The following is a 243,793-nucleotide window of genomic DNA, read 5'->3' as shown; positions in this document are numbered from 1 at the left end:
AAATGGAGAAAGTGTAACACTATGTAGCCATTAAAATTAATGAGACAACTATATGCATTGATATAACCTGAGATATAATATTAGCTGAAACAAAGGAAAGAACAGCTGTCATCTGTGCTTAAAAACAGGAAGACCATATGTTCAAAAGTTCTTCCTGATGCACAGAACAGTCAACAAGACAGTCAACAGAGGTGCTGGGGCTCCATCTGGGGAGGAGCTGTGTGATGACAGGAGTGAAGGGTGATATACTTTCTGTTCATAAATCCTTAAAAAATATGTTTAAAAGATTTTAAATTTTGTAGCAGTATATGTATCATTTGTTTCAAAACTTATTATTAAAAATATCCTTTAATCATTTGCAGCAGCAGTCCCCAACCTTTTTGGCAACAAGGACCCAGTTTCATGGAAGAAAAGTTGTCTGCAGTCAGGACAGGGGTGGGAGGGGAGGAGGTTCAGGTGCAATGTGAATGATGGGGAGCAGCAGATGAAGCTTTGTTCACCAGCCCACCACTCACCTCCTGTTGTGCGGCCCAGTCCTAACAGCCCATGGAGCGGTACAAGTCTGTGGTCCAGTGGTTGGGGATCCGTGATTTAGAGTCTCTGAAGCTTCTTAGAAGAACCATGGGTATATTTGTTTTATTGTTGGAGGCAAGGCTTCTGACTACAGCCTTTTAAAAATGACCCCTATTAATTTTAATTTTTTTAATTGAAGGATAATTGCTTTACAGAATAGTATTTGTTTCTGCCAAACATCAACATGAATGAGCCTTATGTATACATATGTCCCTTCCTTCTTGAACCTCCCTCCCACCTCCCTTCTCATCCTACCCCTCTAGATTGTTAGAACCCAGGTTTGAGTTCCCAGAGTCATACAGCAAATTCCCACCATCTATTTTACATTCAGTAATGTAAGATTCCATGTTACTCTCTCCATACATCGCATCCTCTCCTTCCTCCCCCCACCCCACCAGGTCCATAAGTGTTCTCTACGTCTATGTCTCCATTGCCGCCCTGCAAATAATTCCATCAGTACCATCTTTCTAGATTCCATATATACACGTTGGTATATGATACTTTTCTCTTTCTGACTCACTTCATTTTATATAATAGGCTCTAGGTTCATGACAACCTCATTTAGAACAGACCCAAATGTGTTCCTTTCTATGGCTGAGTAATATTCCACTGTGTATAGGTACCACTGCTTCTTTATCCATTCATCTGTCAGTGGACATCTAGCTTGCTTCTACGTTCTAGATGTTATAAGTAGCGCTGCTACAACATTAGGGTACACATGTCTTTTTCAATTTTGATTTCCTCAGAATATATGCCTCGTAGTGGGACTGCTAGGTCATACGGTTGTTTCATTCATAGTTTTTTTAATGAATCTCCATACTGTCTTTCATAGTGGCTGCATCAACTTACATTCCCACCAATAGTGAAAGAGGGTTCCCTTTTCTCAACACCCTCTCCAGCATTTAGTGTTTATAGACTTTTTGATGATAGCCATTCTGACAGGTGTGAGGTGATATCTCACTGTGGTTTTGATTTGCATTTATCTAACAATGAGAGATGTTGAGCATCTTTTCATGTGTTTGTTAACCATCTGTATGTCTTATTTGAATAAATATAAGCTTATGTCTTTTCCCCACTTTTTGATTGGGTTGTTTTTCTGGAACTGACTTGCATGGAAGTGTGGTAGTGTTAGCATTTCAGTTGTGTCCAACTCTTTGCGACCCTATGGACTGTAGCCCACCAGGCTCCTCTGTCCATGGGAATCTCCAGGCAAGAATACTGAAGTGGGTTGCCATTTTCTACTCCAGAAGATCTTCCTGAACCAGGGATTGAACCTGGGTCTTGCACATTGCAGGGTTCTCCCTCATTGCAGGCAGATTCTTTACCATCGGAGTCACTAGGGAAGCCTTGCATGGGCAACTTGTATATTTTGGAAATTAACCCTTTGTCAGTTGTTTCATTTGCTATTATTTTCTCCCATTCTGCAGGTTGGAAAAAATGATCCCACTTTTATACTGTAAAACACTCTATAGTCTCAAAGCATTTAAGCATCTGCTCTCTCATCTGATCCCTGTAATGAGTCTGAAGAAACTGGCAGAGCTGTAATCCCTGCTCTACACACAGGTGAGGACCTGAGGCTCAGAGGCCTCGGGGGACACAAGGCCACATGGATGCTAAAGGCCTCCTCCAATGATTCGAACTGGTCCAGGTGCCTAGAACTAGGATATTAGGATTTTGTCACTTCTGGGCTGTACTAAGTGATTTCATGAATAGGCTAAATAACACCTTTGTTACACACCAGGAGCAAAGAAACTTCAAAAAACTCAACCAGGTCTGCTTAATCACAAAACAGAATGAATGACTGTCACTTATTCTTTGTTTGAGTTGAATTGTGTCCCCTCCAATTTTACATGTTGAAGTCCTAAACCTGCCAGTATCTCAGAATGTGCATTTGGAGACAGGCTCTTTAAAAAGGCAAAAAAGTTAAAATAAAGTCAAACAGGTGGGTCCTAATCTAATAGACTGGAGCTCTTAAAAGAAGAGGAGATCAGGACACAGGATCAGGTAGAGGGAAGACCATGTGAGACACAGAGAAAAGACGGCGTCTCCAAGCCAAGGAGAAAGACCTCAGAGGAAACCAACCCTATTGACACCTTGACCTCAGACTTCCAGCCTCCAGGGCTGTGAGAAAAAAAGCTTTTGTTGTTTAAGTCATCTACTCTGTGGTACTTTGTATGGCAGTCCTAGAAAACTAATGCCCCTTCAGCTTTGTGTATCTGAAAGGTAATTTCTCTGCTATTTCATGGATCATCTAAAAGGGTCAATCAGACAGTGATTCAGTGATTCACCTGAACTATGTATTTTTAAAAATGTGACTTAGAAGCACCTTTTCTCAGCTGTTGAGTTTTCTTTTCAGATGAATGAATTCTGTTCTATTAAAGTGAAAATTTTGTTGACTTAGGCTAATGCTCCTGGTGTTATAGCTCTGAACAATGCATGGGTATCTGATGCTTGCACATCCAAAAACCTGATAATCTGACAGCTTACTTAAAAGGATGCAGAGTATGCAGAAATAATGTCCAACTGGGATGAGGATCAAGAAATGCTTTTTTTTTTTTTTTTTTTTTTTTTCTGTAGAGGTGACCTGACCCAGTGGCAGGACTGCAACTCAAGAGTGAGGTTCTGCCACTCTGTGAACTTGGATGATGGCCCCATCTTGGCTACCACATGAAAGAAGCAGTGTTCTCAGACTTGACACAGAACACAGTACATAGGGTGGCTCTTAGCCTCCCCCTAGATTGCCCCTCTGTGCTCCCTGGACCAGCTTTGTGACCTTAGGTGAACCCTGGACCCACTCTCCTCATCCATCACATGGATAAAAATGGACCATCATGAGATTACGTGAAATCATAAATGTGAGAACAATGTAAAATAAATTATGAAGAACTACACAAATGTAACTTACCCTGAATGTTGTTGGAGTAGCTGCAGGATTACTAGACCAAGAAGCACAAGATTTCTATGACCCATGTCTGTTATTATATATATGTTACACTTGATTTAAAACATTTACTGAAAGAAAAGATGTCTAATTCTGTATCTGCTGCAAACTAACTTAACACCAATCATATACATAGGGCCACCTTCCTTCTAAGGGGCCTTAGTTTCATTACCTGTAAAGTGAGGTTGTTGAAACCTATAATCTTTACCTATCAAAAGTTCTATGATCTACTTCTCATTACTCAATGTCTTGATAATACATAATGATAGCATGGTGTTTAAATGAAGACTTCGACACAGGTGGGTACACCCTTCTGATGTGAGATGCCTAAGGTGGAAAGACCAAGAGTTTGATTCCTGGGTGTTTTGTGATTTGGTCACACACAGAAAATGAAAAATGCTTATTAAGTCTTCAATGACTGGCAGACACTCAAATTAATGAAAGTGCTCTGTGAATTTTAGGCATTAAAAATATATATATAGGGTGATATATGGCTCAGATGGTAAAGTATTTGTCCTCAATGTGGGAGACTGGAGTTCGATCTCTGGGTTGGGAAGATCCCCTGGAGAAGGGAATGGCAACCCACTCCAGTGTTCTTGCTTGCAAAATTCCATGGACAGAGGAGACTAGCAAGCTACAGACAATGGTGTTGCAGAGTTAAACATGACTTGACAATTAACACACTCTGTACTTGCATACAATATAAGTACTTTGGAAATGTTCAGAACACAGACTTCCTTGTCCCTAAACCTAAGTACTAACTCTAACTCTGCCACCTCTTCAGCCAGCTCTGCAACCCAGGAAGTCTCCTATTCTATGAGCAATGGAAGGTACTGCTCTGCATTTCCTCATTTCTAAGGAGGGCTGAGATGAGACAGTGATGAATTAAGACCACAATTTAGATAAATGTTTCATATAGTGGTACTTAAGATACTGGGACATGTTTTCTTTAAGACATTTAAAATACTACACTAGTAATCTTATTCTACTTACAAGTGAAAATCTGGGAAATGCATAAAAGTATGAAGAATACAAAACATACCCATAATTTTACACTCAGAGATAAATTTTCTATGGGGAAGCCTCACCACAGGCAGCTGGAAGCCTCATCCCACCCCAAAGACTGAATGTCAAGGGTCAAGAACACCAGACCTTCCTTCCCTCCATCTTCCCATCAGCCCTATTCCCACTCCCACCTTCTTCCAGAAAAACTCACAGATGGCTGTACGACAATGGCTAAGTCTCCTAAACTAGACCTCAGCTACCATCTCACCTTTGTTTGGAAGATGTCACATGACCTGAGTGTTATCCATCAGGCACCTTCCTCACACCGTGCACAGTGCTTCATGCCTCATACACCTCCTCTGTGAGAAAATGCTCTGTAAACCTTCAGGCACCATTCAGACTACAGTGTGAAGGTATTGTGAGTTCCTGATTTGTCCTGATGACAATTTCATTTTCTAGAAGGTAGAGGAAGCCTGGGGATGGTGAGTGGCAAATACACCTAAGTCTAAACAACAAAGAATTAGGGAGAAGCTGACAGTATCATGTAGACATTTTCTTTACAGATTGGAAAACAGAAGAGGCCTACACCTTTCTCTGGAGGATCTTCCTAGAATCAAAATATTCCAAAAATTATCCCCTGAACTCTCAAATTTCCTGGATATTCCTTGACAGAACTTGCATCACAAATATGCTGAGCACCAGTCAGAATGAAAGTGAAGAGGACCTAAAAAGCCTCTTGATGAAAATGAAAGTGGAGAGTGAAAAAGTTGGCTTAAAGCTCAACATTCAGAAAATGAAGATCATGGCATCCAGTCCCATCACTTCATGGGAAATAGATGGGGAGACAGTGGAAACAGTGTCAGACATTATTTTTGGGGACTCCAAAATCACTGCAGATGGTGACTGCAGCCATGAAATTAAAAGACACTTTCTCCTTGAAAGAAAAGTTATGACCAACCTAGATAGCATATTGAAAAGCAGAGACATTACTTTGCCGACTAAGGTCCATCTAGTCAAGGCTATGGTTTTTCCAGTGGTCATGTATGGACATGAGAGTTGGACTGTGAAGAAGGCTGAGTGCCGAAGAATTGATGCTTTTGAACTGTGGTGTTGGAGAAGACTCTTGAGAGTCCCTTGGACTGCAAGAAGATCCAACCAGTCCATTCTGAAGGAGATCAGCCCTGAGATTTCTTTGGAAGGAATGATGCTGAAGCTGAAACTCCAGTACTTTGGCCACCTCATGTAAAGACTTGACTCATTGGAAAAGACTCTGATGCTGGGAGGGATTGGGGGCAGGAGGAGAAGGGGACGACAGAGGATGAGATGGTTGGATGGCATCACTGACTCGATGGACATGAGTCTGAGTGAACTCTGGGAGTTGGTGATGGACAGGGAGGCCTGGTGTGCTGCGATTCATGGGTCGCAAAGAGTCGGACATGACTGAGTGACTGAACTGAACTGAACTGAATCAGAATGAATGTAAAGGGTCTGCAAAATGAGAGTGTTCTGTGCTCTATGAGAATCTGAACGCAGAGTCCAGAAGTGTGGAAGTCCAATCTGAAATCTCTGTCACAGGCATATGTGTGTGCACACACATTCTGACCCCACCCCCACCACTGCTGCAGATTCTCATCAGACTTGCTCTTAACCCGGCATGTGCTGTTAAGACCTAGTCATGAAGCTTAGTCTCTGGAGGCTTATAAGGGCACAGAGTACTAGTTATCAGACCCCTGATAGAGGAGATCTTGTGAAGAGAGAACCTGGAGACAAACTTTAATGACAACTCCCTGTCCTATTTTGCCCTTTCAGTGAGGACAGCTACTTCCTCCTTGCCCAGTTGTTGCACCATTTTGTAAAATAGACTGTTTCTATTCTGCAGCAAATCATTTGGCTGACCAGTTTCTTTCCGTATCCCTGAATCCAAAACCTGTAAACAGCAAAAAGAAACCCATTAGTACATAATGTCTCCCAGTGACATATAACTCAGACAATATTTCAAAAAGTGTCAGGATAGGGAAACAGAGAATATCTATTTGGGTGGTAGAGTTGGCTGATGTTTTAATAGTTTGATTAATTTTTTTTACTAGGCAGACAAAGGCCTAACCTGATGTTTTAATATCATAATGTTATAGGAAAGAAAGAAAATAGAAGCTTTAGACTATGACTACTAGTACTCTATAGCATCTTATTTTATGTTCCGGGCATTTGGGGTTTTATCATTAGCACTTTTAGCTCTCAGACTCTGAGTTTTGAGATAATTTATTCAGATACACAGAGTTGGCAAATATCTTCATTCAAGAAAACTAAACTCCATTTACCTAAAAAGTAGGTTGGTGTCATACAAACCAGAGAGCAGTGCTCTGACAACAAATTAATGGTCGATTTGAGAATCTGAGCAATATCTGGGGAAAAACGTAAAGGCTTCCAGGATTTCTTAAGGATCTTGGATTATGCCAGCTTCTAAGACGAACAGAATCCTTGTCCAAGGGATTGAGATGCTTCTTGAAGCTGGATGTGGTTACAGTTTATTTTTCTGAGAGAGAAAGCCTGGCAAAAGGAGCTGGTACATAAGTAGCTTTTGCAAAACTGCTCTGTACAGAAGAAATCTCTAGAAATCCAGTTTTCTCTTTGGATAAGACTAAAGAAGCAAGTAAGAAATTGAGCTCCAAATTCCAGTGATCATGGCCTACAAAGCACATGGGGCCTCTTTCTTCAGTTGCTTTCCTTTCACCCCTTTTATTGCTCATTAATAAGTCTGCTAAATGCAAACTGAAAGGGAGAGGAAGGGGTCCTTCACTCTGCCTTTCTACTTATTAGTAACTTTGATTAATAGTTCTGGGTGGGGAAAAAGTGTCTGAAACAATTGGCCCAAGTGATATAATTATAAAAACAGTTCTGATGTTCAGTAGTATTTAATTCTTCATTTAGGTCATATTTGAAATAAATGCATATTAAGAGAATATGCTGGATGGGCTTCCCTGGTGGCTCAGCGATTAAAGAATCTGCCTACCAATGCAGGAGTCTTGTGTTCCATCCCTGGTCCAGAAAGCTCGCAGATGCCACAGAGCAACTAAGCCCATGTGCCATAACTACAGAGCCTGTGGTCTAGAGCCCAGGAGCCTCAGCTATTGAGGCTACATGCCTAGAGCTCATGCTCTGTACCAAGAGAGCTCATGCAATGAGAAGTCTGCACATGGCAATGAAGACTGGCCCCTACTCGCTGCAACTAGAGAAAAGTCTGTGTAGCAAGGAAGACCCAGCACTGCCTAAAATAAATAAATAAATAAAAGGGTTTTTTTTTTTTTTTTTTAAAGAACAGAATATGCAGGAACTCTAAACAACACACAGGTTGTTTTTCAACATATAGGTACTACAGTAAATTTAATCCTTTGCATTTAATTGGAAACATTTACTAGTCTCATAAAGGCCATTTTCCTGTTAATCATTTGTTTAGTACTGTGAATCACTGCTAAGGGCAGCTTTCTCAAAAGAGTCCGAGAAAATCAAATCTGTTTCATACACTTAATGGGCTTCCAAGGTAAAGTGGGTAAAGAATCTGCCTGCAATGCAGGAGACACAAGAGACACAGGTTCGAAACCTGGGTTGGGAAGATCCCTGGAGAAAGGCATGGCAATCCATTCTAGTATTCTTGCCTGGAAAATCATATGGACAGAGGAGTCTGGTGGACTACAGTCCATGGGATCATAAAGAGTCAGACATGACTGAGCAACTTTCACTTTCACATCTGCATAATAATTTAAACGTTCAGTGAAAGTTGCTCAGTCATTTCCGACTCTCTATGACCCCATGGGACTGTAGTCCACCAGGCTCCTCTGTCCATGGAATTCTCCAGGTAAGAATACTGGAGTGGGTAGCCATCTCTTTCTCCAGGGGATCTTCCTGACCCAGGGATTAAACTCAAGTCTCCTGAATTGCAGGTGGAATCTTTACCATCTGAGCCACTAGGGAAGCCCTGTAACTTGGCATGTCAATTTAGATGTCTCAAATGTGAAATTCTACTTAAGCATAGCATAACAGAACATAACTACCACTCCTGATGTTGAAGAAGAAAAACTGCAGTTTTAAAACACTGGTCTCCACACATCTACGTTAATTAATCTATGAAACAGTATGCAAGAATTGGAGAAAAGACAGTTTCTATGGTAAATAGTACTGGGAAAGCTGAACACCTGAAAATATATGAAATTAGACACTCCCTCACATCATGCACAAAAATAAACTCAAAATGGCTTCAAAATCTAATATAAGGCTGGGAACTATAAAACTAAATGAAAACAAAGGCTAAAGACTCTTTGACAGAGTCTTTTGCAATATTTTTTTTTTAGATTAGTCTCCCAAAGCAAAAGAAATAAAAGCAAAAACAAATGGAACATAATCAAACTTAAAAGCCAAGGCTCATGTAGGGGCTACAAGAGCTGAGATGGGACACAGACAAAAAAAGGCCAGAAATAGAATTTTACCAACTTAGCCTTTACATTTACTGGTTTGGTAAAAGACTGTAGATATTTCAGAACAAATAAACATAAAACAAATCCAAATTCTCATTATGTACAGAAAAATAGGTATAATTTTGGATTTTTAACATCCCTTATAAGAAAAAGCTCCTACAATCTCCTGTTAGGTCCCCAACTCTTCTCGTAATCCAAGATAAACTATTAACTATGCTGGACTGGAAGAAACACAAGCTGGAATCAAGATTGCCGGGAGAAGTATCAATAACCTCAGATATGCAGATGACACCACCCTTATGGTAGAAAGTGAAGAGGAATTAAAAAGCCTCTTGATGAAAGTGAAAGTGGAGAGTGAAAAAGTTGGCTTAAAGCTCAACATTCAGAAAATGAAGATCATGGCATCCGGTCCCATCACTTCATGGGAAATAGATGGGGAAACAGTGGAAACAGTGTCAGACTTTATTTTGGGGGGCTCCAAAATCACTGCAGATGGTGATTGCAGCCATGAAATTAAAAGATGCTTACTCCTTGGAAGAAAGGTTATGAGCAACCTAGATAGTATATTCAAAAGCAGAGACATTACTTTGCCAACTAAAGTCCGTCTAATCAAGGCTATGGTTTTTCCTGTGGTCATGTATGGACATGAGAGTTAGACTGTGAAGAAGGCTGAGCACCGAAGAATTGATGCTTTTGAACTGTGGTGTTGGAGAAGACTCTTGATAGTCCCTTGGACTGCAAGGAGATCCAACCAGTCCATTCTGAAGGAGATCAGTCCTGGGTGTTCATTGGGAGGACTGATGCTAAAGCTGAAACTCCAGTACTTTGGCCACCTCATGCAAAGACTTGACTCATTGGAAAAGACTTTGATGCTGGGAGGGATTGGGGGCAGGAGAAGAAGGGGATGACTGAGGATAAGATGGCTGGATGGCATCACGGACTCGATGAGTCTGAGTGAACTTCGGGAGATGGTGATGGACAGGGAGGCCTGGTGTGCTGCGATTCATGGGGTCGCAGAGAGTTGGACATGACTGAGCGACTGAACTGAACTGAAACCACATATTCAAGTTGGTATAACAATCCCCAAATCCTAAAATCTCTCCAGGAATCCAAACCCTGAACTGCTTATCAAGCTCTAGTAGGTTAAGTAAAAATTACATTATGTTGGATGAGTAAGTCAGTTACATAAGCTCAATGAAGATGTGTTTATGAAGCCTGTTTATGTGCAGATATTCCAGACAGCTGTCCTAGAAACAAAAATGAAATGGACCCACTGCAAGACAATTTGATCCTTTTCACTGGCAAGATGTCATCAGTGATAAAGAAGAATGCAGGGAGAGGTGGGTCAGTGCACCAAGAGATGGGAGTGCCCAAGAGAGAATGGAGGAGAAGCCTGATAAGAAAGATGCTGGAAATGATGACATCAATGGAGAGAGTTCCCACTGTGCAACAAGCAGAGTGGGGAGGGGGAGATCTGAGTGTCAGATTTGTCTCTGGCTGCCTGGTGATGACACGGGACAGCTGTCCAACCCTGGAAGGTGGGTCCTCATTGGGAAAATGGGTGCCTGTGATTTTCTCAGTGACTGGACAATGTGGTGAGTATTAACTCAAAATCCTGTCCTGGGTCTTGAAATAGTAAATCATTCTTCTCACTGGGGAGGGATGAACGCTGGGTCAGGGTGACCTCCACAGCCACTCTCCCAAAGCTGCTGCCTTTGCACATAAGTGCCACCCCCCATAAAGTATCTTCTTCCCAACTGTACTTTCTACCTCAGTGTTAGTTATCTTTCCTCTGAAAACTTGAGTAAAATCTCTTGGAGTGTTTTTGAAGGAGCTTTTCTCTTCTCAAATGTTCTAATTACAGCATGTAGGTTTATGAAAGAAAAGTTCCATTAAGATAAAAAACAGAATTTAAGTAAAACTCTAGTTAGGTTGAGCTGTTTAGTCAGGTGGGTATGTTACAACCATTTCTGATTTTCACTTCTGTGGGAAAAATTCTAAAAAGAGGTTTGAGATGAGGAAGAAACAAAGAATATAAAACCATAAGATGGACTATAAACAGAAAAGGTGGGATCTGAGTTTCTCAGCTCTGCTTTTGGTTCTTCATCATTCATTTCCAGAGAATTCTCTGAGGACAGTGAAAGTGTTGACCACAGATAACAGTGTTAGAGCAACTGCAGATTGTCACATGCTTCCTTTGTTCACACCAACAGGAGAATCCGGGTGATATGAAGGCGGCAGCGTGCAGAGACTGGAGGGAAGAGGTGGGCTGTTGGCTGCAGAGAAAGCAGGTCATGAGCACCCAGCTACTCTCAAAAACTACAGGAAGAACCCTCTAGTGTAGAGAGTGGTAAGTCTTAGGATAAAGAGTATTTCTAATTTGTCTGTCTTGCTCCACTGTTTTGTGGCAACAGAGAAAGTAAGGAAGATTATATTAGTTGTCATTATGACTCCATCATGTTTAATAAACTTAATATTGAGAGAACTTCTTTGTGGAATCAAATTCTAAGCCTGACACATGAATGGTGCTTAATGAACCAAAGTGGCTAAATCCTTTAGGAGAGACGACACATATACAAAGCTATTAATTAAGTCACAGTTGTTTCCCAAAAAGCCCTTTCTCGGATTTACTTACAGTGAACAGAACCATATCCATCTAATCATTTCAAGATATTTGATAAAAGTGACAACTTGGAAAATATATAGATGTCTAAGTTTTAGATTAATTATGCTCTATCCCTATGATGAAATTTTAGGCAGCTTTAAGAACTGAGCTGTGGAAAATTAATAAATGACATGGAGAATTTTAAGAATATATAAAAATTCTGGTAATGAAATATTCTGTTTTGCAGAATAAAACAAATTATTAAAATGGCTCTAATGTTATCCAAATAATATTATAGCACTATATAACCGCCACTTTCTGGTAGTGGGTATTTTGTAACCTTCCCTTTATGAGATTTTCTTTTATTTTCCTATTGCTACCTTGCACATTTATTGCTTTTTTTAACAAAAAAATATTTTTATGGATTAGATTCAATTAAAAATAGAATTTAAAAAAAATATTCATCTATCTTTCTGCAGAAGTATTCACATGCAATAAAATGTAATTATTACACCTTATCACTTGCAATGATAGGACTTTATGGTGACAACCCTGTCGGTTATGCCCTTCATGAGCATCTGACACTTCTGCAGCTACTCCTTGAGGCCAGTCACGTGCCCTCTGGAGCATCAGGCTTTGAAGCAGACTGACTCGTCTTTTTACCCACATTAAAGCTTTCAAAATAGACAGTCACCTGTTTTCCAGAAAGGAACGAGGTATAGTCATCCCTCAGTGTGGGTGCAGTTCCAGAACACCTCAACAAAGTGAATATGGCAGTAAAGTGAGTCATATGAATGTTCTGGTTTCCCAGAACATACAGAAGCGATGTTTGCATGACACTGGCCTATCAAGTGTGCAATAGCATTATGTCTGAGAAAACAATGTAGAGACCTTAGCCTAAAAACAATGCATTGCCATAAAAAATACTAACCAACGGAGGGGACTTCAGTAAGTCAGAGCAGTAACACTGATGGTGCAGATCACCAGAGAAACTATGATTGTGAAAAAGTTTGACATATAATGAGAATTACCCAAAGGTGAGACAGTGAATTGGAATGAGGAAATACTGTTTGAAAAATGGCGTCCATAGACTTGCTCGATGCAGAGTTATGATAAGCTTTCAATTTGCAAAAACATAGTATCTGGGAAGTACAATAAAATAGGGGTGTCTATTTCTAAAGCAAGAAATACAAATAAGGTTCAAATTGGGAAAGGAGCACGTCAAGGTTGTATACTGTCATTCTGCTTATTTAATGTATATGCAGAGTACATTATGCTAAATGTCAGGCTGGATGAAGCTCAAGCTGGAATCAAGATTTCCGGGAGAAATATCAATAACCTCAGATATGCAGATGACACCACTCTTATGGCAGAATCAAAGAGGAACTAAAGAGCCTCTTGATGAAAGTGAAAGAAGAGAGTGAAAAAAGCTGGCTTATAACTCAGCATTCAAAAGACAAAGATCATGGCATCCAGTGCCATCACTTCATGGCAAACAGATGGGGAAACAATGGAAACAGTGACAGAGTTTGTTTTCTTGGGCTCCAAAATCACTGTAGACAGTGACAGCAGCCAAGAAATTTAAAAGATACTTGCTCCTTGGAAGAAAAGCTATGACAAACCTAGACAGTGTATTAAAAAGCTGAGACATTACTTTGCCAACCAAGGTCTGTCTAGTCAAAGCTATGTGGTTTTTCCAGTAGTCACGTATGGATGTGAGAGTTTGACCATAAAGAAGGCTGAGCACCAAAGAACTGATGCTTTCGAACTGTGGTGATAGAGAAGACTCTTGAGAGTCCCTTGGACTGAAACAATATTAAACCAGTCAATCCTAAAGGAAATCAATCCTGAATATCCATTGGAAGGGCTGACGCTGAAGCTGAAGCTCCAATACTTTGGCCACCTGACGCAAAGAGCTGACTCATTGGAAAAGACCCTGATGCTAGGAAAGATTGAAGGCAGGAGGAGAAGGGGATGACAGAGGATGAGACGGTTGGACAACGTCACAGACTGAACAGACATGAGTTTGAACAAACTGGGACATAGTGAAGCAAAGAGAGGCCTGGTATGCTGAACTCCATGCAGTCATGAACAATCAGACATGACTGAGCGAATGAACAACAACAATTTTGAGGAAAAGAGGAGAAACTAAGAGAAAATTACATTACTGGAGGTTCCTATCAAATTTTACAAGGAAGGATACATTGAAAAATTGAACATAAATGAAAACAACTAAAGTGGTGAGAGTCTTACCGATATCCGTTGACAGTCAATGACATTGCTCAACCTGTGTGTGATGGTTAGCACAGTGCAGTGAGCAAATTTCTCATGAATTTTTTTTTGTATTAACTCATCAGTTCTAGAATCAAAGAAATTGATTTAGTTCAGTAAAAACAGGAAAAGCAGACTTTTGACTTAAAAAATCATGATACTTTTAATAATGTTTTTAAAAATCAATACCTTAATGTATAATCTTGTTCCTAAAAAAACTAAGTATAAAAAGTCTATTTAGAAATTTATTGTTTTTCAAAAATGGAAAATAGTCTTCCCTCAAAATTGTTTGAGATTATAATGAGCAGGATTTAGGAATCTAGCTCTCTCAGGATGCCTTATAAAAATATTAACCCTATATAACATGTCTTGGTTTTTCCTTTGTTTTCTGGAATTAATATTAAGAAATATCCATGAGGCCAAGAGAACACTTAGAAACATTTCTAAGCATCACTAAGTGTTTTCCATTTACCACCTTTAGAATTCAAGGATTCAAATTCAAGTTTTCCTGGATCTCAGCTCCATACCTTGGATCCACATTTGATGTGGCTTTGTCAATAATCAATATCTGATTTTTCTTGAGAATAGTCCGAGCAAGGCACACCTGTTGTCTCTGTCCAACACTTAAGTTCAACCCAGATTCTGCTAAGTCAGTATTCATTTTACCAGGAAGATGTTCAAAGGTGTCTTTAAGTTGAACCTGTGGATACAGAAAGAATGACATTTTCCTAAGCAAACTGTTACTGAAGTAGACAAGCCTCTTACACATTAGAACTCTGACATCCTCAAGACTTCTTATGTATCTTACATGTACAGCCAGGTGAAGTGGAGAGCTCTTTCCAAAGAGTGTTCACTGAGAAAGATGGTGGGGTCAAGTCAGGACAGAAAGATCTCAGTCTCCCTCATCCGTGCCACAGGATAGCCTCCAGAAACCCCACCGAGGGATTAGTTAAGGAAGTCTCTCAAAAAATGAAACTATTTCTCCCAATGTGGTTTAAACAGAAAAGTTAAAACAATCTTTATGGTTGAGTCAAGTTTCCCAACGTTCATTTTGCATAGGAGTTGGTACACTAAAAAAAAAACTTCAAAAATTTTTACAGTAAGTCTTTTTCTCTGAAGATAAAATCTTACCAGCACATTTGGTTTTAGAAAAGGCAGAGGAACCAGAGATCAAAATGCCAGCATCTGCTGGATCATGGAAAAAGCAAGAGAGTTCCAGAAAAACATCTATTTCTGTTTTATTGACTATTCCAAAGCCTTTGACTGTGTGGATCACAATAAACTGTGGAAAACTCTGAAAGAGATGGGAATATCAGACCACTTGACCTGCCCCTTGAGAAACCTGTATGCAGGTCAGGAAGCAACAGTTAGAACTGGGCATGGAACAACAGACTGGTTCCAAACAGGAAAAGGAGTACATCAAGACTGTATATTGTCACCCTGCTTATTTAACTTATATGCAGAGTACATCATGAAAATATGCTGGGCTAGAAGAAGCACAAGCTGGAATAAAGATAGCTGGGAGGAATATCAATCACCTCAGATATGCAGATGACACCACCCTTATGGCAGAAAGTGAAGAACTAAAGAGCCTCTTGATGAAAGTGAAAGAGGAGAGTGAAAAAGTTGGCTTGAAGCTCAACATTCAGAAAATGAAGATCATGGCATCCAGTCCCATCACTCCATAGCAAATAGGTGGGGAAACAGTGGAAACAGTGACTGAATTTATTTTGGGAGGCTCCAAAATCACTGCAGGTGGTGATTGCACCCATGAAATTAAAAGACACTTACTCCTTGGAAGGAAAGTTATGACCAACATAGACAGCATGTTAAAAAGCAGAGACATTACTTTGTCAGCAAAGGTCTGTCTAGCCAAGGCTATGGTTTTTCCAGTAGTCATGTATGGATGTGAGAGCTGGACTATAAAGTAGGCTGTGTGCTGAAGAATTGATGCTTTTAAACTGTGGTGTTGGAGAAGATTCTTGAGAGTCCCTTGGACTGCAAGGAGATCCAACTAGTCCATCCTAAAGGAGATTAGTCCTGGGTGTTTATTGCAAGGACTGATGTTGAAGCTGAAACTCCAATACTTGGCCACCTGATGTGAAGAGCTGACTCATTTGAAAAGACCCTGATGCTGGGAAAGATTGAGGGCAGGAGGAGAAGGGAACGAAAGAGGATGAGATCATTGGATGGCATCACTGACTCAATGGACATGTGTTTGGGTAGACTCTGGGAGTTGGTGATGGATAGGGAGTCCTGACATGCTGCGGTTCATGGGGTGGCAAAGAGCCGGATACAACTGAGTGACTGAACTGAACTGAAAATACACAAATTCAAACAATTGCAAACTGCACCTTATACATTAGTAATCCTGAAACCTGCTCTGGCGATGGTTCTTTCCCAAGTTTACTTCTATAAATACTGGACCAATCAAATGCATTTTCCTCAGTGTCATAAATGTCTTGCAGTGAATGAAAACTCATGAAAAATAAAACACAACATCTTATTTCCCCCAGAATATGGATATAGGTGATGTTTATATTAATCGATCTTCATAAAGTTATACTCCAAAGATTAGAAAAAACAAACTTTTAACTGCCAAAGATAATCTGAAACTACATTTGGTGGTAGGGATAAGTTCAATAAATATTTATTTTGGAAAAGTATTATAGAGCAAGAACCAAACTCAGGCTTTACTTGAAGTTGAATAACAAAGAAGAAATAGACTCCAAATTAAGAGACCAGCAGATTGATGAGTGATGGCTGATAAATTATCTGACACTTTACAATGTCAGATAACAACACACCAAGGATGAGTGAGCAGTGTTTTTAATTTTTCTTTTTTCAGGTATCCTAAATGCTGGAGCACATCTATGAATGTGAACCTGAATTGTGTTCCAGATGGGAGTCTGATCCCGTGAAAAAGGAATCCTGAGTTAGAATTAAATATGGTATTTGTAGGTAGTGTTAGCATGAAAAGTACATAAAATCTAAAGAGTAAGATTTAGATTGTGGTGCAAGTGGTTGGACTTGCTTAAGACTGACATCCTGACTCACACTTGCCTCTGACTTGGATGACATCTCATCACTAATTTGATTTTATACTTTCCTTTGAGTTTGTCCATATTGGAGTCACAAGGAAAAAGGGTTGTGAGGGGAAATGTTTTGCAGAAAATGTTAATTTCTGAGATTCTGTCTTCATTTATAAATCAGGGATGGTTATGAGAATATATGAATATGAAGGCTCTCTGTAGTATAATGATAAAATCAAATTATAATTAAGTATTAAAATGGGGAAAAAAAGGACAATAGAAGCAGAGACAATAATAACTAGGAGCTACAATTAGAGAATCTGAAAACATACTAGATAATAGTATAATATTACTGTTAAATGTATTGATTGGCATGACTGTGTTAGGACATATAAGGGAACGTGCTTGTTCTTATAAGGTGTACATTTTTGTATTTAAAGGTGAAATCCAACTTTTAATAAACATTTCTACAACTTAGAAACAATTCAGCAAAATGTAGATTATATTGATGGAGAAAACATGGGAAGACACTAACAGCTGATGAATCAGGTGAAGGTGTATATGTGTTCATCATACTATTCCTTCCATGTTCCTATGATTTGAAAATTTTAAAACAATAAATTGGAGGCTTGGGAGTCCCTGGTGGTCCAGTGGTTAAGAATCCACCTGCCAATTGCACAGGATATGGGTTTCATCCCTGATCCAGGAAGATCCCACGTGGCAAGGAGCAAGTAAACCCATGTGCCACACTACTGAGCCCATACCCTAGAGCCCACGGGCTGCAACTCCTGAGCCTGCAGGCCGCAGTACTGAAGCCTGTGTGCTCCAGAGTCCAGGTGCCACAACAGGAGGAGCCATGTCAGTGAGAAGCTGTATACTGCCACTAAGATCAGCCCCTGTTTGCCACAACTAGAGAAAGCCTACAAGCAGCAATGAAGAACCAGCACAGCCAAAGGAAAAAAAAAAATGGAGACTTGAAGCCAGACAGCCTGGGCATAAGTCCTGCCTGGCTCTGCCAACTGGGCAAGTTTCTAAACTTACTCTACCTTAGCTTCCTAAGCTCTAAGACTATATTATCATAACTATAAAGATGGGTACCTCCTAACATTGATAGAGTATAAAATGGATTAGTACATGTAGAATTTATGACAGATCAATAGATATTGCCAATATTAATAATGCTGTCAGCTGGCCTCTCTTCATGTTCTGCTCCATTGTCCTCCTTTGCATGTATCAACACTGAGACCTTGTTACATATGCATTGACTTGTTTTCCATCTTCTCCAAGAGACTTTAAGCTCCAAGGGCAGAGATTTTGTCTTTTTATGACTGTGACAGCCCTACAATCTGCAACACTGCCTGTCTAACAAGCTCTCAGGAGATATTTGTTGCCTGTATGAATGAAGGCATGAGTGAATCTCATCGTGTAACACATCTGTTCTGATAAATTAGAAAATAAATCCACATATATAAATAATTTATACATAACACTATCTTCTTATTAAGTTTAAGTGTAAAAGGAACATATTATAACAAATTAACTGGGTCCAAGATATCACAACCTCACACTTTAAACAGTGGAAAGCACTGAAAAAGTTATGATTTAAGGAAAATGGAGTAAATAATACTATTCAGAACTATACATCTCAGTAGAGAATCCTTCAGACTGTTTTTGAGTTTGGAAAAATAACAGAATACAGCAAAATTGAAAAATAATACACTGAAATTGAAGGCGCCCTATTTCTATCACTATAAACATTTTCAATGTAACCTACTACGTGTACTGAATCTACCAACCAGGCACCAACACCCTTCTCAGGAGATCAACACAGATCTCAGACGGTTTCTATATTTTGTGGAACCTTCTTACTTTTCAAAAAGAAAGGCTGCTGTGGACTGAAGGCGAAAGGGAAATGCAATCAACAGATGGGGAAGAGCTTTTACTAGAGCAGGACCGGCAATAAAGGAAGTCAAGGAGAGCCCGTTCACATAACACAGGCCCGGAAGTGGACATGTGACCTGTCTCCACCGCAGGGACTGAACCACGTGGTTCCTGATGCAGACGCTGCTGATGCCCAGGTTTCTGTATCTCGGTTTCCTGTGTGATGAGACACATTTCTGTCCAAACAGAGACACTATCAACATCGAACATTTGACTGCATGATTTCTTCCCCAGTTTTGACAGGACAGACCATATGCTTAACTTCATACCCCAGAATCCTAGCTGCTTTGTTTTCATTTTTTTAACAGAAGCAACACAATGGTGATTCATCCTGAGAGTTTTATCTACTGCGCTCTTTTAACCTTTGAGTGATAAGGTGCTTCCTCTTCAAGTACATTCATGATTTATTTGTGGCATTATCTTGCTTCTTAGTGCCCCAATCAGCACTAATTAACTGATGAATTTTTGTCAATTTGTAGTAAGGTGGCTAGTTTTCCGTATACGAAAAATGTATTTTCAGCATATTTTGAAAAATAACCAAAATGAGATGGGCAGAATCCATTGGACTGCCTCCCTTCTGAATGTCCATCTCTCTCAAGGAAGAAGGAGAAAACAAAACTAGAGGACTTTAAAAGAGGAAAACATAGTGGTTCCCTCCTACTCACTCTCAGGCCACCTCTGTGAGTTTGGGTTCACATGTCCAGTTTGGCACCATTTACACACTAATAACTATGGTTTTGAGTTCATATAAAAATTGACCTCACTGATTTAGTGATACCTCTTAGAGTGACAGGCTTTCCAGGTGGTACAGTGGTTATGAATCCTCCTACCAAATGGAGGAGATACAAGAGATGAGGGTTCAATTCCTGGTTTGGGAAGATCCCCTGGAGGAGGAAACAACAACCCACTGCAGTATTTCTTGCCGGGAAAACTCCATGGACAAATGAGTCTGGCAGGCTATAGTTCCACAGAGGGTCACAAAAAGTCAGACATGATCAAGCATGCACACACACACACTTAGAGTGATAAATCACCCCATTATCCTATTTCTTCAGGAATTTTTCTTTATCACAGGTGTATGTTTTCAATGAAAGATTTGGTAGGTTTTCTTTAAAACAGTCAAATAAGCAATTCCTAGAGAAAAACAATGATGGGATGATTTCTGTAAGTGATATTAGCAAAGTTAACATGGTAAATTCCAGAAGCAATATACGTAAACCACAAACTTCACTTTTGAAATACACTCATGTCTATTTCTTTTTACAGAAAGCTCCAAATATAGTTAAAATAAAGATAGATCTTAGTATTATCTACTCCTTCCGACACTTCATCATTTTTAGAATTTAGATAAAGGTTGCCTCTCTGTCCATGGAATGTGTTCAAAAATTCTAGAGTAATTTTTCTACCTGAGAATCTGTGAAAAAAATATATCAGCTGGGAAACAAATAGAAAAATAATTTACCAGTTCTTCCAGTATTCTTCTTAAGATGTCATAATTTCACCATTAAATCTGTCTTGTGAATTCAAGATTAGTTAGTTCAATTCAGTTCAGTCATTCAGTCATGTCCTACTCTTTGCGACCCCATGGATTACACAATGCCAGGCTTCCCTGTCCATCACCAACTCCTGGAGCTTACTCAAATTCATGTCCGTCAAGTCAGTGATGCCATCCAACCATCTCATCCTCTGTCACCCCCCTTCTCTTCCTGCCTTCAATCTTTTCCAGCATCAGAGTCTTTTCCAATGAGTCAGTTCTTTGCATCAGGTGGCCAAAGTATTGGAGTTTCAGCTCCAGCATCAGTCCTACCAATGAATATTCAGGACTGATTTCCGTTAGGATGGACTGGTTGGATTTCCTTGCAGTTCAAGGGACTCGCAAGAGTCTTCTCGAACACCACAGTTCAAAAGCATCAATTCTTCGGTGCTCAGCTTTCTTTATAGTCCAACTCACACATGACTACTAGAAAAATCATAGCTTTGACAAGATGGAACTTTGTTGGCAAAGTAATGTAACATTTAAAGTAATATGCTGTCAAGGTTGGTCACAGCTTTTCTTCCAAGGAGCTAGCGTCTTTTAATTTCATGGCTGCAGTCACCAAGTGAAGTGATTTTGGAGACCCTCAAAATAAAGTTTTTCAGTGTTTCTATTGTTTCCCCATCTATTTGCCATGAAGTGATGGGACCGGATACCATGATCTTCGTTTTTTGAATGTTGAATTTTAAGCCAACTTTTTCACTCTCCTGTTTCACTTTCAACTGCAGCTTCTTCAGCATTCTTCAGCAAGATCATTGGATCATCCTATCTTTTATTATATTTGATAGTTAACTGCTCTCCCCTCTTCTCTTCTAGAATTTCACTATAGACTCAAAGACTTAAATGAAATCAGAGGTGCACTTCTTTGGGGGCAGGAAAAGGTAAAGCAATTGGCCTGATTTAGGAAAAAAAAATCCTCATGTTGCTAGAAAGCCAGGTGGGTGTGTAAAGACTCAGTGCTGACATCCTTCAAAAACCAGAATTTCTGGCTGGAAATGTATGACCTCCATCCAAATCAGCCTGCTTACAGTCAAGGTTCATCTACATATTACAGATTTCAGAGCTTGCCTGTAAGGGTAATACTAAATGAAAAATACATCAACTCAAAACAACACGAACAATTACTCAGATTTGTAAAGAAAAAAAATTTAAGGAACTATGCCACACTTTTCTGAAATGAAGAGAGCAATCAAAAATTTAGTAGTTATTTATGTCAAAGAGTGTTTTCCCTTTGTTTTCTCTAAGAGTTTTATTGGATCTGGTCTTACATTTAGGTCTTTAATCCATTTGAGTTTATTTTTGTATATGGTATTAGCTGCTGCTGCTGCTAAGTCACTTCAGTCATGTCCGACTCTGTGTGACCCCACAGACAGCAGCTCACCAGCCTCCTCTGCCCACAAGATTCTCTAGGCAAGAATACTGGAGTGGGCTGCCATTTCCTTCTCCAATGCATACATGCATGCTAAGTCACTTCAGTCATGTCTGACTCTGTGTGACCCTATGGACAGCAGCCCACCAGGCTCCTATGTCCACGGGATTCTCTAGGCAAGAATACTGGAGTGGGTTGCCATTTCCTTCTCCAATATGGTATTAGGGAGTGTTCTAATTTCATTCTTTTACATGTAGCCATCCAATTTTTCCAGCACCACTTATTGAAGAGATGTCTTTTCTCCATTCTATATTCTTCCCTCTTTGTCATAGATTAGGTGATTAGGTGACCATAGGTATGTGAGTTTATCTCTGGGCTTTCTGTACTGTTCCCTTGATCTATATTTCTGTTTTGTTTTGTTTTGTTTTGTTTGTGTGTGTGTGTGTGTGTGTGTGTGTGTGTGTGTGTGCCAGTACCATACCATCTTGACAACTGTAGCTCTGCATTGAATTTGTCAAAAAAAAGTTCATTTTGGTATTTCTATAATATTGTATGTAATGAACTTTTTGGCCAACTTAATAATGTAATCTGAAATCAGGGAACCTAATCCCCAGCTTCATATTTTCTTTCTTAAGATTGCTTTGGCTATTCAGGATCTTTCGTGTTTCCATACATATTGTAAAATTTTTGCCTTAATTCTATGAAAAAAATGCCATTGGTAATTTGACAGGGATTGTATTGAATCTGTAGATTCTTTGGATAGTATAGTCATTTTCACAATATTGATTCTTCCAATCCAAGAATATATCTTTCAACCTGATTGTGTCAATTTTGGTTTCCTTTGTCAGTAAATTACAGTTTTCTGAGTACTTATCTTTTGCCTCCTTAAGTAGGTTTATTCTTACATATTTTATTCTTTTTGTTGCAATGGTAGTGGGATTATTTCCTAATTTCTCTTTCTGATCTTTCATTGTTAGTGTATAGGAATGCGCGTGCTTACTTTTCAGAACCAAAAGACTGAGCTAGGTCCTGTGAAAAATTCAAAGACTATCTGTGGTTTAGAAGTCTAGAGTTTCTGCCCTCAGTAGAATCAACTTGTAAAATGAGGGCAAATATACAAAATAATTTGCAATAAGTATTCAAACAAACAGCAAGATAATAGTCAAAAATGTTTCATGCAAGCGTAAGGAAATTCAAAGAAGTGGGGCAAGGGGAAACATGACACAAATGAGAGAAAATTCTCAAGAAATGAACCTCTCCATATAAAAGCTCAGCACATTCTCCAGGGTTCTGTTACCTGCAGTCATGCTTCAGCATTAAAATGACATAATCACCAATAAATAATCATTCTCACATTCCAGGGCCTCCCTGGTGGCTCAGACAATAATCTGCCTGCAGTGTGGGAGACTCAGGTTTGATCTCTGGGTTGGGGAGATCCCCTGGAGGATGGGATGGCAACCCACTCCAGTATTCTTGCCTGGAGAAGTCCATGTACAGAGGAGCCTGGCAAGCTACAGTCTGTGGGATCGCAAAGAGTCAGACATGGCTGTGTGAATCTCTTTTTTCTGTCTTCTTCTCACATTCCAGCTATAAAATATACTTTTATAGACACTTTACTATGAAACTTCCTCATTTTATTGGCCTGATCTCATTCACATCTTTCAGTTAATAATGGAAAACTACTATTTTCCCCACTTAGTGGATGTTCCCTAAGACCAGAGAAATAAAATGAACACTGGAGGGTAATTACATCACTAGATCACTAGTAGAATTTGATCCCACAACTTTAATGTCTACTTTAGTGCTCTGCAAAGGACAAGACAATGTGTCTAGTCATTCAAGGTTTTAAGGAAAAAAGCTAAGATGGAAACATGGCATTATATTGTTGGTTTTCATCATCATCAATTAATAAACATTGTAAGTGTACACATGTCATCAATGTTCTTCTAGGAGGTAAACAAAGTCAGTTAAACTGTTAAGCTCCTCTTAATTACCTGCAGTGCTCTAAATGTACATGCATGGATACTGATATTTAATATTAGTAAATTACCTCTTCTAAGGCATTCCACAGTTCCTCATCTGTATGTTCATTAAAAGGATCCAGATTGTTTCTCATTCTTCCAGTGAATAAAACAGGTTCCTAAATATCCCAAAATACTGAATGTTATTACCTTAACCTCTTTACATTATATCCCAATGCTTACAGAACAGAATTAAAATATAAAACATCAAAATTTAATGTAATTATTAATAATAAAATTGCAAATGTATATTTAGAAAACATTATCTATAAAATAACTTTCCAGCGTGCTACAAAATATCCTCCAGACTATTGAACATTAAGAGAAGAAAAAAATGTTGAATAAATTTTTTATCATAAGAGAAAACCTGAAGAAGAGAAAGGAGGACTTGATTCTTTAAAAAACAAAACAAAAAAAGGCTTCCTGGGACCATGGGCTTAAGCACACACACGCAAACTGAGGATATAATCACTGGAGAAACTTTACATCAAAATCTACTTAAATTAATTATCAATCTTAGTGTGACTGGGAAATATCAATAGCATGATTAGTTGAGGTTTGTGCCTCGAAGCAAAACCATTAAATATTTATACACTGGCACTGAAGAATAAACTAGGCTCTTTTCTCCACTGATCAGTCTTATAGGATATGGAATCTCTCCATTTGTGTGAAAGGAACATCCTTACACGTGCAAAGAGAAGTCAGCTCCTGGGGTCTGCAGCATCTCTGTCCAAGGAGAGATCTCCTTGGATTCTACATCAACCTGATCCCCACATTCTCTCACCTGTGCGTCAGGATGACCTGCCTCACAGAGCCTCCTTACTACTAACAGCAAAGTCAGGATGACCTGAAACCCATTATGACTGGGTCATAATAAAATTTTTCAAATAACTTTTCCTGTTCAACTTTTGGAGAAGCCACAAGTAAATTACCCTAGAAATGTATGTGTCCTTCCAAGTTTCAGGAATTCCCTGGTGGCTTAGAGGGTAAAGCGTCTGCCTGCCATGCGGGAGACCCAGTTTTGATCCCTGGGTCGGGAAGATCCCCTGGAGAAGGAAATGGCAACCCACTCCAGTATTCTTGCCTGGAGAATCCCATGGATGGAGGAGCCTAGTAGGCTACAGTCCACCAGTTCGCAAAGAGTCTGACACGATTGAGCAACTTCACATTCCTTTCCTTTTTTCCAAGTTTCAAGAGAGAATCTTGTACAAAAGCTCCTGTGGACGATTTACATATTCCTCTGGAAGGCTCTAGTAAGCCAGGCCACAAGAATATGGGCAGCAGAGAAGAGCCCAACTGGCTCCTTTCAGTAAAGGGGGCAGGACAAGGGGAGGCACACGTGTGGGAACAAGAGGAGACCTGACACTTCCACAAGTGCCCAGAACTGCTCGGAATCACCAGCCCCAAAATCCTGCCTGGCCTTGGGGCTAGACTTTCCTCCTCACTTCACCAAAGCCTGAGAAGATGAAGAAGACAGACATTTCTTTTCCCCAGTCATGAGGAAGAATGACACTCAGAGAGCCTCCTGTACCTTCTTTCAATATTGTCTCTGTTTTAAGTCTAGTGAGAGACGAATGCAGAAGACTCAGGGTGTGCCATCAAAAAATGTGTATCCCTAAGCAAAATCCAAAATTAAAAAGACATTATACAGGAGCTTTATTGTACGAAGTTGATTAAGTGGCCAATATGCCTCCAAAGTGGTGAAATCACTGCTCATACATTTCAAAATGATTACTGAACTGAAAACTCCCGAGACCCAAATTTAAGGTCTCCCTTAAAACTCTTGAATTTAGGACCAAGACCAAACAACCATCTGCAATGGTTGCAGTTCCTTGTTAGGGGAAGCATCATTCTACTTCAGATTTATACAAACTTTTTTACTCTTTGTAATTATCAACCCTAAGATTCCTACAGGCAGGCAATTTTTCATCCTTCAGTTGTTTCCATGAGGTTAAAACAGATGACATGAATGAGGGGATAAAGATGGCGGAGGAATAGGACGGGAAAACCACTTTCTCCCTCACAAATTCCTCAAAAGAACATTTCAACGCCAAGCAAACTCCACAAAACAACTTCTGTAGGCTGGCAGAGGTCATCAGGCAACCAGAAAAGCAGACCATTGTCTTCAAAAACAGGTAGAAAAAATATAAAAGACGAAAAAGGAGACAAAGGAGGTGGGGAGGGAGCTCCGTCCCGGGAAGGGAAGCCCGTCCCGGGAAGGGAAGCCCGTCCCGGGAAGGGAATTTTAAGAAGAGAGGTTTCCAAACACCAGGAAACACTCTCCCTGCTGAGTCTGTGGCGAGTCTTGGAAACACAAAGGGCAACATAACAGGAAGGAAAAATAAAGAAATAATTAAAACCAAGAGATGACAAGCCCAACAGTAACTCCCCCAGCGGAAAAGCAGCACAGACGCCTGCATCCGCCATTGGGAAGTGGGGGCAGGGCAGGGACACGCGGGAGGCGCGGGCTGCAGTGCTTTGTAAGAATCGGGCAGGAACGCCCCACGCGCAACCAGAACGATCTAACTTGGGCTAGCAAACCAGACTGTGGGATAGCTACCGCACGAAAAGCTTGAACATAAGACACCACCAGGACCGAGCACAGAACAAAGGACGGAACAGAAAAAGCCGGCTGCAGACCATCCCCCGCCGGGGACAGGCAGCCAGAGCCGTAAGGACTGGAAAGGGGCAATTGCAGACCCGGAGAGACTTTACTTACCTAACTGCAAGCAGGCCTCTTTGCTAAGACTTCTGGGGGTGCTGGACACTCACAATCTGCCTCACGGGGGACGCCAGCGGTCCACCCAGAAAGCTGAGCAGCAGCGGCAGAAAAGGTGACAAGCCGCGGCGATTGCGCTCGCCAAACTCCTGAGCTACTCGGACCTGGGAAGGGCACAAAACGCAGTCCCAGCCGAATCTGTGCCTCTGAGGGTGGCCTGAGCGCCGAACCTGAGCGGCTTGGACCGGGGAAGTGCACGCAGCCTAGGGCCGGCCCCAGACGGTTCCCGGCTGAGCATCGTAGAGCCGGAGCGGTTTGTGCGCCGCGAGAAGGGACAGGTCAGGCGGGGCTGAGACACTGTGCACACGACAGTGCTATTTGTTTGCAGCATCCCCCCTCCCCACAGCGCGACTGAACTAGTGAGCCTAAAAAACCAGCAAACGGAAGAAGTTAAACAGAGGGAACCACCTTGGAAGTGATCCCACACGGCCCAAAACATCAGAGAAGGGCCAGATATATTTTTAATAATTTTAAAATCATTCCTTTTTTTTTCTTTTTTTTTCTAACTTTTTTTTTACTTGTTAAGTCTTCTATTTCTCCTCTAAATTTTATTTCTATCACCTACTATTACTATTACTACTATTACTTTTTTTTTTTTTAAGGCAAACATCATATATAGCCTTTGGATGGTTGTTGGTGGTTTTTTGTTTTGTTTTGTTTTGTTTTTTGTTTGTTTGTTTGTTTTTTTAATAATTCTTTTTTTTTCTTTCATCCTTTTTCCTTCTGTTTCTTTTCTTTAATATTGTATTTTTTTAAAAATCCAACCTCTACTCTAGATTTTTAATCTTTGCTCTTAGGTTTCTGTTGTCAATTTTGTACATTTAAAAACCCAAACTTCACTACCCAAGTTTACCTGAGAGCGAGATTACTGGCTTGACCACTCTCTCCTCCTTTGGACTCTCCTTTTTCTCCACCAGGTGGCCTCTGTCTCTTTTCTCCCCCATCTCTTCTCTATCCAACTCTGTGAATCTCTGTGTGTTCCAGACAGTGGAGAACACCTAAGGAACGGGTTACTGGCAGGATTTGTCTCTCTCCTTCTCATTCCTCTCTCTTATCCTCCTGGTCACCTCTGTCTACTTCCTCCCTCTCCTCTTCCCCGTATAACTCCGTAAATACCTCTGAGCGGTCCAGACTATAGAGCACACATAAGGAAGTGACTACTGGCTAGCTTGCTCTCTCCTCTTTTGATCTCACCGCATCTCATTCCAGTTACCTCTAACTACCCCCTCCATCTTCTCTTCTCCTTGTAACTCAGTGAACCTCTCTGAGTGTCCCTCAATGTGGAGAAACTTTTCATCTTTAACCTAGATGTTTTATCATCGGTGCTGTATAGATGGAGAAGTCTAGAGGCTACTGTAAAAATAAAACTGAAAACCAGAAGCAGGAGGCTTAAATCCAAAGCCTGAAAACATTAGAGAACTCTTGAATTCAGGGAACATTAAGCAATAGGAGCTCATCAAATGTCTTCATACCTACACTGAAACCAAGCTCCACCCAAGGGCCAACAAGTTCCAAAACAAGACATACCACTCAAATTCTCCAGCAACACAGGAACACTCCCCTGAGCTTCAATATACAGGCAGCTCAAAATTATTCCAAACCCTTGATGTCTCATAACCCATTACTGGTCACTCCACTGCACTCCAGAGAGAAGAAACCCAGCTCCACCCACCAGAACTCCAACACAAGCCTCCCTAACCAGGAAACCTTGACAAGCCACTGATACAACCCCACCCACAGTGAGGAAGCTCCATAATAAAGAGAACTCCACAAACTACCAGAATATAAAAAGGCCACCCCAAACGCAGCAATATAACCAAGATGAAGAGACAGAGGAATACTCAGCAGGTAAAGGAACAGGAGAGTTGCCCACCAAACCAAACAAAAGAGAAAGAAGTAGGGAATCTACCTGAGAAGGAATTCTGAATATTGATAGTGAAAATGATCCAAAATCTTGAAATCAAAATAGAATCACAGATAAATAGTCTAGAGACAAGGATTGAGAAGATGCAAGAAAGGTTTAACAAGGACCTAGAAGAAATAAAAAAGAGTCAAAATATAATGAATAATGCAATAAATGAGATCAGAAACACTCTGGAGGCAACAAATAGTAGAATAACGGAGGCAGAAGATAGGATTAGTGAAATAGAAGATAGAATGGTAGAAATAAATGAATCAGACAGGAAACAAGAAAAACGATTTAAAGGAAACGAGGACAATCTCAGAGACCTCCAGGACAATATGAAACGCTCCAACATTCGAATTATAGGAGTCCCAGAAGAAGAAGACAGAAAGAAAGATCATGAGAAAATCCTTGAGGAGATAATAGTTGAAAACTTCCCTAAAATGGGGAAGGAAATAATCACCCAAGTCCAAGAAACACAGAGAGTTCCAAATAGGATAAACCCAAGGCGAAACACCCCAAGACACATATTAATCAAATTAACAAAGATCAAACACAAAGAACAAATATTAAAAGCAGCAAGGGAAAAACAACAAATAACACACAAGGGGATTCCCATAAGGATAACAGCTGATCTTTCAATAGAAACTCTTCAGGCCAGGAGGGAATGGCAAGACATACTTAAAGTGATGAAAGACAATAACCGACAGCCCAGATTACTGTACCCAGCAAGGATCTCATTCAAATACGAAGGAGAAATCAAAAGCTTTACAGACAAGCAAAAGCTGAGAGAATTCAGCACCACCAAACCAGCTCTCCAACAAATTCTAAAGGATATTCTCTAGACAGGAAACACAAAAAGGGTGTATAAACCCGAACCCAAAACAATAAAGTAAATGATAACGGGATCATACTTATCAATAATTACCTTAAACGTAAATGGGTTGAACGCCCCAACCAAAAGGCAAAGACTGGCTGAATGGATACAAAAACAAGACCCCTCTATATGCTGCTTACAAGAGACCCACCTCAAAACAAGGGACACATACAGACTGAAAGTGAAGGGCTGGAAAAAGATATTCCACACAAATAGAGACCAAAAGAAAGCAGGAGTGGCAATACTCATATCCGATAAAATAGACTTTAAAACAAAGGCTGTGAAAAGAGACAAAGAAGGACACTACATAATGATCAAAGGATCAATCCAAGAAGAAGATATAACAATTATAAATATATATGCACCCAACATAGGAGCACCGCAATATGTAAGACAAATGTTAACAAGTATGAAAGGGGAAATCAACAATAACACAATACTAGTGGGAGACTTTAATACCCCACTCACACCTATGGACAGATCAACTAAACAGAAAATTAACAAAGAAATGCAAACTTTAAATGATACATTAGATCAATTAGACCTAATTGATATCTATGGGACATTTCACCCCAAAACAATGAATTTCACCTTTTTTTCAAGTGCTCATAGAACCTTCTCCAGGATAGATCACATCCTGGGCCATAAATCTAAACTTGATAAATTCAAAAAAATCGAAATCATTCCAAGCATCTTTTCTGACCATAATGCATTAAGATTAGATCTCAATTACAGGAGAAAAACTACTAAAAATTCCAACATATGGAGGTTGAACAACACACTTCTGAATAACCAACAAATCACAGAAGAAATCAAAAAAGAAATCAAAATATGCATAGAAACGAATGAAAATGAAAACACAACAACCCAAAACCTGTGGGACACTATAAAAGCAGTGCTAAGAGGAAAGTTCATAGCACTACAGGCATACCTCAAGAAACAAGAAAAAAGTCAAATAAATCACCTAACTCTACAACTAAAGCAACTAGAAAAGGAAGAATTGGAGAACCCCAGAGTTAGTAGAAGGAAAGAAATCTTAAAAATTAGGGCAGAAATAAATGCAAAAGAAACAAAAGAGACCATAGCAAAAATCAACAAAGCCAAAAGCTGGTTCTTTGAAAGGATAAGTAAAATTGACAAACCACTAGCCAGACTCATCAAGAAGCAAAGAGAGAAAAATCAAATCAATAAAATTAGAAATGAAAATGGAGAGATCACAACAGACAACACAGAAATACAAAGGATCATAAGAGACTACTATCAGCAGTTGTATGCCAATAATATGGACAACGTGGAAGAAATGGACAAATTCTTAGAAAAGTACAATTTTCCAAAACTGAACCAGGAAGAAATAGAAAATCTTAACAGACCCATCACAAGCACGGAAATTGAAACTGTAATCAGAAATCTTCCAGCAAACAAAAGCCCAGGTCCAGACGGCTTCACAGCTGAATTCTACCAAACATTTAGAGAAGAGCTAACACCTATCCTACTCAAACTCTTCCAGAAAATTGCAGAGGAAGGTAAACTTCCAAACTCATTCTATGAGGCCACCATCACCCTAATACCAAAACCTGACAAAGATGCCACAAAAAAGGAAAACTACAGGCCAATATCACTGATGAACATAGATGCAAAAATCCTCAACAAAATTCTAGCAATCAGAATCTAACAACACATTAAAAAGATCATACACCATGACCAAGTGGGCTTTATCCCAGGGATGCAAGGATTCTTCAATATCTGCAAATCAATCAATGTAATTCACCACATTAACAAATTGAAAAATAAAAACCATATTATTATCTCAATAGATTCAGAGAAGGCCTTTGACAAAATTCAACATCCATTTATGATGAAAACTCTCCAGAAAGCAGGAATAGAAGGAACATACCTCAACATAATAAAAGCTATATATGACAAACCCACAGCAAACATTATCCTCAATGGTGAAAAATTGAAAGCATTTCCCCTAAAGTCAGGAACAAGACAAGGGTGTCCACTTTCACCGCTACTATTCAACATAGTTCTGGAAGTTTTGGCCACAGCAATCAGAGCAGAAAAAGAAATAAAAGGAATCCAAATTGGAAAAGAAGAAGTAAAACTCTCACTGTTTGCAGATGACATGATCCTCTACATGGAGAACCCTAAAGACTCCACCAGAAAATTACTAGAGCTCATCAATGAATATAGTAAAGTTGCAGGATATAAAATCAACACACAGAAATCCCTTGCATTCCTATACACCAATAATGAGAAAGTAGAAAAAGAAATTAAGGAAACAATTCCATTCACCATTGCAACGAAAAGAATAAAATACTTAGGAATATATCTACCCAAAGAAACTAAAGACCTATATATAGAAAACTATAAAACACTGATGAAAGAAATCAAAGAGGACACTAATAGATGGAGAAATATACCATGTTCATGGATCGGAAAAATCAATATAGTGAAAATGAGTAGACTACCCAAAGCAATTTACAAATTCAATGCAATCCCTATCAAGCTACCGGCCATATTTTTCACAGAACTAGAACAAATAATTTCAAGATTTGTATGGAAATACAAAAAACCTCGAATTGCCAAAGCAATCTTGAGAAAGAAGAATGGAACTGGAGGAATCAACTTGCCTGACTTCAGGCTCTACTACAAAGCCGCAGTCATCAAAACAGTATGGTACTGGCACAAAGACAGACATATAGATCAATGGAACAAAATAGAAAGCCCAGAGATAAATCCACACACATATGGACACCTTATCTTTGACAAAGGAGGCAAGAATATACAATGGAGTAAAGACAATCTCTTTAACAAGTGGTGCTGGGAAAACTGGTCAACCACTTGTAAAAGAATGAAACTAGATCACTTTCTAACACCGCACACAAAAATAAACTCAAAATGGATTAAAGACCTAAATGTAAGACCAGAAACTATAAAACTCCTAGAGGAGAACATAGGCAAAACACTCTCTGACATAAATCACAGCAGGATCCTCTATGATCCACCTCCCAGAATACTGCAAATAAAAGCAAAAATAAACAAATGGGATCTAATTAAAATTAAAAGCTTCTGCACAACAAAGGAAAATATCAGCAAGGTGAAAAGACAGCCTTCTGAATGGGAGAAAATAATAGCAAATGAAGCAACTGACAAACAACTAATCTCAAAAATATACAAGCAACTTATGCAGCTCAATTCCAGAAAAATAAACGACCCAATCAAAAAATGGGCCAAAGAACTAAATAGACATTTCTCCAAAGAAGACATACGGATGGCTAACAAACACATGAAAAGATGCTCAACATCACTCATTATCAGAGAAATGCAAATCAAAACCACAATGAGGTACCACTTCACACCAGTCAGAATGGCTGCGATCCAAAAATCTGCAAGCAATAAATGCTGGAGAGGGTGTGGAGAAAAGGGAACCCTCCTACACTGTTGGTGGGAATGCAAACTGGTACAGCCACTATGGAGAACAGTGCGGAGATTCCTTAAAAAATTGCAAATAGAACTCCCTTATGACCCAGCAATCCCACTGCTGGGCATACACACCGAGGAAACCAGAATTGAAAGAGACACATGTACCCCAATGTTCATCGCAGCACTGTTTATAATAGCCAGGACATGGAAACAACCTAGATGTCCATCAGCAGAGGAATGGATAAGAAAGCTGTGGTACATATACACAATGGAGTATTACTCAGCCGTTAAAAAGAATTCATTTGAATCAGTTCTGATGAGATGGATGAAACTGGAGCCGATTATACAGAGTGAAGTAAGCCAGAAAGAAAAACACCAATACAGTATACTAACACATATATATGGAATTTAGAAAGATGGCAATGACGACCCTGTATGCAAGACAGGAAAAAAGACGCAGCTGTGTATAATGGACTTTTGGACTCAGAGGGAGAGGGAGAGGGTGGGATGATTTGGGAGAATGGCATTCTATCATGTATACTATCATGTAAGAATTGAATCGCTAGTCTATGTCTGACGCAGGATACAGCATGCTTGGGGCTGGTGCATGGGGATGACCCACAGAGATGTTATGGGGAGGGAGGTGGGAGGGGGGTTCATGTTTGGGAACACATGTAAGAATTAAAGATTTTAAAATTAAAAAAAATAATAAAATAAAAAAAATAAATAAAATATATTGCAGTATAAAAAAAATAAATAAATAAAATTTAAAAAAAAAAAAAAAAACAGATGACATGGTCAGGCAAGGGGAGGCTGCTCCCCAATGCTCTTCTTTTCTCTATCTTCACTTCATTTTCCAGATCATTTCAGATACGCAGCTGCTCCCTGAACATAAAATCTCAGTCAGTGTTCTTTCTGAGAAACATACTTAACTACTTCAGATACTCAGCACAAAGGATGAACATACATACTACCTGTTCTGTTAAAGGAAATAACTTAGGAAGAGCTTTCATTTTTGCTCATTCCTGAACTTTGAACACAAATTGAGAAGTACCTTCTTTAAAACACAGTATACACCTTCGAAAGAGCCCCCAGGATTGATGGTCTATGTCCCCGCTCCCGTCTCTGGTTCCTACCCAGGTCCTTGCTGCTATCCCATCTTCCCCAATTCTGATCTGCTCATGCAGGGTCAGCAGGACGGTGCAACGAGCCTGGGAGAGAGGTAGAGAGAGGATCCCAGAAGCTCGCTGCTGTTCCAAGGATCACAGGGAGCAGGCAGCCAGGGAACATGATGCAAGTTCATTATCCGAGTGGCTCACCCGAGTGGGGCAACTCAAAGAAACAGCACTGGGCTCCCCTTCTGCAGAGTCTGCTCTCAGCTTCCCTAAATTAGGGTGTTGAGACACAAGCATCACTGCTTCCTACTCATTTAGGGGGAAGAGAGATTTAGGTTTTCTGCACTTAGACAACTTAACTTCATGTAACCAAACCAACAGACTTTCTTCACCTCTGAGCCAGTAAGACATTGTAAAGACAAAGAGCTCTAGCTTGGGGAGGGGTAAGAGTTTGAGTATGTATTCCTGACACTTATTAGCCCAAGACACATAAACAAATAAACCCATTTCAAAACTGATACTGTCCAAATGAGGGACAGGACAATAGGAGTAGTATCTTCTGGCTTTGCTCCATACTTATTCACTTTTGTTATGGTTTGGGGAATCCTTTTGAGGATTTTTTTTAACATAAAATGTTACATTATGTTAAAAAAAAATCAGGAAAATATCTGACAAGAACATAATTTAGTTTAACTAACATTTATTGAAAAAAAAAATAAACTTGGAGTCAGACAATTCTCAGTTCTGATTTTACTGCTCATTAGTTATTAGACTCAGGGTAAATTATTAATCTTCCCAAGACTTACTGCAAACCTGGGTTAGCCTTGCAGGGCTGCTCTGAGAATCTGGAATAACAGGGAAGCTCCTGCTGTGATGCTAACATGGACCAGAAGCCCCCAGCAGGGAGACAGTGAGGGACAGTGTTTGTCAAAATGCAGGTGCAAAGAATGGATCAGGAAGTCAATTTTGTGCCTCGTGACCATCATTTGGTCATTTATATGAACTAGAATAGAACTGGCATCACAGAAAATATCAGAGCACAGAGCAAGAGTAATGTGAAATTTTTGTTCCTTTGTGTATATTTGTGTATGCACATGGAGGCACATGAATCACGATACAAATCAATTGTACATGGACCACACTCAACAGCCACTTGAAGGCACAAGCTGAGTAATTTGCTGCACAGGCTCTGGAGTTGGGAATCTCTTTAAATTTGAATCCTGTTAGTATATTTTGGAAATTAATACCTTCTTTGTTGCAACATTTGCAAATATTTTCTTTCTTTCCAGAGGCTGTCTTTTCAGTTTTATTTATGGTTTACTTGGTGCTTCAAATTCTTTTAACTAGGTCCCCTTTATTTTTGCTTTTGTTTCCATGACTTTAGGGGACAGATCCAAGAACACATTGCTGTGATTTATATAAAAGAGTATTCTATGTTTTCCTCTAGGATCTTGTCTTACAAATCTTTAGGTCTTTATAATTTATTTTGACTTTCTTTTTGTCTATGTTATTAGAGAAAGTTCTAATTTCATTCTTTTACATATAGTTGCCCAGATTTTCCAGCACTATTTATTGAAGAGACTGTCTTTTGTCCATTACATATTCTTACCTCTTTTGTCTTAGATTAACTGACCATAAGTGCATGGGTTTATATCTGGGTTTTTTAACCTGTTCCATTAATCTGTGTGCCTGGTTTCTGTGACAGTAATATACTTTTCATTATTGTGCATGTGTAGTACAGTTGGAAGTCAGAGACTGTGAATCCTCCAGCTGTGTTTTTCTTTCTCAAGATGGTTTTGGCTATTTGAAGTCTTTTCTGTTGCCATATATATATATATATTTTTAATTGTCTTTTGTTCTAGTTCTGTGAAAAATGCCATTGGTAATTTGATAGGGATTGCACTGAATCTGTAAATTGCACTGTATAGTTTTGCCATTTTTAACAATATTGATCCTTTTGATCTAAGAACACAGTATATCTTTTCATCTGTTTGTATTGTCTTCAATTTCTTTCATCAGCATCTTATAGATTAAGGATCTTTTGCCTTCTTAAGTAGGGTTATTCCTAGCATTGCTGTTTTTTTTTTTTTTTTTTCCCTTTGACATGATGACCAATGAGGTTGATTCCCTAATTTCTCTTTCTGATACTTTGTTTTTAGTCTATATAAATGCAACAGATTTCTGTATATACAACAGCTTATACAGCTCAATATCAAAGATACAAACAACTCAATCAAAAAATGGACCAAAGATCTAAAGAACATTTCTCCAAAGAAAAACACAGGTGGCCAAAAGGCATATGAAAAGATACTCGACATCACTAATTATTAGAGAAATGCAGATCAAAACTACAATGAGGTATGACTTCACACTGGTCAGAATGGCCATCGTGAAAAAGTCTGCAAATAATAAATGCTGGCAAGGGTGTGGAGAAAGGGTAGCTTCCTACACTGTTGGTGGGAATGTAAACTGGTGCAGCTACTATGGAAAACAATGCGGAGGTTCCTTAAAAAGCAGAAAAAGAGTTCCCATGTGATCCAACAACTCTAATCCTCAGCATATATCCAGAAAAGATAAAAACCCTTATTAAAAAAGATATATGCACCTGAGTGTTCACATCAGAACTGCTTAACAGCCAAGATATCTCCATGGACAGATGAATGGATGAAGAAGATGTGGGGTATACACACACATGCACACACAATGGAATATTATCAGCCATATAAATGAACCAAATAATGCCACTTGCAGCAACAAGGAAGGACCCAGAGATTGTCAGGCTAAGTGAAATAAGTCAGACAGAGAAAAACAAACATCATATGAGATTGCTTATATATGGAATCTTAAAAAATGATAGAAATTAACTTATTTACAACCCAGAAATAGACTCACAGACATAGAAAACAAATAATGGCTACCAAAAGAAAAGATATAGAGAGGGATAAATTAGAAATCTGGTAATAACAGATACACACTGCTGCTGCTGCTGCTGCTGCTACTAAGTCGCTTCAGTCGTGTCCGACTCTGTGCGACCCCAGAGACGGCAGCCCACCAGGCTCCCCCGTCCCTGGGATTCTCCAGGCAAGAACACTGGAGTGGGTTGCCATTTCCTTCTCCAATGCATGAAAGTGAAAAGTAAAACTGAAGTCGCTCAGTCGTGACTGACTCTTCACGACCCCATGGACTGCAGCCTACCAGGCTCCTCCGCCCATGGGATTTGCCAGGCAAGAGTACTGGAGTGGGGTGCCATTGCCTTCTCACTATATACAAAATAGATAAAAAAGGATATATTGATAGAACAGGGAACTATTTGTAATATCTTACAATAACCTATGATAAAAGTATCTGAAAAATATATGTATTTGTATATACATGCATATATGTAATTGTATATAAATATATATAGTATATAAATATATACAATTATATATATTTTATATACAGTTATATATATAAATATATATAACTGAACCTCTTGGCTGTACTATTGAAACACTGTGAATCAACTGTGCTTCAATTTGAAAAATAAACAGACACACACAAAATAAATCCTGACTCTGTCCCTTACTTAATAAGCAGGATAAACTCCCAGTGCCTCAACTTTTAAATCTGTAAGGATAACAAAAGAATTGTGAGGACTAAGCAGGAAGTGATAGGATAAATGGCTAAGACATGTTAATGATTCCAAAAACGTTAGGATTTATCAATACTCATGTCACTTGCCAGGGATTATAACAAGCACTAGAGGAACAGACATGAGAAATATAGGCTCTGTTCTCAAGGAAAGGAAGAAAAGAGTTGACAGTGTGAGGCGGACTGAGAAGGCCAGAGGTCTTGGGGTATAAGCAAGTAAATAAGAAAGTGCCAGTGTGTACAAGGTGGTGATCAGGAGAGAAGCTGGTGGGAGGGGAGCCAGAAATCAAAGCACAAAAAAATGCTAGTCTGTCTTCTTGCTCTTGGTGGAAAACATCAGATACATTTCTCTGTTACAGTTTTCCCCAAAATTCCTACTGTGTTTTTTGTTTCTTTGTTTACTATTTATATTTATTAAAACAATTTAGTTTATATTGTAACAATAAATATAAAGAAAACAACCAAGGACTATAAACATATAAGCAGAAATTAAAGAGTAAAGTCACTCCAGAAGGTGCTACTCTTTTTACTTAAGCAAAAATAATACCCAAAGGTCTGTGCCCTGATCCTTAAGAAATAGTTCTTATTGTCTGGACTTTCCTAAGCACTAGACATAGGCACAAACATTTTTACACCCAGTTACATCTTCACAGCAAATCTGTGTGACAATGATTCCCAGACCTGATTTAAGGATGCAGCCAGGTGACATCGTCAAGGTCCCACAGTCATATGAGGCAGAGCAGGAGTAAAACTATGGGTCACGTTGACACTCGGTCTACACTTTTAAAAATTCTACCCCTGTCTGCCTTCTGAATGGTTTCCTGGCATCCTTTACACATTGCAAGTTCTCTCTAGATTTTCTCTCTTTGATCAACCAACATTGCACCTTGGAGAAAAAGGCATATAAAGTGGAATTTACATGGATACAATTTTAGTTCAGTTACTCAGTCATGTCTGACTCTTCATGACCCCATGAACCACAGCATGCCAGGCCTCACTGCCCATCACCAACTCCTGGAGTTTACCCAAACTCATCTCCGTTGAGTCAGTGATGCTATCCAACCATCTCATCGTCTGTTGTCCCCTTCTCCTCCTTCTCTCAATCTTTCCCAGCATCAGGGTCTTTTCAAATGAGTCAGCTCTTCACATCAAGTGGCCAAAGTATTGGAGTTTTGGCTTGGCATCAGTCTTCCATGGAACACTCAGGACTGATCTCCTTTAGAATGGACTTGTTGGATCTCTATGCAGTTCAAGAGACTCTCAAGAGTCCTCCCCAACACCACAGTTCAAAAGATTCAATTTTTCTGCACTCAACTTTCCTTATAGTCCAACTCTCACATCCGTACATGACTACAGGAAAAACCATAGCCTTGACGAGACAAACCTTCATTGGTTAAGTAATGTCTCTGCTTTCTAAAATGCTGTCTAGGTTGGTCATAACTTTCCTTCCAAGGAGTAAGCATCTTTTAAATTCATGGCTGCAATCACCACCTGCAGTGATTTTGGAGCTCCCCAAAATAAAATCTGTCACTGTTTCCACTATTTCCCCATCTATTTCCCATGAAGTGATGAGACCAGTTGCCATGATTTTAGTTTTCTGAATGTTGAGCTTTAAGTCAACTTTTTCACGCTCCTCTTTCACTTTCATGAAGAGGTTCTTTAGTTCTTTTCACTTTCTGCCATAAGTGTGATGTCATCTGCATATCTGAGATTATTGATATTTATTGATCAAGATTTCTTGGCAATCTTGATTTCAGCTTCTGCTTCATCCAGCCCAGGTTTTCTAATGATGTACTCTGCATATAAGTTAAATAAGCAGGGTGACAATATACAGCCTTGACGTACTCCTTTTCCTATTTGGAACCAGTCATTTATCCCATGTCCAGTTCTAACTGGTGCTTCCTGACCTGCATTCAGGTTTCTCAAGAGGCAGGTCAAGTGGTCTGGTATTCCCATCTCTTTCAGAATTTTCCACAGTTTATTGTGATCCACACAGTCAAAGGTTTTGGCATAGTCAATAAAGCAGAAATAGATGTTTTTTGGAAGTCCCTTGCTTTTCCAATGATCCAGCGGATGTTGGCAATTTGATCTCTGGTTCCTCTGCCTTTTCTAAATCCAGCTTGACCATCTTGAAGTTCACTGTTCATATACTTTTGAAGACTGGTTTGGAGAATTTTGAGCATTACTTTACTAGCGTGTGAGATGAGTGCAATTGTGTGGTAGTCTGAACATTCTTTGGCATTGCCTTTCTTTGGGATAGGAATGAAAATTCACCTTTTCCAGTCTTGTGCCCACTGCTGAGTTGTCCAAATTTGCTGGCATATTGAGTGCAGCACTTTCACAGCATCATCTTTTAGAATTTGAAATAGCTCAACTGGAATTCCATCACCTCCACTAGCTTTGTTTGTAGTGATCCTTCCTAAGGCCCACTTGACTTCACATTTCAGGATGTCTGGCTCTAGGTGAGTGATCACACCATCATGATTATCTGGGTCGTAAGGATCTTTTTTGTACAGTTCTTTTGTGTATTCTTGCCACCTCTTCTTAATATCTTCCACTTCTGTTAGGTCCACACCATTTCTGTCCTTTATTGAGCCCATCTTTGCATGAAATGTTCCCTTGGTATCTCTAATTTTCTTGAAGAGATCTCTAGTCTTTCCCATTCTATTGTTTTCCTCTATTTCTTTGCACTGATCACTGAGGGAGGCTTTCTTATCTCTACTTGCTGTTCTTTGGAACTCTGCATTCAAATGGGTAGATCTTTCCTTTTCTCTTTTGGCTTTTTGCTTCTCTTCTTTTCACAGTTATTTGCGAGGCCTTCTCAGACAGCCATTTTGCATTTTTGCAATTCTTTTTCTTAGGAATAGTCTTGATCCCTATCTCCTGTACAAAGTCAAGAACCTCCGTCCATAGTTCATCAGGCACTGTGTCTATCAGATCTAGTCCCTTAAATCTATTTCTCACTTCCACTGTATAATCGTAAGGGATTTGATTTACATCATACCTGAATGATGTAGTGGTTTACCATACTGTCTTCAATTTAAGTCTGAATTTGGCAACAAGGAGTTCATGATCTGAGCCATAGTCAGCTCCTGGTCTTGTTTTTGCTGATTGTATAGAGCTTCTCCATCTTTGGCTGCAAATGATGATAAATGATCAATCTGATTTCAGTGTTGGCTGTATTTGCTGTAATCAGTGTGTTCTCTTGGCACAACTCTATTAGCCTTTGCCCTGCTTCATTCTGTACTCCAAGGCCAAATTTGCCTGTTACTCCAGGTGTTTCTTGACTTCCTACTTTTGCATTTCAGACCCCAATAACATCTTTTTTGGATGTTAGTTCTAAAAAGTCTTATAGGTCTTGTTAGAACTGTTCAACTTCAGCTTCTTCAGCATTAATGGTCAGGGCATAGACTTGGATTACTGTGATATTGAATGGTCTGCCTTGGAAATGAACAGAGATCATTCTGTCGTTTTTGAGATTGCATCCAAGTACTGCATTTCAGACTCTTTTGTTGACTATGATGGCTACTCCATTTCTTTTAAGGGATTCTTGCTCACAGTAGTAGATATACTGGTCATCTTAGTCAAATTCACCCATTCCAGTCCATCTTAGTTCACTGATTCCTAGAATGTCGATATTCACTCTTGTCATCTCCTGTTTGACCACTTCCAATTTGCCTTGATTCGTGGACGTAACATTCCAGGTTCCTATGCACTATTGCTCTTTACAGCATCAGACCTTGCTTCTATTACCAGTCACATCCACAACTGGGTCGTGTTTTTGCTTTGGCTCCGTCTCTTCAATCTTTCTGGAGTTAGTTCTCCACTGATCTTCAGCAGCATACTGGGCACCTACCGACCTGGGGAGTTCATCTTTCAGTGTCCTATCTTTTTGCCTTTCCATACCATTGATAGGGTTCCCAAGGCAAGAATCATGGATACAAAGCTTAGGACTATTTTGTAAACATGCTGTCTAGAATGTACATATAGAGCATACTCAAAGGAAGGGTGGAAACCACAGGACAGAACCAAAACATGTTGAGGCAAAGGTTTGCTCGGTCTTTGTTCGGATGTGCTTCCAAACATTATTAGCAGAGCCAAGAATAATCTAATGATATTTAGATTATAGTGTTATTTTATGTACACAAGCATACAACTTTTTTTCCTATTGAGAAGCATTAAAAATAATGTAGGGCATGTTTTTAAAGCCTTGTTTACAAGGACTTTACACACATGCCCTTTTTTTCTGTTAACTGATCATCTCACTTGGCCACTTCAGAGAGGAATACCATCAAAACATAAAACTTGGCAATCTAAGCTCATTTATTTTCTACTGTAACCACAAGTCATAAATCCAATAGCCAGAAGAAAAAAATTCTAATATAAATTTATTTTTTTAATTTATTTTAATTGGAGGCTAATTACTTTACCATATTGTATTAGTTCTGCCACACATCAACATGAATTCACCAAAGGCATACACGTGTTCCCCATCCTGAACCCCGCTGGGGACTGAATGTGGTAAAAATTTCTTACCATTTTTCCTGAATGAACACCTTTGAATAAAATTGTTTTAATTGTAGTAAAATACACATAAAATTTACTAGCTTAACCACCTTTAAGTGCACAGTTCACTGGTATTAATTACATTCACACTGTTGTACAACCATCACCACCTTCCAGCCACAGATCTCGTTTCATCTTGCAGAACTGAAAATCTGTACCCATTAACAACTCCCCTTTCTCAGCAGCTTCTGGCACCCACCATTCTACATCCTGTATCCATGAATTCAGTACTCTAGGTACCTCCTATTAGTAGAGTCATACAGTATTTGTCCTTTGTGACTGGCTTATTCCACTTAGTTTAATTTCCTCAAGGTTCATCTGTGTTATAGCATGTGTCAGAATGTTCTTCTTTTTGTAAGGGCAAATAATATTCAACTCTATGTATATATGCTACACTTTATTGATTCATCTGTCAATGGACTCTTGGGTGCCTTCATCTTTTTGCTGTTGAGAATAATAATTCTTTTGGCTTTATACTCTAAAGTAGGATTTCTAGGTCATATGACAATTCATGTTTAACTTTTCTGAGAAAACACCAACTTGATTTCCATAGTGGCTGTACTATTTGACATTCCTACAAGCAATGAATAAGGTTTCTAATTTCTCTACATCTTTGCCAGCACTTGTCATTCTCTTTCTCTCTCTCTTTTCTTTCAGAGCAGACATCTTAAAGGCTGTGAGGTGGCATTTCACTATAGTCTGAAAAGAATATCTTGATTTCAAAAGTACTTAAGAGTAATTCCAGGTATTTTAGAGGTCACGGGTAGGTAGCAACAGCTGCACCCAAGCCCACATTCTCCTTCCCTTTGGGTGCCATGTTCTATATGCTTCCTAATAAACAGGTATTTCAGGGCACATTACACCCACATTCCAGGAAGCACAATTACCTGGCTCATTTTGTCTCATCTCCTTTCTGTTTTTCATCTCAAGAGGGTATTTTTTCTGAGCTTCCTTTGATGAGCAGATGATTATTGAGTATATTAAAAAATTCAAATCCTTTTTTTTAACCATTTATCATTTATTTATTTTATTTTTTTTTTTTTTACTTTACAATATTGTATTGGTTTTGCCATACATCAACATGAATCCACCACGGGTGTATACGTGTTCCCCATCCTGAACCCCCCTCCCACTTCCTTCCCCATACCATCCATCTGGGTCATCCCAGTGCACCAGCCCCAAGCATCCTGTATCCTGCATCGAACCTGGACTGGCGATTCATTTCTTATATGATATTATACATGTTTCAATGCCATTCTCCCAAATCATCCCACCCTCTCCCTCTCTACTAATGCATATATATGGAATTTAGAAAGATGATAATGATAATCCTTTTTTTTTTTTTTTTAATCAGTGAGTCTGTCAAAACAGAGTGCAGGATGGAAGATGAGGACACAGGATCTAGGATGACTTTGGCTATATACCTGGAAGATAGTATTTTCTCAGTAAATATTCACCAAATTACGTTGAATGAATTAACCACAAGGAATGACAGACATGTCTACTGTGCATATAATCCAGTCTCCAAAACACTCCCTGAAAATTATACTTCTTTAAGATGCAAAAGAAAAGAAAACAGAATCAGAGTCCAGGAAAAGACTGGCCAATGGCCAATTCCAAGCTCCACCATCACAGCAGTCACATCTGGGTCTATGTGAAGCACTTCACACTTAGTGACCTCAGCTCAAGGGATTGGTACTGTTAGTTACCTTGTAAGACAGAGAAAACTTTTCTGGAGTTGAGCTGCATAAGTTGCTTCAATAATTTTGAGATTACTTGTCAGTTGCTTCATTTACTATTATTTTCTCCCGTTCAGAAGGCTGTCTTTTCACCTTACTTATAGTTTCCTTTGTTGTGCAGAAGCTTTTAATTAGATCCCATTTGTTTATTTTTGCTTTTATTTGCAGTATTCTGGGAGTGGATCATAGAAGACCCTTCTGTGATTTATGTCAGAAAGTGTTTTGCCTATGTTCTCCTTTAGGAGTTTTATAGTTTCTGGTCTTACATTTAGATCTTTAATCCATTTTGAGTTTATTTTTGTGTATGGTGTTAGAAAGTGATCTAGTTTCATTCTTCTACAAATGGTTGACCAGTTTTCCCAGCACCACTTGTTAAAGAGATTGTCTTTACTCCATTGTATATTCTTGCCTCCTTTGTCGAAGATAAGGTGTCCATAGGTGTGTGGATTTATCTCTGGGCTTTCTATTTTGTTCCATTGATCTATATTTCTGTCTTTGTGCCAGTACCATACTGTCTTGATGACTGTGGCTTTGTAGTAGAGCCTGAAGTCGGGCAGGTTGATTCCTCCAGTTCGATTCTTCTTTCTCAAGATTGCTTTGGCTATTCGAGGTTTTTTGTATTTCCATACAAATTGTGAAATTATTTGTTCTAGCTCTGTGAAAAATACCGCTGGTAGCTTGAAAGGGATTGTGTTGAATCTGTAGATTGCTTTGGGTAGTATACTCATTTTCACTATATTGATTCTTCCAATCCATGAACATGGTATATTTCTCCATCTATTAGTGTCCTCTTTGATTTCTTTCATCAGTGTTTTATAGTTTTTGATGTATAGGTCTTTAGTTTCTTTAGGTAGATATATTCCTAAGTATTTTATTCTTTTCGTTGCAATGGTAAACGGAATTTTTTCCTTAATTTCTTTTTCTACTTTCTCATTATTGGTGTATAGGAATGCAAGGGATTTCTGTGTGTTGATTTTATATCCTGCAACTTTACTATATTCATTGATTAGCTCTAGTAGTTTTCTGGTGGAGTCTTTAGGGTTTTCTATGTAGAGGATCATGTCATCTGCAAACAGTGAGAGTTTTACTTCTTCTTTTCCAATTTGGATTCCTTTTATTTCTTTTTCTGCTCTGATTGCTGTGGCCAAAACTTCCAGAACTATGTTGAATAGTAGCAGTGAAAGTGGGCACCCTTGTCTAGTTCCTGACTAGGGGAAATGCTTTCAACACAATCAAAAAATGGGCCAAAGAACTAAATAGACATTTCTCCAAAGAAGACAATACGGATGGCTAACAAACACATGAAAAGATGCTCAACATCATTCGTTATCAGAGAAATGCAAATCGAGACCACAATGAGGTACCATTTCACACCAGTCAGAATGGCTGTGATCCAAAAGTCTACAAGCAACAAATGCTGGAGAGGGTGTGGAGGAAAGGGAACCCTCTTACACTGTTGGTGGGAATGCAAACTAGTATAGCCACTATGGAGAACAGTGTGGAGATTCCTTAAAAAATTGCAAATAGAACTGCCTTGTGACCCAGCAATCCCACTGCTGGGCATACACACCAAGGAAACCAGAATTGAAAGAGACACGTGTACCCCAATGTTCATCACAGCACTGCTTATAATAGCCAGGACATGGAAGCAACCTAGATGTCCATCAGCAGATGCATGGATAAGAAAGCTGTGGTACATATACACAAAGGAGTATTACTCAGCCATTAAAAAGAATACATTTGAATCAGTTCTAATGAGATGGATAAAACTGGAGCCGATTATGCAGAGTGAAATAAGCCAGAAAGAAAAACACCAATGCAGTATACTAACACATATATATGGAATTTAGAAAGATGGTAATGATGACCCTGTATGCGAGACAGCAAAAGAGACACAGATGTATAGAACGGACTTTTGGACTCTGAGGGAGAGGGAGAGGGTGGGATGATTTGGGATAATGGCATTGAAACATATATACTATCATGTAAGAAATGAATCAGCAGTCTAGGTTTGATACAGGATACAGGATGCTTGGGGCTGGTGCACGGGGATGATCCAGAGAGATGATATGGGGAGGGAGGTGGGAGGGGAATTCAGGATTGGGAACTCATGTACATCCGTGGCGGATTCATGTCATTGTATGGCAAAACCAATACAGTATTGTAAAGTAAAATAAAATTTAAATTTAAAAAACAGACGGAGAAAACTGAGGTACATAGAGACAGACTTCTCAGTTACCTGCTCTACCTCACTATTCTATACTGCCTCCCTGGTGAAAATTATTTATTAATGGATGAACTGTCAAAGTCTCCCCAGCACCAATATACCCTGTAATTCTCAAAGCTCAACAGTTTCACAGAAAGTCTTCCAAGGAGATTATCACCTTTGAAAAGATGTCCTCATTTCCCACAGCAAAACTCTATCTGTAAAACACTTAAAAGTCATGTTTCCCTATAGGAACCTCTCCAGCGCTAGACAAACCATTTATCCTTTTATTCTCAGAATTATGTGGTTATCAGTGGATAAAATTGTGGCAACTGAGGAAGACTGAGTCCAGAAACCTATCTCAGTAAGTTATTAAATCACATGCACACAGAACTAATGAATGAACAAAGAAAACATGGTATCCAATGAAAATGTCTGTTGAAAATACCTGATGCTAAAAATATGCTCTATTGGGAAAATAAGGATCAACCCTTTCATGTAACTTGAAAATAAAAATCAAATTAAGAGCAATTAAACTTATATACTTTATTAAAAGAACGTGTGAGAATGCTCTGATATGCATACCTGAGGTGCAACTGACATTTTCTTCCTTAAATCATGAAGTCCAATGTTGGTTGTCCAGATCCCATCAATCCAAATGTCAGGTTCTTCAGGTTCTGACAATCTAAAAAGAGCAGCGATGAGGGAACTTTTTCCAGCTCCTGTTCTTCCCACAATGCCACGCTGTAAAGAGACCCAGAGCAATTAAACCCTGCTTGTTGAAGACGAATTTTCAAAGTTTTATTATATATAAAGTGTAGTCTATAGTTTCTCAAGCATGGTCTTGGTGACATTTGGGTCCAGATAATTCATTGTTGGGGGATCTGGGGACTATCTTGCATATTGTAAGATGTTTGACAGTAGCAATGAACTCTACCCACTAGATAACAGGTGCAACCCCCAAATTGTGGCAACCAAAAATGGCAGATATTTACAAGTGTCCCTCCTTGAGACCACCATGAACCCAAGCATATGTAATATAAATGTGAGTGATTTTTATGCCTTCTTACAGTTTTATTTATGTAGTTTTATTCAGATTTCCCTGAAAGTGAAAGTGAAGTTGCTCAGTTGTGTCCAACTCTTTCTGACCCCATGGACTGTAAACCTACTAGGCTCCTCCATGGGATTTTCTGGGCAAGAGAACTGGAGTGGGTTGACATTTCCTTCTCCAGAGGATCTTCCCGACCCTGGAATTGAGCCCAGGTCTCCTGCATTGTAGGCAGACGCTTTACCGTCTGAGCCACCAGGGAAGTCAGATTTCCCGAAGGAATGCTTAATATGCTAAAAATTGTTTGTTTTCTGTGATTATCACATAGTATCCATTATGTGGTAGGTTAAAAGGGGGAGACATGTATTGTGTGTGGTGTATGTGTTTACATGTGTATGTATGTGTGTAATTAACATTCATAAATAAAGCAAGAAGATAACTTAAAAAAAAAATCTGCTGGCATTGAAAAAACAGCAGTCTCCTAAGTGGTGCATAAGAAGTCAGTTTTTAAATTAGGTTTATTCCTACTGCCTGGGTAATCTGACCTTGAGAATTACATGGGTAACTTTACAGAGATGTCAACAAGTCATAAGTGTTATACACAAATAAGCACTCACTTTCTCAGGGATCTTTTAAGAGGACTTATTCTTTGGTACAAAAATGAAATCACTTCCTGATATTAAATATCTTAATTACAATCTATCTTAAAACAAATTAAAATATAAAATAGACAAAATGCACATAATGAGATTAAAAACAACACAAAGAAAATTCATTATTTACATGAGACCTTTCATCAGAACAGCACAAAAGGTAGTTTATTTAAAAATTAATACCTACAATTGAATTTTGGAAAAATTAAAAAAAAATGACATGTCAGTCTATTTATTAATACCAAAGCAGAGAGAAATTAAATGACAATAAAGTTAAAGAATCTATACAGTGCAGGTTAAATGCTGGTAAGGAATAAAACTTCATTCAAATATGTATGTAGAAACTGGCCTTTTTTAACAATGAGTTTGAAAGTACAAGAAAGTATTAGTCACTCAGTCCTGTCCAGCTCTTTGCAACCCCATGGAATGTAGCCTGCCAGGCTCCTCTGTCCATGGAATTCTCAAGGCAAGTACAGTACAGAGGGTTGCCATTTCCTACTCCAGGAGATCTTCCTGACCCAGGGATGGAACCGTCTGAGCCACCAGGGAAGCCCAACTGCAAATTCCCTGAAGTAAGCTTCCCAAGTGATGATTTCATCTCTATTTAGAATCTGGAATTGATGACAGTGTAAGACATGCTTTTGATCACTTGTAAATCAGTAAAATTTTAAAACACATAGCTTTAAATGGAACAACTAAATCTTTCTGAGCAATATAACCAGAATTCTTGGAAAGTTTCATATTTTCTGATTTGAATCTCTAAAGTTTTGCATCTTAGTCTGTCAAATCAATCATGGCACTTCAAAGCATAATTTACCTTTAAAGAGATTAAACATAAGAAAAAGTGGGTTTAGCTAATTTTATTATCTTACAAAGATAATACAATGTCTATAAGATACTTTGTTGTTGTTGTTTAGTCACTCAGTCACATCCAACTCTTTGTGACCCCATGGACTGCAGCACGCCAGGCCTCCCTGTCCTTCATCATCTCCCTGAGCTTGCTCAAACTCCTGTCCATTGAGTCGGTGATGCCATCCAACCATCTCATCCTCTGTCATCCTCTTCTCCTCCTGCCTTCAATCTTTCCCATCAGGGTCTTTCCCAGTGAACTGGCTCTTCTCATCAGGTAACCAAAGTATTGGAGCTTCAGCTTCAGCATAAGTTTTCCAATGAATATTCAGGATTGATTTCCTTTAGGATTTACTGGTTTGATCTCCTTGCTGTTCAAGGGACTCTGAAGTCTTCTTCAACACCACAGTTCAAAAGCATCAATTCTTCAATGCTCAGCCTTCCTTACGTCCCAACACTCACATCCATACACGACTACTGCAAAAACCATAGCTTTCATTATATGGACTTTTGTTGGCAAAGTAATATCTCTGCTTTTTAATACACTGTCTAGGTCTGTCATAGATTTTTCTTCCAAAGAGCAAGTGTCTTTTAATTTCATGGCTGCAATCACCGACCACAGGGATTCTGGAGACCAAGAAAATAAAGTCTGTCACTGTTTCCATTGTTTCCCCATCTATTTGCCACAAAGTGATAGGACTGGATGCCATGATTGTCGTTTATTGAATGTTGAGGGTTTTTTTTTTTTTTTTGTAGACTTTATTTTATTTTATTTTATTTTAAATTTTTTTTTTTAGATTTTTTTTTATTTTATTTTTTTTAATTTTAAAATCTTTAATTCTTACATGTGTTCCCAAACATGAACCCCCCTCCCACCTCCCACCCCATAACATCTTTGTGGGTCATCCCCATGCTCCAGCCCCAAGCATGCTGTATCCTGCGTCAGACATAGACTGGCGATTCAATTCTTACATGATAGTATACATGATAGAATGCCATTCTCCCAAATCATCCCACCCTCTCCCTCTCCCTCTGAGTCCAAAAGTCCGTTATACACAGCTGTGTCTTTTTTGCTGTCTTGCATACAGGGTCGTCATTGCCATCTTTCTAAATTCCATATATATGTGTTAGTATACTGTATTGGTGTTTTTCTTTCTGGCTTACTTCACTCTGTATAATCGGCTCCAGTTTCATCCATCTCATCAGAACTGAATCAAATGAATTCTTTTTAACGGCTGAGTAATACTCCATTGTGTATATGTACCACAGCTTTCTTATCCATTCATCTGCTGAATGTTGAGTTTTAAGCCAGCTTTTTCACTCTCCTCTTTCACTTTCACTCTTTAGTTCTTTTTTGCTTTCTGACATAAGGTTGGTGTTATCTGCATAACTGAGTTTATTGATATTTCTCACGGCAGTCTTGACTCCCGCTTGAGTTTCATCCAGCGCAGCATTTCACATGATGTACTTTGAATGTAAGTTGAATAAGCAGAATAACAATATACAGCCTTGACACACTCTTTTCCCAATATTTTTTATTTCATTTTTTAAATTTTATTTTTATTTTACTTTACAATACTGTATTGGTTTTGCCATACATTGACATGAATCTGCCATGGGTGTATACAAGCTCCCGATCCTGGACCCACCTCCCACCTCATATCATCTCTCTGGATCATCCCCGTGCCCATTGCAATGAAAAGAATAAAATACTCAGGAACATATCTACCTAAAGAAACTAAAGACCTATATATCAAAAACTATAAAACACTATGAAAGAAATCAAAGGGGACACTAATAGATGGAGAAATATACCATCTTCTTGGATCAGAAGAATCAATATAGTGAAAATGAGTATACTACCCCAAAGCAATCTACAGATTCAATGCAATCCCTATCAAGCCACCAGTGATATTTTTCACAGAACTATAACAAATAATTTCACAATTTGTATGGAAATACAAAAAAACCTCGAATAGCCAAAGCAATCTTGAGAAAGAAGAATCGAACTGGAGGAATCAACCTGCCCGACTTCAGGCTCTACTACAAAGCCACAGTCATCAGACAGTATGGTACTGGCACAAAGACAGAAATATAGATCAATGGAACAAAATAGAAAGCCCAGAGATAAATCCACACACCTATGGACACCTTATCTTCGACAAAGGAGGCAAGAATATACAATGGAGTAAAGACAATCTCTTTAACAAGTGGTGCTGGGAAAACTGGTCAACCACTTGTAAAAGAATGAAACTAGATCACTTTTCCCAATTTTTAACCAGTCTTTTGTTCCATGTCCAGTACTAACTCTTGTTTCTTGACCTGAATACAGGTTTCTCAGGACATTTTGTACCTTATTTTAAACCCTAATCTGTATAATATAGATGGGCCATTCTGTGCCCACAGACAGATTGTAGTGTGTATATATGTGGCTCATGTGTGTATACAGGCAGAACTCGAAGATATTTTGGATTTGGTTTCAGACAACCTCAACATGTGAAAATCACAAAATAAGTTATACGAATTTTTTGTTTCTCTGTTCAAATAAATTTATGTTTATACTATATTGTAGTCTACTAAGTGTACAAGAGCATTATATATTAAAATGATGTACAACCTTAATTTTCAATACTTTTTTGCTAAAAGAATGCTAACCATCACATGAGCCTTTAACATTAAAATACACTGATCACAGATCAGAATACGGTGAGAATTATAAAAATGTGACACAGAGACATGAAGTTAGCAAATGCTGTAGGGAAAATTGTGCCAATATACTTGCTTGACACAGTGTTGCCATAAATGTACAATTTGTTTTTAAAAATGCATTATCTGTGAGGCACAATAAAACAGGTGTGCCTATATTTCTGGGTGTTCTCATACACAAATCATCACATATCAGGACACAAGTGAGAACTGTATCTTTGAGAATGTGTATATGTTCCCATGTTATCAGCTCCACTGAAACTGATACATTGTGCAAACAGGAACATTTGTAGACTTTGGATAAATGGACTGAGATATGTAGGAGCACCGAGGACTGCTCATAACCACAGGTCTGTGAACTCCATACTCCAGTGAGGAGAATAAAAGAAAAACAGAAACAAACAAACAAACAAAAAAATGGGGGGACCTCCCTGGAAGTCCAGTGCTTAAGATTCTGTACTCCCTCTGTTCATTTCAGTTCAGTTCAGTGGCTCAGTCGTGTCTGACTCTCTGCCACCCCATGAATCACAGCACACCAGGCCTCCCTGTCCATCACCAACTCCTGGAGTTCACTCAGACTCATGTCCATTGAGTCAGTGATGCCATCCAGCCATCTCATCCTCTGTCATCCCCTTCTCCTCCTGCCCTCAATCCCTCCCAGCATCAGAGTCTTTTCCAATGAGTCAAGTCTTTACATGAGGTGGCCAAAGTACTGGAGTTTCAGCTTTAGCATCATTCCTTCCAAAGAAATCCCAGGGCTGATCTCCTTCAGAATGGACTGATTGGATTTCCTTGCAGTCCAAGGGACTCTCAAGAGTCTTCTCCAACACCACAGTTCAAAAGCATCAATTTTTCAGTGCTCAACTTTCTTCACAGTCCAACTCTCACATCCATACATGACTACTGGAAAAACCATAACCTTGACTAGATGGACCTTAGTCGGCAAAGTAATGTCTCTGCTTTTGCATATGCTATCTAGGTTGGTCGTAACTTTTCTTCTAAGGAGTAAGCGTCTTTTAATTTCATGGCTGCGGTCACCATCTGCAGTGATTTTGGAGGCCCAAAAAATGAAGTCTGACACCGTTTCCACCGTTTCTCCATCTATTTCCCATGGAGTGATGGGACCGGATGCCATGATCTTCGCTTTCTGAATGTTGAGCGTTAAGCCAACTTTTTCACTGTCTTTTACTTTCATCAAGAGGCTTTTCAGTTCCTCTTCACTTTCTGCCATAAAGGTGGTCTCATCTGCATATCTGAGATTATTGATATTTCTCCTGGCAATCTTGATTCCAGCTTGTGTTTCTTCCTGTCCAGCATTTCTCATGATTTACTCTGCATAGAAGTTAAATAAGCAGGGTGACAATATACAGCCTCGACATACTCCTTTTCCTATTTGGAACCAGTCTGTTGTTCCATGTCCAGTTCCAACTGCTGCTTCCTGGCCTGCATACAGATTTCTCAAGAGGCAGGTTAGGTGGTCTGGTATTCCCATCTCTTTCAGAATTTTCCATAGTTTATTGTGATCCACACAGTCAAAGGCTTTGGCATAATCAATAAAGCAGAAATATATGTTTTTCTGGAACTCTCTTGCTTTTTCCATGATCCAGCGGATGTTTGCAATTTGATCTCTGGTTCCTCTGCCTTTTCTAAAACCAGCTTGAACATCAGGAAGTTCACGGTTCGTGTATTGCTGAAGCCTGGCTTGGAGAATTTTGAGCATTACTTTACTAGCGTGTGAGATGAGTGCAATTGTGTGGTAGTTTGAGCATTCTTTTGCATTGCCTTTCTTTGGGATTGGAATGAAAACTGACCTTTTCCAGTCCTGTGGCCACTGCTGAGTTTTCCAAATTTGCTGGCATATTGAGTGCAGCACTTTGACAGCATCATCTTTCAGGATTTGAAATAGCTCTACTGGAATTCCATCACCTGATGAACTATGGAATGAGCTTCGTGACATTGTACAGGAGACAGAGACAAGGATCAAGACCATCCCCATGGAAAAGAAATGCAAAAAAGCAAAATGGCTGTCTGGGGAAGCCTTACAAATAGCTGTGAAAAGAAGAGAAGTGAAAAGCCAAGGAGAAAAGGAAAGATATAAGCATCTGAATGCAGAGTTCCAAAGAATAACAAGAAGAGATAAGAATGCCTTCTTCAGCGATCAATGCAAAGAAATAGAGGAAAACAACAGAATGGGAAAGACTAGAGATCTCTGCAAGAAAATTAGAGATACCAAGGGAACATTTCATGCAAAGATGGGCTCGATACAGGACAGAAATGGTATAGACCTAACAGAAGCAAAAGATATTAAGAAGAGATGGCAAGAATACACAGAAGAATTGTTGTACAAAAGGATCTTCATGACCCGGATAATCACGATGGTGTGATCACTCATCTAGAGCCAGACATCCTGGAATGTGAAGTCAAGTGGGCCTTAGAAAGCATCACTACGAACTTCCTCTGTAGGAGGTGTGAATTCAATCCCTCATCAGAGAACTAAGATCCCACAGGCTGCCTGGCCACAGGCCCCCCAAAAAAGAAAAAGGCAACTCAAAGAAAATCTGGCTCTGGCTATCCTGCAGTTCAGTCATCAAAACTATAGTCTGAATGTCTTTTCTGGGTAACCAAAGGGTTTTTACCAATTGCCCGTGAAGAGTGTCACCAGTATCAGTAAGCCCACATTCTTCAATTAAAGACATTTGGAGGGCTTCCCTGGTGGCTCAGTGGTAAGGAATCTACCCGCCAGTACAGGAGACATGGGTGAAATCCCTCATCCAGGAGAATCCCACATCCCATAGAGCAACTAAGCCTGTGTGCCCCAACTATTGAGCCTGTGCTCTACAACCTGGGAACCCAAACTACTGAGCTACATGCCACAACTACTGAAGCCCTCATACCCTATAAACTGTGCTTTGTAATAGGAGAGGCCACCACAATGAGAAGCCCAGGCACACAACTAGAGGAGTCCCCGTTCATCACAACTAGCGAAAAGCCCGAGCAGCAACAAAGACCCAGCACTGCCAAAAATAAATAAATAAAATTATAAAAACACTTGGAAAAATATTATATTTGCTTTGAAATGGCCCCTTTCTGTTTTTCCAGCCAGGTTGGTCTCTGATGATGACATCAACTTGTTAGACATTTGCACCTGGATTTCTCTGTACACACCAAACTCAACATAATCAATACAAAATGCCCCACACAAAGCAACCACTTCCTCTGTCTTTCCCGCAGTACTCTCATGACTTCATTCCCAGCTTCAGGGGCTGAACTGTCCACCTCCCTTCCCTGAGTCCAGCAAGGTGCCAAGCCCTGAAGACTCTACTCTTGCAGTGTTTTATGACTCAGTTCTTCATTTTAAGATTCACAGTCAGCACTGCAGTGCCAGGCTGCTTTACCTTTTAAAAAACAAGTTAAAACAAACTTTATTTTATGATTTATTAAAAAAAACTATGTTTTATGATTATGATCCTTAATCATAATCAGTGCAAATAACTTTGAAAAATAAATAAATAGCTATACTTAGCACCCTGAAAAAAAAACATTTTCAAGATATTTTTACTTTCTAGACTTCTGTATGTGTTCTTAAAGACACAAGTTCCCATATATAAACAAAATGGGATTAATATGAACATATTGTTATGTGTTTTCATTTAGTATTTCATAAGAATATTTATTTTAATGGCTACAAAATATTACAGTATATGTGATCATTTAACAAACCCCCTACTGCTGGATATTTAGGCAGTTTCCAATAATTTGCTATTATAAATAACTCTGCTAACTATCCTTGAAGCTAAATCTTTTTTGCAAACATTCTGAAGGATTTCCTTCAGATAAATTCTCAGATGTGAAACTGCTGAAAATCAAGTATGAACATTTTCAGAGGAAGCTTGATTCCCTGCACATTCACAAACCCGAGTGTTATATCTTGGTTTTAATTGACATCAGTTTGATTCCCAAAAAAATGGAATCACTTTCCTGGGACATTTTCCTGGAGGCACAACAGCTCCAGGTTCCTGCCTCCTGCATCTGCCCACTCTGGTCCTCAGGCTCTCACTTCTCAAATTAAACTCCCAAAGGCCACAGGTTCTGTGCCCATCACTCTACCCCAGAATGTTTCTTCTACAAAACTGTTCCCACTGACCTCTCCATCCTTCATGTCCACAAGTCACCTTCCTTGGGGTGACTCGGGAGTTTTCAGGGTTGAACATGAAAATGTCTGCTACACACCTGGTAGCTGATTTTCCTGAATGCTCTGCACGTGCCTAGTTCTTCATTTATTGGATCAGGGCATCATGCTTTTGCTTATGTTGACTCCACCTCCTAAAGCACTTTCACATGCATTTCTGCTAAATGCATCTCCACCTGCTGAAACCCTGACCACACATCGCTAAGTCGTCTCACATGCCTAAATCCTTGGAAATGCTCTCCCTGTCCCCTCATGTGGGCTTGTCCCAACCCTAACAGATGTTAGGTCATTTTTGTAAAAACATCTATAAAAATTATTATGTCTTTCTAGCTTACAAAGCTAATATAGTCATTTTCTTGTTTCTTCAGATGAACTGTAAATGTTGACCACAGAATTTGTATTGGATTTGACTGTCTTATTTGTATTACCTGTGGTGTGCTGAGAAAAAGAAGCTTCCATTGGGAATGGAGATTTTTAACTCAGTCCAGACAAATTTATGGAAAATCTATTACTGTATTATTTAAGTATATGATAAACCAGACAGAGAAAGACACAATAGATGGATCCTACAGCTATAGATACAACTCCAAGTGGCCAATACCTCTTTTCTCATGGGACAGACAACTTTTGAGTATAAGTGGTTATGGTCATTTAACACCCAATGAAATGATGGCCATCTTTATCCAAGCAATTAATCTAATCCCCATGGTAAGTGCTTTACATGTCTTGTCTTAAGTTGTACAACACCCCTACAGGTTACATCCTACTGCTCCCATTTTGCAGAAGAAAAGATTGAGGCTTAGTGAGATGAATTAGTCTGCCTGAAATGTCAGAGCCCATAAGTCACAGGATGGGACTTAAATCCACATCCTCGGTCTCTTCTCCATTTGCTGATGGCCTCCTAATCACCTGGATGGCCTGGCACCTTATCATGTCCCTCTGTGTAGCCAGAACAGAGAAAGTGGGGAGAAGTGTAGCTGCACTTAAAGGCACAAGCCTAACATAGAGATCCTACAACCAGAAGGTTAGAGTATGATGTGAATACAGGCATATACCTGGTGAGTGGGAGCAAGAGTGTGCCTGAGGTCAGGTGGGCTGGCTGTTAGCAGGAAGAACCGGCACCCACAGCTGGGCTGAGAGAAACCTGCAGTTGAGTGGGGCACGTGGTGCCTGGGGAACAGACCAGACAGACTTTCTGCCCTGCTTGGGGCAGCAAGACTCATATTTCATCCCGTCAGCTGGTGAAAGAGCCACACGTACGCTCAGCAATCTCTGACTGCCTTGCTCAGCTATCTCTGACTCCAGTTCAAGCCAGGGCTGAGCCCATGGGAAATTCCTCCAGTCCCTGCAGAAGGGTGGTGTAGAGAAGGACAGCAGGATGAAAACTGTGATGAAGACAGACTCCAGGGAAAGATGCAAATAAATACAGTAGAATCACAGAATTAGATTATACTGTAAAGGCCCAATTTATAGAATATCAGTTCAGTTCAATCATTCAGTCATGTCTGACTCTTTGCGACCCCATGAATCACAGCATGCCAGGCCTCCCTGTCCATCATCAGCTCCGGGAGTCCACCCAAACCCATGTCCATTGAGTCAGTGATGCCATCCAACCATCTCATCCTCTATCATCCCCTTCTCCTCCTGCCCCCAATCTCTCCCAGCATCAGGGTCTTTTCCAATGAGTCAGCTCTTCGCATCAGGTAGCCAAAGTATTGGAGTTTCAGCTTCAACACCAGTCCTTCCAAAGAACACCCAGAACTGATCTCCTTCAGAATGGACTGGTTGGACTTCCTTGCAGTCCAAGGGACTCTCGAGAGCCTTCTCCAACACCACAGTTCAAAAGCATCAATTCTTCAGTGCTCAGCTGTCTTTATAGTCCAGCTCTCACATCCATACATGGCCACTGGAAAAACCATAGCCTTGACTATACAGACCTTTGTTGACAAAGTAATGTCTCTGCTTTTTAATATGCAGTCTAGGTTGCTCATAACTTTCCTTCCAAGGAGTAAGTGTCTTTTAATTTCATGACTGCAGTCACCACCTGCAGTGATTTTGAAGCCCAGAAAAATAGTCTGACACTGTTTCCACTGTTTCCCCGTCTATTTCCCAGGAAGTGATGGGACCAGATGCCATGATCTTTGTTTTCTGAATGTTGAGCTTTAAGACAATGTTTCCACTCTCCTCTTTCACTTTCATCAAGAGGCTCTTTAGTTCTATTTCACTTTCTGCCATAAAGGTGGTGTCATCTGCATATCTGAGGTTATTGATATTTCTCCTGGCAATCTTGAGTCCAGCCTGTGATTCTTCCAGCCCAGTGTTTCTCATGCCAAAGCAAAAACAACACCCAGTTGTGGATGGGACTGGTGATATAAGCAAGGTTTGATGCTGTAAAGACCAATATTGCATAGGAACCTGGAATGTTAGGTCCATGAATCAAGGCAAATTGGAAGTGGTCAAATAGGAAATGACAAGAATGAACATTGACATTCTAGGATAAGGTGGCCTGGAATGGGTGAATTTGACTCAAATAACCAGTATTACTGTGGGCAGGAATCCCTTAGAAGAAATGGAGTAGCCATCATAGTCAACAAAAGAGTCCAAAATGCAGTACATGGATGCAATCTGAAAAATGACAGAATGATCTCTGTTCATTTCCAAGGCAAACCATTCAATATCACAGTAATCCAAGTCTATGCCCCAACCAGTAATGCTGAAGAAGCTGAAGTTGAACAGTTCTATGAAGACCTACAAGACCTTCTAGAACTAACATCCAAAAAAAAGATGTCCTTTTCATTATAGGGGACTGGAATGCAAAAGTAGGAAGTCAAGAAACACCTGGAGTAACAGGCAAATTTGGCCTTGGAGTACAAAATGAAGCAGGGCAAAGGCTAATAGAGTTCTGCCAAGAGAATGCACTGGTCATAGCAAACACCCTCTTCCAACAACACAAGAGAAGACTCTACACATGGACATCACCACATGGTCGACACCAAAATCAGATTGATCATATTCTTTGCAGCCAAAGATGAAGAATCTCTATATAGTCAGCAAAAACAAGACCAGGAGCTGACTGTGGCTCAGATCATGAACTCCTTATTGCCAAATTCAGACTGAAATTGAAGAAAGTGCGGAAAACCACTACACCATTCAGATATGCCCTAAATCAAATTTATAGAATATAAACGTAAGTAAATCTGTAGGGTAAGTGGCACAGAGCTTTCTAGTGCCTCCAGCTCAGTCACAATGGGGGTTTGGGTGATTCATGAGCTCAGTTTCAAACTGTCAAAGGACATTTTTTGGAAATCACAGGTCATCAGTCATCAAACACTACCCATGGGAGAGAAAGAACTTTATTAGGAGGTCCTGTTTAAATCCAATGCTGAGAAAGTGGTCTGAATGGGCCTGAGACCCTGCATTTCTAAGAAGCTGCTCTGGCACCAGAGTCTGACTCACAAGGAATGAGGTAGCTTCACAGGGGAAGCGGGACAAGCTGAGAGCAAAGGGAGGGCTTTATAAGAAAACAGTACATTAAAAAAGAGAAAATATGGAAACTAATATTTTTGCACATTATAGCAAAGTCTAGTAAGCATCTGTAAAAGTGTATTATCCAAGTAAGAGCCGTGAGCAGAAACAAATAAAATCAATCTACCTCAAGAGCTGGGAAATGCTTTAATATGGCCCAGGACTCTCTAAAATGATCAAATCAACCACTGCTACTGCCACTGCTATTGCTGCTAAGTCGCTTCAGTCGTGTCTGACTCTGTGCAACCCCACAGACGGCAGCCCACTAGGCTCCTCTGTCCCTGGGATTCTCCAGGCAAGAATACTGGAGTGGGTTGCCATTTCTTTCTCCAATCTCTTCACACTACACTACAGCTATTCTTAGCTGACAAAATCATCTAAATGAAAAATGCAGCCCATGTTCAGAATCTAACCAGGAAGCCTAGCATGCTATTTATTTCATGCTGGTTTTTTTTCTAATTTTTTTTTTTTTTTTAAGTTTTTGGCTGTGCTGGGTCATGGTTGCTTTGGGCAGGCTGTCTCCAGTTGTGATGAGTGGAAGTTACTCCTTGTTGCAGTGTACGGACTTCTCAGTGAGGTGGCTGCTTTTATTGCTGAGCACAAGCTTTAGTAGTTGTGGCATGTAGGCTCAGTAGTTGTGGCACGTGGGCTCAGCAGTTGTGGAGCACAAGCTCAGTTGCTCTGTGACGTGTGAAATCTTCTCAGTTCAGATCAAGGATTGAACCAGTGTCCCCTGGTTCAATTGGCAGGTGAATTCTTCTCCACTGCACCACCAGGGAAGTCCTGGTTCTTTATTTTCACTTGTCATTTTTTCCATGGATTAAAGTCCTGCATAGTACCTACTACACTTTCCTATTGATGGTAACTTCCAGGAATCGTGACAGGAGAGGAAATGAGGGAAAGAGAATAAAGCCCCACTTCTGTTAGGCTGGTTCACTCCCACATCCCCTCCCCACTCACAGCAGCCTCTCTCAATCAAATCCAACACCAAAGGTGTGTCCTTGAGTGACAGGGGTGGGGACCCATGAGCAGGAGAGGAAACCTAGGGTGTACACAGGTGGAGTGAAATGGCTTCATGAACATGCTGCCCGGGTTTCATCTCCCCACACAGAAATGAAGCCAATGGCGATACTGTGTCAAGTTGCTGCAGTTATTAATTCAGTCTCCAAATTTAATTTGCCCTCAAACATTTTAGAATCTCAATAATCCTATGACTTGCAGGGTTTAAGAAGGAAGAATAAGAATCTCTTATGTTCCTAAGTTTTACTACAGAGTTTCTTAGATAATTCATATTCTATGGCTTTGGGGAAATTTTAAGACAAGTTAACAGAATTACATTTACAATGGAAAATCTGACAGACTTATTGTCTGAGAGTAAACAAACATCACCTTCAGAGCTCTCAGGGACAAAATTGTAGCAAGAGCTGTGGTGAATGTTTTCCTGACATGGCAGTTCACCTTCTTCCTGACCTACAGCGGAACTAGAAATAATTAGGGCCAGCTTTTGCCCTGTGACTAACTGAAGCTGCTCCCTGAGTAGCATTTAGGCATTAAGTTGAATATTTATTTTTTCATTTTCATGTTACAAGGCTATCATTCATTAAATTACAGCTACAGTCCACTAGGTGGGCCTGGGGTGGTGAGAGTTTAAAAGAGCATTTCTTTTGGTTATTTACAGAGTTGTCTTCTGTGTGTGTATTGGTTCCTGGTTGCTCACACCTGTGTATTACTCACTCACCCTGTCATCCAGCAATCCCTCAGTACTCTGTGCCCTGCAGAATGCCACTTTCTAGGGAACAAAGATGAAAATAAGATGCTTCCTGATTTTAAAAAGCTTCAAGGTACTATGAGATACAGACCTCAAATTACAAGGCATGTCACAGGTGCTATCTTTTAATTTAATTATGATAAAATTCACATAAGATTTAATTACTTAACCATTTTATTGGACAGTTTGGTGTTCCATACATTCACATTATTGTGCAACCAAGCTCGAGAATTTATTTTTGCCTCATAAAACTGATATTCTATACCCTTTAGACAAACAACTCCCCATCTCCCCTCCCGCAGTCCCTGGAGACCACCATCCTACTTCCTGTCTTCTTGAATTTGACTGCTCTAGGAAACTCACATGAATGGAATCAGAGTTTTCATTTCTTTTGTGTCTGGTTTATTTCATTTAGCAAGATGTCCTCCAGGTTTATCCATAGGCCAGAATTTTCTTCCTTTTTAAGACTGAATAATATTTCATTGTAAGGAAGGATTTAGTTCCTTCTAACTTTTGCCTGCTATGACCACAAGTGTACTGTAAATGCTATGTTAAAAGAAAACATAAGACACTGAGGAAGAATTGAGAGTCTCGAAGATGCATTAGAGTCGCCTCAGAAAATGAGGAGACTTTCACCATCCAGATGACAGAGGGGATGGGTCTCTCAGTGTGCAGACTGCACACTGGAAGCTGGGAAAACATAGCTTTGGGAGAAGCTACACATAACCCAAGTGCAGCAGTGTGTGTAAATCAGAAGACATACTGGCTGCAGAGGGAGATGGAGCAAGGCCTTCCTACCACCTTATCTGTTCTGGTTTAATCTCTTCTTCAAGAGTCTGCCCTGGTCCCAGTTGAGGGTCCCAATCTGAGCATGAAAGGAACATCACCAGCAGACATGGACGCCAGCAGGTCCAGGTTACTAGCCTCTCTGCTGTCTCCAATGTGAATCTTCCCTGCTCCCTTCAATTTGCTTTTGACTCTAAACGAGTCTCTGGGCCCTGTCTCCGTCTGGGGCTCTGGTGCCTCACCTGTGACTGAATCGTGATTCTGGCTCTTCTCTAGTGGCTACGAGCTCACCCCACAGTCCCTACTGGACTGGGCTTGGGGCTGTGCTGTGGTTCTACCAGCAGCTCACCCAGGCCAGTTAAAGTCAGATCTGTGCTTCAGAAAGAAGCAGTCTGCAGGGTGGGGCAGGGTGGGGCAGGGTGATGGCAGTTCAGTGTCGGTGAATGGAGGACATGTCTACAGGAAAGGCTAATGGAGAGAGGAGAAAGCAGCAACCAGAGGGCACCATGGGAGGAGGAGGAGATCTCAGAAATACAAAGAAGAAAAGATGGAAAGGAGGGAAGGTGGGGGATATTGGACAGTTAGTGTCAGGGAGCCAGGGATGACTTCCCAGACTTAGTATGAATAATCTGGTGTCCTGGAGAGTGTCCTGGGTCAGGTTAAGATTAAGCCCTGGAGACCAGGACCCATCTACCACCATGAGGGAGCTCACTCCACAGGGTAAAAATTGCTGGTATCCCCATTCCATGTTCAGTTTCCAAGAAAGATTCACCTATGGTGCCACTGATCTAATCTGCATCCATTAGGAACAAAGAGTCCGCCTGACACACTGACAAGGAAGCCAAGAGCAGACATGTTGCTAAATCTTTAGCTGGATTTTAAAGAGGCAAATGGCTTAAACTAACCTTTTCTCTTGGGTCAATGAGCGTGTCCAGATTCTTCAATATCAGAGGCCCATCTAGGCTGTACTTGACGTTAACATAAGTAAAGTAAATCCTTCCTTCATGAGGCCAGGATGGTGGTGGACGATACTCGAGTTCCCAGGGTGCTTCTTTCTCAAGGTCTATATATTCAATCCCCCTTTCTACTGAAATCATCTGAAATGCATATGACATCACATGAGTTAGTATCAGACAGTCTTGCTTATGAATTTTAGAGATTGCAAGTGAAACCTTCTGCTTTTATATCTTCACATTTGCTTTTATATGGTATAGAATATCTCAGGTCTCAGCATCCACAAAGGACAGAAGTAGGAGTCATGGGGCCTTGGGTGATTTGCAAATTTGTTCATCATCTTCAACCCTTTTACTTACAATTACTTCCTTCAACTTTATCTTAAAACTAAAAGAATTAGAGAAATGAATGTTTAAGATTTTATTGCTCTACCTTTCACATCTGAATTTTTAAAAAAGAGAATTTTTTTCAAAGAAAAGAACATGTATGGACACCAACTAGTAATGTGTGGTTACAGAAGGGCCACATGTTACAGATGAGCAGGACTGGATGGTCATCAAACTTCATTTCAATAATTAGTCACATTCTACACTGTTAGAAGACCAAAATGAAAGACTTCATTTTTATTGTTTTTCTCTCTTTAGGAGAGGGTGCAAATATTTAGAAAGTGTATAATTTACATATTGACTAAGTCCTCTTAAACAGCTATAACTCAACACCTTTGAGAGCACATTTTGAGAGACAGCTTATCCTACCAGAAAGAAGGGCTTCCAGCAATTTCAGGTGCTCAACCCATACAAGAATAAATGATAACATGGGTGGGGGGAAAGGCAGAGGAAACTGTTAATTAAATAAACAAACCTAAAAGTACTGACTTCTTTTTTTTTTTTTTTTTCCTAAAAATGAGGAACTACCCCTTAAGAAACAAAGATAAACAAGCTGCTAAGAAATTAGCTCATATTCTCTCCAGGATTACATGACCTCCCTCCTGCAGAGACATTTATTATACTTGAGAATAGTTTGTGACTATAAAACCTGTTGACATGGAGCACATAAAACTGAGAAAAAAGATGTCTATATTTTATTTAACATTAAGCAGATGGAGAAGAATATTAAAAAAAAAATTCCTCTGTTAACAATGATGTAAAAAGGATAGTTTTACTATTTTACATTAGAATTGCTTTTATTCCATTTAACAGCAAGGAGACTTGAAAAGACTAAGAACAGAAAGATAAACATCACCATATTCTCAACTTCGGTACTTTGCCTGATACACCACTGGAACATCCCCGTAAGTGTGACGATTAGAGACAGGGCCAGGCCAACCTCCCCAGGATTCAAAACTAAATGAGGAAGAAGAGGAATAGTCAGTCTCCTTCTCCACCCCCTCACCTAGTTCCTTCTGTCACTTTATGAAGAAGACTCCTTTATTTTTATAATTTTTATTGGAGCATATTTGATTTACAAAGTTGTGTTAGTTTCAGGTGTACAGTAAAATGAATTAGCCACACATATACATAAAATCAATTCATTCTAAAATTATTTTCCCATATAGGCCATTACAGAGTATTGAGTAGAGTTCCCTGTGCTATATAGTAGGTCCTTAATAATTATCTATTTTTTATTAATATATAGTAGTGAGAAGACTTCTTTATGACATTTTAATCATTTGCATGTAATGATAATATCGCTCATAATATTACTGTCTATTGATTGGGACCATAATACAGTGAAAAAAACACTATGAATTTAGAAAGAACTAGAAAGGTGATTTTATTAATCCCAACTGGATTGACATACAGTTGACAGTATTATATGAGTGAGGATCATGTCATTATTCAGACTTTCATCATTATGGCTTCAATTATCATTATGTATTATCAAAGACTATGATTCAGTTATTATTATGAAATAGTTAGGGATGGTGAATTCATGCCACACATACTCACAGCTGCTAATCTTGTACCCATACAGCAGTGAGGACATTGATCTTTGCTAGAGAAAATATTTCTCACCCCAATGTACCATTACCAATAACTAACAGATCCAAGTAGACCTAAAACTCTCATTTGTGGGAAAAGTTTAATAGAAAACTTGATTATCCCCTCCCAACTACAGGACATTACCTGAAATGTTCAGAATGTCATGTTGCTACAGCTGTGTAGACCTCAACTCATTCAAAGAAAGATGAAAAGATAAAAGGTTTCAACAAGGACCTACAGCAAATAAACAAAGAAACTACCCAAAGCAATCTATAGATTCAATGTAATCCCTATCAAATAACCAATGACATTTTTTATAGAATAAGAACAAAATATTTTACAATTTGTATGGCAACACAAAAGACGATGAATAGCCAAGGCAATCTTGAGAAAGAAAAACAAAGCTGAGGGAATCAGGCTCCCAGTCTTAAAACTGTACTACAAAGCTTCAGTAATCAAAAGAGTATGCTACTGGTACCAGAAACAGAAATATAGATCAGTGGAATAGGATTGAAAGTACAGAGATAAACCCATGCGCCTACTGTCACCTAATCTATGACAAAGGAGGCAAGAATATATAATGGAGAAAAGACAGTCTCTTTGATAAATGGTGCTGGCAAAACTGAACAACTACTTGTAAAGGAGTGAAATTAAAACACTCCCTAACACTATACACAAAAATAAACTCAAAATGGATTACAGACATAAATGTAAGACCAGACACCATAAAACTCTCAGGTAAAAACAGATAGAACACTCTCTGAGACAAAATTCAGTCATAACTTTTTAATCCACGTCTGAAAGTAGTGAAAATAAAATAAAAAAATAACAAATATGACATAATTAAACTTAAATGCTTTTATACAGCAAAGGAAACCATAAATTAAATGAAAAGACAACTCATAATATGGAGGAAAATATTTTCAGATGAAATAACTAGGAATTATTCTCCAATACATACACAGTCCATGGTTCAATATCAAAACAAACAAATAACCCAATCAAAAAATGGGCAGAAGATCAAAAATGACATTTTCCAAAGAAAACATACAAATGGCAAAAAAAGCACATGAAAAGATGCTCAACATCTCTAATTATTAGAGAAATGCAAATCAAAACTACAATGAGGTATCGCCTCACACCAGTCAAAATTACCATCATCAAAAAGCCTACAAACAATAAATGCTGGAGAGGATGTGGAGAAAAGGGAAACCTCCCACACTGTTAGTGTGAATATTAACTGGTATAGCCCCTATGGAGAACAATACAGAGGTTCCTTTAAAAACTAAAAACAGAACTACCATATGATCCAGCAATTTCACTTCTGGGTAAATATCCAGAGAAAACCGTAATTCCCCCCAATGTTCATTGCAGCACTATTTACAATAGCCAGAACATAGAAGTTGGACATAAATGTCCACCAACAGAGGAATGGATAAAGAAGAGGTGGTATATATACACAATGGACTATAACTCAGACATAAAAAGGAATAAATAATGCCATTTGCAACAACATGGATGGACCTAGAGATTGTCATAAGTCAGATTCAGAGAAAGACAAATAGCATATGATATTGCCTATATGTAGAATCCAACAAAAGGCTACAAATGAACTTATCTACAAAACAGAAACATACTTACAGATGCAGAAAATACAAGGGCTAAGGGAGGGGAGGGATAATTTGGAAGATTGACACATACACACTACTACATCTAAAATAGATAACTAATAAGGACCTACTATAAAGTACAGGGAACTCTGTAATAACTTATAGGGAAAAGAATCTAAAAAAGAGTCGATATATGTATAGCAGATTCACTTTGCTGTACACATGAAGTACTATACACTAAGACAACAGTGAAAATCAACTATACCCCTATAAAATACTTTAACAATAAAAATAAAAGAATGGCCCAAGTGAGTCAAAGCAGGCACCCAAGTCACCACAGGTCAGCTGGAACAGGAACATTCATACCTGGTCTTTGTTCCTGAAGATTCCAAAAGCCAAAAAGAAAAATTCTTTCCAAAGGGGCGATTTATTTGAAGTATTATTTAAAATGAAAACTACTAAAAATATTCATGCAGCCCAATGTTCATAAGGCAGAAAAGCAGAATCCAAAAAATGGGGATATAAGTATAACAGATTTGGGTTTCCCACGTGGCTCAGTGGTAAAGAATCTGCCTGGAGGACAAGGGAGGCGATAAGTTGCAGCAACCGCACTCACCAAACACTTGGTCACCTGAGCTGCTCGGACCTGGGAAGGGCACAAAATGCAGGCCAAACCGAGTCTGCACTTCTGAGGACTACCCAAGTACCTGAACCTGAGCGGCTTAGACCGGGGAAGTGCAAATAACCCAGGGCTGGCCTCAGACAATTCCCGGCAGAGCAACCTAGAGCCTAAGCAGAGTAGACTGGGAAACCACACACGCCGTGAGCAGGGACAGACCCAGTGTGGCTGAGACACTGTGAGCACACACCAGTGTTATTTGTTTGCAGAGTCCCTTCCTCCCCACAGCACGACTGAACAAGTGAGCCTAAAAAAGTGTCCACCACCACCCTCTTGTGTCAGGGTGGAAATTAGACACTGAAGAGACCAGCAAACAGAAAAGGCTAAAAAAGAGGGAGCCTCCTTGGAAGTGACAGGTGCAATAGATTAAAACCCTGTAGCTAGTACTGACTATATAGGAAGGGGCCTATAAATCTTGAGAAATGTACAGATCAAGGAACCATCCAAAAATGAACTGACCCCACACTGCCCACAACAACACCAGAGAAAGTCCTAGATATATTTTTACTATCATTCTTTAATCTTTTTTAAATTTTTTTTAATTTTTAAGTCCTCTATTACTCATTTAATTTTCATTTTTATAACCTACTATTACTTTGCAAAAAAAAAAAAAAGATACCCTATTTTTTAAAGCAAACTTCATATATTTTATAATTTTTGTGAATTTGTTTTTTTTTTTCTTTAATATTGTAATTTTGAAAATCCAACCTCTACTTTAGATTTTAAATCTTTGACTTTTGGTATTTGTTATCAATTTTGTACCTTTAAGAAATCAATTTTCAGTACCCATTTTTACTTGGGAGCAAGATTACTGGCTTGACTGCTCTCTCCCTCTTTGGACTCTCCTATTTCTCCACCAGGTGGCCTCTATCTCCTCCCTCCCCCTCCTCTTCTCTACCCAACTCTGTGAATCTCTCTGTGAGTTCCAGATGGTGGAAAACACTTAGGGAACTGATTACTGGCTGGATCTGTCTATCTCCTTTTGATTCCCCCTTTATCCTCCTAGCCACCTCTGTCTCCTACCTCCCTCTTCTCTTCTCTGTATAACTCCATGAACATCTCTGAGTGGTCCAGACTGTGAAGCGCACATAAGGAACTGATTACTGGTTAGCTTGCTCTCTCCTCTTTTGATTCCACTTTACCTCATCCTGGTCATCTCTATCTCCCTCCTCCCTCTTCTCTTCTCTATGTAACTCTGTGAACATCTCTGAGGGATCCAGACTGTGGAGAGCACATACGAAAGTGATTACTGGCTAGATTTCTCTCTCCACTTTTGATACCCCCTCTTCTCCTCCTGGTTCCCTCTATCTCCCTCCTCCATCTTCTCTTCTCTGTGTAACTCCGTGAACATCTCTGAGCGGTCCAGACTATGGAGTGCACATAAGGAAGTGATTACTGGCTAGCTTGCTCTCACCCCTTTTGATTCTCCCTCTTCTCCTCCTGGTCACCTCTATCTCCCTCCTCCCTCTTCTCTTCTCCATGTAACTCTGTGAACATCTCTGGGTGTCCGTCACTGTGGAGAAACCTTGCACCTTTAACCTAGATGTTTTATCAATGGTGCTGTATAGACGGAGAAGTCTTGAGGCTACTGTAAAAATAAGACTGAAAATCAGAAGCAGGAGGCTTAAGTCCAAATCCTGAGAACACCAGAGAACTCCTGACTCCAGGGAACATTAATCGACAGGAGCTCATCAAACACCTCCATGCCTACACTGAAACCAAGCACCACCCAATGGCCAACAAGTTCCAGAGCAAGACATACCAGGCAAATTCTCCAGCAACACAGGAACACAGCCCTGAGCTTCAATATACAGGCTGCCCAAAGTCACTCCAAACCCACTGACGTCTCATAACTCATTACTGGAAACTTCATCGCACTCCAGAGAGAAGAAATTCAGCTCCACCCACCAGAACACCGACACAAGCTTCCCTAACCAGGAAACCTTGACAAGCCACCCATACAACCCCACCCACAGAGAGGAAACTCCACAATAAAGAGAACTCCACAAACTTCCAGAATACAGAAAGGCCACCCCAAACTCAGCAATATAACAAGATGAAGAGACAGAGGAATACCCAGAAGGTAAAGGAACAGGATACATGCCCACCAAACCAAACAAAAGAGGAAGAGATAAGGAATCTACCTGATAAAGAATTCTGAATAATGATAGTGAAAATGATCCAAAATCTTGGAAACAAAATGGAATCATGGATAAATAGCCTGGAGACAAGGATTGAGAAGATGCAAGAAAGGTTTAACAAGGACCTAGAAAAAAGAGTCAATATATAATGAATAATCAAAAAATGATATAAAAAACACTCTGGAGGGAACAAATAGTAGAATAATGGAGGCAGAAGATAGGATTAGTGAGGCAGAACATACAATGGTAGAAATAAATGAATCAGAAAGGAGAAAAGAAGAACGAATTAAAGAAATGAGGACAATCTCAGAGACTTCTGGGACAATGTTAAATGCCCCAACATTCAAATCATAGGCGTCCCAGGAGAAGAAGACAAAAAGAAAGACCATGAGAAAATTCTTGAGGAGATAATAGTTGAAAACTTCCCTAAAATGGGGAAGGAAATAATCATCCAAGTCCAAGAAACCCAGAGAGTCCCAAATAAGATAAACCCGAGGCAAAACACACCAAGACAGATATTAATCAAATTAACAAAGATCAAACACAAAGAACAAATATTAAAAGCAGCAAAGGGAACACAACAAATAACACACAAGGGGATTCCCATAAGGATAACAGCTGATCTTTCAGTAGAAACTCTTCAGGACAGGAGGGAATGGCAGGACATACTTAAAGTGATGAAAGAAAATAACCTGCAGCCCAGATTACTGTACCCAGCAAGGATCTCATTCAAATATGAAAGAGAAATCAAAAGCTTTACAGACAAGCTAAAGCAGAGAGAATTCAGCACCACCAAACCAGCTCTCCAACAAATGCTAAAGGATCTTCTTTAGACAAGAAACACAAAAAGGGAGTATAAACTCGAACCCAAAACAATAAAGTAAATGCAACATGATCATACTTATCAATAATTACCTTAAACATAAATGGGTTGAATGCCCCAACCAAAATTCAAAGACTGGCTGAATGGATACAAAAACAAGACCCCTATATATGTTGTCTACAAGAGACCCACCTCAAAACAAGGGACACATACAGACTGAGAGTGAAGGGCTGGAAAAAGACATTCCATGCAAATAGAGACCCAAGGAAAGCAGGAATAACAATACTCATCTCAGATAAAATAGACTTTAAAACAAAGGCTGTGAAAAGAGACAAAGAAGGACACTACATAATGATCAATGGATCAATCCAAGAAGAAGATATAATAATTATAAATATATATGCACCCAACATAGGAGAACCGCAATATGTAAGACAAAAGCTAACAAGTATGAAAGTGGAAATTAACAATAACACTATAATAGTGGGAGACTTTAATACCCCACTCACATCTATGGATAGATCAACTAAACAGAAAATTAACAAGGAAACACAAACTTTATATGATACAATAGACCAGTTAGACCTAATTGATATCTATAGGACATTTCACCATAAAACAACGAATTTCACCTTTTTCTCAAGTGCACATGGAACCTTTTCCAGGATAGATCACATCCTGGGCCATAAATCTAACCTTGGTAAGTTCAAAAAGACTGAAATCATTCCAAGTACCTTTTCTGACCACAATGCAGTAAGATTACATCTCAATTACAGGAGAAAAACTATTACAAATTCCAACATAGGGAGGCTGAACAACAGGCTGCTGAATAACCAACAAATCACAGAAGAAATCCAAAAAAATCAAAATATGCATAGAAATGAATGAAAATGAAAACACAACAACCCAAAACCTGTGGGACACTGTAAAAGCAGTGCTTAGGGGAAGGTTCATAGCAATACAGGCATACCTCAAGAAACAAGAAAAAAGTCAAATAACTAATCTAACTTTACACCTAAAGCAACTAGAAAAGGAAGAAATGAAGAACCCCAGGGTTAGTAGAAGGGAAGAAATCTTAACAATTAGGGCAGAAATAAATGCAAAAGAAACAAAAGGGACCACAGCAAAAATCAATAAAGCCAAAAGCTGATTCTTTGACAGGACAAATAAAATTGACAAACCATTAGCCAGACTCATCAAGAAACAAAGGGAGAAAAACCAAATCAATAAAATTAGAAATGAAAATGGAGAGATCACAACAGACAACACAGAAATACAAAGGATCATAAGAGACTACTAGCAGCAATTATATGCCAATAAAATGGACAACTTGGAAGAAATGGACAAATTCTTAGAAAAGTACAACTTTCCAAAACTGAACCAGGAAGAAATAGAAAATCTTAACAGACCCATCACAAGCACAGACATTGAAACTGTAATCAGAAACATTCCAGCAAACAAAAGCCCAGGTCCAGATAGCTCCACAGCTGAATTCTACCAAAAATTTAGAGAAGAGCTAACACCTATCCTACTCAAACTCTTTCAGAAAATTGCAGAGGAAGGTAAACTTCCAAACTCATTCTATGAGGCCACCATCACCCTAATACCGAAACCGGACAAAGATGCCACAAAAAAGGAAAACTACAGGCCAATATCACTGATGAACATAGATGCAAAAATCCTTAACAAAATTCTAGCAATCAGAATCCAACAACACATTAAAAAGATAATACATCATGACCAAATGGGCTTTATCCCAAGGATGCAACGATTCTTCAATATCCACAAATCAGTCAATGTAGTTCACCACATTAACAAATTGAAAAATAAAAGCCATATGATTATCTCAATAGATTCAGAGAAGGCCTTTGACAAAATTCAACATCCATTTATGATAAAAACTCTCCAGAAAGCAGGAATAGAAGGAACATACCTCAACATAATAAAAGCTATATATGACAAACCCACAGCAAACATTATCCTCAATGGTGAAAAATTGAAAGCATTTCCCCTAAAGTTATGAACAAGACAAGGGTGCTCACTTTCAACATTACTATTCAACATAGTTTTGGAAGCTTTGGCCACAGCAATCAGAGCAGAAAAAGGAATAAAAGGAATCCAAATTGGAAAAGAAGTAAAACTCTCACTGTTTGCAGATGACATCATCCTCTACATAGAAAACCCTAAAGACTCCACCAGAAAATTACTAGAGCTAATCAATGAATATAGTAAAGTTGCAGGATATAAAATCAACACACAGAAATCCCTTGCATTCCTATACATTAATAACGAGAAAATAGAAAGAGATATTAAGGAAATAATTCCATTCAGCATTGGAATGAAAAGAATAAAATACTTAGGAATATATCTACCTAAAGAAACTAAAGACCTATATATAGAAAACTATAAAACACTGATGAAAGAAATCAAAGAGGACACTAATAGATGGAGAAATATACCGTATTCATGGGTTGGACGAATCAATATAGTGAAAATGAGTATATTACCCAAAGCAATTTATAGATTCAATGCAATCCCTATCAAGCTACCAATGGTATTTTTCACAGAGCTAGAACAAATAATTTCTCAATTTGTATGAAAATATAAAAAAAAACTCGAATAGCCAAAGCAATCTTGAGAAAGAAGAATGGAACTGGAGGAATCAACCTGCCTGACATCAGGCTCTACTACAAAGCCACAGTCATCAAGACAGTATGGTACTGGCACAAAAACAGAAACATAGATCAATGGAACAAAATAGAACACCCAGAGATAAATCCACGCACCTATGGACACCACCCTTATGGCAGAAAGTGAAGAGAAACTAAAAAGCCTTTTGATGAAGGTGAAGGAGAGTGAAAAAGTTGGCTTAAAGCTGAACATTCAGAAAATGAAGATCATGGCATCCGGTCCCATCACTTCATGGGAAATAGATGGGGAAACAGCGGAAACAGTGTCAGACTTTATTTTGGGGGGCTCCAAAATCACTGCAGATGCTGACTGCAGCCATGAAATTAAAAGACGCTTACTCCTTGGAAGAAAAGTTATGACCAACCTAGATAGCATATTCAAAAGCAGAGACATTACTTTGCAGACTAAGGTCCGTCTTGTCAAGGCTGTTATGGTTTTTCCAGTGGTCATGTATGGATGTGAGAGTTGGACTGTGAAGAAGGCTGAGCACCAAAGAATTGATGCATTTGAACTGTGGTGTTGGAGAAGACTCTTGAGAGTCCCTTGGACTGCAAGGAGATCCAACCAGTCCATTCTGAAGGATATCAGCCCTGGGATTTCTTTGGAAGGAATGATGCTAAAGCTGAAACTCCAGTACTTTGGACACCTCATATGAAGAGTTGACTCATCAGAAAAGACTCTGATGCTGGGAGGGATTGGGGGCAGGAGAAGGGGACGACAGAGGATGAGATGGCTGGATGGCATCACTGACTCAATGGACGTGAATCTGAGTGAACTCCAGGAGTTGGTGATGGACAGGGAGGCCTGGCATGCTGCGATTCATGGGGTCGCAGAGTCGAACATGACTGAGAGACTGAACTGAACTGAATGACACCTTATCTTTGACAACGGAGGCAAGAATATACAATGGAGAAAAGATAATCTCTTTAACAAGTGGTGCTGGGAAAACTGGTCAACCACTTGTAAAAGAATGAAAGTAGAACACTTTCTAACACCATACACAAAAATAAACTCAAAATGGATTAAAGATCTAAACATAAGACCAGAAACTATAAAATTCCTAGAGGAAAACATAGGCAAAACACTCTCTGACATAAATCACAGCAGGATCCTCTATGACTCACCTCCCAGAATATTGGAAATAAAAGCAAACATAAACAAATGGGACTTAATTAAAAGCTTCTGCACAACAAAGGAAACTGTAAACAAGGTGAAAAGACAGCTTTCAGAATGGGAGAAAATAATAGTAAATTAAGCAACTGACAAAGAATTAATCTCAAAAATATACAAGGAACACCTGCAGCTCAATTCCAGAAAAATAAAAGACCCAATCAAAAAATGGGCCAAAGAACAGAACAGACATTACTCCAAAGAAGACATACAGATGGCTAACACATGAAAAGATGATCAACATCACTCATTATCAGAGAAATGCAAATCAAAACCACAATGAGGTATGATTTCATGCCAGTCAGAATGCCTGCAATCCAAAAGTCAACAAGCAATAAATGCTGGAGAGGGTGTGGAGAAAAGGGAACCCTCTTACACTGTTGGTGGGAATGCAAACTAGTACAGCCACTATGGAGAACAGTGTGGAGATTCCTTAAAAAACTGGAAATAGAACTGCCATACAACCCAGCAATCCCACTGCTGGGCATACACACTGAGGAAACCAGAATTGAAAGAGACACATGTACCCCAATATTCATTGCAGCACTGTTTATAATAGCCAGGACATGGAAGCAACCTAGATGTCCATCAGCAGACGAATGGATAAGAAAGCTGTGGTACGTATACACAATGGAGTATTACTCAGCCATTAAAAAGAATACATTTGAATCAGTTCTAATGAGGTGGCTGAAACTGGAGCCTATTATACAGAGCGAAGTAAGCCAGAAAGAAGAACACCAATACAGTATACTAACGCATATATATGGAATTTAGAAAGTTGGTAACGATAACCCTGTATGCAAGACAGCAAAAGAGACACAGATGTATAGAACAGTCTTTTGGACTCTGTGGGAGAGGGAGAGGGTGGGATGATTTGGGAGAATGGCATTCTAACGTGTATAATGTCATATGAGAAACAAATTGCCAGTCTAGGTTCAATGCATGATACAGGATGCTCAGGGCTGGTGCACTGGGATGACCCAAAGGGATGGTATGAGGAGGAAGGTTGGGAGCGGGGTTCAGGATGGGGAACACATGTACACCCGTGGCAGATTCATGTTGATGTATGGCAAAACCAATACAATATTGTAATGTAATTAGCCTCCAATTAAAATAAATAAATTTATATTAAAAAATAAATTAATAAAACAAAAAATAAAATGGGTTACCAAAAAAACAAACAAACAAAAAAAGAATCTGCCTGCTAATGCAAAAGACACAGGTTTGATCTCTGGGTCGGGAAGATCCCCTGAAGGAAAGGGCAACCCACTCCAGCATTCTTGTCTGGAAAATCCCATGGACAGAGGAGCCTAGCAGGCTACAGTCCGTGGAGTCTCAAAGAGCTGACATGACTTAGAGACAAGCACACAATAACAGATTCACTTGACTGTATATTTGAAATTAATACAATATTGTAAAGCAAACAAATGCCAATAAATCTTTTTTTTAAAGGTCTCAACAAGGATCTGCTGTAAATAAATAAATGGAAAAAAAGATAAAAGTTCTCATCAAGATGCAAATGACTTCACATGGATCACGGAAGTCATTTGTGGAGTCACATGCTACAAACACTTTAATACTATTCATTAGAATCAAAGAGTATATATTAGACAAGTGGCAAGAGTTTAAATTAATAACTGGAAATGAAGCTATAAACTGTAAGCATTTCATAAATATTCAGATTTTTACTTACTATCTGCCAGAATCAGGGCCGCAAAGGCAACAATAGTGACAAAGATGGCACAGATGACATCCAGATACATAGCGAGCTGTTGGGACATCGTCAAAAGCAGGAAACAAGCCTCTGGATTTGTGAACCATAGTATAATGAATAAACATAAAAACCATGTTAGCTGCTTCTAATGAAGGAGAGCATTTTTCTTAGTTAAACATTTACACAAAGTAGGACAGCAAAGTTACACATTCAAGGAAACTGAAGATTCCAGAAAGCTAAGTTCTGACAAAGACAACACATAGCACCTATAGAATCAGTCCAGCACCTTTGTGAGAAGCATGCACTGAAAACCTCGACTCACTGGTTATCAACAGAAATACAATCACAAGGGAAAAGGGAAAAATTTATAATCCGCACATTTCTGGCAGTGCTAGACCTCAACGTGAAGGTCATCCTCTCACATGTTGACTCTTCCCAGCTCTCTGATAGCAGACAGCACAGCTCACACTGTTTCCAGCACTTTCTGTCCTCATTACACGACCCTACATGTGTCTACTTTTAGGAGCCAATATCTAAAGGACCATCAGCTAACAAGATCTGCATGTGGCTTTTTAAATGCAGTCATTATCTTCAAAGCAGAATAAAGATTTTAGAGATAGGTCAAAATTTTACAGACTTAGTGGAAATTCTGAAATTTCTTCCTAGAAAAAAATTCGTTGATACAAAGTATGATCAGGTGGGTGGCAAATCAGGAAATTATATTCCTCAATCACATCTGCCACCCTGCATGCTCTGAAAAGAGAGTCAATAAACTAAAGCCTGTGGGTCAAGAACAGCCACCACCTGGTTCTGTAAAGTTTTACTGGAACACAGCCATAGCCATTTGCTGACATATTTTCTTTGCCTGTCTTTGTGCTACAACAGCAAAGGTGAGTAGCTGCATTAGAGACAGTATAGTACAAAAAGCCTACAATATATTCTACCTGGATCTTTACAAAAAAAACAGAAAAAGTTTCTTAACTCCTGCCCTAAAGAGAGAGAAAGCCACAGGGCACAGTGATGGAAGGACAAAGGACAACGCAAACAAGGCAAGGGAGAAAAGTAGAGGGTGATAAGGAAGAGGGGCACACAGAGGGATGCTGAGAGGAAGGGCTGGGGGAGGCAGGTGTGCAGAGCGGGATGAGAGGCAGCACAGAGAGAGGTGAGAGCAGCCAGACCACCTGAGAAGAAGGTCAGGCCTCAGAAGGCAGCAGATCTCATCCTTTGAAATCACCTCCAGAAACTTACAGACCTGAGTGCAAATCCTGGTGTGCGTCGAACAGTTTCTGAAACTTGTGTTCGGCTTTGTATGCCCGGATGGTCCCGAGTCCCCGGAGAGAAGATGCTAAGTGAGAAAACACTGGACTCTGTGCTGGGGAAGCAGAGACAGACACATGACAGAGAAAGTCAGGAAGGCTGGATATGAGGAAACCACTGCCTCCCAGGCTCTGTGGTCACACGTCCCGCCAAAGGGCACACCCAGGGCTTCCTGGAGGGCTGCCTGGGGAAGGAAGCTGCTCCTTTTAGAAAGGATCCTCCATGTGACCCTGAAACTCCTGTTCACACCAACCTTCACTTTAACAACCTGGACATTAAAGATTTTCTTTGAACTCACCTTTGACCAAATTCAAACTGAAGCTAGATTTATGGAAAGGAACTCTTTATTAATTAATTCATCAAGGTCCTCTCAAATACACCTCCCTCCAAATTCTTCTGGCATCTCTCCATGTGGAAATTGTTCACAGTGTTTTTTAAAACATATTGAAGGATAGTTGACTTACAACAATGTGTTAGTTTCAGGTATATAGTACAGTGAGTCACTTATTTTTTCTGATTATATTCCATTATAGGTTATTACAAGATACTGAATAAAATTCCATGCTTTACAGCCAATCCTTGTTGCTTATCTATTTTACATGGTAGTGTTTATCTGTTAATCCCATGTTCCTAATTTGTTCCTCCCTCCCAGTCCCCTTTGGTAATCATAAGTTTGTTTTCTGTATCTGAGTCTATTTCTGTTTTGTATACAGTCTTTTACTTTTTAGATCCCACGTATAAGTGATGACATATTTGTTTTTCTCTGAATTACTTTACTAATAAAAATATTCTTTCCATCCATGTTGCTCAAAATGGCAGTATTTCATTCTTTTTCCTCACTGAGTAATTATTCACTAATTTATGCGTCAGTGGCATTCCAAAATTTAATTCATTAGAGTCCTCACCACACTGAACTTTGGTGAGCTACCTGTATGCTGTCTTCACCTCAGATGAGTAGCCTAAAGGCTGGGATAGAGTCAGTACATGCCCCACCCTACACCAGAGCCAGACCCAAGACAGGGTGAGACGAGTAAGGGAGGGGACATTCCGCTGCCTCCCCCGTCTTGGGCCTCCCCCTGCACCTGCGCCAGGAGCCTCTGTGCGGGTCATGGAGCACCCGGCACTGCACTGCCCTTGTGTGCTCAGGACCCGGCAGATGAGGAGCCTTTGAATGGTCTTGACTTCCATTCCGGGAACCTGATGGATATTTTTATAACTGCCCTGCTGGATACCTGTCCTGGTGTTTGGAGGTCACTGCGGCATGTGACACTCACATCACCTTTTTAGAATCTGACAGTGTCCATTCTCTTTTGAGTGGCTTCATGTGGGTTTGGGTTCTACTGTCATATGACTGGTCATTCATTTCCTGACATCTTCTCTAAGAGCACACTGACCACGAGCACCAGGGTCAGGCTCCTGCCCATCAGGGAGCAGGTGGGCTGCAGGGCAGGGAGGACCCCTTATGGTTCTCATTCTCCACCGTGAACAAGGCTGTAACTTGCTGTTGTCAGTGGCAGACTGTGACACTGTGACCTCTGTCCGGGATGAATGATAACTTGTGTTTTATCAGCAGGAAATACCAATATCACCTTGTTACATGTGCATCTCCTGAGAAGAGCTGTTAGTAAAACCTGGGTGTTTAGAAGTTAAGATCACTTATCTTGCAGGCGGCTATGCAGATTTTATAAAATGAAAGGGAAAAAAGTCAAGGGGGAGAACTCCAAATTATTTTCAGGGCCTGACTCCTTAGCCTAACATCCGAACATCTGTCTGGGTGACAGTGTAATCAGTAGCAATGTGCACATGGGCACTGCATTGAGGGTGGGGGCTGAGGTACAAGGGAACAAAGACACAGAGCCTCCTCTTATGCTTACTGTCCTCAGTTCTACCAGCAAGGAAGGAGCAGGCTTCCTACTGTGAGACACTGGAGCTCAGAAAGGGTAGGAACCCCTGGCTGGGGGAGGACAGCTTGGGCTGGAGGCCAGTTGAGCATCCACTGGACCCTGGTACTCTTTCCACCTGGGGGTGTCTGACCAGGAACTATAACTATTAGGGCCCCACCTGTGACACTGACTTAAAGGAAAAACCTTCTCTGAACCAGAACATGATCTAACATTTCCCTTTTGTATGTTGTTCAGGCAGAGAGCTGAAAGTGAGTCAGTGGTGCTTTGCCTTTGGTCATCCAGTTGTGTGCCTGTGTTCTCATTTCAGCACCCACAAGGCTGTCTTCATTAAGTTGAATAACTTTTTATTTTAACTTCCTGTAACTTTGCCCTTATAAGAGTAACACAAACACAGACCAAACTCATGCTCCAAATAAGAGAGGCTTGGATCTCTGTTCACGCTTTTTCTGCACCCCAGTAGGTGTCCCAATCCAACCCCAGAACTCAGTCTGAAAGCAGGGTGCTCACAGGAATGACACAGGTGAATTCTGGGGCCATCACCCTGTCAGGAGGATGCCAAGGCTGCACCTCCAGAGAGCACAGAAAACTCACTACAACCAGGCTCCCATTTCCACAGCAAATGTGGTGACATCATCAACACTACTCATCACAGACAAGGCTTCTGAGAAGGAAGCAGACATGACTGTTCACCCAGGGAGATCCTGGAACGAACTCTTCAGCATGGCCTCCCTCACCTGCTTCCCTGTTGGGAGATCAAAGCTGCAACTGATTCTCTCCATCAGGGATGGTGGGCAGGGTCGATTTTAGAAACCAGGTGTCATCTCACCCTTGAACACCAGGGAACCAAACATGCCACCACCTACCTCACCTCATGCCCAAGAGTTACAGTGGGCCAGAGGGAATGCACACCTGTGAAAAGCCATTCTGTTTCTTTCAAACCCCACTTAGGGCTGAGTAGGATGCCAGGATGAGTGAATGGGAGGGTCTGCAAAGACAGTTAACTTGTACAGGGGAAGAGGGGATGTCAAGGCTCTGGTATTATGTTGCCCGATGTAACATCCTTTTTCCCACAAACACTGAGCTCACTATCCTGAAGCAGATATGTAACAGACATGGCATCACTCAGCAGTCACAGACACGTGTAACTCTACATCTCATGTGACTGACAGTTACATTTTCCACAACCCTGAGGACACTTGGGAACAAACACCACAAGGCCAGCACAACTTCCCTAGCAGGGGGAGGCCAGGGAATTGCATGCAAGGACCCTGGGCTGACAGCCTTCCTGCAGGTTATCATTCATGCTCCGTGAGACCTGCTAGTTGTTGTTGTTCAGTCCCTAAGTTACGTCTGACTCTTTGCGACCAAATGAACTACAGCATGCCAGGCTTCCCTGTCCACTATCTCTCAGAGTTTGCTCAAATTCATGTCCATTGAGTTGGTAATACTATCTAAATATTTTATCATCTGGTGTCCCCTTCTCCTCCTGCCCTCGGTCTTTCACAGCATCAGGGTCTTATCCAATGAGTTGGCTCTTCAGATCAGGTAGCCAAAGTACTGGAATTTCAGTTTCAGCATCAGTTCTTCCAATGAATATTCAGGATTGATTTCCTTTACGATTGACTGGTTTGATCTCCTTGCTGTCTGAGGGACTCTCAAGAGTCTCCTCCAGCACCAAAGTTCAAAAGCATCAATTCTTCCACCCTCGACCTTCTTTATGGTCCAACTTTCACATCCATACATGACTATTGGACAAACCATACCTTTGACTATACAGACCACTGTCAGCAAAGTGATATCTCTGCTTTGTAATATGCTGTCTAGGTTTTTCAGTTTTTCTTCCAAGGGCAAGTATCTTTTAATTTCATGACTTTGGTCAACATCCACAGTGATTTTAGAGCCCAAGAAAATAAAGTCTGTCACTGTTTCCACTTTTTCCCCATATATTTGCAATCATTGGATGGGATTGGATACCATGATATAGTTTTTTGAATGCTGAGTTTTAAACCAGATTTTTTCACCCTCCTCTTTCACCTTCATCAAGAGATTCTTTAGTTCTTCTTTGCTTTCTACCATTAGAGTGGTATCACCTGCATATCTGATGTTGTTGATATTTCTCCCAGCAATTTTGATTCCAGCTTGTGATTCATCCAGCCTGGCATTTTGCATGAAGTATTCTGCATATAAGTTAAATAAGCAAGGTGACAATGTACAGACTTGAAGTATTCCTTTCCCAATTTTGAACCAATCTGTTGTTCCATGTCCAGTTCCTACTGTTGCTTCTTGTCTTGCATGCAGGTTTCTCAGGAGGCAGGTATGGTGGTCTGGTATTCCCATCTCTTCAAGAATTTTTCAGTTGTTGTGACCCACACAGCCAAAGGCTTCCATGTAGTTAATGAAGCAGAAATAGATGCTTTTCTGGAATTCTTTTGCTTATCTATGATCCAACAGATGTTGGCAATTTGATCTCTGGCTCCTCTGCCTTTTCTAAATCCAGCTTGCACATCTGGGTAGTTCTTGGTTCATGTACTGTTGAAGCCTACCTTGAAGGGTTTTGAACATTACCTTACTAGCATAGAGATGAGTGCAATTGTGCAGTAGTTTGAACATTCTCTGGCATTCCCTTTCTTTGAGATAGGAATGAAAACTGACTTTTCCAGTCCTCTGGCAACTGCTGAGTTTTCCAAATTTGCTGGCATATTGAATTTGCAGCAAATTAACAGCATCTTTTAGGATTTGAAATAACTCAGCTGGAATTTGATCACCAGCAATAGCTTTGTTTGTAGTGATGCTTCCTAAGACCCATTTGACTTCACAGTCCAGGATGTCTGGTTCTAGGTGAGGGATCACATCACTAGTTGTTAATATTTTCTTATTTCTTCTTGTTCAAGGTCTGGTGTCTTTGGCAGTAGCTCGCAAGTACTTTATAAGCAACAAACTCAAGAAATTCTCATAGGAACCCCAGACACTGAGGGATTAAGAACACTCACTGCCCAAGATTAAGTAAGTTAACCTACCTAAGTGGTAGAGCAGACAGTTGTCAGACCCAACTCTGTTTTATTCCCAAGTCTGTACCTATGTACTAAGTTATTTCAGTCATGCCCGACTCTTGGCGACCCTAGGGACTGCTGCCCGCAAGTCTCCTCTATCCATGGGATTCTCCAGGCAAGAATACTGAAGTGGGCTGCCATTCCTTCTCCAGGGGATCTTCCCACCCCAGGGATCGAACCTGCATCTCTTATGTCTCCTGCACTGGGAGGCAGGTTCTTAACCACCAGCGCCACCTAGTTCAGTTCAGTCTTTCTGTCATGTCCAACTCTTTGGAAGCCCCTTATTCCCAAGGCTGGGCTTTTATTCACAGCTGCAGTGTCTCTGAGGGAGAAAAATCAGGGTTAAGGATGCCCATGTGTAAATACATGCATTTTTCTCCAGACTTAATTGTTTATATTCAGAAAACTCCCAGATCTAACTCAGCTAATAACTAACAGCTTTTACCATTACCATACATCTTATTAAGCACCAGAGGTTGAACAAAGTCCCTGGAAATCTTGTATGAAAACACCTTAAAACAGCAGACTTAAGGATCCATGGTCTGAATACACCTGAACAACGTGCTAACCCACTGCTACCAAAGCCTGTGGCAGACATTGCTAGTTGATCACAGCAGCCTTTCAAACAGAATTTGCATGTGACTTCATCATTCAGGCACTGCTAAATGCAGAGTGGACCAGACCATCAAAAAGAATGAACTAATGCCATTTGCAGCAACATGGATGGACCTAGAGAGTGTCACATGAATGAAGTCAGACAAAGAGGGAGAAATATCATATGAAATCCTTTATATGTGGAATCTAATAGGAAATTGTACAAGTGAACTTACAAAACAGAAATAGGCTCGCGTACTTAGAGAATGAACTTATCGTTGCCGGGGGAAGAATGAGAAAAGATAGGGGGCTTCAGATGGACGTGTACACAGTGCTGTATTTAAAATGGATAACCATCAAGTATCTACTGAGTAGCACATGGAATGTTAAGTGCAGCCTGGATGGGAGAGGGGTTTGGGGTAGAATGGATATATGTATATGTATGACTGAGGTCCTTCATTGTTCACCTGAAGCCATCACAATGTTGTTTGTTAACTGGCTCTACCCCAATACAAAATAAAAAGTTTAAAAGCAAACAAAAAAGAATTGGCTAGAGAAAGGCATGGAGAAGGCAATGGCACCCCACTCCAGTACTCTTGCCTGGAAAATCCCATGGGCGGAGGAGCCTGGAAGGCTGCAGTCCATGGGGTCGCAAAGAGTCAGACAGGACTGAGCGACTTCACTTTCACTTTTCACTTTCATGCTTTGGAGAAGGAAATGGCAACCCACTCCAGTATTCCTGCCTGGAGAATCCCAGGGACAGAGGAGCCTGGTGGGCTGCTGTCTATGGGGTCGCACAGGGTTGGACAGGACTGAAGCGACTTAGCAGCAGCAGAGAAAGGCAATCAAACACCATCCAGGTTTTATGCACTGCTCTGTGACTATTGCTATGCTCAATTTTGCAAAAATGTGCTCAATAAACCCATTATAATCAGCTGCATATTCATCATTAAGATGAAAATGTCAGCCTAAGCATCTAGAGGCAACTAGGCAGCAGGATCTGAAACTAAACCTCAGGACTTCAGTGGTCCTTCAGAGCACAAAGAAGAAGCAGGTGTATGTCTCCTGGCCACAGCAGTCAGACAAGTGAACTTACAAAACAGATGTCAGGTGTCCTTCTTTTTGCTGGTGGTTCCAGCAGTGACCTTAAGATATACTATCAGTTACTATTTAGAGAAAACAGCAGTGTTATTATTTATGGCATAGACCCACCACCTAGAGAGAGAACATAGACAATTCTAATCAACTAGCCACCATGTGGTTATCTGGGGTGTGGAGGAGGGGATATCTGGATTGAATTTACAGTCTAACATTGCTGCAGCCTACTAGAGTACCAAAAATTCCAATATTCCACAGAGATGGGGCCAAAGTTTTCAGATTCTTCAGATGAAAGATTGAGAAAATCCTATACTGCTTCTTCATTAAAAAAGCCTCAGGAAGTGCCCTTCTCTCCACTTCTGTGTGGATGGGAAGTAGCCCTTCCCTAGGTATGAATCTTAATCACATGTTCCTTCTGGAACAACCCCTCTTTGAATGTACCAGAGACCTGATTTTTCCCACAAGACTACTGAATGACTCCAGCTCATGTGCACCCTCAAATCATAAAACGTCTGAGGCCTTGTCTACACAGAAGACTGGATGGAGCTCATCACTTCCTCTTCTGCCTCCCCAGGTCCTACCATGCTACCAAGTCACACCAGCAGAACGCCACACACCGGGACTCTACTGCTCCCCATCCATCCAAACACCTCACAAGACCACACCTCACAGGAGTTCAGCTAGTTCTCTTGATGAGTGAAAACTTCTAAAGCTTTTATAAAACAGATGATCACTATCCTTTTCGCAAGTAATCAGAGTAAGTATCTCTTAAGCATTTTTTATTGTTAAAAACAAAGCACACAAATGCCACAATAAAGGGAAAAAACTCCTTTGACTGGATGAACTTAGATTTTTTTCCACTTGGTAGATACAAAGAACCATGGGACTCTATGCTTCTCTTCTTGGCTTGGTTTCTAGAAGGTTAAGTTGGTATTAATTTGTAATAACTATCCATGATTCAGGTCTCTGATATAAACATCTTCCTTCCTTATTTTTTGGCTATAGCTCTTATTACTTTTTTAAAAACGTATAACAATTCTACTTTTATTTTTTTTATTATTGATGAAATATGTACATTAATAATCAGATAAATTCAATTATTTCATCATCTGTGATTACCTATAGAATAGAAGGATTCATCATAAAATGCGTTCTCCATTATTATTATTATTATTATTTTGGCTGTGCTGTGTGAGATCTTAGTTCCCCAACCAGGGATTAAAGTTGTGCCCCCTGCAGTGGAAGCACAGAATCTTATCCACAGGACCACCAGAGAAGTCCCTGTTCCTCATTATTCTACAAGTAGGAAACTGATTGGGGTAATATACCAAATGCCTACCAGATTCCCCATCCTGGGTCCTCCTAGGGGAATATTTTTCATATAGCATCTCATATAGCTATTCCCATATAGCATCATTTATATGAGAAGTTTTGAGAAAGGAGGGAGCACAAACAGTGTGGGATCACTCAAAATACTGGTGATGATAAAGAATGAAGCTGAAAATAATAGGACTTATCTTTCCAATACATTTCCCTGGAGAAGGCAATGGCAACCCACTCCAGTACTCTTGCCTGGAAAATCCCATGGACAGAGAAGCCTGGTAGACTACGGTCCATGGGATCGCAAAGAGTCGGACACGACTGAGCGACTTCACTTCACTTCCAATACATTTAACAGCTGCAACTTACTCGGACATGTAAATGAATGCATTTTTCAAATATATCACTTCTGATATACATTTCCTTAATGTCTCCTTTCCTTTTCTTAATCTTTTGCTATCCTTGTCATTTCTAGTAGGAGAAGAAAAAATGTAATATTTAGGAGAAGAAAAACTCCTATTTTCCTTCTACATTAGTTCCAACATGATGAAATATTTTATTTTTAAGGAAAGTACTTATAGAGTGGATAATCTGTTAGGCAGTATGTCATAAACAAGACAGAACGGTCCCTGTCCTCATCGTGCTCACATTCATCTTCTTTGTGCTAAAATGCAAAGCTGCAACTGACCTGTTAAAGGCCACACTGACTCACGGTGGCCATCACATTCAATAATGTCAACTTCGTGAGAAATTCCAGAAGATAGACTCTGTGGAATTTCAGGGGTATGGTTAATCACAGCATAAATGGAAGCCAGCCTGTATTGCCATCCCAACCTGAGAGCCCCGGTACTCACCTGCAGATTCCAGGCGTTTCACATCTCGTGATGTCCTTAAGAAATACCACTGGACAACAAAGAAAATGATGCCAAACGGAATCACAAGTATAGCAACCCCAGGAATCACAGCCACCATCATGCCCATCACACCAATCACAAGTAGAAACGTCTGAAATGGCAAAAATAAATACAGAGGCCTCCTTAGGAAGGACACTTGTCAAACTTTAATTGGCTGTTTTGTTAGTATTAAACTCCTTTGCTCGAAAGACTTGTTGAAACGGTAAGGAATGCTTTCACATCCTAAGAAATAAAACTATAGGAGGTCCTCATGATGTTTATTATATGAACCAAACACTATGATAAGAACTTTCTCAGTATTCTTGTACAATTGTAAAGTAAAAAATAAATAATTTTTTTTAATTAAAAAAAAAAGAACTTTCTCAGTATTCTTGTTCACTTGCTAACTTGAGCCTGACTCTTTGTGACCCCATGGACTGCAACACACCAGGCTTCCCTGCCCTTCACCATCTCCCAGAGTTTGCTCCAACTCATGTCCATTGAGTCAGCTATAACACTCAACCATCTCATCCTCTGTCATCCCCTTCTCCTCCTGCCTTCAATCTTTCTCAGCATCAGGGTCTTTTCCAATGAGTTGGCTCTTTACATCAGGTGGCCAAAGTATTGGAGCTTCAGCTTCAGCATCAGTCCTTCCAATGAATAGTCAGGGTTGATTTCCTTTAGGACTGAACTGGTTTGATCTCCTTGCTGTCCAAGGGATTCTCAAGAGTCTTCTCCTAACCACAGTTTAAAAGCATCAATTTTTCAGCACTCAGCTTTCTTTATGTTCCAACTGTCACATCCATACATGACTACTGGAAAAACCATAGCTTTGACTAGATGGATCTTTGTTGGCAAAGTAACGTCTCTGCTTTAAATACACTGTCTAGGTTTGTCATTGCTTTTCTTCCAAGGAACAAACATCTTTTAATTACATGGCTGTAGTCACCATCTGCAGTGATTTTGGAGCCCAAATAAATTCTGTCACTGTTTCCATTGTTTCCCCATCTATTTGCCATGAAGTGATGGGACTAGATGCCATGATCTTTATTTTTTTGATAGAGCTCCCACAATTAGGAGTCCAGAAGCATCAAGGAGTGAGTTTCTAGATGTCTTCCTCCCCTGGGGGACTGGAGGAAACCCACAAGGGGAGGGCTTCATAAGTGACTCACACCTGTACCTCAGGACCTCAAATTTATCCTGTTTGTTGAAGGGAAGGAGGGAGAGAGGGAAATACCCTCACCACCTCACATACACCTGACTCACAAACTTAAAATCCAAACAACCAGCAATATATCCTCAGACCCTACATTCCAGATGGACCTCTCTCCTGCTTCAGTCAAACTCCTTCCAAAAATAGCCTGTCTTCACCTCAACTCCTTCCATGCCTCCTGGATTTGCAGCCCTTTGTAGTCTGGCCTCCTCCCATCTGTATCCTGTTCCTTGAGTCACCAGAAGCCTCCTGATTCAAAATCAACCAACAATTTTCCACAGACTCACCCTCTTATTTGAGTTGAACAGACTCGTCCTTCCTTGGCTCCCCAATCTACTTCCTCCTTTCTCCCTTGCTATTCATTGTGGGTCTCCTCTCCTCCCCTTTCTCTCTGCTTTCTCTCTGAGTATCGAACCTTCTTATCTTGACCCCTAAAACTGCTTCACTCTCCCTGGGTTGTCATCTTCACAGATTCAGCTACTACCTGCTCAATGAAAACTACACAGACTCCATGCTCATCCCAGGTCTCTCCCTCGAACACCAGACTCTTACTTCCAATGACCTGCAGGATGCCTCCACCTTCAACTTCAAGATAACTGAAATACAGGGCAAAGCTGGGATTCAAAATCAGTGAGACTAGAATTTTATCTCCTCATTACTGAGTTTGGATCCTACAGAAATCAGGTAGCTTCTATCACTGTCCTTCTATATGTCATGCAAAAATATGTGACGATTCTGATTATGACCACTAACTAACCATATACTGTGCACATGGAGGAAACCCAACCTTGGCCTAGCTTGTCATTAACAAAGATACAGAGCCTTTCACAAAATCTTTTCAAAGTTATTCACAATCACTGTTAAAATGTAACATTGTTTTTAGGGAAGATTTGTTTCCGGGGATAAATTATGTAGTTAAACTCAGAAGGACGCACTTATAAAATAAGTTTGCAGAAGAGAAAAAAAAAAGAAGAAGAAGAAGAGACATCTCTGCAGTAAAAGCACTCTACCTCCAAATCTCAGCTTAATTCACATTGGTAACAGTGAAAGCCATGCCCACAGGCTACACTGTCTGCAGTCAGATATTGACTGCTGAATTTCTACACTCCGCTTTTGATAATGCATTTCACTTCTGAAATTAACAACTGGAAAGAAAATGAAAATTCCCCACAGATTTAATCACTAAAATGTTGACAATATTAAATAACAGAAAAAAACACTCCACATGAGCAATAGTACTGAACAAAGAAATGAGAACTGAGATGACCCAACATCATTCTTTAGAACCTCAAATTCACAGACAAAACAGGGGCTGGATAGACAGTATTCCTGTAGGTCTCTCTCTCTCTTTTTTTTTTTAATACCCTTTAAGACAGAGCAATCAACTTGTTAAAAGAAAAACTGCCTACAAAAACAAAAGACATTTTATGAGATGGCTTTGATCACGGAATTGAATTACTGGTTTAAAGGCCTTATATCTTCAATAACTGCTCTCTCTTGTACTTGCTGGACTTTCCAGGTGGCTCAGTGGTAAAGAATCCACCTGCCAATGCAGGAGATGCAGGTTTGATTCCTGGGTCAGGAAGATCTCCTGGGCAAGGAAATGACAACCTGCTCGTGTATTCTTGCCTGAAAAATCCCATGGATGGAGGAGCCTGGTGGGCTACAGTTCGTGGGGTCACAAAATAGTTGGACACAACTTAGTAACTAAACAACAACAACACTGTCCTTGCTAAAGTATGAATTTTACCTTATTTTTACCACTCTTCTCTTTGTAAGTAACCACACCTGGCTTTATCCAAATAAAATAGTGCAGTAAATATTTGTCCTCTGTGGTAATACAATGTATCAGCTCGTGTTTAATCATGTCCACCTCTTTGTGACCCCATGGACTGTAGCCCACCAGCTTCCTCTGTCCATGGAATTCCCCATGCAAGAATAGTGGAGTGGGTTGCTCTTTCCTCCTCCAGGGAATCTTCTTGACCCAGGGATCAAACTCACATCTCTTGCATCTCCGGCACTGACAAGCAAATTCTTCACCACTGAACCACCTGGGAAGCCTGATACAATGCATAATTTAGTTAATCTAGGCTATCTTTCCATGAGAGGTGATTATTTCTATATTGTGAAATGTGCTCACAGTAAAGGGAATCCAGTGAGACAGCTGGAAGGCAGAGGGAGAACCAATTGCCCAGCATGTCACTACTTCAGACAAACCTTGACGTGACTGTGTAGCCACTCCTGCCCCAGGTGTTTCCCATGTTAACTCAGCCTCCCAATCACAGCTGTACCTTTCTCTCACAAACAAGACCTTACAGTAGATAACAGGACACATTGCCAGGCTGAAAGGCCCACCCTCAGCCCCTCTGAAATGGCCTTGAGAAACAGGCACTCTACTATTCCCTGTAAGAACTCTGAGAGGATTGGTACATTACCTGGATGAAATCTTGAAATATCTGGGGCAGCAAGTCATCCATATGCCCAATGTCTTTGGAGAAACGATTTAAAATTCTTCCTGCAAGAACAGGATATGAGAAATTACTCATTTCCTCAGATAGGAAAAAAATTCACAAACAAATCAAAACACTATTTGTTTAAAGTATATGTATTTAGGGACTTCCCTGGTGGTAGTGTCCCCAGTGCAGAGGACATAGGTTTAATCCCTGGTCCAGGAAGATCCCACATGCCACAGAGCAACTAAGCCTGTGCGGCACAACTACTGAAGCCCCTGTGCCTAGAGCCTGAGCTCCACAAGAGAAGCCACTGCAATGAGAAGCGGGAGCACCACAATGAAGAGCAGCCCTGCTTGCTGTAAGTAGAGAAAGCCCGTGTGCAGCAACAAAGACCCAATGCAACTATAAATAAATAAATCTTAAAAAAAAGAAAGACACCTATTAAATATTTAATGTATTGGATTTCCCTAGCGGCTCAGTGGTGAAGAATCCACCTGCCAATGCAGGAGACAAAAGAGATGTAAGCTCAACCTCTGGGACATCAAGATCCCCTGAGAAGGAAATGGCAACCCACTCCAGTGTTCTTGCCCAGGAAATTCCATGAACAGAGGAGCCTGATGGGCTACAGTCCATGGGACCACAAAAGAGTCGAACATGATTTAATGATTAAACAGCAAATTTTATATATTATAAATTCAAATGAAATAAGCTGATGTCTGTGTAAAAGGAAAGAGAAAACAGGATGATACCTAAAGAGAAACAAAAGTACCACCAAATGGCATTGGGTGGGGAGTTGAAACTGAGCCCTGATTTTTAAAAGAATGGGGGACTCTTGTGGCAGTATCAAGAAGGGTTGGTGGATTTCAGAATGTTCCCTCCCTTTAGAGCCATCCCATCTAAGACTCATTCCAAGTGCTAAGTTGGTAAATAAACAGTTGCAAAATACCTAAATCAATCGTAATGTTACACTAACTTTGCTTTAGTTATCATGATTAGTTTTCCCAAGTGATACTCTTTCGGTTCGGTTCAGTTGAGTCACTCAGTCATGTCCGACTCTTTGCGACCCCATGAATCACAGCATGCCAGGCCTCCCTGTCCATCACCAACTCCTGGAGTTCACCCAGACTCACGTCCATCGAGTCAGTGATGCCATCCAGCCATCTCATCCTCTGTCATCACCTTCTCCTCCTGCCCTCAATCCCTCCCAGCACGAGTCTTTTCCAATGAGTCAACTCTTCTCATGAGGTGGCCAAAGTACTGGAGCTTCAGCTTTAGCATCATTCCTTCCAAAGAAATCCCAGGGCTGATCTCCTTGCAGTCCAAGGGACTCTCAAGAGTCTCCTCCAACACTACAGTTTAAAAGCATCAATTCTTCGGCGCTCAGCCTTCTTCACAGTCCAACTCTCACATCCATACATGACCACTGGAAAAACCATAGCCTTGACTAGACGGACCTTAGTCGGCAAAGTAATGTCTCTGCTTTTGAATATGATATCTAGGTTGGTCATAACTTTTCTTCCAAGGAGTAGCATCTTTTAATTTCATGGCTGCAGTCACCATCTGCAGTGATTTTGGAGCCCCAAAAAATAAAGTCTGACACTGTTTCCACTGTTTCCCCATGTATTTCCCATGAAGTGATGGGACTGGATGCCATGATCTTCGTTTTCTGAATGTTGAGCTTTAAGCCAACTTTTTCACTCTCCTCTTTCACTTTCATCAAGAGGCTTTTTAGTTCCTCTTCACTCTCTGCCATAAGGGTGGTGTCATCTGCATACCTGAGGTTATTGATATTTCTCTTGGTAATCTTGATTCCAGCTTGTGTTTCTTCCAGTCTAGCGATACTCTTTAAATCAACATAATTATAACCTCTCTGTAATTTTTTCCCTCCAGATCATTCACAGCACCTCACATTTGGGGAAACTGTGAGTTTTGACCATTTCCAAGTTGTGAGTTTACTACTGGGGTAATAAAGTCATTATTTTCAGAGGTGTACCAGGTGTGACAAACATAGACTTAATGAATAAGCATCTAAGAAGATCAGAGGGATGTAGGCAGGAAAACAAATATATCACTAAATGACTAAGCATCACTTATCATTGATTTTATTTCCCTTTTCAGAATCTACAATAATATATCCACAACAATATATATATATAAATGTTTCAGGATTGTAACATGAGAACTAATTTCTATTAAATATCTAGTATGAACTTAAAACACCACTTGCCACATCAGTAAACAAAGGATTCTGCAGCCATGAGGACTCTGCAGCCACCCCTGCAAGGGCGGTGCACCCTGAGGAGATGGAGGAGGAGAAAGCAGAGGGTACTGGCCCCAGATAGGGGGGTGCACATCAAAGGAACTGCAACAAGGAGGAGCCAATACTGACTCCATGCTGGATCTGTTTCTTTGACCATTGCTGTTCACTGCTTTTGTCAGGAAACCCTGCCCCTCTGCCTCAAAGTTAAACTAAAGTGGCTTTTTTCAGCTCACAGGGGGACAATCTGACCCTCACCATCTGTGAATAGCTGTAGAAAAGAAAAAATTAACAAATTCCCTCTAATTTTGCAAGGTAAATGGCTTTACTTCCTCGCTTCCTCTCCTCTGTGTTCTATAAAAGAACCTGGCATCCAGGCCCCAATAAGATGGTTATTTTGAGACATTAGTCTGCAAAGTTTCCAAATAAAGTCGCTATTTCTTGCTTTAACACATCATCTGTAAGACTTACTGGCGTTGTGAGGCGAGCAGAGCAAGCTTGAACTTGGTAACAAGTAACACTACTCCATGTGGTTCTCTCTTCATGCCATCACATTCCAGAAACAAAGACACCATAAACAGTCTATTACAAATTCTACTTTTGAAAATAAACACAGGGAAAAGTTCAACTTAAGGTACCACCAAAAGAGTAAATAAGTGATGCCCTGAAACCTTTGGGCATATCTTTGCAGCACGTAATTGGGCTTCTATTTCTTGAAAGAAAGAAGTTCTGATAATGGACACAGGATGGGGAGACAAGATATACACTGGTATGTCTGCTGCTCTAGGATTACCGACCTTGAAGATTTAAACTTGGTTCCAAATCCTTGAATAACAAATACATCAGCATCTGGAGAAGCCTACAGGTCATCATCAGCCTGTTGAACTGTGGTCAGGAGCACTCAGGGACTGTGATAACAGAAATTCAGTCCCACTTGATGCTCCCAAATTTATGACCATAGCTTTCACATTAACAGGCAAAGTAGAACGGCTTCACAGCCACAATAGCATGGACTCCTCCAATCACTTCCTTAGTATGGCTTCAAAATATGATGAGATCTGAGTGAGCCTCTGCACCTTACCATCCTGTGCTCCACACAGTGCCTGGACTAAACAACATGTGTTGAATAAATCTGTGCAAGATGCAGCCCTAAACAGTCTTATTTAATCCTCAAACAATAGCCTTGTCAAACAGGAAGGACAGCAGTTATTCCCATTTCACAGAAGAGGAAGTTCCCAGACACTATGTCATTATCCTCACTAAAGTTCATTAGGTACTGCCCGTGTGCTAAATGCTGTGAATGTATTAACCTGCTTAATGCCGAAAAAATCAAGATATTGGTGTGTGAATAATATTCTCATTTTATAGGTAAGAAAATTGAGACACAGAGAAATTAAATAACTTGCACATAACTATTAACATAAATATAACTGGCTATTACTGTTAGTAACTAGCACCAGGACTGAACCCAAGAAGCTGGCTCCAGAGTCCATACTTATAACCATGACAATATCCTGCCTGGAGATTTGCCTCCAGTAGTATCTACCTACTTTGACCTTGATCACACAGCTAGTTGATGACCAGGCAGCTCCTGTCTTCTCTCCAGTCACATCCCTGCCTTGACAGGTCCTGTCAATCATGACCTACAAAAACAAAGCTGCCCTGGGCCTCAACACAAGTCTAACCAACTGAACAGAGTGGGCATATATGCTGATGAACTGTTTGTAGAAACCCAGGTCATGAGACTACCTTCCAAAGCAAGACAGGTCAAAGGCCTCAGAGTGGAGGAAGCAACCACTGGGAAACCTTCAGGGACACTCTTACTTAGTAATGAAGATCCACCTGCTATGTACCACAAGACCTCTTAAATGTAACCAAAACTCCACTGTAAAACTAGAGGGTTGATTTTATTGAAGAGGATGTTTACATTTAACTGATTTTGCATTTAAATTAATTTTCCATTACAATTCAGGTACAATTCAAAATATGAGCACAGGCCAGAGCTCTGTGGTCCCAGAAATGGAGGGGCAATGAAAGAAAGAAACACACAGCCTGTCTCCTGTAGAGATGTTTCTGAAGAAGGTCCTTCCTAGTTAGCTTAACATCATGTAACACGGCCAACGTCCCAACAACTAGTCAAAAACATTTCAACACATTTGCATTGTATATTGGGTATATATAACAAATGGAGTCCTAAATCATCCTGCAAAGTAAACATTAATTTTTTTACAGACATGCATAAGTTGGAATAAAAGCTTATATGCTCCTATATCTAGATTTTTTCCCTACCAAGAAAAGTTATCAATGAAGCTTTTTGTAGAAAATGAAAAAACATGGACAGTGATTTTCTCCTAAGCATATCTTCCATTTTCAAATATGAAAATGTAATCAGGCACTAAATGTGTTAATAAGACATATTCATTGAGAAGCTTCATGTCTGACTTACCTATTGAATTTCTATTGAAGAATAATACCGGAGCTCTCAAAATGCTCTCCAACATTTTGTTGTGCAAAGTTTGTGAAGCATTAGCAAGGACGTAGAATAACAGCAGAGACCTTGTGATGCCAAAAAGGATGGTAGATACAGTTAACCCTGAAATAAAGAAACATCAATCAGCACAAGATCTCTGTCTAATCCTCAACAGTGCTGAAGCATGGTAGGCAGTTTATAAAGATATGATGCATTTAATTCTATAGGTAAAATTTACACAGAAATTTACATACACATAGAATAAATAAAATTTTATATATGCAAATATATATATAGTAAATTCTATAAGAGTTTAATGCTTTCACAAAATACATTTATAAAGAAGAATATAAAAATCAATGTTTCACTCTCACTAAATAGAAATAACACAGGGGTAAAAATATCATCTGTTACCTACAGTTTCATTCTAAACTTTCCTAATTCAATTACAAGTTGTAATAAAAACTCACCAGATTGATAATTGCAAAAAGTAGTTGATCTCTCCACATTTCAAATTTCACTATTTACAACATGTCCCACAATCTAAAAGTGAGGTATGCTTTGGTACCAGCATGTGAATTCACAGGAAATAGGAGAAATGATTTATCATTTCCCTATAATTTACAAGGAAATTTACTTCCATGTAGAGTAGCTTCTTAAGAACCTACTGTATAGCACAGGTAACTCTACTAAATGCTCTGTGGTGACCTAAATGGGAAGGAAATCCAAAGAGAGGATATTGTATCATTGGTTCACTTTTCTGTACCACAGAAACTAACACAACATTGGTGAGTATACTGAAATAAAGATGAATAAAAATTTAAAATATTAAAAATAAAGTAGCTACTCTAGGCCCAAGTAACTTTAAAGAGTATAAAAAGACCATGTTAAGTTGCAAGTGGACAATCTCTTAAATAACTGAATTGTAAGAAACTACAAATTATATTCTGGCAGAGATAATTAACCTAAACAAACAATTAATCTCTCACTAAGTGTTTGATAGAACCCCAAAGCATTTGTAAACAAATATAATCATGCAAATTTATGTTTTATCAATAACATAAATGAACACTACTATGCATATAAAAATTAAAAGAGTCCTCTAAACATCTCTTCAACTCACAATGCTAAATAGAGTTGGGGTAACTTCTGTAATAAACATTCCATCAAGCACTTTTTCCATTCAGCTGACCAGTATTATTTAAATTTTGAAAGCTGCTCAAATTCCTGAATTCCATTAACAGGCCTTTGCCTTAGCCCACCATCCTATATGGATGTGCAACAGAATCCCTTCCTTCTTCTCTAAGCTCTCATTGTCCACCAATTCAGAAGGTAAACTGCGGGTGGATTCAATTTTCTTGACAAGTAATCAACAAAATAAATGCCAGATTTCAATGAGTGGATTTTTACATAACACACTCTTTTCTTTGTACAAGCAAACTTTGACAAGTGTTTTCTGTGAGGATATTAAATTTTTATTTATTTATTTTTTAATTTTATTAGGGTACAGTTGCTTTATACTGTTGTGTTAGTTTCTGCTGTACAATGAAGTTAACCAGCTATATGTATACATATATCCCCTCCCTCTTAGACCTCCCATCCCCCCATCCCTCCCCTCCAGGTCATCACAGAGCACTGAGCTAAGCTCCCTGTGCTATACAGCAGCTTCCCACTAGCTATCTGTTTGACACCTGGTAGTGTATGTATGTCAATCCTAATCTCCCAGTTCATCTTCCCCACCTCCCCACCCCTCGTTGTGTCCACACATCTGTTCTCTACATCTACGACTCCATTCCTGCCCTGTAAATAGGTGTGTATGTACCGTTTTTCTAGATTCCATATATATGCATTAATATAAGTATTTTGTTTGTTTTTCTCTTTTGACTTACTTTACTCTGCATGGTAGACTCTAGGTCCATCCACGTCTCTACAAAGGACCCAATTTCATTACTCTCTATGGATGAGTAATATTCCAGTGTATATATGTACCATAAATGAAGTGAAAAGACAGTCCTGAGAATGGGAGAAAATAACTGCAGACTAAGCAACTGACAGGGATTAATCTCCCCAATATACAAGCAGCTCATGCAGGAAAAAAAAAAATTAAAAATGGGCAGAAGACCTAAATAGACATTTCTTCAAAGAAGACATACAGATGGCCAAGAAGCACATGAAAAGATGGTCAATATCACTATTAGAGAAATGTAGATCAAAACTACAATAAGGTATTACCTCACACCAGTCAGAATGGCCATCATCAAAAAATACACAAACAATAAATGCTAGAGAATGTGGAGAAAAGGCAACCCCCTTGCACTGTTGGTAGGAATGTAAATTGATACAGCCACTATGGGGAACAGTATGGGGGTTCCTTAGAAAACTAAAAATACAACTACTATATGACCCAGCAATCTCACAACTGGGCCTATACCCTGAGAAAACCATAATTCAAAAAGACACATGTACCCCAATATTCATAGCAGCAATATTTACAAAAGCCATGGCATGGAAGCAACCTAAATGTCCATCAACAAATAAATAGATAAAGAAGATATTTAAAATTTTAGGTGAAGATACCCTTTAAGTAGTACATAAAGCGATATATATTCTAAACATTCTTGTGAATAGAGACAATCACGCTAATATTAGTCTGACACACCAAATGTAAAATTAATCACACAGTTGGGGAGAAGACAACACTATGATCTCAAGGTAAGAAAGAGGGGGAATCTAATCCCAGGCCCTGGATTTCCCCTGCTTAGCTTCTCTAGTAATTAGTGAAGCCCAAGAGATGACCAGTGTGGTAAAGGGGAGGTTTGCATACCTGGGAGGGAATAATGCTTTTATCTGGGGCCCATGCTGCCAGAGGATTTCACCCAAGATCAATAAAAGCCAGGGGTTATTTAGACTGAATTGGAACAACCTGAACCACAGGGTGGGGATTCATTTCTCATCCCCTTACCCATCCATATAGAGATAAAAGATTTAGCTAAAGCAATCTATTTAATAGACAATAGCCATGTATTTGCCAGGGGCTTATTTTCTGAATGTGCAATCCTGGTTTAACTACCAAAATCCAGTACAGAGCAAATTAAGAGTCTTTATTCAACCTCTTTTCTTCAAGTAGATCTTTAAAATAATTACTCTAATTAATTCACAGAGTAAATGAGACTAAGACAATCAGTTAAGACATTGCTAAATTACTTTGGAAGCCCTAGTTTATCACACAGACTCATTATAAACACCTTAGACTCTGCTATAATGGAGCAGATGACACAACTTTACCTGAATAAACTCCTAAGAACCAGTACAGCACAAACATTACATCTGCAGCTTCTTCTACATATGTCCCTAAATACAGGCCACTTTGTACATTCGCCCTATGGAACAGGGAAGAAAAAATATTACACTATAGATTATACGTAAAATTTACACAAATATCAAACAATTTACTTCAATTCAAGAAATGTATTTTATGCTGCAAAGCATTTCCCAGCTCACAAGGCCCTCTGTGTGTCTTCCTTTTAAAAATCTGAAACACGACTTTCAGTTTTCAAAACTGTCTGTGAAGACAGACTTAGAAAAGGAACTTATGGTTGCCGAGGAGAAGGATAGTTAGAGAGTTTGGATGCTCATGCACACACTGCTGGATTTAAAACAAGTAACCAACAAGGGCTTATTGTATAGCACATGGAACTCTGCCCAGTGTTATGTGGCAGCCTGGATGTGAGTGGGGTTTGGGGGAGAAAGGATACATGCATATGTATGGCTGAGTCCCTTTGAAGTTCATCTGAAATTATCACAACATTGTTGATCAGCTATATTCCAATATAATATTAAATGTTCAAAAAAAGAAAAAAAAAACTTTCTGTGAAGCTGCTAAAAGGAGGGACATGGGAGAGATCATGGGGGATCACACGCCACCCACAGGAACTTTCATCTTTCTTCAGGGAAACTATATGAGGGTCAGTCCCCCTGACTCTGTGGGAAAGTGAGGCTTCAAGTAGACTTTCAGCACTTTCAGTCAGACCAGGAATCACTCACCAGTTTAAAAGCCACCAATCCTGCAGGACGTAGGCAACCTGGAGCAGGAAACAGCAGTCACTCAGACACAGACATCACTGAGCCTCACACCCTGCTCACCAGGATGGGGGATGGAAAAGCTCCAGAACACAGAGATGGTCCTTCCGGCTCAGGTTTTCACCAAGCCCCCTCCCCAGATGACCACAGGTCAGAGGAGGGCAACTTACAAGTTAATATCTTTAAAAGAAATCCCCTTTTCCCTAGAAGGCTTTGCTCCCCAAATATAATGTATGTCAATGCAAATCCAAGTGGACTGCAAAAGGCAGTAATAACAGTACAAATGTTGGGATTTTTCAAAGCAAAAAGCTTGACAGGTACAGTGATGGTCAGTTCCGGTGTCAGCTTGGCTGGGCCAGTCTCCAGTGATTCAACCAAACACTCGTCTAGATGTTGCTGTGAAGGTAGTTTGTGGATGTGGCTCACATCCATCATCAGAAGTTAAGTAGAGGAGACCATCCTCAACACTGTGGCGGCCTCATCCACTCAGGCAAAGGCCCCAAGAGCAAAACCTGAGGCCTCCTGGAGGAGGAAGAAATTCTGCCTCAAGACAGCAGGGTCAGCTCCTGACTGAGGTTCCAGCCTGCAGGCCTGCCTTTCTGATTTCACATTCACCAAGCTAGATCCCACAACCTCATGAGCTAATTCATTGAGATAAATCTCTTAATACACAAAAATAATCATAAAATACAGTATAAATAGTATGCAAATATCAACCTTTACGTACCTGAGCTGCGATGTTTACCAGAATAAGGAAGATGATGACAGGCCAGGGAGCACCAGCTGTGAAGTAACTTGCATAGGTCTTAAACTCTACTTTTCCTTCCAATTGGTCCTCTAGAGGTAGTGTAACCTGTATGTTCTCAGTCTGGAAAGGAAACATGGCAGTGAGAGATGAAATTTTATATAATGAACCCCAAATTTCAAGAGTTCAACACTGCCCTCCACTGCAAAACTGTGGGGAAACAGACACATCACATGCACTGGCAGGAGCGCAGGATGGTCCATCTCCTATGGAAAAGGGTATGGGAATATCTGGGCAAACCACATATACGTTTACTCCTGGACACAGCCATCCCACTCCTAGGACTCTATTAAAAATAAAAGAACATTTGCACGAGGTTATTCACTGTTGGGTAGCTTTGCTTAAAACAGATCGTGACTCTCAGCACACATACAACAAAATCAATTAATGTATAAACGCAGAAGTTTGCTCTAAAATAACACACAAAATGATACGGAGCTAATATATCCCTCTAGATGACTTGTGTCACTCAATGATAGAAACAGAAAACACAGGCTCAAAATACTAGCCAAATACAGTGAACTGAGATCACAGAGAGGGCTGGAGCAATCAGTTTGGATAGCACATTGCACATGTATGATCTGAGTCTATTTGGTTCTGAAATTTCAGAGTGATTCTTGAGTCTAGAAAGTGAAGAGCTAATCCAAGTAATTATCAGAGTCATCCAGGCTCCTGGATTTGGATATTGAAGGTTTGGATATCAAAGACTATCTGTGTATTTTAAGGGAGATCTAGTACATTTCTGCATTTCTGTCTGGAGGACTTAGAATGCATTACAGAGTCACGGGAGCCTAAAATGTCCTACTCTATCCTGGCCACTGGGATCCAAGGTCGATAAGATGTGGTTCTTGGTCTTGAAGGGTAAGGAGGACAGGAACTAACACCGAAGTGTCTACCGTGCGTCAAGTCCTTTGCACACATTACCTCTGACCTATCACAAACTATCTGACACCGAGGTAAAATACTACCATTAGTCATATGCAGTGCTAGAACATTCCAACATGCAGGATAAGTAGATGATTTACTGTGGCAAGAGCAGGACTGAGTCTAAGGCAGTCTTCACATAAAGCTTCTGGATGCATAAGGGAAGTTGGGAGCCATGAAAGCAAGTAGGACATAACCATGGTAAACTGAAGAGTTCTCAATCAGTGTGAGCCACATGTACCCAGAAATGCACAGCAGTGCACCCACTGCTGTCCTCCATAAGATTTTCCAACTACACCCAAAGGAGAACCACTAACAGGCTTGCTCCCTTCATGCTTTTCCATGAATTCCATGGAATAAGACTTTGGGAACTTTGGGGTCTACTTTGGGAAAAATGAAGATATCATATCATTAGAGAAGCAGACTGAAGGTCCATGAGGCCACCAACAGCAGAAAGACCAGGGCACACTGATGGATAGAAACTTACATCTTGGTCTTCTGGAGCCGCATCTTTCAATGAGGGTCTATGAGACTGTAGAGACTGACCCAAAGACTTGGAGATCAGAGTGGGAGTTCCTGGAACTGGAGATGGTTCAGATTGCTTATTCCCCTTGTCAAAAAGGGAAAGAATATCTACCCTAGATTTCAGGAACTCAGAGTAAGTTCCCCTTTTCACTGTTTTGCCCTAAAAAAAAAAAAAAAAAAAAAAAAAATTGAAAGGAATTAATTTATATTTGATAATATTAAAACAACCTAAATACGAATCAAGAAAAATTATGTGGCCTTAAACTATGGTTTTAGTCAAAAAAAGAAAAAAAAATGATCCCTGAATTCTTGTTGAAAAATCTAGTCCAGTCAACTCAGTATAGAACTGAGCATTGTGTTCTCTGTCAAACCCTGTGTTAGGTGCTGGGGGATATGAAAGAAACATGTGCTCATGTGTTTAAAATGCAGGCCATTGACATAAGTACCCTGGGCACTTAGGGAAGCAAAAAGCTCAGAGGTTGGTGGGAGGATCAGTACAATCTCTACAGACAACATGGGAATTGAGAGAAGCCTCCCTGGTGGCTCAGACAGTAGAGAATCTGCCTGCAATGCAGGAGACCTGGGTTCGATCCCTGGGTTGGGAAGATCCCCTGGAAGAGGGCACAGCAATCCATTCCAGTGTTCTTGCCTGGGAAATCCCAAGGACAGAGGATCCATGGGGTCACAAAGAGTCAGACATGACTGAGTGACTAAGCACATATAGCACATCACGTGACAAGCAGAATTTCTTTAAAAAAGTCAATTGGGGAGGATATTTCAGGAAAGAAATTGAAACTTAACCCAGAGGTGGGGACCAGCATATCTGCATACAGGTAAGAGTCACTCATAAAATTTTCACTGACCACTGTCACTGTGCCCGGCTGGGATAATAGGAACCAGCCCCAGACAGAGGCCTCTCCTTGGTCTCTACAACTGTCCCCAGACACTCAGCAAGTTCCCAACTGAAAATTCAATATTCCACCTTTTAAAATAATTAAACAAGGAGGCCATGGGGCTGGGGTGGCTCTAAAGCCTTGGCAGTCTGTGTCCACAAACCAAAACCTAAGCCAGAATCAGTGCACTCAGATCCAAGAAAAAAAAATTAAGACCAACCAACCACAAGCAGCCAACCAGCCTTCCCCCAAACAGGCAACTGCTTAAGCTACAGCCAATCTCATCATCAATTAGAGCTTAAGCTACTGCCAATCAATCTTTGAACACATGTGACAGATCCTTGCACAGTTTCCCTCCCTTACAAAGTCATATAAAATAATGTGCAGATGTTTCACTATTTTCTGATCCCTAAGCAAGACACACCTGAATCACTCAGTGGCAAACAAAACATTAGGAAAAAAATCCCAGGATGCAAAACTCATCAAATGCAAGCAGCTCTGGTTAACACTGGTCAGAGAGAAGATGACTCAGGACCCTATTTGGGACCCCTCTCACCCTATCCCCTGAGGTGAGCCAATGGGAGAAACGCAGTGAAGCATCTGGGTACCATCTGATACTGCAGAACTAGAAACGTATGTAGGATATAGCATGTCTTGTTCCACTTGGGAGGCAAAATGCATACACCTCTTTAAGGAAATTAGTGCTCACGATTTGATATCTGTAATATACACAATGAAATGACTCGTAGTACAAAGACAGCAATTTCACTCAGCAGCCAAGCACTGACAATTCCAAGGGGACAAGGGGGCAGCCACCCCCCTCTGCTGTGAGAGACGGACCAGACAAACAGTAAGGATGGACCCCAACTCATGCAGGGGTATTCACTGGTGGACAAATAGTTGTTTTGTTAGTAGTAAAATTGGGGATAGTGTCCTCAAAGGAAGCAATAAGGGGACCCTAAAACATCTAGGGATGGAATAAATAGGTTATTCTCCTGCCCACTGATCCTGTGCTCATAACACTGTCAACACTGGGATTTGCACACTAGAATTGCACTTTCTGCACATGAAATCAACAGCCCTCAAGCTCAAAAATCCTTAACCACCACCCCCTTCCCATTCCTAGAAGAGCAGGTAGGAGTCAACACATGGAACTGCTTCCAGAGAGGCAGAAGGTCTGCATTCTAATCATCTTTCTTAGAGGAGAAATTCATTTCTTAAGTCAGGAATTTGACCAAGGGCCTGTGGAACAGTCAGGGGTTAATGACAAAGGTGCTGAGACACAGAGGCAAACAAGCCAAGGAGTGAAGCATCAAATGACCTCTAAGTCTGAACACTTCTCACTACTCTCCACCCCACCCCCAGCCATGCTAGGGGTTGGATGATGCCCCCTCATCAAATAGATAAGTTCAAACATGACACCTGTGAACATGACCTTATTTGGAAGCAGGGTCTTTGCAGATGTAATCAAGTTAAGATGAGGTCACTCTGGAGGAGGGTGACCCTACATCCAATATAGCTGAGGTTCTTATGAGACTCAGACAAACACGGGGACAATAACCCTGTGACATCAGAGGCAGAGACCACAGTGGTGCAGCTGGAAGCCAAGGAACACCAAGGAAGGCCGGTGAAATAGGCTGGAGGAAAGGATTCTCCCCTGGAGAGCACGGCCCTGCCAGCACCTGGATTTGGGACTTGTAGCCTCCAGAACAGGGAGACGATAAACTTCTGCTGTTTTGATGTCACCCAGTTTGCGGTACTTGGTTGCGGCAGCTCTAGAAACTGATACTTTAGCCCAAGACCACACTTCTGTCTCCTCAGCTTTACTAAGATTCCTAATTACTTCTTCTGTCACCCCTCCAGTGACCATCAGAGGAATCTTTCAAACCCACATCAGACCACATCCCTCCTCTGCTCTAGACCATCCGATGGCTTCCATCCCACAACCGCCCATTGTCCACAGCTCAGAGACCAGCTCCCTCCAATCCCCTGCTCACTCTCCTCAGACAACGCCGGTCTTCCTGACGTTCCTCCAACCTGCCAGGTCAGCTCCTTCCTTAGGACCCCCTGCCTCAGACCCCCTCCCCCAGGTGGCCCCCGCCTTCATGTCACTCAGACCCCGTGAGGCAGCAGCTCCTCAGGGAGGCAGCCAGGATGTCAGCCCACCTCTCTGTGTCACATCCTCCCCATAAGAACAGGAGCCCCGTGAGGGCAGGGCCTTGTCTTCCTGCTGCACAGGCTCCCACACGTATCAGGCACATAGAGACCTGGGCAGGGAGACCAGCAACTGGAGACATCAGCAGAGAGGGCATCTCTGACCCGGGTGTTCAGCTACCCAACCTCACTTCTCGTGTTGATGGAAGATGCTCTTTAGGCAAACTATGTATAACAATCACTTAGATACAATCAGATGTTAGTATCTCTAATTTCTGAGTGATACATTTTGACTTAAGTTGTGAAAGAGAAAAATAAAAACTTCTAAACAAAACTGAACAGATTTCATCAAAACAGTGACGATTTAGTAATACTGTTGCACTTTTTATATACTTTAGGGTTTATGTGGCTTACAGTGTAGTAGTGCCATTTTTGGACTTCCCAGGTGGTGCCAGTGGTAAAGAACCTGACTGCCAATGAGACAAGATTCGATAGCAAGAGACTCAGGTTTGATCCCTGAGTCAGGAAGATCCCCTGAAGGAGGCCATGGCCACCCGCTCCAGTATTGTTGCCTGGAGATTCCCAGGGACAGGAGCCTTGGGGGTTACAGGGCTTTGGTTTCATCCTCCAAGGCATGACCACCACCTGCTCTGAGAAGGGGGTGTTTACCATGAATCCAAGGAGAATGACCTGCAGGGAGGTCTGTTCTTCAACACACCTGAGAGGAAAGCAATTCCCCAGACTTCTAGAAACTACTTACATCTTTCAGTATCAGAATCTGACTTGCATCTTCTAGGTACTGCAACTGATGAGTAACTAAGATTGTGATTTTCTCCTTCAAGGCCTGACGAATACACCTACAAACGCAAAAGGCACAGTATGCAAACGCACATTAATGGGGTGCTTCAAACTGGAAACTTACATTTTGAAAAAATAAGACAAAGACTACTTGGTAGTCAAAAATCTGCAGTTTAAATACCAAATCAATACTAAAAATTAAACATAAATCAATTAATCTGATTAGGTTCTTAACATTTACCCCCAGTAAATTTGAACCTAACTCTGACTATGCCAAAGCCTTTGACTGTGTGGATCACAATAAACTGTGGAGGGAGAGGGTGGGATGATTTGGGAGAATGGCATTGAAACATGTATACTATCATGTAAGAAACAAAGTGCCAGTCTATGTTCGATACAGGATACAGGATGCTTGGGGCTGGTGCATGGGGATGATCCAGAGAGATGATATGGGGTGGGAGGTGGGAGGGGGATTCAGGATTGGGAGCTTGTATACACCCGTGGTGGATTCATGTCAATGTATGGCAAAACCAATACAGTGTTGTAAAGTAAAATAAAGTAAAAATTTAAAAAAAGAAAATTCTGAAAGAGATGGGAATACCAGACCACCTGACCTGCCTCTTGAGAAACCTGTATGCAGGTCAGGAAGCAACAGTTAGAACTGGACATGGAACCACAGACTGGTTCCAAATAGGAAAAGGAGTACGTCAAGGCTGTATATTGACACCCTGCTTATTTAACTTATATGCAGAGTACATCATGAGAAATGCCAGGTTGGATGACGGACAAGCTGCAATCAAGATTGCCAGGAGAGAAATATCAATAACCTCAGATATGCAGATGACACCACCCTTATGGCAGAAAGTGAAGAAGAACTAAAGGGCCTCTTGATGAACGTGAAAGAGGAGAGTGAAAAAGTTGGCTTAAAGCTCAACATTCAGAAAACGAAGATCATGGCATCTGGTCCCATCACTTCATGGGAAATAGATGGGGAAATAGTGGAAACAGTGGCTATTTGGGGGGCTCCAAAATCACTGCAGATGGTGACTGCAGCCATGAAATTAAAAGACGCTTACTCCTTGGAAGAAAAGTTATGACCAACCTAGACAGCATATTAAAAAGCGGAGACATGACTTTGTCAACAAAGGTCCATCTAGTAAAGGCTATGGTTTTTCCAGTGGTCATGTATGGATGTGAGAGTTGGACTATAAAGAAAGCTGAGAGTCAAAGAATTGATGGCTATTGAACTGTGGTGTTGGAGAAGACTCTTGAGAGTCCCTTGGACTGCAAGAAGATCAGTCCTGAGTGTTCACTGGCAGGACTGATTTTGAAGCTGAAACTCCAATACTTTGGCCACCTGATGTGAAGAGCTGACTCATTTGAAAAGACCCTGATGCTGGGAAAGATTGAGGGCAGGAGGAGAAGGGGATGACAGAGGATGAGATGGTTGGATGGCATCACCAACTCCATGGCCGTGAGTTTCAGTGAACTCTGGGAGTTGGTGATGGACAGGGAGACCTGGCGTGCTGCAGTTCATCAGGTTGCAAAGAGTCGGACATGACTGTGTGACTGAACTGAACTGAAAAACTTCTAAGCAGTAGTTCAATTAAGGAGGCACCAACAGCTAAGTTTTTTTTTTCTAAAACTCAGCTTAACAATTATTTACATGTTTCATAAAGAAAAACAACTAATACTGAGAGTCCTAAATTTGACCAAACTAAAATACTATTTCATTGCTATGTGGGAATGAGAGAAGAGGGATCTATGTCATATAAAAATGTGTACATTCTAGGGCAACTTTCTACATGATTATAATCAATGATGTAAATATTAGCACGGAAAAACTAATAGATTCTCTGTAATCTTTGCCACAGTGCATTTGCTAGACACTTGTTCCCAAAGAACATTAGACAGAAACGTGGCCTAGCGTGACCTCCATCAGTCTCTGCAACATTCCCAGTCCCAATCAGGAAGCAAGACTTCTTTCATTAGGACTGAACACTTTCCAAACATGAAAATAAAAGAACAGAACCCAAAGGGCCCAAATCAAAATGGAAATCATCCAACAGCCCAGAGCACCTATCAGTTCTCTATAGTCAAGACCCCCTTCACTATTCAACCTTAAATTTTTTTCACAGAAAGAAAAAATTACGACTGCTCCTACCTTTTAAAAGCAGACCCCTAGGAACTCAGCCCCAGTCTCACCCCACAGGGTCCACAAGCCCTCTAGGGAAGCGAGTGTCCAGGTCTGGCGCCCTGGTGACCATGGGCAGGGCTCCAGGCAGGTACTCTGGAAACCTGAGCCCCTCGCAGAGCAAATCTCAGGAGCATGGGCCACAGCTCAGCCTGTGAATGAGTCAGATGGAGAATCTGGAGGCAGCAGGCTGCAGCTCAGTCCCTCTCGTGAGCCTGACGATGTCAGACGAGCAACTAAACCTCATTTTCTTCATCTCAGAACGTCAATGACAACTTCATCCACACGTTCTGAGAAATCAAACCACCAACACACTCAGTAAACGTCAGCCCCCTTCTCCGCTCTTCCCTAACCACAAGTGGCCCTGTGCTTTGGACTCAGGACAGAAAAGTCCTAAGGAGACACTCTGGACACTGGGTCTGTGATCAGAATCAGGACCCCAGGACATAGACACACAAACCATTGTTTCATTAAGTCCAAAAGGATTCATTTTTACCCTTTAACATGTGTTAGTTCAGTGTTCATACTAAGTTTCTTGACTAACACTTTTTTCAGATTTAGTTCTAAAGCTTTTAAATATATATTTTTTCTCCTTAATTCATAATTACCTGCCAGTAGTCTAGGAAGGCATATGTTAATTAAATATAATGGGCTGTAAAGTCCAAAATAGACCAACACAAAAGTTTTAAATTGTTTTCTTCTTAACATTCCATCACAGATGAGGTAACATAAATAATTACAACAAAGTCATTAGTTGATGCCTTTGAATTTTTCCTAGATAATACTTTTATCCAAATCATTAGGAAAATACACTATTTTCCAAGTTTTTAGAGTAAAGATTTCCAAGTCATGCCATAGAAATTACTGAGCAGCAACCAGTTGTTTAACTGTTATTCCTATATAAAGGCTGTGTTAATCCTATAATCCCACAGATAATCCTATATAAGGGCTGTCCCTGACAGCTCAGCTGGTAAAGAATCCGCCTGCAATGCAGGAGACTCTAGCTCAATTCCTGGGTTGGGAAGATATGCTGGAGAAGGGATAGACTACCCACACCAGTATTGCTGGGATTCCCCTGTAGCTCAGCTGCTAAAGAATCCGCCTGCAATGCAAGAGACTGGATTCAATTCCTGGGTTGGGAAGATCCCTTGGAGAAGGGAAAGGCCAGACACATCAATATTCTGGCCTGGAGAATTCCATTGACTGTATAGTCGTGAAGTCACAAAGAGTGGGACATGACTGAGAGACTTTCACTTTTCTGGGGAGACACGGGAGCCCTGAGACTCTCTGGGGAAACATCCTGGAAGAAGACACAACAAGTGCAGGGGTTCTGGGACAGAACATGCTGGGCTGAGGCGCCTTCCTGCATTCACAGCTTGGAGGCAGGTGGGGGGACTCATAAATGGTCAAGGGCACCCAGGGAGGGCTGTGGGAAGACAGAGGGGCACTGGCTCCCCCTGGAGGAGTGGGAGGGAACGGCAGGTCCCACCTTCTCTCTGGGTCCTGTGCACTGCTCCCTGGCTCTGGGACAGAGGGACCAGTGTGCACAGACAGACGGGGTGAGAAAGGACCCCACAGAGTCCGCACAGCCAGACACCAAGTGGGGGTGGAGCTGGAAAGGCTGAAGGGGGCAGACGGCAAGGAAGCCTGTTCTCTGTCTGAGGACCTGGAGCTGCTTCCCGAATGTGAAGAGGGGTCTGAGAAGGGCTGGAGCAGGAGGGTGAGCTGTGTAGACAGCAGCGTGGGAGTCTGATCAGGACAGACCTGAAGACTTGATAATGCAGGAGGCAGGGGTGTGGGATGTGGGGCTGAACCAGGACAGGATCCACAGCTGGACACAGGTGAGACAGCATCAGTTCACCTAAGGCCCCTCACCTTCTGTGGGTGACAGAACCCATTTAATATTCACAGCATAAACTGTAAAACTGACAAACCTTAATGACCTTCCTTCATGACTGAAGGAATCTGCTAATCGTAAGTAGAAGTGTGATTCATTCACTTTTAATACAGAACCCTTCACATGACTAAGCTTCCACGTGACCACCATCTCTCACAGCATATTGTTCCGTCCAGTTCTCTAGCTTGAGAACACTCTCCAGCTGCTGCTGAGTGATTTCCTAAATTGCTTTCATGCTCTCTGCTTTTGCTTTAAATCACCCTAGAGAATGTGGTTCTGATTAGCAAACAACTGTCTTAAGCCTGCTTCTCTCAAGTATATATCCAAAGTTGTACACCCAAAGTATTTGAGAGGATTTTATAAATATCTCGTGTTCAAAAAAGAACTCAGGAGAACTTCTGTGATCAGCACACTGTACTTCACTCCAATTACCTTCCCCTGTGACATGGATGCAACAGCCAGTAGGATCTGTTCCTTCCCTGATGGGGAACTTGTGCAGATGTTCACAAGATGGGATGACACACATTTGTGAGTTCAAGGTAGGATCCTGGGAATAAAGAGGCTGAGATACTCACGATGCCAGGAGGGTGGGGGTAGGGAATCACTGTCACAGCACTAGCTCCTGTCTTTGAACTCATGACAAGACACAGGCACTTCTCTAAGGAAAAATTCATCAAGTCATGAACAGGAGAAGGTGGGAGGTCAGATCAGAGAACTGGAGGCCATGCCATGTGTCATCTGCCCTGTTCTCTCATGTTTTCAAAGATTCAGTGCTACTATACAGTGCCAGGGTCCAGCCCCAGTGGATCCAGGGTAATTTGAAGGGGAAACAGTGTGGCATCTTAGAAAGAATTATTTAATTAGAAATATAAGAGAGATTAGGAAGAAATAGTATAGTGGGAAATTTAGTGGAGAAAAGATGCTGAATAACTTGGTTTACGTGGACAACTAATAAAACCTCAGGACAAGAGATTTGTACCATCTACATTAGGCCACCGGTGCCCATTTGAATAGCGGAGGGTGCCCCACCTTAGGCTCCCTCTCTCGTGGATCTTAGAAGCCAGGGCAAGTAAGTAGACATGGCGAGCCTCCACACCCCAAATGGGAATTCAGCCTGAAAAGCAGAGAAGGAGAATAGACCACACAGGGGAAACCAGTCTTTCCAGTGACTGGCCCATCTTCTATTGTCCAGAAAGGCCTTTTATACTCTTTTTTTGTACATAGAGACCAATGGATAATATAAAATTATGCAGCGTCAGCAGCCCTGACTCTTATCAAGACCAGGCTTTCTCTCTGCATACCTAGTTATATACACAAGTCTTAGGTGATTTACATCATCTACTGGCCAGAGGGCCAATTAACATTTTATGGCCCTTTTCTGATAAGGGTCTGTCAACCAGAGAACTTATTTGTGTTGTTCTTCCCAAAGTCTGGTGCCACTCTCGGAAAGCACTAAATAAAGTTACATACATAGCAAGGATACAACAATTTGTAACAATGAAAGAAGTACAGTGATTTATAACAAAGAGAAAAGTAATTAACTCAAAAGTCTAGTGTTGCTAACATCAAAACTACTATATTCCTTTTTCTATATCCCAGTTACCTTGATTAATAACCTTCAGGTGCCTAAAAGATAAAGAATATGGAGGCCTGGCAGCAGTCATTGACTCAACAGTGAAACCTGTCACCAATATAATTTTTAGCTCTTTAGAAAAGGCTATGTATCTTTAAGATGCTTTAAGCTTTGTGCCTCTCATGGTTGGGGGGCTATAAGCAATTCACAAATTCTAAAAGTCTTGGCAGACCGGTCAGGTAAGTTAGAAAGCTATCAGAAGGGTTTAAGCCGAGACATTCTTTTTATATGCAGGAGACTGTTAACTGAAGCCCTGAGTTAACTTTTTCCAGAGAATGTCAGAAGAGCGGAAAGCACAGTACAATAAAACAGGCAGACTCTGGTTTTGGGAGGTAGATGTTCAGGAAAACCCAGGGAGAACCCCTGAAGCCAGATCATGCCTTTGCGTTTTGTTGGGCTTCCTTCCTCATGACCTTTGCCACGGGTGGGATTCCTCACACTGGCTCCCGGCAATGCAGGTTTGTATAAGTGTTACAATTTATATAACATGAAATTCACCATTTTAACAATTTTAAGCATACAGCCCAGTGGAACTAAGTACATTCACATAGTTGTGCAGCCATCACCACCATCCATCTCCACAACTCTTTCATCACCCCAACACTCAGCACATTTTACACCTGGGCAGGTCCCACCAAAGACTAACGACCCCTGCTTAGTGGACATGGAATCCCAGCTCCTTGTGTCCAGAGCTCAGAGTTCCTCACATGTCTCCCTCTCACACACTGGACTCTGCTGAAGTCTCTTCACTTTGCTGTTTCTCAGATTCACTTGACACTTTAACCATCAGTTCCTTAGAATTTGGTGACAGAGACTTTAAAGAGTTAATCATTATCCTTAATTATACTGGACCTAATCTAATCTGACTGGTGTGCTTAGATGAAGTGGAGACTAAGACACAAGGACCAAGACACAGGATTGCAAATCAATGACATTGGAACACACCCTCCCACCACGCACAAAAATAGATTCAAAATGGCTTAAAGACTTAATCATAAGACACGACACCATAGAACTCTAGAAGAGATTAGAGGCAAACATTCTCTGACATAAATTATACCAACATTTTCTTAGGTCAGTCTCCTAAGGCAATAGAAACATAAGCGAAAATATACAAAAAGAGCTTTCGTGGTGGCTCACTGGTAAAGAACCCATGTGCCAATGCAGGAGACATGGTTTCAATCCCTAGTCCAGGAGGGTCCCACATGCCATGGAGCTTAAGTCCATGGACCACAACTACTGGCCTGTGCTCTGGGGCCCAGGAGCCTCAACTACTGAGCCCACACACCCTAGAGCCAGTGCTCTGCTCAAGGGGAGCCACTGAGATGAGAAGCCCACACACTGCCACTAGCGAGAAGCCCCTGCTCATCACAATTAGAGGGAAAGCCCCACCAACAAAGAGCCTGCATAGCCATAAACAAACAATTATTTTTAATTTTAAAAAAAGTAAACAAACAGGACCTAAGCAAATTTACAAGCTTTTGCACAGTAAAAGAAACCATAAACACAATGAAGAGACAACCTACAGAATGAGAGAAAATACTACAAATAATGTGACCAACAAGGGCTTAATTTCCACAGTATACAAACAGCTCATACAATTCAACAACAACAAAAAATCCAATCAAAAAATAGGCAGAACTAAATAGACATTTCTCCAAAGGACAGACACAGATGGCCAAAAGAAGCTCACCATTGTGAATTATTGGAGAAATGCAAACCAGAACTACAATCTGGTATCACCTCACACCAGTGAGAATGGCCATCATTAAAATAACAGTGGCTGAGAGGGAATGGAGTAAAGAGAACCCTCCTAGACTGCTGGTGGGATTATCAGTTGTTACAGGCATTATGGAAAACAGTATGGAGATTCCTCAGAAAACTAAAAACAGAATTATCTTATAATCCAGTGATCCCATTTCTGGACATATATCTGGGGGAAACTATAAATCAAAAAGACACATGCAACCCTATGTTCATAGCAAAACTGTTCACAATAGCCAAAACATGGAAATAACCTAAATGTCCATAGACAAATGAATGGGTAAAGAAGATGTGATACTTATAGACGATGCAATACTACTCAACGATAAAATAAAAAGAAAGAAAGAATACCATCTGCAGAAATGTGGATGGACCTAGACTTTATCATACTAAGTGAAGTAAGTCAGAAAGAGGACAGATATCACGTATCACTTATATATGGAATCTAAAATATGGCAAAAATGAACCTATCTACAAAACGAAACAGACTCACAGACACAGTGAACAGACTTGGGGTTGCATGGGTGAAGGGGGTGTGGGGAAGGGATGGACTGGGAATTTGGGGTTAGCAGATGAGAACTATTACGTGTATAGTGGACAGACAACAAGGTCCTATGGTATAGGGCAGCAAACTATATTCAGGATATTCAATATCCTGAGGTAAACCATAATGGAAAAGAGTATTAAAAAGAATGTACAGCTGTGTATAACTGGGCCATTTTGCTGTACAAAGAAAGTAACACAATATTGTAAATTAACCATATTTCAATAAAAACTTTTTTATAAAGAAGGACAGAGACAAGGGGTGCTCGAGGACAGAGGGGAGACCATGTGAGGACACCGCACGGTAGCCGCCACCAGCAGGTGAGGAGACATGCTCAGCAGAGACCAAAGCTGCCTGCTGCTGAACTCCCAGCCTCGAGAACCGTGAGAGAATTAATTAATTTCTGTTCTCTAAGCACCTCCATCTATGACAACTTGGTAGAGTGAATGTTTCTGTCCTCAAAATTCATGCATTAAAACCTAATTCCACTCTTTATTAGGAGGTGGGGCGATCAGGAGGGGATCAGATCATGAGGGTGGAGCCTCCATGAAAGGGATTCAGTTGAGTTCAGTTCAGTCGCTCAGTCGTGTCCAACTCTTTAAGACCCCATGAATCGCAGCACGCCAGGCCTCCCTGTCCATCACCATCTCCCAGAGTTCACCCAAACTCGTGTCCATTGAGTCAGTGATGCCATCCAGCCATCTCATCCTCTGTTGTCCCCTTCTCCTCCTGTCCCCAATCACTCCCAGCATCAGAGTCTTTTCCAATGAGTGAACTCTTCACGTGAGGTGGCCAAAGTATTGGATTAGTGCCCTGATAAAAGGGACCACAGGGCTCTCTCACCCTTCCACCACGTGAGGACACAGGAATCAGACCCTCACCAGACACTGAATCTGTCAGCACCGACTTTGACTTTCTCAGCCTCCAGAACCAAGATAGATTAACTTCCATTATTTCTAAGCCACCCAGCTCTGGTCTCCTGTGAGAGCAGCTTGGATGGACACAGTCCTAGAAACTAACATAGGACCTGACAACGAGAATTCCCAGATGGCTTCTCTCTGCCAAAAACCCTGCCTCCTCTAGGCGAGGACATGCCTGCTATTCTCACAGCCCTGCTTCCTCCTCCCTCCACACCTGAGCTTCTATTCTACCTTCAAAAAAGGACTGAGTCCTCTTCTCAGCCTCCACATACCCGCCCAGCCTGAAGGCCCCCAGAGCACCACCCACCCAGCTCCGGGCACAGGGAGCTTTCCAACTTCAGGGAAAGCCTCCAGCTGACACTTCCACTTCCGCTTCCACTTAGTACTTCCTACCCTGTAGGGAAACTCTCTAAACTGTGACCCTGCTGAGCTTTCCCAGGCATCTTTTTTAACCAGCTCCATGTAGAGAGAGATTCCTCAGAGGAAGGAATGACAGCTGGGCATCCTAGTCTCCCTTATTCGGCCCAGTGTGGTCCTTCCCCTCTCCTGGCTCACCATCCTCCTTGTAAACTGAGAGGTTTTGTGTAGAAACATCTGTAAGGGCATCAATCTCAGTGTATACAGCAGGACATTAATAAGTGCAGCTGGAAGGCTTATTGCCTTTACAAGGTGAACAACAGCAAGGGAACTAACTGTGGGGTAGATTGTGGAGGCTGTTTCAAAAAAAGTGAATTCATGAGGCTTTCAAAGAGGCCAGTCTAGACTCTACCAGAGGCCTTGGACAGTGTGTGTTAGGACAGAAAAGCATCAGAGCCCTTCTCCTTCAGGAGTTCTGTGGCCAAGAAAGAGCCACTGATAACAAATTCCAGAAACAAAGTGAGAGTCAGGACTTCAACCAAGACACCAAGTTTCAAATTCAAGGTTACCCTACATGAGGGTCCAAGTATTAATTCTAGTAAGAATCCATGAAGCAATGTTAAATAATTGAGTCATATTCAGATGTGAAATAAATCATTTGTAAATTCTAGCCTTTATTATGTATTTCCAAACCAACAGATTAATCAATAAGCATAAACCAATAGTCTTTCCATAGAAGTCCTATGTCAGTACTGAAAACTTCACTTCCAATGTGCCTTCAACACATGATGGAGGAAAAGGACTGGCATCAAGTTACCAGGTTACCAAGTCCTACTCTCTGATTTACAATTTTTACATTTCCCTTCTTATCCCTGGGGTCTGGATCCATCAACTGCAAGTCATGGGGGAACCTGCCATCTATCCCTCATTCGCTAAAGCATGGACCCCAGTCTCCTCCACACACTGGAAGCACCTGCTGTATTTTCCTGTCCTCACCTCATCATGATGTAAGATTTCTCTACAATGGATCTTCTGTGGAGGGAAGGGAGGAACACCAGGGCAGCGGGAGCTAAGGCTCTTGGAGCACAAAGGCTTTCCTGAGCTCCCTTCCCTGATCCCTACAGGGTTCCTGGAAAGAAGAAATGATATAAAACAGGTGCAAACTCACTGTTTGAACAAGTGCCTGCTGACTTCTGTGTCCACCGCGCTGAGCGGATCGTCCAGGAGGTAGACGTCTGCGTCCTGATACACGGCTCTAGAAAATGTAGAGAGACACCAGGAGAGGACACTTCACACTCCCTGGGTCTCATCTCTGAATCATGACAGCGTCCAGAAACCCCATGCTCATTCCAAGAGCCCAAGGAAAAGACCAAGACCCTGCTTCACACAGGCCCTCCCGGTGAGCAGGGTCTGAGTGCTCACGTCCACTAGGAGCCGTGGAGGAGGAGGGGCAGGATGGCAACTGAAACCCCATTTACCTGGCCAGGCTGACCCGGGCTTTCTGTCCTTCACTCAGTGGGGTTCCTCCATCTCCTGTTACAGTTAGATCTCTTTCCTTCAAATTCTGCAAATCCTGTGTGGAGATAGAAAAGGGAAAAAAGAAAAACATTTAAAATGTGTTCCCCTGCCATCCTAACCTTTTGGCATCAGTTCTTCATACAAGTGTTTAAGCAACAGCAATGTGCTTATTTCATAGTGACTAAACTGTAACCAGGAAAATTTAAAAAAACTGTTAGGGCTTTTCACTTGTTTTCATTCTGTATCTTTTCAAAGCATTTATGCATTTTGCCACTTTAACAGGTATTTACTGAGGATTGACTATACACCAGGCACCATTCTGGGCACAATGAATTCAGCCACGAGGAAACAGAGCTCTTAGAATTTCTTTCCACAGTGGGAGATGGGTGATACGGAAAATTAACCTGAGCACAAGGACTGAGGACAAGGAAAAGAAAGCTGGCCCAGAGGGATGGAGAGTGAAGGAGGGAAGTGAGTCCACGTTGGGGCATGAGGGCTCTGCTCAGAGAGGGTGTGAGCAGATCTGGGGAGGGGGGAGCTCAGGCAGACCCGGAGAGGCTGCTCCTCACAGAGGGAGGGGCGGATGCAGTGACCGTGGGGAGATGCCCAAGGTGTTCAGGACAAGGAGACAGGAGAGCAGAGTGAGAATGAGCGGGTGAGGGTGGAGACAGAGCAGGAGGAGCCTGGGGGCACTCCAGTAAAAGGGGAAGGGGGAGGGGAGGACTGACATGGTCTGAGGTTTACAAGGAAACTCCTATGCTTTGCAGAAACCAGGCAGTAAGTGGGGAAGGGTGAGGGCGGATACAAGTGAGGACGTTACTGGAATAAGCTAGAGAACAGTGGGAATGGAGAGACGGGGTCACACTCCAGACACATTTGGAAGACAGAGTTGTGAGACCTGCTGATGGGACAGGTGTGGGCTGTAAGAGGAGACTGTGGTGTCTGGGGTGAGGAGGGGGAAGGACAGGGTCTCCATTTACTGATCTGGGGAAGATGGTGGAGGCAGGTTTAGGAGACATCACTTGTGGACAAGCTGAGATGAGCTCTCGGTGACGTCACAGTGCAGCTGGACATGCAGGTGCGAAGGTCTGTGCTAGAGACACAGGTGTGAGAGCTGGTGGCCCAGGAGGTGAAGGCACAGGACTTGTTTTATCTCAAGTTACCAGTTGTCCTGATCTTGGTCTCTGCTTCTCACTTTCAGAGAAGGGATAACACCTCACCAATGTCTTCACAGTGAAACTTAAGGCAAGTCATAGAGTGACAGACAAGGTCTGTACAAGAAATGGGAGCAGAAAGAGCAGGCTGGGCAGGAAAACCAAAAGGAAAGAAAGAGCATGCTCGACGTACACCCAGCAGATCAGCTGGACTAAGTAGATGCTTGTCTGTGAAAGCAGGATGTATGGCAAAACCAATACAGCATTGTAAAGTAAAATAAAGTAAAAATAAAAATTAAAAAAAAAGAAGGATATGAAGCTTTGACTTGAGGATCTGGGAATCTACCATAAGTTATATTTGAATATTATTTAAGAAGTAAATGGATAAATCAGTCTATTTTCCCCAGAGTACCTGGGGAAATTTAAAAAAAAAAAATGACAACAATATCCCCCAAATGGCAAGATAGCAATCAGGTTTAAGTTACACAATTATTATGTTAGAAATCTTTGAATTATCTACTAAACCCCTCAGGCATCAACCTAAGATACACAGCAGTACCTTTCTGCAGATGACGCCCTCACTCTCTGTCTCTACTTTAGCAAATCTGGGGGGAAAGCGGGTAGCACACTGGAGTCGGCATGATAAACAAGTCCTTTGATCTCCCTAAGTCTCACTTTCCTCTTCTACAGAATGTGCTACAGAAACAAGAGTCACTAAACTCAAAAGTGACAACACTCTCTATAAATGGAAAAAGGACTGGAGTTGATTGTAACTTGCTACTGGTGGCTGATGCCTATTTTCCCATCAAATCCACAGTGGGACCACATTCACAGTGTGGGTCATAACATGCAAAGCACATGACCATAAAGAGAAGAAAGAGTGTCCATCATAACCCGCCCTGACAGGCACACAGACACACAGGTTCCCTGCTCACTCAAAGCTTAACTAGGTTATATCCAATGAAAGGCAGCAATTGATTTGTTATGAAAATCCATCATTCTTTCATCTTCTTTCTTTGTTGAGTTCAGAAGTTATTACCATGTCTTGATTTGGTTTCCATGAACAACAATGAGCAACTTTAAACAGGTTCCCAGCCCTACATTCTCTCTCTCTCTCTCTCTCACACACACACACACACACACACACACACAATTATTGGCCTCTGTTTCACTGTTGAAGTCCTTACAAACTGTTTCACTCAGCTTTTATGCTTCGATTCTACATTGTTTCATTCCGCTTAACAAAAGAGTAACACATCATAGCACAGCAACCTTAACCATGTTCTAGAAAAAGCACCTAAATCCTTTCACTTAGCACAGTTAGGGCACAAGAAACAGGCTCTCTCTGAGTCTTGTAGCAAGACTGTGACTGCGTTGTTGACTCTGAACATTATTTATGGACCAGCCCCAAATGGGAAGACTATTTCACAGGATTTGCAACAAAATCCAAGTCAGGCTAAATTCCTAGCCACCATTTTCCAATTAGGTTAAAGGGAAAAGCCTGACTTAAGTATAGACTACAATTCCCTGCACTGACAGAATGGTGTTCTTATTCATGTTATTTTCCTTTAAGTTCAGTTCAGTCGCTCAGTCGTGTCTGATTCTTTGTGACCCCATGAATCGCAGCACACCAGGCCTCCCTGTCCGTCACCAACTCCCGGAGTTCACTCAGACTCACGTCTATCGAGTCAGTGATGCCATCCAGCCATCTCATCCTCTGTCGTCCCCTTCTCCTCCTGCCCCCAATCCCTCCCAGCATCAAAGTCTTTTCCAATGAGTCAACTCTTCTCATGAGGTGGCCAAACGACTGGAGTTTCAGCTTTAGCATCATTCCTTCCAAAGAAATCCCAGGGCTGATCTCCTTCAGAATGGATTGGTTGGATCTCCTTGCAGTCCAAGGGACTCTCAAGAGTCTTCTCCAACACAACAGTTCAAAAGCATCAATTCTTTGGTGCTCAGCCTTCTTCACAGTCCAACTCTCATATCCATACATGACCACAGGAAAAACAATAGCCTTGACTAGACAGACCTTTGTTGGCAAAGTAATGTCTCTGCTTTTGAATATGCTATCTAGGTTGGTCATAACTTTTCTTCCAAGGAGTAAGCATCTTTTAATTTCATGGCTGCAGTCACCATCTGCAGTGATTTTGGAGCCCAAAAAAATAAAGTCTGACACTGTTTCCACTGTTTCCCCATGTATTTCCCATGAAGTGATGGGACCAGATGCCATGATCTTCGTTTCCTGAATGTTGAGCTTTAAGCCAACTTTTTCGCTCTCCTCTTTCACTTTCATCAAGAGGCTTTTTAGTTCCTCTTCACTTTCTGCCATAAGGGTGGTGTCCTCTGCATATCTGAGGTTATTGATATTTCTCTTGACAATCTTGATTCCAGCTTGTGCTTCTTCCAGCCCAGCATTTCCCATGATGTACTCTGCATATAAGTTAAATAAGCAGGGTGACAATATGCAGCCTTGACGTAGTCCTTTAACAGACTGAGTCCTTTAACAGACTGGTTCCTTTAAGTTTCCTCAATTCTCACTGAACAGCAGACACACACACTAGAGGCAAACTAGGAGAAGGTGACGCTAGTTTGACGCCATCCGTCCAGAAGCACATCAAGGGCCCTTCAGCGATGGTGGAGACTTACAGTAGAAGCACCAGGGAGCAGACTTCTGAAATGGTAAATGTGGGCCGGATGTGAGGCCCTGGCAGAAGAGGGCTAGACTCTAGAGTCAAGCATCAGGAGTCCTGCTTCCTTCACAGCTTTTCTTTCTTGTGGAATCGCCCCTCCTCTCACAGCCTGTCAGCATCCTGACCATCTTTCCAGGTTCATCCCAAGCACACTCTCCCATGAAACCATCCTGGACTCATCTCTACCTGGGGGGTTCCTAAGGCTCTGTTTACATCTCTCATATCTCATGAAGGACCATCTTATTCTGTTCCATCATTTGTACCCGTGTACATGGCTTCTCTCAGCTCCTGAGGGGTAAGATCTGTGCACCAAGCTCTGGGCTGGACCCTGATGCTGATTATCTCTAATCCTCACAACAAGCTCACAGAAAGCACTGGCCCCATTTCACAGATGAGGAAACTGAGACTAAGTGAGGTCATATCACTGGTCTGAGGATGGTCAGCTGTTAAACAGAAGAGCTGGAATCTGAACCAGATCATGTCCTTTTGAACCACTTGATAGCCTTTTGCTCTTTCACATCACATGGCCCAGGGAGTGACTGAAGATTATATCTGAAATGAAGACAACACTAAAATAACTCAAGTCTCGAAGGCCTCTATACCTAGACACAGAAGGATCTTATTATCTATGATTGTCAAGGCAACCTGAAAAGAAAATGTCCAAGTTGCCAGGAGTATGTAAATATGAGATGAAAGCATAAACTTACAGGCATCCAAGAGGGCTTTGTAAGGTCAAGCAATATTTTTGGGAAAATATCAAACTAGAATTTATCAATATGATACCTTTAACTAGGTAATGCTTAAAACTTTTTAAAATCCTTTAAAGTTTTTTTTAAAAACTTGGTTAAAAAAAACTTAAGTTTTTAAAAGTGGTTAATGATAATATACAAGTGTTACATACTATATTGCTTATGGTAACAGAGTATGTTTATTGATGATTTATGTGGCATCTGGCCCCATTACTTCCTGGAAAATAGATGAGGAAAAGATAGAAACAGTGATAGATTTTATTTTCTTGGGCTCAAAAATCACTGCAGACAGTGACTGCAGCCATGAAATTAAAAGATGCTTGCTCCTTGGAAGAAAAGCTGTGACAAACCTAAACAGTATATTAAAAGCAGAGACATCACTTTGCCAACAAAGGTCCATATAGTCAAAGCTATGGTTTTTCCACTAGTCATATATGGATGTGAGAGTTGGACCATAAAGAAGGCAGAGTGCCAAAGAACTGATACTTTTGAATTGTGATGCTGGAGAAGACTCTTGAGAGTCCTATGGGAGATCAAACCAGTCCATCCTAAAGGAAATCAACTCTAAATATTCATTGGAAGGACTGATGCTGAAGCTGAATCTCCAATACTTTGGCCACCTGATACGAAGTGCCAACTCACTGGAAAAGACCCTGACACTGGGAAAGACTGAGGGCAGGAGGAGAAGGGAACAATGGAGGATTAGATGGTTGGATGGCATCACCAACTCAATGATCATGAGTTTGAGCAAGCTCCAGGAGATGGTGAAGGACAGGGAGGCCTGGCCTGCTGCAGTCCACGGAGTCAAAAAGAGCTGGACAGGACTTAGTGACTGAACAGCAACAACAATGAAATGTTTACAGATGAACTTACACGAGATCTAGGATCTGCTTTAGAATCCCGGGGGATGGGGCGGGGTGTTGGGTGGAGGGGTGGCACAGGGCAGGGGTAAAGACCCAGAAAGACTGGCCACCAGCTGACCCTGGCTGAACCTGGGGGTGGGAACATGAGGGTTCATTACACGGTGTTCTCTATTCTTACAAATGTTTTGTAATTGTCCATTAAAAAAAGGATCTAAAAGTGAATGATACTTCACCAAATGAAACAAAGGTATTCTGTGACCATCATTATCACACCAGAATTAAAACAGCAACATATATGACTGCATACTTACGCAGAAGTCCAGCATAAAGCAACAAATAAGACCTTACAAATTCAAAAAAAAAAAAAAAAAAAGAACTTTTAACAAACCTTGGAGCTTAAATCAACGTTATCATTATTTGAAATCCGACTACATGCAACTCAAGAGTCATTACTCACCTCTTCCAAAGCACAAGCCTTTATTACTTCTTTATATAGCTCTTCTTCATATTTCTTCCCAAATAAAATGTTACTCTTCACAGTTCCTGGAAACAACCAGGGCTGCTGAGAAACATATGCAATCTTCCCAAGCACGCTGACCTTCCCCTGGCTCGGGGGCAGCTCCCCTAGCAGAGCACTTAACACTGAGGACTGAAACAGACGGCAACACACACAGGTGAACAGGGTGCACTCAGGATAGAACGTGCCCCGCAGCACAGCCGACCCCACCCAGGTGCTTGATACACGATATCAGAAGAATATAAAAGTACAGCTTTGGATACTGCAGGAAAAAAATGGAAAAGAGCATTATTGGTCACCGTAAACTAAAGGTTGATAAGGAATATTAACATGATAACAATCTACTCTGCCTGAGTTCCCTCAGATGAAATGCTCTACTCAGCAAAGACTAAGAATGTTTAATATCCTTCACTAGCAGAGCAGACCAGCAGGATGAGTATTTTCTGTATCTGATGTTTAATGCAGTTGTTCCTGCATCTGGGTATCTTTCACTTGACAAATAGTTGTTCTTAAAAAGCTATGTGGGGCTTCGATGGTGGTCCAGTGATTAAGAATCCACCTTCTAGAATGGGGGGAAGGGATAATTAGGGAGTTCAGGACGGACAGGTACACACTGCTGTATTTAAAATGGATCACCAGCAAGGACCTACTGCACAGCTCATGGCACTCCATTCACTGTTACGTGGCAGCCTGGATGGGAGGGGATTTGGGGGAGGATGGATGCATGTGTACGTATGGCTGACATACACCCTTCACTTTTCACCTGAAACTATCACAACATTGTTAACTGGCTACACCCCAGTACAAAAGAAAATGCTAAAATAACAATAATTATATCCAGATAATAAACACTGAAAAAAAGAAGAATCCACCTTCCAGTGCCAGAGGCTCTGGTTAGATCCCTGGTCCCCTGGTGGGGGAACTAATATTCCACATGCCCAGGGCAACTGAGCCCACATGCCACAATTAGAGATGTCATGCACTGCAACAAAGACCCAATGCAGCCAAATACATAAATAAGTATATTTTTTTTAAAAATTAAGAACTATGTGTGAGGAATATATCCAAAGATTATTATTTAAAACAACTCTGTGATTGTTGTATTTGAAGAACAGAAGTCCACCATGCCCAGGGAACTCAAATCCTGGGCTCTGTGACAAATAGGGGGGTGAATGGGGTGAGAGGCAGGAAAGAGGTTCAAGAGAGAGGAAACATATGTATACCTACGGCTGCTTCATGCTGATATATGGCAGAAACCAACACAATACTGTAAAGCGATTATCCTCCAATTAAAAATAAATTTTTTAAAAAGTCCTTCATGGAGGAAATCATCACCCTCTCGTGGGTACACCCCACATTTAGGTTTCTGGATTTTGTTGTACAAAACACAGGACACTAAGCACACACGTACTTGTCCTTCACATCTCCTGTAACACAGAGAAATGACATGCCTGTGTCCACGCCGTCAGAGCACTCGCCACACTGGGCTAAAATAGTCTGCCTTCATATCTGTCTTGCCCCAGAACCTGGTTACCTCTGGAGGGCAGAGGTGTCAAGGTCTGGTTCATGCCTGTATCTTTAGCTCTAGCATGTGGTTGCATGTTCCCTACAGGTGCACTGATGGGACGAAATGAAGTCACATGAAGAAATGCTCAGAGCTTCCTGGAAGGGCCTTCACCACCTCCAGACTTCCTGGAGGGGCCACTGTGACAAAAAGAAGTCCCCACTGTCCCCATCCATCCTGAACAGCTGCTACATAATCTCCTTCACTGAGACGTGCAAACTCCCCACGAGCAGTTCCCAAGTATTCACATGAGGCATCAAGAAGGAAAACACAATGTGCATTTATCCTGATGTATCTGGCCATGAAACCTTTTTGCAAAACTAATGTTCCTAGAGAAGCAGCTTTCTAGATAGACCCAATTCAAACTCAAACTGAGTCACACTCAGCTCTGGGCTCCACTCTGAGGACTGAACAGGGGCTGTGGCGTTGCATCAGGCTGACAAAAGGCATCATAACTTACCTTTCCTGCTCCCACAGGCCCGACCACAGCTAACAGTTCACCGGGTCTGACAGTAAAGGAAAGGCCTTGTAGGGTTGGGGTTTCCGATTCCTGCAAATTAAAGTTTATAAAAATGTACCCATTTCAATAAAGTAATATACATTACTTTAAAAAGTAGAGAAAGTAACGTAATAGTCACTGATATCCTAACATTAACTCATATTTTTCTCCTTCCTATTTTAAGATACTGTGTCCTGAAGGCCTTTTCATCCAATACTATGTCTTAGGGGGTTTGAAGTAGTTTTAAGTTGCCTTTAGGAAGCCTTCTTCTTTTACCAGATTTATATATGGACACAGCTCTAGACACCCACAGAATTTAGTAGCAGAGATGACAAGGCACCTTCCTGAAATGCAAACTGAATGATACACACTAGTTTATTAAAATAATGTACTTAATACAATATCCAGTGTGGAAGGCTTTTAATCATTTATAAGTTTTCATCAGGACCCTTGGTTTTAACTGTCTCATTAATCTCCACAAAGCGGCAGCCTAAGTACCTGGCATGCCTGGCCCTTTACTACATAAATAAGTTGAAAGTGAAAGTCGCTCAGTCATGTCCAGCTCTTTGCAATCCAGGCCAGAATTCTCCAGGCCAGAATACTGGAGTGGATAGCCTTTTCCTTCTGTAGGGGATCATCCCAACCCAGGGATTGAACCCAGGTCTCCCACATTGCAGGAGGATTCTTTACCAACTGAGCCACAAGGGAAGCCCAAGAATACTTGACAGGTAGCCTATCCCTTCTCCAGGGAATCTTCCCGACCCAGGAATCAAACTGGGGTCTCCTGTATTGCAAATGGATTCTTTACCAACTGAGCTATAAGGGAAGCCCTAAATAATTTGAAATCTCCACTAATCTCTCCATTTTCATTTGATAGAATGAACCTCAGTAATGCTAGGCAAGCAAAGAGGCACTTTATATTAAGAAGTTACTCTTGGTAAATTAACTGTTATAAGTAATCTTCAAAGTTCTAAAGAGAGCTTTAACTCAACACCAACAATAACAACAAAAAAAAATGGGTAATTAAGAAATTAATTATGACACCATGGGTCAGAGTGATAAAGCCTCAATTTTATACATGATACATGCATTACATGTCCTGGCTAAACAGGGCAATAAGGTACTTCTACTGTAAGAAAAATATGAAACATGAAGGTATGTGTATGAAATTGTTTCCTTAATTTCTTTTTCTACTTTCTCATTATTAGTGTATAGGAATGCAAGGGATTTCTGTGTGTTGATTTTATATCCTGCAACTTTACTGTATTCATTGATTAGCTCTAGTAATTTTCTGGTGGAGTCTTTAGGGTTTTCTATGTAGAGGATCATGAGAAAGTAGAAAAAGAAATTAAGGAAACAATTCCATTCACCATTGCAAAGAAAAGAATAAAATACTTAGGAATATATCTACCTAAAGAAACTAAAGACCTATATATAGAAAACTATAAAACACTGATGAAAGAAATCAAAGAGGACACTAATAGATGGAGAAATATACCATGTTCATGGATCGGAAGAATCAATATAGTGAAAATGAGTATACTACCCAAAGCAACTCACAAATTCAATGCAATCCCTATCAAGCTACCAGCCATATTTTTCACAGAACTAGAACAAATAATTTCAAGATTTGTATGGAAATACAAAAAACCTCGAATTGCCAAAGCAATCTTGAGAAAGAAGAATGGAACTGGAGGAATCAACTTGCCTGACTTCAGGCTCTACTACAAAGCCACAGTCATCAAAACAGTATGGTACTGGCACAAAGACAGACATATAGATCAAGGGAACAAAATAGAAAGCCCAGAGATAAAACCACACACATATGGACACCTTATCTTTGACAAAGGAGGCAAGAATATACAATGGAGTAAAGACAATCTCTTTAACAAGTGGTGCTGGGAAAACTGGTCAACCACTTGTAAAAGAATGAAACTAGATCACTTTCTAACACCGCACACAAAAATAAACTCAAAATGGATTAAAGATCTAAATATAAGACCAGAAACTATAAAACTCCTAGAGGAGAACATAGGCAAAACACTCTCAGACATAAATCACAGCAGGATCCTCTATGATCCACCTCCCAGAATTCTGGAAATAAAAGCAAAAATAAACAAATGGGATCTAATTAAAATTAAAAGCTTCTGCACAACAAAGGAAAATATAAGCAAGGTGAAAAGACAGCCTTCTGAATGGGAGAAAATAATAGCAAATGAAGCAACTGACAAACAACTAATCTCAAAAATATACAAGCAACTTATGCAACTCAATTCCAGAAAAATAAATGACCCAATCAAAAAATGGGCCAAAGAACTAAATAAACATTTCTCCAAAGAAGACATATGGATGGCTAACAAACACATGAAAAGATGCTCAACATCACTCCATTATTAGAGAAATGCAAATCAAAACCACAATGAGGTACCACTTCACACCAGTCAGAATGGCTGCGATCCAAAAATCTGCAAGCAATAAATGCTGGAGAGGGTGTGGAGAAAAGGGAACCCTCCTACACTGTTGGTGGGAATGCAAACTAGTACAGCCACTATGGAGAACAGTGTGGAGATTCCTGAAAAAATTGCAAATAGAACTCCCTTATGACCCAGCAATCCCACTGCTGGGCATACACACTGAGGAAACCAGAATTGAAAGAGACACATGTACCCCAATGTTCATCGCAGCACTGTTTATAATAGCCAGAACATGGAAACAACCTAGATGTCCGTCAACAGATGAATGGATAAGAAAGCTGTGGTACATATACACAATGGAGTATTACTCAGCTGTTAAAAAGAATTCATTTGAATCAGTTCTGATGAGATGGATGAAACTTGAGCCGATTATACAGAGTGAAGTAAGCCAGAAAGAAAAACACCAATACAGTATACTAACACATATATATGGAATTTAGAAAGATGGCAATGACGACCCTGTATGCAAGACAGCAAAAAAGACACAGATGTGTATAACTGACTTTTGGACACAGAGGGAGAGGGAGAGGGTGGGATGATTTGGGAGAATGGCATTCTAACATGTATACTATCATGTAAGAATTGAATCACCAGTCTATGTCTGACGCAGGATACAGCATGCTTGGGGCTGGTGCATGAGGATGACCCAGAGAGATGTTATGGGGAGGGAGGTGGGAGGGGGGTTCATGTTTGGGAATGCGTGTAAGAATTAAAGATATTAAAATTTAAAAAAATATATAAAAAATTAAAAATTAAAAAAATAAAATAAAATAAAATGGCTACCAGACACACACACACACACACACACACACAAAAGATAGATAATCAACAAGGCCCTACTATATAGCACAAGAAACTCTACTCAATACTCTGTAATAAACTATACGGGAATAGAATCTGAAAAGGAATAGGTATATGTCTATGTATATCTGAATCACTTTGCTGTATACCTGATGCTAACATAACACTGTAAATCAACTGTACTCCAATATAAAATAAAAACGTAAAAAGAAAAAAAAAAAGGTATGTGTGACGACACATAATCCAACTCAAAGGTGAAGGACGAAGTACTCCTCATGCTGGTCACAGGCCACATTCCTGAGAGACTTAGGGTGTCTGTGTGTCTTTACATATCCTGAGTGTTAAGAAAATAGTAACTGCAATGTCAAAAAAAAAAAAAAAAAGGTTATATATGATTAAGTAAAACGCTCAAAAGACTAAAAGCACACAGCCTGGATTAAAAGTCTGAATAATCTTCAGATTGAAATTTTTTTCTGGAAAAAACTGAACTGATTAAACAACATTCACATACTAAAAAAATGACAGTGATTTTTCATCACCAAAAACACTAGTTTCAGATTTTAAGAATGAAAAATCTATCAAAAGAAACTACATTTTAATATACAAGAAACATTTTTTAAGCCTTTTAGGCTTCTCCACTTTCCCCCTTACTCAGTCTCTCCATCAAGAAGCTTCCATAAGCCTCTTCTCCATCTTCATCAGAGGGCAGACAAACTGAAAACCACAATCACAGAAACTAACCAGTCTGATCACATGGACCACAGCCTTGTCTAACTCAATGAAGCTATGAGCCATGCCGTGTAGGGCCACCCAAGACAAACAGGTCATGGTGGAGAGTTCTGACAAACGTAGTCCACTGGAGAAGGGAATGGCAAACCACTTCAGTATTCTTGCCTTGAGAACCCCATGAACAGTATGAAAAGGCAAAAAGATAGGACACTGAAAGATGAACTCCCCAGGTCGGTAGGTACCCAATATGCTACTGAAGATCAGTGGAGAACTAACTCCAGAAAGAATGAACAGACGGAACCAAAGCAAAAACAACACCCAGTTGTGGATGTGACTGGTGACAAAAGCAAAGTCTGATGCTGTAAAGAGCAATAATATTGCAGATGAACCTGGAATGTTAGGTCCATGAATCAAGGCAAATTGGATGTGGTCAAACAGGAGATGGCAAGAGTGAACATCAACAATTTAGGAATCAGCAAAATAAAATGACTGGAATGGGTGAATTTAACTCAGATGACCATTATATCTACTACTGTGGGCAAGAATCCCTTAGAAGAAATGGAGTAGCCATCATGGTCAATAAGAGAGTCCAAAATGCAGTACTTGGTTGGAATCTCAAAAATGACAGAATGATCTCTGTTCCTTTCCAAGACAAACCATTCAATATCACGGTAATCCAAGTTTATGTCCCAACCAGTAATGCTGAAGAAGCTGAACTTGAACGGTTCTATGAAGACATATAAGACCTTCTAGAAAGTGAAGTGAAATCGTTCAGTTGTGTCCGACTCTTTGCAACCCCTTGGACTGTAGCCTACCAGGCTCCTCCGTCCATGAGATTTTCCAGGCAAGAATACTAGAGTGGGTTGCCATTTCCTTCTCCAGGAGATCTTCCCGACCCAGAGATTGAACCCAGGTCTTCTGCATTGTAGGCAGATGTTTTACCATCTGAGCCACCAGAACTAATATCTAAAAAAGATGTCCTTTTCATTATAGGGGACTAGAATGCAAAAGTAGGAAGTCAAGAAACACCTAGACTAACAGGCAAATTTGGCCTTGGAGGACAGAATGAAGCAGGGCAAAGGGCAATAGAATCTTGCCAAGAGAACTCACTGCTCATAGCAAACACCTTCTTCCAACAACACAAGAGAAGACTCTACACATGGACATCACCAGATGGTCAATACTGAAATCAGATTGATTCTATTCTTTGCAGCCAAAGATGAAGAAGCTCTATACAGTCAGCAAAAAAAGAAAAAAAAAAAAAAAGGGAGTTGACTGTGGCTCAGATCATGAACTCCTTATTGCCAAATTCAGACTTAAATTGAAGAAGGTACAGATAACCAGTAAATCGTTCAGGTATGACCTAAATCAAATCCCTTACAATTATACAGTAGACATGAGAAATAGATTCAAGGGATTAGATCTGATAGACAGAGTGCTGGATGAACTATGGACAGAGGTTCATGACATTGTACAGGAGACAGGGAGCAAGACCATCCCCAAGTAAAGAAAATGCAAAAAAGCAAAATAGCTGTCTGAGGAGGACTTACAAATAGCTGAGAAAAGAAGAGAAGTGAAAAACAAAGGAGAAAAGGAAAGATACATCCATTTGAATGTGGAGTTCCAAAGAATAGCAAGGAGAGATAAGAAAGCCTTCTTCAGTGATCAGTTCAAAGAAATAGAGGGAAAGACTACAGATCTCTTCAAGAAAATTAGAGATAACAAGGGACTATTTCATGCAAAGATGGGCACAATAAAGGACAGAAATGGTACGGACCTAACGGAAGCAGAAGACATTAAGAAGAGGTGGCAAGAATACACAGAAGAACTGTACAAAAAAAGATCTTCATGACCTAGATAATCATGATGGTGTGATCACTCATCTAGAGCCAGACAACTTGGAATGTGAAGTCAAGTGGGCCTTAGGAAGCATCACTATAAACAAAGCGAGTGGAGGTGATGAAATTCCAGCTGAGGTATTCCAAATCCTAAGAGATGATGCTGTGAAAGTGCTACACTCAATATGCCAGCAAATTTGGAAAACTCAGCAGTGGCCACAAGACTGGAAAAGGTCAGTTTTCATTCCAATGCCAAAGAATGTCCAAACTATTATACTATTGCACTCATCTCACATGCTAGTAAAGTAATGCTCAAAATTCTCCAAGCCAGCTTCAACAGTACGTGAACTGTGAACTTCCAGATGTTCATGCTGGTTTTAGAAAAGGCAGAGGAACCAGAGATCAGATTGCCAACATCTGTGGGATAATCAAAAAAAGCCAAACAGTTCCAAAAAAACATCTATTTCTGCTTTATTGACTATGCCAAAGCCTTTGACTGTGTAGATCACAATAAACTGTGGAAAATTCTTTAAGCGATGGGAATACCAGACCATTTGACCTGGCTCTTAACAAATCTGTATAAAGGTCAGGAAGCAACAGTTAGAACTGGACATGGAACAACAGACTGATTCCAAATAGGAAAAGGAGTACATCAAGGCTGTATATTGTCACCCTGCTTATTTAACTTATATGCAGAGTACATCATGAGAAATGCTGGGCTGGATGAAGCACATTCTAGAATCAAGATTGCCAGGAGAAATATGAATAACCTCAGATATGCAGATGACAACACCCTTATGGCAGAAATTGAAGAAGAACTAAAGAGCCTCTTTACGGAATTGAAAGAGGAGAGTGAAAAAGTTGGTTTAAAGCTCAACATTCAGAAAACTAAGACCATGGCATCTGGTCCCGTCACTTCATAGGAAATAGATGGGGAAACAGTGGAAACAGTGAGAGAATTTATTTTGGGGGGCTTCAAAATCATTGCAGATGGTGACTGCAGCCATGAAATTAAAAGATGCTTGCTCCTTGGAAGAAAAGCTATGATCAACCTAGACAGCATATTACAGAGCAGAGACATCAATTTACCAACAATGTTCCATCTAGTCAAGGCTATGGGTTTTCCAGTAGTGACGTACAGATGTGAGAGTTGGACTATAAAGAAAGCGAGAGCCGAAAAATCGATGCTTTTGAACTGTGGTGTTGGAGAAGACTCTTGAGAGTCCCTTGGATTGCAAGGAGATCCAACCAGCCCATCCCAAAGGAGATCAGTCCTGAATATTCATTGGAAGGATGGATGTTGAAGCTGAATCTCCAATACTTTGGCCACCTGATGCGAAAAATTGACTCATTTGAAAAGACCCTGATGTTGGGAAAGATTGAAGGCAGGAGGAGAAGGGGATGACAGAGCATGAGATGGTTGGATGGCATCACCAAATCAATGGACATGAGTTTAAGTAAGCTCCAGGAGTTGGTGATGGACAGGGAGGCCTGGCGTGCTGCAGTCCCTGGGGTCGCAAAGAGTTGGACATGACTGAGCTACTGAACTGAACTCCTTTCTTCCTGCCTGACACTTGGGATTCCTATTTTACTGCTTTTCACTCAGTTATGACAGCAAAATAGTGAACCACTACAAACATCAACTTCCTATCACAGCTCCTCAGTCTGTCAAGGACAGAGTTCCCTCCGTGTTCAGGCCTCAGGATCACGCACTGCTCCGGAGTGACCAGAAGGGGACAGCACTAGACAGCTCATGGTTGCTGGGTCCCTCCCACACTGGTTATCCAGGCTCAGGGAACACTGACTCAACAAAGATCATCATCTAAGCCACTACTCTGTGCATACACGGTTCAAAACCCCGCCCCATGAGATCTGGAGGCTCCCACAAGACCTTTTGTTTTGCTTATTCTTTTTTTATTATTTTGGCTGCTGCTCTGGGTCTTTGTTGGGGGTATGGGGGCTTAGTTGCTCCATAGCATGTGAGATCTTAGTTCCTCAACCAGGGATGGAACCAGAGTCCCCAGTATTGGAAGGTGGATTCTTAACCACTGGATCACCAGAGAAGTCCCTAGAACCATTTATTTTAAACCTTAAAGATAGAGACCAAGTCCCATCATTTCATGAATGAGACCTTGGTCCCTGAGACCTTCCCCACCTGCCCACCTGGCTGTCTAGGGGAACAGGTTACAGAGCTCACGTCTGTCTCCTGCCTCCCAGCACAGCAGGGGCTTCATTCAGACTCAGCTCTTCTCCAAAACCCCAATGTCTTCCCCTTCCCCCTCCGAGGGCTCTCTCACCCATGACCTAACCTGACAGCCCTAATTACTAATAACCCCAGCAAAGGGCACAGTCCTTCCATAGGCAAGGCCAGGGCTACAGAACAGGGTGTTCTAGACTACAGTGCAATTTACACAGAAGTCTGTAACCATGTTATTAAGCTCTTGAAAGAACAAGATAGTTCATTCTAAAATGCTGCATGCTGCTGCTGCTGCTAAGTCACTTCAGTCGTGTCCAACTCTGTGTGACCCCATAGACGGCAGCCCACCAGGCTCCCCGGTCCCTGGGATTCTCCAGGCAAGAATACTAGAGTGGGTTGCCATTTCCTTCTCCAATGCATGAAAGTGAAAAGTGAAAGTGAAGTTGCTCAGTCGTGTCCAACTCTTAGCGACCCCATGGACAGCAGCCTTCCAGGCACCTCCATCCATTTGATTTTCCAGGCAAGAGTACCGGAGTGGGGTGCCATTGCTGCATAGTTTGGTACAAAAACAATTCAGTGGCCCCATGTGCACACTGGCGGGGCGGCGGGGGGAGGATGCAGGGGACAGAAGGACAGACGCAGTGATGGGTCCATTTGAACACCTGCACAGAGGACGCATTGTCGGGCTCTCCCACTCACTGCTCTGGGCTGCGGGCTGCCTGGCCACGCTCTGTGTGATGACCGGCTCAGGGCACCACCCTGGCCCTGACGTGACTACAGCCTGGCTTTAAAGAGCACCATGAGAGCCCCAGTGCCGCCACTCCTCAGGGGCACCTCTCTAGCACCAGAAATCTGCACAGAGTCAGCTGTGTTTCCTGTTTTGATGCTAAGACTGCTAATACTACCTGCTTTTGGACTGAATGAAAGGTAAAAGCTACTATTTACATAATTCAAAGTTAGTGACTGCCAGGTGGTGAACACAGAAATCTTTCTGTATCTGTGCCTGCTGTCACACCATTGCCAACCATTTCGAGAGCTAACACCACAACTCTGCCTTCCCCTCTGCAGCTCCCACCGCAGCTGCCACAGCAGGTGTAACTAAAACCACTAACTCCAAGTTCACAATCTGCGCCAAAGTCTGCCTCTGATGCAGCCAGGTTCTTTGGAGGAATTGTCCTTTCTTGGGTGTGTAGGCTGTAATTTTCTTTCTCCATAGATTCTGCAAATCTAAAAAACAAAACTACCACACCCTGTGGACTTCCCTGATGACTCAGATGGTGAAGAATCTGCCTGCAATGTGCCGAGACCCAGGTTTGATCCCCGGGTAGGGAAGATTCTCTGGAGAAAGGAATGGCAACCCATTCCAGTATTCTTGCCTGGAGAATTCCAGGGACAGACGAGTCTGGTGGGCTATAGTCCATGGGGTCACAGAGAGTTGGACCCAACTGAGCGACTAACACTAACCCCACCCTCTGAAAACAGACCTGCTAAATTAACAAGGGCTGGAGTGTAACTCACTGAAACCAAAATATCATCTTTCAATATGCCCCCATGGAAGATGCTATTCTGGGGTCTTTAATTTTTCAAGGGATGCATATCGGAGCATCACTCTTGAAGAAAAATCAGTTAAATCATTTTGCTCAAGGGGAATATTTAAAGTAGTCTGTATGAATATTTGTGGCTTCTTCTTTTACCTTAAATGGCTGCTGCTATGGGATTAGATTCTCTCTTCCTGACATGCCAAATGTAACCCTCTAAGTGGTGGAAAACACTGTCCTGCTCAGACAACCTCATGACCCTTTTGCAGGTGCAGTGAAAGTCACTTAGCAGTCCCTAGGCAAGATTACTAGAGTGGGTTGCCATTCCCTTTTCCAGGGGATTTTCCCAACCTAGGACCCGAACCTGGGTCTCCTGCACTGCAGGTAGATTCTTTACCATGGATCCACCATGGAAGCCCAATATTGTAAAGTAATTAGCCTCCAACCCACAGAGATGTTATGGGGAGGGAGGTGGGAGGGGGTTCATGTATGGGAACACATGTAAGAATTAAAGATTTTAAAATTAAAAAAATAAAATAATTAAAATAAATAAATAAATAAAGTTAAAAAAAATTAAATAAAATTCTTTTAAAAAGTAGTCATTTTAAAGCCTGAAAGATGCTTATTTTTATTCAAACTCAGGATGTACTTTAGTGACCAGAATTGAGAAGAAGGTGCTAAATGAGCTTCAATCAGGTGAATTTTTAGCTATCATTTAGAAAGTGGAATAAATTTTAAAATTTAGTATCCTTAGAGTAAAATTTTGTGCTTGATAACAGTTATCTTTTCTACATGGAAAAATGATGCCACATCCCAGATTTAAAGAAATGAATGGAAAGAACACAAAAATAGTAAAGTTCAACAGATTATTGTTCATACTTATAAAGCACTTTGTATCATTTTGAAATTAAAGAACAATGCCTTAAAGTCTAGACTTAACCTAAAGTGCTGGTGATTTGCTATTTCACATTAAAGAAGGGAAAAGTTGGTCTGAGGATGTAACTGTTGATGTGGAAGTAAAAAATCTGCTCTAAGATACTGCACTGTTATAACTGAAAACTTAGCTACTTTATTTCAAGCCTGAGTAACTTAAACAATTTATATGAAGTCAAAAGCCTTCATCTATTGAACCACCCTAAATTTTTCTTATGGCTGTTAAAAAGTATAAGGTTGATTTAATTATATTTTCCTTTGTACTTCAAAATAGTATCCTAACTGTTGTACCTTAAGATTTCCACCGAGTGTTCTTAAAATGTAATTTTTATGAGGCAAGAAAGAAGTTGTTTTATAATCATTTACTGACTCGTTAATGAGACAATCATTTTAAGTTTTGACACAGAAAATGTGAACAGTGTAATTTCAGAAAAAAATTTTAGTTGATCGGATTACTGTCAATTTTTAATGATGATTGCCCTGGGTAAATAGATTGTCCTTTTTATTTCTTCTCACCCATCTTTCTCTTCTTAGTTTCAATCCCTGTGGTATGGTAAACATGCATACGTTCATCTCTTTAGTTTCCTTGTGAATCACTAGTTTTTTCAGGTTTATAGGGATCCTTCTTCCCTGCCTTTGACACACAGGATTAGTTCAGGGGCTTAAGTCAGTTCAAAATGAGTTTTTGCTCCTTAAGGCTCCAGGTCATTAAGCCTTTTTTGTTCTAGTTCCCTTACCCTACAATGGCTGGATTTAGCACTTGGTTTTCAATATTATATAGTAAGAAACAACAAGTTGCTCTTGACCATTTCTTAAGCCAAAATTCCTTACATTTAGATAATTAAAGATTCATAAAATGAAGATTTACTATTTCTTCATTGCTTGCTGGTACAGCTACAGTTTGTTTTACTCGCAAGTTTATACATATCCCTAATGTTTTCAAGTGCCTTAATTGTTAATATCTCTGGCTTCAAAGGTTTCTGGGAAAAGGTATGCTTACCTCACATTTTTGTGTCTCCCTCAGTAGGGACAGTCTAGGTACCTCACAAAAAATGTTATTATGGTGCCATGGCCGTTAGTTTTTAGTGAGTGCTGTTAGAGACTAGATTCAGTTGAAAATACTTAGAATTTCCATTCCATGGAAGTGGTAAAAAGTAGCTGCAATAGCATAATCATCATTTACCTAGATAGGAATACCTTTGTTTTGCTTTGCTCAGTCACTCTGCAACCCTATGGACTATAGCCCGCCAGGCTCTTCTACCTGTGGGATTCTCCAGGCAAGAATACTGGCGGGAGTTGCCATTTCCTTCTCCAAGGAAACTTTGCCACCCAACAATGTTAACCTTGTATCTATTTTTATGAAAGTGTAGCTGATGAAGCCTCTCATCTCTGTAATTTTGAATTCTGCTCTAACAGAATCATAATATCCCATTAGTTAGATTTTACAAGAACCTTACAACAGAACTCATAGCCTTTTCCCCTCTTCCTTCAGCAGTTTAGTATCTTGAGTTAGTAATAAGGTGTTTTTGTTTTTTTTTTTTTTAACTCTAGAAGCTATATAGAAACCTTTCCAGATTTTTCATCTGATTTATTCACATGGACTGTAGTACAACTAAAATGCCTTATTCTACCTTACAGGCATTGCTGCACAGGCAGACTGCTGCATACTGATATTTTTATTTCAGTTAATAACTGCAGAACATATACTGAACTGATTTAAAGTAAATCTCCTGGTGGCTCAGAGGTTAAAGCGTCTGCCTCCAATGCTGGAGACCCGGGTTCGAACCCTGGGTCAGGAAGATCCCCTGGAGAAGGAAATGGCATTCCACTCCAGTATTCTTGACTGGAGAATCCCATGGACGGAGAAGCCTAGTAGGTTACAGTCCACGGGGTCGCAAAGAGTTGGACACGACTGAGCGACTTCACCTTATCTTACCTTACATGTTTGCTGGGAACAAAAGAAATCTGCTAATAAATTCATACAAAGTATGTGTTAGCATTTACATAAAATGGTCTTTACAATGGAATTTTAGTGGTGCTTTCCATAAATGCTTCAAAAGCATTACAACGAGAAACACCAACCAGAAGGTAAATCCACCGTATTAAGGTAGCAGAAGCTCTCAGGTTAGATCAGACACCTTCTGTGAGTTTCCATGGACAGAAGGTGCAGGGACATGGTTTCATGCATCTGGGAACAAACCACTGGTTGCTGGTGGGGACATCAGCTGCTGAGTCAGAAGCAGGTGAACAGGATGCAGGGGGCACCACAGACTCACAGGCACGAAAGACAGGGTGAGTCTACAGTCAGGACACGAGCTCTGTGGTCCCCACTCTGACAGCCGGGCTCCTGGGCTCTGCTCTGGAGGGTAGACCCTCTGGTGGAGGTGCCGCCTCCCTGAGTCCCCCCAGCCCTGGGGGTGGGCGCAGCTTCCTGCCTTTGATAACCCCTGGGTCATCTCACGCACCACCGTTCATCTGCGTAACTAATTCCCTGCATGGAACTCCCTCTCCCGTGGTGGGGTTCTGTTTTCTTAACCAATCCTCACTGATACAGGACGGTGAGCACAGAAGACCACAGAACCGGGAAAGGGGCGGGGGGGCATTTCAGTTGGTAAAGGGGCTGCACTGGGTGTGCGATACTGACAGCTTCTTGAGACCAGACCCTGTTGTTTTTTCTGTTTGACTGAAACTAACAAATAAACCAAGTGTTGGAAATCACCAGCTCTCCCTGTCAGCTTCCACACAGCGTAATCCTTTAACTAGGAATCACTGGTGCTCATTATGATCACCTGCTGTCTCCTCCTACCCTGCTAAGTCGCTTCAGTCGTGTCCGACTCTGTGCGACCCCATAGACGGCAGCCCACCAGGCTCCCCCGCCCCTGGGATTCACCAGGCAAGAGCACTGGAGTGGGTTGCCATTTCCTTCTCCAACGCATGAAAGTGAAAAGTGAAAGTGAAGTCCCTCAGTCGTGTCCGACTCTTAGCAACCCCATGGACTGCAGCCCACCAGGCTCCTCCGTCCATCGGATTTTCCAGGCAAGAGTACTGGAGTGAGGTGCCATTGCCTTCTCCACCTCCTGCCCTGGCTGCCACCAAAGTATCCAGAACCATCCAGAAGCTCAGGATAGGAGAGCCCCCACTCTACCCCACAGCAAAGATCCAGATCATGGCCTCACTCTGTGTATAATAAACTGGTCTGAAAATCAAGGCAAAAAATATATGCTGATTCCCCAAAGCCTCTTTAAAAACTAGTTGTGTATTTTTTCAGATAACCCATATCACTGCAGCATTTTGTCTGTCCAATTCTGTAAATGCTAACATTACAAATGTATGGACTTTAAGTTCAAAATGTGCCAATACTTTGAAATCTCTCTTGAAAATGAAAGAGACAGCAACATGTCAAACATCTTAGGCTGATTTTATAATTAATCTCCATTAGATACAAACATCAGTCCCTCTTTTGAAAAATTTTGTAACATACTTTTAGTAAATGAGCAAGTCACATTTTACACCATGGGTAAAATCTAAAAATTCTCCAGTGAATCCTAGTCACAGTTGTCTGTTAGCACTCATGATCTTGGAATGGAAGATCTGTTACCTCATCCCAAAGAGCAGTGAAATCTTGCATGTCCACCATCACTTCACCATCTAATGGCAGCTGAGTGTTGACCTGTGGTATTTCATCAAGCAATAAAAAATTCTACAGAAACAAGGGGAAAAAAACAGATTGTTAAACTGCAGGAATAAAGCGCAAACAAAAACAATTGCTTTCCTGGGTTCTGCAAACTTTGAACAGTCTAAATACTGTTTTGCTAACTGTACTTAAAGTATTAGTTCACATCAGAACATATTATTCAATACATGAGACCCCAGTTTGATTCCTGGGTCGGGAAGATCCACTGGAGAAGGGTTAGTTTACCCACTCCAGTATTATTGGGCTTCCCTTGTGGCTTAGCTGGTAAAGAATCCACCTGCAATGCAGGAGACCTGGGTTTGATCCCTGGGTTGGGAAGATGCCCTGGAGAAGGGAAAGGCTACCCATTCCAGTATTCGGGCCTGGAGAATTCCACAGAATGTATAGTCCATAGGGTTGCGAAGAGTTGGACACAACTGACCAACTTTCACTTTCACTCAGAACATATTAAATAATGTATGGAATAATATATTACATAATTATGATTATTACATAATAATTACTATTAATACAGCTCATGCTATATATAAATATAATCATATAATATAGTGTATTTGTTGTTCCTCAGTCACTAAGTCGTGTCTGACTCTTTGCAATCCCATGGACTGCAGCACTCCAGGATCCCCTGTCCATCACTATCTCCAAAAGTTTGCTCAAACTCATGTCCGTTGAATCAGTGATGCTATCCAACCATCTCATCCTCTCTCATCCCCTTCTCCTCTTGCCCTCAATCTTTCCCAGCATCAGGGTCTTTTCAAATGAGTTGGCTCTTGGCATTAGATGGCCAAAGTACTGGACCTTCAGCATCAGACCTTCCAATGAATACTCAGGGTTGATTTCCTTTAGGATTGGCTGATTTGATCTCCTTGCAGTCCAAGGGGCTCTCAAGAGTCTTCTCCAACACCACAGTTCAAAGCATCAATTCTTCGGTGCTCAGCCTTCTTTATGGTCCAACACTCACATCCATACACGACTAGTGGAAAAACCATAGCTTTAACTATAGGGAACGTTGTTGGCAAAGTAATGTCTCTGCTTTTTAATACACTGTCTAGGACTGTCATAGCTTTTCTTCAAAGAAGCAAGGGTCTTTGAAATTCATGGCTGCAGTCAGCACCTGCAGTGATTTTGGAGCCCAAGAAAATAAAGTCTGTTTGTGTTTCCATTGTTCCCCACCTATTGCCATGAAGTAATGGGATGAGATGCCATGACTGTAGTTTTCTGAATGCTGAGTTTTAAGTCAGCTTTTTCACTCTCCTCTTTCACTTTCATCAAGAGGCTCTTTAGTTCCTCTTCACTTTCTGCCATAAGGGTGGTGTCATCTGCATACCTGAGGTTATTGATATCTCTCCCAGCAATCTTTATTCCAGCTTGAGCTTCATCCAGCCCAGCATTTCTCATGATGTACTCTACATATAAGTTAAAAAAGCAAGGTTACAATATACAGCCTTCATGTATTCCTTTCCCAATTTGGAACCAGTCCGTTATTTCATGACCAGTTCTAACTGTTGCCTCTTGACTTGCATACAAGTTTGACAGGACACAGGTAAGGTGGTTTGATATTCCCATCTCTTTCATGATTTTCCATAGTTTGTTGTGATCCACACAGTCAAAGGCTTTAGAGCAGTCAGTGAAGCAGTAGCAGATGTTCTTCTGGAATTCTCTTGTTTTTCTATGATCCAATGGATGCTGGAAATTTGATCTCTGGTTCCTTTGCCTTTTCTAAATCCAGCTTGTATATCTGGAACTTCTTGGTTCACATAATGGTGGGAATTATAAACGTGAAAAGAAGAGGACAGCTAGAGAGAGAGGATGAAGCAGTAAATAAAGAGGGGACAGAGCTGAAAAAGCAGACACAAAAGGTGGCTCAGATATCAACAAGCAAAACATCTGTGGAGGAAAGAACTCATTTTTGAACACAGAGAATTAAGTGAATCTGAGGCCACTCTTCCTGTCCAAGCAGCAGGGAGCTCTCAGCAAGCTCCTCCCCTCCTGGCCCAGAGAGGACTCCTGTGCCCCAGGACTGCACAGCCACTGCCTGGTCCCTGGAGTCAGCACAGGAGGTGCACTCTGATGCTTCTCCTGCTTTTAGACATTTTAGTCACTCTGCAGGCACCACTACACTAGAGCCCTGTGCCACTGCTACTTATAAATACTACTGCCCCTACATGAGAACCAGTCTTACGATATCTGTAACACACTCTACCTAAGAAGAAAGGGGAGTATCTACAACATTCTGGGAAGACTGCCAGCTTTGGCACTGAGAGAGCTAAATATCTCCCAACTGGAACACAGTGATACCAAACAAATGGGCATTTTACAAAAAATCCACCGACAACTGAAAACAATTATTTGTCCCCAAACCTTGATTCTTCGGATGCTGACGATGGCCTCTGACACCTTCTCGACGGCCATGGGGAAGTAGAGGGTGCTCGAGAACCGCAGAGCCTCGATCAGCGTCACCACCACAAACACTTGGCTGGCTGAGATCCGGTTGTCAAGGAGCTCATTGGTGATGAAGGTGACAAAAATCATAATTTTGCTGATGGCAAAAAATGATGCCAAATTCATGCCCCTAAGGTAGGAACTTTTCAGAATCCTGGAAATTTCCTTCCTGAAAAGGAGAGTAGGAAAGAGGTTTTATTTTATTTTTTTATTATTATTATTTTTTACGTTACAATATTGTATTGGTTTTGCCACATATCAACATGAAGCCGCCACAGGTGTAGATGTGTTCCCAATCCCAAACCCCCCCTCCCACCTCCCCCCACACACCATCCATCCGGGTCATCCCAGTGCACCAGCCCCAAGCATCCTGCACCCTGCATCGAACCTAGACTGGTGATTCGTTTCTTATATGATATTATACATGTTTCAATGAAAGAGGTTTTAAAAGAAGCATCAACATCCAAGGCATGAATTCAAGTCCTCACATGGAGACACTACACAGTGCACGCCCAGGGCTCCATCCCGACAGCAGGACACACACTTCATCACCACTTCACTCTCCCAACTAAAGACAGGCTTCATGTCACCCTTTTAAACACTGTGGGTAAATTGGACTGGGTTTGAACATTCTTTCAACAAGCATTCATAACCACAAGTCCTGGGCCAGGCTCCCCACTTATGAAAGAAAGACACAGTCCGTCCCCTCTAGGAGCTCATGAACTTGTTGGGGAAGAGAATAAGACACCCCAAAACTGTGAGACACCAAGACATCAGACAGAGGCAGGCACCAAGGCCCCCATGGAAGCACATGTCCTGGCTATTGTAAATAGTGCTGCAATGAGCATTGAGATACATGTGTCTTTTTGAATTCTGGTTTTCTCAGGGTATATGCCCAGTAGTGGGATGGCTGGGGCATATGGCGGATTTATTCCTAGTTTTCTAAGGAATCTCCGGCCTGTTTTCCATAATAGCTGTGCCAATTTGCACTCCTACCACAGTGCAGGAGGGTACTGTTTGTAGACTTTTTGCTGATGGCCATGCCTACCAGTGTGAGGTGATATTTCACTGCAGTCTTGATTTGCATTTCTCTAATAAAGAGTGATGTTGAACATTTTTTCTTGTGTTTATTGGCTATCTGTTTGTCTTCAGAAGCATACATAATTTTTCCTTTAAGAAGATCATAAGTGGAACAACAGGTTAAAATGATATCTCCCCTCTTCCACTTAACCCTCCTGCCACATGTGAGGTGTGGAGTTCACAGTATTTAAGTTCATCTTCATGTGAAAACTTGATAAGACTTCTAATTTCAGTCAGTAAAAATAAAGGGGAAAATACAAAAATATGGTGTGATATGTACAAAAACTTACCTTCTCAGTCTGGTAATAAGGTCTATAAATGACTTTTCCCAAGCATTCATTTTTACTGTTCTGATGCCAGTTATGACTTCACTCATGGTCCTGATCCTGTCATCTGTGAGAGCTGCAGTCTTACTCCTGAGGGGACAGACCTGAGAGATGAGCCTCAGTGACCACAGCCCAACTTTCCTCAGCAGCAGCAGCAGAGGGCACAGGGAGGGACCAGGGATCGATGATTCCCTACAGCTCTCCTGTGCTGACATCACAGGAAGGTCCTTCTCAAAGTGCAAATGGAGAAAAAGACTTCTAGAAGTCAACCATTCAGCCCAATTCAAGGAGTAACTTGGAGAACTCACAGTACTGGCTAAGGAAGACCCAAAGTAAGTCAGGTATAAACTCTCTGCCCAAGGAGGTCGCAGTTGGGCAGGGAAGGCAAAGAGACACTGAATCTAATGGGAAGACAGTGTCTGTGCTGTGATAAAATAGGAGTGAAATGCCTGGGAGCAGAAAAGATAGGGCTGTTAATTCCACTGGGAAAGGAGAGCAAGAGCTTCAGAGACCTGGCACCATTGGAACAGGGCCTCGAAGGATAAGGAACATCTCTCCACAGCAGACAGGAAAGGGAATTTCAAATAGACAAAAATATCACATGTAAAGTCATAAAAAAAAAAAAAAAAAAAAAAAAAAAAAAACAAGAAAAATCTCAAGGGAGAAAAAAAAAACAAACAAACTTCAAAGAGCACAACACCTCCATCACCTGACAGCGACACACCTCCAACCCTCTGGGACCCGCTTTAGGTGTATCTCATCACCATTAGGTCGTTCATCACCAGCCACTGTTCTATCACATATTCTGCTGGGACTATGGGGCTTTACTAAGACACAGTTAATTGAGGTTGGCCTTGTCCTTCAGGCACTTATAAGTTAATGGAAACACTGATTTAAAAACAAGACATGAAATAGGTACCTGAAAATTGCTCTAACATGAGAATAACAAAAATACATGCAGCTAAATTTAAGCCTATAGGATTATTACTATTTAATAAAGTTTACATAACGTCAATGTAGGTACATTCTGCTTAAGGACACTCCACTTATTCAGCTATGGTAGTGGGAAGAGCCAGTGAGTGCCATCTCCTTTCCCTCTTCAAGATCAGCCTTCAGCTTAAGGCTGAAGCCTCCACCTGCAAAGCCTAAAGGGTCTACAACACACTCAAAGAAGAGACCAGAGAAGGCATTGGTTTGAACACAAGCACCAAGCAGACGCTGCATGTTACTAAGCACATATCACCCATTTTTTAAACCAGTGTTTCTCTTACCGAAGTGATGAAAACAACACCCCAAAGCAGCTTTGCAAAAGCAGAAGAATAATGAGAACCGCCATCCCAGCAAAACACGACATTCCTATTTCCATCCAGAGCAGGGCAGTCACTGCGACAGCCTGCAGTGGTCCCATCCACAGATAGTGCAAGAACACTGTTACCTTAAAAGAGAAAGACAAAGCCTTCTTAGGACTGCATACAATAAAACCAGTCAGGACACAGTGTGGAAACAATCTACTCTGAAGGAACAGACAGGAATCTAAACAGAAATTATCTCAGTGAGTTTAACACCTGCTGAAGCAGAAATCCAAGCGTCCACCCCAGATGACGCTGTTCCAGGGCAGCACAGGGCCGGCCTCAGGGACATCCAGGGAGAACACGACCAGCACCACTGACAGAAGATGTTGATTTTGTCCACAACATAGATGAGCTCAGGGCTTCCCCAAACTCTCTCTGTCCCAAAATTCAGCCCCATCTCCCCAGAAGAGCCTGTATTATGGTACATACCACAGTTTCCAACAACTGCTTGTGCATTTACCTTTCAGACAGGCTGTGGCCTTTCCAGGGCAGAAATTAAGGCTTATTCATCCTTCAAATTAAGTAGAGGCCTTACGTAATGTTTGATGAATGAATAATTGAAGGAGAAGTGAAAGTGTTAGTCGCTTAGTCATCCAACTCTTTGCAACCCCATGGATTATAGCCCACCAGGCTCCTCTGTCCATGGAATTATCCTGGCATGATAACTGGAGCAGGGTGCCATTTCCTTCTCCAGGGAATGTTCCTGACCCAGGGATCAAACCCAGGCCTCCTCCTTTGCAGGTGGACTCTTTACCATCTGAGCTACCAGGGAAGCTCCCAAACTTAAAGGCAGGATCATCCAGGAAAGAGAACTGTTCTATGCAGATCTGGCCAACAGCTGCAACACCCTGGTAATGTGATCTGTTCATAAGGTAAGTGTGAAATGGGTATGATGGGACAGCAGAGGGGAGGCTATGCATGACTTGATACCACCCACCTGGCATATTCCTCAAAGGCTCTCTGTGAAGCAGCACTGAACAGGGCACAGAGAAAGAACAATCCCTGCCCACCAGGCCTTTATCATCCAGAGGAGGAGGAAGACAATTCAGGCAGCAACACTAACACCGCATGCCAAGAAGAGCCACTATGAAATTTCTATGGAGGACCTCTACGAACACTAACCAAGCTGTCCAAGAACACTACTGCCTGCCTATTACTGAAGTATATTGCAGACAATGTCAGAAAAACAAACTTCTCATCTATAGGACAAAACATATTATCACATCTAAGTTGCACACAGAGGAAATGAGCATTGGATAAAGAGAACCCTTGTCTTATGTCCTCAACAGAACGCTGACTGACACCAAACCCTGGCACCTGGCATCCCAATAAGCTAAATCCAGTAACAAGAAGGATGGGAAATTGTGGGGCCCTAAATGGGAAACCTTGAAAAAAGAAGGGCTAGCTTTGCGGTTTAGAGCTAAGATGGCGCCGGGCCGACGAGATGAGGGCGTGGCATAAGTTGTTTGTTAAAACTTTTGATTGGCTTTCTTGATTTCCATGCACGTGGATAGCACGTGATCACCATAGACTCTTGTTACAATGAAGCGCATGACAACTTGACCTTTAACGTGATTGGTGCAACTATGGTATATTAAGATTTGACCTTTAATGTGATTGGTGCAACTATGGCATATTACAATTTGACCTTTAATGTGATTGGTCCAACCCTCGCACAACCCCCTTGCTTGCCTATATAAACCAAGAGTTTGTGGCAATAAAGCAGAACTGCTTAGACGGATCCCCTGTCGCATCTGATTGTCTCTTGCTCATTGAGGGGCTGGGTTGGCGGACAGCAGGCTCACCTCTCCTGGGGACCCCTCAGCTTTGCTGAGGGAAGTTCCACTGCCTCTCTCTTTCTGCGGAGCGCCCCCCCACCCCCCCACCCCGCAGGAAATGAAAGAGGATCCCTCAGGAGCAGCTTACCTGATCAAACCTGTTCACATCGTTGGACATCAGGTTGACTATCTGGCCTGTGGTGGTCTTCCGCATGGCGGAGCTACTCAGGTGAAGTGACTGAAATGAGAGAAAGATACAGAGAATCGGATTCCTACAGTGATACCAAGTCATTCTGAGAACATAGCAAAATGGAGTGTGTTTTCATTGGGTCTTGTGTGGTGTCAGGACGAGAAGAATGATGCCTGAAAGCAGGGCTTTGGGGACCCATGTTCATCCTTAGACAATTCAATGTGGCGGCAGCCCTGCCCACAAGGACAGCAAAGTGGGGAGCAGGAGACAGAAGCAAAACCCTCCACCCTGTTTCTCAGTGAACTTGGACCTGCCTGAAGGATAAATGAATGTAGGTTTAGACTTACGAACCAACTAAGTAATTTTCAGCCAAAACCTAAGCAGCGTATTAAAAAGCAGAGACATCATTATGCCAAGAAAGGTCCATATAGTCAAAGCTATGTTCTTTCCAGTAGTCGTGTACTGATGTGAGAGAGAGCTGGACCATAAAGAAGGCTGAGTACTGAAGAATTGGTGCTTTCGAAATGTGGTTCTAGAGAAGACTCTTTAGAGTCCCCTGGACAGCTAGGAGATCCAACCACTCAAACCTAAAGAAAATCAACCCTGAATACTCATTGTAAGAACTGATACTGAAACTGAAGCTCCCAACAGTTTGGCTGCCTGATGCCAAGAGCTGACTCATTGGAGAAGATCCTTAATGCTGGGAAACATTAAGGGCAGGAGGAGGAGGGGGCAACAGAGGATGAGATAGTTGGATGGCATCTTTGACTCAGTGGACATGAGTCTGTGCAAACTCCAGGAGATAATAAACGACAGGGAAGGCTGGTGTGCTGCAGTCCATGGGGTCACAGAGTTGGACAGGACTTAGCGACTGAACAACAACAAGATGAAAGTGGAGAGGCTGCCTTAAGGAAAGAGATTAGGGGACTTGGACTGTAAATCTGGTCAGTCATTAATACCAGGTGTGACACCATTTAAACACTCTGGTCTTAGTTTCCTCATTCTAAAACTAACCAGTATACTATTCAAAACACTAATCCTGTGAGGAACCTATGTTCTTAACGCCAGTCTGCTGACTTTACAAAAAGACACACACTGTGCTGTACAATCCCTTGATTTGATAAAAAGCTCTGAAAAATTCCCTAGAGAACTGAGAAACCTGAACAGACCACCTTGAGCTGTTTCAACAGACCATCAACTGGAGCCATGGATCCAAATGAAATATCATGGTTCATAAATTCTTTCTGTTTAGTCTTCAAGTTAAACAGAAAAATCAATGCTCAAGAGAAAATGTAAAATGATGTAGCCACAATGGAAGAGAGTATGGCATTTTCTCAAAAACCAAACATGAAATTAGTACACAGCATAGCAATTTCATTTCCCAGAATGTACCCAGAATAACTTATAGCATGAATTTCACTGGTTATTTGTGCACCCTGTTCATAACACCATTGTGTACAACAGTCAAAAGGTAGAAACAACTCAAATGTCCACTCACAGATAAATAGATACACAGTCAGTCAGTCAGTACTCAAACTCAAGTCCATCAAGTCGGTGATGCCATCAAACCAACTCATCCTCTGTCATCCCTTTCTCCTCCTGCCTTTAATCTTCCCCAGCATCAGGGTCTTTTCCAATGAGTCAGTTCTTTGCATCAGGTGGCCAAACTATTGGAGTTTCAACTTCAGCATCAGTCCTTCCAATCAATATTCAGGGCTGACTTCCTTTAGGATGGACTGGTTGGATCTCCTTGCAGTCCAAGGGACTCTCAGGAGTCTTCTCAAACACCACAGTTCAAAAGCATCAATTATTTGGCACTCAGCTTTCTTTGGATTCCAACTCTCATCCAAACATGACTACTGGAAAAATCATAGCTTTGACTAGACAGACCTTTGTTGGCAAAGTAATGTCTCTGCTTTTTCATGTCTATGCTGTCTAGATTGATCATGGCTTTTCTTCCAAAGAGCAAGTATCATTTAATTTCATGGCTGCAATCACCATCTGCAGTGATGTTGGAGTCCAAAAAAATAAAATCTCTCACTCTTTCCATTGTTTCCCCATCTATTTGCTATGAAGTGATGGGATAAGATGCCATGACTGTAATTTTCTGAATGTTGAGTATTAAACCAGCTTTTTCACTCTCCTCTTTCACCTTCATCAAGAGACTCTTTAGTTCTTCTTTGCTTTCTGGCATAAGGCTGGTGTCATCTGCGTATCTGAGGTATTGATATTTCTCCCGGCAATCTTGATTCCAGCCTGTGCTTCATTCAGCCCGGCATTTCTCATGATGTGCTCGCTATAAGTTAAATAAACAGGGTGACAATATACAGCCTTGATGTACTTCTTTCCCCATTTGGAACCAGTCTGTTGTTCCATGTCTGATTCTAACTATTGCTTCTAACTACTGCATACAAATTTCTGAGGAGGCAGGGTCACGTGGTCTGCTATTCCCATCTCTTAAAAGAATTTTCCACAGTTTATGGTAATCCACACAGTCAAAAGCTTTGGCATAGTCAATAAAGCAAAAGTAGATGTATTTCTGGAACTCTCTTCCTTTTTTGATGATGCAACAGAGCTTGGCAATTTGACCTCAGGTTCCTCTGCCTTTTCTAAATTCACCTTGAACATTTGGAAGTTCACAGTTCACGTGCTCTTGAAGCTTGGATTGTAGAATTTTGAGCATTACTTTGCTAGCGTGTGAGGTGAGTTCAACTGTGGGGTAGTTTGAACATTCCTTGGCATTGCTTTCTTTGGGATTGGAATGAAAACTGACCTTTTCCAGTCCTGTGGCCACTGCTGGCTTTTCCAAACTTGCTGGCATATTGAGTGCAGCACTTTCAGAGCATCATCTTTTAGGATTTGAACTAGTTCACCTGGAATTCCATCACCTCCACTAGTTTTGTTCATAGTGATGCTTCCTAAGGCCCACTTGACTTCACATTCCAGGATGTCTGGCTCTCGTCCAGTGATCACACCATCATGGTTATCTGGGTCATGAAGATCTTTTTAGTATATTTCTTCTGTGTATTGGTGCCACCTCTTCCTAATATCTTTTGCTTTTGTTAGGTCCATACCATTTCTGTCCTTTATTGTGCCCATCTTTGCATGAAATGTTCCCTGGTATCTGTAATTTTCTTGAAGAGATCTCTAGTCTTTCCCATTCTATTGTTTTCCTTTATTTGTTTGCATTGATCACTGAGGAAGGCATTCCTATTTCTCCTTGCTCTTCTTTGGAACTCTGAATTCGAATGAGTATATCTTTGCTTTTCTCCTTTGTCTTTAGCTTCTCTTCTTTTCTCAGCTATTTTCAGGGTCTCCTCAGACAACCATTTTGCCTTGTTGCATTTCTTTTTCTTGGGGACAATCTTGATCATGGCCACCTGTACAATGTCACGAACCCCCATCCGTAGTTCTTCAGGCAGTTTGTCTATCAGATCTAATCCCTTGAATCTATTTGTAACTTCCACTGTATAATCATAAGGGATTTGATTTAGGTCATACCTGAATCAGTTCAGTTCAGTTTAGTCTCTCAGTTGTGTCCAACTCTTTGCAACCCCATGGACTGCAGCACGCCAGGCCTCCCTGTCTATCACCAACTCCCAGAGTTTACTCAAACTCATGTCCATTGAGTCCGTGATGCCATCCAACCATCTCATCCTCTGGCATCCCCTTCTCGACCTTAAATCTCTCCTAACATCAGGGTCTTTTCAAATGAGTCACTTCTTCGCATCAGGTGGGCAAAGTATTGGAGTTTCAGCTTCCCATCAGTCCTTCCAAAGAACACTCAGGACTGATCTCCTTTGGGATGGATTGGTTGGATCTCCTTGCTCTCCAAGGGACTCTCAAGAGTCTTCTCCAACACCACAGTTCAAAAGCATCAATTCTTCAGTGCTCAGCTTTCTTTATAGTCAAACTCTCACACCCATACATGACTACTGGAAAAACCATAGCCTTGACTAAGTGGACCTTTGTTGGCAAAGTAATGTGTCTGCTTTTCAATATGCTGTCTAGTTTGGTCATAACTTTCCTTCCAAGGGAAAGCGTCTTTTAGTTTCATGGCTGCAGTCACCATTTGCAGTGATTTTGGAGCCCCCCAAAATAAAGTCTCTTACTGTTTCCCCATCTATTTGCCATAAAGTGATGGGACCAGATGTCATGATCTTAGTTTTCTCAATGTTTTCCCTACTTTCTTCAACTTATCCCTGATTTTGCCAACAAGGATATACACAATATTGTATATACATGTGAAGGAATATGATTCACCTTTAAAAAGGACTTAAATTCTGACATCTGTTCCAACATGGATGAATCTTGAAGATATTGTACTACATGACATAACATAATAAACATTGATTTCATTTAAATGAGGGACCTAGAGGAGTCAAATTCATAGAAAGATGTAGTAGAGTCGTGATGACGAAGAGGAGGTGACTGGGGAGTGAGTATTTAATTAGCACAGAGGTTAAGTTTTGGAAGAAGAAAAAATTCTGAAGATGCAGAGTGGTGATGGCTGCACAAGAATGTGAATGTATTTAATGTCACTAAATGGTGCACTTAAAAACAGTTAAAATGGTAAATCTTATGTTGTGTATATTTTACCACAATTGTTAAAATTATGAACCAAAGCTAAAAGTAATTTTATCAAAAGGTAAATAAATGGCAAATCATCTTTATATATGATACATCTCCCCAAATCATTCAAAATCGCAAACTATGACTATGAGCTTAGCAGCCATCCCATTTCTAACACCCAATCTGATTTCTCCCCAGGACCAGGGGTCAGGAGGCGGAGCCTAAGCATGAACCACAGACATTCATAGGGGCATTTCAGAGCTGCTCAGCAGCCCCAGCTTTGCCCTAAGAAATCAGCCCACCTGTTACCTGCATCTCAGTAGGAATCTAGATGCAAGGCTGTCCACAAGGACATTCCCATGTTTCTGGAATTTCAGGTTATGTACACAGTTTCTGACTTTGAAAGAAACAATTATTTTAGGCTAATTAAGCCAGTAAATGAACACTTAGGGAGATGTTCACATTCACATAAGCAACATACAAGGTCAGATCACATTTCCCAAAAGAAACATTCCAAAGTGTTAGTGGGAAGAGGAAGAAAACCAGGTGGACACTGGCTCACCTGTGCAGCAAAGAAGGAGCTTTGTTTGACTAAACCATCATCTCAAATCTAACTTAAGGTTTTCACAGTACAGTTCTGGTGAAATTTAATGCATACTTATGGGAGCTAAGCATGATCTGGAAAGATAAACATCTAGCTATTTTTTGAGGGGGGTGGGGGCTCCAAAATCATTGCAGATGGTGACTGCAGCCATGAAATTAAAAGACGCTTGCTCCTTGGATGAGAAGCTATGACAAACCTGAGTTCAGTTCAGTTGCTCAGTCTGACAACCCTAGACAGCATATTAAAAAGCAGAGTCATTACTTTGCCAGCAAAGATCCATCTAGTCAAAGCTATGATTTTTCCACTAATCATGTATGGATGCGAAAGTCTGACTATAAAGAAAGCTAAGCACCGAAGAATTTATGTTTTTGAACTGTGGTGTTGGAGAAGACTCTTGCGAGTCCCTTGAACTGCAAGAAGATCCAACCAGTCCATCCTAAAGGAAATCAACCCTGAATATTCATTGGAAGGGCTGATGCTGAAGGTGAAACTCCAATATTTGGCTCCCTGATGTGAAGAACTGACTCACTGGAAAAGATCCTGATGCGGGGAACATTTGAAGGCGGGAGAAGAAGGGGATGACAGAGGATGAGATGGTTGGGTGGCATCACCCATTCAAAGGACATGAGTTTGAGTAAACTCTGGGAGTTGGTGATGGACAGGGAGACCTGTTGTGCAGCAGTCCAAAGAGGTCCCAAAGAGTTGGACATGACTGAGCAACTGAACTGAATTTGTGGGGAAATCTGAGTATTTTGTCTACTAAACGGTACAACAAGGTGCAAAAGAATAACAAAGATGATGATGACTGACCATGAAGACCCTTAACTAGAGGGTATGTCACCCAAGGAGAATCTGGACTCATGTGCCATAGCCAAACACAGACAGTGAGATGCCAGGGCCCTGAGTTCAGAGTCCCAAGATTTAACAACATTTTACTAAAGGAAAGATGGGGAAAACACATCCTACATTTTGCCAAGAAAAGTATTCCCAAGAAACAGAAGCTCTAGATAAGCAGCAAATAATAAGAGAAGCAAAACTTTTCATTTAAATTTTTTGGTTTTAGCTTTCAGTGAGGATTTTGTTTATTTGTAGTAAAAATTAAATATATTTAATATGTGCAATGTGATGTTTTGATGTAAATAAACATTGGGAAACACTACAGTAGAAAAACAAACAAACATACGCCATCATCACATGTAGTTACCCTTTTGTATGTGTGGTGAGAACACTTAAGATCTACTCTCTCTGCAAATTTCAACTATAAAATACAGTTATATAATTTTTTTCTAAAAAAATGTAAACAGCCCAGGGCAAAGAGACATCCAAGATCAATCTTATAAAGAGCCCTTCAGCTCATAACACTGGTGTATCTGTGGCAATTCCTTTATAAAATCACCAAAAATCCTTATTTCTTTTAAACTAGTTAAGACCAGGGTGAAGTATGGAATAATTCTGCAGCATTTCTCAATATAAAATCACTGAACACATTAAATCAGGTCTTATTAAAAGTGCTAAACTGCATACTTAAGAAAAAAGAAACACTGAATTAAATAACTTGAATGAATAGCAACAAATTCTCACCAAAATACTAAAAACAGTAAAAACAGTATACAATTTCAAGTTTCAGCCCAACATTCAGCTCTATTCTTTAATACCATTATAAACAATCATAACTATAGAATATAGTGAGCGAGTCTATGTTTGGCATGGATTCCGTTTATATGCTTTTCTAGTTCACACAATTATATTCAATATGATTAGATGGGCCATTTAAAAATATAATCATTTCCTTTCTCAAATATATTTTTTGCTCCTAGATTTAATTTTATAAATCCAATCACTGAAGTTTACTTTTAAATACAACTTCAATGTAAAAGGTTAATGAACAACAAAAGTTCCACAAATACAGCTATGAGATTTAAGTATGAAAACATTGAAAACCAGTTTGATAATCAGAATCCATTACAAGCTGAGTGGATATTATGCAACAACCTGTGGATAAAAGTTATCAAAGGCAGTCCTGACCCAATCTCAACACAAAACTTTTCATTATTTACTGGTAAAGTTTGCTTAAATGACAAGAACAAAATTGGCCTGATGCAAATAGCAAGCCTCTCTAGGAAGGTGTAAATGATCCCAGTTACAAATTTTTAGTTTTCAGACAACTTTCCCAAAACGTTTCTGATGCTCCAGGGGAGGTACACACCATGGTATCAAGTGAAACTCACCTTGCGGTAGATCATATGGCACACGGCTACCCTCAGCCTCATCCCCACGCGCTGCATGTGATAGAAGTACAAGTGGTGCAGAACGGCCCACACGAGCACGCAGGCGCTCAGCCCTGCCGCGTAGCCGTAGGATTCGGGTAAAGCGGCAGAATCATTGGAATCATAGTTTTCAATATAACTAACCATTTTCCCCAAAAATATGGGTTGAACTACTCTGGTGCCTTCCTGAAAGAAAAAAAAAACCTTAATTAGAAATACAAGTGACGTCAGTTTTTCTTAATACAAGCTTTACTTTTATTGTTAGCATCTTAAAAAAGCCATCTTGAGAAAATGCTACATTCATGGCTAATCTAAAAGAAAAATGCACAGATCCACTATCTCAGAGAAGACAAAGCACACAACAGTGTTAGTTTTAATGTAAGCCAAAATCTTACAAAGACAATAAAGCCTTAGTATTGGGTTGGCCAGAAAGTTCTTTTGGTTTTTAAGTAAAAATAAAAGGCACATTTTTCATTTTCATCAAGAACTTTGTTGAACAACCTTTTCAAAGTTCTGTTCCATTATCTTCTTCCATTTTTCAGGCAATTTCCTAATTTCATCTTCCCAAAACTTTGTATCTTTTTGAGGAAAACTCTGTATCTATTTCAGGTGCCTTTTACAGTCTTCCAGAGAATTAAAATTTTCTTCCAGTAAGAGAATTTTGTAAAAAACAAAACAAATGGAAATCTGAAAGTGCAATGTCTGGTAAATATGGAAGATGAGTTATTTCCTCCAGGTCAGGCTGTAACAGTTTCTGCCTGGTCATCAAAGAAACATGCGGTCTTACATTATCCTGATGGAAGATAATGCATTTTCTGTTGACTAATTTCAGACACTTTTCATCAAGTGCTGCTTTAAGTTAATAAAACTGGGAGAAGTACTCATTGGAATTAACTGTTTGGTTTTCCGGAAGAAGTTCATAATGGAGGACTCCCTTTCAGTCCCACAGTATATATAACATCAACTTCTCTTGATGAAGACTGGACTTTGATGTGGTTGGTGGTGGTTCATTTCACTTATCCCATGATCTCTTCCATTCCACATCTGTGTACAGTATCTACTTTTCATCACCCATCACAATTTGTTTTTTTAAAAAGGAGCATTTTATTAATAGTTACATATCAGTAGAGAATTGAGTGTGGAAATATGGTCAAGAAGGGTTTTTTGCCCCCTGCTTAACTTAGGTGGAAACCAAACCACAAAGTGATTAACATAAACAAAATGGTAAAATGACTTTCGATGGTTATTGTGTTTTTGTGGATATTTTGAGTATGTTGACTATCTCCCACGTGATATAACATTGATTGTTCTCAATCAATGTCTGGATTTGATCTCTATCAACTTTTACTATCAACTGGTCTACTCAACTGTGGGACATCAGACACAAAGAAACCTCCAGCACAAAACTTTTCTCTTTTTTTGGCTGTGTTGAGTCTTCATTGCAGTGCGCAGGCTTCTCTTGTTGGGAACTGACAGTTTAGTTGCCCTGAGGCATGTAATATCTTACTTCCATGACCAGAGATCAAACTTGTGACCCCTGCATTGAAAGGCAGACTCTGAGGACCACCAGGGAAGTTCCCAGATGGGTTTTCTTTTGAGAGCTCTCTACTGTCTGTACAAAGTTGAGGCACCCACACACAAGAGGAAAGGAAGGAGAATTCAAAGCTCAAAATGTTAAGCATAACTAAAAAGCATTTTCTGCTCAACCGATTAGTGCCTGTTCAAATTATTTACAGAAAGCTGACCCCATCTCTCAAATGGATGAGGCACTCATATGGATGAGGCCCTCCTGTCTTGCTCTACACACACATGTTCACAGGCTGTAACACCTGCCTTACCTTCCACAAGGTCACAGGAGATTTCATCTACTCCAGAGAAGAGAAGACCATGTCATAGAAGAATTATGAGTAAGATGACCATATCAGAGTAAGATGACCAGTTTTCAAGAACACAAAGGCTTACTGCTACATTTCCAGAAAGCCCCATCATTCACCCCTAGAGGTGCTAAAAGCTTAAGACGATTCCCTCACATCATAGATTATAAAACACACTGTTAATAGAGTTTACTGAGATAGAAGTCTGGAGGCTTACACAGAGAAGCAAGGATGTCAAACTACACAACGCAGTCTCAGCCCAGATATGATCAAGGGAAGCCCAGTGCTACAGGCTACAAGCCTGGGGCTCTCCACCAGAAGCCCAGCAGTAAACCTGCCATCCCAAAGTGTTCTAAAACTGTGATTCTCTTTGGGAATCACTGCTGTCTGTTACTTAGCTCTCTATTTGGTCCTAATATCGTAATTACAGGAAAAGTAAGAGTAATGTCACCTACTTAAAGAATACTATAAATGCAACAAATCAAGCCAAAAAAAAAAAACACTGCAAAATAAAGGCAGGTCATTACTGCCTAAATGTCTCAATTTTTCTGCTTAGAGACAGAATTTAATATGCCAGTTGAGCAAACAGCCTCACTAAGGAGTAATGCCAGTCCAGGACCTATAGCTTCTAATCTTCTGTCTGTTCCTAATCCTAACCCTCAATTAGTGAGGTAAAAAACAACTGAGAAAGTCTTCCCTATCAAACTTGAAACTGGAGGCTCTCCTGATGGCTCAGTTGGTAAAGAATCCACCTGCAATGAGGAGACCCCTGTTTGACTCCTGGGTTGGGAAGATCCACTGGAGAAGGGATAGGCTACCCACTCCAGTATTCTTGGGCTTCCCTTGTGGCTCAGCTGGTAAAGAATCCACCCGCAATGTGGGAGACCTGGGTTTGATCCCTGGGTTGGGAAGATCCCCTGAAGAAGGGAAAGGCTACCCACTCTGGTAGTCTGGCCTGGAGAATTCCATGGACTGTATAGTCTATGGGGGTCGCAAAGAGTCAGACACAATTGAGTGACTTTCACAAACTTGAAACTAACCAAATTAAAACTTTCTGGATAAGCAGGGAGAAGATCAAAAATTGTTCCCAAAACCTTTCATCTTTGACGTCAGTCTAAGCTTGATCTGGGAAGACTCTTGAGAGTCCCTTGGACTGCAAGGAGATCCAACCAGTCCATTCTGAAGGAGATCAGCCCTGGGATTTCTTTGGAAAGAAAGATGCTAAAGCAGAAACTCCAGTACTTTGGCCACCTCATGCGAAGAGTTGACTCATTGGAAAAGACTCTGATGCTGGGAGGGATTGGGGGCAGGAGGAGAAGGGGACAACAGAAGATGAGATGGCTGGATGGCATCACCGACTCAATGGACATGAGTCTGAGTGAACTGCAGGAGTTGGTGATGGACAGGGAGGCCTGGTGTGCTGCAATTCATGGGGTCGCAAAGAGTCGGACATGACTGAGCGACTAAACTGAACTGAAGCTTGATCTGTGAATATTCTTTGCACAAACCAATTGAGATTAGAGTTCTTATTCCTTCACAGGAATTCTTCACAACTGTGAAACCATAAAAGATTTTTAAAAGAGTCCAATACAATATGACAACATTCATTCAAGTTTCCACAGGAATCTCACGGTATGAGACAGACAGACAGACATTTCATGGTGCAGTCCCTAGTATTCAACCTTCTGAAAGTACCTGACTTTTGGGCCCCATTTCCTGCTTCTTAGGGGAACTTCTCAGAGGGTTAAGTGCTAAAATTTCCCTAGTCAGTATAGTTTCTCCATTACATTTTTACCTGTACTTAAAAGGTTTCTTACCCAACTCCACCATCTCCACTTCATAAGAAAAATTAAAGAAACACAGAAAATAGAAACAAGCTATCAAAGAAAAAAATGCTAGAGTGAAATATATAAGCAGAAAAGAATGAGCTTATGGAAAAAATGAATAGACAGTTTATCTTCAGAAATGAGGGAATAGGTGACAAAGAGTAGAGCCCAGAAAGATCCAGAGCTAAGGAGGAAAAGCAGTGAATCTAGGAAAATAATAACCATTAGGATTCTAAATATAACTTCACTCCTCCTGACACAGTGGTCTTCATCCTGACTGCAGCTTAGCATCACCTGGGAGGGGTTAGGAGCACTCTGAGGCCTGAAACCCAGCCTCCAAAAACTGATATAGGTTCAAATGATTAGAGACAGAGCCCAAAGTTCCCTCTCCCTAGAAGATGCTGGATGCAGAAACTAATCCCATGTAAGCATCTGCTATTCTCCTGCATCTTCAGGGCATCTGGACATGGAGGGGTCATGAACCTGCTCTGAAGGATTTACAAGTGCCACAGAGGGTTTTAACCAGAGTCCCATGTTACATATCATCCTTCTAGGAAAATTCCTTATGAATCCAAACTCTTGAAACTCCAATGATGAAATTCAGACCTTTCATTTGACACTACAGAAAAAAAGTAAATGTTTATAAAATACTAAATCTACAAAAGAAAAACATAAATCAAAATTTGTAATGTTACCTCTAAAAGGGAAGGGAGAATTAGAATAGAGCCAACAAGGATATCAGTCTTCCTTAAAAACAGCCTCTTCTGTTGGTAGAGTTTGAAAACATTATCAGTTCAGTTCAGTCACTCAGTCATGTCTGACTCTTTGCAACCCCATGGACCACAGCACGCCAGGCCTCCCTGTCCATCACCAACTCCCGAAGCCTATTCAAGCCCATCTCCATTAAGTCTCCATCTCCAAACTCATCCTCTGTTGTCCCCTTCTCCTCCTGCCTCCAATCTTTCCCAGCAAAACATTATACAGAATTATAATTATAAAACAATAAAGTTTTAAAAAGCAATTCCTAAAATTTCAGAGTAAAATGAAACAAAAGTTATATCCATCCAGTAGGCTGAGTAATAAAAAAAAGAATTACTAAAAGCAGTTGTAAAAAAATAATTTGAAAACAGATTCCCTGTGTGATATGCCTAAGGACAATATGAACAGCAAAAAAAACAGCTTCCAAAAGTCACATTATGGTTAATAGTGTTGATACTATACGATTTTTAAATGAGCAATTATGTTGATATTGAGAACTGGGATTAGGCATGACAGAAAAGAGAACAGATGATGAAAGAAAACAGATACCAATCTAAGAGTTAAAAGATAAAGTAAAAGCACTACTGTCCTGAATCTGATTCAGATTGAAAATACCCATATAAACTCAAGGTTTGTTTACTACAAAAAATGTATACTAGCTTTGTCCAATGACAAAGCTGAGAAACAATAACCAACTCAATAGCAATGAGCACCCCTAGTGCCCAGACCATAGTCTCTAAATACCATTTCCCACTAGAAGGAGCCATGGCTGCTTGGAGAAATGGAGATTCCAGGGCTGGGGCAAATTTGTGCTTAAGGGTGAACAGCTTTTTTTGTGTAAAGATAAACTAGAAATATTTTGTCACATCAGAAAGCAAAAAATTAGCAAGGATTTCTACAGTATGCACAAAAGACAGGAGTCCTAGGAAGAGATGCATTGTATCCTTGATGGCAGAGGCTGGTTTCACAAAGGACTTAGAAAACTCATTGCTGTTTATAGGCCATTATGGCTGAATGAGATCTCTTGAGAAAAGTCACTTCTAAAAGCCAACTTTTCTGGAAAGTAATTAAAAGTTTCACTTCTAAGCAGGATTTTTATTTTTTCATCATTACAAAAGTAACCTATTTAAAAAGGAGTCATCTATTTCCTTGATTTTTTAAAGAAAATGGATTGAGGGGGATTGGAGGATGAGTGAAATAGGTGAGGGAGATTTAGAGACACAAACCAGTTATGAAATAAATAAGTCGTGGAAATGTAATGTACAACATAGGGAATACAGTCAATAACATTGGAAAAATTTATATGGTAACAAAGGATAACTAGACTGATCAGGGTGATCATTTAATAATGTATAAAAATACTGAGTCACTACACTATACACTTGAAACTAATATAATATTGTAAGTCAATCATACTTCAATTTTTAAAACGTTTTAAAGAGACAATAAAAATACAGCTTTTTAAAAAATGAATTGAAAAGCATTACCCTCATATATGTCTCAAGGTCATCACTGTGGATATTACTGACATCTGATGGCTAATGCTATGCTCTCAAGAAGAAGTAGGACAGGTCTGCTCTGCAGGTCCCTGTCTGCTTGGCTCAATGCCCCCTCCTCCTCTCTCTTGTTCTGTGGTCCTCAGTGGTTGCTCTGAGCCCACATATCTCTGCCACAAGCAGCCACTCCTCAGCCTCCTGGCTGGAGCAGAAGTGAGGAACACATTGAAGAAAGGGTTGGGAAATAAATACAAAGACCACTCAGCTCTCTGGGAGTGAGTCAAGGCACAAAGCCCTGAGTCCAGGCACAAAGCCCAGTTTGGGATACACAGGTTTCTACTTACTTCCTGATCATCAGTTGAGCTCCAGTGTAAAGATTTACACAAATATGTGCTTCCTACATTCTCCATCTAAAGCAGAAACAATCAGCAAAAGTGGCCTTGGACAAAGGTCAGTAATTAGACAAGCCCAGGCCATTTCTAAGGTTTCTGGGAAGAGGACATAAACCCTGGTCACTCTGCCCCACTCAGGGGAAGGAACTGGGTGAACCCTCTCTGGTTCTCTGGGGTCACCCCACTTATGATGACCTGGGGAGGTGGTCTCTGTGTCTCTGGTCCAGGAAGAGTCTTCAGGCCCCTCCTCTCCACCCTGAGGGCCCCAGGCAGGCGGAGACCTGTTCTCCTCACCCAAGGTCCCCATGGGGGTGCACACAGGGGCCAAGGTGCTGGGAACTTGCTGGCTGTTCTGTTCTAATTAGGGGGGACCTGCACGTGCTCCAGGTTGGACATTAGCCTGGTACTGGCTTCCCCAAACATTATGATCACTCCTCAATTCGCACAGGACAGAGGTTTCACACTTTGAAATACTAACCCCAAAAGCACCCTGGACTGGCATCACCCTGCCTTTTTCCACTGTGTGCCAGGAATGCCTGTGCTGTGGTTGGTCACAGCACTGTCTGGGAACCACAGGTAACCCATGAGTCATCTGTGCACCAGAGGAATTAAAAGAGGGCAGGAGGTCACAAAGTAAATGTGTTCATGTTTTAGAGAATCCAGAGCTGAGTTTAGATCTTCCAATACCTAAAATTATCACCGCTTAGGGATGGTAATGACTGAGTGACTTGACTTTCACTTTTCACTTTCATGCATTGGAGAAGGAGGTGGCAACCCACTCCAGTGTTCTTGCCTGGAGAATCCCAGGGACGGGGGAGCCTGGTGGGCTGCCATCTATGGGGTCACACAGAGTCTGACAGGACTGAAGCAACTTAGCAGCAGCAGCAGGGATGGTAATGAGGGGAAGCTGGCTTCTTAAGAGGCTCCTGGTCCATCTGACCACAGCATGATGTTGCCGGCATCAGCATCCTAGTCAAATCTGGCACCCAGGCGACATGGTCACTTGAAATCTACTCACAATTATGATCCCAAATCCAACTTCCTACTCCAGGAAGTTCTTAGCATCTTATTTATTATATTAAACAAAGTTCAGGATGCATGTGTCTGAGACCCTGAAGACAAAGCTCTAAAGACAAGCCTTCCTGACCCTGGATGAGCTCTTAGTCATTGAGATGATCAGGCTTGTAAGTCAGAGTGCCTGAAATGGAACCTCACTTTGTCCTTTAAGCTCCCTGTAACCACAGGCAACCTATGTAATTACTTGGGTTGAGAGTCCTTTCTTCTACAATGAGGGTAATAGGAAACCTACAACTTCGCTGAGTTAGCCAAAGGAATAAAAATGTTACTACACATAAAGTGCTCGTAGCAGCTCCTGATACATAACTTATTTCGAGTAATTGCTATTGCTGCACTACTAATAGTATTGTGGCTGCCACCACCAGTACTTCTCAGTATGACCCCTTGTTACTGCCACTAGTACTTGTAGTACTACTACTAAGATGAGTTCCCCCATTTACCAGGTCCTCGACTCCCCACTTCTCCGGCATGACCGCCCAACAACCAGCCTCCTGAAAGAGGGGCCGGGGCTCTACCAGTTGCACTTTATGCAGCCCCCAGGCCTGGCCTTCCTGGATCCCCAGCAAGAAGTGTTACTGGGGCTGGACAACTGTGAAATCAACACTCCACCCCGCCCTTCACAAGGCACTGCAGTGCCTCGGTGGTCAGAGCCCTCTCTAAGGTGGCACTCTGCCCCACATTCCTGTCACCACCCTCTGGCACAATGGTCAACACACCTTTGTTATCAATGAGAGCTCTATCTCCCAGGACCACCCAGTCACCTGGGAGCTGACAGATTCTCTGTCTCTCCAGTTGTGTGGGTCAGACTTCACCTGCCCAGCTGCCCACTGGCCGCAGTGCCCTTCAATATAACACAGCCTTTAAACAAGAGCCACGCCGCTCACCTGTAAACCACCTGACCCATCACCTCACCCCAACACGATGGACTGAGGACAGCACACCACCTTCTCCACCTAAAATACCCCTTTCACAGCAACTGCATCTTCCATCCCTCCTGCTCCCACACACTCACAGGCCACCCGTGTCCCGAAGGCAGCACTAAGGGACTAACATATGCTGTTAGGGGAAAACCTGAAAGAACTTTCGGCCAACTTAGTACTAATCCCCTGGAGGCTCACTCCTTTAAGCTCTGTCCATTCTAAAACACAACCACTGAGCTACATCATGATGAGATTTATCCTGTGACAAACCGCTGTCCTCTCTCCCCACCATCGCATCCATCTCGGTACGGATCTGCATACACTTAAAAGCAACGCACAGCATGTAAAAATTTTTACCTCAAGAAACGTAAATATTCCCAAAACTAGACAGGATTTCCAGTAACACTTTATGATCGCTTTCATTAAGGAAGGCTCCCGAGCGTCCTTCTGGGCTCTCTTCACTTCCTGATCCCAGTGCCTGCGATGAGAAAGAGAGCACAGTGAAGGGCAGCGTGTCCACCAAAGGGGAAAGGGGGCGGGGCGGAGTGGGAGACGAGCCCGCACTACAGGCGCTCTGCGGCTGTGCAGTAGGTGCTGGCTACCTGTTCACAGGGCTCCTGAAAGATGAGCGGTGCAGACCCTGAAGCACCAGAATAAAAGGCTTTGAGGCGGAAAAGTCCCAATTCTGGAAATAAGTTCCTTCCTAGCTTTGCTGGATTCACAGGTCATGAGCAGCTCAGAACGGCAGACACCGTCCTCAGGGACCCCACCTCCAGGGACAGAGCTCGGCCTCCAGGGCCGTGGCTGCGGGCTCCCCCCACGTCCACAGATGCACAGGAAACATAGGCTCCCCCAGCCTCCAAAGTGGGCAAAGCCCGGGGTCAGCCTGAGGGTGTGAACATGCAGTATCAGGGGAGGAGCCTCAGGAGAACCCAAAGGAAACAAAGCCCCCCCCACAGGCACCTTTAGCCCCACGTGGAAATTCTCACTCTCCCTCCTTTCCTCCCTGCTGCCTGTGCTCACCCTTGCAGCCCTTCTCCGAGGTGCTGGGAGCGATCTTCCGGAAGCACTGAGTACATGTCATCTTGTTTTAATTTCTGTTCGTGACCAATTTTAAACAAGGGGTTTAGCCACCTGCTAAAAATTAAAAGGACAGTGACATATATCCAAATTCTCTCTGCTCTGCTCAGGTGTTAAACTTACATCCAAATTACACATCTCTAATTAGAATCCTACATTTATGGGCTTTGTTAAATAAAAACAAAAAACTACATTTTAAATATAAAGAGGTACAGGGGAATAATTAGATATGTGTTTATACACTCACTCACATACATACACAACAGTCCCTAACTCTGTAGTCTGAGAGGCCCTGGAAGCAATGGCACACTGGTAGCATTCTAGCCCCCTGATCTTGGGGTTTGGGGTAACATACACAATCACAATTTTTTTCTTGTTGTAAGAAATGTTAAGGTCTCTTATCAGCTTTCAAATATTCAGAACAGTAGGATTAACTACAATCACCAGACTGCACATTACATCCCCATAACTGACTCATTTTATAATAGAAGTTTGTGCCCTTTGGCCCCCTTCACCCAGACCTTGGCTTTTTAATATCTTCTTTCCTAAAAGGAGACTTCTCTGGTGACTCAGATGGTAGAGCGTCTGCTTACAATGTGGGAGATCTGGGTTCAATCCCTGGGTCGGGAAGATATCCTGGAGAAGGGAATGGCAACCCACTCCAGTATTCTTGCCTCCCACCCCCCAAAAAAAGGGGCAAATGGCTGGTTCTAAAATTGGGGCAGTGTATGTCAGCATGTGATAATTCTTTTTTTTTTTTTTTTTACTGTAATATAATTGCCTGACATGAAGCTTTGGAGACATCCGTGTCAAAGACATCCATCTCCGGTGAACACGTGACAGCTACACAACAAGATAAAGAGCCAGGCCACCCCACCCGTGAAGTTCCCGCTTCCAGAAAGCTCTGGCTGACCTGATAACAGACCACCTCATTGCCTGTATGATGCTCCCTTCCTACACTTTAATTCCCGCTCTTATTTTTTAAATTCGCCAATAAAAAGTTAAACTTTAAAATCCTAGACACCCACTCTCAACCTCAAAAAGGCGGAACCCCAAGTCCAACCTTGCTCATGAGCTCTTTCTCTCTACTCAGGACCTCGCTGTGTCACCCCAGGGGTGCCTTGTACCCTCTAGGACATGTGAGTGATACACCTTGGCATTTCAAAGTTCCCTGATGGTTGTTGCTAAGAAGTGTCTCACAATCCTAAGAACGACAAGGGCCAATCCAGCCACAACACTGACTGCAAAAGGAGAATTTCTGTGGGGGCTGCTCATAACTACTATGAGCCCTGGTGAGCAGAGCCCCAGGCAATCCCGGCAAAAGCCTCACCATCTACAGTCCAAGACCAACAGGCAGAGAAAGTTCAAAATTGGTCTGGGACATCTTGTGCCATAAAATAAGGAATCATGAGGATGTGTAGGAAGAACAGAGAAGCTTGAATGGCTCTTGCCAGGTAAATCTGGGATACTTTGAACACCAAAACAAATAAATGGCAATGAACCTTAACCCAGTAAATAATGAAAGAATCCATGAGTCAGTACTGCTACATAAACAGGAGAGAAAGGAAAGCTCTTGCAAACAAATGCAAACACATATAAAAGGAGTAATGAATTACTTTTTACCTGTGTACATAACGGAAAATGTACTATATGAATAATTTTTAAGTGCAAGGTATTTTTTATCTTTATATGAGGAAAATCACTTGGGAACCTGTTTTTTGATTCAATCTATAAACTATGTATTCCAAGACATGTCTGTTCTAGATAGATGCTTAGTCCCTTGTGCAAATCAAGTGCTGGTCCAAAAGACTGCTGAAATTTTATATGCTTACTGATATTTTATACTTCTTTATCCTGCAAGTCCTAAAAAGTTATAAGTCTGCACAATAAAAATGTTTAATGATTCAAAAAAATAAAAAAGGAACAATCAAGTCAAGAAAATCATCAATGGAAATTAAAAACTGGCTAAAAGTTTGAAGCAGAAGATGATATTTACATAATCTCAACTTATCTCTCTGCAATTATTTATTACAAAGGGAAAAAACAGTAACTGTACAGATGATCCCACCAAAAAACCTATTCAGATCGATCACGTATTATTTAAATGATAATAGTTAGTATGCAGAGACAGCCCATAATAAACACCTTTTTACTGATTTTGCCAGGGTAAGGAAATTTCCAAGGCCAGACCATAATAATCCATGGATAGAGATCAAACCAGTCAGTCCTAAAGGAAATCAACCTTGAATATTCATTGGAAAGCCTGATGCTGAAGCTCCAATACTTTGGCCAAGCTGATGCAAAGAGCTGACTGATTGGAAAAGACCCTCATGCCAGGAAAGGTTGAAGGCAAAAGGACAAGAGGAGAGAAGATGAGATGGCTAGATAACATCACCGACTCAATAGACATGAGTTTGAGCAAACTCCAGGAAAGAGTAAAGGACAAGGAAGCCTGGTGTGCTGGTCCATGGGGTCGCAAAGAGTCAGACACAACTGAGTGACTGAATAACAGCAACGACAGAGATCATATTTCTTTTATTCTGTTATTCCTACAACAACATGGGTACAGATGCTCAAGAAATATTTGTTGACTCATTAAAGAAGCAATAAGACTGAACTTCAGATTTTGCTAATCCGGGTACCTTGGCACCTCTAAAGAACCCCAGTCCAGGAATCAGAAGACTGGATTCTAGTCCCAGCAGTGGTGCTGAGCACCCAGGACCTAGGCTGTCCTCTGCTCCACGTCTCCACTCTAGTTCAGCAGCTCCACCACCTTTAACATCTCTAGGTCTAAGTTTCCTTCCAAAACAAAGGTGTACATCTAGGAGCTTTACCACTAAGCACATTTGAAACATGTTGGGTGATTTATTCCACAGTTATCCCCTACAGAAAATGCTCAGGGAATTAGCACTGGGACTTACCCAGATGATGACACCCTGCCCCCAAAGTGAAAGCACTAGTCACTCAGTTGCGTCTGACTCTTTGCGACCCCATGGTCTGTCCACAGAATTATCCAGGCAAAAGTATTGGAGTGGGTAGCCATTCCCTTCTCCAGGGGGTCTTTCTGACCTAGGGACTGAATCAGGTTCTCCTGCATTACAGACAGATTTTTTACCATCTGAGCTACAAGGAAAGCCCACGAAAGACCCTCTTTAAAATTCTGCTTGAAGAGGAAAAGATGCTCAGCATCACTAATCATGAGGGAAATGCAAGTGAAAACCACAATGAGACATCAGCTCACACATATTGGGAGGGCTACCATGGGAAAAAAAGAAAAAAAAATAGTGTTGGCAAGGATGTGGAGAAACTGGAAATCTGCACAGTGACAGTGGGATTATAAAATGGTGTATCCCACACACAAAAATAAACTCAAAATGGATTAAAGATCTAAACCTAAGACCAGAAACTATGGAACTCCTAGGGGAGAACATAGGCAAAACACTCTCTGACATAAATCACAGCAGGATCCTCCATGATCCACCTCCCAGAATACTGGAAATAAAAGCAAAAATAAACAAATGGGATCTAATTAAAATTAAAAGCTTCTGCACAACAAAGGAAACTATAAGTAAGGTGAAAAGACAGCCTTCGGAATGGAAGAAAACAATAGCAAATGAAGCAACTGACAAACAACTAATCTCAAAAATATACAAGCAACTTATGCAGCTCAATTCCAGAAAAATAAATGACCCAATCAAAAAATGGGCCAAAGAACTAAATAGGCATTTCTCCAAAGAAGACATACGGATGGCGAACAAACACATGAAAAGATGCTCAACATCACTCATTATCAGAGAAATGCAAATCAAAACCACAATGAGGTACCATTTCACACCAATCAGAATGGCTGCGATCCAAAAGTCTACAAGCAATAAATGCTGGAGAGGATGTGGAGAAAAGCGAACCCTCTTACACTGTTGGTGGGAATGCAAACTAGTACAGCCACTATGGAAAACAGTGTGGAGATTCCTGAAAAAATTGCAAATAGAACTGCCTTATGACCCAGCAATCCCACTGCTGGGCATACACACTGAGGAAACCAGAATTGAAAGAGACACATGTACCCCAGTGTTCATCGCAGCACTGTTTATAATAGCCAGGACATGGAAACAACCTAGATGTCCATCAGCAGATGAATGGATAAGAAAGCTGTGGTACATATACACAATGGAGTATTACTCAGCCATTAAAAAGAATACATTTGAATCAGTTCTAATGAGATGGATGAAACTGGAGCCAATTATACAGAGTGAAGTAAGCCAGAAAGAAAAACACTAATACAGTATACTAACACATATATATGGAATTTAGAAAGATGGTAATGATGACCCTGTATGCGAGACAGCAAAAGAGACACAGATGTATAGAACGGACTTTTGGACTCAGAGGGAGAAGGAGAGGGTGGGATGATTTGGGAGAATGGCATTGAAACATGTATACTATCATGTGAGAAACGAAGTGCCAGTCTATAGGGTGCTTGGGGCTGGTGCATGGGGATGATCCAGAGAGATGATATGGGGTGGGAAGCGGGAGGGGGGTTCAGGATTGGGAGCTTGTATACACCCGTGGTGGATTCATGTCAATGTATGGCAAAACCAATACAGTATTGTAAAGTAAAAATAAAATTAAAAAATTAAAATAAAAAAATAAAATAAAATGGTGTATCACAAAGGACAAAGATTTTATGATTTGATTTACATGAAGTCCTCAGAGCAGTCAAATTCAAAGAGAAACAAAGTGGCCCTGTGGTTGCCAGAGGCTGGGAACAAGGGAAGTGGGCAGTTAGTGCTTTAACAGCACACTAGTACAGGATGAGAAGGCAATGGCACCCCACTCCAGTACTCTTGCCTGGAAAATCCCATAGGCAGAGGAGCCTGGTAGGCTGCAGTCCACGGGGTCGCGAAGAGTCGGACATAACTGAACGACTCACTTTCACTTTTCACTTTCATGCATTGGAGAAGGAAATGGCAACCCATTCCAGTGGTCTTGCCTGGAGAATCCCAGGGAAGGTGGAGCCTAGTGGGCTGCCGTCTATGGGATCGCACAGAGTCGGACACGACTGAAGCAACTTGGCAGCAGCAGCAGCAGTACAGGATGCAAAGAGTTCTGGAAATTGGCTGCACAATAACGTGAATGTACTTAACAATATTGAACTGCATGCTTAAAAATAGTCAAGATTGTAAATTTTATGTTGTGTGCATTTTCCACAATTTAAAAAAAAAATTAATCAGAAACAAAAATGGCACCTGATGTGCCTCATTTGGAAGTGTTCCTGTGTTAGAGTCTAGACTTTGTCACTTCCTGGTTACATGACTGTGGACCAGCCACAAAACCTCTCAGCCTCGGGAAAGTGGGGAGAAGACCTGGAGAGAACACCTCCCTGGGATGCTGAGAGGGTCAGTGATGCTCTGAACAGGACAAAGTCCCCCCAAAGAGCAGTCATCACCTTCCACAGAGTGCTCGAGTAATCCCACGTGGTCCCTAGTAGAAAGCCTCTGAAAGTTTGATACATGAGGTTACAACAACAGCAGTGCCCAACAGGAAGAAGAAAGACTCCTCTCCTTTCCTGGCAAGGATGCAGGCAATGAAAAGCCATGACTCTGAAAGAGCCCTCCCAACTTCTTCCCCTCTATAAAAGTGCTCTCCAGCCCTGGCACTTTGGGGACTTACACTTGGCTCTTCACAAATGCAAACCTCAAGCTGCAATTCTCTGCTGATTCTGAATAAGCCCATTTTTGCTGGAGAAATATCTGACACTCTATTTGTTCAGGTGAACAGAGGGAAGGGAATCAACATGATTGGGGGACCCGTGGGATACTCCAAAGGGCAAATTATCCACTTGACACATCTGAAAGGACACTTGTCTCAGGCTGATCAGATGAAGAACTATTAAGACCAAAAAAAAAAAAAAAAAAACCAAGAATAAACTACAGGAGATAAACTTAAATTTGTTAGGAAGTTTATTTTGCCATAAGGACATACCAGTAAATTTGAATATACCATTGGGATGTTCTACCTCTTGCTTGAGCCTGTGGATATTGTATAAAATTATCAAAACTCATCAAACTAAACAGTTATTGAGAACAGGTCAAGGCCAGAGAAACAGCCCTGCAGAGCTCACCAAGCCTCCTTCTCCAACATGTGGATTTCTGACTGTTAATGAAGAATAACAAGTGGTATTCTGAAAATGGTGCAAAGAATCCTAGTTTGATATTTAACATTTCTATGTATTCACAATTGATAGTTACTGAGGGCCTTACAGGACCAGCCTCCCTAAACCATCTCAGCACTCAGCCAGTTCATATCCCCCTCCTGTCATCAGCTTCTCTGACAAAAGTCTCTGGAGAGTCTGTCTCAACATCAGTGACAGTTTTCACATCCACACTCACTCTGCAAGGGGACAATTCACTGACTGATATGTGGCCAGTATCAGGGGACCAAGCATGTAACCACTCCCTGAAGGGTCAAGTGCATCTGGTCCAAGACCCTGCTCCACCTCATCCCTGGGGACAGGTCCTGCACTCACCCCCAGCCTGCTGGGCTCTGGGACGAGGGTAGAGGGAAACTCAGAGCTCACCCCAGAGGCTGCAGTGAGGACAGAGGGAAGAGTCTCAGCAGACTGAACAGTCCAGTCCCCAGAGGGACACAGTTCACAAACTAGGTCACTGATTTCCAATAATGGGGAAGAAGAATTACTCAGTAAATCATAATGGGGAAATGGGCTGTTTTAGAAAAAAATGGGGCCTATCTTACATCAAAAACTGAAAAAATTCTAGCTGCCTTTACTGTTAAAGTAAGAAAAAAGCTAAAATTAAACAGAGATTTAGATGATGTTAAGATTTTTAAAACACATACTACAAAAGCAACAAGAGAAATCAAAAAGAAAAGCTCAATTTTAATTAATGATATATAATTTAAAACCTCTAAAGAATAAATTAAAATCTGAAAAAGTAATATATGCATGATTACAAGTTATTTCAAAAATATAAATGCTCTATAGGAAAAATAATCTATTAATAGACATTTGAAGAAACACAAATAAATGGTCAGTAGACATAAAAAATCTTCCATCTCTACAAATCAAATGCAACCCACTCTAGTATTCTTTTCTGGGAAACCCCATGGACAGAGAAGCCTGATATATAGTCCATGGGTTTGCAAACAGTCAAACTGGAGTAGGTGACTGAGCACACATAAATCAAATAAATTCAAATTAAAACTCTTTGAATTATTTTTAACTTTAGGCCCAGGAAAAAAATATAATTCAGGTACTCAGAGTTGACAATGAAATAAGTTCACAAACAGCTGTTAAGAGGGCAAATTGATCTGAACCTAATGGAAAACAATTCAGCCTTTCACTAATTATTCTACTTCTGGGAATTTGGAAAAAGAAAAGATGCACCAAAATATATGGTCATAGATATGCATCACATCCTAATTAGCAATAAATTCTATTTTTAAAAAGTGAAAGACTGCATACATTTCAATTAAATGCCACATTTTGACAGAAACAGATTCACAGACTTAAGAGAATGAACTTGCGGTTGCCAGGGAGAGTGATGGGGGAAAGGGATAGTTAGGCAGTTTAGTGGGGGGCTTTGGAGGAGACTGGATACGTGTTTAAGTACGGCTGAGTTCCTTTGCTGTCCACCTGAAACTATCACGTTGTCAGTTGGATAAACTCCTATACAAAATAAACAGTTTAACTAAAAAATAAATGCCACATTTTGAACATTATTTAATGCTATAAATAAATGTTAATAAAATAAAATTAAGAAGGAATCAGGATCCAAAGATATTTAACTTTATAGAAAAGTGTGCATAACACAACATTGTTAGCAACTATGCTACAACAAAAATTAATTCTAAAAAAACATGAGCTATAATTTTGATTAAGAGAAAAACTGCGCATGTGCAGATATGCACAAAAGTTTCACAGGGAAAGACTAAGTAATAACCAATATATCAGCAAGTATACCTGGCTAAAAAACAACAAATCCTTGTTCCTTTCTTCTTCTATGTGTTCAGTCGTGTCTGACTCTTTGCAGAGTAGCCCACCAGACTCCTCTGTCCATGGGATTCTCCAGGCAACAGTATTGGAGTGGGTTGACATTTCCTACACCAGGGGATCTTCCTGACCCAGGGAGCAAACCCATGTCTCTGTGTCTCCACATTGGCAGGTGGGTTCCTTATGTCTGGGCCACCTGGGAAGCCCTTCTTCTTCCATAAATTTTTTTATAGAAATAGAAAAATATATATTCTTTTCTAAAATTCACAATTACCAATAGCCATAATGTATGCCTTCTTTTAGACTGTAAGTCCTACCTGTGCTGTGAAAACACTAGAACTCCTGTGAGGTTATTTGTATAAAAATAATAAGCTAGTTACTGGTATTATTTACAAGTTGAGAAAGCAGATGAAATGTAAGAAAAGCAAACACCCAATGAGAAGATGACAACTCAGTTTCTCTACAAGGTAGGTCTTGTCCCTGGGCAGCACTTCCTGCCTGGGCTCATTTCAGTTTCCCAGGACAGGGAGTGGGGGACACGAGGAAATCATGAGGATACCTCAGACTTTACAAACACGATGGCAATTGCGGTCACCAACTAACTTCACAAAGTCTGGACCCCTTTTTAAAAGTTAACACTGAAGGAACAATGCCAATGGGAGGAGTGGCTTAAAGCAGAAACCAGCCTCTACCTTCCATCAGAATCTCCTGGAGCTTGTTTAACCCCATCCCCAGGGTTTCTAACTTTACAGAATTGGTCTAGGAGGAGCATGGGGCAGGAGTGGGGTGGGGGTGGGGGTGGTGATTTGCGTTTCTAACAAGCTCCCAGGTGAGGAGGATGCTGCAGGTCTGAGAGCCACATTTGAGAACAGCCACCCTAAAGCTTGATTATAGAGATGTTTCACATGCATCATCTCCAACAAGATCTTTAAGAACTTCCCTTGAGAAACTCCACTTAGAAGATCAAAGGTGTGTTTGTAATCACCTTCTCCCTCCATTTAAGAACAAGAATCTCAACAGAAGCAGCTCAGTACTGCAGTTACATCCACAACAACACACGCTTGGAAGCCAGACTGCCTGGTTTGGGATCCAACTCTTAGTAGTAGCTGTGTGATGGTAGGCAACCTGGTCAGCCTCTTGGAATCTGGGGCAGAATGGATACATGTTTATATATGGCTGAATCCCTTTCCTGTTCACCTATAACAACATTGTAAATCGGCTGTGAAAGTGAAAGTCATTCAGTTGTGTCCGACTCTTTGCGACTCCATAGATCATACAGTTCAGTTCAGTCGCTCAGTCGTGTCCAACTCTTTGCGACCCCATGAATCACAGCATGCCAGGCCTCCCTGTCCATCACCAACTCCCAGAGTTCACTCAGACTCACGTCCATCGAGTCAGTGATGCCATCCAGCCATCTCATCCTCTGTCGTCCCCTTCTCCTCCTGCCCCCAATCCCTCCCAGCATCACAGTCTTTTCCAATGAGTCAACTCTTGGCATGAGGTGGCCAAAGAACTGGAGTTTCAGCTTTAGCATCATTCCTTCCAAAGAAATCCCAGGGTTGATCCCCTTCAGAATGGACTGGTTGGATCTCCTTGCAGTCCAAGGGACTTTCAAGGGTCTTCTCCAACACCACAGTTCAAAAGCATCAATTCTTCGGCACTCAGCCTTCTTCACAGTCCAACTCTCACATCCATACATGACCACAGGAAAAACCATAGCCTTGACTAGACGGACCTTAGTCGGCAAAGTAATGTCTCTGCTTTTGAATATACTATCTAGGTTGGTCATAACTATTCTTCCAAGGAGTAAGTGTCTTTTAATTTTATGGCTGCAGTCACCATCTGCAGTGACTTTGGAGCCCAAAACAATAAAGTCTGACACTGTTTCCCCATCTATTTCCCATGAAGTGATGATACCGGATGCCATGATCTTCGTTTTCTTAATGTTGAGTTTTAAGCCAACTTTTTCAATCTCTTCTTTCACTTTCATCAAGAGGCTTTTTATTTCCTCTTCACTTTCTGCCATAAGGGTGGTGTCATCTGCATATCTGAGGTTATTGATATTTCTCCTGGCAATCTTGTTTCCAGCTTGTGTTTCTTCCAGTCCGGCGTTTCTTATGATGTACCCTGCATATAAGTTAAATAAGCAGAGTGACAATATACAGCCTTGACGTACTCCTTTTCCTATTTGGAACCAGTCTGTTGTTCCATGTCCAGTTCTAACTGTTGCCTCCTGACCTGCATACAGATTTCTCAAGAGGCAGGTTAGGTGGTCTGGTATTCCCATCTCTTTCAGAATTTTCCACAGTTTCTTGTGATCCACACAGTCGAAGGCTTTGGCATAGTCAATAAAGCAAAAATAGATGTTTTTCTGGAACTCTCTTGCTTTCTCCATGATCCAGCGGATGTTTGCAATTTGATCTCTGGCTCCTCTGCCTTTTCTAAAACCAGCTTGAACATCAGGAAGTTCACGGTTCATGTATTGCTGAAGCCTGGCTTGGAGAATTTTGAGCATGACTTTACTAGCATGTGAGGTGAGTGCAATTGTGTGGTAGTTTGAGCATTCTTTGGCATTGCCTTTCTTTGGAATTGGAATGAAAACTGACCTTTTCCAGTCCTTTGGCCACTGCTGAGTTTTCCAAATTTGCTGGCATATTGAGTGCAGCACTTTCACAGCATCATCTTTCAGGATTTGAAACAGCTCAACTGGAATGCCATCACCTCCACTAGCTTTGTTCATAGTGATGCTTTCTAAGGCCCACTTGACTTCACATTCCAAGATGTCTGGCTCTAGATTAGTGATCACATCATCATGATTATCTGGGTCGTGATGATCTTTTTTGTACAGTTCTTGCGTGTATTCTTGCCACCTCTTCTTAATGTATTCTGCTTCTGTTAGATCCATACCATTTCTGTCCTTTATTGAGCCCATCTTTGCATGAAATTTTCCCTTGGTATCTCTAATTTTCTTGAAGAAATCTGTAGTCTTTCCCATTCTGTTGTTTTCCTCTATTTCTTTGCATTGATCGCTGAAGAAGGCTTTCTTATCTCTTCTTGCTATTCTTTGGAACCCTGCATAGTTCATACAGTCCGTGGAATTTTCCAGGTCAGAATACTGGAGTGAGTACCTTTTCCCTTCTCCAAGGGAATCTTCCCAACCCAGGGATTGAACCCCATTTTCCTGCATTGCAGGCAGATTCTTTACCAGCTGAGCCACAAGTTTATAAAATAAAACGTGTTTAAAAAAATTACTCACTCTCTCTGCTTCAGTGACTTCACATGTTAAATAAGAGGTAATAGCTCCTTCCACTCCAGCAGAAAAATTGGAAATGGGTGCCCACCCAAATCAATAAGAAGTCCTCACATTCCCATTTCCATTCACATACATTTTGAAAATCCACAAATAGAACATGCCTTGCCCTGAAGAGTTCCTTGCCCTGTCTGAAGTTAAGGAGAGGTGTCCCTTAACTTTGTTATTATTTATTGTGGTTGTTGTTTAGTCACTAAGTCATGTCCGACTCTTCTGCAACCCCATGGACTGTAGCCCACCAGGCTCCTCTATTCGTGGGATTTCCCAGACAAGGATATTGGTGTGGGTTGCCATTCCCTACTCCAGGGGATCTTCCCCACCCAGGGAACAAACCCACATCTCTTGGTCTTCTGCTATGGCAGGTGAATTTTTTACCACTGAGCCAACAAGGAAGCCTACACCCATATTTTCTCTTCTTGACCCTCTTTCCTTAAGGGCCACCAAATGGCCAAGAGATGTAGTTTCACACACTGAATACACCATCAGAACAAGCACAGAAACTTGTTTCCTGGGAATCCCCAAGGACCTCCCATATGAAGAAAAGGAAATATCAGAATTTGTGGGAAAGATGGACGGTTTCCAGTCCAGAAAAGAAAGATATAATAATCACTCAAGTGTGATTAAACCCAAAAGTTCCGGCCCACCTAATTAGTGGCCCCAACTACCAGATGGAAAACTTTAGTTAAGAGCTTCACCTCTCTGAGCTGCTTTTCATCTATGAGTTTCCTCCCAGCTCAGGGGCCGCTCAGTGATTTCAAAACCGGAGGACTCCTGGGCAGGACCACCTGCATCAAGACCATGCACTGCTTCTGGAAAGGCTAGAAATGCAGGTAAGACCCCACAGGCTTCAGGGACCCCATCCCCAGGGTGACTCTCAAAAGTGGAAGCAGAGATTCACAGTAAGAAAAGGGGCTGGTATCCCAGATAAACGCAAAATGGGTTCAAGAATCATGTCCCCGTTCATTTCTTAAAAAGTGTTTTTTTACACACATGAAATTTGTCACAACTAGATACTGGAATATAGTGAGAGATGCACAGAGACAGAGGGAGGCAGGGAGACATGGTCACAGACACAGTGACAAGGGAGCCCGGTGCAGTTGGAACTCAGCTGTCACCTCAAGAATATGGAGAAAGCTGGGAATATTATTGGAAGATGGCAACAGGAGCAGAGCACTAATTAGATTAAGGAAGCGGTTCAGGGCTGTTTGCTTAGTGGGGAAAGTACGAATTAGTTCAGAACTATGAATCCGGAGCTGTCCTGGGGAAGCCGGCTAAGGATGGTCAGAGGTCTGGTCCTTCTCCCGCTGGCAGTGACCCTCCCTGGGCAGCCTGGGTTCTCAACCTCCCTGCCTCCTGCTCCCGGGACTAAGGAGGCTGACGGGACAGTGAGCTGCTAGGCAGGGGGACCCTGCGCCCCACCACCAGGTCCCTGTTCCCCTTCCTGCTACTCCTTCCCGCCGCCTCACCCAGAGGGCGCAGACAAGGACCCCCGCGGCCGGCGTGGGGAGACCCCATCCGCTACAAGCAGCCATCGGAAAGCGCTCCCTCGCCCTGACCCTCGACCCTCAGCCCCTGAGAGGCGCAGCAGCAACAGGCACTGGCCCTGAGGCGGCGTGGTGTCTCAGCCCAGGCGGGCTCTCACCAGAACAGCCGGGAGCAGATGTTCGCATCCTGCATCGGGTTGGGCTTCTCCTCCGGGGACACCGGCCGCATCTTGCCGGCCTGTGGGGTGAGGGCAGCCCGGGGCCACACGCAGGTGTGAGGCGAGGCTGCAGGCGCCGCTGATGGTGGCGGCGGGGGAACCGCAAGGCACGGGGCGCAGGACCCCAGGCGGCCTCGCTCCCACCCTAGCTGCAAACGCTACCAGAGGGTGCGCGCTGAGCCCCGACCCCCACACAGAAGGTGGAGAGGGAGGGGCAGGCTGCAGCAGAAACGCCCCTCAGCTGCGGTGAAGACCTGGAGAAAGCTGGCAGAAGGAGATAGCAGCCCGCCCTCTGGGCACGCTGCCCTCATCAGGACCAAACAAGGGCTCTGTTGGAAGGTCTTCAACTGGAATGGAGCAGGACCCTGGGGGGCCTTTCCGGGAGAGACCCCACCCCACCACAAGATACCCTGAGCTAGTGGCCTGTACTGGTCTGTGGAGGTGAGCACAGATGATGGGCACAAAGCTGCCAGGCTACTGAGATGACAGCCCCAGACTCCCTAGTGTCTGTCCTGCTGCTAGGCTGGCCCTGAGGAATCCTGTTTTCATAAGAGGAGGGAAAAGGAAAGACCACAGCACATCCTTCTCCTGGCATGAAGCACACTCAGCAGTAAACTGAGCACAGAGAAAAGGACATAAGCAAGAAGTCAACGTTTACTTTGTTTATCCCTCAAATAAATAAATTTTGAATCAGCCAATAAGCAGGTATCAGTGCAAGAGGGAAATAAAGAACTTCAAACTATTTTTTCCATATATAAAGCCCATATGAATATATATGAAGAAAATAAGTGTATTCAAAACTATTATTTCTGGAATGAATAAACAAAGTGTGGTATACACATACGGTGGAGTATCATTCACCCTTAAAAAGGAAGGGAACTCTGATACGTGCTACAGCGTGGATTAACCTTGAAGACTGTTAAGTTATGACTTATAATTAGAATACTTATTTAGTCTTCATGCTGTTGCTGGCACAGAACTCCTAAAACCCTTAGGTGCTCTAAGGTAAGAGTGAAAAAGTATCTTGATAATTTTAACAAGCCCCTTTCAACTACACCTGAGTTTTACTGAATGCATTTGTTTGTCAGAAAAACCAAACATCTGATTAAAGGGTTGGCAGTTTCAGCCCACCCCCCATGTCCAGGGAGGAGAGGGACTGGAAACAATTCAACCAAAGTCTGTGAGCCAGGATGAGAGAATGCCATAGAGGGTGATGAAGTGTGTGCCATCCAGCTGGGGAGCAGATGAGAACCAGTTACATCCTTCCTTTAAAATCCCACAGCAGGGTTGATTTTAAAAACAATACATTTTTAAAAACATTTGCCCAGAAAAGTGGAAACCAGACTTTGCAAAGTTTAAGAAACACCAAGAAGATAAAAACTCTTCCTAAAAACTAGATCATCTGCTTTATAATCAGGTTAGATTTATAGTCCCTATTCTTCATTCTCCACTTTACAAGTGGTGCAGGAGAAGGAAATATCTCTCATCCCGGGAGACATGGGAGTACCAGGGACCAGCTTCCAAGTGAGGGGCTTTGGCTTCCTGCGGGAGAGAATTGAATAGGGAGCTGAAATAGATTGAAAATGGACTTATTCAGGGAGACACACATAGTCAAAATATGGACCCTCTTAGAAGGTGAGAGGACCCAGGTTGTTAGTTGTCATGGACTGGGTAATTTCATACAGTAGTAAGTGGGACGAATACTCTTATTATTCCAGGGAAGGAACAGAACCAAGAACTGAACCACTGCACACTTTTGAAATGGAGCAGGACCCTATGGTCCTTGCCCCCCATGTCCTCTGCCTGCCTTTTGTCTGTTGAAAATCTTTAGCCAAAAAATAAGTTTAATCCCAGAAGTGAGAACATGCAGAAGCAAAAGAAAACAGTTAAATGAGACCAAATAATAATAATGTAGTCATTAAGCATAGTCAAAGACCTCTTAATTCCTTCCCAAGGGCTATAGATAATATTCTGAGCCATATCCTGTGAGCTGTCTTACAGGTACTGAAAACCCCTCCAAGTAAAAGAACTACATGATGACCAGACTATAGCCCTGATATAAGCTACCACAGTTCTGAGAATGGACCTTGAGAAATGGGAATAAATCAACCCTGGAACTGAAGAGTAACTATACTTAATCAAGATGAAGCTGATCAGACCACCAGTGACCAATCTCACGATGACTGTCAGTGCTGACAGATATTTCTACACGTAAACCTCTCCCTCTGACTATAAAATCTCTTGTCCATTCATTCTCAAGGGAGAAGGCAGTCAGCATTTGGACAGATGCCCACCCCCCCCACCCCACCCCCCCACCACAAACTGGCATCCAAAATAAAGTAAATATTCCTTTCTACCAATCTGGCCTCTTTATTGGCTTTTGAGGGCAGAGAAGCCAGACCCGCCCCTTCGGTATCACTGTTTGGCTTTCTATGGTCAGCCTGGGAACTATCACATCACCTGTCACGGTGAGAGGGGAGTGAATTTTAGTGTTATAATGAAGGTGTAACGAGTTAGAGGTCAAAGGCCAGACCGTACTCAACACCATCTTGATTTTAGCTGGTCCAAGCCAGTTTTGTGGGATCCTGATTTTCTCAATATCTATGCCCCTCTTCCTTCCTGTCTCACAAGCATAGAAACACTATTTCCATAGTGATGAGGCTATCTTAGCCTGTCACCTGGAAGTCCAGACCTGGTTCTCTGTGTACCCTGATGCCTATGTCTTTTCCTTGCCCATTTAAGCAATACCAGGTTGCCTTCCTCAAATGAAGGGCATCACGGACTCCCACTTATTTCAGGAGCAACATCAAGCCCCAGCCAAGAGGGAGTTACCTTATAAGTAAAAAATCCAAAACTGATTATATCAATACCTTCCCTTTTGGATCTTCAGGCATAGAAAAGAAATTTGTCTCTTTCTCTTCATCAAGATTATCTCCACAGGTAACAAAGGAAACAGTCATTTAAGGTAAGCTGGGACCCTTCATATTCAGGGAGGCTGGGCTGTGATGGAACAGTCACTGATAAAGCCCATCAACCATTTCCTGGCAGTAAAGTTAGAATCTGGATAATGAAGTTTACCTTTTATCTCTCCCTTTGTGTTAAGTCTTGTTTCACTTGCTTACAGGGCACCTCGTGCAGAAGCCTCGCACCTGGTCCTCGCACCAGATGAGACTCTCTGGTGTGAAACTGCTGTGCCGACACCTCAGCTCCGAGGACCGTGTGCTGAGTCTCTGCGCCCGGCACTGTGATTCAAGATGGCGGCCAGGGGGCCGTGTGCAGAGATGCTGACCCAGCACTGTGATCTGGAGCCACAGGCAGCACAGCCGAGCCGGTCCTGTGAGAACCCACCCATCCCCCAGCTGACAAGAATCACACACAGCAGTCCCAGCGGTGCTTTTAGGAGAAAGTCTGTCCTCTACAGCACATTCTATGGACACAAGCCATACCTGACAGAGGGGCTTCCCAGGTGGCTCAGCGGTAAAGAACCTGCTTGCCAGTGCCGGAGACTCGCATTGATTCCTGGGTCAGGCAGATCTCCTGGAGCTGAAATTAGCAACCCGCTCCACTATTCTTGTCTGTGAAATCTTATTGACAGAGGAGTCTGGTCGGCTGCAGTCCACGGGGTGGCAAAGAGTCAGATGTGACTGAGGGACTGAACACACACTCACCTAGCAGAAGGAACCCCCTGGCCTTTGGGGTCTGACTGGGGAGGGTCGGTTACAAAATAGGAAGAAATCAAACCGTCTTTGGTTTTCCTGGCGGCTCAGAGAATCTGCCTGCAATGGAGGAAACCCAGGTTCGATCCCTGGGTTGAGAAGATTCCCTGGAGAAGGGAATGGCCTCCCACTCCAACATTCTTCCCTGGAGAAGTCCATGGAATTCTGGTGGGCTATATATAGTTCGTGGAGTCACAAACAGTCAGACACAACTGAGCAACTTAAACTTATTCACACTTTCTAGCAGGGAAAGCAGCTGCCATTTGGGAAGACATGAGATCTTTTGCCTCCAACAATGGTTCTCACTTGGCTGCAGGGTGGAATCACCTGTGGGGTTTTAAAGTGTTGACGCCTGCCTCCCCTCCCCCGAGATTCTTATTCAACTGAGATGAGGCTTCAGCACTGGGATTTCAAAGAGCTCCCCTGTAGCCAAGTTTACAAACCCCTGGCCTTTCACATACTGACGATATAAAGAACTGTACCTGTATGAGGAAACAAAATAAACAGATAGAGTGATTCTGCAGGAGTGTGCGTTTCTGTGTATAACGTGTAGATGAGGTGGGTGAAGTGGGAGCCTGTGACCACTTTTGCCCCGTGCAAGGCATTCCTGGCCCTTCTTTCCACGGGCTTTGCGCACTGCTCACCTGGACACGTGGATTATGCTGCCGCCTGCTGGTGATCTTCAGTGTGGCATAGTTTTCCCTGGAGGTTTCACACAAGCCCCACCTTCAGTTCGGTTCGGTTCAGTTCAGTTCAGTCGCTCAGTCATGTCCGACTCTTTGCGACCCCATGAATCGCAGCACGCCAGGCCTCCCTGTCCATCACCTTCTCCCAGAGTTCACTCAGACTCACGTTCATCGAGTCCGTGATGCCATCCAACTATCTCATCCTCTGGCGTCCCCTTCTCCTCCTGCCCCCAATCCTTCCCAGCATCAGAGTCTTTTCCAATGAGTCAACTCTTCGCATGAGGTGGCCAAAGTACTGGAGTTTCAGCTTTAGCATCATTCCTTCCAAAGAAATCCCAGGGCTGATCTCCTTCAGAATGGACTGGTTGGATCTCCTTGCAGTCCAAGGGACTCTCAAGAGTCTTCTCCAACACCACAGTTCAAATGCATCAGTTCTTCAGCGCTCAGCCTTCTTCTCAGTCCAACTCTCCCATCCATACATGACCACAGGAAAAACCATAGCCTTCAGTTCAGTTCAGTCACTCAGTCGTATCCGACTCTTTGCGACCCTATGAAGCAGCACGCCAGGCCTCTTTGTCCATCACCAACTCCCGGAGTTCACCCAAACTCGTCCATTGAGTTAGTGATACCATCCAGCCATCTCATCCTCTGTCGTCCCCTTCTCCTCCTGCCCCCAATCCCTCCCAGCATCAGAGTCTTTTCCAATGAGTCAACTCTTCGCATGAGGTGGCCAAAGTATTAGCATTTCAGCTTTAGCATCAGTCCTTCCAATGAACACCCAGGACTGATCTCCTTTAGAATGGACTGGTTAGGTCAGCACAAACCCATGAGCACCTCATCTACACCCTGCACTCAGAAACGCCCACTCCTGCTCCTGAAGAATCACTTTGTTTACTCTGTTTCCTCATCCAGGTACAGTTTTTTATTACCCTCAGTATGTGCTAGTTCAGTACAACCTATAAACTTGCTGGGAGGGAAACCCTGGGAACTGTAACAGGATGAGCAGCTCAGCAGTAACTTCAGGATCTGCTCCTTCGCAGGGAAGCTCAGGGAGCTCCAGGCCACTGGCCAAGCACAGGTCTGGCACATGCCTGTGACTGGAACATTCCTGTGCCTGGGGTTTGAGGTGTGTGTGTGTACTCAGTCATGACGACTCTCTGGGACCCCGTGGACAGAAGATGGGATTTCCCAGGCAGGAACACTTGGAGTGGGTTGCCATTTCCTCCTCCAGGGACTGTTCCCTACTTAGATCTTCTGCATTGGCAGGCAGATGCTTTACCACTAGCGCCCCCTGGGGGTTTGAGGAAATTGGTCTTATCATCCAGTGACAGGTGCTTCCCAGGCTCAGCGGTAAAGAATCCACCTGCCAATGCAGGAGACACAGGAGACGTGAGTTGGATCCCTGGGTCCGGAAGACTCCCTGGAGGAGGAAATGGCAACCCACTCCAATATTCTTGCCTGGAGAATCCCATGGACAGAGGAGTCTGGCGGGCTACAGTCAAAAGGTCGCAGAGTCACGCATGACTGAGCACAGCCAGTGACAAGTGCCTATGATATCAAGCATCCAAAAGTACAGAGATGTAAGGTAATGCGCGTCCCAATAAACAGCTGCTGCTGCTGCTGCTGCTGCTAAGTCACATCAGTCGTGTCCGACTCTGTGCAACACCATAGACAGCAGCCCACCAGGCTCCCCTGTCCCTGGGATTCTCCAGGCAAGAACACTGAAGTGGGTTACCATTCCCTTCTCCAATGCATGAAAGTAAAAAGTGAAAGTGAAGTCACACGGTCGTGTCTGACTCTTAGCAACCCCATGGACTGCAGCCTACCAGACTCTTCTGTCCATAGGATTTTCCAGGCAAGAGTACTGGAGTGGGGTGCCGTTGCCTTCTCCGTGACTCCAGGCTGATAGGATTCTAATTGTCATGTGATTTACCTAAGACCACACAGGCCATTTGTGTGAGATGAGGGTTTTTTGACTCCAGGCTGACAGGATTCTAATTGGACCTGAGGGTTTGTACTTCATATGCAGTGCTGATGTGTTCAACACACTGCTTTTTTAAACAAGTTAAAGTTCTTGTTGTTATAAAGTCTTTAAATGATACTTTTTTCTCCTGCTTGTTACTGGACTATAATATTTTTTTCTAATTCCCATCCCTGTATCAAAAGAAAGTCCCATCAGAAAATTTAACAATCCCAGTTTAAACTACCAGTTGAGGGCCTTGAACATTGTTTCTCAAAGCCTTACAAACTCTTCCAAACTACTTGGAGAAGATGGGAAGTCCTACCCAGACAAACTGAATCAGAACTCCTGGGGAAGTTGAAGCAGGAATATTAATGGTAACAAGCATCTTTCTTCCCCACAATTAGCAGTGCCATCTACTGGCGAAATGTAGTATGACAACATTTACAGAGTGCAGGACTCACCTACTGAGGAACAAGTAAAGGGTAAAAGGACAGATTAGACAGTGATTATATATTAAGGCGATGGCGAATCTATCTTCTATGAAATAATTATAAATTCAAATTATTATATAATATATATATTCAAATTATTATATATATAAACGGGTATTCGATTATGTTAAAAAGTATTGCTAATTGTTTTTAGGTGGGCATTTGATATTGTGGTTATTTTCAAACATCCTTGTGTGTTAGAGATTTGCACAGAAAACCATTACATTGCTGTGAGATTTCATAATGTGATTTCAGTCGGCTGTTAGCTGAGGAGGCTCAACTAGATGGGCTTAAAAATTCCATCCAAATCCCACATCCTGAGTCCTTGTTCTTCACAACAAGCTGGAGCAAGTTTGGAAAAAAAAAGCTTTTATTCAGATAGTACATTTAAAATGAGTTTTAACCTGCTAAAGTGTGAATTTTATTTCATCTAGAGTTGAAATAAAATTCAGTGAAATAATGAATGTGAATCTGCTTGGTACAGGGTTTCCCAGACTGAGCCATGATCTTAACAGTCAGTTCTTTAACAACAGCAGCAAAAAACCTATGCAAGGATATATGTTCTTAAATGTAGTTTTTAAATATATATAAGAACAATGTTCAGAGAAGGTAATGGCACCCCACTCTAGTACTCTTGCCTGGAAAATCCCATGGATGGAGGAGCCTGGTAGGCTGCAGTCCATAGGGTCGCTAAGAGTAAAAAATGACTGAGCAGCTTCACTTTCACTTTTCATTTTCATGCATTGGAGAAGGAAATATCAACCCACTTCAGTGTTCTTGCCTGGAGAATCCCAGGGATGGGGGAGCATGGTGGGCTGCTGTCTATGGGGTAGCACAGAGTTGGACACGACTGAAGTGACTTAGCAGCAGCAGCAGCAAGAACAATATTAAATATGTTCATAAGAGGTTATTACTAAAACAAGACAATGATACAGCTCACCTGGGGAGATCAGGAAATAAGGGCACCTCATGTGTCCATGTACGATGCCCATGGACAGGTAAGCAACATGCTCTCTACTCAACAGTCATCAGCCTGCTATGAGTCATAATTTCAGCACATATTTGTGAGAGTTTCAGTGTTCCTTGTGTATTAAAAGATTTATTTTACTTGTCTTATGAATGGATCTGAAAGACCTGCAGTTTTAAACAAAAAGTCAACTTTGTGGCCCTGAAAACACAAAAAAACTGAACAATGCAGAATGAAGATGAATAATTTTAGCATTCAGATCCTGAAGAGCAGCCCATTGCAAAAATGCCCCAATATTGCAAAATATGCCATTTATGGTCTTCTCCCCATTGTCATTACACCTTCTGTGCTCCAACAGAAACAGAATAAATGATGAAACTTGATGTTGTACCTGATATGAAGTCTGACTCAGCCCCATTGCTCCAAATATTAGTGCCTAATAAAGGAAGGGACATACAATAGAGTTCAATAAGAATGTATTCAGTATATTGTTTTATAATACAAAGTATAAACTGAAAGGTGCTTTATTGTTATATAGATTTTTATAATTTGTTTTCAACAAAATAGTTAAATTTTTATAAATTAATTAATTATCCATTATAGTTAGTTACTTCAGTCACTCAGTCATGTCCAACTTTTTGCGACATCATGAATCACAGCACGCCAGGCCTTGGGGTCCATCTCCAACTCCCACAGTTCACTCAAACTCACGTCCATCGAATCGGTGATGCCATCCAGCCATCTCATCCTCTGTCGTTCCCTTCTCCTCCTGCCCCCAATCCCTCCCAGCATCAGAGTCTTTTCCAATGAGTCAACTCTTCACATGAGGTGGCCAAAGTATTGGAGTCTCAGCTTCAGCATCATTCCTTCCTAGGAATCCCAGGGCTGATCTCCTTCAGAATGGACTGGTTGGATCTCCTTGCAGTCCAAGGGACTCTCAAGAGTCTTCTCCAACACCACAGTTCCAAAGCATCAATTCTTCAGCGCTCAGCCTTCTTTACAGTCCAACTCTCACATCCATACATGACCACTGGAAAAACCATAGCCTTTACTACATGGACCTTTGTTGGCAAAGTAATATCTTGGCTTTTTATATGCTATCTAGGTTGGTCATAACTTCCCTTCCAAGGAGTAAGCATCTTTTAATTTCATGGCTGCAGTCACCATCTGCAGTGATTTTGGAGCCCCAAAAAATAAAGTCTGACACTGATTCCACTGTTTCCCCATCTATCTGCCATGAAGTGATGGGACCAGATGCCATCATCTTATTTTCTGAATGTTGAGATTTAAGCCAACTTTTTCACTCTCCTCTTTCACTTTCATCAAGAGGCTTTTTAGTTCCTCTTCACTTTCTGCCATAAGGGTAGTGTCATCTGCATACCTGAGGTTATTGATATTTCTCCTGGCAGTCTTGATTCCAGCTTGTGTTTCTTCCAGCCCAGCATTTCTCATGATGTCCTCTGCATATAAGTTAAATAAACAGGGTGACAATGTACAGCCTTGATTACTCCTTTTCCTATTTGGAACCAGTCTGTTGTTCCATGTTCAGTTCTAACTGTTGCTTCCTGACCTGCATACAGATTTCTCAAGAGGCAGGTCAGGTGGTCTGGTATGCCCATCTCTTTCAGAATTTTCCACTGTTTATTGTGATCCACACAGTCAAAGGCCTTGGCATAGTCAATAAAGCAGAAATAGATGTTTTCTGGACTCTCTTGCTTTTTCCATGATCCAGCGGATGTTGGCAATTTGATCTCTGGTTCCTCTGCCGTTTCTAAAACCAGCTTGAACATCTGGATGTTCACGGTTCACGTACTGCTGAAGCCTGGCTTGGAGAATTTTGAGCATTACTTTACTAGCATGTGAGATGAGTGCAATTGAGCAGTAGTTTGAGCATTCTTTGGCACTGCCTTTCCTTGAGATTTGAATGAAAACTGAGCTTTTCCAGTCCTGTGGCCACTGCTGAGTTTTCCAAATTTGCTGGCATATTGAGTGCAGCACTTTCACAGCATCATCTTTTAGGATTTGAAACAGCTCAACTGGAATTCCATCACTTCCACTAGCTTTGTTTGTAGTGATGCTTTCTAAGGCTCACTTAACTTCACTTTCCAGGATGTCTGGCTCTAGGTGAGTGATCACACCATCATGATTATCTTGGTCGTGAAGCTCTTTTTTGTACAGTTCTTCTGTGTATTCTTGCCACCTCTACTTAATATCTTCTGCTTCTGTTAGGTCCAGACCATTTCTGTCTTTTATCGAGCCCATCTTTGCATGAAATGTTCCCTTGGTATCTCTAATTTTCTTGAAGAGATCTCTAGTCTTTCCCATTCTGTTGTTTTCCTCTCTTTCTTTGCACTGATCACTGAGGAAGGCTTTCTTATCTCTCCTTGCTATTCTTTGGAACTCTGCATTCAGATGCTTATACCTTTCCTTTTCTACTTTGCTTTTCACTTCTCTTTTTTTCATAGCTATTTGTAAGGCCTCCCCAGACAGCCATTTTGCCTTTTTGCATTTCTTTTCCATGGGGATGTTCTTGATGCCTGTCTCCATCCATAGTTCATCAGGCACTCTGTCTATCAGATCTAGTCCTTTGAATCTATTTCTCACTTCCACTGTATAATCATAAGGGATTTGATTTAGGTCATACCTAAATCATGACCTAGTGATTTTCCCCACTTTCTTCCATTTAAGTCTGAATTTGGCAATAAGGAGTTCATGATCTGAGCCACAGTCAGCTCCTGGTCTTGTTTTTGCTGACTGTATAGAGCTTCTCCATCTTTGGCTGCAAAGAATATAATCAATCTGATTTCGGTGTTGACCATCTGGTGATGTCCATGTGTAGAGTCTTCCCTTGTGTTGTTGGAAGAGGGTGTTTGCTATGACCAGTGCATTCTCTTGGCAAAACTCTATTAGCTTTTGTCCTGCTTCATTCCGCATTCCAAGGCCAAATTTGCCTGTTACTCCAGGTGTGTCTAGACTTCCTACTTTTGCATTCCAGTCCCCTATAATGAAAAGGGCATCTTTTTTGGGTGTTAGTTCGAAAAGGTCTTGTAGGTCTTCATAGAACCGTTCAACTTCAGCTTCTTCAACATTACTGGTTGGGGCATAGACTTGGATTACTGTGATATTGAATGGTTTGCCTCGGAAATGAACAGAGATCATCCTGTCGTTTTTGAGACTGCATCCATGTACTGCATTTTGGACTCTTTTGTTGACCATGATGGCTACTCCATTTCTTCTAAGGGATTCCTACCCACAGTAGTAGATATAATGGTCATCTGAGTTAAATTCACTCATTCCAGTCCATTTTAGTTGGCTGATTCCTAGAATGTCGCCGCTCACTCTTGCCATCTCCTGTTTGACCACTTCCAATTTGCCTTGATTCATGACATTCATTCATGATATGTCATTCATACCTGACATTCCAGGTTCCTATGCAATATTGTTCTTTACAGCATTGGACCTTGCTTCTATCACTACTGACATCCACAGCTGAGTATTGTTTTTGTTTTGGCTCCATCCCTTCATTCTTTCTGGAGTTATTTCTCCACTGATCTCCAGTAGCATATTGGGCACCTACTGACCCAAGGAGTTCCCCTTTCAGTATCCTACCATTTTGGATAATGGATAATCCAAAAAATTATCCATTATAGTGTATGCTAAATCATATAAACTATAATAAGAAACAATTCAAAAGAAAATCTACATGGCAAACAAACAAAGGCAAAGATGTTCAACATCACTAGCCATTAAGGAAATTCAAACTAAAACTAAATGAGATACCACTACACATCCATTAGAATGGCTATGATTAAAAAGACTGACAAAACCAAGTATTGGTGAGGATGTCAGGAAGATGGAATTCTCATTTATTTCTTAACACAAGAAACATTTATTCTCTTACAGTTCTGGAGGCCAGAAGTCTGAAATTAGGGGACAGGCAGGCCCACACTCCCCCTGGAGGCTCTACCAGGGATCCTCCTCTTCCATCTTCCAGTGGCTGTTGGCTTTCCTTGACTCCTGGCTGCATCTCTCTCTGCTCAACCATCACATCACCTCTCCTCCACTTATCTACCTCTAAAGTCTCTGAACCTCTCTTACAACGATACATGTTATGGTGTTATGGCACTTAGGATCTACCCAGATAATCTAGGATGAATTCCTCCTCTGGAGATCCTCATTTACCCACATCATTTACTGTATTAGGCAATTTTCACAGGTTCCAGGGATTAGGATACATGTGTATCTTTAGACCACTCTTGTTGTTGCACCTCATTTTATGCTGATTGGTTTAGGTCTCAGTTCACTGCTATCTATAATCAATGTGTCCAGAAGATGAGAGTCCTCTGATGGAGGACTCTGCCACACCCCTCTGCCCATCAGGATCACCTCTCCCTCTAGTGATCCTGATTCCATAGTTATAGGAGTGGCTGGGCATTAGAGAAACTCCTGAGGTGATTCTATTGTGTAGCCAGGCTTGTAAACCAGTGATTGGCAGATCCAAAGTGGAGGCTGTTCTTAGAGCAGGGCAAGAGGCCTCTTCCCTGAGCCTCACACATTAGAGAACCCCAGTCTAGTCCTCCGCTGACACCCCCCTCCCACTCCCCATAGGGTGAAGCCTCTGAGAGCCAAGGGGACACACCCAGCCCAGAGCCCTCTCCTCCAGGCGCTCGCTTGGCAAAGTGTGGTCCACAGAGCACCAGCATCAGCATCCCACATGCCCACAGCAATGAAGGTGCAGAGTTTTAACCATTCGACTGACAGGGAATTACCACTATGGTCTACTTTTAAATATAAATATGGTAACAGTAAAGAAGGTAGTTGAGCTAACCACATATCCAGTTTTGTTCTAAAGCAGTGCTTCTCACATCTCAGATTAAGAATCAACTTTATTTAATTTTACATTTTCAGCCCATTGCAACCTAATCACTGATCCACTGTGCACAGCTAGTGTGCTGCTCAGCCAATTTCCCCTACCCCTGCAAGTGCAACACTCACACTGGTCTCTGGGCTGTTCAAGATCCCACCCATCCTGAGTGTGGACGTCACTGCAATAGCAGATGGCTGTGAGTTTCTAGCTTTCTTGAATTTTCTGTACTTATTTCAGACTTCGTTACAAACAGGTCATGAACTGGCACTAGCTCACAGACCATATTCTGTGAGTACAACTGCTCTCTGAGAAACATACTATTCCCATCTCAACGTTACAAATAAACTGAAGCACAGTGGCCTTCCCAACCTTAACAGCTCACAGTTAACCAGTAGCAGAACTTGTATCCAAACCCAGTCAGCAATGCCCAGAGGAGCCAGTATTTCTCCCTAGAAGGCTGACTCCAAAGTTTGTGCTACTCCTTATGTGCTTACATCATTTTAACCATATGTTAAATGAAGAGGAACAGTTATAACTTTGGCCATCAGATGAGAACCTACTCAAATACACCCTTTACAGTCTCTTACCTACTTTCATCCATATCCATCTTGCTCTTTTCTCTTGATGATTAAGAATCATCAAGGTCAGTGATTCCATCCTTTGTTTCTTTGGATGCTTTTGGTCCATCCATCATCCAACCAAAGCAACTGCTCAAGAGCAGAAGTTATATTCACTTTCCAGATGAAGAAGCTGAGATTCAGAAGTTGAGACTTACCTATGCAAGTAATTAAGGCTACATGGCTATATGGTATCCAGAGCCCATTTTGTCAAGGTTGGCGCCAGTTTATTATGTTGGTAACTTAGCTAGTTATTTCCTTTCACTCCCAAGTGTCCCAGTTGGACACTACACTTTTTGAACACCCACACTGCTAGCAAGTAACAGATAAAGAATTGGCATGCAGATCAATGTGACTGACTCCAAACCGAGGGCTTTCTGTTATCCCAAGCTGCTGCTGCTGCTGCTGCTAAGTTGCTTCAGTCATGTCCGACTCTATGTGACCCCATAGACAGCAGCCCACCAGGCTCCCCTGTCCCTGGGATTCTCCAGGCAAGAACACTGGAGTGGGTTGCCATTTCCTTCTCCAATGCATGAAAGTGAAAAGTGAAAGGGAAATCACTCAGTAGTGTCCAACTCTTTATGACCCTGTGGACTGCAGCCTACCAGGCTCCTCTGTCCATGGGATTTTCCAGGCAAGAGTACTGAAGTGGGTCGCCATTGCTTTCTCCAGGGTACCTCTTAAAATTTCAAAATCATAACGTTCAGAAAGAATATTTGTTTTCAATCAACATTCATTCAGCAATGAGTATCCCTTATGTGACACTGTGCTGCAAGGCCAGCCAGGTGACTCAGTGGTAAAGAATCTGCCTGCCGATGCAGGAGACGTGGGTATGATCCCTGGGTTCAGAAAATCCCCTGGAGAAGGAAATGGCAACCTACTCCAGAATTCTTACCTGGGAGATCCCGTGGACAGAGGAGTCTAGTGGCCTAGAGTCCATGGGGTTGCAAAAGAATTGGACACAATTTAGCGACTAATGAACAACAAAAATGTGATAGACATTGTGCTGTAAGATGTAATTAAAAAGTAAACAGGGCACAGTTTAAAGTTTTTAGAAGCTCATGGTTTAGTAAGAAAACAAACCACCTATGAATACTCATAGTCAGGGTAGGCTACATAATTTACAGAACCCAGTGCAAAATGGAAAAAGAAGGGAACCTTGTTCAAAAATTAAGTATTTCAAGATGGTGAGAACAGGCACTAACCAAGCATGACTGGGTTTAACAAATGAGAGGTGACCAGGGTATCAAAGAAACAAGCAATCACCTGACCTGCCTCTTGAGAAATCTGTATGCAGGTCAGGAGGCAACAGTTAGAACTGGACATGGAACAACAGACTGGTTCCAAATAGGAAAAGGAGTACATCAAGGTTGTATATTGTCACTCTGCTTATTTAACTTATATGCAGAGTACATCATGAGAAACTCTGGACTGGAAGAAACACAAGCTGGAATCAAGACTGCCGGGAGAAATATCAATAACCTCAGATATGCAGATGACACCACCCTTATGGCAGAAAGTGAAGAGGAACTAAAAAGCCTTTTCATGAAAGTAAAAGAGGAGAGTGAAAAAGTTTACTTAAAGCTCAACATTCAGAAAACGAAGATCATGGCATCCGGTCCCATCACTTCATGGGAAATATATGGGGAAACAGTGGAAACAGTGTCAGACTTTATTGTTTTGGGCTCCAAAATCACTGCAGATGGTGATTGCAGCCATGAAATTAAAAGACGCTTACTCCTTGGAAGAAAAGTTATGACCAATCTAGATAGCATATTTAAAAGCAGAGACATGTAAGAATTAAAGATTTTAAAATTAAAATAAATAAATAAATAAATAAAAGCAGAGACATTACTTTGCCGACTAAGGTCTGTCTAATCAAGGCTATGGTTTTTCCAGTAGTCATGCATGGATGTGAGAGTTGGACTGTGAAGAAAGCTGAGCACTGAAGAATTGATGCTTTTGAACTGTGATGTTGAAGAAGACTCTTGAAAGTCCCTTGGACTGCAAGGAGATCCAACCAGTCCATTCTGAAGGAGATCAGCCCTGGGATTTCTTTGGAAGGAATGATGCTAAAGCTGAAGCTCCAGTACTTTGGCCACCTCATGAAAAGAGTTGACTCATTGGAAAAGACTCTGATGCTGGGAGGGATTGGGGGCAGGAGGAGAAGAGGACGACAGAGGATGAGATGGCTGGATGGCATCACCGACTCGATGGACGTGAGTCTGGGTGAACTCCGGGAGTTGGTGATGGACAGGGAGGCCTGGCGTGCTGTGATTCATGGGGTCGCACAGAGTCGGACACGACTGAGCAACTGAACTGAACTGAACTGAGGATAATGAATGATCTTGAAATTGCTTCCTAGAAGAGGTGACAACTGGGCTGACCCTACAGAATGAGGATTTCTCCCCTACATGGACTTCCTTCTTTATTTTTTAAACCGTAAGTTATTGAGGAGAATCAGTTACTCATTTTAGTTAAACATCAACCACCAAGAGTTTCTGTCACAATGCACACTCATCACCTACCTCTGGAGCTGTGACACACCCATGAGGGGCATGCAGATGTGCTGCTCGGACCTCCCTTCACAGACTCACTGTCCAGCCACTAGAAGTGCTGCTAGTGGGCAACCACTAGCCACCAGCCCCTCTGGGCGCAGCCTCTGTACAATGGCCCATCCGGGTGGATGTATGAAGGCCTGGCCAGTGGATATGTCACAACAATCCCAAAGGGTCATCACATCACAGCTCCCATGGGGTCAGCTAAGGTCATCTGGCCAGTGCTCCAGCTTGATTTTTCCCTCTGCCCTATCCCATTTCTTCCCTCTTGATTCCACAAGTGCTGATCCTAATGGCACCCTTAATACACGTGCCAATACTGAACTCCATCCAAGTCTGCATGTCAGAGAACCAACCTGTAGCACGTATCAAAAAACATTCAGTTCTTGGACAGGATTTTTATTTTAAAACACTGTTTACATACATACTTATAACATTTCTAAATCACCAAGTAAAATATAAAATGGAAACAAGGACTCTCTGTGTGAGTGTGGTTACCCTTGGTTTAAAATCCTCAATCTAATGTCTAACTAAAACAAAATTAAGTTTTAGGTTAATAACAAAAGAAAATTAATATGTTGAACCATATGAAATTGCCATTTTTATAGGTTAAAAAAAGGTTGGATGTGATTTTCACATGGTTGAATGTCATAGTAAAAAGCAATTAGCATTTGAAATTTAGAGAACATTACACTTATGGATAACTCATGGATAAAAGATATAGTGAATAAAATTAAAAATTAAAAAATACCTAAATACTATGGTTATTGATCAGTGCTAAGTACCAAAACTTGTAGTTGCAGCTAAAGTGAGTCTTGGGAGAAAAATGTGGGTTTTACGCACTTAACTTTTAACTTAATCACTTTTCTAATATAAGTTTCTAATTTAAGAATTTATTGAAAAAATCACAAAGTAAATGAAAAAAAGTTAAAGGAAAGAAAGAATAATATAGTGAAATTACAAAACAACAACAACAACAACAACAAACAACCCACCAAAGGATCAATCAAGCAAAATACTTTTTCTTTGAAAATTAATAGGAAAAAGTCATTCAAGATTTTTCGAGAAAAAAAAAAAAGGCAGAGTCACAAAGTTAAAAAGCAAAGAACAACATAATTATAGATGCTGCAAAGATTAAACATTTAAGATACTATGAATAATTTTATGCCAGTCAAGCTCAAAACTCACAGAAACAAATCCACTCCTAAAGAAATAAAACTTAACCAAAAATGACTGTAGAAATAACACACTGAAAAGTACTAAAATAATGAACAAAAATTAAGTAGATGTTGATTGTTGTACAATATTGTGGATACAATTAATGCTACTGAATTGTATGTTTAAAAATGGTAATATGACAAATTTTATGTTATCTATACTGTACCATTTAAAAAATGTAAAAAAAAAAAAAATCCCCTATCTAGAATACAATCAATGATCATGTTCTTCATTATCAAATGCCCTCGGAGAGCTCCTATTTTGAGAAAGCATGTTTTCTCTCCCTTCTGTTTTAAGATATAAAATTAAATATTGTCCTTCAGTATCTTAATCACATATCTTCTTTTTGGGGGGCACAACTCTCCCCTATAATATTACTTAGAGTATATTTTTTTGTTTTTCCTATCAGTTTTCTCTGAAGTATTTTAACCAGAGGTCTTTGGGTAGAATAATGATCCTACTTATATTAAAGGCAGTTGTGAAACAAAACAGCAACTTCACAGTCTTCGAGTAAACAGAATCCTTGATATAACTGGAAAGTAATATGTAATTCTGGAAACAGTAAAAAAAAAAATCTGTGACAAATTTGCTTTACAACTTAGAAAATGAGCTTTAGCTTTGGACTCTCTCAAGGCACAAAACCTGGGAGACAGCTTTTACTGGTGGCTTGCTTCTCTGATTTGGATAAGGAAAAAATGAATAGTATAACCTGTAAAAATAATGTCATTTTGTAAGAATTTGAAATCATTGTGTGAAGTTGGGGAGAGATAAATCCAAATAAACTAACATCTTGTATGTGTAAATATTTGTTGATGGTATAAAGAAGTACAATATAGTTTATGCAATGGAAATACTATTGAAGAAATGCCTTCAGAATAGACTTGACTTCACAGGAGGATCACAATGCTATCTCAAAAACTGTTAAGATTAAGATCTGTCCATTGGAAGCATTCATAACCACATGGTCACTGAGCATCATCTGGATATTTCCTTTTGAAGTACACCTGAAAAAAAAAGAAATAAAAACAACATGCTTAAAAGCTGTAAAGTTCCTCCTAAAGCAATGCATTTCTAGGGTCACTTCTTCATGTGAAGCAAATCATAACACTAATGGAGGCACAATTTTTAAACCCAGTGATGTGTTTATTCTATGAAGGATGTAGCCCCATTAAAACCCTCAGTGGGACTGGGCTGAATGCCAAATGTGATTCCCTTGAGTTCTGACCATTCAGATTCACAGATAAGCTTTAATCAGTAAATGATAACCAAAATCATTTTACACAATTAAAACATGGAGATAAATTATAAACAAGATGCAAAGAGGCTGGGAAATCTAATGTTTGCATGAGGGTTTCTCACTTTTACACAAAAATGAGCACCATCAATCTGGATGTTAATATCAGGTTTGCCAGGCCTTTTAATTCTTGAATTTTACCAATTTCTAGCTGAACTGGAAGAGACAGAGGTTTTCTGATAAATGTATAATCAGAACATAAACGAACTGAAATGCTTTCAAGTTTGTCTGTTCCACAATCATCAGTTTTTGTAGCTGCACCATATCTTGGTTTCTTGACGAATGCACATAACAAAATGAAATAATGTCAAGGCTTGTGAGCTCTTACCTCTAAATGTGTTTAGGTGAAAAAGGACTTCAAATGTCATTTTTTTCCCAAATAAGAATGTGTAAAGTTTTGTTTGAGTGTCTAAAACAGAAAATGTGCCATCTATCTGAAGCTGACTCATGTCATGAGCTAGGTTGCCAGGTCATGTGATTCCAGATTCATTTTATAAAACTTGATTCTAAGTCCATTTGTAGATGCTATCAACAAAGTTATCATGAGAGATAGTGGGCTTCACATGTGAAACAGAAAAGCTCTGAGACACCTACCTTTATATTAGGTGTACGTTTTCTCTTGTTACTTGCACATTTGCTACTCCCTAAACAGCACTGTATATGAAATGCTATATACCAAAATGTCCCTTAAGTTAAGGAGAAAACAAGAAATTCTCCGAGAATGTTTAGGACCCATGGATGAAATCTGAAGCTAGTTCCATTACAAATGCAAGGATTTTTTTTTTTAAGTGTAGGGGTGGGGGTGGGGGGGCGGGGGGGGAGTGGGTGCTTTCGATCCAGTGGTTCAGAATCCACCTGCCAACACAGGGGACATAGATTTGATTCCTAATCCAGGAAGATCCATATTTCGTAGGGCAATTAAGCCTGTGTGCCATAACTACTGAGTCCACATATCTCTACTATGAATCCCGTATGCCACAACTACTGAAGCCAGTACACCCTAGAGCTCATGCTCTGTAAGAAGAGAAGTCAGAAAAGCCTGCACACCACAACTATAGAATAGCCCCCCTGCTCACCACAACTAGAGAAAACTTGTTTGCAGTAATGAAGACCCAGCACAGCCAAAACTAAATAGATAAATAAAATAAATAAATAATTTTAAAGTAACAAAAGTAAGCCCTTCTGAGATGGCATTGTTGGGGGCACTCAAGTTGAGGGGCAGGCCCCCATAGGAGCTTCTTTGTCTGTGTACTCTGAGGTGGCAGGATACTGCCTACATGAGCTCCAGGGGTGGGTGTAAGCTGATGCTGCCACCTCAGACTCCAGAGGCAGGCGCAGACAAATGCCACTAACACCTCCAAGCGTCCTGTGAGTTGGTGCAGGTCACTTCCCCCACCTTCCTTGAAGTATGCATGGCTCATCACCACTGCCAAGGTACCCGTGACTGGGAGCCAAGTGCCTTCCTGGGAGAGTACACATGCCATCAGTTCAGTTCAGTCGCTCAGTCGTGTCTGACTCTTTGCGACCCCATGAATTGCAGCACTCCAGGCTTCCCTGTCCATCATCAACTCCCGGAGTTCACTCAAACTTATGCCCATCGAGTCGGTGATGCCATCCAGCCATCTCATCCTCTGTCATCCCCTTTTCCTCCTGCCTGCAATCCCTCCCAGCATCAAAGTATTTTCCAGTGAGTCAACACTTTGCATGAGGTGGCCAAAGAATTGGAATTTCAGCTTTAGCATCAGTCCATCCAAAGAACACCCAGGACTGATCTCCTTCACCCATGACTGATCTCCTATACCCACGACTGATCTCCTACACCCACACAACTGCACACCCCCTATCAAGGGGAAAACAGCCAGTATATGCTGAGGAAATAGATGGCAAGCATCAAAACCTAAAACAGTCCTTCTACCAAAAAATAAATAAATAAATAAATCCACAAAAGCTACAGAGGGACACTCCCACATATAAATAACCCTCGAAGACAACAGTAGATAATTGTTTCACCTAAATTCAGAGGAAGAGAAACATAAGCAAAATGAAGAAGAGGAACCACTCTCGGTTAAAAGACCAAGAGAATTCCCCTGAAGGAACAATGAAACAGATCTCTTCAGTCTAATAGACAGCAAGCTCAAAAGGAGGCAATTAAATACTGAAGGAATTAAGAAAGGCTATCAACAGAAATGCAAATTACTGGGAAAAGGAACTAGAAACTACAAGGATTCAGGAGAATGCATTTGCTGAGACTAAAACTGAGCTCAAGGCAATGGAAAGCAGAATGAATAATGCTGAAGAAAGAATAAGTGACCTGGAAGATAGAATAATGGCAATTATTCAATCAAAATAGCAGACAAAAAGTCAAATGAAAAATTAAAGCAACATAAGAAAGCTATGGGATAATATAAAGCAGGGCATTCTATATATAATAGGGATTCCAGAAGGAGAAGAAAAAGAAAAGAAAATTGAAAAGGTATTTGAAAAAAGTATGGCTGAAAACTTCCTAGATACAAGATGCACAGAGAGCCCCAAACAATATGAACCCAAACAGTCCTATACCAAGACATATTATGATAAAAATGGTAAAGTTAGAGATAAAGAGAAGATTCTAAGGACAGCAAGAGAAAAACAAAGAGCTCATTTAAGAGAACTCCCATAGGCTATCAGCTGATTTCTCTACAGAAACACTACAGGCCAGAAGGGAGTTGAAAAGTATATTGAAAGTATTAAAAGAGAAAAAAAAATCAACTCAATGGACATGAATTTGAGCAAAGTCCAAGAGACAGTGAAGGACAGGGAAGCCTGGCTTCCTGCAGTCCATGGGGTCACAAGGAGTTGGACATGACTGAGTGACTGAACAGCAATACTCTACCTGGAAAGATTATTTAGAATGGCAGAAGAAATAATTTCTCAGATAAGCAAAAACTAAAGGAATACAGCAATGCTAAAACTATCCTAAAAGAAATATTGAAAAGTCACCTCTAAATAGAAAAGCAGCAGGAAGATCTAGGAAGGAGGAAATCACAATTGAAAAGTAAATCACTTAAATTAGAGAAAATACAGGTCAAAAAAAAAAAAAAAACCTATTTGTGAAAGCAATGATAAACACAAGGAGCAGCAAAAAGATAAACATGAAGATGTAAAAAGGGACATTAAAATCATATTATGTAGGGAAAGGTGTGAAAGTATTAGTTGCACAGTCATGTCTGACTTTTTGCAACCCCATGAACTATAGTCCACCAGGCTCCTCTGTCCATGGAATTCTCCAGGCAAGAATACCAAAGTGGGTTTCCATTCTCTTCTCCAAGGGATCTTCCCAACCCAGAGATCGAACCTGGGTCTCCCAAATTGCAGGAAGATTCTTTACCATCTGAGCCACCAAGCAAGCCCAAATATGTGGGGAAGGAGAATAAGTAAATGCAAATTCTTTTTCTTATTTTTAGAATGTGTTTGAGCCTATCTGACTAACAGTCTAAAGCAAGCAGATACATAAAGGGGTTAACATACTTGAAAAATGGGGCAACCACAAGTCAAAAACATACGATAGAATGACAAAAGACAAAAAGAAGAGAATAAAATAAAGCATAAAGTTAAATCATTAAACTATGAAAAGAAAGACAAAAATAAAAAGAAAGGAACAAAGAAACAAAGAATCAACTGGCAAACAAGGTTTGAAATATAAATAAATATATATGTATCAATAATTACCCTAAATGTCAATGGGTACAGAATCAAAAGACACACAGTTGCCAACTACATTAAAAACAAGAACCTAGACTCAGGGAACTCAAACAGGGGCTCTGTGACAATCTAGAAGGGTGGGATGGGGAGGAAAATGGGAGGGAGGTTCAGGAGGGAGGTTCACTGGTGTACCTATGCCTGATTCTTGTTGATGTATGACAGGAAACCACAAAATTGTGTAAAGCAATTATCCTTCAATTTAAAAAAATAAATTAAAAAAATTTGGAAAAAGAAAAGTACCAAGAGCCTACAAGAGACCCATGCTGCCTACAATACTCAACTTAGGCAAAAGATACACACAGATTGAAAGTGTGGAGATGAAAAAAGCTATTTCATGCAAACAGAAATGACAGGAGAGCAGGAATTGCAATACTGTACTCATCAAAAATAAATAAATAAAAAAGACTTTAAAACAAAGACTATAAAGAAAGATAAAGAAGGACATTCTATAATGATTAAGAAAAGGTCATTACAAAAAGAGGATTTTACATTCAGCAACATATATGCACCTATAGGAGCACCAAAATACATAAAACAAATACTAACATACATAACAAGAGAAAGCAATAAGAATACAATAATAATAGAAGACATTAACACCCATTCACATCAACGCACAGATTTTCCATACAGAGAATCAATATGGCAACAGAGGTCCTAAATGATATAATAGAAGAGTCAGACTTAATTGATATTTTCAGAACACTACATCAAAAAAAAAAAAAAAAAAAAAAACCCAAAGTATACATTCTTATCAAGTAGACATAGAACATTCTCTAGGATTTACCATGTATTAAGGCACAAAATTAACCTCAAAAAAATTGAGTATAGAAATTATTTCAAGCATCTTCTCTGACCACATGGCATGAAACTAGAAATCAACTACAGGAAAATAAACAAGAAAAAAAGATTACATGGAGACTAAATAACACACTACTCAAAAACCAGTGGGTCAATGAGAAAATTAAAAAGGAAATTAAAAAATATCTTGAGACAAACAATGAAAATGTAACTGTACAAAATCTATTTGGATTCGATTGCTCAGTCATGTCCAATTCTCTGTGGCGGTATGGACTGCAGCCCACCAGGCTTCTCTTTCCATGGGATTTTCCTGGCAAGAATACTGGAGTAGGTTGCCATGTCCTCCTCCAGGGATATTCCAACCCAGGGGTTGAACCTGCATCTCCTGTGTCTCCTGCATTGCATGCAGATACTTTACCACTGTATGGGGCTTCCCTTGTGGCTCAGATGGTAAAGAATCCACCTGCAATGTGGGAGACCTGGGTTCGATCCCTGGATTGGGAAGATCCCCTAGAGAAGGGAAAGGCTACCCTCTCCAGTATTCTGGCCTGGAAAATTCCACGGACTTTATAGTCCATGGGGTCCCAAAGAGTCGGACACAACTGAGCAAGTTTCACTTTCACTTTACCACTGAGCAACTGGGGAAGCCCCACAAAACTATGCTATGCAGCAAAAGCAATTCTTAGAGGGAAGTTTATAGTCATACAGGCCTTCATCAACAGAAAAATCTCAAGTAAACAACCTAACCCCCCACCTAAAAGAATTAGAAAAAGAAGAACAAACAAATCCTAAAATCAACAGAAAGAAGGAAATAATAAAGATCAGGGGAAAATAAATAAAATAGAGATTTTTAAAAATTGAAAAAAATCAACAAAACCAAGAGCTAGTGCTTCAAAAGAGTAAACAAAATCGACAAACTTCTAGCCAGGTTCACCAGGAAGAAAGAAGAGAGAACACAAACAAACAAAATAGAAACTCAAAAAGGAAAAATCTCAGCTGATATCACAGAAATACAAAAAACCATAAGAGAATACCAATTATATGCCAACAAATTTTGCAATCTAGAAAAAATGGACAACTTTCTAGAAACACATAACCCAACACAACTGAAGCAAGAAAAAATAGATAATTTGAACAGATAAATCACTAGAACTGAAATAGAATCTATATTTTAATAACTCTCTACAGACAAAAGTCCAGGACCAGATGGCTTCACAGGCAAATTCTACCAAACATATGAAGAAAAACGCATAGCAATTCTCCTCAACCTCTTCCAAAATATTAAAGAGGAGGGAATACTCCCAAAATCATTCTATGAAGCCACCATCACCCTGATAATAAATCAGACAAAGATAACACCAAAAAAAGAAAATGACGGGCCAAAATCTCTGATGAATCTATTGATAGATGTGAAAGGTATCAACACAATGTTAGCAAATTAAATAAACCTACACATAAAAGAGATACACCATGACCAAGTGGGTATGGATCTGGTGACCAAGTGGGTATTCATCCCAGATTCATAAGGATGGTTCAACACATGCAAATCAATGTAATATACCACATTAACAAAAGAAAATTTTTTTAAAAACACCTGATCATCTCAATAAATGCAGAAAAAGGATCTGATAAAACTCAATGCCTATTCATGATAAAAACTCTTACTAACATGGGAATAGAGGGAACATATCTCAACATAATAAATGCCATTTATAAAAACCCACAGCCAATATAATACTCAATAGTGAGTATTTTCCTGCTAAAATCTGGAAAAAGACAAGGATGCCCATTCTCACCACTTCTTTTCAACATAGTATTTGAAGTCCTAGCCACAGTTAGAAGACAATTAAAGAAATAAAATTCATCCAAATCAGAAGGGAAACAGGTAAAACTGTCAGTATATGCAGATTCCATGACACTGTATAAAGAGAACCTTAAAGACTCCACACCATAACTGCTAGATCTAATAAATGAGTTCAACAAAGTAGCAAGATACAAGATTAACATTCAGAAATTGTTTGCAATCCTTTACACTGACAGTGAAATATCAGAAAGGGAATACCTTTTAAAACTCATAGCAAAAAAGAAAAAAGAAAAAAACCTTGGACTAAACCTAACCAAGGAGGTGAAAGACATATGCTGAGAACTATAAAACACTGAAAAGGAAATTAAAGATGACTGAAATAAATTGAAAGATATTCTATGTTCTTGAATTGGAAGAATCAATATAGTTAAAATGGCAATACTATCCAAAGGAATCTAAAGATTTAATGTAATCCCTATCAAACTACCCATGACACTTTTCTCAGAACTAAAACAAATAATCTAAAACTTTATATGGAACCACAAAAGATCCAGAATCGCCAAAGAAATCTTGGGGCGGGGTGGGGGGGGAAACACCGAGAGGCATAACTCTCTCAGACTTCAGGCAATACTGCAAAGCTACAATAATCAAAGCAGGGTGGTATTGGTGCAAAAATAGCATAAAAATCAGTGGAATAGAATAGACAGCCCAGAAATAAACCCACATACGTACTGTCAATTACTCTTCAACAAAGGAAGTAAGAATATAAAATGGGGAAAAGATAGTCTCTGTAGCAAGTGGTGCTAAGGAAGTTGGACACCTGCATGTTAAGCAATGAAGGTAGAACAAACCCTCACATCATGTGCAAAAATAAACTCGCAATGACTTAAAGACTTAAACATAAGACATCACACCATACAATGCCTAGAAGAAAGTATAGGCAAACATTCTCTGACATAAATCATAACAATGTTTTCTTAAGCCAGTCTCCTAAGGCAATAGAATTAAAAATAAAAATAAACAAATGGGACCTAATCAAACTTATGAGACTTTGCACAGCAAGGGAAATGATAAAAAAAAAAAAAAAAAGACAACCTATAGAATGGGAGAAAAATATTTGTAAATGATGCAACAGACAAGGGCTTAATCTCCAAAATATACAACTGATAGAGCTGATACAACTCAACAAAATAAAAACATACAACCCAACCAAAAAATGGGCAGATCTTAACAGATATTACTCCAAAGAAGGCATGCAGATGGCCAGTAGGCACCTGCAAAGATATTTGACATCACTAATTATTAGAGAAATGCAAATCAAATCTACCACCTCACACTGGTCAGGATGTCCATCATTAAAACTCTACAAATAATAAATTATGGAGAGGGTGTGGAGAAAAGGGAACCCTCCCACACTAATGGTGGGAATGTAAGTTGGGCTTGATACAGCTACTATGCAAAACAATATAGAGGTTCTTCAGAAAACTAAAAATAGAATGACTTTATGATCTAGCAAACCCATTCCTGGGAATATGCCCAGAAAAAACTAGAATTCAAAAAGTTGCATGCATGCTTATGTTTATAGCAGCAGTATTCACAATAGCCAAAACATGAAAACAACCTAAATGTCCATCAACAAGGTAATGGATAAAGATGTGGTATTGTTGGGCATACACACCAAAAAACCAGAACTGAAAGAGACACATATATGCCAATGTTCATTGTAGCACTGTTTACAATATCTAGGACATGAAAGCAACCTAGATGTCCATTAGCAGATGAATGGATAAGGAAGTTGTGGTACACATACATGATGGAATATTACTCAGCTATAAAAAAGAATACATTTGAGTCAGTTCTAATGAGGTAGATGAAACTGGAGCCTATTACACAGAATGAGGTAAGTCAAAAAGAGAAACACCAATATTAACAAATATATATGGAATTCATAAAGATACTAATGACAATTCTATATACAAGACAGCAAAAGAGACACAGGTGTAAAGAACAGACTTTTGGACTATGTGGGAGAAGGCGAGGGTGGAATGATTTGAGAGAATAGCACTGAAACATGTATATTACCATATGTGAAACAGATAACCAGTGCAAGTTCGCTGCATGAAGCAGGGCACTCAAAGCTGGTGTTCTGCAACAACCCAGAGAGGTGGGGTGGGGAGGGAGATGGAAGAGAGGGTTCAGGATGAGGGGACACATGTGCACCTGTGGCTGATCCATGTTGATGTATGACAAACCATCACAGTATTGTAAAGCAATTAGCCTCCAATTAAAGCAAATAAAATTTTTTAAAAAGACGTGGTACATAGTGCCAAGGAAAGATACTACTCAACACGGTCTTCATTAAAAAAAAAAAAAAAAAAAGATGCCATACATATATACAATGGAATACTACTCAGCCATTAAAAGAATAAAATAATGTCATCTGCAGCATCATGGATGCAACTAGAGGTTATCATACTAAGTAAGTCAGAAAGAGAAAGACAAATACCATATGATATCACTTACATATGGAATGCGAAATATGGCACAAATTAACATACGTACAAAACAGAGACAGACTCACAGTCAAGATGGATGCCAACGGGGCAAGGAGAAGGGAGTAGAAGGGACTAGGAGTTTAAGGTTGGTAGATGCAAATCATTACATTCAGAATGGATAAAAACAAGGTCCTGGGACTTCCCTGGTGGTCCAGTGGTTAAGATTCTCCTTGCAGTGCAGAGGGCATGGGTTTTGATCCCTGACTAGGAAAATAAGATCCCACATACTGTGGAGAAACTAAGCCTGTGTACCACAACTAGAAAGCCCATGCGCCTCAACAAAAGATTCTGCATGATACAAGGAAGATCCCACATGCTGCAACTAGGACCCGACAAAGCCAAATAAATAAACATATTACAAAAAAAAAAAAAAAAACACCAAGGTCCTAATGCATAGCATAGGGAACTATATTCAATATCCTGTGATTAAACCATGGGAAAGAATATTAAAAAAAAGAATGTATCAGTTCAGTTCAGTTGCTCAGTGGTGTCCGACTCTTTGCAACCCACGGACTGCGCATGCCAGGCTTCCCTGTCCATCACCAACTCCCAGAGCCTGCCCAAACTCATGTCCATCCAATTGGTGATGCCATTCAACCATTTCATCCTCTGTCATCCCCTTCTCCTCCTGCCTTCAGTCTTTCCCAGCATCAGGGTCTTTTCAAATGAGTGAGTTCTTTGCATCAGGTGGCCTAAATATTGCAGTTTCAGCTTCAGCATCAGTCCTTCCAATGAATACTCAGGACTGATTTCCTTTAGGATTGACTGACTTGATCTCCTTGCAGTCTCCCAAGGGAATCTCAAGAGTCTTCAACACTACAGCTCACAAGCATCAGTTCTTCAGCACTCAGCTTTCTTTATGGTCCAACTCTCAAGCCATACATGACTAGTGGGAAAACTAGAGCTTTGACTAGATGGACCTTTGCCTGCAAAGTCATGTCTCTGCTTTTTATTTATTTTTGTTGTTGTTGTTGTTGTTGACTGTTTTATTGTGGCCAACCTTGAATGGTATAATGTTACAAAGCTAAACAAGAATAGCAGCCAAGCTGCCAAAAGGATTATGAATATATTCTTTGCTCACCATACTTTTAAGACTCAAAACAGTCAAATTAGCCAAAGGGATTTTACAAGAGAAACTATTTTAATCATTTCTGGGGAAAGAAAAAGTAGCTTAGATTTTCTTTCTTGCAGTTAAAACTTCCTACCTCCCAAGTATCAATATATGAATATAAACTATCATATATTTTTATTTCCTTGTTTTTTTTTTAATTTTTATTTTTACTTTATTTTACTTTAAATACTGTAATGGTTTTGCTATACATTGACATGAATCCGCCACGGGTGTACATGAGTTCCCAATTCTGAACCACCCTCCCACCTCCCATCCCATATCATCTCTCTGGATCATCCCTGTGCACCAGCCCCAAGCATCCTGTATCCTGTATTGAACATAGACTGGCGATTTGTTTCTTACATGACAGTATACATGTTTCAGTGCCATTCTCCCAAATCATCCCACCCTCTCCCTCTCCCTCAGAGTCCAAAAGTCCATTCTATACATCTGTGTCTCTTTTGCTGTCACGCATACAGGGTTATCATTACCATCTTTCTAAATTCCATATATATGTGTCAGTATACTGCATTGGTGTTTTTTCTTTCTGGCTTACTTCACTCTATATAATCGGCTCCAGTTTCATCCATCTCATTAGAACTGATTCAAATGTATTCTTTTTAATGGCTGAAGAATACTCCATTGTGTATATGTACCACAGCTTGCTTATCCATTCATCTGCTGATGGACATCTAGGTTGCTTCCATGTCCTGGCTATTATAAACAGTGCTGCGATGAACATTGGGGTACATGTGTCTCTTTCAATTCTGGTTTCCTCGGTGTGTATGCCCAGCAGTGGGATTGCTGGGTCATATGGCAGTTCTATTTGCAATTTTTTAAGGAAGCTCCACACTGTTCTCCATAGTGGCTGTACTAGTTTGTATTCCCACCAACAGTGTAAGAGGGTTCCCTTTTCTCCACACACTCTCCAGCATTTATTGCTTGCTGTCTCTGCTTTTTAATATGCTATATAGATTGGCCATAGCTTTTCTTCCAAAGAGTAATTTCATGGCTGCAGTAACCACCTGCAGTGATTTTGGAGCCCAGGAAAATAAAGTATCTCACTATTTCCATTGTTTTCCCATCTATTTGCCATGAAGTGATGGGACTGGATGCCATGATCTTAGTTTTCTGAATGTTGAACTTTAAGCCAACTTTTTCACTTCCTCTTTCACTTTCATCAAGAGGTTCTTTAGTTCTTCTTTACTTTCTGCCATAAGGGTGGTGTCATCTGCATATCTGAGGTTATTGATATTTCTCCTAGCAATCTTGATTCCAGCTTGTGCTTCTTCCAGCCCAGCATTTCTCATGATGTACTCTGCATATAAGTTAAATAAGCAGACTGACAATATACAGCCTTGATGTACCCCTTTCCCAATTTGGAAGCAGTCCTTTGCTCCATGTCTGGTTCTAACTGTTGCTTCTTGACCTGCATACAGATTTCTCAGGAGGCAGGTAAGGTGGTCTGGTCTCTTTAAGAATTTTCCAGTTTGTTGTGATCCACATAGTCAAAGGCTTTGGTGTACTCAATAAAGCAGAAGCACAGCAAAGTGATTCAATTATACATGTAAATACATTCTTTTCTTTGTTTTCCTGGAACTATCCTCTTTTTTTTTTATTTGTTTGTTTTCTGCATCTCTGTGCATCAGAGATGAACACAACATTGTAAACCAACTATATGTCAATAAAAATAAAAATAAATGTAAGGCTTTTGGAAAGTCTAATTGCATATCATCTCCCTCTTCCATTTTATTAAGCTAGCCAGATTTTGTGTAGTTATATGCATATATATCCCCTTTTTGAAACAGAAACATCCAAAATAACAAATGGAAATATGTTTCACTTTCTACTGTTTGACAGTCCTCCCCAAATCAGAGGATTCTTTTTCCCATATCTCTTCTCAATGTAATTTTTATGAAGAAAATGTTATTATTATCACCTTTTAGCCAAAATGGGCTTTACTTAATGAATGGCTTCCTATGTATAAACTCCTTGGTTTGACCTTTCTCTCTCTCATCTGTTTGCCCTGGTGTAGATCACACTCTGGCTGACAGCAGGAGTGAGAGAAGGCATCTTTATCACAGGGCAGGTTGCGAAGGGAGTTGAGATGTTGAGCGCTTGTTAGCAGAGTCCTTGTGGATGGGCTGCGTCTGGGATGGAGAAGCCCAGTCTCACCTCTCTCCTGGGGCCACTGCTGATCCTGGAAAAATCACTTAAGCTCTCTCCACACCAGCTACTTCATTTGTGAAATGAGACAGTGACCTACCTCCTAGGAACTAAGTGATGGCTGCAAACTGCAGGTTGAAAACATGCTGAGCTAAGTGTTGGGTGTGATTATGATGCTGCTCAGAGATGTGGTCCCTTAGCTCATGAAAAGTAGCAGCATCACCTGGCTTGAACAATGAAAACAAAACACCTGGAAGGCACCTTAATGAATCTTTCTGATTTTATCTTTAAGCAAGCCCAGAGCCTTAGTGGAAAGTGAAAATGAAGTCGCTCAGCCATGTCCGACTCTTTGCGACCCCATGGACTGTAGCCTACCAGGCTCCTCTGTCCATGGGATTTTCCAGGCAATAGTACTGGGGTGGATTGCCATTTCCTTCTCCAAAGCCTTACTGGAGATGTATTTAATTCAGTGAATATAGTGACCAAGAAGCAGAAGGTGGTTAAAAGATTACTAACTCTTTCTATCCTGTGACTTTGAGAAGTTACTTGGGGCCTTCTGTCTTAGTTTCTACATCTGAGGGATTATAGCACCAGCTCAGAATAGCTGTGAAGATTCAAATAGATACAAGGCCAAAAAAAGTTCAAATTTCAGGGCAAAAAGACCAGTGAGTGGTGGGTTTCTTGGCCCTATCCTCTTCCTTCTCTTGGATTTGTTCATTATAGTTCCTCTAATATAGGCTGAAACTAAGTCCAGTATTTAAACTCCAGTTTGTAAATAAAGCCACCATCATGGAATTTGATCTTAAACTGTCTGCCTGCAATGTGAGAGACCCAGGTTCGATCCCTGGATCAGAGAAGATCTCCTGGAGATGGAAATGGCAACCCATTCCAGTATTCTTGGAATCCCATGGACGGAGAAGCCAGATAGGCTACAGTCCACCAGGTCGCAAAGAGTCAGACACGACTGAGCGACTTCACTTTCACTTTCACTTTCAAAGTAACAGAGCTTTAAAAGTTCCCCTGCATGGACAAAGGCCAGCAATCAACGATTTAATATATGTACAATTCTAGCTCAAGTCTCTGACCATTCATTCTCACTAAGCTGCATGGCCCTAGTTCAATCCCAGTAATCCTCAAACTCCTCATATTTAAAGCAACTAACTTTGGTGTACATACTGGAAGATAAATTATCCAAGTTAAAAAATGCTGGAGAGTTAGAAAGGATTTCCACTTTTAACACAATGAAATAATGAAAATTTATCTCTTCAAGAAAATTAGAGATACCAAGGGAACATTTCATGCAAAGATGGACTCGATAAAGGACAGAAATGGTATGGACCTAACAGAAGCAGAAGATATTAAGAAAAGGTGGCAAGAATACACGGAAGAACTGTACAAAAAAGATCTTCACAACCTGGATAATCATGATGATATGATCACTAATCTAGAGCCAGACATTTTGGAATGTGAAGTCAAGTGGGCCTTAGAAAGCATCACTATGAACAAAGCTATTGGAGGTGATGGAATTCCAGTTGAGCTGTTTCAAATCCTGAAAGATGATGTTGTCAAAGTGCTGCACTCAATATGCCAGCAAATTTGGAAAACTCAGCAGTGGGCATGGCACTGTAAAAGGTCAGTTTTCATTCCAATCCCAAAGAAAGGCAATGCCAAAGAATGCTCTAACTACCACACAATTGCACTCATCTCACATGCTAGTAAAGTAATGCTCAAAATTCTCCAAGCCAGGCTTCAGCAATACGTGAACCATGAACTTCCTGATGCTCAAGCTGGTTTTAGAAAAGGCAGAGGAATCAGAGATCAAATTGCCAACATCCACTGGATCATGGAAAAAGCAAGAGAGTCCAGAAAAACATCTAGTTCTGCTTTATTGACTATGCCAAAGCCTTTGACTGTGTGGATCACAATAAACTGTGGAAAATTCTGAAAGAGATGGGCATACCAGACCACCTGACCTGCCTCTTGAGAAATCTGTATGCAGGTCAGGAAGCAACAGTTAGAACTGGACATGGAACAACAGACTGGTTCCAAAAAGGAAAAGGAGTACATCAAGGCTGTATATTGTCACCCTGCTTATTCAACTTCTATGCAGAGTACATCATGAGAAACGCTGGACTGGAAGAAACACAAGCTGGAATCAAGATTGCTGGGAGAAATATCAATAACCTCAGATATGCAGATGACACCACCCTTATGGCAGAAAGTGAAGACGAACTAAAAAGCCTCTTGATGAAAGTGAAAGAGGAGAGTGAAAAAGTTGGCTTAAATCTCAACATTCAGAAAACGAAGATCATGGCATCCGGCCCCATCACTTCATGGGAAATACATGGGGAAACAGTGGAAACAGTGTCAGACTTTATTTTTGGGAGCTCCAAAATCACTGCAGATGGTGACTGCAGCCATGAAATTAAAAGACGCTTACTCCTTGGAAGACAAGTTATGACCAACCTAGATAGCATATTCAAAAGCAGAGACATTACTTTGCCGACTAAGGTCCGTCTAGTCAAGGCTATGGTTTTTCCTGTGGTCATGTATGGATGGGAGAGTTGGACTGTGAAGAAGGCTGAGCGCTGAAGAATTGATGCTTTTGAACTGTGGTGTTGGAGAAGACTGTTGAAAGTCCCTTGGACTGCAAGGAGATCCAATCCGTCCATTCTGAAGGAGATCAACCCTGGGATTTCTTTGGAAGGAATGATGCTAAAGCTGAAATTCCAGTAGTTTGGCCATGTCATGCAAAGAGTTGACTCATTGGAAAAGACTGATGCTGGGAGGGATTGGGGGCAGGAGGAGAAGGGGACGACAGAGGATGAGATGGCTGGATGGCATCAAGGACTCGATGGACGTGAGTCTGAGTGAACTCCGGGAGATGGTGATGGACAGGGAGGCCTGGTGTGCTGCGATTCATGGGGTCGCAAAGAGTCAATCACGACTGAGCGACTGAACTGAACTGAACTTCCCTTCCCTTACCCTCTCAGAAACACAGCAAGGATATTGGGAGATTTTTTAAAATGTTCAATCTTTGATGAAATCAGGAGTCATTTGAAAACTCAAATGACAATAAATCTGGAGAGGTTGCCTTAATCAACTGGATCCAATGGGTTGTGCCAAGACAGAGAGAGTATATAAGGGAAGTGGATCTCAACAATCATGGAAGGCACAGTTCTCCAACTAACTGGCAAATTCTAAGGTATACCCATGAAGAAGTATATAGATAGAATCACTATCTTTGCCTGAAGGATGTACACTGGTCAGATCCTAGGAGAAGAGAAATTCTGGAGTGCAAGCAGCATTGGCTGCCCAACTTTGCAAGTTAGAGAGGAATATAAGCTAAATGAATACAGGTTATCATTTGTTTCTCCCTCGCCTATATATATTCTCTCTCTCTCTCTCTCTCTGGGCCATGAGGAGCTTCTGTATAAAATAGAGAGAATTCCTTTCAGCCTGAAATGGTTACCTAGCCACAACTATCTGGCAAATATATGATCTAGGGAAAATACATTAAATTCAAAGGTGAGTAGTATGAATAACAACAATAAAAATGTAGTATAGGATCTGTAAAGACACAAACAAAAAATGAAGAAAAATAACAAGATAAGCAGATGACAGATGAAAATACTCAATGAAAGATGAAAATTATAAAAATATGTAATGCAATACATTAAAAAATATATACCATAGAACAATCAATCTGTGGACAACAGATAGATAGGAGTGCAGGAAAACATGACACAGCTAAAGAAGATGATCAAGCATGAGTTGATAGAGAGTGAAAGTGGAGTGGAAGAGGAACACAAAAGCATCAAAGACTGATCATTCTATAAGGTGCCACAAAGATTAGTCATTGCTGAAAAAAGTATGAGACATGAAGAACAGGACTAAGAATGCAAGGCACATAACTGTAAATTAATAAAAATTTTAAAAGGATTAAGGAGATAATAGCTTTGTACAATAGACAAAGGATGCACAATATATACATATAGACATTTGTAAAGAAGAGAGTCCAATGAAATAAAAGGCACTCAAAGATATAATTCAAGTAAAGTTACAGTAAAAAAAAAAAAAAAACTTGAATGTGCAGACTAAGGAAGTCTTAGGAAAAACTAATGACCTTCAACATAGAGAAAGAATTTTTTAAGCCTCCAGTAAAGATTAGGTTATTTTAAATCAGACAGACAACAGATAAATATTTCACACAGTTGATCTTTGATCAACAAAGGGGTTAGAGGCACTGACTCTGAACAGTTAAAAATATGTGTATAACATTATAGCCAGCCTTCTGTATCCACAGATTCAATCAACAATGGATGGTATAGTACTACAGCACATATTTATTGAAAATAATCCACATGTAAGTGGAACCATGCAGTCCAAACCTGTGCTTCCCAAAGATCAACCATATTTACAATTAGTCAGGAATTCTAACACAAATGGACCCTCCTTTAAGTTTTTACAGCCTTGTTTTCAACCTTTCATTTGTACTGCTACACAGAATAGTAAATACACTTACCTTTACATTGAATCTCAGTATAGAATCACTATCTATAGTTATCTAGTCTGAAAAGAGTTTCATGCAATGTTCGCTGTTACTACAATGGACACATTGCTACTTTTCTTCTATTCCATTCTTTTCTATCTCATTTCTTAAAACATGCTGGTCATGACTGGACTAAATAAATTTCACAGCCCTACTAATGAATCACAATCCAGAGTTTGAACAACACTATACTAGAAGACAAACTTCAGCAAACTAGAGATGGAAGAAGTATAATTTAAAACAAGTAAGCAAAATAATAGAAGTTAAAATATTTTTAAATATTTGAAGATAAAACACAATTTAAATCACTAAAATGTGGTGGTAGAAAGGAAAAAGGGAACTATGTTTTTGATGTTTATAATGTGGAGTCAATAATACAAAATAAACTATTCCTAGAAGAAATGAAAGCAACACACATACAATAGTGAGCAAAAAACAAACAAACAAACAAAAAATTATAGACTGCAAACTAAAAGGTTAAAAAAAAAAAGACAACACTTAAAACTGAAAGCATAACATAAAAGAATTCATGTAAAACATACATATAAGGGCTAAGATTAAACTCAGAGCTAAACCTAACTACTTACCATTGCAGGAGACACATCTACAATCTGATATTTAAAGACAGATAAAAACATATCAGGCAAATGAAAACAAAGTGAAAACAGAGGACTCCATTTTAGTCTTGAACTAGCTTGGATTCAGGCAAGAAACATTAAAAATATCAAACAAAGCCACCTCAAAAATAGTGGAAAATATAATTCCTAGTGAAAACCCAAATCATGAATATTTGTGGACTGAAAAATCACTGCATCAAAATTATCAAAACAAAAATGACAAGAACTAAAAAGTGAAACATGGTACAAGGTGAGACTAATTCACCTAAGCCCAAGTCACATCAAAAGAACCAAAATAAAGAAGGATAGAGAAAACCTAAGTAATGAAATTAATAACTCAGTCTAATTACAAATTAGACTCTGTACCTTAGATTCCCTAGTAGTGCAGTGCATAATAATCTGCCTACCAAAGCAGGGGACACAGGTTTGATCCCTGATCTGGGAAGATTCCACATGTCACAGAGCAACTAAGCCATGTGCCACAGCTGCTGAGCCTGTCCTCTGGAGCCTGTGAGCCACATATACTGAGCCCACACACTGCAACTACTGATGCCCGAAATCCTAGAGCTTGTGCTCCATAACAAGAGAAGCCACTGAGAATGAGAAGCACGCATACTGCAATGAAGAGTAGCCTTTGCTCATTACAACTAGAGAAAGCCTGCATTCAGAAATGAAGACCCAGAACAGTCAGAAATAAAGAGTTAAAATAGTTCATCTTTTTAAATGCTCAGAGAACATTCACAAAAACTATCTATATACTAGAACACAAAAAATTATTAACAAATACACTTTCTGGGTGAAATAGTACAGATAACATTTTTTTTAATCAGTAAGCAATGAAATGAGTAAAATGAAGAGTAAACTAGAAAAGAAATAGGGGCAGTCCTAAGATGGCGAAGGAATAGGAGAGGGAGACCACTTTCTCCCCCACAAATTCATCAAAAGAACATTTAAACCCTGAGTAAATTCCACAAAACAATTTCTGAATGCTGGCAGAGGACAAAAGGCAACCAGAAAAGCAGCCCATTGTCTTCAAAAGGAAGTAGGAAAAAATATAAAAGACAAAAAAAAGAGAAAAAAGAGGTAGGGACGGAGTTCCATCCTGGGAAGGGAGTCTTAAAAAGAGAGAAATTTCCAAACACCAGGAAACACTCTCATGCCACGTCTGTGGTGAGCCTTGGAAGCACAGAGAGCAACATAACAGAGAGGGAAAATAAATAAATAATTAAAACCCACAGATTATGAGCCCAACGGTAACTCCCCCAGTGGAGAAGCAGCGCAGAAGCCTGCACCCGCCACCAGCAAGCAGGGGCTGGGCAGGGAGGTGCTGGCTGCATTGCTTAGAGTAAGGGCCACGCCTGAATGCCCCGAGGGCAATCTGAGTGAACTAACTTGGGCTAGCAAACCAGAGTGTGGGATAGCTACCACATGAAAAGCCCTAACATAAGACACTGCTAGGCCCGTGCACAGAACAAAGGATTGAACAGAACTAGCCGGCTGCAGACCATCCCCCTCCGGTGACAGGCAGCCAGAGCAGGAAGGAGGCAATCGCAGCCACACAGAGACATTATCTACCAAACTGCAAGCAGGCGTCTTTGCTAACTAAGACGTCTTGGGGTTCTGGACGATCAACATCCACCTGAGAAGGTGAGCCGGTTGTACACTCAGAAAACCAAGTGGCAGGGATGGGGCAGGTGATAAGTTGCAGCAACCGCGCTCGCCAAACACCTCATCACTTGAGCTGCCCTGACCTGGGAAGGACACAAAATGCAGCCCCAACCAAGTCTGTGCCTCTGAGGACAAGCCGAGTGCCTGAACCTAAGCGGCTTAGACCTGGGAAGTACATGCAGCCCAGGGCCAGCCTCAGACAATTCCCAGCAGAGCAACCTACAGCCTAAGTAGTGTGGGCAGGGAGGGCACATGTGCCGTGAGTGGGGGCAGGCCCAGTGTGGCTGAGACACTGCAAGCACATGCCAGTGTTATTTGTTTGCAGCGTCCCTCCCTCCCCGAAGCACGACTGAACAAGTGAACCTAAAAAAGGTGTCCACCACCGCCCCCCTTGTGTCAGGGGGAAATCAGACACTGAAGAGACCAGCAAACAGAAGAAGCTAAGACAGAGGGAACCGCCTTGGAAGTGAAAGGTGCAATAGATTAAAACCCTGTAGTTAGTACCGACTACACAGGAAGGGGCCTATAGATTTGAGAAATATAAGCCGGACCAAGGAACTATCCGAAAATGAACTGACCCCACACTGCCCACAACAACACCAGAGAAAGTCCTAGATGTATTTTTAATATTTTTTAGGATTTTTTTTTTAATTTTTAAGTCCTCTATTACTCCTTTAATTTTCATTTTTATAACCTACTATTACTTTGCAAAAAAAAAAAGACCCCATTTTTTAAAGCAAACTTCATATATATATACATATATATATAATCTTTGTGACTTTGTTTTGTTTTGTTTTTTCTCCTTTAATATTGTATTTTTGAAAATCCAACCTCTACTCTAGATTTTTAATCTTTGCTTTTTGGTAGTTGTTATCAATTTTGTACCTTTAAGAACCCAATCTTCAGTACCCATTTTTACTTGGGAGCGAGATTACTGGTTTGACTGCTCTCTCCCGCTTTGGACTCTCCTTTTTCTCCATCAGGTTGCCTCTGTCTCCTCCTTCCCCCTTCTCTTCTCTACCCAACTCTGTGAATCTCTGTGTGTTCCAGATGGTGGAGAACACTTAGGGAACTGATTATTGGCTGGATCTGTCTCTCTCCTTTTCATTCCCCTCTTTTATCCTCCTGGCCACCTCTGTCACCTTCTGCCCTCTTCTCTTCTCTGTATAACTCCGTGAACATCTCTGAGCTGTCCAGACTGTGGAGTACATATAAGGAAGTGAATACTGGCTAGCTTGCTCTCTCCTCTTTTGATTCCACCTCATCTCATTTGGGTCACCTCTAACTCCCTCCTCCCTCTTCTTTTTTCCACATAACTCTGTGAATCTCTCTGGGTGTCACTCACTGTGGAGAAACTTTTCATCTTTAACTTAGATGTTTTATCAATGGTACTGTATAGAAGGAGAAGTCTTGAGACTACTGTAAAAATAAGACTGAAAACTAGAAGCAGGAGGCTTAAGTCCAAATCCTGAGAACATCAGAGAACTCCTGACTCCAGGTAACATTAATCGACAGGAGCTCATCAAATGCTTCAATACCTATACTGAAACCATGCACCATCCAAGGGCCAACAAATTCCAGAGCAAGACATACCACGCAAATTCTCCAGCAACACAGGAACATGGCCCTGAGCTTCAATATACAGGCTGCCCAAAGTTACTCCAAAACCATTGACAGCTCATAACTCATTACTGGACACTTCATTGCACTCCAGAGAGAAGAAATCCAGCTCCATCCACCAGAACACCAACACAAGCTTCCCTAACCAAGAAACCTTGACAAGCCACCCGTACAACCCCACCCACAGTGAGGAAACTCTACAATAAAGAGAACTCCATAAACTGATAGAATACAGAAAGGCCACCCCAAACTCAGCAATATAAACAAGATGAAGAGACAGAGGAATACCCAGCAGGTAAAGGAACAGGAGAAATGCCCACCAAACCAAACAAAAGAGGAAGAAGTAGGGAATCTACCTGAGAAAGAATTCCAAATAATGACAGTGAAAATGATCCAAATTTTTGAAATCAAAATGGAATCACAGATAATAGCCTGGAGACAAGGATTGAGAAGATGCAAGAAAGGTTTAACAAGGACCTAGAAGAAATAAAAAAGAGTCAATGTATAATGAATAATGCAATAAATGAGATGAAAAACACTCTGGAGGCAACAAATAGTAGAATAACGGAGGCAGAAGATAGGATTAGTGAAATAGAAGATAGAATGGTAGAAATAAATGAATCAGAGAGGAAAAAAAGAAAAACGAATTAAAAGAAATGAGGACAATGTCGGAGACCTCCAGGACAATATTAAACGACCCAACATTCGAATTATAGGAGTCCCAGAAGAAGAAGACAAAAAGAAAGACCATGAGAAAATACTTGAGGAGATAATAGTTGAAAACTTCCCTAAAATGGGGAAGGAAATAATCACCCAAGTCCAAGAAACACAGAGAGTCGCAAACAGGATAAACCCAAGATGAAACACCCCAAGACACATATTAATCAAATTAACAAAGATCAAACACAAAGAACAAATATTAAAAGCAGCAAGGGAAAAACAACAAATAACACACAAGGGGATTCCCATAAGGATAACAGCTGATCTTTCAATAGAAACTCTTCAAGCCAGGAGGGAATGGCAAGACATACTTCAAGTGATGAAAGAAAATAACCTACAGCCCAGATTACTGTACCCAGCAAGGATCTCATTCTAATATGAAGGAGAAATCAAAAGCTTTACAGACAAGCAAAAGCTGAGAGAATTCAGTACAACCAAACCAGCTCTCCAACAAATGCTAAAGGATCTTCTCTAGACAGGAAACACAAAAATGGTGTATAAACTCAAACCCAAAACAATACAGTAAATGGCAGCGGGATCATACTTATCAATAATTACCTTAAATATAAGTGGGTTGAATGCCCCAACCAAAAGACAAAGACTGGCTGAATGGATACAAAAACAAGACCCCTATATATGTTGTCTACAAGAAACCGACCTCAAAACAAGGGACACATACAGATTGAAAATGAAGGGCTGGAAAAAGATACTATACCAGAAACTATAAAACTCCTAGAGGAGAACATAGGCAACACACTCTCTGACATAAATCACAGCAGGATCCTCCATGACCCACCTCCCAGAATACTGGAAATAAAAGCAAAAATAAACAAATGGGACCTAATTGGAGAATGGGATTCTAACATGTATACTATCATGTAAGAATCGAATCGCCAGTCTATGTCTGACGCAGGATACAGCATGCTTGGGGCTGGTGCATGGGGATGACCCAGAGAGATGTTATGGGGAGGGAGGTGGGAGGGGGGTTCATGTTTGGGAACGCATGTAAGAATTAAGATTTTAAAATTAAAAAAAATAAATACATAAAATTAAAAGCTTCTGCACAACAAAGGAAAATATAAGCAAGGTGAAAAGACAGCCTTCTGAATGGGAAAAAATAATAGCAAAGGAAGCAACTGACAAACAACTAATCTCATAAATATACAAGCAACTCCTGTAGCTCAATTCCAGAACAATAAATGACCCAATCAAAAAATGGGCCAAAGAACTAAATAGACATTTCTCCAAACAAGACATACAGATGACTAACAAACACATGAAAAGATGCTCAACATCACTCATTTTCAGAGAAATGCAAATCAAAACCACAATGAGGTACCATTTCACGTCAGTCAGAATGGCTGCGATCCAAAAGTCTACAAGCAATAAATGCTGGAGAGGGTGTGGAGAAAAGGGAACCCTCTTATACTGCTGGTGGAAATGCAAACTAGTACAGCCACTATGGAGAACAGTGTGGAGATTCCTTAAAAATTTGCAAATAGAACTGCCTTATGACCCAGCAATCCCATTGCTGGGCATACACACCGAGGAAACCAGAATTGAAAGAGACACATGTACCACAATGTTCTTTGCAGCACTGTTTATAATAGCCAGGCCGTGGGAGCAACCTAGATGTCCATCAGCAGATGAATGGATAAGCAAGCTGTGGTACATATACACAATGGAGTATTACTCAGCCATTAAAAAGAATACATTTGAATCAGTTCTAATGAGGTGGGTGAAACTGGAGCCTATTATACAGAGTGAATTAAGCCAGAAAGAAAAACACTAATACAGTATACTAACACATATATATGGAATTTAGAAAGATGGTAACGATAACCCTGTATGCGAGACAGCAAAAGAGACACAGATGTATAGAACAGTCTTTTGGACTCTGTGGGAGAGGGAGAGGGAGAGGGTGGGATGATTTGGGAGAATGGCTTTGAAACATGTATAATATCATATAAGAAACTAATCACCAGCCCAGGTTCTATGCAGGATACAGGATGCCTGGGGCTGGTGCACTGGGATGACCCAGAGTGTTGGTATGGGGAGGGAGGTGGGAGGGGGGTTCAGGATGGGGAACACCTGAACACCCGCGGCAGATTCATGTTGATGTATGGCAAAACCAATACAATATTGCAACGTAATTAGCCTCCAATTAAAATAAATAAATTTAAATTTTAAAAAAATAAAACAAATGTTAAAAATTCCTCTCTACCCAAGAAATTTTAATGACCTCCTTCTCAAACAATTCTTGGACCAAAGAGGAAATGAAAGCCAAAATTATAGAAATCTATATAAAGACCTAACTATAATGAAAGGGCTACACACCAGCCCATAGGATATAACTAGAACAGTATGCAGACAGAAGTTCACAGCCTTAAAATATTTATATAATTAAATAAGAAAAATAAAAACAAACACATTCAAGAAGTGAGAAGTGACAACAAAATATACCAAAGGGAGGGTTGAATTTTTAAAGATAAAAAGCAGAAAGTGATAGATTATATTTTAAAAAAATACAAATAGTGAGTTAATTTGGGAGCTTCTTCTTTGGGGGGAAAAATCACCAAACTGTAACAGTTAATTAGAAGGGAAAATGCAGAGTATGGAATGGAGAAGTCATAAATACTATGTAGCCATTACAAAGAACAACTATGCACTGATATAATCTGAGATATAATATTAAATGAAAACAAGAAACAGCCACCATTTGTGCTTAAAATAGAAAGGTCACACCTGCACAAGTTCTTTCTGATGCACAGAACAGTCAACAGAACAGCCAACAGTGGTGCTGGGGCTCCACCTGGGGAGGAGCTGTGTGATGATAGGAGTGGAGAGTGATTTACTTTTCATTCATAAATTTTAAAGAATTTATTTTTAAAACTGAAGTTTTAAAATTTTATAGCATTAGATGTATCACCTCTTTAAAAGCTAATTATTAAAAATACATTTTATTTATTTTGAGTCTCTAAAACTTATGACCAACCTAGACAGGATACTAAAAAGCAGAGACATTACTTTGCCAACAAAGGTCCATCTAGTCAAGGCTATGGTTTTTCCAGTGGTCATGTATGGATGTGAGTGTTGGGCTGTGAAGAAAGCTGAGTGCCAAAGAATTGATGCTTTTGAACTGTGGTGTCGGAGAAGACTCTTGAGAGTCCCTTGAACTGTAAGGAGATCCAACCAATCCATTTTGAAGGAGATCAGTCCTGGGTGTTCATTGGAAGGACTGATGCTAAAGCTGAAACTCCAATACTTTGGCCACCTCATGCGAAGAGTTGACTCATTGGAAAAGACCCTGATGCTGGGAGGGATTGGGGGCAGGAGGAGAAGGGGACGACAGAGGATGAGATGGCTGGATGGCATCACCGACTCAATGGACATGAGTTTGAGTGAACTGCGGGAGTTGGTGATGGACAGGGAGGCCTGTCATGCTGCGATTCATGGGATCGCAAAGAGTCGGACACGACTGAGCAACTGAACTGAATTGAACTGGAAGCTACTCAGAAGAACTGTAGGTGCATTTTCCTATTATTGGGAAGTAAGTGTTCACTCTAATTTTTTTTTAAATAATCCCACTTTTATACTGTAAAATGCTCTATATTCTCAAAGCACCAAGGCATCTGCTTTTTCATCTGATCCTTGTAATAACTGTGAAGAAGCTGGGCAGGGATGTAATCTCTGCTCTATATACAAGTGAGGACCTGAGGCTCAGAGACCTTGGGGGACACAAGGCCACATGGCTGCTAAGTGCCAACTCCATTTATTCAAACTGGTCCAGGCTCCTAGATCCAGGATGAGGGCTTTATAACTTTGGGGTTGTATCTGGTGATAACACAAATCGAAAAAATGACCCCTCTATTACACATTGGAAACAAAGAAACTTCAAAAAATCTCAATCAGGTCTCTTCATCACAGAATAAAATGAATGATAGCGTTCATCCTTTGTTATGGGCTGAATCCTGTCCCCTCAAATTTTATATGTAGAAGCCCCAAACTTCCCCTATGCATGGTATCTCAGAATGTGACTCCATATTGAGACAGGGTCTTTAAACAGACAATAAAGTTAAAATGCAGTCATATAGGCAGGTCCTAATGTAATCTGACTGATGTCCTCATAGAAAGATTAGGACACAGGCACACACAGAGGAAAGACCACATGAGGACACAGAGAGAAGATGGCGTCTCCAAGCCAAGAAGAGAGACCTCAGAGGAAACCACCCTACCAACACTGTGACCTCAGACTTACAGTCTCTAAGGCTGTGAAGTAGTACATTTATGTTGTTTATGTCACCTATTGCCAGGAGCCAACACAGGAGATCCCACCCATGACAAGGCCATGTGGAAGAGCCTGGCAGGTAAGGCAGGACCAGGACTCAAGGGACTCCCCAATCCCACCCATGACAAGGTCATGCGGAAGAGCCTGACGGGCAAGGCGGATCAGGACTCAAAGGGATCCCCTAGATCTGCTCGAGCATCTGCCACAAAACCAAAATCTGTCTGTTTACTGTTTGCTATACTATACTCTTCTGACATTAACAGGGAGCTATCCCCGACCACCTTTCTTTGGAAAATTAACTTAGAGCTCCAGTTAATAGTCTTCTGCATATAAAAGGAGTGTCTCAGCTCAAACCCCTCTGATGGCTCTCTAACTTGCCTGACAGGTTTACCCGGACTTTTACAACTATGCATGTGATTGTTCACAGCCTCCCAACCACAAGAGGCATGGGAAGATTGAAACATCTTAAAGATATACAGCCTTTGAAAGAGCTAAGAATTATATTGGTGAAGGGTTTCATTGTTGAGTTAATGATTGCCACCAGGCCTCTATATCCTTTATCTTTTAGGCACCTGGGAGGATATTAATCAATGTAATTGGGATGTGGAAAAAGGAGTTTAGTAGTTTTGATGTTAGCAATACTAGACTTTTGAGTTAATGAATTTTCTCTTTGTTATAAATCACTGTACTCCACTTTCTGTGTTATAAATCGTTGTATCCTTGCTATGTAAGAATGTAACTTTATCACTATCTTAAGACTAAGCAGATCTTGAAGGAAAACAAGTTTTCTGGTTAACTAACCTTTATCAAGAAAATGGGGCCATAAAATGTTAACAAGGCCTCCTGGCTGGAAGATGATGTAAATTACCTAAGACCTATGTATACAGATAGGTATGCAGAGAGAAAGCCTGGTCTTGATAAGGGTCAGAGCTGCTGACCCTGCATGGCTCTGTTTCTTACATTTATCTCTATGTACAACCCAAAGTATAAAAGCTTCCCTGAAAAATAAAGTGATGGACCAGTTCCAGGAAACCTGGTTCCCTCATGTCAATTCTTTCTTTCTTTCCTTCTTTCTCCCTTACTCTCTTTTTCAGGCTGATTCCTTGCAGCACAGGGGCCCTCATTGTTCACTTATTTGCCTGGGCTTCTAAGACCTGAATGGTAAGGCACTCTGCATCTTCACTCCCTCGGGAGACCGGGAGGGCGCCTGCAGCCTCCATGAATGGTGCAAGTCCCTTGTCTTGGGGCTTTATTGGCTTTCTGTGTAAACCAAGGGATATCAAGCCTCCATTCTATTCTCTCTCTCCCCTCCCCCATCACCAACGCTGTTCCTCCTGAGGGAATCCCTGGATCCAACGGGGCTGGTCCCCTGTTACCTATTCTTTGGTGCTTTATATGGCAGCTCTAGCAAACTAATGAACACTGCAGCTTTATATTTCTAGAAAGTACTTTCTATACTGCTTTATGGATCATCTAAAAGGGTCAGTCAGACAGTGATTGAGCTTGCCTGCACCAACACTTTCAGAGAGGCAACTACATGGACAAAAAATGTGATTTGGAAGCACCTTCTTCCAGATGTTGAGTTTTCTTTTCAAATGAATGAATTTTATTCTATTAGACTGAAAAGCTTTTTGACTTAGGCTACTGTTCCCAGTGTTATAGCTCTGAACCCTGCATTGATACCTGATGCATACACTTTTAAAAAATTGACAATCTGATAGCTTGTTTTCCTAAGAGGACCAAGCATATGCAGAAATAATGTCTAAAAGATACGCAGCTGGATGGGTTATCAGGATATGTATTTCCTTATGTTTTCTACAGAGGTGACCTGAACCAGTGGTAGGGCTGAAACCTAAGAGCAACTGATGCTTTGCCACCTGATGAACTTGGGCAATGACCCAACTTGGCTATCAAATAAAGAAGGAGCAGTGTTCTCAGACTTGATACAAAACACAGTACATAGGGCAGCACCCAGCCTCTCTGCTTCCTGGTCCCCCTCTGTGACCGTGTTCTTAGTCGCTCATTTGTGCCCAACTCTTTGTGACCCCATGGACTGTAGCCTGCCAGGATCCTCTGTCCATGGGGATTCTCCAGGCAAGAATACTGGAGTGGAGCCAGGACATGGAAACAACCTAGATGTCCATCAGCAGATGAATGGATAAGAAAGCTGTGGTACATATACACAATGGAATATTACTCAGCCATTAAAAAGAATACATTTGAATCAGTTCTAATGAGATGGATGAAACTGGAGCCGATTATACAGAGTGAAGTAAGCCAGAAAGAAAAACACCAAAGCAGTATATTGACACATATATATGGAATTTAGAAAGAGGGTAATGATGACCCTGTATGTGAGACAGCAAAAGAGACACAGACTCTGAGAGAGAGGGAGAGGGTGGGATGATTTGGGAGAATAGCATTGAAACGTGTATACTATCAAGTAAGAAATAAAGCGCCAGCCTATGTTCGATACACGATACAGGATTCTTGGGGCTAGTGCACAGGGATGATCCAGAGAGATGATAAGGGGTGGGAGATGGGAAGGGGATTCAAGACTGGGAGCTCGTATACACCTGTGGCTGATTCATGTCAATGTATGGCAAAAAACCAATACGGTATTGTAAAGTAAAATAAAGTAAAAATAAAATTTAAAAAAAAAAAAAAAAGAATACTGGAGTGGGTTGCCATTCCCTTATCCAGGGGATCTTTCCAACCCAGGGATCAAATCCAGCTCTCCCACATTGAAGGTGGATTCTTTACCATCTCAGCCAACAGGGAAGCCCCCTGTGATCTTGGTGGCTTAGTCACTAAGTCGTGTTTGACTCTGGTGAGCCCACAAACTGTAGCCCACAAGGCTCCCCTGTCTCTGGGATTTCCCAGGCAAGAATACTAGAGTGTGTTGTCATTTATTTCTCTGTGACCTTCAGTTCAGTTCAGTTCAGTCACTCAGTCGTGTCCGACTCTTTGCGACCCCATGAATCGCAGCACGCCAGGCCTCCCTGTCCATCACCAATTCCCGGAGTTCACTCAGACTCGCGTCTATTGAGTCAGTGATGCCACCCAGCCATCTCATCCTCAGTCGTCCCCTTCTCCTCCTGCCCCCAATCCCTCCCAGAATCAAAGTCTTTTCCAGTGAGTCAACTCTTCGCATGAGCTGGCCAAAGTACTGGAGCTTCAGCTTTAGCATCATTCCTTCCAAAGAAATCCCAGGACTAATCTCCTTCAGAATGGACTGGTTGGATCTCCTTGCAGTCCAAGGGAATCTCAAGAGTCTTCTCCAACACCACAGTTCAAAAGCATCAATTCTTTGGGGCTCAGCCTTCTTCACAGTCCAACTCTCACATCCATACATGACCACAGGAAAAACCATAGCCTTGACTAGATGGACCTTAGTCAGCAAAGTAATGTCTCTGCTTTTCAATATGCTATCTAGGTTGGTCATAACTTGTCTTCCAAGGAGTAAGTGTCTTTTAATTTCATGGCTGCAGTCACCATCTGCAGTGATTTTGGAGCCCAGAAAAATAAAGTCTGACACTGTTTCCACTGTTTCTCCATCTATTTCCCATGGAATGATGGGACCAGATGCCATGATCTTCGTTTTCTGAATGTTGAGCTTTAAGCCAACTTTTTCACTCTCCTCTTTCACTTTCATCAAGAGGCTTTTTAGTTCCTCTTCACTTTCTGCCATAAGGGTGGTCTCATCTGCATATCTGAGGTTATTGATATTTCTCCCGGCAATCTTGATTCCGGCTTGTGTTTCTTCCAGTCCAGCGTTTCTCATGATGTACTCTGCATAGAAGTTAAATAAGCAGGGTGACAATATACAGCCTTGATGTACTCCTTTTCCTATATGGAACCAGTCTGTTGTTCCATGTCCAGTTCTAACTGTTGCTTCCTGACCTGCAGACTGATTTCTCAAGAGGCAGGCCAGGTGCTCTGGTCTTCCCATTTCTTTCAGAATTTTCCACAGTTTATTGTGATCCACACAGTCAAAGTGTTTGGCATACTTAATAAAGCATAAATCGATGTTTTTCTGGAACTCTCTTGCTTTTTCCATGATCCAGCAGATGTTGGCAATTTGATCTCTGATTCCTCTGCCTTTTCTAAAACCAGCTTGAACATCTGGAAGTTCATGGTTCACGTATTGCTGAAGCCTGGCTTGGAGAATTTTGAGCATTACTTTACTAGCCTGTGAGATGAGTGCAATTGTGTGGTAGTTTGAGCATTCTTTGGCATTGCCTTTCTTTGGAATTGGAATGAAAACTGACCTTTTCCAGTCCTGTGGCCATTGCTGAGTTTTCCAAATTTGCTGGCATTTTGAGTGCAGCACTTTGACAGCATCATCTTTCAGGATTTGAAACAGCTCTACTGGAATTCCATCACCTCCACTAGCTTTGTTCATGGTGATGCTTTCTAAGGCCCACTTGACTTCACATTCTTTGACCTTAAGTGTGACCAAATCTCTCATCCATAATGTGGATAAAAAAACAACCATCAAGAGGATTAAGTGAAATAATTCATGTGAGAACTACATAAAACAATTGTAAAGAACAATACAAACACAACAGTGATATTGTTAAACTAGGTGAAAGATTATAGACCACAATCATATGATTTCTAATTTTATGACCCATTTCTGTTTTTGTAAGTCTGTTAAACTTGATTTGAAGCACATACTGAAAAAACAAGTTTCTAATTCTGTCGTATCTACTGCAAATTAGCAAAACAACGAGTTACATACATCAGTTCCATCTTCCTTCCAAGGAGTCTTAGTTTTCTCATCTGTAAAATGATGTTGGTGAACTCTGCTATTAAATATTTGGACCTACCTAAAATTCCCTGGTCTGTTTTCTCATTACTCAATTTTGAAAAATATAAAATGATAACACATTTTTTAAATGAAGACTGACATACAGGTGAGGACAAGTCCTTTTGATGTGGAATGCGTAAGGTCAAAGGAACAAATGTTTATGAAATTCCTGATTTCTTTGTGACTACTTATTCAAGGAATCACAAATGATCATCAGGTCTTAGGGGGGAAGTTCTGACTGGGAGACACTCTAGCACAGAGGTCCCCAACCTTTTTAGCACCAGGGACCAGTTTTGTGGAATACAGTTTTTCCGTGGATTGGGTTGAGGGATGGTTCTGGAATGATTCAAGTGCATTACATTTATCACGCTCTTTATTTCTGTTTTGTGGCAATCTTAGGATATTTTACCTCAACCTTTGGGTTAGTTCACCCTCCTATGAGAATCCAATGCTGCCACTGATCTGACAGGAGACAGAGCTCAAGGGATATGCAAGCAACGGGAAAAAGCTACAAACACTGATGAAGCTTCGCTTGCTAACCTGCCACTTACCTCCTGCAGTACTGCCCAGTTCCTAACAGGACATAGATCAGTATTGGTCTGTGGCCTAGGGGTTGGGGACCTCTGCTCTGGTAGGTAAAAATGCTCTGTGAGTTTCAGGAATTAAAAATAAAACAGGGCTCCAAGTATACCTTCTCTACATCTGCACACAATATAAGTACTTATGAAAAGTTCAGAACACAGATTTCTCATCCCTATACCAAGAATTGAATTCTGACGCTGCCAACTCTTCAGCCAGCTCAACAACGCTGAGCAACTTCCCACCCTGTGAAAAGTGGAAGGTACTTTTCATCTGTAAGGAGAAGGAATGAGGGGAAATGGTGACAGAGGAAATTTGAGCTACATTTTAGATAAATCTCTCACATAGAAATACGGTTCAGTTCAGTTCAGTAACTCAGCCGTGTCCAACTCTTTGCGACTCCATGGACTGCAACATGCCAGGCTTCCCTATCCATCACCAATTTCTGGAGCTTGCTCAATCTCATGTCCATTGAGTTGGTGATGCCATCCAACCATCTCATCTTCTGTCATCCCCTTCTCCTCCTGCCTTCAATCTTTCCCAGCATCAGGGTCATTTCCAATGAGTCAGTTCTTCACATCAGGAGGCCAAAATACAGGAGCTTCAACTTCAGCATCAGTCCTTCCAATGAATATTCAAGACTGATTTCCTTTAGGATTGACTGGTTGGAATTGCTTGCAGTCCGAGGGACTCAAGAGTCTTCTCCAGCACCACAATTCAAAAGCATCAATTCTTTGGTCTTCAGCTTTCATTGTAGTCCAACTCTCACATACATACATGACTACTGGAAAAACCATGCTTTGACTAGATGGACCTTTGTCAGCAAAGTCATGTCTCTGTTTTTTAATATGCTGTCTAGATTTGTCATAGCTTTTCTTCCAAGGAGCAAGCATCTTTTAATTTCATGGCTGCAGTCACCATCTGCAGTGATTTTGGAGCCCAAGAAAATAAAGTCTCTCACTGTTTCCATTGTTTCCCTATCTATTTGTCATAAAGTGATGGGGCTGGATACCATGATCTTAGTTTTCTGAATGTTCGGATTTAAGCCAGGTTTTTCACTCTCCTCTTTCACTTTCATCGAGATGCTCTTTAGTTCTTCTTTGCTTTCTGCTATAAGGGTGGTGTCATCTGCATGTCTGAGGTTATTGATATTTCTCCTGGCAATCTTGATTCCAGCTTGTGCTTCATCTAGCCCAGCATTTCACAAGATGTACTCTGCATATAAGTTAAATAAGCAGGGTGACAATATACAGCCTTGACATACTTCTTTCTCAGTTTGGAACCAGTCTCTTGTTCCTTGTCCAGTTCTAACTGTTGCTTCTTGACCTGCATACAGATTTCTCAGGAGGTAAGTAAGGTGGTCTGGTGTTCCCATCTCTTGAAGAATTTTCCACAGTATATATAACAGAAATACTGTGAGATACTTGGAATATGTTTTTAAGAGATATTAAAATATTATACAAGTAAATTTATTCTTTGCAAGTGAAAAATCTGAGAGATCCAAAGTATGTTTTTAAGAGATATTAAAATATTACACAAGTAAATTTATTCATTACTAGTGAAAAATCTGGGAAATGCAAAGTATGAAGTATGAAGAAGTAAAAATGTACCTATAATTTAATGATCAGAGATTTAGTTTCAATGGGGAAGCCTCATCACACACAGAAGCCTCATCCCACCTCAAGCCATGCATCTCAAGTGGCAAGAGCACCAGACCATCATTCCCTCCTTCCATCCTTCCATCAATTCTCACCTTGTTCCAGAAAGAATTACAGGCAGCTGCATGACAATGACTAAGTTCCTTAAATCAGACCTCAGTGCAGGCATTCTTGCCATTTCTGCTTGTTCCTCTTGTCATAACCACAGAAACCCAAGGCCATGAAGTCAGCAAAGCAAAAAATATCAGAAGAGGAACATTTTGACTGGGACCAGGGGACCAAAATGACCAGGGATAACATCATGGAAATAGCTATCCTGAAAGAAAAAATCAACTATATGCGACAGCTGGAATCAAGATTGCCAGGAGAAATATCAATAACCTCAGATATGCAGATGACACCACCCTTATGGCAGAAAGTGAAGACGAACTAAAAAGCCTCTTGATGAAAGTGAAAGAGGAGAGTGAAAAAGTTGGTTTAAAGCTCAAAATTCAGAAAACGAAGATCATGGTATCGGGTCCCATCACTTCATGGGAAATAGATGGGGAAACAGTGGAAACAGTGTCAGACTTCATTTCGGGGGGCTCCAAAATCATTGCAGATGGTGACTGCAGCCATGAAATTAAAAGATGCCTACTCCTTGGAAGAAAAGTTACGACCAACCTAGATAGCATATTGAAAAGCAGAGACATTACTTTGCCGACTAATGTCCATCTAGTCAAGGCTATGGTTTTTCCTGTGGTCATGTATGGATATGAGAGTTAGACTGTGAAGAAGGCTGAGCCCCGAAGAATTGATGCTTTTGAACTGTGGTGTTGGAGAAGACTCTTGAGAGTCCCTTGGACTGCAAGGAGATCCAGCCAGTCCATTCTGAAGGAGATCAACCCTGGGATTTCTTTGGAAGGAATGATGCTAAAGCTGAAGCTCCAGTACTTTGGCCACCTCATGTGAAGAGTTGACTCATTGGAAAAGACTCTGATGCTGGGAGGGATTGGGGGCAGGAGAAGAAGGGGACGACAGAGGATGAGATAGATGGATGGCATCACTGACTCGATGGACGTGAGTCTGAGTGAACTCCGGGAACTGATGATGGACAGGGAGGCCTGGCATGCTGTGATTCATGGGGTTGCAAAGAGTCAGACACAACTGAGCAACTGAACTGAACTGATATGTGACAGCCGTCATATAGGCACCCTAAAACTTTTCTTTAAATACACCTGCTGTCTCTTAGAAGGCAGGATGATAGTTCTTACAAAATTAGTCTGCTATCCTACTCATCCACTAGCAAATTAACAAATTTTTTTCCTTTATTCTTTGAAACTTGTCTTCATTATTCTCATTCAGCACTGGAAACAAAGACCAAATTTTTCATTACAAAACCACATGACCTGAGTGTTACCCATCGAGCCCCTTTCTCACACCATGCACAGTGCTTATTGCTTCACACACCTCATCTCTGAGAAAGTGCTCTGTAAACCTTCAGGCACCATTCAGACTACAGTGTGAAGGTACTGTGAGTTCTTGATTTGTCCTGATGACAATTTCATTTTCCGTAAGCTAGAGAAAGCATGGGGGGCAAATGCATCTAATTCGAAACAGCAAAGAATTAGAGAGAAAGTGACAGTATCAGGTAGGAGTTTTATTTACAGATCAGAACACAAAAGCGACCTACACCTTTCCCTGGAAGATTTTCCTAGAATCAAAACACTCCAAATTTTTTCCCTTAAACTCTCAAATTTCCTGGATATTCTTTGATATAACTTGTACCACAAATGTGCTGAGCACCAACCAGAATGAATATGAAAGGTCTGCAAAATGGGTGTCCTGTGCTCTGTGAGAATCTGAACCCAGAGTCTAAATGTGTGCCAAGTCCAATTCAAAATCTCTCTCAGGTGCACGTGCATGCACACATCCTGACCCCATCCTCACTGCTTCTGCAGAGTTCCAGCAGACCTGTCTTCCACCTGCAACCTGTTAAGATCCATTCATGAAACTTTGTCTCTGGAGGCTTATGATTGAAAAGGGCACAGAGAGCTTGTTTCTGGACCCCTGCTACTAAATCGTGAGAAGTGAACTGTGGAGATAAATGTTAATTGCAACTCCCACCAGTGGGCTCACCTGTTTTGCTGTTTCAGTGAGGGCAGCAGCCTTGGCCTTACCCAGTTGTTGCACCATCTTGTAAAACAGGCTGTCTCTATTTTGCAGCAAAACATATGGCTCATCATATTCTTCCAGTCTTCCTGAATCAAAAACCTGTTAAGCAGCAGAAAGAAACCTGTTAGTACACAATATTTCATAGTAACTTATTATAACTCCAACAATATTTCAGAAAGGAGCAGGACAGGGAGAATACAGAGAATCTATTTGGGTGGTAAGACTGGCTGGTATTTAAATAGTTTGATTACCCTAGTTTACTAGTAGATCAAGCCCTAACCCAGTGTTTTGCTATTATAATGTTATAGGAATAGAAGAAAGTTAAAGTTTTAGACTATGATTACAAGCACTTAGCAATCTATATCATTTATATTCTGCCAAAGGCATTTGGCATTGTTATGATGAGTTAGTATTTTTAGCTTTCAGACTCTGAGATTTGAGGATTGTTTATACAGACATTCAGAGCCAGGAAATTTCTTAATTCAAGAAAATCAAAGTCAGTTTATCTAAAAAGTACAGTAGTATCATGTAAATCAGACAACAGTGACCTGACAACAAATTAACTGTCAAGTTGGTTTAAAAACACTGAGTAAAACTTGGGAAAAAAGTAAATGCTTCCAGATTATGTCACCTCTTTGGAGCTGAATCCCTTGTCAGTGAGGTTAAAGTTGATTTTGGTTGTAGTTTATTATCTTGAGAGTGAAAGCCTGACAAAAAGGAGTTGCTACATAAGCAGCTTTAGTATAGTCGCTCTGCACTGAAGAAATATCTAGAAATCCACTTTTCTCTTTGAGTAAGACTAAAAAAGCAATTTTTCCAGTAGTCATGTATGCATGTGAGAGTGGACTATAAAGAAAGCTGAGTGCAGAAGGATTGATGCTTTTGAACTGTGGTGTTGGAGAAGACTCTTGAGAGTCCCTTGGACTGCAAGGAGATCCAACCAGTCCATTCTGAAGGAGATGAGTCCTGGGTGTTCACTGGAAGGACTGATGTTGAAGCTGAAACTCCAATACTTTGGCCACCTGATGTGAAGACCTGACTCATTTGAAAAGATCCTGATGCTGGGAAAGATTGAGGGCAGGAGGAGTAGGGGACGACAGAGGATGAGATGGTTGGATGGCATCACTGACTCAATGGACATGAGTTTGGGTAAATTCCAGGAGTTGGTGATGGACAGTCTTAGAGGCCTGGCATGCTGTGGTTCGTGGGGTCGCAAACAGTCAGACACGACTGAGCGACTGAACTGAACTCAAGACTTTGTACTAGCTTTATATATAAATTAAACAAATATGCCCATAAGCATAAATATTTCTCCTGCTTTATACTGCAATTTTTATTACACTCAGGCTTAAATTATTTACTGTGTACCTCTTATATATTCTTATATATTCACAGAAAAATAAAATAAATCTGATTTAGCTTTCAGGATTAATAAAGAGTTAAGTAACACATAGTCAAAACACATTTGAGGAACACAATAAAATTTTTTATTAATTTATGAATTATTCAACAGATATTTATTACACATTTAATTGCATTCCTGTCACTATGCTGTGGAAGAGCCAAACACAAGTAAGTCACAGCCCCTGCGTTCAGGGAGCCTGTGCTGAGAGGAGAGAGAGAGAAGGAAATCCTCAAATGCCTACAATGCAAGAGAAAAAAAAAAACATACACACACACAAAAAGGAGTTTAGTAACAGATGACTCCGAGGTTCTGAGTATGAGCTTCAAGGAGGAGATCAGGCAATGAACTGGGCTTCAAAGAATGGATAGATGTGAACATGCAGAAGTGAGGGTGGGTGGGTGGACAATGGTCATTCCAGACACGGAATAACCTGGGTCAAGAGGGCTGGACGTGAGACTGGCATCTCCTTAAGTGCAGGGCGTACAATCTCCCTTGTTTGGTGTTGCATCTCAGGCCCCTGGAATTGTACATGACAGGTAACAGGCACTTAATACATGTTCAATGGAAGTCAAATGAAAAGGAATCTAAATTCAGAGCATGAATGAGTTTAGTTTCAATGGGGAAGTTTCAATGGGGAAAGAGTTTAATTTCAATTACCACCCAATGTGCAGATGACACTACCCTTATGGCAGAAAGTGAAGAGGAACTAAAAAGCCTCTTGATGAAAGTGAAGGAGGAAAGGGAAAAAGTTGGCTTAAAGTTCAACATTCAGAAAACGAAGATCATGGCATCCAGTCCCAACACTTCATGGGAAATAGATGGGGAAACAGTGGAAAGTGTCAGACTTTATTTTTCTGGGCTCCAAAATCACTGCAGATGGTGACTGCAGCCATGAAATTAAAAGACGCTTACTCCTTGGAAGAAAAGTTATGACCAACCTAGATAGCATATTCAAAAGCAGAGACATTACTTTGCCGACTAAGGTCCGTCTAGTCAAGGCTATGGTTTTTCCTGTGGTCATGTATGGATGTGAGAGTTGGACTGTGAAGAAGGCTGAGTGCCAAAGAGTTGATGCTTTTGAACTGTGGTGATGGAGAAGACTCTTGAGATTCCCTTGGACTGCAAGGAGATCCAACCAGTCCATTCTGAAGATCAGTCCTGGGATTTCTTTGGAAGGAATGATGCTAAAGCTGAAACTCCAGTACTTTGGCCGCCTCATGCAAAGAGTTGACTCATTGGAAAAGACTCTGATTCTGGGAAGGATTGGGGGCAGGAGGAGAAGGACATGACAGAGGATGAGATGGCTGGATGGCATCACTGACTTGATAGACGTGAGTCTGAGTGAACTCCGGGAGATAGTGATGGACAGGGAGGCCTGGCGTCCTGCGATTCATGGGGTCACAAAGAGTCGGACATGACTGACAAACTGAACTGAACTGAACTGATGGTATAATCTGTCAAGACTATAGGATGAGATCGGGGGGTTTGGAGAATGGGTCCAGCTGGCATGGGAAATAGCTAAGGATTAGAGATGTGGACCTGGAGGACCACATGCCACAGATTGATGACTGTGGTCAAGAGGGAGAGTGAGAGGGTAAATGAGGGAGGGACAAAGCAGGGTTGAGGATTGAAACTCATTTACATCAAATATTGGAATAAAAGAAAAAAAAAAAAGGACAGTCAGAAAGGAGGGAGAGTCAAAAGAAGCAAGAGTTTAGTGCAGCTCAGACTCATGTCAGGCCACAAGAGCTGAGATAGGACCCAGACTGAAAAATGTCAGGAACAGAATTTTACCAACTTAGCCTTTACATTTATTGTTTTGATCAAAGATTCTAGATATTTCAGAACAAATTGACATAAACAACTATAATTTTTTTCTTTGTGTAAAAAATAAATAGGTATAGTTTTAACTTTTTATTTTAAAACCCTTTAATCTTGAAATTAAAAGTATCCTGTAATCTCCAGGTATATCTCCACTGTTTCTGTAACTCAGGTTAAACTATAAACCAGACATTCAATTTGGTGTGATAAGAATCCCTCAACTTTCAACCCCAACGAATATCAACCTCAAATTGCTTGTCACTCTCTAGTAGGTTTAGGAAAAATACATTATATTATCTGAGTCAGTTATATAAGCACAATGAAGATGTGTTTATCTGGCTTCTGTATCTGCTGATATTCTAGCTAGTTGTCCTAGACATAAAACTTAAATGGACCCAATGCAAGATCACTCATTTTCATTGGTAGGATGCCTTAAATGACAATGGAGTGGCTGCAGGGAGAGGTGGAGGGCAAGGACAGGGTGAAAGAAAAACCTGAAAAAGGGCTTGAAACAGGTAAAGTTCACAGCATCATTCACTTACTGTGGAAGAAGTGGGAACAGTATGAAATACAATGCTGAGAGATAAGAATTTTAAAAGTGACAGGTAAAGAGTAGAAGGAAAAGGTTACTTTTCCAATTAGTATTCAAGAACACAAAATGAATGACTAAAGATGCTCCATGCTAAAGATCTCTGGATTCTAAGAGTCACTGTTCTCCAATCTTGGATTGTCACCTGGTCCCTCACAAACTCTGCAGGAGAAGCCTGCTTCCTACTGAGATGTTCTTGTGCTGTGACCAGCTGCACTACTTGGAGCCTAGAGCATCCCTTTGGTTGGCAATCCCCTACTCCTGTCATCTACCTCTGCAGAGCTCACTTCTGTGCATGTTCAGCATGGGAGAGTGAGGCTACAGACACTTCCTCAGTGCTGACAGTCTGGTATCTATTCAGTGTCCCCACTGATGATCCCACCTGACAATGCATGGGGAGGAGGGTGGGAGGTGGTTTTCTAGAAACTGCCCAAGAAGTCAAAAGCTTCATTATATCATTGGACATAAGGAATTTGAGGTATTACTGACCATTTATTCCTGATTATTACCTGTTTAGTATGGACCATCAAAATCACTGGTTAACTCCATCTGCTGCCTCTTATGCATCATTGTGCAGGCCTTCTTTTTCTATTTACTTCATCTCTCAGTTCAGTTCAGTTGCTCAGTCGTATCCAACTCTTTGTGACCGCATGAATCGCAGCACACCAGGCCTCCCTGTCCATCACCAACTCCCAGAATTCACTCAGACTCACATCCTGCCGGGAGCCAGCATGGGGAATCCCGCCCATGGCAAACGTCATGAGGAAGGGGGCCTGGCAAAAGGCAAAGGCTGAGATCAGGCCTCAGGGGTACCCTTGGATTTTCCTGAGCATGGGGTACCCTTGGATTTTCCTGACCCCCAAAACCAGAGTCTGCCTGCTTTATTGTACTGTGCTTTCCACTCTTCTGACATAACAGGGGACTACCCCAACCACCTTTCTCTGGAAAGAGTTAACTTAGAGCTCCAGTTAACAGTCTCCTGCATATAAAAGGAGTGTCTCAGCTCAGACTCCTCTGATGGCTCTCTAACTTGCCTGACAGTTAGAGACTTTTACAACTTGTGATTGTTTACAGCCCCTCAACCGTGAGAGGCACACAGCTTAAAACATCTTAAAGATATAGAGCCTTTTCTAAAGAGCTAAGAATTATATTGGTGATGGGTTTTCATTGTTGAGTCAATAACTGCTGCCAGGCCTCCATATTCTTTATCTTTTAGGCACCTGGAGGATATTAATCAGTGTAATTGGGATATAGAAAAAGGAATATAGTAGTTTTGATGTTAGCAACACTAGACTTTTGAGTTAGTGAACTTTCTCTTTGTTATAAATCACTGTACCCCTCTTTCCTTGTTATAAATTGTTGTGTCCTTGCTATATAAGAATGTAATCTTAATTAGTGCTTTCTGAGAGTGGCACCAGACTTTAGTAAGAACAACACTTTTTAAGGCAAAGAAGTTTTCTGGTTGACAGACCCTTATCAGAAAAGGGCCATAAAATGTTAATAGGCCTCCTGGCCAGAAGATGATGCAAATCACCTAAGACTTGTGTATACAGCTAGGTGTGCAGAGAGAAAGCCTGGTCTCTATAAGAGTCAGGGCTGCTGACCCTGCATAACTTTGCATTATCCATTGATCTCTATGTACAACCAAAAGTATAACAAGCTTTCCCAGGCAATGAAGGATGGACCAGTCACTGGAAAGACTGGTTTCTCCCGTGTGGTTTTTTCTCCTTCTCCTCTTTTCTGGCTGAATTCCCATCTGGAGCGTGGAGGCTCGCCATGTCTACTTTCTTGCCCTGGCTTCTAAGACCCACGTGAGAGGGAGCCCAAGGTGAGGCACCCTCCGCTATTCAAGCGGGCACCAGTGGCCTATGTAGGTGGTGCAAGTTTCTTCTCTTGAGACTTTATTAGCTTTCCACGTAAACCAAGCTATTCAGCATCTTTTCTCCACTAATTTTCCTACTACACTATTTCCTAATCTCTCTTTTCTAATTAAATAGTCCTTTCCAAGACACCAACTCCATCTCCTCTTCAAATTCCCTGGATCCACTGGGGCTGGACCCCAACAACGTCCATCGAGTCAGTGATGCCATCTCATCCTCTGTTGTCCCCTTCTCCTCCTGCCCCCAATCCCTCCCAGCATCAGAGTCTTTTCCAATGAGTTAACTCTTCGCATGAGGTGGCCAAAGTACTAGAGTTTCAGCTTTAGCACTATTCCTTCCAAAGAAATCCCAGGGCTGATCTCCTTCAGAATGGACTGGTTGGATCTCCTTGCAATCCAAGGGACTCTCAAGAGTCTTCTCCAACACCACAGTTCAAAAGCATCGATTCTTCGGGGCTCAGCCTTCTTCACAGTCCATCTCTCACATCCATACATGACTACTGGCAAAACCATAGCCTTGACTAGATGGTCTTTGTTAGCAAAGTAATGTCTCTGCTTTTGAATATGCTATCTAGGTTGGTCATAACTTTTCTTCCAAGAAGTAAGCGTCTTTTAATTTCATGGCTGCAGTCACCATCTGCGGTGATTTGGGAGCCCCCAAAAATAAAGTCTGACACTGTTTCCACTGTTTCCCCATCTATTTCCCATGAAGTGATGGGACCGTATGCCATGATCTTCGTCACTAATCAGCATCAATTGTATACTCTGGAGTCTTGTGATGACTAGTAGCTATATAGTGGGTGAAATAAGCTCGTTGACCCAGATGAGGTTAGCCTGAAAATATCTTGCTTTCTTAACGACTTATTTGCTACCAAAGGTTTTTTCTTTGAGGGATGATTTCCTTGTCATTTAATAAACCACAACCTAAAATCTATTGAAACTCAGCAAGCAACAGAGGGGAAGAACAAAGAGAGAGAGAGAGAATAGAAAGAAAAAGAAAATGAAAGGAGGAAGAAACAGAGGAGATAAAGCTAAGGAAGGAAATATTAAATTACTAAGGAAGAAAGAGCCAATCAAACCTGAAAGAAAGACAGTACACAGACATCCAGAGGCCAAAGTTTGGAGCTTGCTGCATCCGCAATGCCTGAATACATTGTATAAGAGACTTGCTAGTAATAAAAAAAAAAAGAGAGAGAGAGAGAGAGGCTTGCTAGTTATTCATCTACAGTCACTCAGTCTCCACCTGCTTTTCTTTCTACATTTTCAACTGTGATGCACAAGTTGTCTCTGCAAATCACATTTCAGAGGCTCTTTGGCCTGCTGGCCCTTTGTGAATTTCTGCCAGTAGGGGGCACTAGAGGGAGGAGGAAGGTGGGAAGCAGAGCAAATGGTCTCCCTGCTTTCTGCTACTTCTGCAGAAAGAGAACTAGCCTCATCATGCTCACTCATAAATATGACCAGTAGCTAGACAATGACTTCCCCTTGGAGGTCTCATCATTGACTCATAAGGCTTCTTCTCTGAGTCCTTAGGTCTGGAGATCTGTCCTAGGACATAGTCATTGCTTCCTAAAATTATTACTCCAGTGATTCATTTTTCTAGTCCTCCAATTCTTTTTTTTTTCTTTTTCTTAAATATAAATTTATTTATTTTTTGGAGGTTAATTACTTTACAATATTGTATTGGTTTTGCCGTACATCAACATGAATTCTTATATAACAAATTTTCTTTATTAAATCCTTTCTGTTTAAATACTTTTTCTCATTAGGCCTTTTTTCCTCAATGACTCCCCTCTAACAGTACATATTGTGAATGTCTCAACAACTGGGAAATTCTGCAACTTCACCTAACATCTGCCTGGCAGTCTAATGAAATGCTGTTTTTATTAAGGGAATACAAAAATGCTGAAAGAACTGTGACACAGTAAAAATGACTTTGATGCACCACTCTGAAATTTGAAATCTCATTGTGAGTTTGGAATATTTTCATGGTTGGATACCTAAAAAAAACAGCAATTCAAATAAACTTTTAAATGGAAATAGGAAATTACTGAATATATTAATAGCACATTCTGAAACTACATTCAAGTACTTGAGTTTTTGTCAAGGATGAGAGGAAAAAATAAGAATTAATTAGAGTTTTAATCAAGTTTTACAAGGAAGAATAAATTTTAAAATTGAAGGTAAATGGAAACAATGGAATCCCACAGGTAAGGCCCTTACCATTATCCTGTCACTGTCAATAATGGTGCTCAACCTTTGTGCGATGGTTAGCACAGTACACTGTGCAAATTTCTCACGGATCTTTTTTTGTATTAACTCATCAGTGCTGGAATCAAAGAATTGCATTTAGTTAAGTAAAGACAGGTAAAGCAGATTTAAGACTTAAAAATATCACATGATATTTTTATGTTTTTAAAAATCAATACTTAAGACATAATCCTGCTCTTGAAAAACTAAGTAAAAAAAGTCTTTGTTGTTGTTGTTTAGTTGCTAAGTTGTGTCTGACTCTTTTGCAACCTCATGGACTATAGTCCACCAGGCTCTTCTGTCCATGGGATTTCCCAGGCAAGAATACCAGGGTGGGTTGCCATTTCCTGCTCCAGGAAATCTTCCTGGAAAGTCTACTTGGAAACTTACTGTTTTTCATAAAACAATGGAAAGTTGTCTTCCTGCCAAATTGCTTGAAACTATCAGGAGCTGGATTTACAAATCTAGCTCTCTCAGGATGCCTCATAACAGCATTATTACCACCTTTTGGTTTCTTCCTTGGTTTTCTGGAATTAATGTTATCATGAGATGTCTTTGGGGCAAAAAGAGCACATAAAAAACATTTCTCAACACCACTAAATAAATCCCATTTACCATATTTAAAATTCAGATTCCAAGTTTCATGAATCTCAGCTCCATACCTTGGATCCACATGTGTTGTGGCTTCATCAATAATCAATATCTGATTTTTTCTGAGAATAGCCCTGGCAAGGCACACCAGTTGTTTCTGCCCAACACTTAAGTTTGATCCAGATTCTACTAATTCAGTATTCATTTTATCAGGAAGCTCTTCAATTATTTCTTTAAGTCGTACCTGTGCATATAGAAAGAAGAAAGACATTTTCTTAAACAAACAACTACTGAAGTAGACAAGCCTTTAGACATTAGAGCTTTGATGTCCCCAAAGCTCTAATGTATCCTTATGTATCTTATATGTATAGCCAGGAGATGGGGAGAGCTCTTTCCAAAGAGTGTTCATTGAGGAAGATGGTGGCATCAGCTCAGGACAAAAAGGTCTCAGTGTCCCCTGCCTACTTAAGGATTAGTTAAGAAAGTCTCTCAAAAAACTAAGCTATTTCTCTCAGTACAGTTTGAACAGAAAAGTTAAAAGAACCCTATGGATGAGTCAAATTTCCCCAAAATAGATTTTGCAAAGGAGTTACTACACTAAAGTAAATTAAAAACATATATAGATAGATAGATAGATAGATAGATAGATAGATATAGATAGATAGATAGATTGATTGTAGGAAGCATGGTTCTCTAAATTTATAATCTTATCAGCACTCCACCATTTTGCAAGGTCCAAATGTCTAAAAAAAAATAAATAATGGCAAACAAACAATGGCAAATTGTACCTCATAGATCAGCAAAACTAGAGCTATTTTGGTGATGATTCTTTCTCATGTTTAAGTCCATAATTGTGAACAAGTCAAGCGCATTTTCTTCAATGTTATAATTTTGAAAAGGTTTTCTGGAACAGTAATTTATTTGCTATATTATTTTAGTTTTAGGTATACAGCAAAGTGAATTAGTTTATATTTTTTTTTCTTCACATTATTTTCCACTGTAACTTACTATTAGTCAGTTCAGTTTAGTCGCTCAGTCCTGTCTGACTCTTTGCCACCCCATGGACCACAGTGCACCAGGATTTCGTCATCAGTATCGATCACCAACTCCCAGAGCTTGTTCAAACTCATGTCCATCAAGTCAGTGATGCCATCCAAACATTTCATCCTCTGTTGTCTCCTTCTCCTCCTGCCTTCAATCTTTCCCAGCATCAGGGTCTTTTCAAATGAGTCAGTTCTTCACATTAGGTGACCAAAGTATTGGAGTTTCAGATTCAGCATCAGTCCTTCCAATGAATATCCAGAACTGATTTCCTTTAGGATGGACTGGTTTGATCTCTTTGCAGTCCAAGGGACTATCGAGAGTCTTCTCCAACACCACAGTACAAAAACATCAATTCTTCAGGGCTCAGCTTTCTTTATGGTCCAACTCTCACATCCATACGTGACTGCTGGAAAAACCATAGCTTTAACTAGACAGATCGTTGTCAGCAAAGTAATTTCTCTGCTTTTTAATATGCTGTCTAGGTTGTTCATAGCTTTTCTTCCAAGCAGCAAGCATCTTTTAGTTTCATGGCTGCAGTCACTGTCTGCAGTGATTTTGGAGCCCAAAAAATAAAGTCTCTCACTGTTTCCATTGTTTCCACATCTATTTGTCATAAAGTGATGGGACCAGATGCCATGATCTTTGTTTTTTGAATGATGGGTATTAAGCCAGCTTTTTCACTTTCCTTTTTCACTTTCATCAAGAGGTGCTTTAGTTCTTCTTCACTTTCTGCCATAAGGATAGTGCTATCTGCATATCTGAGGTTATTGATATTTCTCCTGGCAATCTTGATTCCAACTTGTGCTCCATCCAGCCCAGCATCTCACATGATGTACTCTGCATGCAAGTAAATTAGCAGGGTGACAATATACAGTCTTGACATACAGTCCTTTCCCAATTTGGAACCAGTCTGTTGTTCCATGTCTGGATCTAACTGTTCCTCCTTGACCTGAATACAGATTTCTTAGGAGGCAATTCAGGTGACCTGGTATTCCCATCTCTGTAACAATTTTCCAAGTTTGTTGTGACCCACACAATCAAAGGCTTTGGCATAGTCAGTAAACCAGAGGTAGACATTTTTCTGGAACTATCTTGCTTTTTCAGTGATCCAAAAGATGTTGGCAATTTGATCTCTGGTTCCTCTGCCTTTTTTAATCCAGCTGGAACATATAGAAGTTCACAGTTCACGTATTGCTGATGCCTGGCTTGGAGAATTTGAGCATTTCTTTGCTAGCATGTAAGATGAGTGCAACTGTGCAGGAGTTTGTACATTCTTTTGCATTGCTTTTCTTTGGGATTGGAATGAAAACTGACCTTTTCCAGTCCTGTGGCCACTACTGAGTTTTCCGAATTTATTGGCATATTGAGTGCAACACTTTAACAGCATCATCTTTTAGGATTTGAAATAGCTCAACTGGAATTCCATCACTTCCGCTAGCTTTGTTCGTAGTGATACGTCCTAAGGCCCACTTGACTTCACACACCAGGATGTCTGGCTCTAGGTGAGGGATCACACCATCATGGTCATCTGGGTCATTAAGATCTTCTTTATATAGTTCTTCTGTGTATTCTTGCCACCTTTCCTTAATATCTTCTACTTCTGTTAGGTCCATACCATTTCTGTCCCCTATTGTGCCCATCTTTGATGAAATATTCCCTTTGTATCTCTAATTTTCCTGAAGAGATCTCTAGTCTTTCCCATTCTATTGTTTTCCTTTATTTGTTTTCATTTTTCATTTAGGAAGGCTTCCTTATCTCTCCTTGTTATTCTTTGGAACTCTTCATTCAGATGAGTATATATTTCCTTTTCTCCTTTGCCTTTCACTTCTCTTCTTTTCTCATCTATTTTTAAGGCCTCCTTAGTTCCAGAAAAACATCTATTTTTGCTTTATTGACTATGCCAAAGCCTTTAACTGTGTGGATCACAATAAACTGTGGAAAATTCTGAAAGAGATGGGAATACCAGACCACCTGACTTGCCTCTTGAGAAACCCGTATGCAGGTCAGGAAGCAACAGTTAGAACTGGACATGGAACAATAGACTGCTTCCAAATAGGAAAAGGAGTACATCAAGGCTGTATATTGTCACCCTGCTTATTTAACTTATATCCAGAGCACATCATGAGAGATGCTGGGCTGGAAGAAGCACAAGCAGGAATCAAGATTGCTGGGAGAAATATCAATAACCTCAGATATGCAGATGATACCACCTTTATGGAAGAAAATGAAGAAGAAGTAAAAAGCTTCTTGATAAAAGTGAAAGAGGAGAGTGAAAAAGTTGGCTTAAAGCTCAACATTCAGAAAATGAAGATCATGGCATCTGGTCCCATCACTTTATGGGAAATAGATGGGGAAACAGTGGAAACAATGTCAGACATTTTTTTGGGGGGGGGGGGGGGGCGGTGCAGGGCTCCAAAGTCACTGCAGATGGTGACTGCAGCCATGAAATTAAAAGACACTTACTCCTTGGAAGGAAAATTATGATCAACCTAGATAGCATATTCAGCAGAGACATTACTTTGCCAACAAAGTTCTGTCTAGTCAAGGCTATGGTTTTTCCTGTGGTCATGTATGGATGTGAGAGTTGGACTGTGAAGAAGGCTGAGTGCCAAAGAATTGATGCTTTTGAACTGTGGTGTTGGAGAAGACTCTTGAGAGTCCCTTGGACTTCAAGGAGATCCAACCAGTCCATTCTGAAGGAGATCAGTCCTGGGATTTCTTTGGAAGGAATGATGCTAAAGCTGAAACTCCAATACTTTGGCCACCTCATGCAAAGAGTTGGCTCATTGGAAAAGACTCTGATGCTGGGAAGGATTGGGGGCAGGAGGAGAAGGGGATGACAGAGGATGAGATGGCTGGATGGCGTCACCGACTCGATGGACATGAGTTTGAGTGAACTCCAGGAGTTTGTGATGGACAGGGAGGCCTGGTGTCCTGCGATTCACGGGGTCACAAAGAGTCAGACACGACTGACCGACTGAACTGAACTGAACAGGCAACAATTTTGCTTTTTTGCATTTCTTTTTATTGGGGATGGTTTTGATCACCACCTCCTGCACAATGTCATGAACCTCCTTCCATAGTTCTTCAAGCACTCAGTCTATCAGATCTAATCCCTTACTGTAAGGTACTCTAGTTCCCTGTGCTATACAGTAAATACTTGTTGCTCCTCTATTTTATGTATAGTAGTTTGTACCTGTGAATTTCATACTCCTGATTGATCCCTGTCTGTCCCTTTTGGTAACCATAAGTTTATTTTTTATGTCTGTGAGTCTGTTATATATATATATATATATATATATATATATATATATATATATATTTGCTTTATTTTTTAGAATCTAAATATAAGTGATATCATATAATATTTGTCTTTCTCTGACTTCACTATTTTCTAGGTCTATCCATGTTGCTGCAAATAGCAATTTTTCATTACTTTTTATGTCTGTATAACACAATATACATACATATATACACATTATATGTGTGTGTGTGTGTGTGTGTGTGTGTGTGTGTGTGTATGTTGCCACATCTTCTTAAACCAATTTTCTGTTGACAGACACTTGAGTTCCTTCTATATCTTGGCTATTGCAAATAGTGCAGCAATGAACCCTGGGTGCATGTATCTTTTCAAATTAGTGTTTCCATTGTTCCCAGAAGTATAATTCCTGGATCATGTGGTAGCTCTTTTTTTACTTTTTTAAGGAACCTCTATACTCTTTTCCACACACCAATTTACATTCCCACCAACAGTGTGTTGGGGATTTCCAAAGTGGCTCGATGATAAAAAAAAAAAAAAAAAATCCAGCTGCCAATGCAGGAGATGAAAGAAACGTGGGTTTGATCCCTGTGTCAGGAAGATCCTCTGGAGAAGGAAATGACAACCCACTCCAGTATTCCTGCCTGGAATATCTTGTGGACAGAGGAGTCTGACAGGCTACAGTTCATAGGGTTACAAAGAATGAGCATATGACTGAGCATACAAACAGCACACACACACAGCAGTGTGTTGGAGTTCCATTTTCCCACATCTTCTCTAGCATTTATTATTTATAAACTTTTTGATGATAGCCATTCTTAGTGGTATGAGTTGGTGCCTCATTGTGGCTTTGATTTGCATTTTCTAATAATTAATAATGTTGAGCATCTTCTCATGTGTCTGTTGGCCATCTGTATAACTTTTTGAAGAATTTCATAAATGTTTTTCAGTGAAAACTCAGGAAAAACAGACCACAACACAACAAGTTATTTCCACCAGACTATGGGTATAGGTTGTATTTGTATTAATCTATCCTCATAAAATCAAAATTGTAAGATTAAAAAATCAACTTTTTAACTGCCAAAGATAATCTGAAACTATATTGAGTTGCAGGGGTCAGTTCAATGAATATTTGTTTTGGAGAAATATTATAGATTAAGAACAAAATTCAGACTGTGCTTGAAATTAAAGAACATAGAGTAAATACACTTCAAATTAAAGAACTAAAGATTGATGAGTGATGGCCAATTAGCAGGTACACAGAATTACAAAGGCAAATTACAAAATACCAGGGTGAGTGGGCAATGTTTTCATGGTATCCTAAATGCTGGAGTACCTCCATTAATGTTATCCTGAACTGTGTTCCTTATGAAAGTCTAATCCACAGAAATGGGAATTCTGAGTAAGGATTAAGTATGGTATTAATATTTAGTGATAGCATGAAAGATATGCAAAATCTGAAGAATAAGATATGGATTATGAGGCAAGTGGCCACAATGAAAATTATAAAATGGAAGTCAGCTTAATCACCCCCACCCCCGCCACCTCGTTACAAGGAAGAGGCCTTATTGAATATTCTATGAAACATATTCCATAAATCTAAACTCAAGTGATGGGACTGATCAAGAGTGTAACACTGGCAAGACTTTCTCACTTTTCCTTCTGAGTTGACTTTGGTAATCCTTGTAAATGCAAACTGGTCTTTCTTAAGACTGACATCATGACTGTGAGGAAATAACCTCAAACCTACTGGTGGCTCAGGTGATATCTCATCACTAATCTGGTTTTTCACTTTCCTTCAAGTTGTCTACATATGCCTGACAAGGAATAAGCTGTTGTGAGGTGGAAATGTTTTCCAGAACACATGGTTTTCTGAGACTCTAATTTCATTTATGGATCAGGGATGGTTATGACAATGCTACAAACATGAAGACCTTTTGCAGTATAATCATATAATCAAGTTATAATTATTTGAATGGAAAAAAGACAAAAGAGACAGTAGACAATAACTAGAGTTACAACTGGAGAGTCTGAAAACATATCAGATAATAGTATAATGCAGTGAAGTGAAGTGAAAGTCGCTCAGTCATATCCAACTCTTTGAGACCCCATGGACTACAGTCCATGGAATTCTCCAGGCCAGAATACTGGAGTGGGTAAACTTTCCCTTCTCCAGGGGATCTTCCCAACTCAGGGATCAAACCCAGGTCTCCCACATTGCAGGTGGATTCTTTACCAGCTGAGCCACAAGGGAAGCCCAAGAATACTAGAGTGGATAGCCTATCCCTTCTCCAGCGAATCTTCCAGACCCAGGAATCCAACTGGGGTCTCCTGCATTGCAGGCAGATTCTTTACCAACTGAGCTATCAGGGAAGCCAAATAGTGTAATATTACTATTAAATTTCTTGAGTGAGATATTAGTATAATGTTAGTAGGAACATTAGGAGAATGTTCTTGTTTTTAAAAAGTGCATGTTTGTGTATTTAGGATGAGTTGCAACTTTAAAAAAAAGTTTCTGCAACTTACTTTCAAACAGTTCAGCAAAATATAGATGATAGAAGAGAGAAAGCAAATACAGAAAAAAATATCAACAACCAGTGAATTTTGGTGAAGTTGTATATGTGTTCATCATACCATTCCTTGCATGTTCCTGTGATTTGAAGGTTTTAAAACAGAAAATTGGGACCTTGAACCTAGACAGCCTAGGCATAAATCCTGCCTGGTCTGCCAACTGGGCAATTTCCTGAGCTTAATCTATCTTAGCTTCCTAAACTCTAAATAAGACTATAATATTGTAATGAAGTGTCTTCCTCCTAACATTGTTAGAGTATAATATGAGTCAGTATGTGCAGAATCTACAGCAGAGGTTGATATGAAGAGATCAACAGACATTGCCCATTGTTAATAGTGCTGTCGGCTATCCTCTCCTCATGTTCTACATTTTTCTTCTCCCTGCATGTTTCAGTCCTGAGACTTTATTACACACACATTGGTCGTTTGCTTTTTACCTTCTCTATAAGAAGATAAACTCCAAAAGGATAGAGACTTTGTCTCTTCTGGTAACTGTGATAGTGTTGAATCTGCAACACTGCCTATCCAAAAAACTCTCAATACACGTTTGTTGCAAGTATGAATGAAGCGACAACAAGTGCATCTTATCTTCTGACATAACCTGTTTCTATAAGATAGGAAATAAAGCCATACATAATTTTATATAATACTATTTTCTCATTAAACATCATTGTTGCTGCTGTTGCTGCTGCTAAGTCACTTCAGTCGTGTGTGACCCCACAGACAGCAGCCCAACAGGCTCCCCCGTCCCTGGGATTCTCCAGGCAAGAATACTCGAGTGGGTTGCCATTTCCTTCTCCAATGCATGAAAGTGAAAATGTCAAAGTGAAGTCGCTAATGTCGTGTCCAACTCTTAGCGACCCCATGGACTGTAGCCTACCAGGCTCCTCCATCCATGGTATTTTCCAGGCAAGAGTACTGGAGTGGGGTGCCATTGCCTTCTCCCAAATATCACTGTTAAAGGAATATATTCCTTATAACAACAATTAACTGGCCCCAA

At 41.0% G+C, this 243,793-nt stretch overlaps 2 protein-coding genes across 2 annotated transcripts in view; both read right to left on the bottom strand.

Moving 5' to 3' along the window:
* Positions 1 to 6,311: 6,311 nt before the first annotated feature.
* On the bottom strand, positions 6,312 to 161,190 carry LOC128057513 (ATP-binding cassette sub-family C member 4-like). Its single transcript, XM_052649943.1, has 29 exons — positions 161,087 to 161,190; positions 160,421 to 160,541; positions 151,681 to 151,905; positions 144,235 to 144,324; positions 142,228 to 142,391; positions 140,921 to 141,046; positions 139,470 to 139,719; positions 137,013 to 137,114; positions 122,866 to 122,955; positions 120,782 to 120,973; positions 114,829 to 114,923; positions 114,519 to 114,605; positions 104,004 to 104,100; positions 100,159 to 100,356; positions 98,670 to 98,810; positions 97,907 to 97,944; positions 97,148 to 97,242; positions 93,839 to 93,985; positions 89,118 to 89,197; positions 85,431 to 85,581; positions 76,546 to 76,665; positions 75,273 to 75,383; positions 63,726 to 63,826; positions 62,435 to 62,626; positions 46,591 to 46,749; positions 23,791 to 23,880; positions 14,392 to 14,564; positions 13,847 to 13,952; positions 6,312 to 6,446 (listed from the first exon to the last, which is right to left on the bottom strand). The coding sequence occupies exons 1-29, from the start codon at positions 161,140 to 161,142 to the stop codon at positions 6,312 to 6,314; spliced, it is 3,732 nt and encodes a 1,243-aa protein (XP_052505903.1). The 5' UTR covers positions 161,143 to 161,190.
* Positions 161,191 to 226,712: 65,522 nt separating this feature from the next.
* LOC128057588 (ATP-binding cassette sub-family C member 4-like) overlaps positions 226,713 to 243,793 on the bottom strand; it is a 286,799-nt gene continuing 269,718 nt past the window's right edge. The window contains exons 28-31 of the mRNA XM_052650036.1: positions 235,991 to 236,163; positions 235,302 to 235,407; positions 227,352 to 227,486; positions 226,713 to 226,790 (exon numbers count right to left, since the gene is read on the bottom strand). Of these exons, the coding sequence (XP_052505996.1) occupies positions 226,713 to 226,790; positions 227,352 to 227,486; positions 235,302 to 235,407; positions 235,991 to 236,163 (492 nt within the window). The remainder of the gene's footprint in view (positions 226,791 to 227,351; positions 227,487 to 235,301; positions 235,408 to 235,990; positions 236,164 to 243,793) is intronic.

The sequence above is a fragment of the Budorcas taxicolor genome, chromosome 12 (genome assembly GCF_023091745.1).
Source record: "Budorcas taxicolor isolate Tak-1 chromosome 12, Takin1.1, whole genome shotgun sequence".
Taxonomy (NCBI): Eukaryota; Metazoa; Chordata; class Mammalia; order Artiodactyla; family Bovidae; genus Budorcas; species Budorcas taxicolor.
The sequence above is the reverse complement of the archived record's forward strand: the minus strand, read 5'-3'. Positions and strand labels throughout refer to the sequence as shown.

Excerpts from the sequence above, each read along its gene's own strand:
- LOC128057513 (XM_052649943.1), bottom strand. The coding sequence starts at position 161,142 with ATGTACTCAGTGCTTCCGGAAGATCGCTCCCAGCACCTCGGAGAAGGG. Across the intron at positions 98,811-100,158 it reads CGGCTCCAGAAGACCAAGAT|ACTGAGAACATACAGGTTAC; the intron begins GTAAGTTTCTAT and ends TTTCCTTTCCAG. Across the intron at positions 89,198-93,838 it reads CTTCAATAGAAATTCAATAG|GAAGAATTTTAAATCGTTTC; the intron begins GTAAGTCAGACA and ends CTGTTCTTGCAG.